The sequence below is a fragment of the Aquila chrysaetos genome, chromosome 5 (genome assembly GCF_900496995.4).
Source record: "Aquila chrysaetos chrysaetos chromosome 5, bAquChr1.4, whole genome shotgun sequence".
NCBI lineage: Eukaryota > Metazoa > Chordata > Aves > Accipitriformes > Accipitridae > Aquila > Aquila chrysaetos.
This window is the reverse complement of record NC_044008.1, coordinates 48,054,186-48,273,302: the sequence shown is the minus strand read 5'-3', so window position 1 is coordinate 48,273,302 and position 219,117 is coordinate 48,054,186. Positions and strand designations below refer to the sequence as shown.

Genomic DNA, 219,117 nt, shown 5'->3' with positions numbered 1-219,117 from the left:
ACCAGTAACTCTTCAAACATTTTTTTTCCTTTTAAGCCTTAGACTAGTTAGTTATCATTTAGCATAATATGAGATAAAGTAGAAAAAGCAAATCCACAAAAGTAAGGAATGTCTACCATCTAGGCATAAACTTGGCAAGGTGGGTTGTTGGGTTGTTTGTGTTTTTTCTGCTTTCATCTGCCTTCTGTTTTCATCAGCTAGATGAAAAACCTTGAAGTGTGGTTATAAAACAACTGCAAAAATAGCACTGAAAGGCTGCATTTCAGTTATTTCTCTAGGCTCCATATCAACTGCACTCACCACAATAAAAAACATTCTAATTGCCATTCCTGTAAGTTCTCCTTGGCATCTGATAGGCAAGTGGTATTCTTTCTGGCTCATGAATCATCACTGGAAATAAATAGTTCTAGAATAGAAAATGGGTTGATTGTGTATGAGCCAAAATAGAATCCAAATGAGACGAGCTTATGCTCTTCACTGTATTGTCTCTGCGCTGGGAAGAGGAGCGTGTAGTAGTAGATGATGTAAATGATGCCAAATGAAAACAGAGATGTAGTGAGAAACAAAGGCAGCACTTTTACCCAGTCATTTTTCTATGATGATTAAACATATTTTGTCATAATTAGCAGAGATTCGTCACATGTCATACAAGCTTACCAGTGCACTAGCAAGGAGTACTGGGCCAAATGTGCAAAACCAGAGCATGGCATTGCAGGTGTGCTCTCTGCTTGCCAGTTACAGCAGGTGTCTGTGAGTGCATTGCCTCTGTGTGAAGTCTTCGTTAACAGGGAAATGGTTTGTCACTGAAGTTCTAGGCTTGGCTTTCCTGGCATGGTTTTTTTTTTTTTTTGCTTGCAATTCCAAGAATTAGAGTGGCTACTGCAGTCATACTCTCTTTTGATGATGGCAGGCTTTGAATTCTTTTCTCTCCCCGCCATCAGTCCCAGCCCCTACAGAGTCCTTCTGCATCGTTTCTTGTTAGAGAGGCTTGGCAAAGCAGGAGGCGATTTAGCACTAAGGAAATAACAAACCGTATGGAATTGGGAAATAGTATGGAAAAGATTTCATATAAATAGAAACATTTATTACATAAACAGAAGCATATTGTGTAAAATAAACACATCTGAACAGAATTAGACATATCGTTATGCACAAAAAGCTGTATGTAGACGTATCGCATAAATAGGTATATTTTTAAGTGGCAACTTTTTTGCACTGTCGTCACCAATTAGAGTTCCTTTTCTGATCTCACAGCTATCTTGATTTCAGCAGGTTTAAAATACGTTTACTGCTTTTGTATTTTATGGTGACTTTTGTCTGAATGAGTAAATGTGTAGAGTCCTATAAATGGATGCATGTTTACAATGCATTGTGGGAAATGTTCAAGTGTTATAGAAGTAAATATCAGGAAGGGTAAATGGAGAGGAAGTACACATTTTTTGAACACTGAGACCATTAGATAGACAGTGAATTGTTGAATTAATACAAAACTGGGATAGAATATCCAGCCACATTGAAGTAAGAATTGATCTTTTCGTTTTTCTATATCGGTAATATTCTGTAGTTTTAAGATTCCTGTTGGTGTGTATACATATGCTAAAGATGGCAGGGGAAGAGGTTACTCTACGCTTTCTTGTGGAAGCTGCTTGTCTTCTGTACTTCTGAAGAGAGGGAAGGTTCAGTTTAGTATAATAATTTTCTGTGTAGGTTATCAGGCAATGTGTAAATAAGGCTATTTTGTTCTTACATACAACTGTGCTTGAAAGGTTTTTATCCAAAATATCCTATAATTCCTAACTCTGGTACAGCTCCAAGAATAGGAGCCCGACTATAGGTAAGGATTCTGGCATTATCAGTGCATTTCTGAAAGTTATTTTCATTGCTTTGGATCTGTGGATCACAGGCAGATTAATTTATAGAAGTGAGTCTGATGTAAACTAGAGCATCAGATTTTATCACTGTTTCATCTAAATTATATGCAAAGGCTTGGCTATTAAATACAGTGGTTGCTAACAGGGAAATAAAAAAGAAATTTCAATTTTTTTAGTGCTCGTGGTCCAATAAATTATCATTCTCCTATTTTTTTGTGTTCTTCCCAGCTTATACTATAATAATATTATACCTTGATACAGGGTTGAACAGTTCCACTGTGTTCCTGGTTTTTAGTTGTAAAAGCACTGATCCTCTTCATCTCTTCAAATAGAGTTTTTAGCCATTTTTTTAGCAGTTAGCAAGTATTGAGATTTCTGATGTCAAAGTGTTTTCAGCTGACCCCTGTACGTATGCTTTTATGACTACAGAATGACGAGGTCTTTTCTGAAGACAAACCGCTGTGATTTATCTCCCATTTTGGAAGCAGACCCTGTAGTTCTGAGAAGAGCTACCGCAGCGATCCTTTGTTCTGCCATAAAACGGTGCAAATGTCTTCCTCCGATCCCTAGGGATTTGTCGATGTTCTGTGTCTGCAAGGGCTAAATTTTAATTTATGAAAATGTTCAGAATTGGCTTACGTGCCTATTGTCTTTTGTGCTACTGCTTCTTTTAGTTCTAGATTTTAAAGAGCAAGATGTGCTATAATTAAACTTTTGACGTCCTCCCTTTGTAGTAAAAAGAATCATTGATGACTGTGCCTTTACCGTGCAATTCAGCCCCGTGGAAGGGGCTGAAGCAGATGTGAGCGATTCGTAGGCCTCCTCTGCAGGACGGAATTTCGCTTTTATAGCCCCCAAAGCGTGCACAACCCAGCCTTTCCTCCTGCGCTGGCTTCAAACCAAAGCTTTCCCCGCGGATGCGGTGTCCGGGGTGGTCGAGCCGCTCGCCTCTTCCCGCAGCCCGCTGCCCGAGCTTGCCTTGCGGCTAAGCCGCGGCGTTCAACCCGGGGCGAGGGGCGAAGGCCGCCCCACGCCGCCCCGCGCTCGCGCATCCCCGGCGGCCGGCACAAAGCCCCCCCTCGCCCCCGCGGCCCCTCTCTCCCGGAGAGGCGGCGGTCCCGCTCCCCGCCCCCGGAGAGGGAGGGAAGGGGCTGCGGCTGCCGGGGCCGCGGGAGCGGCGCGGGGCGCGCATGCTCCGCCGGCCGCGGCCCTCCCCCGTCTCCTCCCCCCTGCCCGGGGCCGGCGGCGGGGACGGCCTCGACCATTTCAGCGGGCGCGGGGACGAGGGGCCGAGCCCGCGCGGCAGCGGCTTTCCCGCAGCGCGGCGGCCGGCTCGGCTCTGCGGCTTCAGCACCGCGGCGCTGGACAGCGCCCGCCGGCCTGCGGCTCCGCGGCGCTGAGCGCCCGCCGGGGCCGGGGGCGCGCAGGGGCGGCGCGGGCAGGAACCCCCGCGGGCGAGCGGGCGGGCGGGCGGCGGCCCCGTCCCCGTCCCCGTCCCCGGGCCAGGCTCGCCCTGCGAGGGGGCTGGGCAGCAGCAGGATGTTTCTCAAGCTGGCGGTCGTGGTGCAGGTGCTGTCGCTGCTGGCAAGCCGGGCGCAGGGCTTCCCGAAACCCGGGGGCAAAGGTAAGCGCCTTCGTTAACACCTTTTCGCCGGGGTGGGGAAAGTTTTGCAGGGCACAGCTAGAGGAAAGTCAAAACTTTCCTTCCACTTGGCTAGAAGCAATTAGATCCTAAAGAAACAATATTCCGGGCGAAGGCGCTGGATCGCTGAAGTTGCAGTCTAATACTAAAGTGAAGAGAGAGGTGCCGGTAGAGGGAAAAGCTCTGAATTTTTTTCAGTCTTTTCCGAGCAATGTTTTCATCCATTCTACAGCAGTTTCTGCACAAGTCTCGCTCGCTCGCTCCCTGTCTCCCCTGCTATTCTCGTTGTAAGAGATTTTTAATCTCTTGGTTGTGCCAATCCGATTATTGCTATTTTAGTCAACCTCTTACAGCATTTTTTTCCCCAGTTGGTTTAAGAGTTTTCTCATCAGAAAGGGGTTACTGAGTCCGGATCTGTATTTCTGTTCCATCTTTTGCAGAACCTCTCCCTCTGCCCCAAACAATCATGCTTTGTTTAAATGTTTGACTTTTTAATTGTATTCTCATTCTTCTAGGAACCTTGCATTTTTTTACAAGAACTAGCAGTTGGCATCATATTTAAGACACCGTGTTTTATGGGAGAAAATTATAGATTAAGAAGAAATGTGCTGTCTCTTTGTAGTCGCATGCATCATATAACTGAGTATATACGTGTGTGTGTGTTTATTCTAGATAAAGCTATACACAACAGACAATTAAGTGTAGAAAGACCTTTGGAGGAACAGGTAAGTGAAATAAAAAATACTTACATTGGACTTTGGTTTGGGTATTCCCATAATATTTTGAGCCTTCAGGTACCAGATCCATGAATATCCTAATGGCTTAACAAATGAGTTAAAAATAGATTTGTCAGTAAAGTCAATATTGATGGGGTTGGGTACAAAATAGAGTTTCAATAATTTTTAAGAACTGGCATATAGAGTTTTACTGTCCAGTATTCCAAAAGCAGGTCATTAGCTCCAACAGCTCACAGGTGTGTCACCCCTTTGTATCGACATCCTACAGGATTATAGCGGGAGCTTGGATTGAAGAAGGAAAATATATCTGGCATTTAACTTAAAATGGAAAGTCTATCGCAGCTTCTCATAATGTCTGATTCTGATCAGAGGATGCGGACTGACAAAAAGTGCCAAGCGCTTAATCATGGTCTACTTATGAAGGCAAACTCCTTACTAAGAGTGAAGATCAGGCATTAAGGCTTCTGCTGATATTGATAAATTAAGAGATCACATGTTTTAGTGTATTTATTCCTTCTGCCTGTTTGTTGTTTTGTTTGTTTGTTTGTTTTATTTTTGTATATCAGATTGCTGAAGCTGAGGCAGACAATAGGAAAATAGCTCCCACAGGTAAAACATCTTTCCTGGTTTTATAGCAATATTCATAATGGTATTCACAGAAGTGTAAGATTTTATGTCATGTGTGCACTGATGTATTTTCCAGAAAATAAGCCAGAGTTCAGGAATTATTCCTTTGTTGATGACCTGAACCTGCTAAAATCAGTAGCAGAAAGAGAGAGGAATGAAAAGGAGAGGGAGTCAATTAGAAGCTCTTTGTATGAACAGCAACTGGCCATTGATGATGCGGACTCCACCAAGAACCGCAGGCTTGTGGATGACTATGACTCCACTAAAAGTGGGCTGGATTATAAATTCCAAGGTATTCTATAATCAACTTTCAGTGACTTTTAGGTTAGACTTCTCTTGCAAACTGATTGCAATCATGAATGTTGCGCTTACCACTAAACATGAGCTCTATTTGTTACTGCAGTGCAATTTCAATTATTTCCAGTTGTGGTAGCTTGTAGGTTTTGAAACACAATACAAAAGAATTGCTGTTGATTTTCAGAGTCTTCTTCCGTGGAGGAAAATCCAACTGTGTAATTTGCATTATGTTTTTTAGCGATTTAGATTTGATGGAAGGAAAACGGGACATATTTTTAAATGAAAATATACTTATTCTGGTTTGAAAGCAAGAAGTACTTTTATAGAGAGCTAAATCACATATATTTGTTCCAAATGTTATGTGCACTATTAGATAATTCTCCTCATCACAAAGCTAAAAGGAGTTACTGAAGGCCAAAGAATACTTGCCTTTACTACAGGAGTAGTTAATTGACTTGCAGTTTAAGTGAGTCCTCTGAGAGTTGCAAGCAGCCTTTAGCTCAGGATATTTTTAATTATATCAAAGTATGCTGATCACAGACCAAAGCTTACCCATCATGTTCACTTTCTCATTGGTCACAATGATATTATTCGCCATAAGTAATGATTACATAATTAAAACTTCATTTGCTGAAATCTGAACGAGAAGGTAGTACGCTGTTTGTCATGATCTGTTTTGATCTAAGTGGCCCTACAATGAAAGTAGATACTGGGAGGAGGCATATAAGTAGCTACGTAAGCAGTGTTCTCTCATTCTTACAATTTTTTCTGTAAACAGGAGAGTATGCTCCTGATATTCATCTCTGCTCTTTCAAAAGAGCCAATCAGAAAGACATTTTTCAGATGTGAAAAATGGACACAAAGAACTTTTCACTGGGACTGATGTCATGGATTCCAAAGTGTATATTAAAGTATATTCCTAATGTGTCTAAAAAGTGCAGCTTTGTTCTGAAGAGAAAAAGATGTGGGCAGATATTTTTTTACAAGATGTCTAATCCAAATGAGTTAGGACAGTCAGCACACAGTTAAACTGTAATCCTTTTAGATGATCCAGATGGCCTCCATCAATTAGATGGCACTCCTTTGACTGCTGAAGACATTGTTCAAAAAATTGCTGCGAGAATTTATGAGGAAAATGATAGAGGAGTGTTTGACAAGATCGTTTCAAAACTTCTAAATCTGGGGCTAGTAAGTATCTTGTTAATACTTCATTTAGCTGTTTTGTGGGTTGGTTTAATGCTCTTTTAAAAAACAGTTTGGGTGAACACTGTGTCCAGCTAATAATGCTGACTTGAGTGAAAATGAATGGGATTCAGGCTCCGGGCAAGCTTTTTGGCTCATTTGGGCACATTGGTTTAGTTCTGCAATAACATTGTTGTTCCTGTGATGGCTTGCAACAAAATAGGTCAAACCATGGAATGTTTCTGATGTTGAGAAAACATTCGCTCATTGTAGTCCTCCTATGTCTGCCCTCATTTTTCCTTTAATTTCTTTTCTGATTCTCACTGAGTTCTTTTGTATTATCAATTTCTTTTAGATGTTTATGGGGAAAGGTCTGAGCTCATTCCTATCCACCTACTAATTACTGTCATCAGCAGACATAAATTGATGCTGGTTATTTGAGGATACATTTCTCATTGTTACTGATTTTTAGGAAGACTGGGTTTGTTTGTGACCTCTAGATGTCTCAATGGTTTTAGCCATTGCAATGTGGGATCCTTATATTTTAAAATACTAACCTTATCTTTTCTGCACAAGATTTTGCAATTAGCTATTGCATGCTGAATCCCACTGATTGCAAAGGGGGCTGTGGGACAGCTGCATGGTAAAATTCTCACTGTTACGAAGCAAAGAGAAAACAATTTGATGATGCCGTAGAAAGCTGTTTGCTTTTTCCCTCCCTGTATTACTGTATTCTGTTGTAGTTATTCAATTGTACATAGGTATGTTGCAGAACACATGTATTTATACCCCCACACACACATATATACACATATAGGTATTCCGCACTTGCAGCTCCATCTTTCAAGCTGGACTCCACTGTGTTAAGGCCTGTATGGGTTTGTTTTCCTATTGGAGGCTATATGTGTGGGTGGGTGTTTTTTGTGTATACACACATATCTGATGTGTGTTTGTATGTGTGTGTATACATATTTATATAAATATAGACGTATATATATCTATATGTATACACAGACATGAGTGAAGGTATTACACCTAATTTGGCTGTGCTCAGCTTTGAAGCAAACATATTTGAAGCAATCTATTTACAAAGCTGAGGTTTTATATTGATGTTTAATCTAGGAAACCCACAATATTCTATAAGTACTCTGCACAAATATTTTAACAGATCACAGAGAGTCAGGCCTATACCCTGGAAGATGAAGTGGCAGAGGTTTTACAACAGCTAATTGCAAATGAAGCAAAGGATCGTGAGAAGGAGTCTGAAGATTTTTATTACCCTCCAAGCAGAGCAGACAGTGATACAAAAGAAAAGCAACAGGAAAGAATGGTAATTTCTTAGCTAATCATTTTGACTCACTTGCCTAATGGTACAAGTAGACCAATACACAGCTTTGCTTTAGGGAATAATTAGTTCAATCTGGAAACTAAAGGTGTTCTTAAAGAAATTCCATCAGACAGAAAAATTAATCATGAGTTACTTTGAGGTTTAAGCCAGATGCCAAATTGAAATAGCTTTGAGAAAATAGTATAGTCTTCACTTTGTAATTAGGAAAATGTTGGCATAAGATTATGATGGTATTTATTGCTCTATTAACTCTATCACCAAAAGCATTGTGCTTATAGATATTATTTTTTTATGTCTTTTGTGGAGACACCAAGCAAAGCTGATCAGGATAGTTTCATTAATGGAGAAATTGATGATACACTGGATAACACATGGTCATCATCTAATATCTTGGAAAGGAGGAATGAGCTGCCTTCTGAAGATAATTTTGAAGACCTCCAATATTTTCCAAACTTTTACGCGCTATTAAAAAGTCTTAACTCAGGTGAGTTCATCATGTGTTTACAGGAATATTTAGGAAAAAAATTAGAAAATTAAGATTCTCTCTGTTTTCTCCTACTCCTTTCCCTTCCCTTCCCCACAGCTTTCCTAGTTGCAAGAGACCATGTGCTTTATTGAGTATGGCAAAATATTGGGAGGAACAGCACTCAACTGCACACTGTGGGACCTAGATAGCCCTTCCCATCTTGTGCTGTATGATTCACGAGTCCTGAATTCTTTTCATTCCCATAAGGGCATGATGAAAAAATGGCAAATTGTTTTCTCCAGAGATCTTTCCAGTAACACTCGTGTCTTCTAAGCCAACAGAGATGCAAATAATCTACAGTAGAATCCTCACAGTGATGGTACCAGTAAATGAGTCTGAGCCTCCCAGCCTTTTCACAAACCACAGGTTTGCTGTTTATTGCAATGAAAGCTCTGCACGTCTCTTCCTATTCCGGTGCTAGACATCATTGCCTTCCAGTTATTGCAGGCAAGATTGTGGCACCTCGCCACAGCCCCTTTGTCAGCATGCTCTACCACACACCCACTCTCACTCTCTGCAGCCAGTATACCTTCTGCTCTCTCCAGCACAGTCAGCAACAATTTATTCTGTAGATTCCTTGTCCTGCAGGAGCCTTAATCTTGCTCCAAACTGCCCCCATAAACACCTGAGTGGAGAGCTAGAATGAAAAACCTGAGGCTATATTTTACTCAAGTCCAACCTACCAACTTCATATTCTTCTTCCTGTTCTTTTCATTTTCCCATGGTAGTTTTGCATGCTAGTTCTTCTCCTTTTTCAACTCACAAAGCAGAAAGACATGCTGGGTTTAACAGGTTAGCAAGCAAATAGAACCAGGTCCCACTGGCTGCACATCTCTGCCTTGTCTCCTGCTTTATGCTGTTCACCTGCTGGCTTGTATCAAGCTGGAGGAGAGGGGATTCAATTGCATCCTACAGATGTGTGTTAAATTGCAGGCAGCAATAAAAAACCTGTTCAGCAGCTCTCCAAAGGGGCTGGCCCTCTGCCAAGGCTGGGAGTATGTTTCTGACTGTCCCTGTCTGACAGTGCCCCTGGCTCTGTTGGGTCCTTCAGTGATAACCTGGGGTGCGGGAAGAGCTTGTGTAACAGTGTGATGGGGGAATTTCATGCTGCTAATGCAGAAATAGCAGTAATACTGTTCAGCAGATAAACACAGTGAAAAAAGGAAGGTAAGAAGCGGTGATCGTGAAGAGTCAGAGATACATATGGGCAAGAAAGATGGATTTTTATAATGAAAAATCATTGTTTGTATCCTATTCTGGAGTCATGATCCTCCCAACCATGTAATATTATGTTGTCCCAGTACCTGAGTCATGGTCTTCTGCACGGTAACAATCTCATTTGAGACACTTCATATTTTTGTCATTGAAACCATGGATCTTGTAGGAGAAAGGATCTCTGAGCTATATTCCTCATACAGAGCCAGACTGGTCTACTGAGTAGTTCACAGACAAATAAAAGAAAAAGGCAGAGACTGTAGAAAACTCTGCCTGTATCTTCCTTCTGACCAGCAATTTGACCTCTGTCAAGTCACTTCATCTCAGTGTGTTTAGTGTTCTTCTCTGTAAAATGGAATTAATACCATTTGCCTTCCATAACATAGACCTTCAAGACAAAAAGCTATAAAGAAGAACTGAACCCTGAAGTTTTAAAGTATATTCAGCTTTACTTTGCAGGAGCAGTTTGAAGGGAAACATATATAGGAGTTCTCTTTGCTAATCCAGCACAGCATTTTCTTTTTAGTGAGTAGGTCATTTTTTATGCATGATGTTTGTGCAGAGTTTGCAGAACTGAGTTTTTCCAAGTTGCCTGAAGTCTTTGACTAGTTTTGCTTTATCCCCTCACACAGAGACGGAGGCAAAAGAGAAAGAGACCTTAATAACTATCATGAAAACCCTGATTGATTTTGTGAAGATGATGGTTAAATATGGAACAATCACACCAGAAGAAGGAGTTTCCTATCTGGGTGAGAGTACATACTTTATGCAACAGTGTTATTAATGCTATGCTCTTACTCTACCAACAATGATAATTATATTCTCACCTTCCTTGCTCTTATGAGTCCTGTTTCAGACTTGTTCATTCAAAATGTTAAAGCTGTACTTCTAAATGATTGATTATTCATTATAGCAGTGTTGAATTCCATACAGCTTTAATATTTCCATCTAATGAAGGAAAGGTTATTTATCAGATATGTATTTAGAGGATTATTCCACTTTCACACCTGTGAAGTGCGCTTGATTTCAATGGCTTTATGTCAGGGGAAGATTAGGGTTTTGCTCAGTTATATTGAGGTGGATTAGGTATCTGCATTTTCCAAAAAGAATCCAGCACTTCACCTTTAATCTGTCATCTGTAAGTAGCTAGAGTAGACGAGACCTAATGCTATGGTCTTCTACCAAGTAGAACTCCTTCCATCTATGGAAAGTGTTACATCTTGGCACAGGAGTAGTTTTTAAAGCACTCTTTCCTGGATCCATTTTAGAGTCTGTGGCTATGCAGATTTTGTAAAATTGTTATAAAATTTCCAGAAAAGGGATTTAGGAACAGCCTGGTTTGGGGGTTTTGTTTTGTTCTGTTTGGTTTTGGTTTGCTTTGTTTTCTCACACACTTCTCCTGGCTTTTACTAACTCGTTTACATTAACTGTTGGTAGCCTTTCTACTAAAACAAGCAGAGCTACAGAAGAAAGGCATATCTGCATAAGCTCTGCACAACCCTTTCATTTTTCTGAAGTATTCCTGGTCTGAGTTAGCCTGAAAAGTTTTTGTTTACATCAGGGCAATTTCTCAGCTTAATAAATCAGCCTGTCACAGAGATAGGACTGGCAATGATCTTTCATGACTTCTGCTGGCTTGTTTGATAGGGACCATTGCAGATACATGATTGATTGATGCAACTGTAACTGTACAGATTGATTATCAATTACTTGGCTTAAAAAAATCCAGTGGATCGTGATTCACATTCAGTGCATGATTGCACCTCCTCTCTAAAGAATTCATTATATCTCTGACCAAGATTATGCCTTCATTTTCTGTAAGAAGTCCTTGAATTTTGGAATATTTGGACAAGTTTATTTTTTTATTCTCTGGCTGCCTGTACATTTATTTCTCTGGCTGCCTGTATGTTTCAAGAAAGATGCACATAAAGAAACGGTTGATTACAAGCACAGTGGTTTCAGTGTCATTCTACAAATAAAGATAATATGGCTTGAGCAGATATTGCCCACACTGATAGTGTTGTGCCAAAACTTAATAGGCTAAATTCATTCCTGACGCAAGACCACTCAGATAATGGAATTACACTAGGGATGCGTTTTTCCTGCTAAAATTCAGGGCAGTTGTTCACATTGGCTTTACTTTGAGTAAATAAATACTGTAACCCTGGAAACAAATTGCCATGATGACATAGTACAGAGGGCAGGGATTAGGTTAAGAGTTTCAAAGGTCTGATTTAGTCTGGATTTAAAGTAAGACTATCAACTGATGTATCCAGACCCTGCCTTGCAATTGAGTGATTTATGCAGAGATAGATGTTGTATTCCATCAAAGCAACTTACTGTAGTGGAAAAAGCTTTCTCGTAGGTCTCAAGTTACTTCTGCGGTATTCTTTTTTTAGACTTGCTGTTGAGAAATTACTTTAAAGCTGACCATTTATTGAGCTAATATTCTCAAATATTCAAGAACAGCAAGCACAGTAGAATCTTAGCTTCTTGCAGTATCCACAAGCACGGCAGCAGTTTTATTGTCACCCTTATCCAACTAAAAGTTACAACATAACGTACCCAGTAATACTTGAATAGGTACTGTGTTTCTTGGTGCAGTTCGGGCTAGGGGATTGATGCCCAGCTGTGTTTATTTATAGCAGATAAAGGAATTAGTATGAATGTCTGTCAGAGAGAAGAAACAATTAAAAAAATTGGCAGCTTTCAGTTGTTTCCTCAGTCCAAAATCAGTGAGCAGATCCCATGCTAGTCGGTGGAAAATACCAACTGGGTCTGTGCAGATGGATTATATCCTGTCTCTGTTTCATTACAGTAGGAAACAGCCTAGACTACTTTTCCCCACTCTGTGGCTGAAGCCATGCATAAGCTGTGTCCCTGAATTATACATTCAAAATAATAAATCATTTACTGAATCGAGTCACAAGCTTTTGTGCCTCTCACACAGATGCAGAGACAGTAAATTTGAATGCATATTCCAGTAACAGCTGGTTTGGGATTTGGAAACCACAGCATTATGTCATCATCATTGTATCCTACTCTAGGGGAAAGTATCTTGCTTCTGCAGTGAATGATGTTATTAGGCTTAGCTTTAAGTTACAAAGGATGTAGGGGCAGCGTGGTGCAAGAAAAACATGCACACACACACAAATGCAAGGAAGAGGAAGTTCATGTTTTAATACACATATTCAATATTATGTAATACATATTTAAAAGCTTTCCATATGCTAAATATAATATGTAACACACAACCCAGAAAGCCAAAAACAATGTATACATATATATGAAAGAGGAGAAAAAGTACTGCCTACCTTTTACAGTACGTATTCAGAAAGTAGAGCGCTAGAGGCATCAAAGAGAGGGTGTAAAAAACTGATATAAAATGTGTGTTCAGCTGAAATGCATCACATTTGATAATTACCCTGCTGGTGGCAAAATGCCACTATCTTCTATCACTCTACTTTCTTAACTATGAATGCTGTACTTTGATGTACTGGGAGCAAATTCTTCTGTGGCGTGAAAGCCTCATGATATGTTTCTATCCTGTTCAAAGGCCTTCAGAAATCTTTCTAGAAAGCCTATCTGCCCTCTGAAGATTGAAAGCTGCTTTAAAATCATTTTTGCAATTAAAAGAATGGACAAACATTGTTGGTACAGAAAGCATAAGGTAATTAATCATATGACATAGGATCACAGTTACACAGGTGGCTTGTGAATTAGATCCAATGGTGGTATCAACTTATCCAGCTATGGTTTGATTGTCAACATCCAGCAAATGCTGCCCAAATAGCTGAGCTCTCCTTGCTTGCCCCAACCTGCTAGAGGCACAGGCTGTTATCACTGAACAGGTTGAGTATTGGGAAGGACTTAGGACAGTTATTGAAACAATGATTATGGTTGGCAAGGGTGCAGTGACAGAGTGGAATCTGCACATAATGACCAGTGGAAAGCAGCAAGAAGCTTTCAGAGAAGTTATGACTGATTTAGCGTAAAATATTTCATTATTCATAGCATTCATACTGTTTCTGTTGCATAAATAGCTGATACTGAATTTTCCCTGCAGAACTGAAAGGACTATATCCTTCATGGTGCTGAGTGCTTCAAGAGAGAAAGTGCTGTTCAAGCCAATACCAAAACTCACTTTGATTTCAGCAGAGCAGAATAAGGAATGCATTGCATACATACTTGTACTGTTTGAATATTAGTTTGTGAATAATATCATACTTTTCTTCATTTTCCTTCTGTCTGTTGAGTAGTGTCATGGTGGAGATTCACTCTGATAGCTTTTCTGTCAGAGCCATCTATCACAGACCGGATAAATATTAAGGAAAAGCTTCATCTCTACCACACAAAGAAGAGGAATTTTTTGTGTGCTAAGTAACTTTTCCTGTGTATGCCAGGCTATCTAGCTAATTTTAAAATGAAAGCATATCAGTCCACTACTATCCTAGTAAAAGCTCTATTTATAGTAATTATGTAAATTAAACTATGGTTTTATAATACATTTATTTTAATAATATTGTTGTCAGCTTAGAAGCAGGAACAAATGGGTTTTGCCAGTTTGTTTGGATACACCTGTAAATCATCTCCCACTAATAAGACCAAAATAATGAGTAATTTTTAGAACCATTCTAGGAAATATTTTTAATTAAAGCCTAGTGGACCATAACAAAAATAGAGCTTTCAGAGATGATAGACATTCTTAAGAGGCACCAGCGTGTATGTATGAATTCTTTTTACACAGTACATTGATTATATTCTCCTGCTGTACACTGCTTACAAGAGTAGAGTTGTAGCAAATTTATCCATTGCCACCCCAACCAAATGAAAGTTGTGTTATCCAATGAACTATTACCCTAGAAATTAGTTATGTGCACATTGTATTCTTGTGGAGTTCTCATTTATTTACTAGTACATGTAGCACAAACTTTTGCCATCAGTACTTCTCTATCTCACAGATACATAGAAGCTTCACTGTGATACTGCATATAACGCATATTTTATCACATCTTATGACTGAGGTTGGTCATTTTGTTTTCAGTTTCTAAATCAGGGCTTCTGTATCTTCCACAACTGAACAATGCTGGAGAAGAGGGAGAGGCAAAGGAGTGGGACAAAAATTAAGTTTAAGCACTCTGTAGCTTTGCTCTTTCTGAGGGGGGTCCCACTTTTCACCTCCTTGTAGTAGAGTGCTTAGCTTACTGGAGCCACAGTGTACAACACACGGCCCACAGCAGACTGGTTGGGGAGCAAACCCCCCTTTAATTAGGAGGGAAACAGAGAAATTGCTCTAGCTCATCAGTATGCAGTGTTTGAGTTACAGCTGCCTCCCTCCATAGACCAAACCAAAGCCACCTCTCACACCGCCTCCCTTTGGGTCTGACTCACTGTCAGAATCCACACTCTCCCCCGTGACTGAGTAGGAGATTGTGTTGGTTAGAAATGGGCATGAACAGATGTCTCTGTTTACCTCTTCTACCCCTTCATCATTTGTTCTCCATGGACAATTGGAAAGCAAATGAAACTGCAGGATGCACTAGCAATAGGGAGGTGGATGGTTCATTCGCGAACTATTGCCAAGGTCTGTGTACACTCATTAGTTTGGTCCTTTTCTAAAGTTACTGTTGGGATATTGTTTTACTATAATACTCTGCTTTAGACTGAGGCTGCATGAAAAAAATCCGGGGCAAATAGAAGAGGGAGAAAGTCCCCTATGATGATTTTTAATATGTCCCTGCCTCTCCATGCTAAGGAATATGGAATAGCTCTTCTGCCTCTTGTGTTCACACTCAGTAGCCTCCACAGCTCCACTTGTGATGAAGGCAAAGCTCTGCAATTTTCCTGGCATAGGCCACTGCATAGCAGACACAATCTTGCCTTTTCTTGGGAGAGGAGGACTCGTTTGAATACTGTGACTAATCCCTGAAGTTCTCATCAGCACAGATGCTGCAGGCCAAAGGTCTGATCCTGGTATTTGTTTAGTTAGGCAAGAACAGGCACCGAGCCAAGAGTGAGGCAAAGAGCAGATCACAGCACAGACTGGCATCAGCTTTCCCCTACTCACTGTCTCCAGAAGCAGATGCTCCCTGATGCAGACCGTGTGATTTCAAAGGGGTGAGGGAAGGTGTGGCTAAACCAGTGCCAGAGGCTGCAAGTGATATATGGACAGTGTCATGTGGACCTTTTGTTCTTTCCTTCATTTTGACCTGGGAGATGAAGAGCACTGACATTATTTCATACAGGGAACCGTTCATGCATAATACCTTCCTTTTCTTTTTTAATGTCCTTTTTTTCCAAAGGGCTCTTTGTTGCTACTGTAGGTTTTCTTCATAAGCATTAAAACCTTTAATTGATTTTCCCTATCTGCATTTCCCTTTGGTGATTTTCCTTGCCCAGTATTACTTTATCATATGACTGATGCATACAGCTGCCAGTGGGAGTTATTTAATTTCAGGCAGCTCTCTTTTCTCTGCTATTTATTTTGTATCTATCTGATGAACTAAGGTGACACAGATGGTAGTATACTGTACTGTTCTTAGGAGATCAAGGACGCTCACATATCTGAAAAGTAGAAATCAGGGGCACCTCGGATGGGGGCAGTGCACCAAATACTGAGGAGCAGCAGTGATGGTGTAAAGTATACATGAATAGTCAAACCCAAGATGAATTTGCATGGAGGTAAGATAAAAGGATGTGGGGACAGAGAGTGTGCAAAGGTCCCAGACAAGATTGGAATCTAGGACATATGTTGATCGCAGACCCCACTGCAACTTTATAAGCTTTTCTTTCCGTAGCCTCATCCCATGCCTCATCCATATCCGTCCCATGCTACTTCTGCATTTGCACAAACACATTAATGTTTTTTGCCCACACCACTTAGATCTTATCTCCTGTTTTCCCCCATTCAGACTCTCACTGCATAGAAAAAAAATGGGTAGCTATGGTGTGAAAAGTCTTGACAACTAACCTCACAGTTCTTAAAAAACAGGACCACTACACACTACAGTAAAATGGGCATCACCTGAGGATGACAACATGTGTGAGAGCACAGTTTTTCCAGTACCCATAGGATCTAAATTTTCTCAGATATCTTTTTGGGAGAGATCCAGTAGGTTTAGTATTACTAATGCTTTTTCCCACCACATTACATGACTATCAAATCATATGTGCAAGAACCAAAATGAATATATTACAGTTCATTCCTTTGCCTATCACTATCTACCCTTTAAATTTGCAGCTATTTCTTGCAAATATATTATCTCTTCTTCTGTTTCCCTTCACTGCTTCCTCTGAGCTTTCCCAACTGGATACTTTGTAAGAAATCTCCATCTCCTTGTAGTGTCTCTTTTGACAAGTATATTGCTTCATTCCTGAAAATCTAGGTTTTGCATTCTACTGAGTGGTTTGTGTTTCTATAGAAAGGAGGGCAATGCTTTTCTTTTTTCTCACTGTATTTAATGGCTACATAAAAACCCCCTTACTTTCTGAATTCAGTATCTCTCTGTTTGACAGCTGAGCACTGAGACTATAAGTTATGATTTGAGATGATGTTGTGGGTGTGGGGTAAAGAGGGTGTCACTGAACTTTCAAAACTAAGCTCCATCCCACTCCTCCAGTAGAGGCGGCTATGTGCTGCTTCAGTCCCAAACCATCGTGCTTATAAAGTGCATGCTATCAAAATACTTAAAGTGTGTGCACAGGCCATGTAGCAGCCTCAGGATGGGAAAGGATTAGGAAAGGACTGCACCACACAGCTCTAGGAGACCTGGAGTAATGCAAAGGAAATGCCTGTAGAATATTGAAAGGATAAATCTGAGAAGTAGTCTGTGAGGTAGGGAATTTAATAAGGACAATAAAGGAGACTTGGTCAGAGCTTTGTTCACCTCCAAACACATCTATTTAATTGTGTTTTACTTTTTGAGTTGCTTTTAATCTGATTGCCAAGTGATACTGCTGCTGTTTTTATTTCAAACCACTGACCATCTTGCCTGTAATCCATTTACAAGTGATGCCACTACCTGGGGTTTGTCACCTAACATGTCATTCCTCATGGCAGCATTAGGCTTCAGACACACCATCATGACAAATCAGTCAAACAGGAAGATTCAAAAAGAAAATTCCATATCTTGACATGTAAGGCAGGGAGTTAGAAAGGAACAGGAGATTTGCTGTTCACAGGAGATTCAGCTGGAGAAAGCTGAGACCCATCTGTAATTCCAAAATGGAGGGATTTCTCTTGTTTGTCACAGTTTAAGCAGTTTATGTGACATATGCATGATACATATACGAGCTGACTAAAGGTCAAACTCTGCTTTTGGCTACATTTGCCCATTGGATATTGACAGTTCTTGGACCTACACTCATGTAAACTAAAAGGAGGATTTGGCCAAAGAATTAATCAGGTAAGCTATTCCCCACAGAATAGTCACAAGCAAATACTGAGATGTACCGAGTTTTGTCACAGATGGAAAAAGGCATTACAAACTCTTGAGGATCATCTGCTGCAGGAGACAGAAGAGCCCTGGGAGAACTGTGCTTTTTTAATGCCTGAAATATGTGCATCTCATACAAGCAGTCATCAGCACAAAGCTTTCTGGCTAAAGCTGCTGTAGTGTATGAACTCATTAAGTAGGCTAATATTTTAGCTATTGTTAAGATTGATTTCAGGTACCATGATCATCCCTTTTTCTCCTTTAATAAACACAGCCTCTCTCTGCTGCATGAAGACAGAACAGCAAAGCAGGTCTTTCTGCGGAAGTTTAATGACATGAAATCTCAGCTTCAGTCAATTTGATGAGGATAGAATGTGAAACTGCCTCCCGGGTGCAAGACAATTATGCAGATGAAAAAACCTTTGCAGGAAAATTTGCAAGAGTCAGGAAAACACCGTGAATCTCTCTATCTATAGAGAAGGGTCCATTTCAGTCTTCCATTACCAATTCCATTAAATACTCAGATGGGTGCATTAGTTTATGCCTCTCTAATAAGAACAAAGTAATTTAATTTGTAATATTTTTTCATGTGGTATCTTTTTCCATGGATTTAAAGGGCATTACTGCAGTGCATTCTCCCAGAGTAAAGATAAGCATTCTGCTTTCATGGAATTCAGATTTTTAGATGCCCAACTCAAAGGACTTCAGAGTCTCAAAAGTGCTGGGAATTTGCATTTTCAGATGCAATTAATAGGATCTATCGGTGTGTAGCGCCTGTAGAAACTGGGCCTAGGACGTCTCAGAATGCCTACTCAAAATAGGAGCCCTCCTGCAGCATGAATGCTTCAGTGAGTCATCCCAGATCAAAGAGCAAGTTAGAAAGTGATGCAAGGCAGAAACCAGATCTTCTGACTCCTGGTGTCTCGTTCAAGCGATGAGATTATACTGCTCCACGGAAAGCCGGCCGCCAGAGGAGTGACCTATTTTACCAACGGAGGTCACTTCCATTAGCTCAGTAGTTATTGTTCTGTTGTTTTAATTAGTGCCATTTCAAATAAGTGGCCAGCTCTGTGGAAAGGTCAGTACCTTTCTAAACTCTTCCTCTGTAAAAATTACGTTGCTAGGGAAACGATACCAGAAAAGTAATCAATTCTTGTTAGACCTCCAAATACGACATGCAGTTGCTTAGCTGCTGGCCAGGCACATCTCAGCTGAGAAGATGACTCACTCCATCAGTGTAACTCAGAGCAAACATTGTTCAGCCCTGGCCTAGCCACATATGACAAGTACAAACATGTTTTGAAACAATACCAGCTGTTAAAGACATTAATTCTGAAGGGGAAAAAAGGGCAATAAATCCTGTTGAAGAAGAATTGGGATTCTCTGGTAATATTCTCTCTATGATACATATGTAGGTACACCAGATGATCCCCATAAACATGAACAGGCTTACATGGTTAACTCCTCTGTCACGCAGAAAATACAGCTGCTTATAAAATCTTGAAATTCATGTTGATGTGCCATCCAGCTAGCAAGACAGCTTCAATATTTCTCCTGTAAAGTGTAGTCCTTATTAAAAGGTCTGTCATATAAACTTGTCCATATCTTTACTGACAAAATAAAGCTTTGAAAATGGAATATAGTTGTTATCATATTCAGTCTGGATTTAGCGGCAAAGCTTGGATCATTAGTGGTCAACATTGCCATATTATACTTCATATACAGATGTAGCTGTTTAATGCATATGGCTGGAAAACAATGCATATTACTATGTTACTGTACCTGAAAAAGTAGTAATAAATTTTGTTTATTACTCATATATTGAACTCAAATGAAATAGTTAGCCAAATCAAAAGACTCAGAGCAACTGTAGAATTCCTGATGGGATTTATAGAAGTAACTGAATAATGGAGAAGTATAAATCCTATTGCCTTCAGTAGCATCTGCTGTATGTGGATATGTGTACAACTTTTAAACACTACAGTCTATCAACATAACAAAAACATTTGGAAATATTATCAGTATGCAGACATTTAAATCTAAAGATGTTTAAGTGGGTTATAAATCCATCTTGTGGTAGAGTCGTTTTGTTTTCTGCAAATACAAGCTTACTGCAGCAGTGCCTAAATGCATTAAGACAGAACATGAAAGGCACTTACGAATCAATGCACTTACATGTGTGGCATTTTAAACATTTAAATAGTCCTATTTACTTTAAAATACTACGTTTACACTTAAAATTAAGCCTAATTTAATAATTTTGCTGGATTAAAGTCTAAAATCAGTGACATTTTTGCATTTGCATGAATTAGTAAAGGAGAATAATCTATTCACTTGAATTTACAAAGGGTTTTTAAGTTCTTAGCTGTATAATTTTATCCTAAAAACTGTGCCTCTTGCAACAGAGAAATGCTTATATTCCTGCTGGAATACTAGTATGGTACTGATTCAGGATAAAAAATAGTATCTTAAGCTCAGCTGAAAGGAATGTTTATGGTCCTTTCAATAAGCTTTGGATCAAGTGATTAGTGTGGCATCAATACCGCCACTATAATTCTAGCTTGTTTTTTTTCTTCATCAGTATGTCTGATCCAGCTTGTAACCGAGCCCAGACCTCTTTAGTTTAGGGCATATGGCAAGGTCAGAAATCACATTAAAAGGATATGTACCAAATGAAAATAGTTTTCACAAAAAAACCCTAATGTGATGTAGAATTGACAGGGTGCAATCAGGCAGGGTGCCAACAAAAACTGCTTACATTTTAATTTTATGATATAGAGGACTCGAGCAGACAGGATTATGTGATTTCTCATCAGATGGCAGGCAGAATTGCTTATGGTGATCTGCCATGAAGAGAAATGTGCTTGCTAAAAACCTAATCTTTAGGTTTCAGTGCTGAGTATCTTTCTGATGGAAAAAGATGCTCCCAGCTGATGGATAAAATGTTGGCCTTACACAGGAGATATGATCTAAAATATTTACTAGCCCTATAATATCTATCCTGCCACAGTTACCACATCTCATACTGAATATTTTAGCTGTTTAAATAAAGGGAATATTGACAATTCAAAACCAAGTCTCTCAAAAATACTCCACCAACTAGCTGACATCTATCAAATTTTGGATCCATGTTTAAATGAACCTTTAAAAAAAGCTGATAAAGGGAAAGAAAATTCTACACCATGTCCATAATATCACTGAAGAAAAATGGCAGATTGTATGATGATCTGTATTTGTGAATATCTATTAAGTGTTGTGTCAAAAGGACTTTTTTTTTTCCCACATAAGCATACAATGTTTATATCTGAAATGTCCGTCTTGATGAAAAGGTGCTTTTACTTTCAAATTAGAGGAGTTCAGCCCTGAAATTTGCATAGAAAAACATTTTATAGACTTCTAGAGCTGTACACGTGGCCACAGCTGTCTTCTGGGTTTTCAGGTAAATGCTTGACTTCAGGAACTTGGTTTGATCAGTTCAATTTACATATTTATTTCATCTAAACATAATTTAAAACCTTGTGTTAGATTTCTTTTCTAATGAAACTATATAAAGTCCAGACAGATAAGCAGTTTGGGATAATATTTTCCCACCAAGATGAGGCACATATTTCATAGTCTTGTATACTTTGTGAAGTTAACTAAATTAGAATAAATTGCTACAGATACTGTTATCCATATTTTGTGACTTACATGACTTAAATAAGTAGAATATATATACACACATTTACTGCCTTTATGAACATTGGCTCTATTTGGTACACCTATTGTCATGATTTAGTTGTTAATTTTTTTTAATAAGATTGATCAACGTTCCCTACAGCTATTAGTTTGTTCTTTTAGTGTTGACTCTGCATTATTAATTCTTCAGAGGTGAGGATGAAGATTGTTTTTTTAGATTTCTACTTACCATTCAAACTGGTGTTGCGGAGAATATAATATAGATTCTGCATCGTATCTGTTGAAGAATAACTGGGGTTTGGTTTTGTTTTGCCTTGATTTCTAGAAAACTTAGATACAATGATAGCTGAGCAGACAAAGAAGAAGCTTGAGAACCCTTCCACTAAAACCAGAACAAAGCTACCAGCAGGTACTTATTCTTCAATTTTCTCTCCTAGAATAACACATGGTTTTTTAACCTATTCAGGTAAAAGCATGCTCATTGCTTTAGAAGCTAGACTGCTAGTTAAAGATACAGTCCCTCAGGGACCTGTAACTGCAGCTTGGATGTCTAAACACACAAGAGAGGAATTTTTACTTAGTTGTCCAATCTTTGAGAAGTATATTCACTGTCCTTTTCTTCAGTGGAGTCCAGACATTACACATACACAAAAGCAAGCTGTATCAATGCTTTTTAAGATGTAAATAATAAAAAAAATCATTCTTTGTCAACTTTGGATCTAGTGAATGCAAATTTCCTATCATTTTTCCCTGCGGAAAGGAATGTGCCTTTATGAACTACATATTATCGCATTTTAGTCACCTGTATTCGGCTACTGTTTGTAAGAGCAGAAACAGGCATTCCTGTTGCCAGAGGCTTGGGGTGGAAATGACCTTTAGAAACCACTTTGAGCCAGACTCCAAGGAGGTTCTTCCTCAATCATCAGTCAAAATGTTTTACTTCCTAAAGATTGTATTGATGTGATTTAGAAGCGCTTTTGGTACATTTGATACAGAATTGCTCTTATTGTTGTTTCTTTAGACAAGAGTAGTGAAGAAGCAGACAGTACGAAGGAAGAAGCAGCTAAAATGGAAAAGGAATATGAAATTTCAAAGGATTCTACAAAAAATGAAGAGCAAAATGCAGCAGGAAACAGTGAAGAGCCCAGAGGTACAAAATATCCATTGCTTTTGCCACATATGTATGCTCCAAGTGATTGGAATCTTTTCCTATTGTTTTTCCATTGTGCGAGCGTAAATATCTTCAGTGTGTAGTTACTGGGAGTCAGCACACAACAGCTTGATTTGGAAGTGTACTTACTTGCTTACTTTTAAAGGTATGAAACTGTATCTCTTATTGAGCAAGGCCATAATCTTTCACAGAATTCAAAGCCCGTTTTGAGAGCAATATGAAATGCATTTTGACACAGTAGTGCAGAGAGATTTTGCTTCTTTGCATCTATGGCTTTTCAGTGAAATCAGATCATCAGGATATTCAATATTCTGAGTGAGCCCATTGATTTCTCTAGTTTGTGTTAGAACAAGCTGGTACTGAAAGGTACTGAAAAGTTCTGCAAAGTGAAGCAATTTGCATTACTCACTGCCAGAGGTTAAGGGTCATCAGCAATTAACCTGTTTTACGTAACTTTGAAAACCTGTTACAGTAGGTTAGTGTCTCCGTAAGGAAACTTAGCACAGTAGTAGTTTCATTATCCTAGTTGCCTCAGCGTGACACATAATGCCACATGCCATGCTACATTAGACTGTACTAGCTGAAGTCGCTCTGTCCGTGGGGTGCAAATCAGCTGCTGTATCTCAAAACAAATCTGCAGAGACAGTGTGCCTCTTTACAGTGCTGAACTTTTGAAGGAGGATGTTTGTTGGTGCAGAAACCTTTCAGTGGGTTCTTATTGCTAAGGATCCAGCATAAACATCTATGTTTTGTAGTCAGTTAAAAAAACTGCTTATAATCTACTTTGCACTGATGCTGTTTTATGCTCGTACTTTTTTGGATGCATGTGTTTTCAGTGCAGCATGCACAGTAATGAATGGCAATAATCAAGGCTACAGCAGATTGTAGTTCATTGGTCACCTGGTTCAGTCCCGTGGGCAGTGCAGACATATAAGCTATTAGCCACTCACGGATAGAAGGTGGCATTTTTCCAGAAGTGGTTATTTGAGCATAGAAGAGGAAAATAGCTCAAGATGGCTGCCTAATTTCACAGTGAAGAAAAATCATCTCAATACCTGTGGGAAGTGATAAATAACATATTTGGCTTGTCTATTGAAGATTTGTCTGTTCCGTTTGGTTCAGGTTATTTTCCTTTACCTTCAGAAAAATGTTCAGCCCAATAGGTTTTTAGAAATTTAGATTGAATCAGCATTTAGTTCTTTGTCTCATCATGCAATGCCCTTTGCTCTTTCACAGAGTGACTTACTGTAAAGCTAACTCTGCACTGCCAGCTCAAAAATTATGGTATATCTAATACTGTGTCCACTTACTAATGGGATCAGACATGCATAGTTGGCAGTAGTAGCCTTCTACATGCTAATCACACCAGGGTTTTTTTCCTGACAAATGTAAGAACATTACATCAATAAAGCTCCAGCCAAGTTAAGAATTCAAAATCCATTAGCTGGAATATTTCCTTAGGGGCCTTATTAGGTAATCCTTGAACTAATTCTGTCCTGTGTGCTTTCTGGTCCAAAAATAGCCATCACTTTAAAATTTCAGCTATAACAAGGATTTATCATGGTAATTTTAATACATCCTTTTTCTCAATAAATATAAGTAGCTGTATTTCAACTTGTCTTTCCAAAACATCACAATCTTAGATTTGCTGTATGCTGTTAGTACTATTTTATGGAGGAGTTTTCTGACACTTTGTATATGAGCAGATACTCAAAGCTCTCAGTCTTATTTAAGTCATTCCTTGCTGTCTTAACAGCTTCACCTTTGCTGAACAATTATGATGATCAAAAATCTACAGGTTGCCTTTAATCCACATATGCAGTATCTATGGATACCACCAAAGTTATGTATAGAGGTCAAAAAAGCCATGATCCTAAGTTTGTGGATGACAAATCTTGCACAGACAAAACCTGCTAGCCATCTGTGAGAATTTTGCCTGACTAAAGTTGACAGCACTCAGCTTTTAAACAGAAACTAAGAATAGTTTTAATCTGCCTTTGCTGTGACCAACTTCACCCAGTTAAGCAAGCTGCATCAATCATTGATGTTAAGTGCCTTATTTCTCTCTCACCCTGTCCTCTAGGGAAAGCTGAGGCATATTTGGAAGCCATCAGGAAGAACATAGAATGGCTAAAAAAACACAACAAACAAGGTAACAAAGAAGGTATGAAGTAAAAAGCCTTGACATTGGGGTGGGCACCATATACATTACAAAGCAAGTAATTTAAATTGTGTTGTATAACTTAGCATTGTGTTATAAATTAAATAATAGTAATGTGAAACTGTGCTTGTTAAGATTATAGTTATAATTAGTGGTGTTAGTGTTAAATAATACAGGTCGTGTAAAAGTTAAATCAATGAATGAAAATAGTAAACTAAGGCAAATTCATGTAAACTGGCCTGAACAGCCATTGGCTGCAAAACACGCAGTGACTAACCAGGTAGAAGTTAGTCATGTGCTATCCAGATAGTCATGGTGGTCTGCCTGTCACCAGGTAACAGTACATCGGTTTTGTCTGGTGCTTCATTTCTTAGTTCAACGTATCTTTTAATTTTGATTTTATACATGAGGTAAATGTGTTTTAAATGTCTGGATGTGTCTAGAAAAGCTCAGTGCATCTGGCTAGCACTGCGCATGCCAGCACAAACAGCAATGAGTTTTGTTTCATAACCATAAATAGTTAAGTTACAAACTTATGTCACTAGCACTGTAATATATTGGATTATAGCCCAAATCAACTCTAATGACTTGTAGCTCTCACACGCAAAGCTGTGTAGAAGGGGAACAGTGACTGAAGCAGCTGCACAGGGTATGGTCACCAGCTGCCCCACCATTTGACTCTTCCTCGGAGGCAGGGCTGTATGAGAGCTGGAGGGAGGGAGCTAACAGCAGCAGGATTTCTAGCTTATTTTTCACAGATCTTTATTTATCCATATCATTTTTGCCCTCAAGATCTTAAATAAAACCAGCCTCCTATCCCTTCTCTCTGCCATTGCTGGGTCTTCTGCCATCACCCACTCCGTAAGTGAAGGTTCCTAGCCAAGGGATCTATCCCTGGGGTATGACTGGCGCCTGGTGAGAAGGATCCTTCTTGTACCAGCCGAGCAGAGGGGAGATCTGAGATGAGATTAGCCTTGGGTAATCTAGCCACCCTCTCTGTGAGCTGAAGTGCATATGAATTACATTTCAGAGATGAGTGCATGCCTACAGCCCAACACATCCATTTTCCTATACAGAAACTCCATAATAGGAAGGGCTTTTAAAAAAATTTTTCCATCTCTAAAATAATTTCCACACAATGGCAGTGATGGCAATTAGCAGCAGGCATACATATTTGCTCAAGAGTTTTCCTGCCAATTCTAATAAATGTTTCTGTTTGTCAGTGTACTCATTATAGTAATTAGATCTCAGTCATGTGCAATTATTTCTCTGTATCACACATACTGACTGGGCAGCCCCTCACTCCTTTTCATAGTAACCTTTCCCCTGCACTCCTGCAGTCTGAAAACGGCTGTGACTGCAGATCAATAGCATTTTATCTGCCGTGAACGCATCAAGTTGTACACTTTCTGCGTAGGTGGATTTTCATTTGCCCTGAAACATCTTTATTGTCCTCTGACAATGGAAATGGGCCTTGAAGTGAGTGTAAGTTACGGCAAAATTAGAATAGTGTTCTTACTCTTCTGATACATTATCTTTATTGTGCCTTTCCATACTTTTTATTTTTGTAAAATGCTAATTCAGTTCTCCTGGGATGATGTTAAAGGAAGTGCAGTCAGGGTAAGCTTATCTAACCATGAATGCATTGTGCTGCGTTTCTTCAGTACAAGGTCAGGTGGTACTGATGTGCTCATCAATCATTCCTCCGCTTCCAGCTAGCACCTGGGAGCTAGCGGAAAAGTGATTCACAAAGTAATTTGTGTATTAAAATGGCTAGTCTTTTTCACCCCTACTCATGGATTGTTTTACTCACTGAATATACTTGAAGAGGGTTAGGTTTTCTTCAGGCAAATGATTGTAGATGCTTAACTTTGTATGAATTTCAATAGAAATTATTATTCATTCAATAACTAATGATCCTGGAAATGTTCCCAGTTTAAAAATATCAATTGCCTATTAAGGAGGCAAGTAAACTTGAGTGGGCTGGATGATTTAAAGAGAAACGTGTCAAAAGCCCAGATTTTGGCCTGACTGGCTTTTCTGTCCAAAGTTTGTTTTGCATATATACAATTCATAGCCTCTGTGGGCCTGTCCTTAGTATCTCCCAGACCTGGCTTGATATTCGAAACCAATGATCTTTAAGACCAGCTCCTCTCCTGTGTAAATTAACATCGCTCCCACTGGTAATTGGCTGCTGGGTATTCTATTGTATTTAGTCTCCAAAGAACGTAACTGTGAGTCATTTAACTAATACATGCAAATAGCATGTTCTGATTTTTCACAAAATACTTAGGTAGCTTATAGTTTCATAACACTAACAGTAGCCATTTAGGAATGAAAGTAAATTCTATAATGAATTGCAGTGGCAAATGGCTTGATTTGAATATGCAAATAAGACCTCACTTCATTTACTGTAGCAGTTTCATAGCTCAATGTAATGCTGCAGCTGTTGTGGTGAATATAAACCAAAGCTGATTTTTATAATTACTTGTCCAAATTAATAGGTTGTAAATAAGTATTAGAAATTATCAGTTATCAATTTCTATTTAAAAAATCAAATTAAGTTGCCATGAGATGTACAAATTAGCCAGAATTGGATAATATCTAAATGGTTGTAATCTCATACAGAATGTTTAGTAATTAAACCTTCACATCTCCACGTAATGATCTTAGAGTTGTAAGTACTATTCTAGAAGAAAAATAAGCTCAGGAATTTTAATGTGAATAATGTGGATATTATATTAATTTAGTATTTGTTCTTCCATTCATTTCCATTCCATGGTATATTTCACTGGAGACTCTCATTCTGTCAACATGAATGAAATCTCACAACCTTATTATTAAATTCCTAGGTACTATTTGTGCCTATTACTCAGATAGGGTAGAAAGACAAACAGGTTACATTGTCTTAAGTAATGCCAGTAACGGACCAGACGTGAAATCTTGGCCTCAGTACAGCAAATGGCAAAATTCCTATTAACTCAGATATGGAGAGGACACCTCTGCAGGATTGGGGAGTTCTGAATATAAATTTTCTGTATTACTCACTTGAAATTGCCTTATACTGTTATAAAAATGATCGCAAGCATTAATTTGCTTCTTAATGTCTTTCTATTTCTATCCAATTTTGGTCACTCAACCATAAAAAGACAGAAAGTCATTACTGTCTGTTTTGTTAAGAATGTAATTTGAAAGAAGGTCCTTCCACTTATTGCTGTATGATGATATACATTGGACTACATTACAAAATCAGTATTAATGTATTCTGAAGGTTCTGTCTGTGGAATAAGTAATTTATACTGAAAAATTCAGGATGTATGTTTTTGTGAAAGATACTAATTCATTTAACTTAGGATGAACCCTTAAGACATTGATGTTTTCCAGACTACTAACCTGTCATCTAACAAGTTAAGCTTTACATTCTGTGCAGTAAATTATGTAACTGAAACTTGTATTGTGTTTATGTGTGAATATACTGGATCTGTTGCCAGAGTTCCGACGACACAATAGGTTACCTTTTTATGTTACTTGAAGGATTGCTCTGCAGTAGAATACTTTTCATGGAAAATAGTGATGTTTTCCAGCATAGGAGAAGTCTGTTTAATGCATATGGTGTGAATCATGCCGCATAGATGCCACCATGTATCAGAAAATGAGAAAGGGTCTTTCAGCACCGTATTGCAGATTGACATACAAAGGTTGTCAAAGACTCCTTTGACACTAACACTGTCATAAAGGCTAGTCACTGCAGTATTTTTCATGTCAGGATATTATATTCTGTATCAAGGTAAATAATTGTATTATTTTGATTTATTTCCAGGAAGTTGCTTTCTTGAATTTTCACTACAGGTGTTTGTAGTAAGTGGAAATTTTACTGGGATTTCAATAGGAAAATGAGTCAATTTAATACTTTCTTTTGAATCCATTACAGTTGTGAAAATAATAGGGTTTTAACAACAGCTTTTGCCATGCAGACTAGAACATCAAATCTCTGGACCAGAAAATATTCTTACTTAAGCATTTGTTAGCAGTCAATCAAGAGCAAGAGATGATTATTCCTCTTGAGTACTAAAAGCACCATGATACATGAAAAGACTTTGTGCAGGTGTTGGTTTTTTTAAATTGTTTTCGCAAGCTGCACTTGTAGTGAATTCGTGTTGGATAAACTGCATTTGTTGGACAAACTTTGCAATGACATTGTTTCTTAGGTGAAGCAGTATAATGGCAATGACTCATTGTGCAAATGAATTCTTATTTTTCAGACTATGATCTTTCAAAGCTGAGAGATTTCATTGATCAGCAAGCTGATGCTTATGTGGACAAGGGCATCCTGGACAAGGAAGAGGCTGACGTAATTAAACGCATATATGGCAGCCTGTAAAAAGCTAGTGGCTGCCAAAAATGTAGAAAACTAGTATAGCTTCCCCCACTCCCGGCTCAGTGACTTATGATCTGTTAATTTGAGGATATCATTAGAAATGCTCTGATTACATCGTACTGACAACTTTCTAGACAGAAATGAAGAGCTCTAGTGCTCCGTACACTGACTGCATACTGTATTTTCCTACACTCACAAATCAATCCTAAACGCCAAATTCTGACACTGAATTTGTATTTGATAGGATAAATATTTATGTAATGTTCTCTTTGATTTATTATTTGTGTTTGGTACTTTTGTAGATAAACCAATTGTTTCTGATGGAAAGTTCTTTTAATGCTACATCTTTTTGCTCTCACTCCACTAGCTTTCTATAGATGCAACTGTGTAAAGGGCATTATTAGAAAATAGTTCACAGTTCTCTAAATAAAATATTTGAAAATAAGTTACCTATTAAAGTTTTCATTAATCTTAATATGATTTTATATCCAGAAATCTTGTTTTTAAATCCTAATACCTTTTTTTTCTTGACCCTTTTTTATTTCTTCATGTAGTATTCTATAACTTGGACTATAGTGTCCTTAGCTAACTGATAAATCTTTGACACTGCAACTGCCTTTCGTATTACAGAGCTGTATTCTCCTCATTGTTGCTTCATTCAGCATGTATAAACATTCTCTTCGGTGCACTATTTGATGATTGTGCATGCATAAGTAGTTGAATTCCTGATGTGAGTAGCCTGATAACAAGTGTAAATAGCCGTTACTTTCTTTAAAGAAAAAAAAAAAGGAAAGCAATTCAAGTCATTTTGCATGGGAAGGGGAGTTTGCAACTAGAGATGTTTTTAGGAACATGGGTCCTGCTTTTCAGAAAGACTTAAAAGAACCTATCATATCTCAGCATCTCCGAATATCAAGGCTGTGGTGTGTTTACTGACTTCTGATCTGTGTTGAGCAGTATTATTTTGGAAAACTATTTTCTAGGCATATATACGCTGTCATTCGCCAAGAATTTGGTACATCCTAAAGAATGAAAAAGGAAAACAAAAATGTCACCCTCATTCTTCTTCCTCAACTCAGAGAGTTTTTGAAGAATAGTTTATGAGATCTTTTATATTTAACTGAATGGATAATTTTATGTATGAAGAACTCATGAAGCAAGATCAAAGCTAAAGTTTTTAGAAAACTAAATTTTAAACTGAGTCCCAGAAGACGTAAGTCCTTAGACTTATCCCTTGCAGCAGTCATTTGTCTAAATGAACTCCAGGAAAGCTCTGTTCTCTTTATTTACAAGTTCTTCATTGATAATTGAGGTTATCCCTGCTCTGATTTTTTTAAAAAACTCATGATACTTCTGAGATTGATACAGTCAAAAAATGTTAGCTGATGCAGACGTCAGTATCTGCCTGCCAATGAAGGGAGATGCTGACTGACAGCACTGCCTGCACAGCACAAAATTCTGTAAATGTTAAATGGGCAGATCGTTTCCTTCCTCATTTTCTCAGCACAGTTGGAGAGAGGAGATTTAAGCAATGTTTCTTAGCCAACTGAAGTAAGCTGTGGAATCCCTGCAAAACATAAATTACCAACTGAACATTAGAAACAGAACATTATTGGTAACAAATATTAAATGAATGTGATAGCAATGAAGTGTAACAGCATATCAATTTGAAAACTGATGGTACATAAGCCAATGAATGCTTTCTAGCATACAAAAAGTATGCCACTGCCTGCTTATACACTTCCTGATACGGATCATTAAATTGCAGTATCAGTCACTAATGGTGGTATTTATTTTAAGATAAAAATTTTATCCAGAAATGTAGTCAATGTAACCTTCCTGGTTGAAAAATAGTCCCTTAGAAACAGTGCACAAAATAATTAGGGAAAAAGAATTCCTGTTATTTTGAATCAGTGTATTTGTTCTCATCTAAACCCTCTATTATTATTATTATTATCATCATCATCATCATCATCTCATGTTCCCAAAGAACAGAATTTATTCTTGTCTCTATAGATCTCAGTTTTTTTCTGCAACAGCTTGTGACTTACTTTCTTATGTGACTATCACACTGGAAAAGTGGACTTTTGGATTTATGAAAGAAATCAGAAGAAAGATAACTAACCGTAGACCTTTACAGTTGGGGAAGTGGTAGTGATCTGCACTTAAAAAACAAAAAGGACAAACTTTCCTTCCCCAATGGCTACTTTTAAAAAAAAAGCAAGCTTTCTTCTCCTGTCAATATAATGAGTAGTATAATAATATTTTTATTTTCATTGGAAGTTAGGTTCTTACTTTCACCTCTCAGGAGTCTATGCAGGAGTCTGGTACTAATGGAAAGATGTCATCAACTAGCGACCTGTGATTATGAACAGTTCGTGTCCACAAAAAGGCTAGTACAATATTTTTTAACCTCTCAGTTTTGCAAATTTTCTAACTTCAACAAAGCATAGATGACATAATTTAGAAAAAAAAGTCCAAACAATGGGTATGACCTGATTCTAGTTCAGAGTATGCATGTTCTCGGACTTGTTCTGTGCTTACTCTGCTGCTGTGCATCACTTGGGGTACATACACAGACCAGTTAGACCAACCTGATGACTAGCTGAGAACAGAGCAAGCACTCTGACGGATAGATGAGCAATCTCAGCTACGTTCTTCAAACGCGATTCACTTCCCATCCTGCCCAAGCCCATTAAACTTGTTATTTGAATGCTTCAAATACTGGTTTCATTGCTGGTACATCAAATGAACGTCTATTGGTAAATCACACCTTTCAGAACTAGACAGTAAAAACAGCCAGCCTGATGAATCACCCTGCCTTTCTAAAAGGCTATGACTTACGCTAAATAAAATCAAACCAAGTGACGTGAGTCTCAGCCTGCACTACAGATCAGTCCTTATTTTGAAGGGAACACTTGGAGCACATTAGCACTGGACATCTGCTGCTTGAGTGTTTAGTACATAATTAGTAAATCATATTCTATCAGTGCTTTCCTTTTTCCTGTGAGAAAGGTATTTTCAACACCTGCACATCTCTGGTTCTAAATTGACAAAAATCAGTTTCTATGTTGTTTGTATCTCTGCTGGATCCTTCAGAAATCCTTCACTCCCTAAATTATCACTGAAAATGTAACAAGTACAACATATATGGTATCACCTTTTGAGCTTTTCTATTAGACTACTGTTTCTGATACTGTACTTTATTAAACACTTTACTACAAGCTACAGTAGTACAAGGCTGCTTTTGTGCGTTGAAGAGAATGCATCCTTTCTATCCACTGCCCAGTTTTTGAGGACGCCCGGCACCACAGAGCAATAGGAGTTCATCGCGACGTCTGCGGGAAGGGGGATGCCCCGCTCTGAGAACGTTAGATGCAACTGCAGCACTTGATGGCTGAGTTAACTGGACTTACAGGGGTTTAGTAGCCTCCAGCCACATTACAAATGAGTCCCAAATGAAAACTTTTTATCAGATATGTCCCACATTTAATTTAAAAAGATCCTAGTCCAAGCCTGCCCAGGTTTTGACTTTTCAAGCTTTGACTGAAGAAATATGTAAAAACAAAACTACAAACGTGCGGGTTTCCCACTGCAGAACAGGTGCAACACATGTAATTTTATCTGCGCTGTGTGCTTCACTTCTGCCTGAAATTGCCCCATTCCGGCCCTAAACCACACCTTGTAGGACTGGTATAAATACATCAACAAAGAACAGTTACAAGCGTAGTAAGAATAAAGGCAGAGTGAGAAACAAAATACACAGGATAACGTATAAACAAGATATAAAATGTACAAAGAAAACTGTCATATTCCTGAGTAATAATATGACAATGTGGCCTAACATATTAAACCACTAGTTATTTCAGAGTCTTAAGAACCCTTTTTTCACCGAGTAGGAAGACTCCAACTGGAATGACTCCGAACGTGTTACAGATGCCCTATTTCGAGGCACCGCTTCCCCTCACCTGCGCCGTCTCCCGTGGGCGCCCGCCGGGAGGCGTGTGTGGGAGCAGCCGCCCCGCACGGGGGGTGCGCCCGCGGCGCGGGGGCCAGCGAAGGGCTGCGAGAAGCTTGCAGAGGCACAGGAAAGCACTTTCTACAAGTATTTTACCCTTTCATAAAAAAACGGGCGTTCGGTACCTGTATTAGCCCTAGGGGTTATGAAGCACCGCCTCTATCTGCCTGAAAACCGGGAACAGGCATTAATTAAACGCAACGAAATCTAACTTTTCACCCACGCCGCAGCAGGCTGCCAGGACAAAGAGAACCCCGTTTAATTAGCGCTCAGGCAAAAGCCAGGTTGCCCGCAGCTGCCGACCCGCTGAGGAGACCCCGCCAGCCCCGGGGGCTCTGTCATCAGGCCCCCCAGCCTGCTGGGAGGCCCTGCGGCCATAAAGAGCTGCCTCCCCTCGGGGCGGGGGGAGAACAGCTGCTGCACGTTTTGGTAAATACAAGTGCTAAAGAAGGTGGAGTGGAAGCAAAAGCTAAGGGCCTTTCTGGCCCGGTGCTGAGCCGTGTGCCTTCGGGGAGCTGTGAAGAGCGTCTCCGTGGCCCGCGAGGAGCGGAGACCTGCTGCGGAGCCGTGGACAGCAAGGTAGGGCCTCTTGCAGGCAGCCTTGGTTGCGGTTAATGGCGGCACTGAAATCCTCCCCGGGGGAAGATGCTGGTGTGGAACAGATGGGTTAGGTGTCTCTGCTGGGTTGTGCTAATGGTTTTGCAATGGATGCCGTGTTGAGCGCTGGCGTGGCAGGGTCTCCAGAGATGCTGTGGGTCAATCGGGGTCCTGCTGGCGTGAGCTGTGGGACCGAAATCTGCGTCTGCGGGGAAGGGCGTGCAGGGTCTCTGCCCAACCACGTCTCCAGGCTGGCACGGCTGCTTCTTCCCCCGTGCTTCTGTACGGCCTTCTCAGTCAGGAAAAGTAGATGTAAGTGGTGTCACTGATCTTCCGTTGCCTGTCCTGAAGGTCCTCCCGCCCACGAGCACAGCAGCGCTCTTGGGAAGGGTGGAGTGAAACGTGGCTCTGTCAGGAGCTTGGTCACCCTTGTGCGACTGCCAAGAGGTGTGCTTGCTGGGCAAGGAAAGCTGTGCTTCTGTCCTGCTCAGCAAAGCACCCTGATCCTGCATGTGCTGGATAGGTGAGGGTATTACGATAGTAGCTCTTGTGTTGAAAAGGATTTAATTTTTCTGTAGGATTATAAAATACACCTGGGCTTGAAGCTAGGGTCTCCTTTGGAAAAGTAGTTTATTCTGGCTCCAGTAATGTCCTACTGAAATTAACTGACAACAAGAGAAATTATTATCCTATAAGGAATAGATACAAATCCCAATTCAAGAAAGATACAAGATCTAAAACTAATTCACCACTCTCTTCAAGAAAAATCAATGCTTTCTTTTATTCACTCTAAGCTTTCCCTGTTCTTGTTAATTTGTGTGCCACTGCAGACCTCCTCTTTAGGACCAGAGCTAGAGATGATTTGAATGAGCCTGCCCTGTCTGAGTTCCTGCAAGCTCTAGGGAAATGCCAATTCCTGTCTAGCTTTGAATTTTTACTTCTTGTTTTAGTAAATTAATGTAAGTTTCTATATTGCTCCCATCATAACATACTGCAGAAAGTTTTTGCTTTGAGGGAGCAATAAACTATATAAATGAGCTGATATATAGGAAACACGTGTCACAGTGGGCATCTGGCAATTCTTTACTGACAAAAGTTTTGTGAAGCTTATTGAATACTTGAGGAAAAATTGTAGGATGCTTAACAAGAACTTGCTAATACGTTAACTTCAGGGCAAAGAGTGAATGCAGTCTGCACTCTGCCTTCCTGAGCTTCAGGTAGGGTCCACTTGCAGACTTGAACACTGGCATCTCTTCTCAGAACAGCGACGGCTTACCAGTGTGGCTCTTATTAATATTAATACAGTTTTCTTGACTGCACAACTAGAGCAAATAGTTCTTACAGGTCTCATTTAGGAGGGTGAGCTATATGGTAAAGGTAAAGGACATTATTTGCCCTGAAATTAGTATCTAATACCTCACGTAACTAGACAAACCATTCTTCACAAAAAACAGACTAGAACCAAGCTGACTTCATTATGAACAGACACAAGGGTATTTTTGTATTTATTAAATTAAAACCACACAAAATATATAACTGTACACAAGAACACACATCTGATATTCCAATGTCGTATCTCACAAAGAAAAATCTCTTGCTGTAACTCTTCCCTTTTATTAGCAGAAATCCAATTTGCAAACAGTTGTTTAACCGTAAAGGCTTTAACTCATCAAAACAAGTCGAATTCCCCTTTCTGGGAATATATCATAATCACACATAGACACACACAGAGTTCAGAGGCAAGTTCTGCAGCTCTGAAGTAGACAAAACTTCCACAGCAAACTTGCTTGTACTTGCAGAATAAGTAAATTTCTGTTGTTTTCATAGTTTGTCATTTGCAAGCAAACTTATTTAATATTTTTAAATACTTAAAACAAATTTCACTTTAACAAGTATTTACAAAATCTTTACTAAAGATCAACATCCTGCATAAAGGTGACCTCAAGGATATATTGTTGCTACCATGCTACAGTTTGCACAGAAGGGGTATAAAGGCCATTGCTAGTTTTGGAAGGCTTAAACCCTTTGTTGATATAGCATAAGGACATTAACCTATGGAAGGCAGAAGAGGTCATAATTTCAGTGCAATTACCCATTCGTGACTTGTTTTAAGTACATCAAGATGATGAGTCCAAAAGACTTGGTTTTTGAATTATTGACCGTTTAGTTCTTTAAGAACTGATTTCATGGAAAGTTTTCAGGCCATCACATCTGTCTTCTACTGATGATACGAAGAAGTTGCATAGGGACCTTCCTCATTCTCCTCCTCTCTAAAAAGAAAATGATCATAATCATCAGATCAGGAACATACCATGTCTCAACAGTAACTGTAATGCAAATGCAGATAACAATTTTCCTAATGGATCAGAACAGACAAGACTGGCATTGCCTAACAGGAATACTACTTGCAGTATACTACTGTTCATTACACATCTCGGGAGTTGTCGCTGTTTCAAGAACAGAATGCCGAAAACAAGTAAAGCCATGTAAGTTCAACATCAGAATGCATTTAGAGTTTAATGAACTCTTCTTGACACTACAGTGCCAGATCAATAAGAAGTACTGCAAAGGATAAACAAGTGGAGGGCATGCTGGAGTTCCAGTACTGTTGCTGTCAATTTTTTTATTTTTAAAAAAGCAAGCTTAGTTGTAGGTTTGTTTCAGCCTTTTGAATGGCAGGGGGTGCAGATGGACCAATTGAGGCAAGAACAGGAGCAGTCCATCATAGTTGTAGCTGCATCTGTCTTGATGCTGCAAGGATATTCCTTGAGTGGGCTCCTTGATGTATACTTCCTGTGCATCAATCAATATTGAGACTGATCACTTGGATTTTCTTACAAGAAAATAGTTGCCCACAAGTGCTATTGTTAATGCAATGACTGGATAAACCATAGTGTTGCTATTAAAAAATCCTCAGAAAAAATCAGTCTGCCTACTGTTTACTTGACAACATTGCCTTTAAAATAAAAAAGTGGTTATGTAAACCTATTGCAGTGCAGCATTCAGTACTAATTCAAGCATGCTACGTTCTCCAAAGATCATTGTTTTCTACTACTGTAGCTTCAAAATTATGTTCCTGAGAGCCTATTCTTAAAGCTGCTGCCAATTTTACTGTTTTGGTGAGAGCAGAAAGACTTAACAGTTGCTACACTGTGAGCTGCAAAGGATTTCCAGTTAGTTTTAATACTGCATGTGCCTCCACACAAAGGTACAGTTATTCAAATAGTCTAATAATGGTCTAAGTTAAAAACCATATATTTCAATAGTATTCCAAACCCCAATCATGCAGTCTTTTCCCTACTTGCTTCTAAACATGAATATTTATCTACAATTTAAATTTCACATAACCCCCCAAAATAGAATCAGAGGAAAGAACCCTACAAACTAACCAAGCAGCTCAGTAACTTGCACTCACTTTCCCAGCCCTTCTCTGTTCTTGCGTAGTCCAGCAAAATTATCTTCTTAAACCAAAGACACAATATTGGTTTTTGCCTTGAAACAATCTTGTCAAAAAAAAATGAAACCTCAAAAAAACAGGTTTTGGATTAAACTGGTAGTTATTGCAGGGATGTGTGGTTACAGTAGTACAGAAAACCAATTTTAGCTTTTCCTACAAATACTATATCTATTTACATTAGTGATGCTACAGACCCAGTACCAAGCATGATTCTTAAGATACAGATGATCTGTGTATATTTAAGTAGTATCTTTCGTTATATCATCAATTCCGCATTGCAAAACTGCCATGGAATACTATAATTTGCAGAGGCTGTTCATAACACATGGCATGACAGTAAAGTACAGAAGCAAACAACTCATGTTTAGTTGAATAAGCACTAAAGCACTTTTGATCCATAAATTGTCTCAAGACAATACATTTTAAAACTTTTTTCAGAATCGAAACCTATCAACACACCAAGCTTGTAAGATCAAACTGCAGGACTGTAAAATTCAACCATAACTACTTGGCTGAAGCCAAGTGTTTCAAAAAGTATATTCTGAAGCTCTGATATATGCCCTTCTGGATCAGGAGGTTTGTAGCCACATATGCCGAGAACATAGTTGCAAATAGTGATCTCCTGCCAGTTTGTGAGGATGAAGGCGAAATTCTGTATTTTTGGAGTTTAGACTGTCAAGTAGGGGAGAAGCTTACTTTCTATGCCGTGCACTGAATATTACTTCATATTTCTTAGTTTTGCTTTGTTTCCCCTTTCAGGAGAATAAAATGTGGCAGAGTTACAGCAAAAAGACCTTCCCTCTAATCAGAGGCTGTCAGAATCGGCCTTTCAGTCCTTCTTCTTGAAAGCCTTAATATAGGAATAACATCCATCATGACACAGCAACAGCCAAACACTGGACTCAAATTAGCTGCAGTTGATTATGGTGGATAGTAGGGGTGAATATGGAGAACGGAAGAGTTCAAATAGTGATGTTGTATTAGCAGGTCTTCAAACATCAAAGTAACAAAATGGCTAGTCTAAGCTGTTCGTCTCCACTTCCCTTGTGAGATATGCACTTGGACTATGGGCTTTTACTTGGCAATTGTCAGTAGAGGGCAGAAGACTGGCACTTGAGTCACAGCCAGCTTTGAGAGGTTTCTGTATGTGGCAGGGATGTAAGAACCATGTAGTAGGCCATTATGCTTGAACCTAAGCAAAGCAGTGACTGGCTGTAATGTGCAAAATAAATTTCTGACCAAGGCTCAGGCATGCAGTAGTTGGCAGTAAGGGTTGGCAAGAACAGCTTCTAACCTTCTGTCCCGGGCTGCAGTACTAGGCTATGGGATGAGGTCTACGACATATTATTCCAAACCAAGGTAATTGCCAGGAAATACTACTAATATAGATCTTCAGAACTGTACATAGCAAGTACAAGTCTGTTCTGATGGCTTAAAAAGGAGCCAAGCTCTACATGAAATGAAATTACATAGTAGTAACTCTGGCCCATGGCCCACAAGCAACAACATGGCAGTGTGTGTATGTTTAATGACCAAACAATTTTCTTCACTTTTAAGATGCTTAAAATAGCAAAGTGGTAAGTCACTGCAACATTTTCCTCCAGGCAAAGTGAAAAGAACAGCACAGCATTACAGTGCTTCTTAGTGTTGTCTCCTCCTGTTTGCTGTTGCCACTTTGCCCAGCAGGTTACAGGAGCTGAAAGACATCTACTGCAAGTTGTTGTATGCATCAGGCCACAATAAAAAAATGCTAATAACCACTTCTGTAAGACCAAGGGCACCTGAGTGTGAACAGGTAAACTTGAATCCAATGCTTGGATGCTTCTAGAATCCACAATTAAACAAGGCAGCAATCTGAGTTCCTGAGTTAATAGCTTTTGGAAGTCGGAAAACAAGATTCTTCACAGGCTGCCTCCTTTGTTGAGGTATGTTTTCTTAGCTGGTAGCCAATGATGGTGAACAATTATTGGGCAAACTAACTCAATTTGAAGCATTTGAAACTGATACGAACACCTTACTCTTTCCTAGGTTCAGGTCAAGGCAAGCGAGCAGATGACAATATATGGTTCTGTTCCAGTGCTGCACACCAGATAATTATATTGGCTCGTAGAAGCAGTAGTGATTAGAGTGCCTCTATTTGGTTATAAGGTTTTCAAAATGAGTCACTAAAACACAAATGCAGAAGGATGTGACCTGTCCCACAAGCACAGTATACAGCTCTAGTGTTCTAGCCTACCATAGTACCACCCTAAAATATTAAGGACTCTATAAAGACCTTGCGTTAGACCTCTGGTGGTGTTTAACTATCTGATACAAAAAGCATCACTGAATTTCAGTTTCGGCATCCTGGACCATGCATAACAACGCTTTGGGCAAGATGAAGCACTACCGCATTTTCTCAAACTATTACAAGTTGCTTTTCTTCCGTGTGTGGATAAAACTCATAATGGGTATTCTTTCCTAATGGGTATTCTTTCCTAATATGCAAATATGTGAGTTAGTGACATATGCTACAAACTACTATATCAATACTTTCACATTTCTTTTGGCTTATAAAAATATTGCTCAAAACAAAAATAGGTCTTACTCCCTTAAGCTGCTCACCTAAAGCTGCATCTTGAGTAAATATGCCTGATTGGGGGATTCATTAACCAATGATTTCTTGCTCAGTGAAACTCTCTAGTAAAAGTAGTATTACATACAGATCTAGCCATATGCTTACATAAACTCCAACAGTGAAAAGCAGCTGGCACAAACTGAGTGGATCACATTCCATAATCTTTAATGCTCACCTACTTGCATGGCTATTAAAGTTTAATATCTAGTCTAAATCTGCACCTATGTCCTCCTCAATTTTTCTACCTAACAGCAAGAGGCTTTTGCTGGGAATGAAGTGACTTTAGAGACAATATACTTTATTCCTTTCGGAGCACTTAAAGGGGTGACTTCAAGAGTTATGATTAAACAATGTAATTCACCTTAAGCTGTCTTTGTAGCACCAGGCAGTTTCTGACCACATAGAGTTTGATCAGAATCAGTGCATGTATGTGCATGCATTCTTGGCAACTTTAAGGGAGACCAAACTAAAGAGCAATTTAGGAGATGTTGTGATTCTCTCCATCTGTCAAATCAGGCTCACGGGTATGATGAGAAGTTATGACTCCTCAAGTTCCAGAATTGATAATCTGCTTCTGCTTGCGGTTTTCTTAGTGCCAACGCCCCTTTTGGTGGTAGTAGACGTAACTCTAGGTGTTCCTTTCTTACCCTCAAACAGGCACTTAAGTACACTGCAGTGTTGGTGCATGTCCCATTCTAAACAGGGCTTGACAAGGCAATTTGAATACAGAAGGCCAGAGTAGCTGGAAACAGCACTCAATTTCATAAATGGCTTTCACTCTAAGAATTGGAAGTTTGTGTATTCATGAGGCTGGTTTACTATCATGATGGCTGTCCAATTTTCAAGGCCTCCTGCTCCAAGCAAGGGACAAAAAGGTATACACAGGAGGGATAACAGGTGCCTCCTGGGGAGCTTCTGGAGCAGAGTAAGGAATGTTGCTACCTTCCAGTGTGGGCCCAGAAATAGTAGCTGAAAAGTATCTCCAGGGCTTTTGGCAATAGTGTCTCTCTACTCCTGCTCTCTGCATGGAATAAAGATTCACTTTGGTCCTTTGGCACTTCTGTCAGACTGTAAAGGGGTGAATGCAGTTGGAGAAGATAAAGCAAGGATGGCTTTTTGTGAGCCATGACTGAAAGCTGGGGCAGGACGGGAAGGTGATGTTATGAAGACTTTATCAGACATACAGGAAGCTTTCTCTTCAGAAGCTTTGGATAACATCCTGCTCAGCAGATAGCCTGCAGCTCTGTACTTCATGCTTCCTGTAGCATCATGACCAATAAAAATCTGTGCTCTATGCATAATTAAGAAAATTACCTGCTAAATCTGAATAGGAGGTGGGAAAATAACTCATCCTCCTGCATCCACTATTCCTTGGGAGGAAATTCGGTACCAGGCCCTCATTTCACAAGTTGTAACTTAGCAATGTAGGAAATGGATATTAGTGGTAGCAGTGTACTATTTGTGCGGTGTCACTGTATTGGCTCTGTTCATGGCGCAGCAAGGTCTAAGTGAATTTCATTCTGTAAATTAACATGCTATTTTGTTGAAAGGATGTTAAAATAATTGTCTTCCTCTGGCAGGGACTGTGGTTTCCTGTCACCCAGCTTAACTGCTGGGTCAACACCTACTCTAAGCTGTGTTAGATACATAGATCTAATGATCTGTGAGTCAGCAGCGGCACATTTTGATAGATGCTCTACATTGTTTCAAATATAACAATGCAAGTGAATGAGTTTGAATAGAGAAGGATCTCAGTTCCAGCAGCTATTTTTCTGCTTTCATGTAATCAATTCAAAAGAAAATAATTGACAAGTGTGTTAACAAGATGTGAAAGCATTCCAGCCTTCCCTGAGACTGTAACTCTAAACCAGTGGCCTTCTGGCAATGGAGAGTTCCATGTGGAGTGCAATAGGTAATGAATGACCTTAAGCTGTCTTACAGGGTCTGTCTCCAAATGAGGCTTGTCCAACTGCTAAATGCAAGACACTGCTCCCCCTCAAATTTTTGTCTATTGAATAAAGTTTTTAAGTTGCTGGAATAATCCCTTAACTTCTTAAAGAAATGATGGGACTCTATGCTCAATAGATTTGGCCCTGAAAGGTTAGTTTCTTCTTAACATGAAAAGTATGTTGCTTGCACTCAAAATCAGAGTATGTTAAGTGAGCCAAGATGATGGAAGAAGTTTTGCATTAAACAAATTTGCAAAAGCAAAGTACATATCTGCAGGCATAACCTCTCTCCAGCCCTCTGGTGAGAGAAGCAATACCAGTCCCCTGCAGTCATACCTTTTATTGTCATGAGAAAGGCCACCTCAGCATCACCCACTGAGGCAATTTCTGCAGAGAATAAACAGGCCAGACAACCAGCCCGAGAGACTGCTTGTGAACAAGCTGAGGAAGCTTGTCCCAAGGACATGGGAAAACAAACACTACTGAAGTCCATTCTCACTCTAAGTCTTTCTGTACTCTCCATGGGATGCCTACATATGTGAGGGGATAATCCCTGTGGCAGAGAGGTCAAAAGGTACTGCTATTTCTATGAGCAAAGTGTGTGGGAGCTCCCGGCTGTAGAAGAAATACTGAAGAAAAGACAAAAGTCTATATAGGTGGATCCACAAAGGGAGGGACTGCATAGGGAAAGGAGATAGGATAGCTTAACTGAAACTGCAACATGGAGAATATTTACCCAATTATGAGGCAATCTAGGACAGAAGAAAAATGTAATTGTGCCTTGCTGTACACAATCAGCTTCCACATAGGCCTTGGCTTAGTACTCTACTGAAAATTATGGGTTTGCTTAAATAATTGCCCACTTACACAGCAAGACATCTTGGAGAATACTGGCCTTCTAGCTTTCATGGAATATTATTGCTATTCTATAAACAATGTATTGCGAGGCAGCCTTATAACTGTCATATCAAGGCATCTGCTAATAGTATGCTCTGAATGTATCTGATGCATGATAATAGCAGACTTGCTGTTGACAAATTAAAACTACAGATGCTGTCTGAGATACCCCACAAAGAGGATTCATCTTAAGAGTAGAAAGCCTTCAGGATGAGATTAAGATGCTTAATACTAAAAGCGGCATTTACCTGACATTGTCATCTTTTAGTTTTCTGGCTGCTTGTTTGGATAACTTAATCTGCAAGTCCAACCTCTGTAGGAAATCTTTGGCAGATAGTTCTTCTGGTGCAGCGGGCTGATTGTCAGGCTCTTGAGGACTGGGAGAAGAACTACTTTCTTCCTGAACTGTCACTAGTCCTTCATCACAAGAAGGGGAGCTGTCAACAGTTTCATTCTCAGGAGACTCCAGTGAATTAAGTCCATTGAACAGTAATGGTTTCTCTGATATAACAGGAATATTCAGGGTTTTCCTCAGAAAGATACAGTCATTAGTGAACAGTTTATTTGCCCTCTTTATTTGTTCCATCTGAAAAAGATAGGAAAAATGTAAGTTATTAAGTTTTGGCAAAGTATAAAGTACTAACTTTCTGCAATAGTACAGTAACCTTTAGTTACATTAAATCTATGCTTTCTTTGTAGCAGCAATGACTTCAGGAAAGGTTTGGTTTTGGGTGGGGTTTTTTTTTTTTTTGCAAAGTGATTTCAGAGCGTATGTTCTGTCTTAGCCTTGTTAACTCAACACCCTAGCTTTTTCCTTTTATGTAGACTTGACTCCACAATATTGGACTTTCTAAAGTCTTGCACTACCTAAAGATGCTTTTTTTTTTAACAGTCTTCCAATTTCTACACAGGCTCACATGAATAACTTGCCAAAGAATAAAAATTCTATTGCAGAAATGCTGTTGATTTGGTTTATGTTAGAGTAAGGCTCAGAACTGCTAGCAGCTGCTGTAGGTGAACTCTCTGGTAAAAAGCATGCATAATACAAACAAGGGGTGACAAAGTTACCTTGAGCATTCTAGGACATGCTCATTATGAACAGTGAGTACCACAAGTCTTGGAAGAGCACTATATGCCTCACCCATAGCATTTTCCCCCCTAGCTGATGTAACAAATTCAGACTTCACATGAAGTCCTGATTTTCATTGAGAAGTCAGGCAGTGAAAAGAATGGGGGACTCTTAAACACTTTGTAATGCAGCTGCATAGACTAGTGGCTGCATTTGTCCAGTAAACTGAATCTATAGCATGATCCACAGCAACCTCATGTATGTAATAATGCATGGTAACAGCCACCACATAACTGTTGAATACTTTTAATGCAACTTTCACCCAAAGTACGTCTTACAACCTACTTCTCAGTACAGACAATCTTATGACAGAAGCAAGAAGACAACCCCATCTTTCTCAGCTTACTAATGCATAAAGCCCTACTTGTTCTGTACTTAACCTGAGGAGTTATTCTAAATTCCATTGCTTTACAGGTGAAGAAAAGCTCCCAGTAAATGTTTATACTATCTCCCTACTAAGAATGTTAAGTTCTTACTCATCAGAATTTCCCTACCAAGTCAATAACAGATAAACTAGCTTCCTATTTCTCAACTGCAAGCTTTAAAAACAGCACAGAAATCAGTATCCGTGATTATGTGACTTTAAGCTTTAGTTATAACCTGAACTCATGATTTCATTAGGAAGAGTCTTAAGTGAAAGAAAAATGACCATACTGGTCTCCTAGTGACTGCAATAACCAGAAATCCCTAATCACTACAGTACTGCAATGATAAATGCACTCTAAATAAAACCTGTTTGAAAACAAGCATAAAGAGAACTTAAAATACCTCTTGTCTGCATTGGAAGTGTTACTCATTTTTATTAAACTAAATGGAGCTAAACTGAGTAAGCATAAAGACTGTAAGTCTTGTAATAATAGGAGTCTTACTGCTAGTATAATCGCCCAGAAAAAGCTGAGCACTCTAAGCACTAGCCACTCACTACTTCAAAGTCTGAAGTATCTTCAGCACTCAGATGATGAAAAAATTGCTCTACCATCTTATGCCTGTCAGTCTTAAACTCTTTAAACTTTGCTCTGACACTACTTGGAGTCCTTCCCAATTGCAAAGGAAAGACCATTGTTAACAGATAACTGGGTTAACATGCCTGTGCATTTCTTACGCTGAACATACTAGCAGGGGAAGCTGACTAAACCCAAGGGAAAACAGTAGAGATATTAGTCTGCCTTCTCTGTGCAGGTGAGAGACTGTGTGGCCACTTGCAGAACTGGAATAAACTCCTGCATGCAATGTAGACCTGTACTGTTTGGTAAAAGTATCTGCTGCAGTGCCATTATAGACCTGGTGTCATGTATGGATGCATCTGCTTGGGTCCTGGAAGCCTGATGAAATCTTTCTCTGTAAAAATAAATAGGAGATTCTCTCTAGAAAGGCTAGGTGTCTGGAAGAGTGAGAGTAGTGAAAATGGTGCAGTAAAGCTCAGAAGTAAGTTATTTCTAGCCATTAAATACACAAAAGTGGTATTCTCCACTTAAAGACAACCCCAACCTGTTGCTGCAGATGGCTAAGATGATGGAATTATTAGATTTAATAATCACTTTCAAAAGCTGAATAACTAATATCCAGTGTCAGATAGTGAGCTACTACTTCAAGTAAGAGAAGCTCATTACTCTTCCAGTTCCTGAAGCCTGGAAACTACTTTTAGTTAGCCTTACACAGTATACAGTGTATCTTTAAGTTCTCTCCCAAGCTGAGTAACATCTGAAGGGCGTACAGGAAGCTTCACCTGACTTGGTAATGAGACCTGTAACGGCCATGAGATGCTAGTTTAAATGTCAATTGTCAAAATGTCTAAAAGTTGTCTGTCTTGATGGCTATCAAAAAATGTTTAAAATGCTAGCTGGAGCCTTTCTCTTAAAATACAATACAAAAGCTGACAACTGAGATCTCTGCGACAGGGGAGTCAGAAGGTGATGCTTCAATAGCTGATAAATAATGCACTGTACTGCTGTTCTCTATGCCACTTCACTGTAACTCTACCTCTGGTTATTTCTTCCTAAAATATCTTTTTAAATACCATCTTGTGGCATTTGGAAGACTGTGCACCTCTGCACTGAGTAACAATCAAATGGGAAATACTTGGTTCGAAAATGAACATCCCTCAGCCTTGAGCAGGTTACTTGATATGTGTAATATATGCTGCTCCTTCTACAACTCAGTATGACTCCATACACTTACAGGTGTAAGGAGAGCAGGACTTAACACTAGTTTTCTTAGTGCTAGGAAAACTGGACTAATTTCTGTTAGCTACAGACCTATAATAGTGAAAGCATGTGCTTAAGCCTTTGCTCTTAATACTTTAACTGAAGCTGCACCAATGCATAAACTGGTGCTGAACTCATCCATCAAAACTGCTTCTACTGACAATGAAACAAACAGTCCTCTTCCTTCTCCCCTCAAAAGGGACACCTTTGCGTGATGGAAAACAGCACTCCAACTGAACCATAAATATGATACTAAACATTAATTCCCAGTGTTAATTTACCCAACAGTGTTCAAAGGAAGATCTAATGAACGCAAGCCATACAAGATTAATAGACAGTACCTGGGGGAGAGGGGTGAAGGGCAGAGTATGAGGCCAAACAAAGCACACTGATCTCTCTCTCTTCCCCCCCCCCAACATTTTTTTCCATCTTAAACTGCCTAGGCTATGTCATGCCAAGGCAGGCACTGGACAGGATGTCTCTTGCTGCAAAGTAACTCCCAGTGAGGAAAACCACAGGGGGAAACTTCTAAAAACAGTAATACTGGATGCAATGGCAGCCAAAGATAATTCTGACGTTCCCATTACAGCAACTCTCACTTCTAGCCAAGTATACAGGATGCAGGAAGCAAATGTAATGACTCTTCTGAGGAAGTCAGTCCTTGTCATTGTGTGAACACACAAGATTCTTCATTTTGCTAAAAGCAAACATGTTTGCATATGTTCCTACCCTAGGCTGGAACCTATTAAAGCAGAAACACCATGGCTGATTTCAGCTAACTTGGCATTGCTCTTCGAGACATTTCAAGTCAGTTTAACCTTTCTCACCTAAAGTCTATAATGATGCAGCTCTGGTTTCTTAAGCAGAATACTAGCAACATTGAATCAAATAACAAATGAGATGTTTAAAAAACCCCAGCATTTATACTTTAAATGCATCATTAGGACAGCAAAAGCTTATTAAACTCATACTATGAACAAACTTTATGGTTCATAAGTTCAAACTATTTTTTCAGACTGTATAGCTTTGATGCACAACTTCACTTTAGCTGAAAGGGAGTTGTAAAGTGTTTAGAAATGCCTCTTTTCTAGAAAACTACTATTTTGGTAATCTGTGATATTTTTCACTTACTGCAGTGAGCAAATACATTTCTGAATGAAGAGCAACATAGCTAGATCATTCAGGCCAGAGACTTTATCCATTGTGGAAAAAAAAATTTGAAAAATTTGAAAAAAAAAATTCAAACAAATCCAATGAGCAGCTCAGGTCACTTTGCCTTGCCCCCATAGCGAGTAAAACTTTGTTTTAATGTGGACCAATGTAAATCCAAAATGCCATTAAGCCCGTTGCCAAAAAGATTTGGTCAAAAGTGGCTTGCTTAATCTTTCTTAAGGGAAGAGAAATAGACTTTTAACCCTTTTCACAACAAAGGCTGAATGCTGTTGAAGTTGCTGGAGGGCTTTAGTAGATCTTTCAGAACCAGAGAAGGAGAGGAAACCCATTCCAGCCAGAACCTATTAATTTGGGACTGCATTGTACCTCTTCTGGAAGGAGCCCAACTCTGGAAGGTGCTCTTTGCAGCTGATGTGAAAGTGACATTGACTGTGTACTAATACCATGCTGTTAGCTATGCTCATCAGCTGCTTGGCCCCAAGCAATTTTGCATGCTGGGACTACTGAAGCTGCATATAGGTATGTCAGTTGGTAGCTCGCTGGGCCCCAAATAACCTGGAATGAAGGTAGGGCAGGTGAGCTCTGCTCTGTGGGGAATGGTAACGTGTTAGGGCCTGCTGGTAGACCCTGTCGGACTCTGCATGTCTTAGGCTGGCATAAGCCCTTCAACATTTTCCACAGAAGTAAACTTTCTTCTCTACAGGAAGAGAGCAGAAAAGCAGCAATGCTTTCAAATCGGTTGTAAATTGCCTCTAGACTGGTAGGTAGATGAGAATGGAAGAATTTTTAGCCCTGAAGCTACCGGAAGAAATTCTTTCATCTTGTCACAGCCTATGCGTCCACCTCAAAATAATGATTGTTTTCCAGATAAGTTTAATTACATTGGTTTGGTTTAATCTGAAATGAGCACAGCGGTGAATTGTCATGTGAGCACAGGTTTACTCGGTGGGAGTAAGCGCATCTCCCTTCCCCGAGGCCACCGGCCAGTCCCACCGACCCGGCGCTTGTCACTTTCAAGCCTGTGCTGCAAAAGGCCTGCGAGCTTCAGCCATTTACCACCCGGGCTGGGCGCTGCCCCCCCAGGCAGGCCCTAAGATTCAGCTGCCAGCATTCTAAACACCAGCACTAGACCTAGCGCCGTACCCACGGCAGGAACGGAGTCTTCTGCCCGCGGTGGGTAGGAAATGCTCTACGGGACAACCCCACGCGGTGATCTCTCGGCTCTCGCCCGCTCCCAGCGCCTCTTCCCCTTTCGCTGCGTTACTTTCCGGGCCGAGCAACCGCACGCCGCTGTTACGGGAGCCAACCGCCGCTACCGGCCCTGCAGCCCCCGCGGCCGAGTCCCTCCCCGCCTCGTCCCGCCGCCCTTCTGGTTCCCCCGGGCCGGCGGGCCGCCCCGGCGGCGCTCGGCTTACCGTGACGCCGTACTTGAGGGCGATGCCCTGCAGCGTGTCCCCGGCGCTGAGCCGGTGCTCCACGTAGCGCTCGGCCAGCGGCGCCGCCACGCTCGCCGTGCTGCCGTACGAGCGGGCCTTGGTGCGGGCGAGCCGCTGCGACAGCTCGGCCTCCGACTCCGGCCCGCCCGGCGGCTCCTCCCGCAGCGACTCGGCCATGCTCCCGCCGCGCCTCAGCGACCGCGGCTCGGCGCCGGCTCCGCCGTCGCCCCCCCGGGCATGGCGCGCCGCCCCCGCCCCCTCAGGCACCGCCCGCCCGCCGGCGGCGACGGCGACGGCTCCGGGTCGGCTGGCGGCAGGCCCGCCGCGCCTGCGCCGGCAGCGGGAGAGGCCGCGGGCGCGGGGGCAGCGCGCATGCCCACTGGCGGCCTGACGCCGCGGCTGCGCAGTCGCGGGCCGGAAGCGGCGCCCGCAGGCCCGAGCGGGAGTTTCGTGCCTTCCGCTCGTACGGCAGCTGACCAAGAATCAGCGTTTTCCTGGGAAGAAATTGCCGAGCGAAGGGGTGCTCTTGTTCCACGCGCCTCGCTCTGTGGCGGGGCCTCCCCGCGGGCCGTGGGCCTCTGCCCCGTTCTTCTGCAGAAGCCAGCCCTGCCTGGGTGGTGCAGCCGGGGCCCCGAGGCCCTGCCTGCAGGGCTGGGAGTGCAGAGCAGGGGGAGAGCTGCTAAACACGGTGATACCGAAAAGCCGGTGGAAGAAACTCTCTAAGACTCGTTTTGGAGTTTTAGAAAGCAGGCATTCTTTCTTGCAGCGCTGGATGCACAGGGGATAGTTCCACCTAGCGCGCATACCACAGCTTTAGCACAAACAGGTTATAGTGAATAACTAATTGCATATTAATCAGATTAGTATACATAGACATAAAAATGGTTATAACTGATTATCATAGTACCACCTACATCCGATCATGTGCAATGCAGGATCCATTTGAGTCGAAGGGCTGCTTTTGCGACCACTGACGCATTTGAGGTTCTTGTTGGCTGTCCTGGAAGTCTTTATTCTTGTCCTTGTTCTTTGATCTTGAAGCTTGATGCAGTTTCAATCACATGTGGTCAGTCTCAACATTGTTCTCATCTAGCATACAGCAACATCTAGTCATAAGAGCAAAGAACTGCAAAACTTACGAGTAACTACCAGTTAATTGCTTGGCTATACTTTTGTCTGTTGTTTCAATCATAGTGTTAGGATAAGATTTCTAATAATTATTTACCAAATCTCACTTTTATAGTCGCCTAGCAGCGAACCAGTTTCCACAGCTGGTACAAAATATTTAAACCACCAAAATATTTAGACATACCATACAGTATGTATGGAAATACGCTATCAACAGGAGTGTCATCTGTCTATGGGGACTTATTAGTCACGTGCCAAGAAACAGGGATGCGTGTCCTTGTGCTGGGTCCCAAAATCGCATCGCTGTAGAGGCTTCCAATTCCTCTTTCACCAGTTATGGAGGAGCAAGCACAGAGTACTGGTGGCTCTTGAGACTTCAACCAGTCTGCCAGCTGGAGTCTCAGTAATGCACAGTTTGTCTTTGAGACTGACCAATAAAGAGAGTGTAAAAAGGAATGAATTTGGGCCTAAGTGCACAAATACAGAAGTGTAGTAATTACGCCAGATCTATTAGACCAGTAAGAAGTGGGAAAAGCCATTTGAGGAAAAAATTGTAGATTTCCCAACTAGTAACTTACATCTTAGAATATCCGTGTTATTTTAAAATTAGTAACAGTATTTTAAGTGACTACTTCTTGCCAAGAAACCTGTGTATAGACTTTTTTTGAAGCTGAACTGGGGCTTTCTAAAACTGTGTCATACATAGGGATGGCATACACGTGTGCATCCTGTACAGGTACAATATGTATCAAAATACCAAGAAGTTTCAGGGCCAGCCTCCTCTAGGTGACTGTGCTTAAGCAGGGATATTGGACAAGATGCCCTCCAAAGGTCAATTCCAACCTCAACCACACCGGGATTCGGGGAATTGGTGTATGCATAACAAACACCTAGTGTGGTGGTAATTTTTTTTTTTTTCTGGGAAGTCCTAGAAAGATAGACCTCTAGCTTAAACTTAAGCAAAAAATACATGCATGTGATAACCTCAGCATTCCTCAGCCCAGTATGTATTCACATAATTATTTGGAAAAATGAAATGCATCAACTAACATAGTATCTAGTTGTGGGGTTTGGATTAATTATGTTCAGTGGGCAGCTTATGGAATCTCTCTGAGGAATACAGTACAAAAATCAAGGCAGATCTGACAAATGTTGCTAATCTGGCTACAAGTTTCCAGGCATATATTAAGAAAATATAAAAGCTGCCCTGCAAGATGCACAAGTTACTGATAAGGAATGACACATCAGAACCCCACCAACACATGCGAAAAGCCAATGTGACACTCCTAGAGTGTCCAAACAGAGGAACTGTAGGCAATGTGCAGATAGATCATGGCAGTACAAGAGATTATATAAACAGATGGCAAGAAAGGGTTCACTTTAATTTTTCTGCAGTCTACAATATATTTGGAAAGTTGGAGGCTCCCCTGGGGATATCCAATTGAGTTTACACCAGCTATAGAAAGAAAGCACCAAATTGTGACATCTCTTCTTTCAATTCTTTGTGAAACAACGTGATCTGCTGAGCTGCATCAGCAATTCAGCCATGACCCACCTAGCAAAAGAGCTGAACTGCAGGTCAGCATTCATTAAAAATGTCTACTGTGTGTGCAGTGTGGAGTCATGGCTCAGCTTCAGCCTCTTATGGCTGATCATTGGAAATTACAAACATCTGGATGCCTGCCTAGAGCTGGAATTACTCAGACCAGTTGCTTCAACTAAAGTTGTAGTTTTTGCTTTTAGTAAAGTAGAGCTGCAGTTCAATAAAATGGAAGTGTTGTTTAACATTACTGATACAATGAGCTGAACATGCAATATCAATTAGTTTGAAAATGTGTTTGACAGGCACACTAATATTAGACAGTATTATTCCCTCTAATATTATCTTAAACTCGATTTATATGCAAAGTGTGTGCAATACACTTTAAATCAGCTGTCACAACTCTGAGAACAGCAGAAGCATCCCTTGCATTAGTATAAAGATACCACAGATATATTAATGTTGAAAGCTTTATTTTAGTAATAAACCTTTTCAAGGATATGTATGAGTTTTTTCTTCTGGGATTGCTGGATTGTCTTTTCTTTGCATCAGCAATTTGTGGAGATGTGTGTTTCTTACCCCCAAATCCTTATTATAGGCAGAGGAACATTTGGATCTGGGATATTGCCAAGATACTTGATCTGATTAGCTGTCTGCCGTTTCTCTACATAAAGTGAATACCCTCCAAACCAAGAATTGAGTTAAAAATTTGAGCCAGAGCTTAAATTAGGTAACCCATTTTTACCTGCATTTTTAATATGCATTGAAAATGAGTTACGGAAGAAACTAGAAGTGTCTTGCTAATGAGACTTCATTTTTATGGAAGAAAATTGTATTAGCACTGAGAATGTGGCATCCACGCCACTGAAATATCTTTACGGGCTGGTCTATGTTCTTGTGAAAGCTAAGGGAAATGCTAGCTTGCCTAGGGTTTCCTGGCTTTAAGACGAGAGGCCCTGAGAGGTTGTTAGTTGTCAGACCGCTGTCTGACCTTGGTAGAAGTTGGAGCTCACTTGCTTCGCAATGTCAGACTAACCGGGGCTTGAGTCAGCACTGTAGAGCAAATCGGCATTGTGCCTCCGCCGCTTGCTTGTTGGGTTGCCCCGTGTCTGACTCCAGACACGCAAACAAGCTCCTCTGGCAGGCTGCAGGAAGGAATGGTTTGCACTGGTTACCCACCCCTAAAGGTGCCAGTGTTCAATGTAGGGATGTCAAACTTGCCACATTAGAAAGAGTCCCTGCTATAGCTTTGGGATTCTCACTTCCTCATACCAACTTCTCCCTCCTGATCTCTGAATCAGCAGCTTATTGACATAGCTGGGTATTTCCTGATGGACAGTGGCTGTATGGCAATTAGTTTTAATTTATTGGTTTACTGCCTGATCACGATGTTCTCTGCTCAGCAAGGGAGTGTCTTGGCACTACTGACTCCACTTCCTTCCTCCCTGTTCTCTTCTGTCTTTCCTGTTTCCTCATTACTGCTTCTGTGACTTCTTTCCCCACAGTAGCTTCCAGTTCCAAGGAGCTGTACTTGCCCAAACCTGGTTTTTTGCATTAAAATCAGTAATTCTTTAGGTAGTGCTAGCATTGAAGGCACGTAACTGGGGATTGGATTTGACACTCTCATCAGACTTATGTGCAACAGAGGAGTTCACTCCTCTGAGTCATTGTTCCAAGGCTGGCTGCAGACGTCGTTACTCATTTCACGTTTGGGAGGTTATTGCTGCAACTATAGCAGCTAGAAGCATACTTTTAGAAATGAAAGCTTTAATTTCAGAGACCTCAACTAAGCATTGTGGAGTGTGTGCCTGACCTAAGGGTTCCTTAGATCTGAGTCTGAAGAAGGGGAAACCCCTTTCTGCATTTTTTTTTTTTCCTCAGGGTCGTGTTCAGATGTAGATAATACTAGCTTTGCATTCTTATTTAAAATCCTTATACAGGAATTGGATAAGAACAGAAAAGATATATGGGAGCTACTATTACACTATTTACTCATGCAGCAGTAGTTAAAGGTAATTCTAATGAATCATTTAGTTTAGAAACTCTCACTGCCTCTTCTTTCTGAATTTGTTTGAGGATAAGAGTTTTCTTTTCACTAGAGCTTCACAATAAATTTTCTAAATAACCAACAGTATTTAAGTCTATGCAGTCCATTGACTTTCAGTTACTATTGATTACTTAGCTGACATTTTATCATTGAAAATCATCCATATCTAGATCAGTAAGTGCACAGTGGTCTTGATTTATTTTAAATATTATATAGGTCAACAGAGTAAAGTCAGCAGTCTTCTAAAAGAGATCAGTATCAACTGAGTCTAGTTAAGGTGACCCATATGATTTAATGGCAAAGTAAGTAGAGAAGAGAATGCCTTCTAGCTAGATTATCATTTTGTTAATGATCAGATATTTATCAGCTACTTTGTCAGTAAAGAAACCCAAATTTACTTAGTAAAGGATTAAATGAAACAGTGAGTTTTCCCTAACTTTGATGTTCATGATGATGCAAGCCAGGGACATTACCATTTATAATAGTTGTACTGATGTAGGACAGGGATGTTTTAATTTCAGAAACAATAAAAAACTATCCTTGTGGGCTATATGTGTGGGCAGATTCACAGTAATTAGGACAGAATAGACAAAAAGAAGGCTACCCCCTGGTAAGGAGTGGTGTATCAAGCTATGCTGTCCACCTCTGCTCATGTTGCAACCTCTGACAAAAAAAAAAGATGTAATGTAGGACAAAGATCAGAGACAAATCCTGCCTTTTAAGAATAATAGCCCTGGGTTCTGCAATTAATTGCAGCAAGGAGAGAGGGTCTTGCATGAATTTCAAAAGGAAAGTAGGTTCGTCTGAACTGATGCACATTACTTAAGCTGTGCACATATTCCTCATCAAAATAAGCCCATTATGTAGCGGTAGCAGCTGTGAGCCATTATTAATATTTAACGCTCTTAGCAGGGGTTACTGTGGGTTTCTGTAATAAGGTTACAAGACAGTGTTGTAATATCATGTGCTGTGGGTTTGCATTCTCAGAGCTTTTTTGGCTTTGTATAAAGGGCCAGTGAAGTTTTATTTATTCCCCTTCCTTACCATTTGCAGAGGCTGAATATCTTTCTAAGCTGGACTGTAGTGCATGATTAAGCATTCTTCATTGCCTCTAGCTTTACTTATACATCACCTGCTACTTAGTAATGCGAGCATTGAAACTCCCATGCTGATAGGAGCAATCTTGCAGAGGAAAGGGTGCAAGTGGTTTGGGTCCCATGGCGAGGGCTGGCTTGTGCTATCACAGATGTGTTCTGTTTCCTCCAGCTGTGTGGTTTTTAGAGTGATCTGCTGGAAAATGATGATACTAATCAGCCTCTTTTTCCTAGCTACACCTTTTGACTGATTTGTTTTGTACCTGTGCATGCTGAAAGGGCAGGGAGTTCTCGGGCAATTCATAGTTGTTTCCACTGAAAATAGATGGGCTGAACACGCAAGATGGAATCACCATGTTTTGCACATCTGCATTTGAGAGGGGACCATCCATGGCTGTATTAGACCTTGGGTCATGGGGCCAGCAGGCAGTACCCAGCACAGCACAGGGGACTTGGCAGGCAAGGAGTTACTGCTGACACTGCTTTGGAGGAGTGTGGGACAAGCTGTCCAGTGGCTTTTCAGGGAAAGCCTCTGGCCTTCAGGCTCTCTTTTTGCTCAGATCATTTTTTAGCCTTTTTATTGTTTGTCAGCTTTTCCTATAAGTCATAAAATCCTTGAAATCAAACTGTTTACAGCTCTGGTTAATAAGTTATCGGCAGTGAAGTCAACAGTACAGAAGGAGGAAACATTTGGAGCAGCAGCATATATATCCACTAACATCATAAACCACATAAAATGCTGTTCTACACTAAGAAGCAATTGTTAGGAAGGTGCCCTGGGACAGTATCTGCTGTCCTTCAATGACTTCTGGGTTAAATGTATTCAGTTAAGAACTAAAATGTCAGGCTATAGCCTTCCTCATATTCATGCCTTGCTGATGATGTGTGCAACCTCAAATTATATGTAGCAGATGGATACATACTGACTAACTTCGTAATGCCTCAATAGCATGGTCCCTTTTACACTGTTGTGTTTTAACCCCAGCCGGCAACTAAGCACCACAGAGCCGCTTGCTCACTCCCTGCTCTCCCCGCCGCCAGTGGGATGGGGGAGAGAATCAGGCAAAAAAGTAAAACTTGTGGGTTGAGATAAAGAGTTTAAGAAGTAAAGCGAAAGCCGCGCACGCAAGCAAAGCAAAACAAGGAATTCATTCACCACTTCCCATTGGCAGGCAGGTGTTCAGCCATCTCCAGGAAAGCGGGGCTCCATCAGTGTTAACGGTTACTTGGGAAGATGAACGCCATCACTCCGAACGTCCCTCCTTCCTTCTTCTTCCCCCAGCTTTATATACCGAGTATGACATCATATGGTCTGGAATACCCCTTTGGTCAGTTGGGGTCAGCTGTCCCGGCTGTGTCCCCTACCAACTTCTTGTGCACCCCCAGCCTCTGCTGGCAGGGCAGTATGAGAAGCTGAGAAGTCCTTGATTTAGTATAAACGCTGCTTAGCAAGAACTGAAAACATCAGTGTGTTATCAACATGATTCTCATCCTAAATCCCAAACACAGCACTATACCAGCTACTAGAAAGAAAATTAACGCTATCCCAGCCAAAACCAGCACAACTGTTTAGCCAGCGTATTAGTGACAGGAGATATTGGCAACATACCTTTTACCTTCCAAGATGGCTTATATTGCTTATCTGTTGTTGGCCATGTAAAACCTGCTGCGAGATGATGGCAGCACGTCATGCTCATTTCAGAAGGGGAGGAATGCAGAGAGGGACACCAAAAATAAAGAGCTGAAAACATGGAAGTAAATATGAGTGAAGAACAGACAACTTTTTGAGTGATTCCTTTATCACTGGACCTCATGATACCATATTTGATTTCAGTTTCCAGAGTGAAATTAATGTCAAAATCAGTTCTTGCATATTGCATTGGAATATTAGTCATTGCAGAATACTTCTGAGATTCAACACATTTTTAATTTAGCTTCCGTATGTTTCTATTCACACTGCCTCACCTGTCCATGCTAACTGCTGCTTCCCATAAGCTTCCTCTGTGCACATGCACCTGCACCCCAGCTAAGGCCTCTATATGCAGGATCCTCACCATTATCCCACTCTGCCATCACTGCTGAGCCTTCTGGTGCCAAGTTAACAATAATGTCTTCCTTTCCCTGCTGAATTCAAATTCAGTGCCATTAACCCCTGCTTTAGCCTCTTTTAATTAAAAAAGCAATGAATACAATAAAACTGGATGTAATATGATAGTTAATGGCACCTCCACTGATGTGTAAACCCAACAATGAGCATAAGAAAGACACCTCTGTCATGTGGGAGAGCTGTGCAAAATAGCCAGAGGGATGGTAATAAGAAAGTGTCTTGTCTTCACTCCATTACTTGTCTGTGAGTGGCTTTTTCACTCTTAACATTTTTGGTTGGAGAATATTTTTTTGGAAAATATGTAAACAGGTGATTCACCACTAGAAATGGTTTATTCATACAGATACTAAAAAAATAAATAAATTCAATATTCATTTGTCAGTGGGTGTTTTTTTCTTTGAAGTGTCATTATGCACCTCACTTTGCCAAAGTAGCTGCAGTCACAGCTCTGTCTAGTTCCAGTCACAGCTCTGTCTAGAACCAAAGGGAGCTTTCTTAATTAAGTGAAGAACCACAGAAGAAAAGGCTGCTTTACTTATATATGGTATTACAATTCCTTTTTAAGCTTATTTTTACCAACAATTTTGTATAACCTGTTCTAACAGGTCAAGAATAACTTGTTTATTTTATACATGCCTTTAGATTTCTTTTAGCTCAGGAAGACTTTAAAAAAAAGATATCAAACAGCCCTTTTAACCCTTCCCTCAATCTTAGGGTTCAGTACCACAGCAATCAGCTAGTGATTTCAAAGAGGTCTGTCCTGTATCAAAGTGAACTCAAACTGCTGCATCAGGGAATCGAAAGAAGCTGTCCAGAAATTCCCCAAGAACATGAATGAAGTCAGCAGACACGCAAAAATCCAGATCAGAACATCAAGCTTTTCATCTCCATGTGCTACCTACTAAACTATATTTATTCTCCCCTATGCCTGCTCATTGACCCTTTTTCTCTTAACGGTCCATCCTCATCCTACATTTCCATCTTTTTGTTGCCCTTTCTCCTTCTTCAGGTTGGATCTGGCTTCAGCTATGGAGTTGAAGTAGTCTAAGACAGAATCTGAACTGCCAGTAGACTTGGTCTGTCCTATAGACTCCAGTCTGCTTCAAGCTGTGGAGTCACTTAGGTCATTAAGAGTGTAACTTTGAAATTCAAGCTGTAAATCTTCAGCTGCCTGCAGATAGCCCAGCCCACTTGAAAGGAGAGCTAGGAGAAGCAAACAGACGCTTACTCTTGCAATGTGTGCCTGCAGGGTATGCATGTGTCTGGAGGAAATAGCTTAGAAAGAGGAGCAGTTGAAAATAAGGGGGAGGGGGTTCTGTTTGTGAATATTTTCCTTCAAGGAAAAACAAAGTTTAATCTTGCCTTGGAAAGAGCAACTCAGATCAGGTTTTTGCAGTGACTCACTTTCGAAATTACCTGTCTTCACTGAGTGCAGAGGATGCCTCAGATTACAGCTTCCCCAGGCCTGAAGGTGGTGGCCCGTGTGATGTTCCTCTGAGAGCAGCCTGTCACTGGTAAGAAGGAAAGCTACTCTTTGAATAAGAAGACAAAACAGTGACAAGGGTGCATTTGAAGCCGTGTAGCAAGTTTCTATTCCAAGAGCTCTCTTTGCCTTCCAGGATGTTTACTAGTGTATATTTTCTTCCTGTGGGAAGATTTTAATTTGGCCTAATTGGCCTTGTAGCTCATGTTGTCATTCAGTGTCCAAAACTGGAGTATGTTTTTGGCCTGTGACAGAAGCGTTCATGCTTTTTGTTACAGGCTTCTCACTTGGGGCAGCTGGCGTTAGAAGTATTGCAGTGGGGGTTATTGGAAGTGAGAAGGTGATGATGGACCAAATGGGTCATTGTTTTGTATCCCGATAGTTTCTGGGTGCTGTTCCTTAGCTTTTCAAGTCACAATTGTACAACAACTTTCTGTGATCTGGTAGAAGACAGTTGGCTGATCTGAGCGAAAACTAACTGTTTCCCTCTCTCAAGTAAATTGTTTCCACTGGGGAGGAGGGTGGGAGACTAGGGTGTGGGTGCATCTGCCTTTCCTTCCCGTAGCTAAGACATGTGCAAACTCAAGTGGCCATACAGTCTCTGCTCTTACTTATCTGGTATTGGCCACTTATTCCTTCACTGCTTACACTTCAGTACTCTGCTGATATCGCCACCCTGCTTCCATAGATAGAGAAAGCTTTGAGGTCAACCTTCAGACAAGATCTTCACGGCGAGCTAGAACAGTCCGTTAGCTTGGTGTCCTTCGTTTCTGTTCCCAGAAGTTTTTCTACCGAAATGCTGCCCTCGAGTGGCGGCCAGCTGATCGATCCCGACTGGAGCTCTCGGAGCAGTTACTCCCGCCTGGCCGGTGCCAGGGGCTGTCCCTTTGGGGGATAAATGTTCCCGGGGCCCGGGTCGCCCCCCGAGCGCAGTCAGCGTTCAGCGGGGGGCGGCTGGTCAGCCTGCTCTGCGCCGTGACTGACGGAGCCCGTTTCCACGCCGAGTTACAGCCCGGCGGCTTGAACTCCCTGGCAGCAAGTGTCCTCGGCTTTTACGAGGAAACGGAGAACTGTAATTCTGAAGGAAATGTAATGATTTGAGATGCTGCTCTGACCACAAGCTCTCTAAATTTAATTTAGGTGAATGTTTCTTCCAGTAACTCCATCTGTTGCGCTGTTTCTGGACTGTAGTTCATGGTTTTAAGGTAGAAACTGCAACTTTGTAGAAGAGTGTTTTTTGGGGACAGGGTAAAGATCTCTGAGCTTCTCTAAGCAACACCTCTGCTGTGCTCTCCCCACAGTATTTTATAACTGCCTTTCTGTTAAACTCTCGAGTTAAGTCTCTGACAAAATGACACTTATGGAGGAAATGTCACGTAGCAAAGGTCCTGTGTGAAGGTAGCCTCTGAATGAGCTCCAGAGCACCCTGACAGTTTGTTAAGTCGGAATGCAAGATGAAGAGTTAATTAAGGGATGAAGGCGGCTTGTGGGAAAGCAATTTAAGGCATTACTGCTTTCAGTTTTATACTATGCCTCTCTGCCCGAGGTTACAGTCTTTACAGCAGTGTTTCTAGAAGCTTAAGGACGCTGGCTCCTCAGTAAGTCTTAGCTTAGTGTACTGGTTTAACTCAGAGATGCTTGTTTTTCTGGGCCACTGAAAAATGTGTCAGTATGTGACTTGTTTTGCCTGCAAGTTAAAAAGCAAAAACAAAAATGAGGAAGGGTTTTTATGTGAAGGAAGCTATGTCTTTTGGGAGGACTTGGTTTTTAGCATTCCCAGGGTATTTGAAGAATACTCCATGTTTCCATGCTTCATTGTAGACCAATTGTCCAAAGGGATATATAATCCTACCTGTATGTTATTAACTCTTCTGGCAAGTACCAAGTGTGTCCTATTGGGAATATTCTCATGTTCTCATTGTTTCATAAAGACAGAGGATAGTGCTTTTCCTATGTACTGTAGACTTCTGTCATCCTGCACGATGTGCAAACGCCATACTTTCTTTCTGCATTAACACATCTAATTAGGGATAGGCTGGTTTGTTCAAGCATCAGTATGGTTTGTGGAGTCAGATATAAGTGAGTATATAAGGTCATTATAATTAGAGTAGCTTCTTCCTCCTCAAAGAATTTCAGCTGCAGAGTCCCTTCTAGGGAGTCCTTCAGGACTGGTTATTTAAGTGCCCAAGACTTCTCTATTTCCCTATTCCTTTGGAATCTCTTTAGGTGCCAGTTTGATTTTTTTTTTTCCCCCCAGCTAGTTTCCCCCCTCACTGCTCAGCCCTCATCACATAAAGTACTTGCTGCCATGACCGGGTAATTCTTGCTCGCTGTCCTTTGGGTGATTAGTCTTTGCAATAGTTGTGCCTATGTGTGTATGAATATATGGTGTATATGAATATATGAAGGCCTCTGAGAGCCTGTGTGTGAAATATCTGTGTCAAATATTGCAGGTAAAATAATCTCCTTGATGATTTGGCTTAGCTGAAGACTGCCTGTACTGAAGAGCTCTCTCAGAAATGATTTACATCACTGTTTCTAGTTGCTGAGATCTCCTTAATTAAGACCCTGGTACTGGCCATAAAATGTGATTTTTCAAATGATTGTGTTGGCACTTCATGTACTTTTACCCGGCACTATCTGGAATCCCATCAAAACAGAATAAAGTATGGGAAGACTGTCTGAGGCATTATTACCACGGGCAAGTACATAGAAAGGAAATGCCCAGAATATTACGGTAGTAAACCAGGTACATACTAGTTTATGCTCTGGATTTGCAAACACAAATGCCAGACTTGCAAGCAGATGTTACGGACAACTAATTCTAGAGCAGAAGTTAGTTAAGTTGGAGCGCCTGAAGCAGTGGTTATCTCTAATATTGAACCAGTGATAGGTAAGATGCTAAATGTCAATGATTAGGCTGTATGTATATGGAGGTTTGGACAATGGGAGTTTCTGGAAGCAGTTAATTTTCACTGGACTTGCAACTGAAAGTACTTAGCTGGCCAGAGCTGCAATGAGAGGAGGCAGATTCTCTCTTTCATTTAGACTGTACCGGTTACATTAGATTTCACATTTGTTTATAATCAACATGAATACATTTTGATACATTTAATCCATTACTTAAATTTAATTTGATGCATTTAATTTTGATACATTAACAATTGACAATAAAGGTGAATTAATTGAATGTATCAAAATGGAAACCCGATGTATGAAACAAAAAAAATTAAAGAAAATAATTCACTGCCACTATGTGAAAATTAAAAGAATCCCTGCTTGTTTCTATCAGAAGCTGTAATAGCATACTATCACCCTACAGCTTTAAGTTATATCTGCTCACAAATATATTTTGGTGGGCAGGTAATCTATATAATGCCATGATAACCTTACAGTATAACAATGCTGGTTTTGTTGCCCAAACACCCGTGAGTATATCAAACTGGGTTTCTCACACTGAAACAATGGGCAAAACATATGCAGTAAAATATACAGCGGCACTGAGTAATAAATAGGAACAATATATTAATATGATCAATCAGAAAGAAATAGATGATTAGCAGTTTCATTGTCAGGATTCATATTTAAATCACCTGGTTCTTCTGTAAAAGAAATGAGATCAAAGAAAATAAAATGTTTTGCTTGGTGGATGGGATGAATTGGGGAATTTTGTATGAAAGCTTTCTATAGTGATTACTCTTTTCTACAGAGTTTAGATGCAGTATGGTAGCAGAAGATCATGTGAGACAGTGAAACCTGAGTTGGAATAGGGACCCGTTGATTTCCTTGCTGCTTACATCAAATAATCTTTGCTTCCCTTGAATTTCAAACTTGGTCGTGCATAGCATCATCTATGCTAGTGTCTCGTGTCCTTAAAAAGATAACTTGAAAGGAAATGAAGGGAGCAAAATGGAGAACATTAGTAAAATAGGAATGCTTGCTTCCTGCAATTCAATGCAGAAAAGCATTTTTTCCTTCCCTTTCCTGGCTGAAATCCTCAATATACTTTTGACTTTAGTTTCCAAGTTCAGCCCAGCATCCATTTGTTACTGTGCAGTGAATCTGTGTATGATACTAAGTAGACATGGCAGCTCTTTTCTAAAATAGACTGTTCCAATCTGTCACTTTATTCTTTGGCACCAGGGATTTTCATTTTCCTGAGATGAACTCCACTGCTGGCCATCAACCTGATGGAGTGGAAGAATTGCAGAACAAACTGCTGCCATCAGCTAATTCACCTGAACAGAGTGGTGTGTGAGACCTACCTCCTCCCGTGAATGTCCTGTCATTTGCAGCAGCTGAACAAATATTTTCAAGATGGCAAGTGAGGCAATGGGAGGAATTACCTGAAAGAGCCCAAACATTTTATGCAAACACCTTTGCTGTTCTTGGTCATACAAATTTGCTGGAACTTGCCTCATATCTTCTTTCCTGTTAGGCAATTCTTTCAAGCTGCTTTGAATCATTTCTTAACTCCATGTCATGCGAAGAGCCTGAAAAGGTATCTTCAGTTTCTCAGAATCAGTCTTCTGCTGCTTCCCGGTGAGCATCCCTGGCAGGTTTGTTTCATTGGGAAGTAATCATGGAATTAATTAGCATTTAGTATCAAGGTCGACTTTCTTGTAAAATTATATAAAACCCTTGAGACATACCTGTTTGTTACACTGGTTATGGCTGCCAGGATGCATTTCTCCATCAAAAAATGCAGTTTGATCATTACTGTGGCACTGCTAAGTGATACCTTTTTTTATTATGTATTGCTCAGTATCTTCCTTCTAGAAGAGCTTGCCACATTAAAAAAAAAGGAAAGAGAAGGTGAAGGAGATGAAAATAGGGGGTAAAAGAATCCATCAGAAGAGCAAAGGGGTCAGGAGCTGTGTCTTGACCTCGTATGTGCAAAACATGGAGCTTACCTCCACAGCTCCATAGCTGGGAAAAAAAGCTCAAAGGCTTCAAGCACGTGTCAGGAGTAGAGTCAGAGTAGCCCTCTGGAGCCAGAGTAAAGCTGTGTCTGTGCCTCTCCAATGACTTTGTGTAAGGAGAAAAAAATTTTAAAATGGTTATTGTCACGATTTGGTCCTCGTCTTGCATGGATCCTGAGGGACTAGGATGGCATTGTGGTATAAGTATTCAGGCCCTTTTGTTGCCTGTGTCCTCTTCTGCAGCATAATGTGAGATAATGTGACTCTGCAAAAAAAGCCGACTAGACGTTTTTTCTCTTCACCCCACTTTCATGTATTTAGTCATATAGGTTAAACTCGGCAAGCTGACCGCCAGTATTTAATGCATGAATTGAGAAACAAGAAGTACTGAATATATTAATCTTTTAAATGTTGTGACCTAGTTGCCATCTGCTTTCATTAATTACTGTTTTAATTGTCTGTTGGGGTAAGAGGTTAATTTTTCTTCATTAAAAGCAGCATTTCATACTATCAGTATATTTCTGCTCACTCATATGACTGATTAGTATGAAATGTAAATTGAGTACAAAATACGCAACAAAGAACAAACTTTTTAAAAGTAGAATATTACATATTAATTGCTCTTCTGGTTGAGGGGGAGGTCTGTTCATGTAATCAGTCCAAGCTGGTGCTGAGAAATACATGAAATCTAAGAAAAATCAAGAGAAGTGTGCTAAAATCATGTTTCTCACAGAAAGATATGACTGGAGATATCAAGCGGCTCTGAGGGCATAATTTTTGTGAAGTTGCAGGGTTTTTCACCTCCTATCAAGTGCACTTACTCATCTCAGTGAGTATTTGTACAAATGGCTCAAACAGCATGGAAACTCTTATAGTAAACAATTATATGCCTCCTAGGGCAATAAGGAGTGCCTTAAAATTAGCAGGCAGCAGGATAACGTTCAGCAGTAGTTCTGAGGTGCTGGCTCTGAATTAGTTACTAAAATTGGACTCTTATTTCACAGCTTTGAATAGGAAAAAGCTGGGTTTGAACAAGAACTAGGTTTTTTGTTTTAACTGGCAAAATTAACTTCCTTGAAGGAAAAGGTATTGTGAACTGTGCTTCAGCCAGCTTGGTTATACAAAGATTCTTCAGCCTGTTTTACTGAAGTAAAATTAATAGACGTGTTTAATCGTCCTGTGAATTGGGATCATTATTTTAGTATAGTCATAACTACAAAGGAAAATGTTAATCACTGAGATTGGATTATGCAGTGACCTTTTAAATCCATGGTGTTTGCAGCTATTAGACTTGCTTCAAAGTAGGAGTCTGAAAGCGCTTTCAGTAGTGGACCTTTTGGAAATAGTTTAAATGTTTCTGTCCAAAAAATAACAATTGAATTAAAGAAATGCTACTTTCCAGTTACTGATTTTTGAATTCTTTGTATAATCCACACCATGAATATACATGATATTCTCCAGTGCCTCAGTGTCCTGAAAAAACAGCAGTTTTCAGCTTTTGTTTATGAACTCGTAAACTTCTTTTCCTTTTTTCTCGATTAAAAGGACTTGATGTTTTGGTTTGATATTTACATTAAATCTGAAAGTGGAAACAAGAAACCCAAGTTCTTTCAGGCAGATCTTTCTCCCCAGTAGGACTGCAGCTGCTTATGAGTTGTAGTTCAGTGGCTGTGATGGTACTGGTCACCCGTACGGGGTTTCTGTGGGGAAAGCACCTGCAAACAAAGAAGGGTTTCCGTGGAGAGCAGTGGGTGAGGACCAGGCGGTGAGGAGTCCGTGCTCTGCTGCGGAGGCTGAGTGAGGTCCCTGGGCAGTCAGTCACGCCTGGGCTGGTCCTCTCTGACCGCAGGTGCTTTAACAGGTACCTGGGCTTGAGGTCACTGGAGAGAGCAGAATATATGAAGGTAAATGCAGCTGGGCTTCTATACGTGAGGTGCAATGGAGGCAGACATGTGTTTGTGATTTTGAATGCTAAAATAGAAAAAATAAAACTGCTGGTTTAGTTTCTAATCTTTTTGCAATGATAACTATGCTTTTGCTAGATCTTTGGGCTCTGCATGGTACACCGGGGCTTACCGTTCAGCTGACGTTGCTGGGGTCTGTAGAATAAAAATAGCTGTTACAAATGCACATGCAGTCTGTAGAGCTAGTTTTGTAGCTTCTAATTGACCCGAGTGAATATCTAAGCTACAGTGAGAGTGGCACTACCTGAGCTGTTCCAGTGCAGGGCTTAGACTCATCTTCTTAAAAGCCTCTTTATGAATCATAACTGTTTCTGTCCTTGAATACCTTAAAATCTAACAGCATCGCAAATCTTAACAGTCCAAACCTCTTAATGATGGTTGGTTTTGACGCACATCTGAAGAAGTAGGTACCATTACTCATCTTCACTTGGACTATATCCCTAGGTCCATTTTGTAACATCCTGTAGTTCTGTTTCTTCATCACCAACTCCTGACCTGGCTCTGTAAACAGGCAGGCTTCTGTTGTTGAATGTTAAATGTGGCAAACAAGTAAATCAAGTAGAATGTGTATTCGGCTGACAGTTCAAAGATGAAGCCTATGAGGATTAGACTAGTATTGAATTTATTTTTCCAGAAGTGATTACACTAAACCATATTGCTCTGCAGTGGACAGCATCGTGCCATAGATGTCGTAATTGGTAATTGGTAATTCGGTCGCTTTTCTAACTACATTCAATAATCAGGAATTCTTTTAGGAAATGTTTTTGCTTGGAAGGATTTCTGCTCATCATCTCTATTGCCACATACCATCTGTGCACAAAATCTACCTTAGCTTCACTGACAGTCCATAAAGTTTCATTTTAAGGAATCGGCCATTACTTTAGTATATCCATGTTGGTCTTCCATGTTGTCTGTATTCTCTCAGGCTCTCTAGTCCTTCTCATAAACCCAGATCTTGGCAGAGTAGCAGCATTTCCTTATAGTGACCTCTGTCTCCCTCGGTCTTCCCCGCATGTGGCTTTGTTTTGGGTGGTGACATCTGGTTTGGGGATGAGGCTGCTATTGTTTCAGCTGTGCCGTGACACAGAGCAGTGTAGTTGCTCCTTGTAGCTGGATGGCAGTTACTGTTTATGCTGAATTTCAGGAGTCTCGGGCCAGTCTGTCACCATGGCCAGCATCAGTTCTACCTATTTTTATATTTTTGTCTCCTAACAAGAGCATGAACTCTGATTAGTCTGTGGTGTGACTATAACAAATCTTTCAAGTCAGTCTGAACTGGGTTCAAATTAAAATCATGATTCTTCTCCCAGTTTGCATATGTAAATGGGATGAGATCAAAACAACAAAAGCTTAATGTTCTTTATTACAACTGGACCGGTCATTTTGAAAAATAAGTTTGATCTTCCCTGTGTCATCCTGCCAACAATACCTGTAAATAGGTTAGTTCTACCTTGTTAACAGCAAAGCCCACTGTATCTCAGGTATGAAGTGCAGGACAAAAAAATGTCCTCTCATTGGAGAGAACAATTTGTTAGTCATGTTTTTCATCTGCACCCAGACAGGTTTTTCTCTATAACTCTCTTTCAAGAGAAAGTGATGTTCTGGAGAAAGAATGTGTCCCTGCACCTCCCTGAGCCAAAATAAGTCCTCAGCTCTTTAGGCTATCCTCAGGAATTTCTTCTGGGCAGTTCAGTCATTTGGCCCTAGTAAGGCAAGTTCAGCAGGAGCCCCGAACCTTGGGCGAGTGTTTTCTGTGCCATCTGAGGAGTGGGGTAGAGGGGGAAGTCCAGATGCTGATTTACATCACTCAGTGCTTAGATTAAAATAGGGAGCTCTTCACAAGTCAGCTTTTAGCTAAAGGCTTGGCTGTACCTGGAGAAGTCTTTTGTGCTATCTACACAGCACAGTCTATCCGTCAGACTTTGAACCTTGAAGTCAAATTGTAAAGTCTTGAAAGAACAGAGCTGTGGTTGTATCCCTCACACTGCTGATCCTTTCTTGCTGTGGACATCAGGCAATTAGGGAGACAATGCTGGTCTCATTCTCCTGCTTTCTATTGCATACCTTGTATGTATTAGCACTACCATTTATTTTTAAACTTAGTTTATATGTGTAAAGCAGAGATCAACTTCAGTGCTTTTAGTTAAAGGGAAAATGGAGTTCTCAAAGCAGTGCCATTTACTGCTGCTAGTAGATCTGCAGCCCTTTCCCTAGCAGCATAAAAATGGTTGGGAGCAGCAAGTATTACCTGGAAATGTAGTGCAAAGAGTTAGTGAGGAGATCTGGACTCTGTAATATGACTAGAGACTTCTTTTGGTGATGTATCTGAAGGTGGGATGAGCATCAGTGACCATATGTATATAGTTGTGGTATATGTAATGACCTTGTGATTAAGAACAGAAGAATCCATCTTTCAACTGTTAGAAGTAGTCATCACTGAGGAGCTAATCCCCGAAACCTGTAATGGTAACTATGCAAAGGCCACGTACTCAGGGAATGGTGGGGTTGCTCCATTCAGCTCTACTGGAAGAACAGGGTACAGCTGAACAGTTTTGAATACTTACAATGGGTATGTGCTATTCTGGCTGTGCAATGATTTAGGGATGAGTTTAAAAATGCTTAAATCAGGCCTGTGAGAATGCAGGTTTTCACATCTGAAAAAGCAAATTGCTTCATGTTTTAATTTTTTTTTTTTTCTGAATATTTTCTTGTCTTCCTTGCACACTTAGTTATGTAATCTATAGAAGTCACGGGCTGGTCTGTTACTCCAGGCTGTGAGTTTCAGTTCCTCATCGTTAAAAGAGGATCTTTACAGTGCCTGTTGTATACCTTGTCCCAAGTTGATTTTTCTTTATTAAAAAATTACTTTTAGCATCTATTCTGGATGCATGTCTTCCCATAGTGCATGCTGTGACTGGAATTTCCTTTGTTATAAAGCATTTCAAAAGTGTCATTGCTAAAATTACAAGCATGTAGAGGGTTAGCATTTCTTGTTGTCTTTGATTTTGCATCTCTTTTTCCTGAATAATTGCTTGTATAGACTTTCACCTAATACTAAAACAGCAAGAAAACCCAACATTTCCAACTGTGTCTTCAGTTTTGAACTCTACAGTGTACTACAGTGATTTCTAGCCTATGATCTTTAGATTCCTGAAAGTTAGTGGCCTGCTGTCCATCTACCAGAAGTCGTAAACTTATCTGTGGTAGGTCTCAGTCGTCCCACTGGGAGGAGAGTGGACAAACCCCGACCGCTTCCTCCCATGATCAACGATACAACCGAGGGCATGTTTGGGAGCTGCTGATTCCAAGTATATCTTTTCCTTCCTTGCTCTGATGCTGAAGGGGCTTTCTGAATGTTAGAGGCTGACAGGTGCTGGCAGTGAATCTCAGGTTTTTTAGTGATGAGCGCACGGGCTGTAGGCAGATCTACGTGGCGTCCATCACCTTGGCACTGCCCTTCCTCGAGGCAGGGGTCACGCCAGCAGCTGTACCCAGCCCCGCTTCGTCAGTGCTCCTTGAAGCCCAGGGTTATCTCCCGTATGCCGTTTGGGCCAGCTGCAGTCTCGGCCATTTGCTGCCCATTTGAAGTCTTTCAGTGGCTTGCCTCGGGAGTGCAGTAAATATTAGGACTGTGGGAGAAAGGAAGGAGCGACAACCAAGCCATTAATTAAAGGCTGCCTAGTCTGAGTAATCCAGTGGTTAAAAGCCAGTTGCCATGGCAGCACTGCCCCTGGATGCTCCAGCCTGAGTCACGCTCCTCCTGCCTCCTGCTCCCCTCTGCTTCGCTGGGGCGCCCGGCTGTGTGCGTGCACGCAGGGAGGGTGACGCTGCTCTTGCTCTTACCCAGACGGTGAGCAAAGGCTTCGGTGACTCACGGCAGCGATTAGAGGAGAAGGAGAAGTATTACTGCAGCCCCAATGAGCTCCACTGGAAAACAAACGCATGACTAGTAGATAAATCTTCATTGACAGGGTAGTGCATCAGGCTCTGGAGGAGCTGCTACGGGAATCGTCAAGGGGACTTCTGTTTTTAACATTTTGTTAGGTGAATGGGGAAGAAGTGTTGAATGTATCTGTGCCTCAGTTTCCACCTCTGTAGCGTGTGAAGGATGTGTATAGTACTCGCTGTTCGAGTAATTTTAAATGTTTGCACCAAAACTGTTGGGCAAAATGCAGCAAACTGTGATTTATTAATGATTTGAAGATGGTCCAAAAACTGAAATGTCACCTCTACCAGTCAAAGGGGGAGTGCGATTGATAGCCACCCCTTCTAAAGCAGGTATTAAAAAGGGCTTGTTTTCTAGGTGAAAAGTTGACATTGGAGGGGATGTTCTGAGGATCGGTAACCTGAGAGGTAGCCATTAATGCCCAGTTTAGAGCAATGTATAAAGATGCATCACCCCAAAAGTATTTTTTTTTTAATGTATTTTATGTATTCCTCAGCTTTGCAAAAAACTCAGTGCATTTACAGTGAGGCCCACACATTCAGCTCAAATCTCTTCCTGCCTCCTTTCCCTCTTCAGTTAACTGTAAGTAACTTGTTTGTCATCCTGTGACTTCTCTGCTACTGGAGGCAAACCTGCTGTATTCTGTGTCCCTGGCAAAGCAGCCGCCAGTACTAACCTACCCCAAGCCACAGCAGGAGAGTGGGTAGCTGTACCGTGCAGGGCATCCCGCTGAATGCCACGCTTGCTTCAGAGCTCGCTTTCTCATTCGTGCTGCTTGTAAAACTTGCTGAGGGCAATGTTGTCATTTGCCTTTGCAATAAGTTGGTGTTGATTAATAGTAGGTGACTGTGGCATTTCCAACACAGTACATGTGCGTTCCCTGTTAAAAGTCAGTGAACTAAACCCTATTTTGTGACAATGAGCAGGCAAGGATGAGCAGTAATTTGCTGCTTGCTTGGGCTTTCCTTCACAGTGTAGGAATACTGTTCGTGTCCTGTGCAGCAGGTAAGAGAGGATTTCCAAATATAGCTCAGCCTTAGCAGCAGCGTTTATTCTAAACTCCTACAAGGTAGATGCAGTCTGCTTAGGCACCATCAGCACACTGACGATTATTGCAGGTGCTGGGCACGGTCTGAGTGAAAGCAGTTAAAAGGTGCTTGCTAACTTCAATGGTGATGAGGTTACACTCTGGTTGTGCAGTGCCAGATTCCTCAGAGCTGGGCTGAGAATTTTACTGTATGTACCCTTTGTGGTATCTGAATTCTTTTGGGGGTAAATTTCTCTTTAAGTTCAGAGCAGCTTTATTCAGGGGAGGAGATTCAAAGGGTCATCCAGAGGGCTGATTAGCTTGGCACTGGTTTAAACATTTTCAAGTAAATTAGCCTGCTGAGGTCTCCTTTGTTAAGTTCCAAGCAGAGCAAATGATTGGGCTCAATGTGAACATCCGGAAAAAGATCCAGAAGGTTGGTGCCAATCCTTTTTTAGTATCTCTGGCAGATCTTGTGTGCCAGACTGCTCATGTGTCCAGAGGTAAACTTAATCACCAGCTCTGAGCTGATAGCCCTCCACCCCAGCTGAGCTGACAGAGACCTTAGGCTTTTCACTTCCTCTGTAGCAGGTGGATTTTACTTTCAGCGCATGGAAATATCTGCATATGTCATACCTAATTCATTCCTGCCATTGCATCACTTATTCTCTGGAACGTAGTTCTAGTGTCAACTTTTTTCTTTTATTCTAAATGATGCAAGTATTTGGCCCGATTAAATTATTGGCTGGGTACTGGCATGCAATTTAAGGATATCGGATACACAAGAGGCCAGACTGGGTGCCCCCATAGTCCCTCTTATGGAAGAGTGAGACCCAATGGGATTATTATTATAAAGCAACATGCAGTTTCAAAGCAGCAGGAGCTGGCAGTAGCTCATGGGCAAAGCTGTACCACCAGGGTGATTAAGGACACGCGTGGCCTTTGTGATAGCTTATCCAACACTGATATGAGTGGCATAGCTGGACGCTACAGTGACTGTGTGCATCAGTAGAAAAACAATAAGCAAAACCTTTTGCAAGTCTCCTCCTCAGCTCCCAGATCTCTTGCAGTGATTCATTCTGACTCCAAGCTAGCGAATCCTTCACAGGACCAGCAGGTACTTCACGTGGTGTCTCTGGGGATCGCTGCTCTTCTCAGCGCCGGCTGTGCGCAGCTTTGAGTCCCGGCTGACTTCAGGGCTTGCAGGATCATGCCCCTTCTCCTTGGAAACAGCGTGTTTTCCATTGTACAAATATTAAAAGTAACTTGTTCTGACTTGTTCATTTAATTATGGAGTCGGTTTGAAAGCTTCAGAAGAGTGAAGGGAAATCATATTTTTAATTGGATTTTCTCATAGAATAGGAAAGAACTAGAAGATATTAAGTACAACTGTCTCACTTTAATGAAAAATACATACCAAATGGAAGCAAATACATTTTTATTTAAATGTCATCACATATCTTTGTTTAAACCTTCAGTCTTTTTCTCATCGTGGAAATGATCTTTCAAACTCTATGAATCTCTAATGCTGGAAGAGACTCCAGCTCTTGGCAGGTGGCGTAACTGCTTATGTCCCTGCTGGCTGGGTTTGTCACAGCTGCTGAGCACTTCTGTCCTCTTATGACAATCAACTTCCATTTGCCTTCTGTCAGGCACTCTGGGTGTTGCCCACAAATGCATATATGAGATCAGTACTCTGCAAAAAAGCATAGTAAGGGGAGCAACTTCAATGTGAGGTAACCAGGTCCAGATTCGTAAGAAGTGCGCTTGACCTTATTCCCGGCTCAGAAGAGATGCCATAAACTTCCCTGCAGTGCGTTTAAGAAGACGTCACAGTAGTTAACCTGGATCAACCGGCGCATTTGGAGGGTAAAGGCAGGGAGAGCTTAACTGGAGTTTTAATCAGCAGCCACAGAGCAATCAGTTCTGAAGACCAAAACTTAAAGGAGATTATTTTGTGGGGCTATCCTTATTTTCTAGTGAGCTTGACACATTTAATGACAGCCACTTCTTTCCCCCAAACAGCCTAAAAGCATGCAGGAAAAAATACAGGAATGGAACAGAGCGACTGTGCCGCCTAGTGCTGCCAGGCAGGCATGGGGCTGGGGGGGGAACCGGCTGGGGGGACAGGCTGGGGCGGAAGCCTCCCTAGCAGCTCCTGCTGATGTCTCTGGGTTTTCTGTTCCTGAATGCAGAGTTAAGTGAACTGTTATAATGACAAGAAAACACATTCGACCTCTAAGGAGCCGAGTTAATGTGGATGACGAACACCAGCGTGTGCAGCGTGCCAACGTTGCTGGGGTACAAACTAACCGAGAATGCCAACGCCCCTGTGCACCAGACGCTTGTACACAGTGACCTCTTTCTCCACCATCATCATCTGAAAGCTCTTATTGCTGATTTAGGCAGGTGATGAGTATATAACCTTGTCGTGGACAAGTGGCAGAATTAAGGCAAGATTCTCGGGTTTGGGGAGTTCTTTGTATGTAGTGTTCACCAACATAGATTGAGAGTCCAGGCAGCTTTTAGGTGGTCTGCACGTGTGGTGGCAGCTGGGGAAACAAACAATTTGCAAGTACGAAATGTTGCTTCTGGTTTCTGTTCAATATATTGTCAATGCAGTCATCGGAACAGATCGAGAGTGAAACAATACATGCAACTGCTTTATCTGACAGCCTTGTTTTCTCTTCCCTTGCTCACTGAATGAGTCTACCTAATGTCAGACTCGGTAAAGTCGGGCAGCTGGCTATAAGAAACAAACAGACCCTCATTAAGGGAGGCCCCTCATGCTGCTTTTGTTTGTGCTCATCTGCTTTACTGGAATGGACAAGAAAAGCATGAATATTTAAAGCACTTTACTGCGGCTGCGAACAGCTGAACACAATTCTGCTGTTTCTTTCCCTCCTCCTCTTCCTCAAAAAGGAAACCTCGAGTGCCATTGACCGTTCTGCTCCCTTCAGACATAGATGAGCATTTGATATAGCTGAAACAGATTAGAATGACAGAGATTCCTTGGTGGTTGTTGGTTTTAATGTGCAAATGCTGTCCTCTATTAAATTAGTTAAAAAGTTGATTTGAGAGCTGCATGGTGTAGTGGTTGCTGTCCAACATCCTCGCACCCAGCGGAGTACTTGCCCTGTGGTTTCTCTCTTCAGCAGTCAGTGCTCTCCACGAGCCGCATTTGGATGCCAGCCTTCCGCGGGTTTGGCAGCAGCTTGACATTGGGCACAGAGCGCAGAGCTCCTGGCTGCGGCTAGAGAAGCACACAAACAGGCAGAGCAGAGCTACTGCAATATGGCAGAAAATTTAGTCAGCTTGCACCTCTGTTTCTTTGATGTCGTATTAAAACTCTCTGGAATCTCTGTATCAGTCAAAATTGAGAAGATTTGACTTTTGGGTAGGTGCATCAAAAGCACACAGCAGCAGGAGATGGATGGCCAGTGGTAAATGCAGCTTGCTGCAGTTCAGACTGTCACTCCATATCACATTCAGGGGGAAAGTGACCCAGCATTTCTTGTAGAAGATGAAGCACCTGGGGTTTGCACTGCTGTTGCTCAGGCTTGGGAGAGGAGTGAACAGATTGGAATAGGAAAGAGGTGAAGATGCATGCTCAGAGACTGTAAGAATAGTATCGATCCTCTTTTTGTAAATGAGTTATTTTTCAACTGTTGGTATATGAAACTTTCACTCTGAAAAGAAATGGGTGCAAGGGAAGAAGCTGATTCCTAAGGTTTGGAGTGAGGAGGTGGGATACAGTGTCTGGGTTCCCTGGCTTTTATTGGATTCATAGTCAAAATCCCAAGGGACTTCAACACAACCACTCTAATGAAAGGTATGCAGGACCAAAACCAGTCTTTCTGCAAAACCTATGAAGTCTGTAGAAATGAAACCCTACCTTGGAGCTAGGAAATGCAGTGCGTGACCTCACTAGCTTCTCTGCAGCTGTATTCTGATTCCCTTACAGCTGAGGATCTGGGAATTGTGCTGCATAGTTCCCATGAGCACTCCCCCTGATGTTAGGCTCTACAGATCCCCGCAGAACCACATACTGGGACACAGATACCTCCTTTTCTTTCAGTATGAGATTTCCTCATTTTCTTGAAGAGTCTCATCCAATTTTTTGGCATGCAAGAGAGCAAAGGTAGAAAAATACTGTGAGAATTCAGAGTTAAAATACTGACATAAGTAAAGACAGTCTTTAAAAGGCTGGGGAAGATGTTTTGTTTCTCTGTGGGTAAACTGTGAACTTCCCTGGGACTGCAGAGAGCATATTGTCTATGGGGAGATGTTCTGAGGCTTCTGTTTTAATGCTCCTTATGCATGTGTAGTTATGCGTATTTTGCAGGGTGTTTTAATGAGCAGCATAGGTTCTAAGGGTCTGCTTAACCATTTCATTAACTTAGTCTATGCCTTTAGGCACTCTACAATGCGCTTGATTCCCTTGAAGCTTAGAGCTGTGTATACCCTGGAAGAAATCAGTGTATGTTCTCGGTGTCAAATTCTAATGAGGCACCATATGGAAAATTGCTGAGACACTGTGTGGAGAAGAGAGGGCAGGAAATAATGTGTGTCTCTACCTGACGCTCATGGAAAGCTCATTTTGCAGGCTTCCTGAGTAGAAGCTAGCTGAGGAGGGATAATTTGATATCGTGTTTCTGTGGTGGTTTGGATGCAAGATCCTGATCAGACAATAGTGATTTTATGCATAGAACTCTGCACACAGTTGAATTGGATTCTAAATTTCACAAAACAGTGAAATCTCTTCCCTGAGTTAGTGATGAAGAAAACATGAAATCTAGTCTTTGCAGCTCCAATGACAGCAGCTCTTTATAAACTGCACTCACTTTTTACTTCAAAAGAACAGCAGCCTGCAGAGATCTATTATTGCTTTGTCACATAATTTCAGAGCAGTAAAAATTGAAACCAGAGCTAAAGATAATATTAAGCATTGTAGAATAAGGGTCCTACTTTTCAGTTGTCTTTACTTTTCACTGTGTACTTACATTTAAAGCAATGGCATATACTAAAAAAAAAAAAAAAAAGGAACACTTGTAATACAATCTATTGTCTTGGGATATGGGGCATAGTTTTCAAAAGCATGTAAGTTCCCAAAAGGGGGTTGGGTGCCAGGGCCAGATTCTCATGATATGTAGCTGTCTAAGGACAGGAATTTAGGTATCTTATGTATCTAAATCTACATTGCAGCTGGTGAGAGCTGGTACCTAGCCATTCCTGAAAATATAATGGGTTTTCATACGCAGCCTTAGATGTCTACATGCATCACAGGAATCTGATCCAAGTGTCTCAGACAGTGTCACGTTCTGAAAATGGGAGATTTTCATTTCCTATTTATTTGCTTTACAGAAAAGTGCATCTCTTGCTGCATCTTCCTCTGAGAAGCTCAGAGTTTCACAAGCATTCACTGAGTTGGGAGGCAGGAAAGTATTAGGTTGATGTTAGAGTGTGCAAACTGAACCATGGACAGGTATAATGAACTTGCTTTAAATCTGGGAGGTCTGTTAAACCTGGGAGGAGAATCCAGGTTTCTCTGCTCCCAAACCTGGTTCTGAGCACCCAACCATCATTCAAAAAGCTCCAGCCCAGTGCATGTAATGTGGGAGGAAGAGAAGGTGAAACCTGGCAGATAATCCAGCCGAGTGAAAGCTGCAAGAGCCACAGTGGAGAAAGCTGCTTAATCTGATGCGAGAGCATCAAGGGAGGCTTGATTCAAGGCACAAAACCATGAGAAATTGCAAAAGCCTAATCCTTTATGAAGATTTATTTAGAAAAACCACAATGCTGGGGAGTCACTGTTACATAGCGTGGCAATTCCCTTCGTCTTGAGCAATATGCACCACACTGTGCTCATGCAATTACTTTTGTTCCAGAGATAACATCTTCATCTAGAGTTATACATGTACACGTACGGTCCTTAGTGCACACTACAATTCACGTATATGTTAGGACATGCACAAAGTTGAGCTTTTCCATGAAAAAAATGTATAAAAAATACAAACCAAACTGAAGCTGTCAACATGAGAAGCAATGTGCAAAAACAGACAGTTACTCCTGAACGTTTGCTTAAGAAAAAAGGACTCTTCTGTCCCTGTTCCCCATTCAGCGTTGAGTATGCCAGATGTCACTTGAAAGTAGAACTTAAAATAACTAGTCACATCCTGACAACTGTCACGTTAGTTACAGAGATTTTTAATCAGCTAAATAATCCTATATTAATATGAAAATCTGCCTCCAAGCATCACCATCGTGTGCTGTTGTTGTATTGAATGTTGTTGCAATGTTTTACTTGTGATGTTCAAGGCCAGGTGACAACCAAGCCCTTGTGTGGAGCACACAGAAGAGGCAGGACAGAGATGTCCCTGGTCACCGAGCCCCCGGCAGGGGCTGGCAGCAGCTGCCTGGAGAAAATGGCCAGGGATTAGGAGTTCTCCTCACGCGTGCTGGAAGGAGCCAGACCTCCCAGGTCTCCCACCATGGGGTGCGCAGCTCCAGGCACTGTCAGTTAGTGCATGGTGGGGCTGGTGTTTGAGATGATCTCGAGTGCCTGAGGAATCCTCCCTTCAGAGGAAACACGCCTGTGCAAAGAGCGTGGCAGATGAAGGGACGGAGAGCCCACAGGGCCTTCCCCAGCCAGGTACCTTGGTCCATGATGCAAACTGTAGCTGGCATGGATGGAGCCACTGGACTATACAACCACTCATGTGGCTCTGAGCAAAGCTCTACAGGATGACATGCTGCAGGCATCATGAAGCAGCCAGACCAATCCATCCTTGTAAAACTGCTGCATGCAAATACCGACACTTTAAATGGCAATTAAGACTAGAAATGGATTGCACTTGTTTCCCTTAAACACATACATGTACCACTCTTTAAAAAAAAAAAGGTAACCAATTAAAAAAAAAATCTTCAAAATACATTAGAAAAAAATTGATTGATAGTTGGGATTCCCTTGGTTGGATCAAAGGAAAAGAAGAAGAAAATAGGGGCAGTATGGTTCTCTAATCACTGACGTTTGTCAGCAACCACAATCTTTTGGTTTTGGGGGTGAAGATTCTTCCTACCCATGCAACTTGATGCTGGGAAGCCCAGTATGCCCCGCATAATTTAATCCGCATGTTTTTTAAGAACTGTTTATTTAAGCCCATGCAGAGTTATAACTGTGTTACAGAACTTGTCTTTTTTTTTTAATGGGCTATCAAAGTTTTTCACAGCAAATCCTGCATGGATCAAGCGAAAATCTCAGCAAGACTCCCCTGTGTGTTATGTTTTTTACTTGCAAAGCAAAGGTTTTTTTTAGCCTTATTCTGAGGAAGGGAAGGAGCGGTGGAAATTGTAAAGACTGGGACCTCTCCAGGGAAGTAAACTGTGGACACCGCACTTCAGATCCCAGCTCAGCAGACCACTTTAGCAAACTATTTTAAGTGGGATTTAAGCGTACGTTACTCAGTTTGGACTCCAATATGAAGACCAGTATCCAACAGGAACAGTGCTGCCTTGGACCTACTCATTTCCATTATAAAAGGCACGGAGGGAGGGTTCATCCTGTTAGCTTGCACTCCAGCTCTGGTTTGGAAAAGATCCCTCGGGGAAGTATGTCAGACATGTACCGACTGCTCCTGGGGCTCCCCCGGTTTGCTTCTAATCCCCCCGGACGCCCAGCTGCCGAGCGGCTCCCAGCTCTCCCCCTGGGTCAGGAGTATGCTGCAGTGAGCGGGACCTCCAGCGTTGTCCTGTCACCAGGGTGAAGGCAGCAGGGCTTCGTTCCTGTTGTCCTGAAGGAGCTCTGGGAGGAGAGGCTGGGGTCTCCTGGGTAGCAGCGCTAGCCCCAGGTGCGTTTCTGTAGCTTTCTGAAAACATTGGTACGTGCGACACACCTAACCCGAGCCTCCCGGAGCTCTGACAGCATATGTACGTGTAACCGAAATGAACCTCTGGCTGTTAGTGAGAGACAGCTCTTGGCAGTGATAAAACAGCGGTAGAGAAGAGTTTTAGACTGTAAAATACACAAACGGAAACATCGGACTGAATTCTTACTAAAATGTTGATGCTATTGAGCACTGGGGTTAGCTGCTGCTTCGTGAGTGTTTTCCACTGGGTTAAGATTATGTCCAGCGTCTGAGTTAAGGCTCTGATTTAGCAAAGCATTTGTGCATATGCTTACATCTGCCCTTATTCAGCTAAGCATTGACGTGCATACCTAAGTGCCTTGTGATGCAGGGACAAACCTGAACTGAAGCCTGTAAATTTAAATTATGTAGCTGTCACAACTACCCTTTTAATGTTTTTTCCTGGTAGCACAGCTGCTCTCCTGGATTAACTATTTAATTAATCTTCATCTAAAAGGTCCTGAGAACAGTTCTGTAATACTAACAAACGTACATAAATACGAGAACTAAAGTCAAACACATGGCTCAAAGCAAAACAAATATTGCTCAGAATACTTGTTTAGATTAAGATTAATAGCTGTAAACTGTGCATTCTAGTAGCAAATAAAAACCTGTTGGCCTAGAAAAAAAACTCAAAACATTCAAAGCCTACAGGATTGGCAGCACTAATATTACTTTACAATGTGGAGGAAGGATAACAAATATCAGCGTAACATTGCCAAATGATCCACCTAACCTAAGCTTATGTAAACAAGTAGGCTTTGACAATGTTTATACGTCTAGGTGTGATCCTGCACTTGGAGCTGGACGGGTGGAGACCCAAGAAGGTAGAAGGGCGCTGTACCAATGCGGTTCCAGCTGCCCAGATCCCACTGCAGGGGAGAGGCTTAAGGGTGTGATCCTGCAAACCTATACTGGTATTACTAGTTCTGCTCCTGGGAGCATCCCATTGCAGGATTCGGTTCAGCAGGACTATACACATATAAGTAAGGATTATTCACAAACATAAGGCATTGCAGAACTTGGCCCTAAAATTTCTAGTTTCAGCAGAGAATCCCTTATCCATACGCAAGATTATATTTTAACATATCAACAAGTGTCTAAAATAAGGGTCAATGTCACTATATGTTACTCTCAATAACACAGTTAAGATTCTGCATATTGGCTTCAGTTACTGCAAAACATTTTTTTCAGTAAAATCAAACCAACTATGAATCTTTCTCATAAAAATTAAATTAACCGTGAAAGTTAAAAATGAACAGGCTGTGTTTTCAAGGTTAAAAGGAGACATTAACAGAAATGAGCAACTCCCGTTGTAATGGTTTTCCAGTGCCTTCCCTTCTGACCAGTGAACACACTGAGACTGCAGTTGTTGGTGGCCTCCGATCTTGCTTTGCATCCTCTATGGTGTGGCTATTGCCGCTCTCCTTCCACCCGCTTTTTACGAACTAGACCAATAAAACAAGAAAAGGGCAGTCAGTATGGCTTGCTTGAGAATCTAAGGACTTCTCTCACTGACACGCTCCCTTCCCAGTAACATGAATAGGAAGGAAGGAGCTTCTAAGAAATACTCAGCAGCATTATGTCCATAAATGTCATAATTAACAGATATCAATGCTAAACAAAACAATTGTATTGAAACTGCACTTTTCTATATCACAGATTGTAGAATTTCACCAAGTGCTCATATCAATACATTTTCTCTAAAAATCAGATTCTGAGCTAAAGGTTTTAGATGATGAAGAAATCACCACTTCCAATGCTTCCTCCCAATAGCTCCATTTAGATTTTTGTTACGGTTTTATTGTTCTCTTAAAAGCCACTGTGTTCCAGCTAAATTGATACTGGTCTGCTCCAGTCTGCATGGCAGTGCTCTGGATTATTTAAGCACTAGGCATCAAAAATTACTAACTTTTCTAACTGCACAAGTGCATACTAAAGGTAAGCAATAATATCCTTTCAGAAAATAATTTGAAGTACTCATAGGTATTGATATCAGTGAGTACTGGTAACAAGGAAAACATCATATTGAACCTTAAATTATCTGTTTAAACTTCATACGCTCTGATTGCATCAACCATCTGATAGTAAATGAATTAACTCGGGATTCTCACTAGAAACCAAGTAGGTTGAAGTTGCCACTTAGCGAAGCAGAGAGCAATGAGCTTTGTGTTACAGGCAGGATTATTTTGACAAGCAGGCCCATGTGAACTTTTACAGCACTTAGGATACGTTACAGCTCATACAGAGTAGGTCTAGTTGGGCAGCATTTGCTACTCCATACCCTAATAAAAATGTATTGAGTCTTCTCTGACTTGGCCAGATAAGATTAGTGAAGTTCTCCTGTTCGTGTGATATAAAATTTGGTGTTACATTGAACTGTCATGTCCTTCTTCTGACATTGAGCTGCTGAAGTACAGAACAAAAGCAGTAAAACTGGATGAATGAACGCTTTTGACTATAGAAAGTCAATAACAACAATATAGAACTACAAACATCCCATTACTTTACTATCAGGAGGTTTATTTCATAGTGCTTTCTTGACAAATAGACTGCATTTTCCCAAAGCCTACAGTGTAGCATCAGCCATTTGTGTCTGCTTTCAGTGTTTTGTTGCTTCATTTATTTTATTTTATTGAATTCTTTTAGGTATTCTGTCCTACTAAATCTTGAACAAAACCATACAATACAAAAGCAGGAAAATGAAGATTAGGTACAGGACATACGTCTAATGGCAACTGGTTAAATAGCAGAAAAAAAAGGTCTTTCTCTCTTTGTTGGTGGGATGTTTCAAATACCATTCTGGGACACTAACAGTTTCAGGACCAGTAGTGTATCATTAGAATGCTTAGGTACTGCTAAACATTAAAACTGCAAAAAAATAAAAGTATGTGTGAAAGAAATCAGTTCTAGCTCAATTTTTATGTTAGTTCTCACAGAGAGAAACCCAAGCTGAAGCCAGCAAAGGCATCATGGTTTGACACCCCACTTTGAAGTAGAATTGATTAAAAACATATAGTTACTCTTCTTCTTCTTTTTCTTCTTCCTGTAAACTACTCCTGCCTAGTCATCTCCTTATTCTGTGTATTGAGCACACAGGGCAGAGCATGTCACGCTTGGGTAAAACTTGCAAAGCTTTATTGTCTTTGCCTGTACTTGGTCACACAGGCAGGAGAGCCTTTTTTGTTCCCCTGGTTGGGCAGGCTTGGTCTGTTATGGGCAGGGCAAAGAAGCGAGGACTTCTGTGTTCACTGAACAAACAGGATGGGTTTGGCGCTCCACTACTGGCCAGAACAGCTGTCAGGGCAGCTGGAAATTGAGGGTGCTCCACGGAAAAGACTGAAGTAATTCCCCTTCCCAGAAGGAGTGGCAGAAGGAGAAGAATAATAGTAGCTCCTAATCACAGTAAGATCTTTGCTGTTGTCTACTCTAGAGTCGGTGGAGCTATGCATCACCCCTCACATATAGCGGACTGAATATCTTGTAGAGTTAAAAATTAATCTTATGTACAGACAGGAAGAGTTGTGACTAGGAAGGTCAGGGCTTGGCTCACATAAACAAATTATGAGTAGATGTAATAGCTATCTTACCCAGATCATTGTTTTTAGTGATAGCTGCTGCTACCCTGGTTCTTGGACCTTGCTTTGTGAACTGGTATCCAAACTTGAGAATCTTGGAGTTCTCCTCCAGCATCTTGGCAATTTCCATCTCTACAGCTGTCCCCAGCTGCTGCCTCTGTTGGTGATGTCGTGAAATGTCCCCAAAAGAAAAGAAAATATTTGTTTTCACATGAGAGAGAAATAAGTGGTTATATTTCAGTACTGTGTTGCAAACTACAAAGAGAATCCTGTCCCTGGAGGTTTTGCTCTGGGTTTTATATTTGGCTTTGACCAGTTTTATTTAGAAGTTTTCCACTGTTTGGTTGCCTGGGCATGGGACATGAGCTGCAGAATGACTGAGCCACAGAGGTTGCCTTGACATTGCCAGAGCCCTCTAGGAGAACCCTCTGGGAATCCATATAGAAGGGAAACAAAAGTGGACTCACTCAATGCTCTCACTTTACCTGGTTGTCAATTTTAATCTCTGTCAGGGATTCATTCTCTTTCAGTGCATCAATCAGTGCCAAAATACCCGTCCCAGTGATGAAGTTGGACTCTACATTCAGACTCTTCAGTGTTTTGTTCACTTTCAACATATCTGCAAATGCCTGAGAGGTCAGAAAGAGGGAATATGAGATAACGTCTTGAGAGTTTCAGGGAATAAAAGGGGAATCTGCAAAACATAGCTTAGTACCTACAAAGAACTAGAACGTAAATAGGCTTAGAAGAACATAGAGGTAGATCAGAAGAGATTACACTTCTATTTTGCATAGTCCCAGGGAAATTCTGCGAGGGAAAATGAAGAATGCATCCTAAAGCAGACAAAGACCTACTTAAAAATTGTTGTGCTTTTTTTCCAAGCAGTGTTTAAACTTACAATAGCTACAGGGTCATTGCTTCGAGTAGCTGCAAGGCTGAATGTCTTCACATGCGTGTTGCTTTCCAAAGCTTTTGCAAATTCTTTCAGTGTTGGAATAGGAATATTCTACAGTAAAAAGATAAATCCAGTAATTAGGAAAAACAGCCACATTGCTAGACATTGATTTTAATTATTATCAAACCGATCAATAGCCACAGTCTACAAAATGAAACATCCCCGATGCTTTTAAGAGTATCTCAGAATGGACAAAGCATCCTCTGCTTATAGGGGCCTTCAGACACCAGCGGAGGCCTGCGCTAGGATGCAATGTCAGCACTGCCTTTAACTGGGTCAGGCCAAAGCAAGCACGTGACCCATCTCTGAGCTACTTTCCTATTTTGCTGCTGGTTGTTCAGTCTCCGCATGCCAGCTCCTCCTCCATTTGCATGTGTGGGCTAATTGAATCTGGCCGCGGATGATTATATAGTGCCCATGAGATATCTTGCTTTACAGTCTTCTAAAGAAAGGCAGCCAGAGGGAGTCACCCCTTGGGCTTTTAATTGGCATCTAATTCAGTATCGGGCATCGATGACCTTGGAGCCTCTGCAACAGTTCCCTCCACATCCCCTTCCTGTGTCCTGCTTTTTCTGAACAGTAAAAAGAGACAAAATTTGAAGATAAAAGGCAAGGGCTTTGGAAAGATTTGAATAAACCCTGCTATGATGACATAAATGAAAACACAGCACCTACCTTTATGTTGTTGAGATTAATTTCTATGAGACTAGGATCATTTGCTTTTATCCTTTGTAAACTTGCTTCCACATTGGTCGGATTAGGTGGCTCCTCAAAGATGGGCTTGACCTTTTCACCTTTCACCACATCTGCAACACAAGATCTCATGAAATGTTGACATTAGGAACGGGCATCATCATTTAACAGCCTGGCTTTTCAATTCCCATTTAAGTTTGTACTGTAGCATTCAAGAAAGGGTTTATATGAACCACAAAACTTGGAAACAGGACTATTAGCCCCGTTATCCCTGCCATGCCCTTTGCACTTTCTGTGCCCCCAGAAGCATGTCACTGGAGGCTGCGGTCACAGAGGCCGGGAAGTATTGTCACAGGCAAATTCCTTTTTAGGTACAAAAGTCCCAGTACGATTAGTCTGAGCCAAAGCAGTTTTAAAGACCATTGTATAGGATGTAATATACTGCAAGGGTTGCTTTGTTCTTTGTCCAATATCTGTAAAGGAGGGTGTGCTCAGAACTTGCCCATTACATCAGTGAGAAAAATATCCCTGCACCTATGAATAGACTGGGCTAACATAAAGGAACGTGATTAGGATGCCCCTCAGTTTCCTTCTCTTGGCTGATGCTATCAGCCCTGCTACAAATTCAATTAGCTCTTGTAAAATTGCAACATCTGCACTTTCTATATAATAAAACTATCAAAGCATGAAAAGCAAGTCGATCTGCCAGCACCAAGATTTATGAAGTCTTTGAGTATTCGTGCTCCAAAGAGATACAGTTTTTAATGCTGGAAGCTATGAGCTATAAATACTCTTAGAGATGCAGAAAAATCATAGCTTAGAACACAATTAGTACTTCTAATTCCCACCGTCGTGGTTTAACCCTAGCCAGCAACTAAGCACCATGCAGCTGCTCGCTCACTCCCCCCACCCGGTGCGCTGGAAGAGAGTCAGAAAAAAAGTAAAACTCGACCGTTGAGATAAAGACAGTTTAATAGGACAGAAAAGGAAAGGAAAATAATAATAATAATAAAAATTAATAAAAATATACAAAACAAGTGACGCACAATACAATTGCTCACCACCCGCTGACCAGTGCCCAGCCAATCCCTGAGCCGTGGTGCCCCCATGGCCAACTTCCCCAGTTTATCTACTGGGCATGACATCATACGGTATGGAATATTTCTTTGGCCAGATTGGGTCAGCTGTCCTGGCTGTGTCCCCTCCCAACTTCTTGTGCCCCTCCAGCCTTCTCGCTGGCTGGGCATGAGAAGCTGAAAAATCCTTGCCTTAGTCTAAACACTACTTAGCAACAACTGAAAACATCAGTGTGCTATCAACATTCTTCTCATCCTAAATCCAAAACACAGCACTATACCAGCTACTAGAAAGAAAATTAACGCTATCCCAGCCGAAACCAGGAGACCCATGCATGTAGTTGTGGAGATTCATTTATGAGCCCTGAGCTCCTAAGCCACTAGAGGCAAGAAGGGAGTATGTTACTGACCACAAGTACGTTTAAACACTTTTCTTTTATGTTGCAAACAGTGAGTGACTTTGAAGACTTGTGCTCAAGTCTCAATGTACTACACATTGCTGTTCAGTGTGACATGTAAAGTTTATACCATATCACAGGCCAAAATAAAACCAAATATTTTTTTAGCACTCATACTCTTAGTAGAGATGAAGTCATACACAAACCTTGAGCTGGTTTTCACTCTGCTCCCTTTCACCCCAAACTTTTTTTTTTTTTTACTAATTCCCTGAGACCTTACATATCCCTGAATAACACTCCAGCCTTCCTAGGGAGTAAGGAATTGAAAACTACTGGTAAAATGCATATAGAGAATTCACCTTGGATGCAAGGATGGAAAGTAAACAAAAAACAGCAAAGCATTTTTTGCACTTGTGGCAACACCCTGCCAAGCTGGGAGCTAGGGAGTGACTTGTACCCTGTCCTCAGGTTAGACGTCACAGGATACTCAGTCTAGAGTTAGCAGTATTTTTCATTTTCTACTTCTTGTTGCTTCCCATGAGTTTTATCTTGTTCCTTTAATCATGGTGCTGTTTTGCCACATCGATGGGCAACTTTTGAGATGTCCCTCTTTTACTGAAGCATTTCGCTTGGCTAAGGAAAGGTATTGCTTTTGGACCAAAGAATACAGTGATGCGATGATGATTTTCTGGTTCTTAAGGCTGTGATTGGAGCATAGTTTAGCTGACTCACATAGCTGACATTTTGACTCAGTACAACAAAAATATTCTGAAATCTATGTGGATTAGTAATGCCTGTTATGAGATAGATGGCAGCTTGCACAGAGCCCTGCTAGGGGGGCTTGCAGAGCTGTCTTAATCGTGAGAAAAACGAAGTGACACTGTGTCCTGTCTGCTTTCCCACCTCCCCTTTAGTAATGAAGGATGGAAATGAAAGTCCTTGGTAAGGATAGCTGCTGTTCTCATGGCCTTACAAGAAGAAAACATTTTTTGAGTACTGTTTCCCTAAAAAAGGGCATTCCACAATTTTGTCTTAAAAAGCAAAGTTTAGCCCACTTGATACCCCAGAGCTTGGAGGTGATGAGCTCTGGAACAAGGCTTGGCAGCTCTCAAGAAAAACTTGGAATTCAGACATACCCATTTCTCCCCCCATCCAGCCTCCTGTTGGTTGCTGAGCTAAAATCTGATTCACCAAAGGTCTGTTTATTTAGTGCAAACATTTCTGGATTTGTTTTTAGTAACTACAGCTCTTGGGAGATTTCCTGAACGATTACACTTCCCATGTGCCTAAGGAACCATATGACAGGTGCCATTTAAACACACTGCCACAGGACTAAGGTGGAGGTAGCAGATCAGAGAGAGTAGCCGGGGCAGGAGCACATCCACGCGGTCTTTGCCTCCCTGTGAATGCAGCTTGACGTGACTCTGGTCAGATGTGACTCTGCCAGGGATTCTGCCACATTCAAGCCCTGTGGTTACAAGTTGTTTTCCAGTTGCGTAAATGTAGGTACTCAGGGTGAGATGGCCTGGCCTGCGCTGTGGCCACCTCTTAGCTACAGCTCGCTATGTTTTCTGTTTGCTGCCTAAACTGAAGCGGAATGAAAATATATATGTCTTGGCTTCGTAAATACTCCCATCCCTTCGAGCACTTCTGCAGAGCCAGATATTGCTCTCTAGGAAAACAAAGCTCCTTAGGAATGAGTTATTTGCATAGTACTGTTGTCATTATAGATAATGAATTTTAAGATTGTGTTTACTTTAAAGAGCTACCCCTCCTGATTAATGAGATCAATCAAGGTAAGACCCAGTTACATTACATTAAATTAGACCAATACACCCAACCTACAGGTGTACAAGTCCCTAAAGATGACATATAGCCCACAAGAGAAATCTGCTTGCTTACTTCTCACGGTTCCTTTTCCATCTTTACTGCGGGCTCCTCCTTCATCAAATTTTGGGTTGTTGACCATGTTGTGCACTCCAAGAACAGCTAAAATGTGTAAATACCAGCAAAAGGATACAACGTTAATGGCAGCAACAAAGACTGCAGAAAAATATCTGCTACAAATTCTAGTTTAGTTCCCCAAACAAAACCCCCTTTATAAAATATTAACTGAGTCATGCTTGCTTATAGGGAGAGTCTTTACAGGTCTAAATACTGGAGATACAGACATTTTTAATAGAGATTTTTGAAGAACCGAATCAACACAGTATGCATATCACAGAAATGCCAGCTGGAAGGAACTGCTGCGGGTCATCTTGTCCAGCCTCCCCCTCAAGCAGGAGTGTTGCCAACATTAACCAGGTCAGCCATGGCTTTGTCTAGCTGGATCCTGAAAACATCCAGGGATTGAAATCCCACAGTCTCTTTGGGTAACTTGTTTCACTGCTACACTCCTGGTAATTTTTTTCCCTAATATACAACCTGAACCTCTTACTGCTCTTTGTTGTATTGTTTGGCATATCCAAGAAGAATTTGACTGTAAATGTGGTTAGCTCAATAAACTGGCGTTCACACGGGGGTTTCTTATACAAGCACATGGATGCTAACGTGCTTGGGAAAAAAAAAAAAAAAATATATTCCAGGACTTTAAAATAAATAGTAAGGATATAAACTATTATGAGAGAAATGACAAGAGAAACCAAAACTCCATAAAAGAAGCTGCAAAGTTATCTTTTGTGCAAGTGAACTTCCACAGTGTCAGAGAATAAATTAGGCCATGTTTGCTGATATTTCTTCCATAAATTATCTAATTGGACTTTATTCTATAGGATCATGCATTGCATTAATTATAAGTTACTAACTTGATGTAGACTTTTATCACCAGTTTTTTCTTATGGAAAATACTCTGTTCTGTAAGCAAATGACTCTTTAGTTGCTGTTACAGAGTCTATTTTCAGAGCTTTCGGCAGTAGGTGCGCTACTCACTGTTCTCACAGGTCTAATCAGCTGGCAACCAATTTTCTGATTTGAGGGGTTAGATTCCAAATTTCCTCATGGATGCAGAATCTTCACCCATTGCATCCTCTAACAAGTTCATCCTGCCATTTGGGATGTCAGAGCTGAGAGGAGGTAGCAATAGTATGCTACAAACAATGCGGATGCAGTAAGATCAATGGTCTCCGCTACAATGCAAGCACCCCAGCCGGCAGTCTACCATCTACCCTTCCTTTCCCCAAATCATGTTAGCCGGTTCATCTTTTCCCCTTGCCTGACACATCAGTTATGAGCAGAAGTCAAAAATGCAGTAGCTCTCGAGTCATGCTTGAAGTCGTCATGGGCGGTGCATGGCCCACAGGTTGGCCACCCGTCTGTATAGTGAAACAGCTATTTCAGAGATGATCACGAGACAGTCCTGGTGGCAGGTCTAGGCAGAGAAGAACTGGACGTGTAGGGGGGGTCATACCTATATATTATCTAACCTGCAAGGTCATAGAGCTCAGTATCTGAAGCGCTGGCCAGGGCTTCTTCTAGTTCCGGATCCAGGGTCACTTTCTCTTCTGTACGGGTTTCTATGGGCTTTTCTTTAGGGATAAATATTTTTCCTAAGAGAAGAAAAAAGCCAGAGTGAGTAATGAATTATTGGAACAACTCGCCTGCCTCCTGGCAGTGGGGGTAATAAGTCTGTGACAGTGGAACTGCTCGGAAATGTTACCAAGTGCATGTTTTCCTCTTTCTTACTTGATGCCATCCTCCACACCAGGATCTTAAGAAGAGTCTAAAAATAAAAGGTGCAGTCTTCTGCTCTGTGTTGGGGATTGTTAATGAGGAGGGAAGTTTCCTAAAATAAATGCCCAGGAGCAGCCACAGCTGGGATTTTTCTGAAGTTCCTGTGGCCTTAAACAGGCAGAAGCAGGTCTACACAAAAAGCTTGCAGAAATTTCATCCCTGTATTTAAATGAGGCACTAGAAGCACTTAAAACCATTCTACTGCAAGAACCTTTCCGTTTACCAAATTCCATACAAGAGCCTGAGAGCTCAGCAAATCTGTTCTCTTCTAGTAACTCAGTTTAATTCCCAGCGTCTCCATGAGTGTTTCTCCTCTGTGTCTCCTGATGATCATTCACATAAATAGCCTTGTCCTGATCACCTGTGCGGGCCTGGAAAGTCTGAACTGAACTGAACCACACGCTCCCCAAGAACGACTCCTGACCTGTTTGTCTCTCTTTGGATACTGCTGTTACATTGGGGTCAGCGGGTGTGTGTTTCCACGCCATATTCCCCCAAGACTGAAATGAGGAAACTGCAGCATAAATCCAGAAACACCACAAAAAGTCCCACTACTCCTTTAGCCTGCTATTAGAGTTAACCGCAGTAGTGTGACGACGTAACGGCCAACGCTTGGAGCGAGGCCCTTCAAACCAGAGCTAGGGCTGCACTTCAGTCACCCGCGCTGCCAGGGCTTCTCTCCCACTCAACGCCCTCCTGTTCCAAACCCGTACAGTCAGTAATACCTTAGATGATGCCACGCGCAACAGACGGTGTCATTGCTCCGAGAATTCTGTGAATTCCTATGTTCTGCTGTCCACCGTGGAGGAGTTCCCCTCACCTTGTCCCTAGCAACTACTTCTCAAGCGGGCTTCGGTTAATCCCATTGCAATGAAGCTGTGACGACCTTTGGACGCAGGTGGCTTTGGCCCACTGTCAATTTTAAATTGTCCTTTTGTGCAGCTCCATAGACTTTAGACGTAATGCTTGAAGCATATCCTGTGGCTTTCTGAAATGTCTCTAAAATAGTTTAATTTTAACTGTATTAGTGATATTATTTTGTTACCATTAATAAATGCAGTTCTGATATTCAGTGTTGAATTACAGATGCTTTGCCTCTGGTTTTTCAACACTGTCATCCTTTTGTGGCTTAATTTTTCCCCATTATGGTCCAAAGTATCGTTTTCATGTAGATAATACCCAATTCATTTATCTCTTTCATACAAGTTTGTCTACAGCAATTTCTATACTGTCAGCTTCCATGACTGAGGTCACTGAATAAGCTCAGAAAAAAATCTTAATGGAAATTGCTGAAACTCTGGCAAGGTTTACTGAGGCAGGATTTGCATTATTTACCCTAGAGACATTTGTACCAAGGCTAAATAATTTCCGAGTACAAAACTGGACAGAAGGTTATGTAGAAGGCAAAGTTGTATCATATTATGATTCATTTTTCATGCGATATTTTAAGTGAGTCATTTTTTAAGAAGAGGCTTCTAGAAGATAAAAGCCTTTGTGGGCCAAAGGTAAGAATCATTTTAACTTTCACCACACACTCAGTGATGTGAATCAGAGACAGCCATCCCAGCAACATCAAACAAAAGTCAAGTGGAAATCCGGGTAGGAAATACTCTGTGAAGATAGGTAAGTCACGCTCTCCAGATTTCATAACAGCACAGGTGCTAAGATTTCAGACTCTCTCTGAACTACCACCTAATCTGAAGTGTTGGATGGCAGCTTCCAGACACCACTGACCAAGGCTTAACTTGATGCCATAAGGATAACATATAAGGAAAAAATTCACGACTGTGTTGGAAGCTAGAAGACCGAAATTAATCAGAATATCTGAGTAAACAATCAATAGTGAGGAGTACTGTCCATAAAATATTTTCCTTTCGGATCCCTGGTGGTTCCACATGAGTTTCAAGTAATCATTAAGTCATTTGAGGTCTTGAGAGAATCCTACTTCTCTTTATCCTGACTGATAATACTATCCCCTAACAGCTCTACTCCACAGAGCCACAGCTTGCGTGAAACATCTCTTGTCAGGCAATAAGTGATTCTTCCCAGACCCAAACCCCAGCCACCCTGTTAACAGCTGCTGATGGAAGCCTATACTTGCTCACGTAACATTGTAAGGGGACATAGGACCTCGAGTCTGGTGTACACTGGACACCACGTGTAATGCAGTCGGTCCTTCTCTAGGGACTTTGGATGTGGGTAGGCCAAGTATCTTGTGTAGCAAGAAATCCGGGGGTAATGGAAACTAGCACAGGCTCATACTTTTTCTGTGCAGTTCACATATATAGGAACACAATTTTTAAGCATTTGTTTCAGGCATACGTAATTCTTGGATGGCAGCCCAAATCTCTTTAAATGTGTATATGACTGCCGATGATAGTTTCATTTAAAGCATTCTTGGCAAAAGTTTTAGAAAAAAAATCTATTATTGGTTATATGAAATATTTAAAGGGGCAAGGTCATGTCAAAGATGGTAATATATATCTTTAATATATGTGGGCCTTGCTGGCGTCCAGTGGTGTTTTAAAAATACTCTTTTTTCTGCTATCTAGATAAGAACATTCTTTTGCATTATCCCACTGTGAAGAGATGCTGTAGCAGAGCAGATAAAGGTTAGAAGAGCTTATGCATTTAGCACGTTATTAGGAATTCATTAGCTGTTCACCAACTGCAAAACTGTGTGTCTCTGTTTATAGATGGCTGTCAATCAGTTTTCCTTCATATTTTAAGGACAGAGTTTAAAGATTCAGGAGCTCCCTCCTAGTCCCACATCCGTACATTGTAAATTCATTATATAGTGCCATCATGGAATTCACTGACAAAATAAAATATGGATTGTGGCTTGCTCGTTTCAATGGTCCAGCTTAAATTTAAAATTTATTATTTGGAAGAAGCCTTGGAAGAATAGTGACATTTTATTATTTTAAAGTGAGATTTATGAAGAAAGGCTGCTGCTCTTGGTGCTCTTTATATTCACACTGTATTTTAGAAGGTACTTTATTATAACATTCTAGGTGGTATAATTAATGTTGGCTGTGTTACATTTTGCCTCCAGAATATGCTAATGCTCTGTGCTAAGTCTTAATAGTAATAGCTTATCTTTCTACCAATGAAAAACACAGTGACAAAAGTTATGTTTATACATATCATACTTAAGCTACATCAGTGTTAACAACACAAAGATAACCACATTTATGTACAAAAATAACATATTCTTGTGTTTAACTGCAAAACAAAATTCAATTCCAGTAAAAAAAAAGAAGTAAGCATTAAAATATCACTTTGTTTTTACACGTGCATAGAAACCCAAAATGTCTGGAATTCAAAGTGCTTTTTTCAACATGAAATTTTAAGCGTAAATCAATGCAATTCTCCCCTTCTTTCTCTCAAACGGGGGTAAGTGCCTGGGGTGATCTGGATGACGACTGAGGCAGCTTATTATAACCCAGGGACTTTCTGACTGTGAGTGCACTGAGTGGAGATTTGTCCTGGCTCAGTCTAACAGCAGACCTATTCCTTTTCACACATGCAAAACTTCTATTCAAATTGAAATATGATATAGTTCACGTTTTACTCAAAAGAGGCTCGGGGAAAAGATCCATTGAAAACCAGAGAGAAGAAGGATTCAGTAAAAAGGACTACAGAGAGACAGAAATGTAGAGTGAGATAAAAGGAAAACAAATGCTATGAAAAAAAGAAATACCTTGGGTAGACTCATAAAACCATAGACATAATTTTGCCACTTGGTTTCAGCAAGCTCTGATTTCCTGCATTATGCAAATGCCCACATCAAAGCAATGTCAAAGTAAAGCAAGGAAATGAGATGTATCCCTAACTTCATGTCCTTATACAATAATAGTTAACTACATAGCCACATACGCACATATATAGCAAAATGTATTAATTAAGCAGGGAACTACTTCATGTGTATTTTTTCTGAAGTAAGTTTATTTGTTTATTAACAAAGGGTTAAAGGGGAAAAAGAAAAAAGAAATTTGAATAGCATAGTTGGTAGGATTTTACTAGTGTGTCCAATCTAAAACACACTTTAAGGATTTCATCTTCATTTATACTTTACAGTATTTGGAACATCATTTCTGGTATGTCTTCTCTCTGCCTTCCTTCTTATCTCGTTAGACTTTTGTCAATAAATATAAATTGCCACCATCTTTATTTAGTATAAATACTTAGTATTTATTCCCACCTTGTACAAGCTAAAACTCAACAAAGCACAGAGCAATGGGAAATAAACCCATTTATACTAGCTGTAAAAAAGTCCTTTTATTTAACATCAATTTTATTAAGGAGAGTTAATTTTATAATACAAATGCATTTTCTGCCATAATTGTAAAACAATAATGTACTTTCTTTTCCTATAAACTCTAGTTCAGATTATTGTACTTTCAAGAAAATATCTGGTTACGCTTATTACTTCTTACTTTTCAATGAATCACTGACTACAGTAAGTGCCTGTTTATTCTCAATTACAGAATGCTACACTGACCTTAGAAGTGAAATTCAATAATCTTGGAAATCTGCCTTGCATAAATCACAGGCACCTGATTCACTTTTTCCATTTTGCACTCTTCTTTTCTTTTGAGGCTTGCTTAAACTCCTCCCTACAAATAGTCTAGGAAAATGGAGCTAAATTAGTTCTTATCAGGAATAAATTTGTATTATGAAGAAGAAAATGGGCCAAGTTCAAATAAGTGTGAAGCTGAAAGCTAGTAGCAATTAAAATGCAGTATCATAATTGCTGCTGTACTGTTACTCCTGGATTAGCTTCTGCATGTTCTATGCCTTATAAATCATGATAACAGAATAGGAAGGTTGCAAAGTTAAGCTTTCCGAAGTTATTAAATCTGTTGTGCATATACACAAAGAGTGAAGTTAAATTGCACCAGCGCCTTTGACTTTGATCGGCGTGCTGTGATTCTGCCGTCTTAGCGATACCCTTTAAAGAGTTCTTCTGAAAAGATACTTTCTCAAACAAAAATAACCAAAAGCCAACCTATAATCCTTAAAACAGAAAGAAGCCCAGAATTTCCTCAGACCCTCAAATGGATTATCACAACAGTTAGGATCCCCGTAGTCCTACAGCAGTCCTCTGGATTACCACCTGGATTGACCTGCTTCACCAACACAGCAGAAAGCTCTTACGTCTGATGTGGAATAGCAGCAGAGGAGGACGAGAGTCAAGCCGCGCTGCTGGGCTGCGGGTTCTCAGGGACACCGAAGGGCCCTGAAACCTGGGCAGAGCCAGATGCCACACTAGTTACGTTCCTCTCCGGCCTCTTTTCTCCCGTCCCGCGTATCCTTTTCCCCTGCTCCTTTCCTCATCGTCCCCTGTGCCGTCCCCATCCCCTGCGTCTCCTGGTTTTGCACATCCTTGAACCCTGACCCTTCCCACCACCTCCCTTCCCTCTGCTCTCTCTTCCTTACTGCGGCTCTCTTCTACAGCTCCCTTCCACAAAGCTGCCACGTCTAGTCCTTCGTCCTGGACATAGTCGTCCAGCTCCTCCAAACCCAACCCCTCCACCTCTCTGCACTAGCCTTTCTGCCGGCTGTTTACTCTTTTTTTGCTCCTTTACAGAGCCCTTACAAAGCGAGGGGAGCCCTGTCAGAGCAGGAGAGAGTCCCCCTGCCCTCGGATCCGGCGTGACAGCGGCCGCTCAGGCGAGCGGTTTCGGAGAGCATCCCTCACAGCCCGCGCACCCTCCAGCCAGCCACACCGGGTCTCTGCGGGCACTGCTGTGCTGTCCGCACGTGCAGGCGGAAGCTCTGAGGGCACGAGCGACACTCACTGCAAGGGGAACGTTTGGAGAACGCTATAATAAACTGCACGTACAAGAAAGTACAATATTTTGAAGATGCCAGATTCAAGTGTATTTCCCTGGGGATTGCAAAGGGCATACATTTCAAGTCCCCTCTTCAAAGCGTGGAGGCACTGCAGCTCATAAAAAAACAGCTGGAAAAATTTACTTTAGATGGCTAAAACAATGTGTTTTCTCCTAATCTTGTTCTTGGAAGCAGCCAAGTCCTTTTTGCTGACACTTTCCAAAAATTCAGCCCGAGGCAGACTCTCAGCATGGGAAATTTCAGTGTGAACTGTGCGAGTTTGGCAAAGTCATGAGCAGCTAAAACAGGGTCTTACAAAAGCAAGCAGTGAAAGGCACTGGCTAGAAGCATTACTGTTAGCAACTGCGGCACTTTCAGTGCTTTAAGAGACAAACATCGGTTCTAAATTTAAGCCTGGAAAAACAGGAAGAAGGTGGCAAAAATTTAAACAAACCATTTCAGCATTGGGGGTGAAAAGACTGCCTTTGTCAGTCCAAGAAAGATCCTGTGTCTCTAAACTAAACCCTAACTTTTTTATATAGAGTCTGTTAGAGAAACTGGAATTGGAACTCATTAGCATCTACTCTATTACTTTGACCTTCTGAAAATTACTGTCGTTATTACTAGTGCTGTGTATTGATACTCTTCTTAGCACAGCACAACATGCAAGATAGACGGTCTTTGCCAGAGCAACTGAAAACAGGGGTTTGCCCAAAAGTTCTCTGGTTTAATCATCTTTATTTTCTTCCTTTTCCCTTTTATCAGTTGGCTAAAAATGTTAGCATTTAATCACATACAAACGTGTTCCACTTCCCTTTCCAGCCACAAATAATAACAGCCCGATCCACTGGAGTTTTTCCATGACTTTGAGGAGAACTGGATCAGATCCAAGATGAAATGGTTTGGCAAGGAGCAGAAGACCTTGTAGAAAACAGGGATAATGGTGAAGGGTTGAAACAGCCATCTTTATAGCAATTAAAAATGGCATGGCCAACTTTTCATATCTAAGGATATTTCACAACAGAACTTTTTTCAATTATGTTTCATTAGTACCATGTAGTTAAGAGAACCACTGCAACAAAGCAGAAACGGAAATGTTGTTAATAGTTTATGTTTTTATTACAGTAGTACTCAGATCTTAACCGAGATCAGATGTACATACCACATTCAGTAAGAGAAAACATCCAGCATTGACGTTGCTCTTTAATATTTTGTGCCTGCATTGCCCCTTACTTTCTCCACCTTTTCTTTTTATTTGTGGACCTTTCATGAACTTGAAAATGATACAGAAAAGGCTTCACAGTGATCGAAGCGTGATAAGTGGCTGTTCCAGCTATACGTGTTAAAGGCAGCGGGTCAGTCTAAGTAACTTCTGCAGTTCATCAGGTTCTACGTAAGGATTTCTAGAATATGTATCCTAAGTAGGAACTAATCCAAAAATACATAAAGTAAACACTTATAAACTGCCAATCACTATGGCTACAATTATCAGCCCTAACTCCCTATACCCCCATTGCTCATTAATAACGAACCCCCTGTTTGTGGGAATGGCTGATTAATGGCTGTGTTGCACAAGAGTTCCTGAAAGCCACCAGATCGTTTCCATACCACAATGGGAGCAAACACTCACCACGGGGACATTCAAACGAAGCACCCACCCCTGACTTGTGTTAGGGAGGACGCGGGGTAAAGCAGCATGAAAAAATTGCTTGCTGGCCAGTTTGGGTGTGCGCCTGTCCAGCTGTGACCATTCTGGCCCTGGTTCAGTGCAAAACTTGGGTTTTCATTGAAATTTGAGAGCTATCCCATACAGGCTTAAAACCTTTTTTTTTTGTACAGCAATTAATGTAGTACGTTAACAAGCTGAAATATGGCAGAGGGCCAAAACCCTAATGCATGCCATACATTTGATCGGTTTTGCCAAACATTTCCAACCTCTCAAAACCATGATTACAATCAAAAACAAGGCAATTCCCTGCACGATCAGCCCCCCACCTTGAGCTCATATTTAACATTTCCTGTGTTTTAACCACTCTGAATATCCCTGTCAGCTCTGGAATTTGTTTTGGCTTGTTTTCTAGCACAATCAAAACCTTATGGTTGTGTGTTCGGCATATAGAGACCAATGTAGGCAACCGAATTTTGTCCTTCAGCAGCTGCTTGGCATTGCTTTTTGGTCAAGAACTCTCTAATAAAACATTAACAACACAAAAAGAGAGGCAGAGACAGTAGATACATCATTATTTTTTATCACAGACTATTCTGGAAGGAGGATATTTTAAACACTACCTTCTTTTCGGCTCATTACTGAATTTTCAAGTCAGTATCAGCTTTGCATGATAAATGTAGGAACTGGTAGAAATGTCACTTAACATTTGGTAGAAGCATCCCACTTTCTAAATTTGAAAAAATAAATGCTTTCCCAGCGGCAGACAAATATCAAAGTACAAAACACTGACAAAAGCTTAAACAACACTTGACATATTCTAATCCTACTAACACACAAATATTCTCAGGTGGTAAGTAGTGCCAAATGGTACATTGGCATCAACACCTCCCATTTCTAATTATACACAACTGGATGCACTTTAGAGCTGCCCCAGAACTTAATTTTTAACTAGCAGAATTAGTGTAAAGTTAATTTGGGGCTATTTACAGTATGGCTACATTACAGTGCTGCTATAACGTAAAGAAATCATTTAACAGGCATCTATATAATATAATCATATAAATATTTACCAATCTGTAAATACACCTTGGAGACCATCAACATGCAGGAGGTGAAGAATAAGCTTTTCCTCAAGAGATATCCTTCTTTAGTTTCTTTTGAGGATGCATTTTAAAAATGTAAATTATTTACCCTGAACTAATTACTAAGCTTTGGAAGAATACTAATTATTCTCTAATTAAAGTGACTTTAAATCTAGCATGTAGTATCGTATCTTGGAAATGTCTTTGCAGGATTGCTTTATTTCCTTGCACAGAAAACATCTTATAAATGCAAATCAAGTAATTAATATTTTAATACAGTCATTCTGTTACTGTTTTTTCCAACTGACAGTGTCAAAATAAGTAATGCTGCAGTTACAAGCACGGATTCTAGGATCCAGAGCCAGCCACACACGGCCTTTGTGCAACATTCATCACGTTTCACTAGATTCGCCCAATTAGCAGGATTATCGTACAATTCACGGGAAGATTTCGGTACATGTGGCAGATGGAGATTTCAGTCATATGGTTTATAAGGCTCAGGTTCTGCATGAAGTCTCTGCAGTGCAGAGCAAGAGGGAAGGAGAACAAGAAAAGGAGGCAGCGAAGCGCAGTGCTTGTAGTCTGGGGGTCTTTCCGCAGGACGCTTCCTGCCAAGCAAGCCAGGGGCGGCAGCAGAGTTACTCAGGTACCAATCCGGGATATGCCAAGCTCAAAAAAGCCAGATTCTTTCTCAAAGCCAGTTCCCTTAAAGCAGCACAAAAATGACACTCTGCAGCCCAACCACTTCTCAATGGTCAAGGTACTGGACTTCATCAGATCTCAGATTAATTCAGTTATTTCTAACATTAACAAAAAAACAAAGTGTATTTTCATGGCATTTGGCCTTTGACTTCAAAGAAAATTTAGTAGAATTCTTTGTGTTTAGATTATAATTGTAAAATGACTGCAGAAATCACAGAACATGCGGTTGTTTTCATTTGATTTAATCTGCTAAAGCCGATAGTGAGGGTTTGTCAGGAGCCGGTGTTGTATAAGGAACAGGAGAAATTAAGGGAATAATTCCTCTAGCCTAAAATGCTGTCATAACCTCATAATTGTGATAATTCTTTAAATTGTAATTCTGAAGTAAATGATCACGGCAAATCAAAAGTCAAAATAAGAATAGCTTTAAATGCTAGCATGGCTGAATGCACTCTGTGCTGAGGGAAAAGTGAAATGTGTGGTTATTTGTGTGTGTAAAGCAGTGGTATTTCCACACCAGAGACACCAGGAATTAATAAGCAGCACTAATAAGCACTTTAAGGGCATCTGGAAGCAAACGTAGGAATAACACTGCTTTAGTCTCATCAAAAGAAAACCGAAATAGAATAAACAGGCCAGTGCGTACAATAACACTGTCAGGGACAATACAGGCATTAGTTTTGTACAGATCGAGCACCAGTCCTATGGGTATACGCGATTCCACGCACCGCTAGTTTTTTGTGTACTTATGTTTCAGGCATGTTTGGAGATCTCTGACATGACTACAGTGCAAAATGCAAAGTCTTAGCCCTAAGTCAGTAAATATCAGCAAGATGAGACCTGACAAAAGGCGTTGGTATGCAGACCTGCAAGTGCTAACTTGTACTGCTCTAACACAGTGGTCTGGAGGAGACTGGAAACAATTGGTAATAAATCCATACTACAATAAGCCATTTCCCTTTCTGTACGGTATGTGCTTGATCACTCCTGCTATCAGCAGGATCACTGGAGTGTCACTGCATTTCAGTGGGCTCAGAATCAACCCTGTGAATAGCAGTAAGCGCAAGTTATGATGGAGGAAAAAGTAGGTTAAAGAATATGCTGCATGATATAGCATCAATCAGATCTAGCTGAAAAATGTCTCATTTGTCTGAAGCCACTGTTTCAAAGACTGAGAACACAATGTAATGATAGTAACAACTCTTGGCCTGCAAATAACTTTATATACCTTTTTAATGATACATAAAGTAAAAAATGCTGCCTTTGACTTTCTTGAAATACCTGCTTTCCCTTAAGCCGATCCCACTGAAATAATGGCAAATTCATTAGATCGCCAGAAATGGACCCATAGTAAGTTCCTTCTTGAATGGAGGGGTGGCCTGAGGTAGGCATCTTTATCTACTTTATATAAATGAGGAAAAGGAGATAATGGTGCTAAAGGAACATCGTTTGCTTAAAAATATGCCTGTTCCTGCCCTAAGGTTATCCTATGAATGATTAGAATTAGGTTTTCCTGTTTTTCCCTTTTTTTCCTGTAGCTGTAGGACAAGGGGAAGCAGAGAAACTGTCTGCATCAATAGCATTGCCAGATGTGCTAGTAAACAAGTGGAAAAATACTTATTTTTTGTAAGTGTATTCCCTGAGCTATTATTTACAGCAATTGTAGGCAATACTTACTTAGAAAGGCATTTATACGTTTCCTCCTAAACACCTCCCCCACTACAGTACCCTTGCATGGGCCTAATGTTTAATGTGGGAATAGTCCCAGCGAGGTTAGCGAGGCCACCTTTGTCCATGCTTGACTGCAAACAGAGGCATTTGCTGATCTGGGAGCTGCTGACTGAGCCCTTTGCTGGACTGGCGTCCGTGCGTTCCCATACCCGCCAACAGGCCTGATTAAACCTGCCATTATGACTCCAGAGGAGCAAGGCAGACCACTACGCGGCAGGTAAAACCACCCCTTCATCTCCTGCTACAGCAGCTCCAGACCTGACTCCTGAGCTTCGCCCTCCACAGTAACAGCCTGCACCTCTTTTGTCCCAGCGTATTCCACAAAAAGGCCAGGCAGCGGCGGGTGCCTGCGCCCAGGCAGTCCCTCGCTCGACACCGACGCAAAGAAGGACGGTACCTTTCTTTTCCCCTGTAAATGGTACAAAGTCTTCTCTGTCTTTGTGCTCAAGCGCTTGCTTCTCCAAGTATGAGAGCAGACGTTCTCTGTCAAAAGGCCCCGTGGCAGGTTTAGTGGTCTGGTCCTTTTGCCGAAATCCCGCTGGAAGCAAGGCATTCTGTGAAAGGGAGGGAGGCACGTAAAGCAGATGAGGCAATTTCATATAGTGTTCCAAATTTCACTTCAATGTCGTTGGTTTTTAAGTGAAATCACTCTTTGCACGTTACTTCACATAATGCTCTTCGGTGACAGCAATAACACACATTACCTAAATGTAACCGTTAAAACCAGTATATCTTTCAGGCTTCTTGACTGTACCACCTATTAATATTTTTATTAACCATATTTACAATCACAGCACCAAAGAACTAAGCAAGATCAGAGCCCTTTGTGTTACGCATATTATAACCACAGAGTCTGCAGTCCAGGTAAATAGACCAGGATAAGTTTTCTATACATTTTCTTCTCTTAATTTACTCTTTTGCTTCCCCATTTTTATCTCTCTCTCTTCATTTTTTAAAAAATTCCTTTCGTTCTAATGCAGATGTCTCTCGGACTTCAGAAATGAATGGCACGCACAGAAAGTAATTGGTGAGTGATGTGGACTTCAGTCATCCGGAGTATGCAGGAAGCAGGCAGACGAAGCCGCACTTTAAACATGTAGCTGTGTGACCATGCGACTGCATCCGCATCCCATAATATAGGAAGATGCATAAGGCTCCTACATTTCAGTCCAGGAAATCCCAGAAAGGAATACAGGTACGTGGACTCTGCAGTGCATGTGGAGTAAAGCCAACATGTTGGAGATGCCCCAGAGTACTGCAGAAACACTTCCCCGTTGGCCAGAACGTGCACAGTCAATCTGACCCATGGCAAATATCCAGTGAATTCTGAGCACAGCCAGTGAACTCAAGTCACTAGACATTTTATCTCTGCATGTGCAAATGTGCCCAGAGTGCTACAAATTTACTCCACGTATGTAGCCTGATTCCAAATGCACTGTGGCCTGTTGCGTTTGGTTTGGTTTTTTTAATGTTCTGTGTCTCCACTTGAGATGCCAGATACCTGAAAATGCCAGAAAATGCACTGTAGAAGCGGTAGTAGTGAGGGAAGTGGCAACCTGGTGGGAGAGAACGGTAAAGACCACCCTTGACTTCCAGCTAAATTTGTGCTATAGAACTAGAAGCTATAAATCTATTGTGTTTTTTCCAATTTATTTTGTCTCCAGAGTGAACAGATTTTATCTGCCAGTTTACCTGCCAGTTTTCAAACTCCAACATCAGTTTGGAAGGTTTTGGGGTAGTTACAGTCAGAACTCCCATCCAGCACGCTTGTGACTGGAACCTTGTTATTGTAGGACCAAGTGGTTCCCAGGCCAGAGATCTTTACATTCTTTGTGAGAGTGTCTTCAAATATCCAAATTATCCTTGCTCTCTAGAAAATGACAGTTGTGTAGCTGAATCTTATTTTTCTCAATCATGCCTAAATATATTCTCTTCAGCTAAAAATATCTGCGCTGAATGACATAGTCAACAGATTTCAGAAGTTCAAAAGATCTGATCTTCACAAACACACATTATGTTTGTTTGTTTATTGCTGTGCTCAGAAATAGCAGCCATAAAAATCTTCTCATCGTGCTGCAGTGTACAAACACGATTAAAGATTTAGACTGCAGACAAGCTCATGTCTAAATAGACAAGGGATAGAGAAAGGGCACCGTGACTGGTACAAAAGCAAGTAGCACGTCACAGCAGGAATAAAACCAAAATGTCCCTAGCTGGGCTGCTCACACTTTAGGGTACACTGCCTCTACTGTAACAGAATACAAATATAAAATGCTGCAGTATGTGGCATTTATAATAGGCAGCTTTTGAACTATGATGCCCCTGGCCCCCATCACTAACCTCAGGATCAAGGTCATCGAGAACATGCTCTAGCTGCTTCAGTTCATCCTCTGAGAGTTTGCTGAGTATTTCATCTTCATTGATATTCTTATATTTCTCCAACTCTTTTCGGAAGGGCAGAGACATGGCTCCTGCTGCACTGCTCGACTGATGCCGCTCGTCAAGACTTCAACCATCCAGGAGTACTGAGCTTCTTGCAGCTTCGCTCACTGTTAACAATAAAGCATTATGAGTATCTCCATTTAGCTGATATAGTCCTAAAAAGCCCTCATGCTGAGAATCACATTTACACTTTGTTAATGAAAACAAAGCAGCAAGATGTCCTGGCTCAGCGGAGGGGCTGTGGGAAGCGCTGGGGCTGCCTGTGCAGCAGTAGCCAAGGAATAGCAAGGAGGGGTACAGCACGCTTGGGAACCTCATGGGTGCAGCGGCAAAGAGAAGCTTTGAGACATAGATAAGAAAAAACATTGGGAACTTATCCTTTTCCATAGAGATAAATCTGTTTTATTTAATTTGCTTAGAAACAGCAGTATCTGCTTGTTCTTTTGGCTAAAGGCAGAGGAAGGCTGTAGAGTCACAGAAAACAGTCCAACGCTGACAAACAAGAAACAAAATGTTATGCCTTGAGGTATTCTATCTTATCCCAGCTTTGCTGAGGGCTGAAAGCTTACCCACTGGGTCTTGGCTGGCTTTTTGATACATTCTGGTTACCTAAGCTGCTTTAAAGTATGCTGGTTGGTAGGCTTATTTCAAAATCTTTGGCTCCAAATGATAGCACTTATCATCAAAATAATTCTTGCAGTGAGGATATGCTACTTATAGCTCAAAAGATCATCTGTAAATTAGGCTGCTGCATAGGGCACCTGCAGGTGTTCAAAACACTGTCATGAAAAAAATATGGACTTAGTACTTCACAAATTCTTTTAAGACTTGAATGTGGTTCCTTGTCAGATGATCCCAACTATCAGTAACAAGAAAGTCTTATTTGCATGGCCACAATTGTCATTGTCATATAATTCATCACATGACGAAGGACTCTCTTTACTCGCTCTTTTTTTTCCTGTCCAGAACCAATTCTAGAGCCAGAATCTGCCTGTAAATGGATGGAATGAAAGAGAATTAATCTATGATCAGAAACAGCATTAGCTGGGGACTTTAACGGTGCTCCAGGCTCTCCCAAGTCTGCCCAGTTTCCCACACCAGCACCAAAGCTCTCCAAATTACACAGCTAGCTGTGCAGTTTTACAGCTGACTTTTTGCATTCACAAATTTCAAAGTTATGGCTGATATGGAAACCAGCCAACTGGCACCTACATCCAGCTTATGTATCAACCCAAACTCCGATTTCCTTTGGCCAGGTCCTTAGCTGTCATAAGCTAACAAAATCCATGCAGGTTCTATTGCTCTTCATATGAGCTGGAAGCCTGATCTTTATTTTTCTTTTACTCAAAATCCAAATGAAAATGTTGCATTTACTTAGAGTTTCACTATTAAAATACTAAATATTAAAACATATCTCATTTTTCTGTTTATCGAAAAGACTAGAAATCAGCAGCCTATAGAAAGGGAAGAGAATAATTTGTAGAATTACAAATTTGAGAAATCTCAAATTCTATGAATACTGCAAGGCATGATAAGCCTTGACTTGAAACACTTAAACATCCTATTCCAAGAAAAAGCATTATTTCCTGATACACTCTCATTTTTTTCCTTATTACTGCTCTATTTGTTGTCCCTGTTTTCATAGCACGACATCATTGTCAAGCTATTCCAAATGTCATGGTAGAATTCAACTGCTCTTTAAACTGTGAGTTTCTTTTAGGAAGTCAGTCAGCATCTGATGTTCCACAAAGTTACAGCAGTTGTGAAAAACTCTTATATTATGAAAATTCTATCATACGCAATGAGTGTGAAAGATATTTTGGCAAAAAAAGTCCAAAAGGGCTAATGTTTTTGTGTACTTGGTGCCTAAAGAGAGCACTAGTTCTCTATACGTTTAATTAATATAAATTGTTACCAAAACTACTTGTTAGATAATGAAAGCATTTTATTTAAAACTGGTAAGTATATTTGTTTAAACTGTAAAAACAAATTCAGCTGCAATACAACATTTCTGTACTAAGGCATCAAGCGCCTTCCCTAAGTTTCTTTAGATAAACTCATTAAAAATGTAACATTTCAGCTAGCAGTCATTAACTGGGCTGAAAAATTTCTTTGAGGGGATTAGAGCTTTTTAAAACTCTTTTTAACAGTTTAAATGGTTATTTTATTAGAGTTTAATCGCATCCCTGGAAAAGACAGAAATGTAATCCCAAGGTTAGGTTAATTAAATATTGCTGGAAAAGTAACTAGTAAGAGTACGTAACAGTTTCCCTGGCTGAGGTTCAGCACTTCTGTTGCGCAGGATGCCTGGTACCAGTACCCTCCCTCGGTTGCATGGCATTGCACGATTCCCATCAGGGAACACAGCTAAGAATTGTTCTACTGATATCAGCAAGACCATGTATGTAATGGCTTTTGTGAAAAGGTTTGCGAAGTTGAAGCTGGCTGCTAATGGGTAATTACTGCAGAGTACGATTTGGGTGTACCAGACATTCCTATTTCTTTGTGAATTACCTAAGTGCTCAGCCGTAAAGGGAGGATGTGCCAGGAGACAGTTTTCAATATTGGAACCGTTTCCTTTCAGTTATTAGGAAGAGAAGGTATTTGACCATATGCAGCAGAGATACCCAAAGAGAAATATAAACCCAGATATTAAAGATGTATCAGTCTAACATCTCTCATGGCATGAAGCACCATGTTGGATAACCCTTGTTAGATTAGCGGTGCACGGAAGAGCTTGAAATCGTGCTTTTCTTGCACGCGTCCATTTGCAACAAACTCCCTTGATGTTTTCCCTTTCACGACTGAATCCTACCCTTCTATGAATGAACAAAAGCAGAAGACACCGCTTAGGGAATTTCTTTGTCCACAATCCCTGTAAGTAGTAAAGCTTTTCTGGAGCTTGCACCCTGCTGTACAGGCTACTGAAAGCTCCGTTGAAACACCTATCGTTCACGTCCTGGCTTTATGCTCTCTATTGACCTTTCACCACAATCACATTATCGGAAACCAAGGGAATGACATAAATCAAACAATTCAGCATCATTCAGGCTGGGAAGGAAATGCTGAAGTCTCGAGTTCACATACTCTGGAAATTGCTGTCTAATATGATGATTACGATCTCCGTCTTCCTAATTGGATTTCATACTGTTAATTTTGTGTATGTAAACAGGGCCATATGCTGTCTGTGCTGCTTCTTACTGTGGTTTGACTTTCCTGAGTGTACACATACTGTTTACTTTTTACAGATTATATCCACTGGATTTTCTTTGTTGCGATTACTGTGTGAAAAATTTAATCAGTTAAAAAAGCAAACCTAACTAACCAACCAGTAGGTCCTAGCTACCATTATTTTGAGCGTACATAAGCAGATCAGGTGTCATACAGTAGAAAGGAGATGTTCAATCTAATTGCAGAGACGATACGCTGTTGAGTGTTACACTGCATTACGGACACTGAGGGAAGCAGAATGAGGGACCACGGGTAAGACTATGGAGCTTCCCTCCACACTTACTGGGAAGAGTGAACAAGGAGAGAGTAAGGAACAAGAAGGAGCACAAACCCCATTTGGTTTTTTCCATTTAGTTTCAATACGGAGCATCACAGTTTACCATGGGTTCAAATAGCCACTGTTAAAGAGCAAAGCATCCTGTAAGATGCCCAACACGTGAGATCTATGCTTATGCAGTATAGTGCAGAACTGTAAGAGGTAGCATTTCCGCTAACCATGTGCTACTTTTAAATCTTTGTGGAGCACAGATGTTTTGCAGTGAGCTTCAAAGACTCCATTGCTATATTTTTATCTTTGATTCCTTCTAAAGAAAGAAATACATACTTTTGTTTTATTTGGGGCAGCTTTTTCACCCATGCCTGTCAACATCAGGGTTCAAAATATGTTTTCAAAGACAAAAAGGATGTCATTAGTCAGCCTGCATAAAATCACTATTGCTCTATGTAGTCAACACCTGCTGTGGTGTAACTCCTCTATCCTTTGCTGTGTTGCATAAGTACTTTTTGGTTATAATCCTTATACACTACTGAATGGGCTTTCTAGAGTAGCTAGGTGGTAGTTTCTGCTGATACCATAACACTGTCATAATCTTCTAATGCTGATCCAGATATTTCTTTCTGAGATGGGATGAGTCCTCTGCTGAATTAATGTTCGATGTCAGAGGGGTCCCACACACATTTGCTTGGATCCCTTGAGAAGCGTTGGAACCACCTGAACTATAGAACCTTCTGTGGACCAGCAGCTACAAAGGCACATCAGGTCACTCATGCTGTCTAAAACACAGGCTATACACCCAGAAAAACATAACGTCTCTGGGGTCCTGCAGAGATGAGAATACTCTAAAACAGACGATGTGAATTTCTAGCTTTTGATAGTGTGTACAAGCTAAGACCGAAGCTGCATGGCAACGTGCATTTATGATGTAAAAAGAGATGCGCTGAAGGGGAAATAATCCAATAAAGTTCCTTGCATTTTTACAGAAAAAAGATCTTCTTTATAATCAGATTTAAGAAATTGTTCTCACTTTTCCAAATCATGGCAACTGGTGTTCAGAAAGGAAATCCTGATGCATGATCTATTTTAAACTATTTATCTCCATATCCACACTGGTGGATATTTGTGTTTTGAAATATAGTTGTGAAACTGACCTGTAAGTGTGGAAAAATTCTTCCCTTTCTTTAAATAGTCTCAAGTAGCTAAACATGAAAATAAGAAACAGGTGGAATAAATCCCAAGTTAAATTGATACTGGACCAAATAAATAGGATTGGGGCCGTTATGATTAAGAGCAGTGTTTGTGCAACACAAGCAGATGCTCAGTAGGAGGGTGATTGCCCGCACCGTCCAGGCAATGGAGTGCTCCCACCAATACACTTAATCCAGTGCCAGACTGGGGACCTCTCTGTTGTCCACGAACTGCTATGAAAAATAAAGCTGGGCTGTTCAAAGTTCAAACTTAAAAAAAAAAAAAAAAAAAGAAAAAAGAAAAATACTCCATTATTTGACATATAAATAAGGTTCCTTTTTTATTTTTATACTTAAAAAGCAAGACCAATACGTACTTTCTAACCATGAACATATGGAGATGTATACTCAGAGATCTTGTTTTGTGGTATAAAATTTCTTCTTGGTTTTGAACTAGGAGGTTCAGAAATCTCAGAAAAGCTAGAAAGGACGCATTAGGGTCAGCACAGCACAGACATGTGATAGGAACATACAGTGAAGCATTATGAAACTGATCTTTCTGTGTGTATCATGAAAATGATATTAGCTACAGGTTCTGATGTAGATAGAGACAGCAGACACGTGAAAGAAACTCACATAGGTAGAAAATGGAAGAGAGATCTGTAGAAAAGGATATGGTCTTCTAGAACCCCCCAACTTTTCTGACTGTTTCCTCCAAAAAACTTCTGAAGAACTCATGACATCAGGAGCACTGAACTGCTCTGGTTTAGTCACCTTTTCCAACCCTTTCCATCCAGGACACAGCATGATCACTTGATGGATCAAAGCGAATAACCTGTTTTAGGATTTGTAGAACTGGGTCCTTCGAGAGGGTGTCTCTGGGGCTGGCAGAGGAGCACACTCAGCTGCACGTGGCACTGAGCTCAGGGCTGGCTCTGGCTGAGTAATGACGTGGCCAAACCTCTTCTATTGCCAGCCCAGTTTGCCATCTTTTGCCATACTGTAGCAAAGGATCCTTAAAAATCCCCGTATATTTAAAATGCTGATTTTCCCCAGGGCTAATGTAGGGTTATTTCACGTTCTGTTCCTAGCAACTGGTTTAGTCCCATATAGAGACTGATAAATAATTAACAATTATGTTGTCCTAATATTAGACTAGGCCTGAACCTTTAGGATAATCACTCAGTGATCAGAAACTCCACTTCGTAACTGGATGAGCCTTTCTGAACCTCGGTAATGCTTATGCCACTCTGTAGTTTACGTTAGAGTTGGCTTCTTTACTGAGGGATTGACAACTCCGATGCAAATAAAATGCGAGACATCGATTCACTTTAATGGGAGTTCAAGCGTGCCCTTTATAAGAAAATAACCATCATGTGTATTGCAAAATTATCCATATGAATGTACCGTTATTTATAGAAGACATAAAGGGATATACTCCCTTTGATTCAGATAACATGAAAGGTTTTTCACTGGCGATTAAAGAAAGATGAAACTTTAATGCTTCTCGCACTGATGCAGAATAAAGTTATATAATAACTAATTTCTGATTGTTTCTAAAATAATACTAGTGGTATTATTCATAGCCATTCAAAACATGAAACTAAGTCCTGGGAAGGAAGTAGATTTCTTTACAATGCCTGATGAATTTATAATCCGTTTCTGGGTATCATCACATTTTTAGATCATAACCACTAGAACTGTTTCCATACAAAAAATATGACTAATTATATACTGACCATATGATGATTTAAGCCAGTCTTACTTAAAAAAAGCAACCTCTAAATCACTCATACAGGAAGAGGACACAAGCATTACAGATATTAGCATGACCGCGTATGGTGCTCTGACACCATGTCAGATGCATCAAGTATGGGAAATGGAAAAGACCAGAGAGACCTATCTGTCTGTCATCTCTCCTGCAGGGAGGGACTCCCCCTTGCTTTTAGAGGGATAAAGTTTATTTATAAAATAACGAAGCAACCATCTTCTATTTCTGCTCATTGCAACTAGTAACTTTGTGGAACTGGAAGGTAGGTTTCTTCCATCTTTAGAAGTGAAGTCATTATTTGAAATCCATGCAAGGTTGATTAGTTTTTCTAAAACAAAAACATAACATAGTTACTGTCTGAAACTGAGGGCGGTGTGAAGTGCTAGGCTGAAAATCCTGGAGATCAGAGTCTTTTTATACAGACAAAATGGACTATGAAATGGCAGCTCCACCCACAATTCGTCATCTGTAAGCTTCAGCTCCAACGTGAACAGGAACGCCCTGCTGCTGAGCTGTACCAGTGGTGGGTGACTGACGGTCCCTCAGATAAGACTTAATATCACAACTGACTGAGTCTATCAGTAATGACGCTGATCAGTGTTACCAGTGACAGTATAAGTGCCCATTTGAGAGCAACTGGAAGAAAACAGCCTCGTTGCTTTCCGTGGGGCACCAATGATATTTTAACCTCTTTCAGTAACTACGAGACTCTGCCGGTTTGATTCGGCAGTAGATAGGTGCTGATTTACCTCGGAACAAGAGGTTGTACCTCCCCTGATGAGCACTGCCCTGGAGCATACATGCTCCCAGTCTTGTGACACAGCAGCCCATGGCTCTGTGGTCCCCAGATGAACATGGATGAATCAGTTTCTATATCATGCACATTACAGTAATAGCTGTGATGTTTACAAGATGGTGTCTTCATCCAGTTCAGTCTCCCGGATTTTGTGTCGTGTAAAGAATTGTAGTTCTCGTCATCAGCACATCTACCATGAATGCAAAGCAAAGCATACATTGGGGTATGAATTATCTGCAGCTTTGTAAAAAGGCATCCTCTGGAAGCCAAAGGCCAGGTTCTGATATCCTCACTGTTCGATCACGTTTACATGGAACCAGCTGTTGTGGTGCCTTAAACACCATCAGCCACAGGAGAGCCTCTCCACTTCACTGTCCTGTCAGAGGAAAGAAATGCCTTGTTTGAGGTCAAATGGAAAATCTGTAGCAAGACAAGGAATTGAACTATCTTCCAAGCATCAAGCGCTGGACAGCTTTTCCTTTGGCTATGGGTCCCTTCTTCTGTGGACAGTCTCGTTCATTTAAGTGGATCTTTTAAATGAGCAATATACGCCAAGTGAAAACACGGCAGAGAGAGAACCAAAGGCTGGATTAAGAGCATATACTACTGATTGCAGAACTATGATCCTTAACAATGATCACTGTTCAATAACTTCTAAAAAAACCTATTTTTGCATCTTTCCTAAGCTGTTTTTTCTCCTTACGATGTACAGAGACATTGTAACTACCTATGTTTTTTGCATTTTAGCTGTAAACCGAAGCCAGAAACCATCCATGATGTCCACATCCTGATAGCTGAAAAAAAATAAATAGGAGAAGGAATTGTACCTGGAAATAGACTTTTTATTTTTACAACAAAATAGATCAGACCAGCCCTGGAAAAGACAACACTAATGTTTGTTTCTCACATGTTGGAAACATCAATAGGAAAAAAGGACACTGGGTAATAGTAACAAAAGCATTGTTCCACCTGTGCTGCCAAGAGATAGCAAACAGCGTGCTACCTTTTTGTCACCGCTCTTCTCAGATTTCCCTATTTTAGAACAGCAGCTGGACCTTCAGACCCAGCCGTTCCTTGAAATAACCCTAATAAAGAAAGATTTAAAAACTAAGTTTACAGATTTCTGTGGCACCAAATGATGATGACCAAACTCCACTGTTAAACAGAAGCCACTGCTACACTTGTGTGCTATGATCAGTGAACAGAACGTACGCATTCACCGCGGTATTAACCTACCACGTGCAAATACACGTGGCTACAGGATGCTACCTGGCGCCTCTCAATGCAAAACCCTGCACAGCTACCGCAGCCTCAGCCAATACTCAATCACAGGAAGACATCAAACTATGAGTTTCAATAGCTTAGGAATGCTACAGAAAAGCCCTAGAGCAGATTAATAACAGCAGAAATGCATAAACATTGCTTGCCAGAAGTTGTAAAATACAGGAAATAATAATAATATGGGGAAGGAAGAAAAGTTATGCAAAGGGAGAGCACAGTGCACAATTTTGAACAAAATTACTTAGATTGTCAAGATGAGAGAGGCTACCGGCTAGGTTCAGACAAATCCAACCAAGCTAGGCGAATGGGAGAAAAGATACATAGAGAGTTTAAGTCGGCAAAGTCACTAAAATGACTCACATAACCTTCTTCATTTTTCACATAGTGGTAAAAAGTTAAATATATATATATATCTTGTGGAAGCCAGTTAATTGCTGCACAGCATACAGCACCACAGCAAAGGCAGAGAGTCTATTAGATAGCAAATGGGTGCAGAATAGTGCAGAAAAGATTGTAATATCATTAGTATAATTCAGTGAGACACCTCCATACATCCCTGAGTTTGAGTTCATTTTTCTAATAATTCTATCCCTCAAAAGGAATTAAGAGGATGCGATGCCTGCAGTATTAGGCCAGTTGGTCCCAGGTGTTTCTTTCCCATTACATGTTCCTATCTCCAAAAGTGGAGGGCAGAACAGAGGAAGTTCAAGGACAATTTTTGAGACTAATCAGTTAAAGAAAAGCTTTCCTACGATAAGAAATTTAAAGACTGCACCTATTTACTACAAATATGCAACTCGATAACTTACTGAAGACTTCCTCTGCTACACATTTTCAAAAGCATAGATCTACACGGTGTAACATTCACGGTACAAAAATATCATCACTTCTTCCAATTATTTTTAAATTGCTATTTGATATTGACACATTTCTAAATTTGTTTAATCATTAATGATGTTACAGTGTTTTTTTCATAAGTTTGCATTACTCCTAAGCTCAGGGTGGTCACAGGAATCTAATCAGTTTTTGTTTATTTTTTGGTGTTACAGTCCTCTGACTTCTCTACATGTTTCTCATTGATCAACTGTGGCTTTTTACTCTGGCAAAAGAAATTCCCCCAAAGCTTCCATCAAAGCAAAAGCCCTTGAATTAGCAGAGGGCCACCTTGACAATTTTGCATTCGGAAGGCGACAAAATAGAGCCCGTGTGGTACCTAATGCCAACGTGCAGGTTTTGAGCACCCGTTTCGCTCATCGAGAGCTTGGAAATGTTACTAAATCCGCACCCTGTTCCTGAACCTGTCACCGGTGCATTTATTCCGACCCGCTCCGCGGCAGCGGAGGATAACCACCCTCCGTCGGTCCTGCTGCATTTCTGACATACAAAAGGCACGAGATCTCTAACGAGAGACAGCTCGTCTCCGTTTCCAAAAATACCTTCTCCTCCTATTCTGTTAAATCGCTTCGTCGCATTTTTGCCGTTTATCGCCTGACATAAAGGATGCGAGCACATGGAAATAAACACACGGGCACTCCCTCGCCAAACGCGCTATGAAGGCGGCAGAAGGGGGACGGGCGCTCCGCACGCCGCCGCAGCCCCGGACCTCTGGGGGCCGCCCGGGCGAGCCCCGCCGCTCCGCACACGCCGGGGAGGATTGCCAGCGGCGTTCCTGCCCGGCCGCCCCGCCGGACCGGGCTGGGCTGGGCTGCGCTGGCCGCCGGGGCCAGCCGGCGCCCCGCGCCGGGGATGCTCCGCCACAGGCCGCCGCCGCCCCGCCGCGCCTCCCGCCCCGCTCCGCGCCGCGCCGCAGTGCGCGGAGCCCCGCGGAGCCGCCGCCCGCCCGAGCTGGCCCGCGGGCGACGCCCCGGCGGGCGGGCGGGCGGCCCGCCCGGCCCCGGTCCCGGCCCCGGCTCGCCGCCTTACCCCGCCGTGGGGCCGGCCCTCGCCGCCTGCGCGCCCCTCCGCGCCCTCGCCCAGCGCCGCCCGCCGGCTGCGCGCCCCTCCGCGCCCCAAGCCCGGCGCCGGCGGCGGCAGGTGGGTGCCCGGCGCGGCGGCTGCGCACCGCGGCCCCTGCCCTGCCGGGCACGCTGGGACTCGTAGTCCGGCAGCCGCCGGCAGCCGCCGCGGGGTCCGCGGGCACCGGCAGCGGCTCCACCAGCGCTGCCAGCCCCCCCCCCCCGCCCCGCACCAGCACCACCGGCGCTGCCAGCCCCCCCCGCCCCGCACCAGCACCACCAGCAGCATCCCTCCCGCCCTCACCTGACCAGGTCACCCCCTCGGCGCCCCCAGCCTCCCTCACCCCTTTCCATTTCTTTCTGCCCCAAGCCTGCAGGTGAAGTCCCACCTAAGCCACATCCAGACCACGTTGATTCCCCCTCGCCTTTGACTCGGCACGACGCTGACTCAGCCTCAGCCTCAGCCTCAGCCCTCCCCCGTGCGGCCCCTCTGTGTGGAAACCACGAAAACCGACGACGCCGTGGCTTGGATGCTCTGCCAGCCGCAGCCATCGCCCCGGCCCCGTGCGCATCTCTCGGCAGCGCGGGGGTGCGCGGCCCTGGCAGGTGTGCTGGACAGTTCTGGGCACACAGGTAGGCAGCCGACCCCAAAGAACGCGGCTGGCTCCTCTCGCACCTCCTCTGCAAACTGCACCAGCCAAACAGGTCCCGCCGCAGAAGCCTGCCGGCCCTCAGCCTGCACCGGGATGTGTCGCCCCAGGGAGCCAATTCTGGAGTGGAGGGTGCTGGCCTCTGAGACCGTTTGGATGTTTTTCCTCTCCTCTTTTAATTAGTTTTGACAATTCAATTTATATTTGTGCTTTTATTCTATCCTAAAGTTAACCGTTGGCTGAAATTGTATAGAATATGTAATACGATTTGAACGTACCCCCTGTAATCAAGTACGCCCATAATTTAATTTGTCAGATTGCCTTCACCGGGTACCGTGTTTTAGCTGAACTGAGGCCCTTGGTTCTGAGCACTAAGTGATGAGTCACTAGCAGCAGAAAAGCTATTCCCGTGATTAAAATGTCTTTAAGTTTCATGACGTGTTGGCAGGAAAACAAGACATTGCCTTGTTAAGAAGCAGATGCTGCACCGGAGATGAATTTTCCTATGGAAAAAAAAAAAGTACAACTAGGAAATACAATGCCTTCGGCTTCACTCCGTACCCTGCTAAACACCTCAGGCATCTGTAGCAAGACTTAGAGCAGAAAACTCAGACTAATATCAGGGACTGAAGGGTTACCTTGAGCATCTTGCCACTGCTGCTCAGGAAAACACCTGTATCCACAATAACGTGCAGAGTGCACAAAGATGCTCCGAAGCTGCCATTATCTGCACAGAGCCCTCTTGCCTCAAACTTCTTACAAAATGGAGTATTCAGCCATAAGTTAACAAAGCTTTTGCCAAACATCCAAAATGTTACCAGATCGACAGAAATGGAAAAGAAACAGATCCATTTATTCCATAACCTTCCCCCCTCTCTCTCTGCCTTGAAGCATTCAGAAAAAACAGGGTTTGCACTCATGGTTTCGCTTGTTCAGTACCAGAAGCGTCAGGGAAGCCGAACCGAATCGCTTTGAAATCTGCTGCTCGGCAACTTGGTGGCTCAGGCTGAAGATGAATCTGTTGGTTTGGTGTTCGGGTTGAAGCTCCGCTGCAAACAGGGCTGATTCAGACATGAGCCAGAGAAATGTGGATTTAATTCTTAACATGGATTAAACCCTCTTTCGGTGTTTAATCTTGGTCTGTAGGATCAGGGGTTGAATGAGTTACTCATAATTATACAAGTACTGGGAAAGGGAAATGTACAATATCAACAAAGAGTGAAAGTTAAATTTGGAATATTTGTTTTTTGATAAACTTCTGCAAGTGTTTCACTCAGATTTTCCTGTCACGCCTTAAAATATATTGTTAAGTTGAAACGCCTTCTCAGTTGATATGTATGGGAAGAACCCCTCCCATGCTGACTTTTCCATTTGCAGTTGCCTTGTATCTGCTGACAAACTCACTTGGTATTAGTTTCTGTTAGAAATGTAACAATCTAAGACCTCTGCAGGGAGCGCGGAGTTTGGCTGGAGTCAAGGTTCTTCTCCTCTTTGGCTGTGGTTTCATGTTTCCTTCTTCCTTTTACCTCATGCATAGAATTTGCAATCAAAAATTCAGAAACATGATCAGTCCTTGTCTAAGAAAAGGTAAGTCACCCGTATTCGTGACACATACAGACAAAAAAATATATGATAAATATATTAAATGCAGATGTACACAAGAGTATACCCACATGTATAGAAGTAACATTCTCCTTAAATCACAGCATACAAACTAAACCATATCAGACTTCAATCTCGTGTACAGAGTGTGTGTTCTAAGTAATTTTTCATTCTTCCCAAACCACAAAATTAAAAGACAAAAGTATACAATGCAATTCACAAATCTAAGATGTATCCCTTGCATGGGATATACCTGCTAGAATACATATACATCAAACGACTGTGACTACCTGGACTGACTGTATTTCCTGTGTATGGGACTTCACAGACAAGACCCTGAAAGCACACCTAAAAGTGCAGGGTAAGGCTCCAAAACAGTCCTTTTTCTCTGGAAGGAATCTCGCACAACATTTTGCCCGTCTAGGCTTTTTATGTATTTATGTATTTAGGTTGACTTGCTGAAAGAAGTGCAGTGGTGGAGTTAACACCCTAAGGATACAATATACATGGGGACAACCACTCTCGAAAAAATTTGCTCCCCTCTAAGGGGCATCTTCAAGAGCGAGCAGTCCTGTGGACCCCAAACCAAAATATCTCCTGGCTCTGCCTTCCCTTTGACCGGTGACAGTTTGGTTCGGAGCTGCTGCGTGGTGAATGCAGTATAGAGGTCTGGCGTTCCTCCAAACACTGCCTTAAACTGAGCTTACTGCCAGCAAGCTGCACCAGTAAATCTTTAACCAGGGCACCCAACAGCAAGTTTTATTTCACTGAACTGTTTGTAGCCAAAATGTGGTCAGTTGTTTTAAATGGTTTGCTATATTTTTTTAATAAAGAAAGCACAGGGGATGTTGTGATCTTTTCATCTGTTTTCCTTACAACACAGCTTGTAAGACTTTGCTTAATTAGTTCTGCCTGAGCTGGAGCTTGTCTTTTAGACAAACAGCTGGTCTTGATTACTGTGTTGTGCATGTTTTGATCTCTTCCCTTAAAGACCAGCTGTTGATCAAATTTGGTGACCTGTATATAAAACCCCTTGGTTCACTGCCTGATCAGCAAATCTCAGGCCTAGGGTAGAGATATAATTTGGCCCTTGTTCACATGTAAAATTACCAAGTTGCAGTGACACTTGCCGAAACGCTTTTGAAAGAGAACGAAGGTATGTAGTCAGCCCCAGTTCGTAAGAGCCTGGTAGTTCAGGCCTTAAAATGCTGGCCAGCAGCATCTCGAGTGGTCAAACCCCAACTATATTTAGGCTGGAATTTTTTAATTACATTGGTTTGACAGATAATAGGATTTTCTTGGACTGTTTTATGAGGCAGAGTACAGTAATACATTAAATTACAGTGACTTCGAGTCATCTGTTGTTTCACCCAAACTTCATTTCTGTGAACCCTCCTATATCCATAGTACTCTAAATCCTGGAGAAGTGCATTTAGATTTGGACACTGCACTGGCCATGGTAGTAACAGTAATAATAAATACCTCATCTGTACCAATTAATGTGCAGCAGTAGATCTCAAATTGAATCGGTATTTTCATTTTGCAGGTGGGGAAAGCGAGACACAGAACAGATAGTTATTTAAGCCCGGGGCTTGCTCGGTGGGCATGCCGCTGGGGACAGGAGCACGGGCCTCCAGAAGGCTGGGAGGTGGCTGCAATTGCCCAAGGACATAAGAAGACCGCTGCCGACCCTGGGACCAGACCCCATCAGCTCACCATCCTCTACGCCCCATTTACAGAGCTACGCAGCACCGCTCCGCTCCAGGCAGCGTGTCCAAAAGCATGCCTCGGGTTGGCTCACACTTCCCCGAATACAGGCAGCGTGACTTCTGCTCTACCCACTGAGGTACGGTTGCTCGTCCACCCGCCCCAGCTCTGCTGGCTGTGCTGGTATGAGAAGGAGGAGGCTTCGGAGGTACGGGCCAACTCTCCACCTCCTTTAAACTGTCCTGTTTAAAGTGGCTTGCTCCTGAGAAGGGAGCAGGAGCTACCAGATACCGTCCTCCTCTCTTTACAGGGTCTGCTAATGGTGAAGATCTTTCTGCTCCACCTCTTTCTCCATGAACGGATCTGCAGGACAGCTTGTTCAGTGTTGGATTTCCTTCTTTACTGAAAGAGCCTGAGGCCCAAGGTCAGACAAAGGCCCTCTGCAGCTGACCAATATGCACTGGGGATGTTTCTCTTAGCACATGTTTCTTTTATACAGCCAGTTCACAGTGAATCGGATCACTTTGGATATGTGTAAACTGTCTTTAATGGTGCACTCCAGAAACAAAACCCCATGCAGCGTGGTCCCAGGTGCTGGGCAGAGAGCGCATTAGGCAGTGTGTGGGCTCCTGCAGATAGGGCTTAGAATGCTGCGAGTCTGACGGTCGGTGCTTGAGCTTGTCTCCAGACATGCCTTGGCAGGCTGGCCCCGGGCTGGCTGCAAGGCAGCCATCTGCAAGAAGAGGGAAAAATTCCAAAACACGTGTAGGTAGCTACCCCTGTGGCCTCCTACCAAAGGCTGTGTAAGCTAGCCTGCTCATGGGAGTGTGCTCGTCTTAACCCTTCATGTCAGAACATAAAATTCTCGAAGCATTAGGGTTGTGTCTCAAGAGAACCAGGACTGAACCATGTCCTTCTTTGCTGCCACTGGAAGGAAGACGCTTTCCTCATTCATAATTTGTTTCAATCTGAGTTTGGCCACTCTCATAAAAAAAAATTATACAGGATAGAGGGTCCAGGCATCACTTTTTATTATCATCTAGTTTATTGACAATATCCTTCCCGTCTATATCCTGTGTGAATTCCCCCACCAGGAAGATATTTCTGTCTCAGGCTGTATACATTGAACCCATGTTCTTCATTGTACCACATCAGCATTGTGGAAAGTAAATATATTATGATTTAATCAGTTTAGGATTATGTCTGAGGCTTTGGATGTTCCTTTCCTGCTGTGCGCAGCTCAGCTCAGTGAACGGCAGTGAGGATGCTTCATGCTGTATCTGCTCTTGCTTTGCACGTGCATCGTTTCAGCGCTAGTGGAAGTCGCACTGCTGTCCAGGTCTCTTCTACATCCTTTGAGGTTTTGTATTTGCAACACTTCCCTCACCCATGTATGGCTGTCTTAAATTATATCGCAGCCTCTGAAAAAGAAATCCCTCTACTAATCCTTTTGAGAACATTATGTTTGCCCTCTGATACACGCATTGGTCTGTCAGCTTGGAAAACGCCAGCCTTCTAATGACTGAAGGATTATGAATCTATTGCTGAGCGTTTGCAGAAGTGCTCTTGTGGTTATACAAGTGTCTCTTCATTCACCCGCGGGCTTGGTGCCAGAAGGGCTCAGCCTGGCAGTGTGGGTCTCTTGCCTCCAGCACTGAACAAGTGAGCATCTCACAGCGGTCAGAAGCCCATCTCCATCACCCACTAGCCACTCCCAGCCTCCTCCTTCACATGCACTGGGAGCTTCCTTCTTTGAAGCGAAGCGCTTGTAGACGGTTCAGCCCAACGCATTGGACTGTTCCATTTTAAGTTTGTACAATTTCGATTTTAATATAATTTATCAGATGAATTTCTGTCTATTGAAGTTAATAAAAGCCTCACTGTGAGTGACTTCAGCACAGCCAGGACTTTGCAAAATATCTTTAATTAATGTATTAGTCATAAGTTTCTAGAATTTTACATATTTTAAATAAACTCCATATTAAATAAGATGGATTATGTATGTTGTCTTACGCTCTATATATCCTATGCAAATGAACTCCTGGCACTACTGAAGCAGACGGCAGAACTTACACAGACGCCAGCGGGGGTCAACATTTCACCCCCAGTTTCTTTTCCCAAATCTACCAGGAGTTTCCAGTGACTGAACAAGTTGGCGTCTCAGTATTACCTACTGTGTAAGCCTTGGAATCGTTTTTCTCTAGGTCACAGTGGTCTTGCAGGGCCCTCGATATCTGGAAAACGCTTTGAGGTTCAAACTGCTGTAGCTGCACTAACGATTACCGGTTATTATGTTCCTGCTACAAATGCCTTATCCTCGAAGCGGGAATGGCAATGTCTACTAGGAAGGTTACTCAACAGTTTCTATTAGAAAACCGTGTTTTCCATTATTTTATGTTGCTGAAACTTAGCTGTTCAAATTAAATGGCACATGCCAGGCAACTGCCTTAGTTTTAATTGTTTTGAGGTATGGAAAGCCTAACAGTTTCCAAAACTGAGATAAGAAGAAAGTAAACCCATGGTAAAAACCCAAACCGCTGAAGACTGCTGTCTTTGAGCAGCTCCAGCTTCCATGTAAGCTGAAATTTGATAAGAGCACAGACTCAATCAGGTAAGGTCTTTTACTGTTTTCAAGACAATTTGTCCAGATGGCTTTTGCGTTATAAGGCTTTAAAAAACCTGTACATAGCTAACGTTTACTATCACACGGTGTTTACTAGCACATGACGTTCCGTCGCCGAAACATCCCGAACTCTCGCTCATTAAGCGCACGCCAGCCCTTAACAGGATACGTTGGTGTTCGGACGTCTCCTGCCTCGTGCCAACGGGAGGGAGCGCCAAGGGCGCTCTCGGCCCAGAGCTTTGCAGGAGAAGCCACCATTTCCCTGTAATTGTGCCTTTCGTTGGGTCAGACTGGGACGGGGCGCTGAACCAAACCACGAGGGACTCATCTCCCCGGTGCCCGGCCTGACAGCCCGCAGCAGGAGGCCGCATGTTTTGAATACAGATAAAACAAAGCGTAGGCAGAGGTGAAGGCGAGGAGCCTGGAGGGGCCGCAGCAGCAGCGAAGGAAGAAGCTGCCAGAGAGACCTGCAAGGACGCAGAGCGAGCTGTAAAGGCACGCAGGCGTTTCAGGGACGCCCCCGGCGCGGCAGGGCGAGCGGGGCCCGGCCATTTTGACCCCACCGGCAGCCACACGTCGCGCCCGCCCGGCCGCGGCTCCCTTCGGCCGGCTCACGGCCCGCCGCCGCCGCCTCGCCTCGTACGAGAGGGCGGGAGCCGCCCCGCCCCTCACGGCACCACGGGCCCCCGCCGCCCCGCAGGCGCAGGCGCGGCCTCTGGCGCGGCGCCCCGCCCCGCCGCCGGACTACAGCTCCCGTCGTGCTCGGGGGCGGCTGGCTGTGGCTGAGGGAGCTGGGCTGCTGCTGCCGCCGCCACCGCCCGGGTGAGTGGGGAGCGGCGGGCGAGGGTCGGGGCCGGAGAGCGGCCGCGGCGGGCGGGGGTCGTGGGGCGGAGAGCGGGCCGCGGCCGCTGGGGCTGTGCCGGGCAGAACTCGCGGAGGGTGCCGGCGGGTGGGTGGCGGCGGGCGCAGCCCTCCGCCCGCTGCCGCAGCGCGGCGGGAGGGGCCGCGGCGGCGGGAGGAGGAGGAAGAAGAAGAAGAAGGGGCTGGGTCGGCGCCCGCCCGCCCCGGACCCCGCGGCTCACCGGGCGGGGGTCCGTCCGTCCCCCCCCCCCAAAACCTCGGTTGGTTTTCCGGAGTGGGAAGGTCAGGGCTTCGTTAGCGCGGCGCTGAAGGGCGTGGGGCGGGGTTTTCGTATTCGCGTTGGGAAATGGGCTCTGCGGCGGTGGGGCTCTCCAGCCGCCGGCTGGCGAGGGGGTTTTGTGGGCTGAGAGGAGCCGGGCGGGGTGTCTGCTGGTGGGCGCTCGGGTGCGGGGCGTGGGTTAACTTTTTTAGCCAGCGCCCAACTTTGCTGTGAGACCCGACAGCTGCGCCTTTAAAAACTTTGCCCGCAGATCCGGTTAGCGTAATTCTTTCAACTCGCCATATAAGTTTTCCACAACTTAGGAAGCGTGCAAGTTGATGACACTTAATTACGGAAGAATGCTTTTCCGGTGCACCCGGGGCTGGCGGAGGGTTTGCGCTCTGCGGCGCGGCCGGCCGGCCTCCGCTGCGGGGAGCCGCTGGCGAGGCCGCGGCCCGGGGGGCTCCCGTCAGCGCCCGCGCCCCCGGGGGGCTCCCGTCAGCGCCCGCGCCCCCGGGTTCCTCTGTTCCCGAAGAACTTGTGGCGTGAGCCCTCGCCGTGAGCCTCGGAACGCTGTCCGCCTGTTTCTTTGCGGGTAGGCGCGAGTTGTGTTGAGAGCAAGTAGAGCGCTGTTGTAGGGAGGTTGCTGTATGCTTTAAATTTGCCGTAATGTGTTGAAGGTATCCTCAAGACTAATGCTTTGCTACTGTGTCAGGCGTACGGAGCTTGAAAGACAGCCTGCGATGTAAGGGGGAAGCCGAAACTGGCTAGTACTCGGAAGTTTTCCCTAAGTAACGTAATGGGAATAAAGTGAGTTTCTTCTACTGTCCTGTTCTAGGCTTGTAAGTTTTGCCACTTTTCTGTAACGCATACGAGTACCTGAGTGTTCCTATAAATGCTCAGATAGCTTGTATCTGATGTTTGTTTTTGACTGAAACACCTGTAGGCAGTTCCTCCAGGAGGAGATACTGTGTGTCAATGTCCATGGGCAGGAGATCTCTATTGAAAAATATCCAGGTATTGTCTGAAAAAAAACCGATGCCAAAACATCCCTCGTCCTGGCCGGTCAGTAACTCCTGACACAGTGGTGCTGCCCTGCGTATTGGGAGAGGGAACAGACAGCTGGAGTGGCGATTTCTACCAGAGGAGCTTCTCAGGGCAGGCAGTACCTGTGCTACCTGGGATTTTTAGTTTATCTCAGCCTTGTATTTATTTGGGATCATAACACCTGCCCTGCAGCTAGTTCAATGAGCATGCCTGGAAGTGTCGTGGAGATGGGTGTGCTGAAATGCTGCATCCTGCGCTGCCGAGGCTGCCACTTCTGTGCCCTGTCCAGCTTGCCGAATGCGTGTTTCAGGGCTCCTGGCTCTGTCACCTGTGCTATTGTCTGGGCTGGATGGGTACGTCCACACTACCCTGCGGTGTGGGTGAATGGTTTTCAAGAACAGGCACACAGGAGTCAGTTTTTGTGGGACAATGCCAAGTTGGCAGCTTAGCCACCGCTCAGAGCACCCTGCCTGCAAGATAGCTGTGTCCTAGTTCTGTGTGGTTGTATACAGGATGTATAAAAGAGCAAAATGGGCTTTGTCTGGTTCCAGGTGCCCTGTGATACAGAGGAGCAGCTGGCAGGAGCTGGAAATACAGGTGTTTTCAGATTTCCTTCACCATGGAAGAATCTTCATGGTCCATGTAGTTACCCTGCAGTAGCTGTCTGTCCCCCTCTCCTCCCTGGGTCACTGTATGGACAAATGTGAAGTTGAGGAAGCTCAGTTTGCCCTGTATAAAACTTAGTGAATTGTTTCTTTGAACAAAACAAAGCCTCAAGCTTGCTTTTGTAGGAAAACAGCCCAGAATAGCTATTCCCTACTGCCTGGAAAACACAATTTACCCTGACAAAAAGCGTAGGCAAAGATGAGCTGCCACCTGCTGGCTCCGTAGGCTTCGGGCTAGGGAATGTCTGCTGGTTCCCTGGGCAGGAGAACCTGGTTCGTGTACCCTACCCCAGGCTGGAGATTTGGAAGGCTCGGGTGGGTTTTGGAGAGCTTTCTGCTAAGCAGCATTAGGCTGTTCAGCAAAGTTATCGTAAGGCATTGCAAAAACATCCAAAGGAACCTGCTGTGTTTATGGTAATATTTATATTTACTCATTTTTCTCCTAGCTTTGGTAAATAAAGATAGCTCTTTCAAGTGCAGCACATTCTTCATAAACAGTTCTGTATAATCTTGCATACTGGAAAAAAAAATTGTTGCCATCATAGGGGTTCCCTGGGGAAATGCTCGGGTTTGGCTCCTCCAAGCATCTGGGATGGTCTGGGGCCCTGACTGGTGCAGGAATGCTGACAGACCGGTGGACCCCCTCTGTTCCAGACCCCCCCTGCTCTGGCTCAGGTTCACCCAGAGGCTGGGTGGAAGGGGGCTCTGAAGGAAGAAATGAGATTAAAGTGAACTCTGCAAACGTGCTGGCCAAAACCAGCTCAGTTTGTTTTTCATGATGTCACTTCTATTTTAAAATCCAAGTTACGGAAACCATTTACAGTGGACTTTTAACAAGACTGGAGTTTCCTGTGGGCAAGATACTTCTAAAGAGTTACTCCTGTTAGGGTCCCAAGAAACTGTGTTCTTAAGTATAATAGAAATGTCTGGGGGGTGAATTTTTGAAAGAAAATTGGAAGCTAGCTATTTTTAGAATCTTTTGGTTTTTAAAAATATAATTTCAGAGAGGAGAAAAAAATATTTTAACTTGTAGGTAAGAGGTGTGTGAAAGTTGCTTGACAGTCTTTCAGGGGATGATTCAGGTAATTATAAAAAGGCCTGAAGTAAAGCTACTGCTGTCTTCTTATTTATTTAGTTGTTCATTGATTCCTCAGGTGAAGGAATAGTGGCAAGATTTTTGGCTCTGTGATGTCCAGCAGAATACCTTCATTTCTGATTTTTCAACTTTTCTGCTTAACAAACAGAGAATTGAAATTTGATTGATTGGAAGTGATGGCTTTGTTTCCATTTCCCTAAATGTTTCTTATGTGACTGTGAACTTGCTAGAGTGAAGAACTTACTTTACCTTATAGTTACATACCTGAAAAAAGAATACTAGCGCTTTTGACTTTTAACATATATAATGTTTTCATGGTAAAGCTAAGACGGATACTTAGAAGAAAACTAGCTCTGCTCATCAAAAAAGTGCAAAGTATTTGCAAAGCCAAAATTGATGCTTACAGTTTTGCCTACAATTTTGCAGTAAGATGTGCCACAAATACTCACAGTCTAAATAACTGCTCCTTCTAAAAACTTGTGATTTATTACGCATGTATCTTTCTCTGTGCTGCACTGCTACAGTGAGTGGTGGAAAGCAAATAGAGTACCAAATGTGTTTAATGGAAGGTGAAGGGGCTTGTTTGATTAGATTAGGGCTTCAGGTGGCCTTTATGCCCTTTTTAGGCAATGAGAATTCCTGACACCATGTTTTAAAACCTGTTTTTTAACATTATATACGAGTGTCATATGTGCTGTGGTTTCTTTGTAGGGAATGTTTCTGAATGTCATTACCAAGCAATCTCTGTGTAGTACAGATATGCTAATCAGTGCTACCATCGTAACTTTTTAAAGGTGTCTCATGTTAAATATGTTTTCATATTTTAAAAAACTTTTGATTGATAGGTATTAAAAAATATGTCCAAAACTCTTTAAATTTAAATTTCCCGGGCCACATGTGATTCTATTCCTCTTGCTGAAGTGAAGACTCAGTTACAGAAGTAGTGAGTTTTTTGCTCTCCTGCTTTATTTTTCACTTTTTTTTGCGTGTGAACACTGTAGCTCAGGATTTGAAATGGCTACTTTGATCAAATTACAGAAACAAGTGAGACTAAGGGCTATGACCTGAACATTAATTAGTGTATTATAAAGGATGAGTAGTTTTCCAATGTAAAACATACCAATGCAGTAAATAAAAGGTAATTAATTCTGGGTGACAGCGTTTTGCAGCGATTCACAGAGAGGAAATGCAGCCTCTGTGAATATAATGTATGGTTATGCAGTGCTACTCTGCGTCAGAGTAAGGGGAGCATTATTCTGCAGTACGCTAACTATTCTGCTCCTTTTAATTACCCATTAAAACTACACCTTTTAATATTTCAATGCAAATGGACACGCAGAACTGTGGTAATTAGCAGCATGTTGATGTAGGATTCAGATGGTGCAGCCTGGTCACAAACAATGCTGTGTAATCAGCTGCAGGAAATGTTTTTCTCTTATGATAGTGTGTAATGGCTTAAACTGTAGGGAAGGGCAAAACATTGAGGCTTTAGGAATGAGAAGTTTGCATGCAGATTGTGTGGCATCTGCTGCAGCTATCAGCTAATTGTCCTTCAGCTGTTACACACCTGGAGAAACAAATACCATGAAACTATGAAAACTGTAGGAGGTGGCATGCGAGACCATAGAGACACTCCTTTAGTTACTTCTGGAACATGGCTTTGAAAAACATAGGTGTGCTACCCTCTGCGTTTTCTGCAGCCATTACACTCTGATGTTCTCAGCTCTGTGGCCTCTTGCAAAAAGTCCAAGCTCTTCCAACATGATTGGTTTTAGTTCAGAGGAAGCCAGACACTGTTCTTTTGATGTAATTTACCATGAAATTGAGAATTCCTCCTGGTTTTTGTTATGTTTGAGAGAACTTTACCTAAGTTCAGCTTTGGAATTATGTCCTATCAATGTCAACTGTGGTTTACAAGTAAGCTCTAGTGTTTGTATCAGTAATATTTTTTGAAAACAGACATCCTGAAAATAGCTGTAAATATATTCCTCATTCAGGTGTGGATGTTGGTAGGAACTGAAAATCTACCATTCTTGCAAAGGCAATTGTTAAAACCAGCTTTACTTCACATGTAAACTTGACTGAATGGTGTGGATGAACCTTTATGTGCTCATGTCTCTTCAGTGTCTCTGAATTAAAATATCACCATATGTAACTGTGACAGCCAGGGAGACCCTTCTTGATGTAAACAACTGAGGTGAAGGAATCCTGTAAGCAGGATTCCATGGTATAGTTTGTATATAAGGCCCTTGTTTTCCTTTTACCTAAGAGGCAATAACTTTAAATTGACCTGTTTTTGAAGTACACTGTAACTGCAGGTTTGAAGTAATGCAGTTAGTGCATGTGATGTGAGCATCTGACCTGGAATGTGGGCTATTGGAGAACAAATAACGTTTACTGTATGTCTGATCTGTGTTGAATATTTCTATAGAGCCGAGAAAAGGGCTAGGGAGGCTAATGAGGCTGAATGTACAGATGTAGCTTTTGCTCCCCAAATACGTTACGGATACTCTTGCTTACTTACAGAGAGTCATTCAAGTTACCTTTTTTGTGTGCGCTCTCAACTTGAAGCAAGAATGTAGCTGAAGAAAAGGAGAATCCCAGAACTTCTTACAGAAAAATGAGAGAAACTAACTTATCTGCTTCAACACTGTCATGATTAACTGTTTTTTCCAAGCCAAATGCTCAAAAATTGTGACTGTAAAAAAAAAAAGGTTCCCTGTGGTTTCCTTGTCCGTGAGAAATACTGTATAGACTGTACATCTTTTGAAGGATGCCAATTTCCTCTAAGTATAATATTTAGTGAGCAGTTACACAGTCTGTTCTGTATTTCTATTTTTTTTTTTTTTTTTGGTAGTAGGATTGACTGGAGTGCTGCTACTTAGGAGCTGTATTTCCTAAGCCTTTCATCAAGATATTTTAATTTTCCTCGGACAGAACAGAATGTTACTTCAATGGTAGTGCTATAATTAACTGGGAGGCAAACTTCCTTTGTTCCCTCTGTAGTAATACACTGGGATATGAGTCAGTAGTAACCAATTCGCTTGTTTGTAGTGCAGTTCTTTACTGCCCTGGAACAGTAGCAGCAACAACAAATGTAAAGCATCTTAACTCTTCTTTTGCCTGCAGTATCTGTAAAAACCAGTGGTGTTAAGCTGGACTCGTAAATACTAGGTATAGTTGGTATCTCCTCTCTCCTACCCCACAGCCTGCCCTGCTGTGTGGGAATTATGGCCTTGGAGTTCTTGTCGAGAAAACTGGGTGCTGGCATTCATCTGAAAACATATATAGCTTAGTTACTGATGGAAAAGGGCATGGCAGGATGGGATTCTTGTCAGTGAAGAAGCAAGGTGTAGACAGCTTCCAAGCACTCCTTGTCTGCTGTACAATAACAGATAGATATGAATACTGGATGAAAAAACTTTCCTTTCAGAGATGTATTTGGAGGTTGAAGATGCTTTGTAGTTGGGTTGTTTACCTTAATTATGGTTATTTCTTTTTAAAACTTTTTTAATAGATCTGGTTAAGAACAAAACTTGGGTTTTGAAGTGTTTGAGCAACTTGCTACTGCCCAAGTCATGACACTCCCATTTCGAAAGGACTTGGACAAGTACAAAGATCTTGATGAGGATGAAATTCTTGGCAAACTTTCGGAAGAAGAACTGAAACAACTGGAAACTGTTTTGGATGATCTTGACCCTGAGGTGGGTATTAACCAAGAGAAGTTTGATTATTTTTTTTTCATTTGTTCAGAAACTAGTCTGAAATAAATTGAGACTTTTTTTTACTTGAACAATATACTTTTGGACAGAGGTTTTTTTCCCTAGTCTGCTAATGATCTTATTGACAGATATATACGCGTATATAATGTTTCAACTGTTTATTTCCTGTTTGCAAGGTGAATGCAACTGCAATAGAGGAAAATGGAAGAAGGGATTGTCAGGAGGAGCTTTCTGGGATTTATTTATAAATAAAAATTGCTTGTAGTCATGTTCTTGAAAAGAAATTTTATTTAGAACAGCCTGTTTAACTTTCCTGTTTCCAGTGTTGTCTGGTAAACAGTCCTTTTGCATCCTTTTTATTTTTTTGCTTCTGCTGTTGGAGTTTGATGGGAGAGGGAGGGTGCTAACCTCTTATAAAGATTCCTGGCCCTGTACCTGATGGCCTATATCTATTCCTGTCCTTGTGCCGACTCTGCAAAGAGGAGGCAAATAATTACTCAGCTCCTGAATGATTATGTCGGCATGGGGTATTGAATAAGAAATATTTTAGCTTTCTGTTAGAAAGAGCTGAGTTATGTCTTCTACTAATGCGGCAGCTAATGTCAGAATCCAAGACTTGTGTTTTCACCTCCTGATTCTCTGTTCTTGCTTTAATAGTACCAGGATTAAGTTTAATCTTGATGTTCAGGGATCACTTAATAATATTATCATCACCTAATTTGTTGCACTGCAAGATATTCTTGGTATTTTAATTGACTTTGGCTTTATAGACATTTTAACAGAGGAGAACTGGCAAAAATGATTGGTTGTCTTTTATGACAGTCTGAATTTCTATATGTTCTGTTCTTTCCATACTAATATCCTCTGTTTTGTTTTGGTTTTTTTTTTTCTTTAGCTGAAATACGTTGGTGACAGCAAAAAGCCACCCTACCTTGACTCAGGTCAAAAGTAGAAATACTCTGTGTTAAATGCCAGACAATAGTATAGGCAGTTGTCTTAAAGACTTAGAAACACATGGATGTAAGCAATGGAGGAAGCAGCCTCTTGCTGAATGTCTAAACTGTAAATAGCTGAGTTTTATTTACTACTACTAATTTAAAGTGTTCATTCTAGAAAAGAAATGCAAAGTAACTAGCAAGTCTAGTGGTGGGGGCTATTGTTCTGAAAGAATTGCTTCAGCCCTATTCAGAGTGCAGTGTGCTCTATTTTTAATTATATTCTTGGTATCTAAAAAATAGGTTACCTTGTCTCCTCTCCCGCCCCAAAAAAAGGAAGCTGGCAAGGGATCAAAGATTGCCTAAAAAGGATGATGTATTGGGTTTGAACCTTGGTGAGAGAGAGAAGGAAGAGGGAAATTAAACTAAACAGGTGTTCACTCAGACTTTCTAAGCTGTACTTGTTTGTTCCATTTTGTTTTGCAGAACGCACTTCTCCCTGCAGGCTTCCGACAGAAAGACCAGACTGCTAAAAAGGCTTCAGGTCCCTTCGACAGGGAACGACTCCTGGCATATTTAGAGAAGCAGGCTCTTGAGCACAAAGACAGGGAAGACTATGTGCCTTTTACAAGAGAAAAGAAAGGTAACACCACCCTTTCTGGTGTAGGTGGTTGTGAAATCTCTGAAGTGGACTAGCCAGAACTACTGTGAACCAAAGTTTATTGAAGCACTGGCAGCTCTAATGCTTTTTAACTTGCGGCGTTTCCAAATGAGTGCTACTGTGCAGAGGTGGGATGCTTCCTGTTCAAGCGTTTTGTGGTGCTGGGGCTGTTCTGCTGTTTGCATAGCACAGGAAGGAAATAAGACTCAAAGATTTTTATCAGAGATTGCAAAGTTCTGATGGGTATGGTATCCTCAAAATAAGAGCTACCCCTGATTTGTGTCAATAATAACAAATGCTGTTGTGCCTGTGGCTTAAGCCCTGTGGTGCTGAGTACAGACAGTAACATTTGTAATACTATGCTGAATTTAAAAAATAGCAGTAGAATGATGTCGTGGTAGATACTTAATAATGTTCAAAGATGTTGTAGCTGACAAGGCCAAGCAAGTGGTGTATGTAATCATGTTGTCTTTCTAGTATCCTTACTGAGAGGTTTAATAAGATTGCATAGTTATTGTTATCTAATTACATAGTTAACTATCACAAGAAGCTCTGAAATCTGGCAGTGGTTTGTGGTCTAAAAACCATGGAAACATTGATCCAATGAGTGGACACATTATTAAAGCCTGGGATTTCAAATCTTTGTTTTGGATCTAGTCATCTTGTTGACTTGGTGGGAAGCATTTTCCTTTCCAGGAAAAAGATTAAAAAAAAATGTGCATCTTAAATATTGTAAGAATAGATTCCTGTGTCTGTGTCTCCCCCGCCCCCTGCCAACAAGAGTTCCCAAATTTGTTGTGCCTTACTAACCACTATTGGTAGGGACAGAAACTCCCAGTCCTGTACTGGTCGCATAGGCACAGGAGGTGGCTTTTAGCTGTCGCCACGGTGTTTGTGTACTGTTTGTGAATCCTAGCTTGTCTGAACCTTCCCCAGCAGCAGGGCAGATCTGCTGCAGTAAGACGTCAGTAAATTGTTTGGTAAGTTGTATTCCAACTGCCCAAGATGAACAGGCTTCTCTTTTCTTAAGGGTTTGAAACCCTTTAATTCTACTTAATTCTCTGGTGTGAATCATTGCTTATTTCAGACTTGAGTCTTCATTCCTCTGCTGAGTTTGTATATATGATTGTGGTGTATATTTGGTGAAAATTTTCTTGGGGATATTTGCATTTTCCCTTGAAGTAATAGAGAGATTGTGACTTTATAAAGTGCTGCACTGTATATGATGTATTACTTCCTTAATACACAATGTTTTGCCTTGTGTAGTTTAATGCCACTTTTATTGATGTAACTGTGACACTCCTTTGCTGACGGGAGAATGGGAGTTTGCTGACTGAATCTGTAAGAGTAACCGCGTTAAGGATAACACAATGTATTGAATGTAGAAGGCAGTCAAAGGTACCTATAGCAGCAGTACCCTTACGGTACCTCTGCTGCTGGCAAGTACCTGTTGATCCCATGTTTGCTTCTGTAGTGTCCCACTGCTTCCTCCCCTGTTCTGCTTCTTGCCTGACATACTTGCTAGTATATGTTGGAGACAGCCTAATGGTTTAACATGATTGAGTTCAAGTATATTTGGGCCTCATAGCTCGTTTGGGGAGTCCCTTGCAGCCCGGCTAGCTTGTACACTGCTCCTTCAGGCTGGGCCTGGAGGATTTGCTGTAGTTAGTACTTCTTTTTCTACTGAGTACTAGTGCTTCATTCATTCATTTAAAGTCAGCTTACGTATACGTGTACACGGCAAAACTATTTGTTTGGGTAGACAAAAATCTGTGAGAATCATGTAGAAAAACAGAAGGGTCCAGCTGTAACACAGATCTTGGTTAAGAAAGATCAAATGTCATTTCCTTTATGTCATAAAGTATTACTAAATAGCAGTCTGTCTGGATGTTGCAATATGTCATACCAGTTTAATTAGTAAAATTTCCTGTATCTCTTTAAAAAAAAAAAGTTGATATTTAATAACTTTTTCTACCATTTATTTTAGTACCATAGAAGAGAAAATAATATGAAAAATGAAATGTAGCTTACTTTCATTGAAACAAAAAGTGTGGAAACAAATGTTCAGTATGGAAATTCTTGCTCTGTTAAATGGGAAGGAGGAGGAGGTAAGACGGCTAAGCTCATTTTGGAGTAGGTGAGGGATAACCTTTTCTTTTCCTCATGAAAGTGTTATGGTTCAGCTTTGACTTGCTGCTGTGTTTGTAGCCGTTTTGCACAAAAATGGCAAACCTATGTAACTTAATCTTTTAAATCAAGAAATCATGATCTTTATCTGGATGTAAAGCTTGGAAAGGGAGTGGAGCAAAATTTAATACTTGTGTAGGATGTTTTTAATCTAGAGGGAGCTCTTATCCTAATGTGCTTTTCTTTAATATTAAAAAACCCAAACAAACAACTAAGCTGGCTTACAATTTTTCTCTTTGGCTAGGTAAATGTATTGTGGAGAAACGCTAACAAATTGTAGAATAGGACTAGGTGAAAATCTTGCTTGATTATGCTGTTAATTCAGAAGAAAACTGATAATCATAACCTTAAGATCTAGAGGTTTTGTGGGGAGACAGGTTGGAGTTGCAGCTGTTGGTGCCATTTTTGTGGGTCAGGCTTTACTAAAATATTTCGGTGTGCCTAGCTGGTCTCATTGCTCCAACTTGGTCCAATTATTCATTTCATGGAGTAAGAAGGGGAAAATCTATCCTTCTCTTTCTCTTTCCTATTTTAGTAGAACTGATGTCCTGCGTGGTGATTTGGCCTGCAGGTTTACCAAAGCTTACCCTGTGTTAATTTTAAAATTCCTGGCTTGCTACTGATTCTGGTAACCTTGTTTCCCTACTACAGTGTAAAGGAAAATCCTCTCTTCCAGTTGTCCCAAGTACCTCATTTGGGGGTAACCTGTTATTAAAACAATGTTGCATTTGTTTCACTGATAGGTGATGTGATTTCTCCAAGTCTTTGGAACTTTTTTTGCTGTGTGCTATGAAATGTGGAAGATCTGAAATAGTGTCCTGATGTAGTGAGATGAACAGTGCTAAAGAAATGTAAAGCTTGACAATCCCTAAATTGTGATCTATTGCGTTTTTCCAGTGCCTGGTTTTGTTTCTAAAAGCATCCTTAAAAACATACTTTGTTTTTAAACGTGATTTAATGACTTAAGTCACATTCTGTCCCAATTAAGTGTTGAACCATACAGTAAACCATTGTTCAAGAGATTCGTGAGAGCAATGTGGTAAAAATTTCAACAAAACTAGCTTTGTCTCAATCTGTGTACGTAAGTATGTCATAAAGGTTTTATAAGGCATACTGCAAGGAGAAGGGTCTCTCATCTAAACAAGCGAGGCTTCAGCGCTAGAGTCTGTTGCCCTCGAGTGTGTTCCACACATCTGACCAAGTCCTCGCTTCTCTTGGAACAGCAAAAGATGAGAATAATTGCACCTGAGATAAACATATCTAACATCAGTGATGTACTTTGTGCTGTATAGTGCAAGGCATTAGCAAATTGTTATGTAAAGTAAGCTTTGCATTTCTAGCCTTTGCACTTTCCTAATCGTGGCTTGCTCTTCCAACTCTCCCTCTTCATTCCTGCCAGCGTATGTTTGTTCTGTGTAGATTTGCATTTCATGTAACTTATGCTTTAATGTTGGTTTGGTGGGGTTTTTTTCCAACTCTATCACCCAGAAAATATTGTTAGGCTGAAACTGTAGTTGCCGCCCTGCTCAGTTGTTGCTCTGGATCACCATTTGCTTCTGTTGCAGCAAGATTTGGGGTGCTGTGTTCTCTCTTTGCCTTTCAATCACTGGTCTTTAAAGGAAGTGTGTTACATGTTGTAAAATGAAACTAATATCCTTTAGGAGCTTTGGAGAAACAACATGTCAAATTGACATTCTCCATACAAGACCACTAGAACAAAATAACATGTGATACTCTAGCCTTAATGTAAAACAGTTTTCTAACTCACTGCTATGTGTTCTGTAATCAGATAATGAATAACAGTACTGTTTCTACAGTAAGACACTGAGGAAGTCCCTTGTAAGTTGAATTAATAAAAATAGTATTAAATTGTGCTTACAAGTGAATTGATGAACCTAAGTCTGTCACATGGTAAGAACTGGTGATTGAATTGTGGATTATATAAATTTCCGGATTGATAAAACTTTAAGGAACATAAGATGTAAGGAATATATCAGATGTTGCTTGCTCTTCTTCATGAAGTCACTGATGAGATGAGCTTGTGTTTGGTTGTCCTCAGGTGACACTTGATTCCTTTTCTGCAAACAGGTACTGCAAAGTGGATTTTAGACTTTCTTCTGATCTGCAAGTTGTGGCCGCTTGCTGCCTCCTAGCATGGGGGTAGGACTGCGGGATATGTGAGAGTAGTACCAGCAGTATGCAGTGCATGGCCACACTGAACAGACCTGATTTCCTCAAGATTTCCAGTCCCACCTTAGATACTGTGAGTCTGTGTATGAAATGTCTAGGGCACTTCAACAGACGTCATCCAACGTTTCTGCCTTTTGAGCAATACGATTGTGTGGAACTTCCAGTTTAAAGTTCATTCTGTAGCAAAGAAAGCCTGTGAATTAATCCTGAGATGTGCTTCATTTAATATGTTAGCTAAAGGCATAGGAGACCTGAATACATCATTATTACAGAAATGATGTGAACATCTCTGAGATTTGCCTCTTCATATTGTATTGCTTAATCTTTGCAGTATCCTTGTTGGCTGAAAAGGAGGATGTCGTGTTCCTTCATGTGATCAAATCCTTGCTATTTGGAAATGTTCCACTTGAGGGCCGAGAAAGCTATTCATTCCATGGGCTGCACAGATGTGTAGTTTTTGGTTTGTTTTTTTTTTTTTCGTTTGTTTGTTTAAAGCTTACTAAGGGGGGGAAGGGAATTGCCAAACTGTTGGCAGCAGGCCTTGAATTAGATCATTGTCCCCAGAGACACAGGGGTCTTTGCCTTTTTGAAGTAAGTTCGTTACTAGGAGTGGGAAAGGACCTGCTTTTGCGTGTGCATTGTAAACTTCTGAACTCTGGGCTAGGATGAGATGAAGCCAATGAATGAGAGATTATATACACAAGGGTGTGACCTGTTTTATAACAAAACCTGTTCCTGACCCAGTTCATGTGACTGGAGTTGGCTGCAATGAACACGTCTGGAGGGGAGCGGCTTTTAACATTTTTGCTTTAATAAAAACTGAATATACTTCTCTCTCTAGGTTATCTTAAGAGTCAGGCAAATGTTTAGAACCAAAAGTTCCTTACCTATGAATTTAAGAATTACTTAAAGTAACATCAGGAAAAGTAGTTCTTTTTTGTGAGTACTGTGTGATGAACCAGATGGGAGGCTGATCTAGGTTGAAATACATTTTTACAGAGTTGCTTTTAATTGAGATCAGTTTCCTTTTCCCGCTCATTGCCTGCTGCAATGATGCTGCAGATAGGATGACATGAACAAGGGCTCAGGTGCTCAAATCACACTTTCCTTCTCTTCTCCGTCCTCGTACTCTGAAATGCTCAGTTTTTTACTAGTCTGTATTACTAAGGGAAAACAATGTAAACAAAGCTAATGAAAGGCTTTAGATCATGTGTATGCTGTTCAGAGCATTTCATGTGTTAGTGAAAACCTCGTCAAACATTCTCATCTCTCTTCTGGAAATTACAATTTAAGTTGAAAGTTATTCTCTCCCCAGTAGGTGATGCTGGTGAAATAAAATGGGAGCAGAAATGTACTGTATCAGTTATATCAAAATAATCCTAAACATTTACTATCTAAGCCTTCAGTTTATGAAGGTTTTCTTTTAATCCTGAATCACCACAAACATAGCTTCTTTTGCACTGTCCATCAAACGTGAGGTATGGCTAGTAATGCATGTCAGCTGCTTTCAGCTACTGTTTGTAGTCAGTACAGTTACGTAAGGAGATTTATTTTTTACTTCTAAATATGGATAATGACCATTTATACGACTTTCCAAAGAGATAGCAACCCAGGAACAAAAATACTGTGTTGCTAGCAACAGATCTTGGTCATCAGACTGTGTTGTCAGAGAAAAACCTGATACATTTCTTTGTAATCTGTGCTAGTGGTAATGCATTAAATTCCTTTAAAAAGAAAATGAACCACAAACTATTGTAATGTAGGATGGGAATTTGGAGAGAGAGAAAAGGTGGATGAGTTTTGTTATGCCTGTGTCTGCTGTGGGACACAGGAGCTGACTTCAGGCACTGCTTCCCACAAGTGGTGAAACCAAAATCCCGCTTTGTTGGAATTTCCCAGAAATAAAACTGAAATATCCCTATAAAGCTTCTTGTCACTGGGAGGTATTTAAAAATGCTAAACTTAGTCTTAGTCCAAACATGTAACAAGATACACTCGTATGCAGTATGAGGAAAAAAAAAATAGGCTTCTGACTTCTGCCCAGCTAGTCTGATTCTGGTGCATGGTGGGTTTTCCTCGTGTAATTGGGATGAGCTAGGGTGGTAAGTGTGTGGAAATGCTTTTTAGCTATGAATATGGAAGAGGGTGGGTTCCTGGATTAGCACTGACACTTCATAGGAAGATCATCAACACCGCCTCCTACCCTGGGAGATAACTAAAGGAAGTTGGAACCCCTTTCCCACAGCTCTGCTGATAGCTCAGGCAACTTGGAAAGTTTGAAAAACTTTGAATAACTGTTAAGATGAAATTCACAGTTTTCTAGTTGTGAATTACTTCTATCAAATGCATCAGTTTTGTTCTCTCACACAGTACCGGAGCTTTTATTTACCATGTTAATTTTTCCTGAACCTAAGCACCCCTTACCTCTCCTGGGTTCTTACCCAGTGGTAGACTTCTTTGTTCTGAAAGGCCAATTCTAAATCATTCAAATCTGAACTGTTTTCAGAATAACTGTTAGAATAGCTTTCTCATATTCTGATTTCTTCCCCTAACTTTTCAGCTGAAGATATATGCAGGAATTATGCTAAGTACCCAGACCTCTATTTATAACACATCTCCTGAAGTAACTTTTCCCATCACCTGTCAGTAATGACTAAAAAGTTCGTGCAGAATGTGATATTACTACTCTTCCTTTTCCCACTGAATCTTCTGTGAGCTTTCTAGGAATCATTTTAGAAAATAGTGTCATTGGCAGAGAAATCTATTATCTTGTTTTGTGCTGTTCACAAACCATGGTTTTCTCAAGCAGCTCAGGCATCTCCTTTTTTACTTCAAAATCGAGTTAACATCTGAAATCAGAAATATCGTGTATGCTGTAAAAGTGCAGTGAATACTCGGGTCCATGATTTCACATGATTCTTTGATATTCTATTTCTCTGAATAATGGAGGCTTATATTTACTTTCTAATCCTTAGGAGAAACAAATAAGATTGGAGTTGTGATACAGACTCCTGAAAATTTGGAATAAGTAATGTTATATTCCTGCTTATGCTCTTTCCTCATCTCTGACTTTCAAGAACAAACAGAAGACGCCTCATTCCTTTATGTTGTCCTTGGTGATCTTCTCAGGATTTACTAAATGTAACATGTATTCCTTAAGTACAGAAACGTTTAATGATAAGTAGCTATATAATACAAAGTAACATCAGACTTTTCATTTTCTTTACTCCAGGGAAAATATTTATCCCCAAGCAAAAGCCTGTACAGTCTTACACAGAAGAAAAATTCTCTCTTGATCCAGAGCTGGAGGAAGCCTTGACCAGTGCCACAGACACAGAATTAGGTGACCTTGCAGGTTAGGTTTGTTTTTTTTTTTTTTTTGAAGTATGAAGGGGCTGGTCCGTATTTGGACAAAAAAGATCTATAACTAATGTGGTAGTGTATTTGTTATCTGAAATGTGACTATAGGAAGTTGTAGCTGTGATAGAAACTAGATCATGTTATATGCCAGTTTGCTTGCAGTGTATCAACTTTGTTGATTTGTAATAATTTATAGGAAGGTAGATTATTTTGGCCTGCCAAAGGGATCTGATTTTCAAACTCAAAACCTTTACATTCATGCCTCAGACTGGCTGGGTTTTGTTGTGTACACTATTGCTTTTTCTTGCGTATAAGAATGTGTTGCTATGTGCCTGTATTCCTAAAGCTTCAATCAAGAATTTTGTGACTGAACTGCACTTTTAAATTTGCTTGAACCTGGTGAGGTCAAATCTTTCTAAGATGTGAAAGCCAACTAAAGTCTATAATTAATTAAAAAATTTTTCTACTTTTCTTTAAATTATTAAGAGATTGAATGGCTTATTGTACTGATAACTGCATGTTTTACGAATATCAGTTGTTACTATTTAAAAGAACCTGCATCTGAGCTGAATTAGTCAGGAACAGTAAAATTGGTTTTTCTGCTTTTTCTTTTTTTTTTTTTTCTCCTTACAGCTATACTGGGAATGTCCAACTTGATAACAAACAATCAGTTCTGTGATGTAGTAGGAAGCAGTAATGGGGTTGACAAAGACAGCTTCTCAAGTAAGTGTGTATGCAAGTGCTAGATAAATGAGTTCGTTGTACTGCACACAGTTACCATAGCATTAACTATTTTCTGTCGCACTAGCGTTCTTTATAGACTATTCAGTCTTGAGTTGGAAATGTGCATGTCTATAACATTGCTAGTTGAGTTCTGGCAAGAGTGGAATTAAAATATATGTACACTAAAATCTATTCTGCAGTTAAGTCATTTTTTGGGGAGAAAGTAGGCGTAAACATGCATTTGTGTGTGTTGGTTTTTAGGTTTCATGTTTGTGTTTGTAATTCAACTCCTATGTGTTTTCTGAAACAAGCTGGTGTGCAAGAAAAGCAGAAAGGCTGTGAGGACCTTTGGAAAAGAGTTGAACTTTATGAAAATATGGTCAGGAGAGGATGGTATGCTTTTTGGGTGGGGAAGAGATGAAAAGGCTGATGAAACGATCTTTAAATACAGTAAATATTGAGTAAGTGTATCATTTATTCACAGTGAATGTATGTGATCTGTTTGATTACATTTAAATGTCTTTTCAGATATAGTAAAAGGTGAAAAAATGTTGCCTGTTTTTGATGAACCGCCAAATCCCACAAATGTGGAGGAGACACTGCAAAGGATTAAAGAGAACGATTCTCGTCTTGTTGAAGTTAATCTAAATAACATTAAGGTAATCACCTAAAGTCTGCAGTAAATATGCTGCCTTTTCTCAGTAGAAGACGCTTCAAGCTGCAGAACTCTATAAGAGAGCATGATAGGCTTATTTTAAGTACAGCAGCCTTTCTGCTAAATGTTGCAGTGTGTATAATCTCAAAAACCTGGAGCTAAACCGATAAGCCATCTTGGTTTCTTTTGCCAAATGTGTATTTAAAAAGGTCTTAGATTTTCTTACTGCCAGCCCAGACTTCTGTTGCTGCCAAGTTGGTGACCGCTCCAGCAGTTCACCGTCGTGGAGTTAACTACTTCTTTGAATCCTTTGTCCTTGATGAAGCAATGTGCTCTCAGTTACTGCTATTGCAAACAAAGTGATATTTGTACCTGACATCCGTCTGATTCTTGTACAAAAGAGCTGTCAGCAGTTAGGGCAGCTTCTGCTCATAAGTGTAACAGTTGTTTTTAAACATGACTAAAACTTTTGTATATTTGTGTGAAAGAAAACAGAACTATAGCATTCCTGATTTACAGTGCAGACAGCAGTGACAGGCTGCTTGCTAGCTGTGGCCGTGCTAGCAGCCTAGGCTATTTGTTGCCCTTACTAAAGGAAGAAAATAAAATACATGGTTTAGGAATATTGTACGATAGAGAAATGCTAGCCAAAATAGATGCCCAAAAAGGCAACAGAACAAAATTTCTGATAAAGTAAACAGAAATTTGCTACCCTAATTAATTACCTAAAATTATTCCTTTTAAGCTTGGTTCCTGCTACAGTGTAAAAATTATCAAACTATAAATTGGCAAATTCTGGAATTATTCTTAATAGAACACAGAGAATGAAATGCTAATGGTTTCACCAGTCTAAAGCTCTAAATCTTTTTACATTTGTGAGAGGTTAATTTGATGTTGATAGTTAGCAGAATGTTCAGTTCATGTAAATTTTTCTCAGTAACCATTCCAAGTTAGCTAAATACTTTTTAACTCTTCTATTCTGGCAATGGTATCAATGTAGCGAAGATGTCTTTGCTTTATAGAATTGGTGACTGTAATAGCCATTGTATCTTGCGTATAGCTTTGCTACACATGTAGGCCTTTACTGTGAGGCTGCTGGAGACCAGTGACAGTCAATATTATACTACATTTTGCTGTAAAGAGAATAAGATAACAGAAGAAGTTGGGGGGGAAGGGATAAACTTGTGTATCTCAAGAGAGTGAAGTGCTATTTTTAATTCAAGAACATACCAATTCCAACGCTGAAAGAATTTGCAAAAGCCTTAGAAACGAACACGCATGTGAAGAATTTTAGCCTTGCAGCCACCCGAAGCAATGATCCTGTTGCTGTTGTAAGTACTCTTACTGATGTGCTTAAGTGGGGTGCAAGGGAAGTTTGGATGGAAAGACAATGGTAAAGGATTGAATTGAATCCTGTTTAAATATTTAGGGGTGAAAATTATTAAATTCTGTTACACAATAAAGTATGTTTTCTTTAACAAACCTTTGTTGTATCAAAGTTGGTAAATGATTCCTAGTTGACTAATACACAGCAATGCATCAGATGTATCAGATGAGTGAGAATTCTTTTATTCTAATCCCTTCCCCCTGATTTTTCGTTTTGCTAACCTCCTTCCTGTCTGTCTGTCTTTCCTAATTGTTTAGTTCCTGATGTTCATTCCACAAGCCAATAGTATATTCAAAATTAACTTTAAAAGCAGCACATTTGAGGACTGAAAAAGCTCATAATCTTTTTCAACTAACTAGAGTTTTAGTTGAAGAAAGTTGCAAAATACCTGTTTCTCTATTCTCCTTGCTGCCAAAGACTGGCTTAAAGCATTGGCTTATAAAGCATAATATTAGTCAAGGTATCTAGTTTGACACAATTGAAACTTAAGTACTTATCATCTGGTCCTGTTTTTCCTATGTTGAATCAAAAGCAGTACCTTATTTATTTGCAAATAAAGAGGTAAGAAAACAGCACTAACTGTTTGGCCAGGACAATCCTTTGCATTTTTTTTAATTTCACATTAGAAAGAAAACTAGTTTGAAATACTCCATTAAATGAACATTTGAAAGCTTTGGTTTGGGTCAGTTAAAAAGTTTCTTTTCAGTAGAACTGAAACATTTGTAATAAAAATCTATAAAGGCTTCTTTTCTCGGGTGTGCTTTTGTTGGGTGGGGTTTTTTTGCATTGTGACTTGAAACAAAAAAATGTAAATGTTACGATTTTTATGACAGTTAACCTCAGCAGTTAGCTATTCTTGTTTTCTTATTTTCTCAGAAATAAAATCGGGTATATGCCATTTCCATAAGAGTGCTTTTAGCTACATGCTGGTACTGTGCTTAGGACTTTGAATTTTGCCTCTTCCTACCAAATCTGTAGACACAAGCATTTTGAAAGTCAGATCTCCTGTTTACAAATTAACCATATCTAATTCTCCTTTCAGTTGACTAGTGCCCTTTCTTTGGCCTTTACTTAGCAGCTTGCATTACTCATTGTACGCTGTGAAGGCTTACAAAATGGAATTGGTCCAATATGCTAATTTCAGACAATTTATATTCTGTGTAGCTTTTTAGTTTGTAACAAGAGAAAGGCAGGCCTTTTCTTGACTAAATACTATTTAAAAAGGGAATGTAGGAAATGCCTGGTTGAAGACTCACTTCAGTCTCTAATAATAAGTGAAAACTTGTGAAGTTACACCATGCATCTGTGAACTTGTTGCTCCTATTGAACTAGTTAGTGGAAATGGTTATCGCTGTGTCTGATGATGTACTATAGCAAAATTCAAAAGTTTAATGATGCTTTCTTGCATTCAAAGGCTCTTGCAGATATGCTGAGAGTAAACACAAAATTGAAAAGTTTAAACATAGAATCAAACTTCATCACTGGAGTTGGAATTTTGGCACTGGTTGATGCACTGAAAGACAATGAAACATTGACAGAGATCAAAATTGATAATCAGGTAAGTGAGGTGGTGGTAATATAATTAAAATCAGTCTATCCTAGTTGACTGAATATTTTTAGAAGGCAGCTTGTGATAAACTTTCCAAAATATTTTACTTCTAAATATCTTAACTCAATGAATGATTGTCCTTAAGATTCTTAGAAGCATCCAGTTGAAGTTGATTCCTGGTCACTTCTGTGCTTGCTTGTGCTTTAAAATGCACAAATGTATTTTATGACCTTCTGCCTTTTAGATTAATCAAAACGAAGCTAAGTGTTTATTGACTAATGTGATGAAAGTGTTCTGATCTCTTTTAGGGTGAACACACATAAGCTCTGTTGTCTTTGTATACCTTTTATTTTAACAGAGGCAGCAGCTGGGCACAGTTGCAGAAGTAGAAATTGCCAAGATGCTTGAAGAAAACACCAAGATCCTCAAATTTGGATACCATTTCACACAACAGGGACCTCGAGCCAGGGCAGCTGCAGCTATCACAAAAAATAATGATTTGGGTAAGACCTGTCAGTGGAGAGCAACTATTAAATGAATGTGTGTGTGGCACAGGTTTTAAAGGTGTCTGGTTTTTCTGTTGACATAACCAGGATAGCAAAACATAAGTAGATCAGTTTCAGATCTCTCCTGTGCTTTACTCCTACTCTTCCGTTGCTGCTTGATGTTCTTCTTTTACTTTGTTGCAGGGTGTTCAGGTGTATGAGTTGAGGATTTTTAGCACAGTCTAGAACAAGAACATTCAAATTCCATGTGAGTTATGGCAAAGGGAGGGGAAATAATAATTGATTGTTCAGTTTTATTCAGGTTAAGATTAATCATTTCTTTAAAAGCAGTACTTAAAATTTATACTGCGATATGCCCTTCTCAATGCCAGTGCGGCCAGTCTCATCTGGGTTGCTTGGGCAAGGAAACTGAATGTACTGTCATGTGCAGAGGCTGGGACTGGGTCATCTCTTCCCTTATGGTTCTGTTCATGCACCAGTGCCTTCCCTGCCTCCCTTAACGGTAGCTGGTAGCAGTGGCATCTTTATTTGCTGCAGTAAGTTTTGTTGGAGCTTATCTGTTAGAATCCTAACTAAATGGACCAGCAGAAAATGGGTTAATAATGTAGCATGTGAATGGAGATCGTTTGTATAATAATGTCAAATACTTGAAACTCTCAACTACTAGAAGATAATGTGGTCCATCTATTTAAATAGAATTACATTTTTAAAACTCCATTTAATTAAACTTTATGGCTTTAGGTGCTTTGTGGTAAGGATTACACATCAGCGCAAAAATGGGCCAGGTAGTTTAGTAGTAGTAGTAGTTCAGGAATACATTAGAGGGCATGACATAGGAATTTGGAATTTGGTTTAAAGATCTGCTTCCTCTCTGAGTAAAGTTTAAAGTAGAGGAGAAGAGCTCTGAAACAGATATAGGAAGAGTAACAGAATAGAGCATAGAGAGAAGGGCAGCACTCAGACAATGCATAACTCTTTCTCAAAAATAAATTCTAAACCAGTTATTTTTTCATCATAACACTTCAGGTGTGTCTGTATTTCCTTTTAAGGTTTCTCTTTTCACTAGTTCTCATTTTAGTGTTTGACTGTTGGAAATCTATGTTTCTACTGATATCTTGCCTTTTTTTCTTTGCTTTCTTAGTCTGGAGTATGCGAGTAAAAGTTTCTGCAAATACCTTTTCATCTCTCGAGCCCTGAAGCTACAGAGACAGGTTACTCTGAATACCCAGTTGGGTATTGAGCACTGAAAACTGAGATGTTCAGTCTCTCACTTCTGTCTTTGTATGTTTCTTCTAAAACAATAGTCTACAACTTCTTTCTCCCTTGTTTACATTGTGTTGTACGACTTCCCTTTGTCTGAAACTGTGTACATGTTGCTTTTAACTGCATGATTGGAGAAGTCTAAGGTTGGAAACTCTTCCATCTGTTCTTGCAATTTGATGAAAGCAGGTATGCGTAACTTCTGTCTTTGAAAACTATTTGGATTGAAATGGAGATACCTCTATGGGTTACTCGCAAAGTGAGCAATACATTGGCTTTGTAAAGAGTAAAATTCTAGTGTGATTTTATTCTGATTGTTTCTTTAGACTGTATCTAAAGCATTTCTTGAGACAGGAAGAGGGAAGGGAAACAAAACAGGTTTCTCTCTTATTTTGATTTGAAGATAAAGATCAACTCAAATTGCAAATATCTGTAAAACTATAATTTCCAGTTAGTGGATTTGAGAACAGAATCACTTTCTTCTTATATAGATGTGCTTGCTCAACTTCTTTAAAGAAAAGGGAGATGCTCTGTATAATTTCTAAGACCCTTAGCCTCATTTGTTATGTCTGCACAGAAAACAGTTTGATGGGGAAAAAGAAAATACCAATTAAAAATACTACAAATATTGAGCAAAACTCCAGTCATTCAGTCAATCTTGCATATTCTTAAGTCTAAACAGCATGTGAGCTTTTAGTGATTTTATTCACAAATTTTTGCTGCTCTTGCATTTTCTGACAATTGAATATTTTTTATTAATAAATGGAATGTTTTAGGCTATTGAATGTAACATCTTTTTTTTATAAAGTGTATAAATCATATTAGATGTACAGTGAAACTCTTGACCTGTTTCTTTCGAAGCCATGTAAACTTAATTCTCTACCACTAAAAAGCTGCAATGTAAAAAAAGTGTTGGCTAAATTTGCTTACCAAACAAAATGATTAATGTTTCCCCCGAGTCTCTCCTCACAAATATTTGAAGCTCTTAATGAATAATGCAATAAGCACTGCTAAAGCATAAGCTTAAAATGATGGATAATACTAAGTGTTAATTACCTTAAGTTGTACTACGTGAAACTTTATGTGGCCAGGTAACTGTTGATGCTGTAGAAATACGAAAAGTAGTTACAATGATAACATAGTAAAACACCTTTTTTTTTTTTTTTTTTTTTTTGCCTCTCTTGTTACAGTTCGCAAGAGAAGGGTTGAAGGAGACAACTAGCAGATCTTATTGTCAAAACTATGTGGAGATTTCAAGGGTCGTCAAGGCACGCTCATCACCGTGGGCTTTGGCAATCTTGGACTATATTTACCTGGGTTAGAAGGGAAAAGACTGGAAACCCCATTCCTTTTAAAGCAAAGCTATATTAATAATCTTTTGGTATGCATCACGTTTTTCAGATTGAGACACAGTAACTGTACCAGTCTCTGTACCATAGTTTTTGATTGTTTTTTTAAGAACTTTTTTGTATTCAAGACTTTGGCTGTACTTTCTACTAAAAATGTAATTGCAAATCAATGGTATAATTGTCTGTAGTCAAAGAATGGGACATTCAAGATCATTGGGCAGATAATGACCCAATTGAAATGTTTGTTACAAAATCTGGGGGTGCTTATTTACATGGAGGGATGTGTATATTCTTGAAAACAATGTATTGGTGAAAAGGGATTCTTCACACAACAGTTGGACTCATTGTGTAGAGCTGTTCAGCCTTGTTCATATGCACTGAAATCTTTCACAGCTATCTGATTTGTAAGTCTACTTTTTTATTTTTTAGTAGTTCTTGATACTGTGATTAAGTTTAAAGACATCCCTTTAAACCAAACAGAAATAAATTGGCTAAGAACTTCTCCCAAGAGATTTGAGGGACTAATAAAGAAGTGGAAGCCTTGGGGGGGGGGGGGGGGGGGGGGGGGGGGGGGGGGGGGGGGGGGGGGGGGGGAGGGGGGGGGAAGTAGGAGCCTTGCAAAATGAGAGTTGTTCTATTACACCTAAACTCTTAAAGTCTTTTTCAAAAGGTTCCATAACTGTATCTTGCTCTGTATCTAAACTGGATATGTTTTTAGACTGATTTCATGTGTTCATCACCATTTTTTAGTTTATATTCTTTGCTTAAAAATCCTTATCTACATTCATAAGTATCAATTTTGCTAGAAGTAGTGAACATGCATTTTTTTAAGTTCTGCATAATTCTGTACAGGAAAAGCAGCCTTAACTGTAAAACCACTGTCCTAAGTTGCTGGCAAATGGAAAAATCCTTTTTTAGAAGCTGTTGCATTAAGCTATTAGTACTTCATGTAAATCTATCTTCTTTTTTTTTTTTAATAAAGCAATGAATTAACACTTTTAAGAAAGGATTTTTGTATTCTACTTATGTCTTGATGTTGAAACACTACATAAGACATGCAGAAATTAACCAGTACGCAGTGTCAAATCTGTATGGTGTAGTAATTATTAAAGTATTTAAAGTTCTGTATCTAAGCAAACTAATAAGACAACAAGAATCACTTCAACTTCTGTACATAATCACAGTAGACTTCTCTGAAATAATATGAAAATCTAGAGGCTTTTAGGTGTAGGTCTGTTTAGACTCTACTGTACTAGTTTGCTCAATGTTGTCATGAGATCATAAACTCACAAAAATGTTCTAAAGGACTGCTCAGCTATATTTATAGCAACAGAGAATTCAACTGACAGCTCTTTTCATCAAAGGATCATAATATGGTGAGCATTTTATGTATAGAAAACATATTGGACTGAGATTTTTTTGCATCAGGTTGTATATACTAGAAAAATTTAACAGAGCAACTCCCTGACACTGTGCCCATGTTGTAATCTGCTGCAAATCTTGTTTTGGAGCTTTAAAGACAGACTTTTATTCTGGAGGTGACTTTGAATTTTACTGCAACTGTACAGAGAATTTTCAACTATAGTGCCTTCAATGAGGATGTATATAACTGGTTCATACTTGTGGAAGAACATTTTTTTTTTCCCATTTCAAAATTGGCCTTTTCTTATAATTACAAATAAATGTGTGCTCTGAAAAGCAAGTCGGAATTAATTGTTAAAACTAAAGACTTATACATACTCTAACTTTCAAACAACTAGAAGTGAACTGACTAGTAACAAAAAGGGCTTCTTTGGTTTTGGCTTTTGTAAATTTCCAAGAACTTTTAAGATTTTGAAATTTAAGTTCTTGTATAGTATGCATAAATTCACAAGTTAAGTGTCTTTTTACAGACAGTGCTGTATAAACATGGCCAAAGCATGTCATGTGCTGAGTTGCCTAAAGCTGTACTTTTTATTTGCTAGGCACCATAATAATTTTGTGTCAAAAAAACCAGGCTGTAATGTCTTCCTTCATTTGTTGAAGGGCTGCATGTTCATGGAATCTGTTCGCGTATTGATTCTATGATGATTCATTTTATCGTTATCTAACAAGATTAGGCAATAATCTCCTACTTGAAGATGAAGCAGAAAAATGAAAAGGCTGGATTATGGAAATGATAGCCCCCTATCCTTTCCTTTACTAAATCAAGTTTAGCTGCTTAATGATTTATATTCCAATCAAAGGCAGGGGCTTTAAAGCTGCAACTCTCTCTCAGGTGTCCTGTCACAGATGATAGTAGTGGACCTTAATAATTGGTTTAGCTCTGTAGACAACAGCTAAGTATTTGACTGCTTGTTGGCACTTTCAGGACAGGTATCTGACAGGCTGGGCATAGAAAACTAGTTGGTTTGGGTTTGGTTTTTTGTTTTTGTTTTTTTCAACCAGAAGGGTTTGGCCCTCCAAGTGTTGCAAGACATTTGGCACTGTGCATGGAACAGTATCAACAATCACTTTTGTGCCTACACTGTGTATCCTTTTTGGAATAAATGAAGGAATTTAGTCTGTAGCTGGGAGTCATAAACAGTCTCAACAAGCAAAGTGAATATTCTGATGTAATGCTATCAAGTGGAGTGAGATCTTGTGCATGACTTCATTGAGTGCAAAAGTGGTATTGCTTTGATAACTGGCTACCATAAACGTAAGGTCTTTTTTCCAAAAGAGGCGATACTTTTTTTCTTCTTGATTATTTTTCAGGCTTAACGCAGAAGTCAAATGGCCACATAGGTTGACTCTGTTGGTTCCAAGCTAAGCATGGAAACTAGTTTATATTCCAAAGCAATTATCTTTTTACTGTTGTATTTTAAAGAAATAGCCTCATTTTCTCTACAGCTTGAGTAATACTGTTTGTAAGCTACAAACGAGCAAGTGTTCAATTTAAATTTCCGTTGAGGAAACGTGAATTGAGTGTTTTAGCATATCAGCACTATATGCTGTCAGACTGTAAACCAGTAAAAGTTTTGGGTGATTAAAGTACTGTGTCCTTGTTGTGGTTTGGGGGGTTGGTTTGTTTTAAGTAGTAACCGACCTGCTTAACGGTGACCCCTGCGTTTACGCCCAGCCACGCCTTTTTCTCCTCCGAGAGGCAAGCGAGTGCCCCAACAGCCCTTCTGCGAGTGACGGGCTACTGCCGCGGAACTCGGTTCTCCCAGCGCAGGCACCGGAACGGTGTCCGGCAGCCCGCGGCAGGAGCGGCAGCCCCTGGTCACGCCGGCTCCGTCCGTACGAGCGCGGGGAGCAGGCGCGGGGCGGGCGGGCGGCCGCGCTGCGCAGCGCGATCGCACCCGCCTTCGCCAGCGGGAGCGGGCGCCGCCGTGGCCGCCCCTTGCTTAGGCGCAGCGGGTCGGGGGCGTCGTCTCCAGCGGGGCGCCGACAGCCTGTCTGCTTGGGGCTGGCACCGAGTCCGCCCTCGCTGTTTTCTCGCAGCGCCGCTCCCCGCGTTAACGGACGCTCCCCGGTTTCCTCGGCGGCCGCCGCCCACACACCTTGGCCGCCGCCGAGGGGCGCGGCCCCTTTAAGAGGAGGTGCTTCCCCCCCCCGCCTATCCCCGGCGGGGCCGCGCGGCGCCCCGTAGTTGCGTCACCGAGCGGCGCCGGCGGTGTGGCCGTACGGCCGTGGGGCGGCAGCGGCGGGGCCGTTGTGCCGCCATGGCCGACATGGAGGACCTCTTCGGCAGCGACGCCGACTCGGAGCCTGAGCAGAAAGGTGCGGGGTGCCGCCCTCGGCCGCCGGGAGGGAGCAGGCCTGCGGGAGAGGGAGCGGAGCGGGCGGGCGAGGGGTTACCGCACCGCCTCCCGGCGGCGGCGTGGCTGAGGCGGCGGGCGCTGCCCCGGGCCTCCTTCGCAGCCCTGCTTCCCTGGCCGAAAAGCAAAGCGAACGGCGTCGGCGCCGCTGCCCCGCGGTTCGGAATGCCCGCGGGGGTGTCCGTCGCCGTGCGCTGAAGCAGAAGGGCCTGGCCTCGCAGCCGGGGCTCCGCGGAAAAGCGGTTTGTAGCGGCTGTCTTCCGTCCCCGCAGCCGTGGAAAACTCGCGACGGGAAACAAAAGCAAAGCGTACTTCGGAATTCGGTGATGCTTAACCGTGTGCTTGCTTAGAGCTGTTTGGATTTCGGTTGGTGGAAAACGATGGGACGCCTCCCGATTTAAGTCATTTGCGTGTTTTTAAAGTGCTTGTCTCAGTGACTGTAAATTATTTTTCAAGGCAGATGTTTCTTTTTCTCTTCCTGCTTGAAACGGCACTCACCGACCCCAGCATTCAGGAGTAGCTCCGTTGTAACAAACGTGTCGGGGTACATAAGGCGGCTAACTTGGATTAAAGACACGGTGACAGTTTTAGATTTGTAGGATCTCATAAGCCATATGTATGTGTTTACCTATTTTAAGCCCGCACTACGTTAAGTTTTATTTTATTTACTTCTGTGTAATTGCTTATTCTTTCTACAACTTTAGAATCTTAGATAATACCTTGTGGTTTGAAACTTTTTGTGGCATCCATCATTTTTCATTGTGTCTTTCATTGGCCGTGCCTTTATTAGTAGACGTTTTATTTTATTGTTCTAGGTAACTTTTATAGTTCTTTCTTACAGCTCTCTGTAGGTTCTCTCTCTGGGTTTTGGGGGTGGGTTTGGTTTTTGGTTGTGGGTTGGTTTGTTTGTTTGGTTGGTTTTTTTAAAGCAGCGCCCATCATCTTAGGTGCATTCTTGTAGGGACAGTTTAACTCTTGAAAGTGTGATGTTTGTTTTGCAGATTCTGATTCTGGATCTGAATCTGATTCCGATCAGGAGAATGCTGGCTCTGGTAGTAATGCTTCTGGAAGCGACAGTGACCAGGATGATGACAGAGAGGCAATAAAACCTAGTAATAAGGAGTTATTTGGAGACGATAGTGAGGATGAAGGGGCATCCCATCACACAGGGAGTGACAACCACTCTGAAAGATCCTACAATCGCTCTGAAGCTTCAGGACATTCTGAGCATGAAGATAATGATCAGTCAGACATGGACCAGCACAGTGTTTCAGAAGCTGCTCATGACGATGAGGAGGATGATCACGGGCATGGGTCAGATGAAGGCAGTCATCATTCAGAGGGAGATGGTTCTGAAAAAGCACATTCAGAGGATGAGAAGTGGGGCAAGGAGGACAAAAGCGATCAGTCAGATGATGAGGAGAGACAGCAAAACTCTGATGATGAGGAGAGACAGCAGAACTCTGATGATGAGGAAAAAGTGCAGAACTCTGATGAAGATGAAAGGCCACAGATATCTGATGATGAGGAAAGACTCCAGAACTCAGATGAGGAGAAAATGCAGAATTCCGATGATGAGGAGAGGCCGCAGGCCTCAGATGAGGAGAAGATGCAGAACTCGGATGATGATGAAAGGGCCCAGCCTTCTGATGAGGAGAAGATGCAGAACTCGGATGATGACGAAAGGGCCCAGCACTCCGATGAGGAGGACCAAGAGCATAAATCTGGTAGGAGTGAATACAGTAGTAATGATTTGCTTCTGGTTTGATTTCTCTTTATTGTTTTGTTTATATTGGCCTGAAAAGATTCAGGCTTCAGTGTAAAGGAATTAATCATGTAGCTTTCAACTATAGTCATCTTTATAACAGTTTTTTTATGCAGCACTTAAATTCCTATTCACCTGAATCAACTTATTAATACAAAGGAATTTTTAAAATATGTGGAACAAAATTTTTAGTTTGCTGAGAATAATTATGCTCCTTAACAGAGTCTGCAAGGGGCAGTGATAGCGAAGATGAAGTTCTGCGAATGAAGCGGAAGAAACCAATTGCATCAGATTCAGAAGTGGACAGTGAGACAGAAGGACAGAAAGGTAAATGGTGGCGTTGTTTTGTGGCTTTTTGGTTCATTTAATCCTCATCTTAAGCACACCATTCATCTGCTACAGAACTGGGTAAAATTGATAGCGCTTGCTATACGGTGTAACTGTAGTGCCATGAAAATAACAAAACAGCACAGCAAGAATTCTGTGTGGGGAAGTACGTGCTGTATTTCTGCTGATTATCTCTAGTTAGCTCTATCAGTTTTTCAGTTTCCTCCATGAGAGACAGAGCTTGTCTTTTGCGAATGTTGCTTTGCACATTTTTACTGAAAGATGTTAAGAAATGGTGCCTCTAATCAGAGCAGCCCAGAGAACCTCTGCTGGTTTTTGTGATGTTTAGCTGCCTGAGAACGACGTGTTGATTCTTCTGAGAAGTAAAACCTCCAAAATGCATAATGAAGTTGCTGTTTACATATATTTAAGTTGTTTACTTGAGTAAAGGATGGTCTTATACTCTTTAATTCTTCCGTTGCCATTTTTCAGCTAGATTCTCTTATTTGATAGAACCTTTCCAGGAGAACATACCTTGAATCCTTAGCTTAAAATTACATGCAAAACTTGTTTTTCAGGATAAGAGAATAACGTGTGCTTCATAAACCTTTGCAATTTTTAAACTTTGTAGGTGATTTTAAGTGGTAATAAAAGTGAAGGATGTGTTAATCTTTTTTTTCTGTGAACGTGCTTGCATGTAGGGGGGTGTGTGCGCATAGATGCGTATTTTAAAATAGTAATTTTTCTGCTCAAGAGCATGCAGATGTCATGGATCTGTTTGGAGGTGCAGATGACATTTCCTCAGGGAGTGATGGAGAAGACAAGCCACCAACTCCAGGACAGCCCATTGTGAGTAGACTTGACTTTTGAAGTTATTAACATTCTATTCCACTCTAAAATGTAGAACGCTGATTGAGTTTGATAATATTTTAGTGAAAAAAAAGAGTAGTGGCGTTAAGTAAACATTACAGATAATTTTGCCCTAGCTAAAAGAATTATTAAAGTTTTATACATAGCAATATCAGATAGATTTGTTTATCTGCCTTCACCCATCCCTGCTCTGCTTTTTGTACTTGAAAGAAATATAATGAGTAGTTTTGATTGTCATCAAGTAAAATACAAAGTCATAGCTGTGTTTGGTACCTTAATACAGCTATTTGACAGATATTTTCATTTTGGGTCTTGGTGTTAATACCTTTTTTTTTTTTTTTTTTTTTTTTTTTAATCTGGGAAAAGTTGTCCCCCATTTACTCTCCAGTGCTTAGCTGAAAACTGTATATCAGCTGCTTTGCTGTCTCCTTGCTGTCTTTGGTCTCTTGAGTTTGCACTGGTATTTGAAATCACTCTAAGTGGCATATGAAAATGCTGAATTGAATTGCTTTCACTGTGTCCTGGTTTCAGCTGGGGTAGAGTTAATTGTCTTCCTAGTAGCTGGTACAGTGCTATGTTTTGAGTTCAGTATGAGAAGAATGTTGATAACACACTGATGTTTTCAGTTGTTGCTAAGTAGTGTTTAGACTAAGGCAAGGTTTCTTCATCTTCTCATGCCCAGCCAGCGAGAAGGCTGGAGGGGCACAAGAAGTTGTGAGGGGACACAGCCAGGGCACTTGACCCAAACTGGCCAAAGGGGTATTCCATACCGTGTGATGTCATGCCCAGTATATAAAATAGGGGGAGTTGGCCTGGGGGGGATCGCCGCTCAGGGACTAACTGGGCATCATCGGTCGGTGGGTGGTGAGCAATTGCATTGTGCATCACTTGCATATTCCAATCCTTTTATTATTACTATTGTCATTTTATTAGTGTTACCATTATCATTATTAGTTTCTTCTGTTCTATTTAACTGTTCTTAACTCGCAAGTTTTACTCCCCCCCCCCGCCCCGATTCCCTCCCCCATCCCACAGGGTGGGGGGCAAGTGAGCGAGCAGCTGCGTGGTGCTTAGTTGCTGGCTGTGGTTAAACCACGACACACTGAAAATGTGCAAGTTCTTTTACCCAAAGCTTCCTGATCTCTCCCTTTGCATATGGATGACATTTCTTTAAGCAAAATGTGCTTGTTAGAGCAACAGTAGCCAGATAGATGTTTTTCACTTATGCTCCTATTCTCCTTTTTTCATTAGGATGAGAATGGACTGAGTCAAGAACAGCAGGAAGAAGAGCCTATTCCAGAGACTAGAATAGAGGTAGAAATACCAAAAGTAAACACAGACTTGGGCAATGATTTGTATTTTGTGAAGCTGCCCAACTTCCTTAGCGTGGAGCCCAGGTAACTGCATGTTAAATACATGATAAGGGTTTTTAGCGTTTCCCTATATTGCTTTTGTTTTAGTAATACAATTAAATATGTTGGCCATATTTAACATGGTTGACATTAAGATGCACTTTTGGTTGTGATCAGTCAATAGTAATGCTTATTGTTATCTAATCACGTGCTGAGTAATTTTCTGATGAGCTTGGGTTTCAGCTTGGTTGAAAACCTTTTTGTCTTTAAAAACAAACAACAATATAATTTAATTGAAAGCACGTGCTATCAGTTGAATTTTAAACACAGGTTCAGGCTCTCAGAGGTGTGAAAGCCAAATGCACAGTATCTTTATGCACTTTGAGTGATAAAAACATAATTTTGAATTTTGGAATAAGCCCTTTTTAATTTGTGTGCTAAATGTACTATTTATGAAGAGGCTGGTTACTCGTTTTCCTATTTACCTAACCCAAGCTAAAGAAATTTTCTGGAATTCATAAGGAGAAACAAAATAAATTATTAGAGTTGTTTGTGATGTTAGGTTTGGTCCTAAAGCCTACCTTCAGCACTTCTAGCAAATTGCTGCTAAATCTGTCTCTTCGAGCATTTTGTTAAGCAACTTTATTGCATTGTTTAATACTGTTGTGTTAGCTGGCAGTGTAGCATTGTTTCTGTTATACGTTAGTTAAATCATTCTTCCTGGCTTTCATGCTATAGTCTGTTTCGGGAGAGAACTGTTAAGAATCTGGTTAGTGGCTGCAATCCGTGAGAGAAGTCCTGGGGATCTTTGGGGGTCAGACAGGACTGAAAAGAGAATTGTACAGTAGCAGAGTCTGTTTAGCGCTTCATTCCCTTGCAGCAGCCTGGAAACTATTAGGAAGGAGGCTAGGGAATGGCGTTCCCCCACTCACTCCCACCCTAGTTGTCAGGTTTTTTGAAGGAAGAGAGGAAAAACAATCTCATCTTCCTTTCCCTTTGGTTGGTTTTGAGATTCAATAAAAAAATTACGATTGTGCTCTTAGAAAATCCCTAATTCACTACACTTATAAGATGATAATTTTTCTTTATTTTCTCTGTACAATATTGTATATGTTTTGTTCCAGACTTAACCCTGACCTCGTCATCCTGATACTAAGGAAGCAGTATTTTCTGAGGCAGACTTGCTTTCTTTAGCTAGAGCCATTTAGAGGGTCTGAATGTTAGAGTGGCTGTAATTGATGGTAGTGAAGACACTTGGGTAGGCCTCCTGTGGTGTAGAATCAGTGCAGTAAATTACATTACTGCAGAAATGGCTGTCTCACAGCTGCAGTGCCTACTGCTGTGTGCAGTGTATAATTTAAACTGTTCAAGCATCTGTTATGTTGCACAACTCTAGAATAATATGGATTAATTTTTAGAAGAATAAAGACTGTATTATATAATTTATTGCAGACCTTTTGATCCCCAATATTATGAAGATGAATTTGAAGATGAGGAGATGCTTGATGAAGAGGGTAGAACTAGGTTAAAGCTTAAGGTATAATGTTAATTTCCCTTTTTTCTTTTACAATCATCTAGCCATGTTTCTTCAAAGTCTATTTCAGGTATTTTAGAATGGTGTTTTGAGTTGCGGTTCAGATTATGAAAGCGTGGACCAGTTCAGCACTGAGGAAAGTTGATCCATTTTAGTAATAAAGTAAAAAAAAGCTTGACAGCTGCATTTCACCCATAAAAGCAATACCTTTCACCTTCATTTCTTTGCATCATGCAGCAAATTATCTAGCCTTTCTAACTGTAATTCTTGACCTATATAGAGTATATTTTACCACAGTATTCCTTACTATGAGTTAGAAAAAGTGGTTTGGTTTTTTTTCCCCACAGGTAGAAAACACAATACGATGGCGGATGCGACGTGATGAGGAAGGGAATGAGATCAGAGAAAGTAATGCACGAATAGTCAAATGGTCAGATGGAAGGTTAGTTTGGATTTTTTGTTATTGAAGGAATACAGTTGTTCTTACAGTGAAATGCCATGGCATGCAAAATTGGAAGGTCAACAAACTTTGATGTCAGTTCCGCACAGCAGAAATTATTTTAGTCTCAGTGCTTTGAAAATTTTATGCTCTGCTTAGTTTGGATTGAAATATAATTGTCGGCTATATATAAAAAGGAAATGTGAAGGCTTTCTCCGTTTATAAATGAAGCAAAAAAATAGGCTGTAGTAGCTCTATCAAATGACTGATATATGAATCTCTTTTAAGCATGTCTCTCCACTTGGGCAATGAGGTCTTCGATGTGTACAAGGCGCCACTACAGGGAGATCACAACCATTTGTTTATCAGACAAGGGACAGGTCTACAAGGACAGGCTGTTTTCAAGACAAAGTTAACCTTCAGGTAAAGATGCTATTCTATAGCAAATGTTGATACTACTTTTGCAATTAAGTGTTGTAACTAGTACACAAAGATTAGAGATACCAATTCGTAAACACTCAGAGCTTAGCTGTTTAATAAGAATGCGCTACTTCCCAAAGTCAGTATTTCAGTAAGATTCTTCCTAAATGAGGTCTCTCAGTTTGAAAGGTTAATATGCCATTCACTGCTATATGTAGGCTACATGTATTTTTTAATATATATTTTAATTTGCATTTTTAAGTGCAATTCCTCATCTGAATCAGGAAAAATATTAATATTGCCTGAAATTAACCTTTCTTCTGATGAAAAGTTGCTATCAAGATGATGATTACGTCTTGGGATATTGATGTGAAATGTAAAGATAATTATTTAGGTTTGTAACGGACTACAGATGGTTTGCTGAGAGAGGAGTTGATGTCTCCGGTAGCTGTTACAATGCACCTAAGTAAATTAAAAAAAAAAAAAAAAAAAAAAAAAAAAAAAAAAAAATGATGCTTTTACTTTTGTGCAGATGAATCTTTGAAATCTTAAGTATGCAGGCCCTACTGTTGCCCTTCAAAAATGGGTATGTCCCTTGAAGAAGTATTTAACCCATAGCAATTTTTTAACAGGCCACACTCTACAGACAGTGCCACTCACAGGAAGATGACTCTGTCTCTGGCAGATAGATGTTCAAAGACCCAGAAAATTCGTATTTTGCCAATGGCAGAGGTCGCGATCCAGAGTCTCAGCGCACAGAAATGATTAAGGTATTGTGGTGTGGAACTCTTTTATGTTCTGATTTAATCTAAAAAATCACAACTGTAATATAGCTGAACATGTTATGACTTTATGAAAAACAGAGCATATTCTGGAGTTATAGACAAGAGTTGTTAGCCACGGGTGTGGTTTGCTTAACCTTACAGATTACAAAAAAAATCAGAATGTGTACAATCTTTACACTGCTGTGAAATTATTTCAAAAGCTACAGTAGAATACAAGGTGCTGTTGAGTTGGTTTGGGTATTTTTGTTTGGTTTTGTTTTTTTTTTTTCTTCCTCCTCAATCTTTATATATTGCTTCTTTCTTTGGACAGAAAGAAGAGGAGAGATTAAGAGCTTCCATTCGTAGAGAATCTCAGCAGCGAAGAATGCGGGAGAAGCAGCATCAGCGTGGTCTGAGTGCAAATTATTTAGAACCCGATCGCTATGATGAAGAGGATGAGGGAGATGATGCAATCAGTCTAGCAGCTATCAAAAACAGATACAAAGGTGGCATCAGAGGTAATAATAAACCTTAACAGCTCGTAAGTAGGGCCTGTGTGATTCAGATGGAATAATTTCACAGGAGAGTCCTGGTAAGATTGTATTTTATTTTGCCACTTGATTTGATACGTAAGGAGACATGAATTCAGTTCATATAAGTTTTTGTTTACTCTGGAGTTAGATTCTGCCACCTTTTGTGGGGACTAAATGTAAGAGAATTATTTTTAATATTCTGTCTTCCTCACCAGTTTCAGGTAAAGGTAAGTATTTGTCTTTTCGTTTTTCTCTGTAGAGGAACGTGCTAGAATCTACTCTTCTGACAGTGACGAAGGCTCAGATGAAGATAAAACACAAAGACTACTCAAGGCAAAGAAACTTACTAGTGATGAGGTAAGAAAAGGATTTTGTTCTTAAGCAACTCATTTTCAGTCAGGAACATTTCCTGCACTAAATCTAGTTTTTAAAGCTGAGACTTTCGTAGTTTCATTTATGCCGTGATGAATGTATTATTTAACTTGGCATGCTTTCCATGGTCATTAATCGCCAATTTCTTATACACTGCTTTAGTTCATAGACATGAGTGATTCCCAAAGGAGGTCACTATTGTTATTGCTGGTTTAAAGATGGAAAAATTTATACAGAGTTATGTAAAATGACTTTACCAAAATTATGCAAAGAGTAAGACTTAATATTGGAATCCTAGGGCAGTGTTGTCTCCTAAGTTACATGGTCCTCTCCTGTTTATTATGGAAATAGTGGAAGCATTTTCACATAGTATTTCTGCTGTTTTTAAATAGAAGAGTTAAAAAACTCAGTTAAAAAGCATTAATGTCCATTGCTAAATAGACATTATCCATCACCCAAGCATCATCCTAAACATTAGGCCATGATCAAGTTAACTGTTAGCTACAGCAGTAGTGCTGTTTCCTCTTCTAAAATTGTGTTTTGCTGGTTTGTAATTTATCACTGCTGGGTATAAGCAAATGAATCTTTGTGTGTATCACATCTTGAGGTTTAGTTTGTTTCAAGTAATGTCACCTCTTCTGCTACAGCACTGCAGTGTAACGCTTTTCAAAATTGACAGATACCATTTCTGAGATTAAAACTTAACTATTTTCATCCAGTGGTGGAAGTGGAACCAGGTAGTACGTGGACTCTGTCCTATGTCAGCTATACCTGTGTAGTCTATTTTCCTGACCCTTGCTCCTCACTGTAAAATGCTTCTGTGGCAAAGAGCCATAGGACATTTACTGTGTACCTTGGGAAGCTGAAAGAAGAGGGGATTTTGGAATTAATGACAAATGGTAATTGACGCTGGCTCCCTGGCTTCCCACTGCCCTGTTCAAGAGGGAGTTGGGTTGGGCCAGGTGTTTGGCCTACTTGGTTTTAGTAGCGCATTAGTTTGCTTTCTTTTAGACATCACCAGTTCTGCATTACTGTCGTCTTGCTGTTGATCAATATAGTGCAGCCCTGAGTTGCAGCTGTGCTTATATTTCTCTCAAGCCAGGTATGGCTTAGGAGTGGTAGTTTGGTCACACCTGAGCTCTGCTGATAGCCACCTTCACTTATGTGGCAGAATAATAAATACAAACTAACTTAGCTCAATAGGTTCTTATTACTAGTTTGTAGCTTGAGAGAGATGTTTTTACACTGGCATGGTGGTTTGATTAATCTTCCTGTCCTGTTTTACTGTAAATTATATTTTATTTAGAAGTTTATGCATAGAATATCATGCAGAATTTTTAAAAAGGAAGTTTCAGTAGGTCAGTGTAAGCTTATGGAATATTTTGTAATGCTTTACATCACCATTTCCTTTAAGAGATTATTTTAACTGTAAATTATTTTAAAGATTGCCCTAAGATTTCTTTCAGTTCATTTCCTACAGTCATATCTAGCATGCTACTCTAATAGCTGCTGAAATGGCTAGAACCTGATCTTGAATTTTAGAGGCTTCCATAGTAAAACATCCTTTTCTTTTTAAAAAGAGTAATTCTGCAGCATAGCTTGCTATGTGTCCTTCTAGTGAATGACTGCATGTCAGACTTCTGTAATCACAGCTGCTGAAATTCCAAAGTTGTGTTTAAATGACCAATATAGGATGTAGGACATAGTTTTCAGTATGACAGATACCTCTATAGTGCAAGAAATCTTAGTTTTTGAAGGACTAAGTTTGCTCTCATTTTCATTTCTGTACTGTGCTTCCTGTAAACTTCTCAGGAGGCATGTCCTATGTCCCAGACTGTTTTACGTTTATTACATTCTGAATGCATGTTCTTGCTGCTGTGATGCTACTCCTCTTACACTGTCAGCTGAGTATTTGCACTAATAGGATTGTAATATGAAGCAGAAGTAAAAATTAGTTTTTCTTTTAAAGACATAGATTCTGGCTTTTTATTATACATTGAGGAAAATGTAATATTTCAGAAAATATGACAGTAATCCTGGAGAGAGTCATAGTGAGGCATGTATACAAAACTGTAATTTAGTGAGCTCTGTTAGTGGTTGTTAGTAGAAATTGAATTGTTTATTTATAAGACACTACTAGTTGCTAGTTAATGATATAGCAATGTCAGGACTTTGCAATTCCAGTCTCTCAGAAGAAAAAGTCTAGTCAACAGCATTTCTCTGCTGCTTGAGGAACAATAGCCTCCATTTTAAAATTATATGATTTAAAGGTAACATTCCCATCAGGGCCACGGAGGGGTGCTACAGCATTACGGAAAAAAACCAGTGATGTATAACTGCTTACTTTCAGGCACCACGTAGGAAGTATGGTATTTGTAATATTTATCTGCATATGTGAAACACGGGCTTCCTTGTACACAGTACACAGACTTGCTTTTATGTGCTGTCAGTCAACAACACAGCACAAATCTTTGTTCTGATAACAATTTGTTACCATTATTGAAAATGTCAATCTGTTAATAATAATTATCACCACGTGGCAAGTAGTTTTACTGTTACTGTAGTTAATGGGGATATTCTGCTAAACAGGAAGATGAATCATTTGACAATAGCCTAGCTAGATTACAAGAGAATGCTTGTTATGAGGAAGAAGCCGTCAATGAGATTCCCACCCTTACTAATTTCTGTTTTCCATGCTTAAAATTCCTTCCTAACTGAGATTCTCACTGTACTAACTTAACATGTTAATATAGAATAAAATGCTTTGAATAAAAAATTAATCATTAGAGTTCTGAAACTCAATCTTTGCTGCTGCTTAAAATCAAGTAATATGTGTTGCTTAAACCAAAACCAAAACAAAAAAAAACCCAAAAGCAAAACCAAAACCAACAAATGGAAAAAGGGATGAGGTTACTTAGACCTGAGGGTATTTGTAAAGATACTCTTCTTTTTAAACAATAATTGAGTTACCACTTGTTCTTCATGTCAAAATTGGTAAGTTTTGCATTAATAACTAGTGATTTGTAGTTTGATTAAACATTTTCATAGCATTCTGATTTAAAATGTTGTTTGGAAGGATAATTTAAACTGAACTTGTGTAAATGAACATGGAATAAAAATAAACCTGTTGACTCTATATTCAGGTGCTAAAAATTAGCCATCTAGCCTGTAAAAGTCATTATGGTATTGCTTGCAAACAGTTAATTAACTAAATGATTTGAGTTCCTTTGACCAACTCTTTGAAGCCTCCTAAACTATTCTATTTCTTGGACTGTAAACTGTGGTGTTGATTCTCGGTACTAGTGGTTTCTCATCAGTCGTTCTCCTTTATGCCAGAGAGTGGTTTAGGTTGTTGGTTTGTTTTTGTTTTTTTTAAATGAACAAACAAACAAAATGCCTACCCACTTACTGAATTTCTTCTTTGCTTCAGTAGCTCTAATTTAGGGCATATGAGTGTCAATAGTCAGAAAACTTGGCAAAGCTACACAGGCTCCCTGAAGGGAAGCTTCTGCATGTTGAAAAATTCACTACAAATTCTAGGAATTACCAGTGCTTGTAAGACTTGCTGAGAATGGTATTGCACATGCCATAAATCCAGATTAAGACATAAATTACTTCCATGCCATAGTTCAGTTTTTGAAGCAGGTGTGGTTGCATGTCCATTGAGATAAATGGATCTGCAGCTATATCATGGACCCTCTCAGGTTGAGGTTTGAGACTGGTAGCAATGTTGACTGAACTTAAACTACTGATACATAAGCAGTCCTGCATTACAGTAGCATGAAATGGAAAAACTAGAAGTAATAATTTTGCTTTTCTTACAAAAAAAGACTTTGAGGTCTTTTTGTTGTTCTTCTGAGTTTTTTATTTTAGCTTGGAGTATGTTGGTTTATTTTTGTCCTTTTTTGCCTTTAGGAAGGTGAGCCTTCTGGAAAGAGAAAAGCAGAGGATGATGACAAAGCAAGTAAGAAGCATAAGAAATACGTCATCAGCGATGAAGAGGAAGAAGATGACGATTAATATTAAGGAAGCACAAAAGTTGATTTTTTTTTTTTAATATATATTTATATATATATTGTACAGTTCTCTTACAGCAAAGATGTAAGTAACCATAATGGGGTTATTTTGATAAAGGAAAATTCCATTGAAGTCTGCATTTCTGGTGTGAATAAAGTTTTTTGACTTCCTTTTACTTTTAAGATTTTTCTCTTATTGCAGCAACTGTTGCACCAGGGATCATCACAGTGCCATTTTTTATCTTGCACAGTACATTTCAGTTTTGAGAATTGTTATCTGGTTATCCAAGTGGATTAATCAGTGATTTTCACTGAGTTCATTAGGAGAAACCGTTCTAGTCTTTATAGAACGCTTAAATGATAAGTTTGCCTGACCAAGGGTATGGTAATTTAGCTTAGCATCTGTATGGAAGGGTTAGAAGAATATATGAGTGTTACAGTACAATTCTGTTTTTTTCCTAGATGTTCCTTATTTCCTGTTGACTGTGAACAGTACATTACTATGCTGGTATATTTTGATGACTGAAAATATTTTTTACCACGTTTGAGTAAACTGTGAAGTTCCTGCAGTTCGAGTAGTTCACTGATCACATAAGACATTTATTTTTCATGTATTGAAGCCCAGAATGAAAATCTGCATCTTGCCTGAGCGTTGTTAGTAATAACAGGCACATGCTAGTGATGTAAATGTCAGAGTAAAAGCACTTACTTAAACAAAAGTAAGACATTTCTGTCAGGAAAAATATATCTTAATAATAGTGTCTCATAATCTTATATAATCCTTATGGTGCTATTTCCTGTTGTTCCTGGTTGGTTTTATAAATAGGTTTGTTCTGCTGGGAAGTCACTGGAGGAGAAGATTCTGGACAGAATGACTGCTGCTTTTACACTATATCTAAATACCTTACTTGATTATGCAATACCAGTTGTAAAGTGGGAAAAGGCTAGAAGAAATACCTGAACTTTTCCATACTTTCTTTCCAAGATGAAATACCCCATGTGTACTTGTCTCTCGTTGGTGAGAGAGCCTTTAGATGTTATCTGTGCCGCTTTTTTAACTGACTTTTCACACAGGCCTACAGAGTTTGGATGCGACTTGAAAAAGGTAACAGAAGGAAAACAGAACTAGCTTAATGCTTCTTTAAACAAAACCATTGACTGATGCTGTGAAAAGATTATTATGTGGATTTGTGTTACATAAGATGTAATAAAGTAGCTGATAGTTACATAAGAAGAACTGTTAGCCATCTCTCTTCTGCCCAGCTGAATTCTGCTTTTTTTATAAAACAGTAGAAGGGTGCAAGTGCCTCATAGTGAGCATTTTGCTCTCATGACATTCCCTAGTTCTTTGAGATACAGCTTTCAACCTGGACATTTTGCTTTCATCATCTTTAATTAGGCTAGTAGTTTGTCAGAATACTCTGCCTCCATTTCTCCTGCCTGGAAGGTACGGGAAGTGTTCTAGCTGCAGCAGGACGGAGCTCTGCATGTGTTAATATATTCTGCTGAGCAGCTGACTGCAGTGTAGACATTTGCAAGTATGAAAACAAAGTGAAGAATTTCAACTCGGAAGTCTGAGTGCCTGAGAAACTGTTCTTTTTTCTATAATTAAATCATTATCTAAGAGTTCCTGTGCCTCTAATGTGCAGATAAAACCTTTCTCCATCTGCTGGAATTTTGACCCTGTAATCCTCTTAGTTTAGACCTCTGCTGGGAGACTGGTTCCTTACATACGGTTACCTGCTTTCCGTTTGCAACCTTCTCGGGAGGAAGCTAGCCGTTTAGAAAGGGACTCATTCTATATGGACCTAACATGCTGTATTTTGATGTAAAATCATCCCAGATACCTCTTAAACAACAAATTTGGCATGTGGAAACACACCACCAATTCACTGGTGATATGTTTGCTTTTATGTCAGTTTTTAATAAAAGTGTTAGGAGTGTAGTAAAAATAAAAATAGCCAAGAGTGAAAATGTTTTAATTGCTTCCGTAGGTTTGATGCTGACTAAGCCTTTACTAAGTGGTCCACTCTAGCTTCCAAAAATGAGGCTTTTTGTGGATTACAAAGATGAAAAGAAGTAAATTTTTTACACTGTCTTCTTTTGTAAATTGCTCTTTCAAAGTCTTACTTAAATGTGGAATTTTAGAAAGTGTTTTCTCAGTTTAAATTGGTTTAACAGTCATCTTGTAGTTAAAGTCACTTGAATGAACTTAGCCTTATCCACAGTATTTTTTAGTTGTTATTCTGACGTATAGTTTTATTTAACTCAAAGACATTTTTTGCTATCCCTTTTTCCAGCCTCCAAGTATGAGAGAATTACTTGGGATTGTTTCATTTTACCAAAATTAAAAATATTAACCCAAAGGAAAGAGAATGCGGATTGAACTGTGTACTCTTGTACTGACTGGTCAGAATACTTCTTCCAGAAAGGGCATGATCTGAACAACTTCCAACAAAGAAAAATTTCTTTGAAGAGCTCGTATTAAGCTGTGCGAGTACTAGATATTCTGGCTAGTGGCAGGATGTAGGATACATTCTCATGAAACAGTTACTGAAAGCTTTTCTTGGTTATATAGTTTTGTTGTTTCAAGTATATCCTTCAACTGTATCCTGGTTTCCAGTTGTTGATGTGGAGTTTTCTTTCTAGTACCTCGTAGCATTTTCCACCAGCCATTTCTCTCCATCCTAGCCATGCAACTCGTCACGGATTTCATGTTGCAGCACACCTGATGGATCAGGGAGTGCCCACTGAAAGGAGCAGTTGCTCATGCAGTCCTTGGCTCTTCCTAGCAGCAGGTTTGGCAATAACTAGCCCAACTCAGTGAGTCAACTTGCTAAACTGTCAGGAAATGTCCTTTTTGTTGAGTTCTTGTGTTTTCTGCCAGGCATGCCTGCAGAACTGCCTTATTGGCTGTGTGAGCGTCAGAGCCAGCTCAGTAAGTTGGTGTCATCGTGACTTGGGGGACATCAGGGAAGGGCCTCTTTGGCAGAGGTAAACATTAACTTGACTTTCTTTCAAAAACTTACCCTGACCATACAGAAGGAAGCGAATGGTTTTCTACTGATGTAGCTGCCTGAACTGGCACGTTGAAAAGTCAGCTGTGCCTTGAGTTAGTGCAAGGGGAAGCAGAGGTGGAGCAGGACAGATTGTGTATGTGGCAGCAAGTTTTAGCTCAGCTCTGATACGAAGCAGCAGCCTGAGGAATGTGTTAAACACGAGATGGTGACTTTCCCCTGAAGTCATGGGTATTTATTTCTCAGCCAGTAGGCACAGGGTTCCTCAGTGTCAGCCAATTCTAGCAGAGTGCTTTTGTTTAACAGCATTAGACTGTAATCAAGCTCTCTGGGTGGTGTTGAATGTATAGAGATTGTTACATGGGAATGATTGAGAAGATGATTTGTTTCTGATAAATGTTCTTTTAATTTTTGCTATAAGAGGTGTAATGTCTTACGCTTGTGAAACTTAGGTAGGCTAATTCTAATGCTCACGAACTTGCGTCTGGCTTGACTTGGAAGTGCTTCTTGGAGAGCAATGTGACTAATACCTACTGTTGCTTAGTGATGCCCTATGACTTGAGCTGGGGTTTTTCAATACTTGTCTGGACATGAAAGACTTGCAGAAAAGCTGCAAACTGATATTGATTACTAGCTTGTATCTTTAATTGCTTTAAAACTCCTGGGCATTCCAAGGAATTATATAAGCTAACTAGTTGAGAAAATAACATTAAGTAAATCTATGTTGAAATGATTCTCTGACACAAAGCCTTTTTAAAAAAGAAAATCCTTTGACAAGACTTGGTTTCTTGAGGGTTTTGGTGGTTGTTTTTAAAGGGTATTTTTATGCTTTAAAAGCCTATGAATCTTAGTTTACTAGGCTGATGTTTGGAAGAAATCAGTTATAAAAGTGGAAGCTTAACTTCAGAAAGTGGGTTTTGTTTTGGTCTGGTTTTTGTTTCCATTAAGGCTTAGTCTTGAAGAAATGAGAGGTGGTAGAGCCAATTTACGAACAAACATAACTTTGTATCTCTGGGTTATGTTGAAACTTTCTGGGAAGCAGTAGCATTCATGCAGTTATTTTTAGTGATGGAATCATATCTGTGTTGTATTCTTTATTTATTGTAAATTAAAGATTAATAAAATCTTATAAAACAGTGGAATTACTAACTAACATACCCTCTTTTTTTATATCCTATGACTGAGTCAGATGATGTCTCATCTTATATTGTTTCATGCTTTTCCTATTCTTTGCCAGATACATCACTTCAGAATGTAACTGTGGAAGTGAGGTGCTAATCTTAGACTGGTAATTTGGCAGTTTTCTGAGGTTTTTTTCCATCAAGTGTGAAGATGTATCATAAACATTCTGTACAGGACAGAATCTTACAATAAGACTCGTTATTGATCTTATGGTAAACCCATTTTTGGAAAATTTACATGGATACTAAGAAGCACTCTAATTCTCAATATGTAAAGGAAATAAACATTAGGGTTTTGGTAACAGCAGTACCAGCCCTTCCATTCAGGTGTTTAGTACACTTGCATTTAGTGTTTGTGCACTTGGTTGGGGGGGTATAATTTTGAGCTCTAGAATCCTGCTATAGCTGTTGGTCCAGGGTTGGTTCTGATCGTGTTTACTGCCTGCAGCTTTGAGGTTTGTTTGCTGGTACAGAATAAGGTAACTGTATGTAAACTGCGTGAGCTTGCTATCTCCTAGTCTTAGTTTTCAGCTTAAAATAAACTGCTGCTTGGACTTGGATTTGTGAAAGGAAGAGTATATCCCAGAGAAGATAAGGGAGAATCAAGCCAAAGTGTTGTGGCTAAAACATGGGGGTTTTGTTTTTGTTTTTTCTTTTCTTGTTTTTCCTTCTCAAAAGTAACTGGAAAAAAGCTCAAATGCCAAAATCACAATTGTGCAATTTAAAACTGACCCTGGACAGCTTGCGTATTTCCAGATTCACACCTCATCATGTTAGGGGCTTTCTCCTTTCTTGCAAGCAAGTTAATCTGTGTTGGTTTAAGGGAAGCTGTTAATTTAGACTCTGAAAGGTATCTTTCTTTAAGTAAAGATAGATCTTTCACATTTTTCTTAGAGGATACCTCATTTTATATTAACATTAACACAACTTGAGTTATTACCCCTTTTCCATACCCACCTTGCTACATTAGGTATGTCAGATCAGTAATTTGTCTTTTTGATTGAATTTTCTGTGTTGTTTCTCTCAATACAGGTTTTTCTGGTGATGAGGAAAGGAAATGAGAATATTCTTCCTCTAGAAAAAAATGCAGAATACCTACTGTTACTTTGAGAAGCATTGGTGATCATTTACAGCTTCATGTCTGATGATGAAACAAGAGGCTTAAATAACACGGACAGAAATAGTGGAGCGTTAGCTTACCGACTAAAAATGTCTGTTATTCTTCCCAACAGTTCTGTGAATTGGCTTGGGATGTAGATGGTGTTCCTCTTTTCTTCTTGGAACTTATACCAGTGCTTTATTGAACATAGACAGTCTTAGTCCAATGTAAAAAAATCATGGTTTCGTAGAACTGCAAATTTGGGCCCAGATCTGTTTGTTTGGATTCTTAAGTCAGTCTCCTGAAAATGACCAGGACACATTCTTACATCGGGACTAACTACATTTAGATCAACCTGGTGGTAGAACATAGGATACAGATCAAACTCTTGCAGTAATTACAGTAAAGACATTTAATCCCGTAGCAACCTCCTGTATTTTAAAGAGAGTTAAATTGATGAAGGCTAAACTTGCAAATTATAGTTTCAGGAAAGTACATGAGTTTTGTAACAGTCCGGCCATGTATAAATGGTCTAATATACCCACATTGCAGTGATCTATATGTAACGATGAATGGAAATCAATTTAGGGAGGAACAACCTTCAAGTCAGCGAGTTGACTTGACAGGCCTGTGGGTTTTGAGAAGGGTTGACACTTTCAGAAGTGTTTGGGCTTATGGTGAAGGATAGCCAACCCAAGCTAAAGTATTGTAGAGATTAAATGGTCAGCTTCCAGAATAACCACACAGGATCCTTAACCCAGTGAACTATAGGCACTCAGTCTAGGATGTGAAAGCTGTCTTAAGGAAAAAATCTTGTCTGTTCATCTAATGAGGGTGTATAAAGCCTGTTATAGTCCCTGGTGAGTATTTATGGTAGGTTTGTAAAAGATTCAAGAAATGTGTTGCACAGTGAAAACACTAACTCAGCCTTGACCTGTCACTGTGTGACTAGGCATTGCTATAAAAACAAAAGATTTATTTGTTTCAGGTAAGAGGGGGAATCAGATTCCCTGAGAAAGTAAGTTTCCTTAAGTAGGATGTGCAAATAAAGCATGCTTGGGAAGAAAATTATAGACAAGTATCTTCAGTAGAAAATACAGGGATTTGTTACTAGCTGTTCTCTTCTCTGAAGTTATCAAGACGAATTGGTCTTCATTTCAGCACCCAATGAAGCGTGCAGTTACAGGATGTGCCTGGTCACTGTCAGTATTAATTTCAGGTCTGTACTGAAACTTTTCCAAGAATTTACAGAAGAAGCCAGCAAGCAGCAATACAGCTGCCATATGGGCAGATTTTGAATAGGGTCCGTCAGAGCCCGGAGCAAGGAATGCAGCATTATAACAGGTAGTGAGTTCTGGTGCCCAGTCAGTTTCTATGAGCTTGTTTAACCTTCAGTTTAGGAAAGAGAAGTTCAGCCGAGTGCAGCACCCTTAAGGTGTTGCTATCCACTGGGTCAAAGTATTCCAGTATGGGATTATATCTTTAGCTAAACTCAAGAGCACTTTCTTCTCTTGCAGTCGTGTTTAGTCATGGATAGTGGGATATACATAAAGAATATATTGATTTTTATCTTGACAGCCAGCTGACTTGATCTGGCTGCCCTTACTCTGTAGACACATTGGACAGGATGTTGCTGTAAATAAGGAAGTTTGATGGGTAGTAAAATATCCGTGTCTGAGTTTAAATATACTTAATTGCAATGGGGTGAAAAAATTAGGGAGCAGGGGAATGAATATTCAAGGATAGCAGCAGTTGTCCTATGTTAGCTGAATGAGATCCAGAGTTTTCTGCAGCTCTAACTGCCCCTGTTCTTATCACAGAAGTAACATCTGTGCATCTATTTAGGTTATTTATGATGCTTGTCTGGTTGATAATTAGGTTTGTGTCTGCTGTAGCCGTTTAGATGGTATTTTCCCAGGATCTCCCCTAGCAGGTGGCTGGTTTTCAGCTTTTGGAATAGAGTGTGGTAGAAGGGTCCTTCAGAAGGGTCCCTTCCTGCCCTTCAGGAGATGTCAGTGGTTTGATGCTGCAGTCAGCTCAGTCCACTGAGCTGTGTTTTCCTGTCATCTAAGTGGACTGCATTTTCTTTTGGAAGCAGTTCATTCACAATTGCCTTGGGTGGAGGCTTTTCCGTTGTGAGCTGCATGATACTGCTGTTTTCATAGTAGTGGCAGAGCAAAGACTTGGAAGTTTCATATATAAGCTATTGTTAAGCTCTGGGGAGCTCTTCAGAACTGTTAATTGCTGTAATTGCAGGTATGGTTCGGCATATAGCTGTGTGCTGGGTTGTAAGACACTTGCGTCAGTGCATCATTTTAGATGCACTATGAAGTAATTGAAGATAACTTCAGCATGGACTTTGCTTAAACAACTGGCATTTTGATAGTACCTTTAAATACTTTCTTCCTTCTGAAGAAAAACTTGTTTAGAAAAGTTGATAACTAGAGAATATTGATGGGCTTTTCTTTGCTAAGAAATAGATAGATGCTGTGCTCTGTTGATGTGTTCCCGTTGTTGATAGTGTGTGTGGCTGTGGGAGAACCTTCCTGTATCAGTAAGTGAGTCAAAATTTGTATGAGGGGTAGATAAGGGGGCATTGGTGTTTTATGAATACCATTCCCAGTTTTTTTCATATATATGAATGTATATTTTCCATGTAGATCCAATGTCTCTGGACATGGTCAAAAACTTTCTTTATATCTACAGATGAAAATGCTTTCTAAACATAATTGCAAAGTGACCACACTTAAACTGAGAACATTTCACTAATCTGTGGATATGTTACCCTTTTACAAATCCCGTTTGATCTCTCGGAACTAAGTAGGATTATTCTGGCTCTCAGACTTTCGCAAACACTAAATCTGGAGTAGCTGCTGGCATGTAGCGGGCAGCACCATGTATGTGGCTGCCTGTCTTAAGATTTAGTCCTTCTGTAGCATGACATTACTAGATGGTGGGGAAAACTAAATCTGTGAATGCTGTACTGCCAGTTTGAAGACTTGAGTCATTTTGTAATTTGGCACTTCACTGGACTTCAGGGCTGCCATTTTCCTTAGTTATTTACTACCTCTGTTCCTGTATTTTTAAATTTTAGGACAACTTCACTTAGCCAGCAAAGTTTTTGAGTAAGCAGGATTATCTGAGCTTTGTCAAGTCATTTAAATGTCCTTAATACAAGTGACAATGACATTTGTTAAAGGCAATTCTGGATTTACATCATGTGAATTATATAAATGTGTAATGCATTGTGAGTGCAATATGTTCATTAGAAATACTTGCACCTCTGCATAAATCACTCAGCTGTGTAGAGCAGCGTTTTTAAATCTGATTTCTGCCTCTGAACTTATTTGCAAAGGATCCATACCACGTAACTAAGAAAAGCTGGCCAGTTGTGAATAGGCTTATGTTGGATATGCAGAAGAGCTAATACTACTGTTAAGAATTAAGGCTGCAAATTGGAAAAGGTTGAGAGCGCTGACCTGGACTTTTGGGATGGCTCATACTTCTGTATGTAGTACTGGATATGACAGTAGTTTGCATCTGAAATACACTTGGCTGCATAGAAAGAACAATTCCCAGATAAGCTGGAGGGAGGCTTTTTTAAGGGAAGAAACTATTTTGAGTCAGGTTCATAAACTCCTTTTGAGCCTATCTTTATCCCCTTTCCCCCCCCCTTTTTTTTTTCCTTTCCTTTCACAACGTCATATTAAATCTCTTCAGACCTTCTTAGGCCAGTTTTTTGTTGTTACACGACATCATCCAAGGTGTGCTGGCGAATCAGCTGCTATTGTTGGGGAGCTAGAAATGAGACCTGAAGCTTTTTGACACAGTTAAGAAAACAAGGTGTCACGCTTGAGTTGGGGATCTCTGGGAGTAGTTTAAGATGCATGCATTGCATGCTGTGGGGCCGAACTCTGAGCAAACACGCATTTTTTTTCAGCAGACTGTGATTGTAAAATTTAAAAAGACTATACAGCTTTCAAAAGTACTAGAGATTTTAGGTAAATTGGCTTTTTGAAGGCCTTTGATCTTGAAAGGGTCCGGTTTTTAGATGTTTCTTAAATCAGGTTGTGTAGGTGTTTCAAAAACCTGAAAAGCTTTAAAATTAAAGGACGTCTGGAATAGATGGAAAAAAATCTGTTGTTTTGGAAGCAGAGAAATGGCAGAACTCTTAGCAGGTGTTTGATCTAGCAGAGGGGCTTTACTGGATGAAGCTGCAGCTGTCTGAATCTGCAGTGCTTGCAGGCACTCTGCCTGTGCCCTGGGGCAGAGCCGGGCAGGACCACGCGAAGGGAAATGTGCAGAAGGTGTGTGGGGGAACGAAGGCACGAGTCGCAGTCGTTTGTAGTGTGTATTATATCTTGGCCTTCTACGCAGGGCTTTGTTGCACCTGAGTTTGCGAGAGGCAGAACGTTATTTCTCGCTCTTTGGAAAATGTGGTAATTAATGAAGAGTGGGCTTACAAATAAAAAACCCCAAGCATGCCCCGTCTTTCTATAAACACACACTAATTACTCAGAAGTACACAAGTTGTCTGCCAGAAGGATGTGTTTTTCAGGACGTGATTCCAGATGGTTCTTTCTAAACCATATAAATATATGTATTTTAAAACTGGTAACAAAGAAGACTGTAAACTAAACTGAAAACTTGCATTAAAAAAAAACAACACACATTAGAACACATACCAATGCAATTTAGACTGAAAAATTATTTGGAATCAACAACAAAAGTATGTGATACTTCACAGATATACAGACACACGGATTCGGTGCCTTTGCACCCCGCCGATTTGACCAAGCTGTGCATCTCCGCGTGTGCAGTGTGCTGGGGTGCAAAGCAGCCTAACCCAAACGGACCCTGTGCCGCAGGGCTCCTCGTGCCCCGCTGTCCGTGCCGGCCTGCCGTGTGTGTGTCTTTCCCCATTAGTCATTTGTTTGCCGTTCCGTCTCGGCGGCTGAGCTTTCGTGGTGTGTTTCTGCTCTTGCAAGGCAGGGCTGCACTTTTTTGTGTCTGTTAAATGTTTTTCAGAAAAGGTGCAAATTTATTCTGCTCCAAGATAGTCAGTTGATGGGAAGGATCCTGTCGGTGTGTGGCTGTTGATAGCATCGGGGTTCAGCCTGTGTGAGGCCTCTCTGAGGCTCGGGTTGCGAGTTTAGGGCCATGGTGTGACACGGCGGGGGGGGGGACCAGCTGGAGGGGCTGGTGTTAGAGGGATGGGAGCGCAGCTTACAAACCTTGTAAAGAGTTTACTTCAACGTTTAGAAAGCAGGAAAATGTTTGCTGAGATGTATAGAGTTAGCAAATATCTGAAGCCAAAATTCTGCAGTACAGAATACGGAGTGCTTTGGTTCTTGGGTTGCTTGGCGTGAAGCCCCAGTAGTTTTAGGTTCATAGAAAAACAGGTTTGGATGTGGACCTCCATGTTGTGAGACAGGATAAACTTGATGTAAGCCTTCCTGACAGATTTTAACCTCTAAATTCCCGGTGATGATTGTGCTGCTTAGCTGTCTCCAGTTTTCCAAAGGTTTTTTTGAGTCTCAGCTCACCTTTTGCTACAGCTTCAGTCAGTGTATTTTCTACTCTTAGTGGATGAGGACAAGCTGCAATTTTCATAGCTGCTTTTCGAGCTTTTTTCCTAAATGTTGTGGTGTCTCTCTCATTCAGTTGTGGACCACCAAGCTCTTGCTAGCTCCCATTTGCTTGGACTTCTGGATTTATTCCTGCTTCTGGAAAAAAAAAGTTGTCTTAAGGCCTTAAAGGTCTGTTGTCTGTCTGTACGTGGGAAGTCCGTTTTGTGAAGATGAAGCGAGGCTGCACATTGCATGAGGTCATTTGGAGGTGGCAGGTGAAATGTCTTTGTGCTTTGGTGTGACCCTTGATAATGCATTGGCAGAGCTTTGATGTGAAAAGCTTAGATTGCTGCTTTGGGCCGGCTGTAACTAGTCTGTGTCGCCGTCCATCAGTTTTAGGGTTTCAGAAGGGAACAGGGCAGATTAGGAGAGAGCAGCACATGAAATTCTCGTCTTTGGGCAGCTTTTTGGTTCTTGTGACCGGTTTCCATAGCAGGAAAATACGCAGCTTTGGTTAAACCTGTTATGTGTGACTTTGTTGTTGTGCTCTAAAATGGTTCCTGTATTTAACAGCAGTGTCGAGCAGTGTAAAATCTGCTGTTGCCAGATAGCGAGTGGGTGTTGTGCCAGTGTGTTTGTGCAGATAGGAACTGCTCCGGCAGCTGAAGGGCAGCTGGCAGCATTCCTGCCTCGTCATGCGCGCTGGCGCACTCTCTGCTGCCCGGCGAACTGATTCACTGGACCAAAATAACTCGCTGGTCTGGGGTGTTCTTGTGAACCCTACCGGCATCTCAGCACGATCAAGGGTAGAAAATGAGATTGCCTTCTGCATGCAGCTGGTAGTTGGGAGTTTGTGTATCATTAACACCAAATATGAGGGGAATTCATATTTTGAGCTGAAGATCCCGGCCTAAGCTGGGATTCCTCTTGTCCAAAGGAACAAGTTAGGCAGTGATTTTTTTTTTCTTTTTTCTTTTTTTTTTTTTTTTGCTGCCACATCTACCAAGGTGATCCCACAGGTGTGTTTCCATGGAGTTTGGTGCAAGTATGGGGGCTTGCGTACCATGCGTGCTCTTCCACTAGCAAAGCAAGTCTTGTAATCCCAGTGCTGATCAAATTATCATCTGTACAACAGCAACACCTCATGACAGTTTTTCTTTCTTTTTCGGAAAATCTGCCAACTCTGTACACAAGAAGAGGGGTTCACAGCTGCCATTTGGAGAAGGGTGGCAGCAGGGAAGGATTTCAGATTTTGGAGGAGTGAGGGATGTCCCTGGGGAATGTTTGTAGTAAAAACCTGATAATTCCCCCTCCCTCCCCGCAGTGAATCCCAGGTACTACCTTCTGAAGTGGAGGGATGACTCGCCTAAATTCCATTCCTGTGTTGGATGCGGGCAGCCAGTCGCGCCCCACCAGCTCTTTGAGCGGCCTCAGGGAGGTACCAGGGCAGCTGTGCAGACCCTCCTCTTGCCAGGGCACTTTCTCTGCTTCGCTGCTGCATTCCCCTCCTTTGCTCCGGGTCCTCTAACGTCTCTACAGAAGTCAATACTGTTGTCTGCTTTCTGCTTGTGGTAAATTCTGAATCGAAGTGTGTATTTAGCAATAGTTTTAATCTCTTTTAAAAAAAAAGTTGTCATGTTTGTTTCCGTTTTCAAGAGCAGCTAAACACCTTGTTTCTCTCCAACCTCCGTCCACTTGCCCAGTCCTCTGTTGCAGGCCGTGAGGTGCGGAATCGCTCTGTCCGCAACTGCTTTTAACTGATAATAGTTAATCACCGCCTTTAGCAAAACAGCCTGTAATGTATTCTCTTGCTCTTCTGCTGGCCTGCTCTGTTCTCTTTCATTTTGATTTATAGCTCTACACGTGGGTATGTTAATGGAAAAACCTTGAAGGGACAGATTGTGTACGCTCAGACAGCCACTTCAGGACGAATATGCGTTTAGCTGCTTAGATTTCCATGTATGTACTGCATTATGGCTCAGCGGAGCAAGTGGGGCGTGCATTTAATTTAGTAAATGTCTTTCCTAACCTGTCACAGTGCTGCTTGTTTTTGCTAGAGCATATGCTTTGATGGGGGCTGTTGATTCAGCAAAAATATCGATAGCTAGTAGAGCTGATCAAATGCTCCAGAAATAGTTTATCACATAAATTATTCAGTGACTGTTGCCGTTTCTTATCACATAATGTGTTAGAGCACTTGGAGGTTGGTGTGCTGCTGTGCAGAAGCTTGCTGAGGGGGCTGTTCTGCTTCGCTCACTTTTGTGCAGGTACAAAGGCTTCCCGCGCTCCTCCCAGGCGGTAGAGGTGGGGAGGTGAGAGCCTGGAAGGTCTGGCAAAGGCTTGAAGTCCCCTTAAAACAATCCCCAGTTGGAGCCCTCCAGTGAGCGAAGCCATAGAGAGCCCCCGAGAGCCACTAACTGTGCATGTTAAAGATGTTACCGTTCATTTTTGCCCGCCAGTTGGACGCTGCCGCAGTTGTGCCGGTAGAAGGGATCACGGAATGTGCGCTGGGTGGTGACTTCAGGTAAACCAGCTGGCTGGGCGCGAAGCTGGGCTCGCGCAACCGCTGGGGCTGAGGGAGCCGTGGGAGCGGTAGGTAACCTCCAGCAGAAGCCAGCAGGTCCACAGGTTGTTCGGGGAGTGGGCGTCTGGCCGTGTTGCGGCACAGGGTTGCACGCAGCTCCGCCAGCAACAAACCAGTTTAATAAGTTCTCCTGCGCTCCAGTAATTCATTCTTGCCCCCTGCCACAGCAGCCGTAGAAATCGAGAAATTTAGGTTCAAAAGTGTGCGGCAGGTCTTTTTGTTTGGGCGAAGAGATAGTGCGTCTCGTGTTTTTCTACAGAAAGTTTGTTTGCTGTCTGATGTGACACATTTGCACTTGTGCCAGGGCTTGTGGGGTTTGGTTTTGGGGGTTTTTTTTGTTTGTTTTCTGGGCCAGGTAAGTTATTCACTTAATGCTTAGGTTAATTATACAAGTAAAACCTTCTATGATACTGATAAATGGATTATATATCAAATACTGAGGGCACTGTGTAAAACTGCACTGAAGAAAGATCTTTTGTTATCTTCCACCCACAGTTGTCCCTGTCACCTGCCAGATTTGACAGGGTCTCCCCACGGGAGCAGCGTTTTCCCTTCCCCAGTGCTGGAGTCGGTTTGCTGGGGATATACAATGTCAAAACACCTTCTGATGCTGGTGGGTGGCTTGGGTGTTGATCTTGGTAAAGGTAGGCAGTAACAGGGACAGGTATGTTGGGAGCGGCAGGGAGACCCCCAAGACTTTGGATTTTTTTTCCAGAGAAATCTTTGAACTGCGTTTGAAATATAGTTGGCTTATCCCTCCTCTGGTAGCTGGCTGCTGGGCAGTGCTTTTACCACATGAACGTCTACAGTGAAAATCCCACTTTCCCTTTCAGAAGTGAAAGATCAGGGCTGCAAATCTGTCTAGGATGATAACTTGCCTGTGCACGGTCAATTTGCATTGCAGATGTGGTTTCCTCGCAAGCCAAGGGCTGGAAGGCAGGCTCTTCTCCACAGGCATCCCGCCGTCCCCTCGCCCATCCTTGCCTGTTGTGCACCACCTTGTCCCTCAAGCACTACAGCTTCTCCGAGCAGCCTCTGCAGTATTTTAATCCAGTGCTTCTTAGGATGGTGAGGCCAAAGCAGCCGGTTAACCCCTGCTCTGCCAGCCCAGCACTGTTTCCTTGGCGTTGAGAGACCTCCTAGCTGGTCTCCGGTGGAAGTGTTGGTTTCTGCAGTACTTCAGATACATCCACTCTTGCATCCTTTTTGAAACAGTCATTAAGGAGATGTGGGTCCCCGTAGATCCACGAAGAAAGGTTGTGGTGAGCAGAGAATGTGAAGCCGTGCTCCTGGCCGTGCTCCAGGACGCTGTCATGGGTGTGCGGAGCTTAGGAGGCACCGTCAACAGGATCGCCTCCCGTAATGCTGTTCTTTTCCGTGGCCATCCGTTTCACACGGAAGAAGGGGGGAGAGGAGGCTTCCCTTGAAGGGGTCCGGGGTGCGCTGTGGTCTGAAGGCTCTGCTCCACTGCCCGGCTTGGGAGGGCTCTCGGGGCGCTTCTTCAGCCGGGGACCTGCAGAGCAGCCTGCTCCTCAGCCTGGTCAGCGCTGCTGCCGCCATCGCGGTGGTGCGGTGGGAAGTTCTGGGGCGAAGGACAGGGCCGTGCTTGCGGTGGGCCGGCGTGGGTGCGGTTTCATGGTGCCGGCACTCCGGTGGCAATGTTCCCCACTCCACCCTTGGCTTCTCGTCCCGGCTTCTGGAACCGAGCGAACCTCCCCTCGTGGTGACGCAACTGCGCGTGGGACTCTGCGCCAAGCGGGTCTGCATTTAAAGCAAACGCAAAACTGGTTTTATCTTTCTTGCTTTTAATATGATTGATTTTAAGACCCAGATCTGTTCCTCAGTTAGTGAAGCCCTCTAAAAAGTTCTGTCACTGACAGCCCAAGGGGCAGCCTGGTGTGAGGCGAGACGGAGATGTCAGCCCCTTCTGCTGCCCAAGTGGGGTGAACTCTACCTCGCTGCGGAACCAGACGGGATTTTCATCTGCGTGGTGACTTGATGATCCCCAGGTTACGTGGACCTTATGGTAGGTGGACCTCACGGTGAGAGTTTCCGTGGCAGTTTGTGCTGCTCGTACCATCTTGTGCACTGAGAATTCAGCAAATTGTTTGGAGAAGGAAGGATTTAGAAGTCACAAGCCAAGAGCTAAATGTCTCCTAATGTTACCTCAGTGCCTGTAACCGCCACCCGTCACGTGCCTCTTGGCTCTTAGCGAGGTGGGATTCAGCCCGCTCTTAATGCGTTGGCCTGTGTGGGGAGAGCAAGGGGGAGCTGCAGCCTGTGAGTGTTTCACGTACTGAAATGTGACTCAAGGTGCAGCTCAGTGCCATGTTTTCTTTAGCAACAAAACCTTTTGACAAAACAAACCAAAGGCACTTGACAAAACTATTCCCGCTCCAACAGCCTGGACTTTCCCTCACGCCGCTTTGCTGATAGACCTAACCTGTGGGGCCACAGCGTAAGTGGGAGTACTGAAATAATCAGACATTAAAAAAAAAAACAAACCCCAAACCCAAACCTTTTAAAACGAGGAAAATTTGTTACTGAACTAAAAAACTCCTTCATTTGTGAACTGTATCATCCCTCAGCATCTGGCAACTTTGTAAAGCAGTAGAGCGCCTTACTGGCCTTGCAAGTGGGCGCCTGAGGAATCTGTCTCCACCCTGAAACCCGGGGGAGGAGAGGAGGCACTGTATTTTTGGCAAAGCTTCCTTCGTGTATTTACATTTTCTGCTGAGACGAATTGCCTGTAATGGCCAAATCTGAGTGATTCAGTTCATTTGGGTTTTTTGTTTTTCCCTCCAGCCTCGTGGTAGTTCTGCACAGGGATGCAGATCTGAGGCTGTTTATATATTGCTTACTTCTGCAGTTTAGCACAATCCTTCTTGATCTTTCCTCCCGCCAGTGAAGCGATGCTTAAATACCTGTCGCACGGCAAGCATTCAATTGTTAGGGTCAATTTGTTGTTAATAGCTGAGGAGACTATGCTGGACTACGTCAGCATCCTCAGGCAGCGGTACTAACTGTGTTGGTCGTAGTACAGTTGGGAAAACCCCTCTAAAAGCCGGTTGTGGTACCAGTCTAGCCTTAAGAGTGGCAATTGAGGCAGGCGAGCTTAGATGAGCACCACGGTGGTTCATCGGGGCTGGAGCTGATGCCCTGCTTCCTCAGGGAGATGTTTTGGAGCTGTTGTTGAACTTCCCCCTTTGCGACGCAGTCTCGTCCCACCCTGCAGTGCCACGTCTCCCTCTCCGAAGGCAGCAGCACGTGTGGAGTGAGGGCAGTAGTCACGGCAGTGATTCTCCTCTGGTTCCACTGGCTTTTCCCACAGCCTTTACGTTAGGGTGGCTCTGCCGGTCCCAACAGCTGCCTGAAATCAAACGCTTAGGACAAAGCGTGACGCGTGGAGCAGAGCAGCACACCGCGCCAATAATCAATGTGCCATGGTGGGTTAAAATAGCTGCTGCCCCTAGGGCTATTTGAGGAAGGACGGTGCTAGGAACCTGGGCCGCCTTCCCACAAACCTTCCTGCTGCACAGATGTGCCAGGTGAGCCGGTGTGGAGGCTCCGAAGTGGGATCCGGCGTCTGTTGAGAAACCGTGCCTGAGAAGGGAGCCGCTTGCAAGACTAAAGTTTACAGGACAAGGTGTGAAGCTCATAGGCAGACATCACTGAAGACATCCAAAGTCACACTCCAGAAGGTATGTCGTTATTTGGACTTGCAACTTACTTCCAAGATGTTACTTCGGCCAGGATTTTATTTTTCTTTTATCTTAGTAGATGAACGAACATCTTTCTCTCACGAGAATGTATGGTACTAGGCAGACAGGCGTTACCTCTCTGGACTGATACTAATTTGGGCAGTGCCAGGTTTTTCATTGTCACGGCAAAGGGTCTTATGCGGCATGAAAATGAGATGAAATCTGCTACCTTGTCCATCATCAACTTCAGCAATAAATGCAGCATCCACCAAGGACTGTGAGTCCTGGCATTCATTCTGTGAAAAGCAGTGACGCTGCAAGGCCATACCAGATAGGTTACGCACAGGTTACTTAACCCAGCAATAGTGAGGGAAAACTGGCTTGAACATGAGAAGGTCATGTTGTGTTGCTTCTCTGGTTTCCCAAGCTAAGGCCCACTGTGTGTCCCTGAAAGACCTAGGTAAAGCTAAAATTAAGCCGGTCGGATAAATATTTATAGTAGATATGTTAGGATATAATCCTCAAGGGGTCTGATTGCTCTCTCTGTGCTCTGAAATGTACCAAAGGGGAAATAATAGCATTATAAATACAGTCGTGTTTAGCTAGGTCATTACCTTAGGGGTGTTTATGGTCATTCTCTAGGGACTAGAGTTGCAGCGGTGAAAAAATTAACAGGGAACTGAAAAACCAGTGGAGGGTCATCCCTTTGCAAACGATACTTTGGTTGTGAGGCTTCAGTTAACGCAATGATTCACCTTTACAGTAGCGATCAGGTTTAAAGTCCTCCTACGTGCAAGTCATGGCAGCAACCGGTGCAGCGTTCGTACAGGCTGGTCAGACCATTTTGTTGCAGATTTCTTTGGACAAGCCTTGGCCATCAGCTCTTTTGGTTTGTTTGTGGTGTATGGTGTTTGGTTTTTTTATTTCTTTTTCCTTACATTAGAAAAATAGAACAGTGCACAAGATTTTGAGGATTCAGACAAAAATAATAAATTTTTCCTGTAATTTTCCAACTGTCAGTTTTCCACAGCAATTTACTTAGACATCTTCCAAAGTACTTAATATCTACACACAGACAAAGTGTGACTTTCTGTAGTAAAGGAGTTTTCTTTTGATTTGGTTTTGCTCTTTCCCTTTATAGAAGCAAAGCTCGGTGTACTGCTGAGTATGTGCTTCCCCTTGGAACAGGCTGCTCCAATTTCAGTAATAAAGTGGGTAGAGTTTGCAAGAATTAAAAACAGCTTGCACAGAAAGTAAAAGGACCTAACTTTCATAAACCCATGATCCCCAGCTTCTGTGGGAAAAACTTCAAGGTTAACATGCTGCTCCTTTGACCAAGAAGTTCCTGGTATGTGAAAGTCTTGCTGGGAAATGTTTAGTTTGTAATTCGGTCCGATCATCCCCCCACGGAGGAAGGGAGGCTGGCTCCCCGCGTTAGGAATGTGGGGGTGTGCCTCTGCCCGTGGCTGCACAAGCCTTTCTGCTTGCGTATGGGGAAGCACTCTCCAGAAGAGTCAGGAGGGAGTTGTGCAAAACGATGCTCGCTTTATTTTCCGAGGGGGAAGCCAGCTACACGCAGGGACTCTTTATCCAGCCTTTTTCCTCTCTGGTAACTTGAGCCCATGTGATCTCCTTAATGTCATTTAGTCTGCACTTGTTAGACCTTAGCAACCTTGCTGCTTTAATTCCTATTTTGGTATAGTTAACTCTGAACTTAAGTTTCTGCAGTATAGCAGCCTTTATAGCAGCGTAGCAGTTTTGCATAAGCATATATTGTTTAGCCTACACATGACACCAACACTGAAATAAATCTGTCTAGATGATCCGCTCATAGTGTTTTACTCTATGCAGACAGTACACGGGGTATATTTAGGGTCATGACTATATTTAGTACCTCATTCTGAAACATCTGACAGCCAAAAGGTCTGGGTTGTGGGGACTTTGGCTTTTGAGTATCAACAGCAAGCTGAAACTTTCTCCTGTGTCATCAGCATTTGGGCTGCATAAACAGCAAAGAATTGGTTCTGCTTTAATTTGTCATCACTCCATTGTTGATTTTCAGCTTCTCTGTGACAATAGGAGCTCTGGAAGAGAAGGAATAAAATACCTTTCCTTTGCTGAATGCAGTAGTAACAATGTGGAACAAGTAAGTGGACAATGTGTGCTGTGAGCTCCGTTCTGGCCTGGAAACCCTAGGGTGTTCGACCTGCAGTCCCAGTGTACCTGAATATGCATAGATCTGTGATTATCAGTGTGACGGAGAAGTACCCTGTAACAGGGACCAGTAGACTTGCCCTTACCTGGAAAGAGAATTTCATTTCTCTACTGTAAATCATGTTTGGTGCAAGTTTTATCTAGTTTCATCATTCATCTTCACACCTAACTTCCTACACTCTTTTTCCTTTGACCTCTGTTTCGGATCTTTCTCTTGTGGTTGTGGATTGTTGTGTTGAATGGGCGGCTGCAGTCACTCCCCAAACACCTGCTGAGCTCTGGAAATTTTATCACAGATCAGTCAGCATCACGTGGTGGGACTAGATTATACTGAAACAAAATCCTCTTTATTTCTCTTTTTTTTTTTTTTTTTTTTTTACACACACCCCCCTCCCCAGGTGGATAGCTGAAAATAGTCTTGTTCAAACAGACTTCCCACAGGAGCCTGTATGAGTCTGGCAGACACTAGAGATTGAATAAGTGCTTCATGATTTGGTTTTGACTTAATAGTTCATATCAGCATTTGAAAAAAAAAAAAAAAAAAAAAACCTAAACCCAAAGCCACTACCTCTTCTTCACTGAAGAGCTTTCAACTTTGTGCTTGACACCTGCATTTATCTGATCATGTACAAGACGACTGATTTTCATGCAATTTCCTTCTAATGCCAAGCCATAAAGGAGCCTGCAGTCTGATCCCAGAAGACCTTACCCAGCATTGTCTGCTGGCTGCAGCAAACAGTGATTTCTTGCAAATAATTAAATCCCTGGGGAGCATCAATAACTGGGTTGCTAATACTGTATTTGGATAAGAAGGAGGAACTGTAGGTGATGCGGGAGAATTACTTTGAAGAATCTGCTGTCTTTCTAAGGCACTTTCTAACTGAGGGCAGATGCCTACCAAATCTTTCTCTTGCCAGTTAAATTTAGGGCTGAAATTTCTTCTACTGTAGAGCTTCAGGAGGTCCAGCCCTTCATGAGCACATCAGCTTGTTGCTCCGGTCATCTTCTGGATTGGTGCAGGCTCAGGCTGTGACCAGACATGTCCCAAAGTACCCCAGACCTGGCATGCTCTCCCCACTCTGGGCTGCCTTTAACTGCAGGTACCAGGGCAAGAGCTGGAGTCGAACCTTTCTTGGCAGGCGCAGCCTATTCCCATCCCTGCCCCAGGCAGCCCCATGCTCAAAGCCCATGGACACGGTGCGTAACAGGCTTCCCCGAGCGTGTACTCACACTTGGCCCTCACAGCAGGAGTGGAAACTTACTGGACGGATGCATTTTGAGCCTTCAGTTGGAACAGGAGTACTTAGCCCCCCTCCTGAAACTGTTGTGTTTCAGAAGAGCTAAACGCTCGCAGCTTCTGCCACAGCTAATGGGAGCTGCAGTAAGAGCTCAGCACTCATGGAAATCGAGCCTTCAGTTGCACTCTTGGGAATGAAAGGAGATGGCTTATCCTGCCATGAACCTTTAAAAGCCCTGGTAGTGCAGTGGAAGTGGTTTGTAATAGCAGGAATTCATTTGTTAATAAATTTCCCCTTGCTTGTCCTGTCATTAATTCAGCAGGCTTCCAGTGCGAGCCTCTGCTGCAAGGTGGCTGGTGCTCGGGGACCTCGGTAGGATCACGGTTCTGAAAAACAAGCTTCCTAGCTCATTTCAGTATAGATGGGGTAACAGACGTACCTATTTACTGGCTTGATTAGCAGCTTGTTTCCTTCTGGAGTATATGCTGCACATAAAGAATAGCAACTGTAGTATTTTTAGGAGAGTTAAGTTTAAAGAAAATACATAGAAAAGAGGGACTGACTACAAAACACCAACAGGCAACAGTCTTGCACGGGCAGGGAGAAGAAAAATGTTTGAATGGGATTGCCCGATTACCGAGGAAATCCCGGACTGCGTGTTTTGCTATTTTATATATCAAAAATACAAAGGTATGGATCTGGAAGGCAGAGGGCTCTTGGCATTCTTCAGCCTCGCCCAGGTCTCGTGCCGCCAGGAAGAGTCCCGCCGGGAAGAGCGCTCGTCGCTCCGGCAGCCCGGTGCACAGCGGCAGCGTCCAGCACGCGTGCCCTCCTGCTCGGCACCGCTTCCCGGGGCCGCGGGCAGGGCAAGCGGCTGCAGCTGCCCCGCGTCACCTCGAGCCATCCCTCGGGCTCCTCGCGGCGGCGGGGGACGCGCGTCCGCGTCCTGGGGACTTCGGTTCCCAGTCCAGCATCTCGGTGCGAACCTGTCTTGGGTGGCATTTGACTGCTGAACTGGGAACTGAGCCGACCCAGATGCAGACCCAGGAGCGGCATTCTCCGGGAGGGACCAGGGAGGGGGCTAAGGAGGGTAACGCGTCTTCGCGGGGCTGCAGCCAGCTCTGCTGGAGCTCATCGGCTGGAGCCCAGGGTCAGGCTGCTCTCCCTCACTTCTGGCTCCTGCTGCTGCACTTTCTGTTCTTGAATTTTCCTGTAACTTGTCTCTCCTGCCTGGTTTTGGTCTCTTTATCATCTGCCGCAATCCCACTGCAGCCCGGCTGTTTGCCGCAGGGGGACCCCTCGCTTAACCATCACCGCGTTTGGGGACGTTATGGAAATCGTTTGCTCTGGCAGGAGGCAGAGTTTGCTGTTTGGTCTGTCGCAGTGGTGGGTTTTGTGCAGAGTGAATGACGGCTGGCCTTTTTGCTCCGCTGCACAGTGTGGAATTGACTAGAACTTGGTTTATAATTAAGCTATAAGACAAGACATGCCATGTGCTTCTGGGTAACTGAAACATGCTGCGGGTGAGGGTAGTTCTGAGGCAAAAGGATAAAGTGACTTCAATGTAATACTCGCCTGCCTGAAGTCTATTGCCAGAGCCTGTAGTGTTTTTATAATAATCATGCTTAATGCTGAGTACTTGGCACTCGTCATCTTCAAAGCGCCTTGCAAACATTAACTAATTAATTGGCGCAACAGCCCAGTGAGGGAGGTGAGACCGGGGAGAGGGTGTTAAAAGCAGAGCAGGTCCTTGGGGGAGAATTAAGTGGGTAAGGTAGATAATGTCTTATTGCGTGACCATTTTAGCACATGGAAGGACCCAAAGTGGAATGTGCGAGTCGGACGAATGCCATTCTTGCGTGTTACCCAGGTAGGGAGGAGAGGACCCCCGTTCCGGGAGGCCCAGCTGCGCACCGAGCGCCGAACCATCGAGGACCGTGCAGCGCCGCCTTCGCAGGCTCTTACTCCAGGGCTGTTTGTGCACATCAGGGCTATGTTTTATAGTGCGCATCTAGAAATGCCACAACGTAAACAGGTCTGTTTGCAAAATGAAGCTGAGACTTCCACTGAATTCTGTAGCTTTTCTGACTTGGTAGAACCCTGTACTTTCCTCGATGAGAAATAGCTGAAGTCTCCTGACTTTAGGAGTGACCTATGCATGACATCTTTGCTTGAGGGAGGGGAAGGCAGAGCGGGACTGGTGTTCCTGGAAGAGGTGGGAGTATTCAGTTATTCATGGTTAAGTCTTTTGAAAGAAATGAAATAGTATTATACCAGAATAACTCATTGCATCTCACCTGGTTTTTATCCTCTCCTGAAAATAAAGAGTTAAACGTGTAATCAGAAATTTCAGAAGTGGTGTTTCTTTTGCTAGTTCGTTTTGAGTAAGTCTCGCTCTTAAAAACTAGGGAGCGTTAGGAAGTTGGTGGCGGTTTCAGAATGGCTTGTCCATTTGAAATATGGAGAGGTGCTGCAGAGCCTCTCCAACAGGCAACAGATCCCTCTGGGAAAGGATGGCAAAGCAGAGGCACTGGCATTGAAGCTTTGCGCTGTGTCATGGTCACAAGTGGAAATCAAGCAAGTTTCGTAAGTGGAAATCAACTCCAAAGCAAAGTAGGGCATAACCTTGTTTTCCTTTACGGTTTCTGTTTGTACCGAATTAGTGCCCCGGCTGTCAGACCAGGGCTCTGTCACATGTAGTGCTGCAGGCATGACTGCAGGGCTTTGGCCAGGGAGAGCTGTCAGCTGTGCCTGATTCAGGTGCAACTTTTTTTCATGATCCACATTCAAGAGAAAAGCATCGACACCTTTTTGGGCGCTGTGATTTGGCTGCTGCCATGTCCTTTATTGGGACTGACCTTAAATTCAGCTTCAAACAGCGCCTTGTACGCAGCACTGCCGGTGCCTGCGGGGCCAGGTCGAACGTGGGGGGCCCAGGCGAGAGCTCTCTCCCCTCTGCCGCCGGCTGAAGTCCAGGTACAGCGCAGCGCGGCCCTGCCGGTGCCGGCACCGTGGCTACTGTGCTGCCTGTGGGCAGGGAAAACCGACGGAGTGTGTCGGTGTGGGAACGCAACACTGGGGAGGAAATACGGGTGATCCTCCGGACATTGGGGAAGTTTTGCAAAAGTCACCTCTGGTGTGGAAAAGGGGAGAGGCAGCGAGGAGGGGCGTACGCAGGAGACAACTTGGTGTTTCACAGTTGATCTTGTCAGTCGGTTTTGGTGCTGCTAAGTTCCTGTATGTGCACAGCTATCAGTGAGCATTTACAGTTAAACCGTGAAGAGATGGCTCTTGCAGTCAAATAAAATTGAATTCTCTGCAGGCCCTTATCATGCTCAACTTAACAAGCCCTTTGGCCCCGAGTCCTTTACAAAGGTGAAGGAAGGTAGCCTCCCGCATCCCCTGCAGTCAGACTTGCGGTTGGAGGGAAACACCAGCATGGTTGGTCCGTGCGGTAATAGAAAGTCCAGAGCCTCTCATCTTGGAGTAGATCCAAGAGCTCTTGTGCTTTACGCACAAGCCCATCTTTGGAAGGACACGCTGTTTCCTGATACTCCTGGAAAACAGTTTTCTGCCCTGAGATAACCAGAAGTCGTTAACCTTAGCTAGCATTTATCCAGACATCCAATTTACTACCAATACCCGTGTGGGAGTTGTGCGAACAGATGAGTCTGTCAATGTGCCAAATTCTTCCATGGGGCTCTTCAAGCCAGAGTAGGAGATGCAGCCTCTGCTTTGCTCGTGTTATTTGAGGGAAGAGAGGAGGAAGAGGAGGAAGACAGAATGCAAAGTCTGTCTTTTCTTTCTTTCATTTGCATGTATTTTCTGGACAGATTTTCCCGCTCGGACTCAACATTAGTAAGCCCTTATTTCCCGGTGTGTAATTGTTCTCTGCTGATAGAGGAGGAAGGCGGCTGTCGTCATGTGCAGTCGGTGAAATAGCCTCTGACATTTCTGTTAACTTGTTTAAACAAATACATCTCAAAACCAGTTCTGTTTAAGAGGGCAGTGCACAGTTAACTCTGTGTGTGCCAGTAAGTACTTGTATGTGATGTTCTACTTTTTCAAGGAGGCATAGATATATATTCATAGAGCTCAAGCTCCAGGCAGCAGCTAATTTGGGGTTGTTTAGCAAGATGTAGCTCTATTGCAAATAAGTTAACATGACTGCATTTTCTGCTGGTTGTGGAGTTCATCTTGCTCTTTAGATGAATATAGTGGAAATATTCTGTTTGCCTGTCCAGGCTTTCAGGTATTTTCATAAGTGTGGTCTTGTTTGTGGTAAGATTACATCATGATAGTCTTTTCTGGTTTTTAAGAGGGCTACAACAGAGAGCTATTACGAATAGACAAAAATTACCAAAGAAGCCTGTGACAGTGTTTAATAGCAATCTCTTTATGTCCTTCATTACTGCAGGCATGTAGTCTGCTTTCTCCCAACAAATTCTTGGTATCCTTTGATTAATCCCTTGAACAGCACACGTTTTAGTCTCGTGTTCATGCATGTCTCGGAGGGTGAAAGAAGCGTAGTCTGTGTAGAAGAAGCTGAAAATCAGGAGGGATTTTATGAATTTTTTTTCTGTCATTTTTGTTTCACTGACCAGTTCCAGTCTACCCAAGGGAGCTGCTGCCACCTCTCCAGGACCACATAAGGCCTGGATGTGAGGAGCAGTGTGCTCCAACTGAAGCCCCCTGTTTTCCATGCTCCTGAAACAACATGATGAGTTTCCAGATGACTGGCAAAAGGTTTCAAAGTGAAGTAATGCCCAGGCTTGCCCTGTTCCTGACATCCAACCCCCTAGTTCTCACTCTGGCATCTCAGATGTTTTGTGAAATTCAGAAGCCTGTGCTGTACCCTGTATGCAGCAGGTTTGCCGAGGGCTTTTGGAAAGTCCCTGACAAAGACCTTCCTTGGTGTGCTGAGATAGAGAAGTCTTTTAAGGATTGGGGTTAGCTAAATTGTGATAAGCTGCCGGAAGAGATTTTTAGGTTGCATTGAGCTCAAGGGAAAAAACTTTAATCCACAAATCATACCTCGCTGAAGGAGGTTTTGTTTTGCGTAACTGGTCAAATGGCAGTTTGTCTGCGTTTTCATTTCTGTTTAGAGCTTAGGAAAAACACTGGCCTATTTGAACCCTGGAAATGGTTGTACAGAGGCTGATGAAAGGAAGGACCTTCTCCCTTAGAGCGAGGAGCCACCAGACTCAGAGATGCATTTTGTGAAGGACAAAAAAATTACCCAGTTAGGATGTGAATTCAGCCCATGAATTGGGAGCTGGAAAAGAGAACAGCGCAGAGAGCTGCTGGTGATAGCTGGTGGTCCAAGAGGAGATTTCGGTCCAGGTTTATGCTTGCTTTTGGACTAAGAATGTTAGTAATCACAGAAAGTCCCACTTGTGTTTCCACTGAAGTTCCTGTCCTCGCTCCTCCACCCTCAGGGGAAGCCCACAGAGATCTGGGTAGCAGCTGTAAATATCCCCGTTTGAGGAGACGCTGCGTGGAAATGTTCTCCTGAAGCACATCAGACAGTGCAGGTGTCCTTAGCCTGTCACTTCTCCACTGAGACCACCAGCACACGTCCAGTTTGTGAACCCAGTGTGCTAGTGGCTATGTGGCACACTGAGTAAGTCCCGGACAGGTTGTAGTCAGCCTGTGGGCCTTAGAGAGCTCTAGCTTGCATTTTTGCAAACGTTTAGCATTTAGGAGCTGTGTTTGTGCCCATAGGATCAATTTACATAAAGTGTTCAGCAGTCGGCATGCTTTGCTCCTGTAGGAATCTGTCTCTTTGATTCCTCTCCAGTGCCCATCGGCATAACTGGAGAATCTCTCCAAGAATCTCCTTGTGTTACCATTATTTTTAGCATTAAATTGCACTTTCTTCTCTGCCAGTTCAGTAATCCTTCCCAGAATGCATCCTCATTCTTGCTTCTTTTTTTTCCCCATGCAAACATGACCAGCAAGCTTTCTAGCTAACTGACGTAACTTGTGTGGCTTCAGATGACCTTGACATCAGAAAGAAGTGCTTGTGTTGCTGATCGTCTTGCGTGTAAGTATTTGACACAGTTAGTTATTCAGATGTTTGAGATGAGAAGAAATCCTGGGAGCGGAGCCTTTGCAGATACAGTTTGGATGAATTCACTTCTCTCCAGGGAACGGCCCGGGGGAGCAAAGCACGCCTGCAGAGATCTCCTCACCCCTCAGTGGTGCACCTGAGGTGGCTCACTGACAAGCATCAGGCGGGAGCAATGCTCCTGTGCCAGCTCCTGACTGCACGGTGTCACGCAGACACTTGAAGCTGATTACGTTTTGCCACCTGAGCGCATTTCCACGGTCCAAACCTCAGCTGATGTGAACAGGCTTCAGTTCCATGCACGTGTCTTTCCATTCCCAACATGACCTCTGCGCCAGGGTTGGGACAACCACCCTCGGAAAACTAGCTGGCGGCTGACAATCCTCCCTGGAAACGGCTGATGAAGATCAACCCCTCTCAGAAGCAATACGAGCCTTGTGGAGATTTAGATGAGGAACAGCTGGCCATCGGGAGCTGGGCAGTCCGCTCCTCATGGACACTGCCAGGAGATGTGCTCCTGTCAAGGCTGTGCCTGCTAGGAACAGAAGTTGTAGGGGTCTAAAGGAGCTTGAAAAGCCCTGGGTGCAGTTGGGGGAGCTGGTGTGGAGGTGTAGTTGCAGGCTGTACCCCGAGGGCTCCTTGGCAGCTCTGATACTAGGAATAAGGCAGCAGAGCTTCAGGGATTAGGAGTACCATCTTCCAAGTGAGAGGAGCATGGTGCTGTAAATCCCCTTTTCCTGGCTCTTCAGGTGAAACTGCACTTTAGAAGTATCTTTTCTGAGGGTTGACCTGCAAACAACTTTGCACCAGTGTAGCTGAAGGAGTGGCTTTAAACCAATACAGCACCAGTCCTCTCTGGACGCTCACCTACTGAGAAGTGGTATACTTCTGTCTGGCTTGGACTGGGAGGGGCTTGGATATGGCTCATGGACAAATGCCGCCTTCCAGCTCCTGCCTTCACAGCAGAACCATTTGCTTTTACAGAGGTTTCCTCAGATCTGCCACTGGAGGTGCCCAACATCCTCCAGTCAAAAAGAACTGGTTTTGGACGTACTGTTTATATGTTTATACATATAGCTTCTGTGTACAGCTGGACTTGTAAAGTTTACAGCAACTGTTTTCCTATAGATGTTGCTTGTGAGCTTCTCTAACAAAGACTAATCCTTGACAAGTGTTTCACAGCCCCCTAATAATATCCCAGCTTGAAGGGCTACACATTGGAGGCCTCTCCTGTGGCAACAGGTTTTGAAATTTGTGCTTTAACATCTTGTTTCCAGTCACTGGAGTGAGGTTTCCCGCTCAGTGCTGCAGGAACAATCATGGCTTGTATTTGATCCGCGCTTCAAAGTGAGCCTTGTGCTGCAAGCCCTGCTGGTGTAACAGAGCCCGCTCAGGAGCCCCGTGCCGGCATCGACCTCCGTCCAAGAGCGGTGGTTCTGCCTACTGCAAATATCTGCAGTGGGGGCATCTTCAGGGGTAATCTGTGGTGGTGAGGTTTTCTGACAAAAATTTTTTAAGGGAGTTATCCAGTTGGCGTGGAGGGTTGGCAGCATGTCTTTTCCTTTATTGTCTTTGGGACTCAGCATGTGCTTGGAGCTCCACTCTTGCCAGGAGAATCCTCACTGGTTTCAGTAGATGGCCTTGGGGAAAAGACCTCGTGGCTCTGTGCTTTGTTTTCCCTTTCTGTAAAATAGGGTTAGCGATGCCTCCCTCACTGTGGCACTGAATCCATCTTGTAGATAATGACATACTTCAAGGCGGCAGTTACTAAGTACAGACTGTCATTGTGGGATGAAGTCACGTGAAGCTCTTTAGAAATGGAAAGAAAAGGGAAATCGCTTGATCTCTGATTTCTCCATTGTGAGTGATCTTTTTAGATAATATATCAAATCAGGAGCATTGCACTGAGATTACAGAGTAGTCTTTGGTCCCAGGTATTACTAAGTTCCTTCTTTTGCTGTTACAGCCCCATCTGGAGTGGTATGAAATGCAGCAAGTCACTTGTAACGTGTCTGGACAGGCAAAAGAAATAAAAAGACTAGTATTCTGGTAAGTCAGCAGATGTAAAGTCTGGTAGTTAAGTATGTCAGGCATACCTTGACCAGCTCTGTGCTGGTTAGTTCAGGTAAGATAGCACTCCAGTTCATCAGGACAACATGACGTTCAACACAGTGTACACTTAGTCTGTGGTAAGACCTTATGATGTTGCAGGTAACTCTCTACTGTAACCCCAGCAGCTGTGCTTTAGTGAGAGGTGTCAGCAGTGTAAGTGAGCCCTAGAGCATCATGTCCTGTAAAACTTTGCTATTTTGAGATTACTGCTCTTGCAGTTGCCTTTGCATCCAGTTATATTGGTGCCTGTGAATATCCTCTAGCAGCTCTGATTTGTTCACTGTGTTTTCTTCTGGTAGCTGTTCCAATTGTTGGGGTTTTTTCTAATTTTAACTGTGTTTAAGCAGAAAACTTAAATGAGTAGACCTATTATTTAGACACCGTGAGAGGTAAAACTATGAAATAAGGCAGTTTATTTTTCCTGTCCTAGTTAGCCAACCATTAGCCTACTCAGTCAGCCCTCCCAGCCACAGCTGGATCCAGCCCAGCGCTCCCACCCCAGACTGCCATTACAGGACATACCCATTGTTCCCAGCTAATTGCTTTCTCCTGTACAGAAGCTGACTTCCTTTGAACTGCAGTACAATGTGACACCAAGCATCACATTGCCTCCTACCTCACTCTCCTGTGGCATGTAGCAACCTGATACAGCTACAACCAAGAGAAATGCATGTGGCTGTTAAAGTCAACGTGACTTTCCCGTGTTTTATGAGAGCGTTGAACAGAGAAATGCTGATGTGATGTGGTCTTGCATGAGCCTTCGCTGTTGTTTTGAATTAACTAGACTGGTCTTCTTCCCTGCTTTCAGACAAGCTAAACTGTATTAATCGCTTTATGAAGAAATAACACAGTGCAATGGGGTAAGGTTTCTGTAGACTCAGAAATGTGGGAGAAAAAGCAGTGTAAATCTTAGTCTAAAGCTAAAACTTAGCTTCGTCTGAGCTTTAGCTGGGCTGACCAAGTTCTGTTGGAGGCGGTTTGTTTCAGTTCTCTGCCTTACCCCTGTAGCTTGTTAACTCCCAGGCTTTCCCAGTTTCTCCTCGGGTGCATTCCCTGTGCAGACAGCTGCTTGGTGGCGAGGCTCCCTCCGGACTTTCAAGTCTTAACATCTCCAAGTCATCCTTGAGCAACTCTTCCTTCTGGTCGCTTTCACTGCCCTCCTAGTCCCTTGCTTGGCTGCAGCTTGTCAGGATGTAAATTAATATCCCATTGTCCAGCACTTTCCTTGGGCTCTGGTGATGTATTTGCAATGTGAAAGCAGCTGGAGCATTCAGAGTTCCTCCCAGCAGCAAACTTTACCCCACCATGGCACCATGTTGTAACTCAGCAGTGTCCTGCCCGCACCCCAGCCTGCTCTGGCATGCACAGGTGAGATTAAGGCATTTTCATTGCAAGTCCTAGTTTGGTGGGGTTTTGGGGGTTTGTTCTGAAGGATTATAACACAGGGTTATTACATGGTTGTACTGTGAGTTGTTCTTCTCCCCAGCAAAAGAACAAATGCTGCTGCAAGTCACTCCCTCCGCAGGGTGAATAACTTGCAGATGGGCCCACAGTCTTTCGAGATCCATTTGTATCTCACAGTTCATATGACATGCATCAAGAGTTGGTATTCGTTCAAGAGGGAGTGTTTCTTCCTAGCTTGGGTCCCTTTTGTGTGTCTGTATGCAAATCCATGATTATACTCTCTAATCAAGGAAATTCTGGGGATTACCTGGTGTGCTTTAGGTGACTCAAAGCAAATTTTTCATTTTGGTATTGCTTTGTTTTTAGGCTGGGGTTGTGGGTTTTTTTCTGTTTGTTTGGGGGTTTTTTTGTTTGTTTTTAAAAGCAAAAATAAATTTGCCCCGTTTTCTGTGAAAGACAGTAGCAATGGAAGTTCCTTACATAAGAAACTTGTTCCAGCTTCTTCCTAATAAGGATGAATTGGGATGCACAGAATAATGTTTCACCACTTGGGTAGGGAGTGTTTGGACAATATTCTTGTAGTAAATATGAGCAACAAGCAACCTTACCTTGTGAATGAAATTGAAAAAGCAAGAAGAAATCTGTGTGTCTGTAGCACTGCCAGCCTCCCCCCAGGCAGTTCTGGGTCATCAAGTCTGGGCAGCATTTTTCTCTCCAGCCTCTGCAAGATGACCTGGCTCCATGGCTTCAGCGCTCAACTCTTCTAAGGCTGGTTGAAGTTCTTAGTCAACTGTGTGCTGTCTGTCCAGCTGGTTGTGTCCGATCTTAAGATGCGCTGAGCTAGGGTTTGGTGTTGCTGGTGCTTTCAGATACTAGCAGATTAATGTTAGGGTCCTCATTCTGTATTCTGGTACGTACGTATGTTACTATTCAGGATTTACACTGCGTTAAATTAATTTCATCATCAATTATCCCCAAGTGCTTCAATATCTCTCATGAAAGTTGATTTGAAAGCAAAAATGAATTCATATCTTCAGAGGGACAGGAATCAAGGCAAGTAACTTGCTGATTTAAAGTATTTACCAAGGAACCAAGATACAAAGGTGCTAAGCCTGTTTGACGTCAATTTGTTGTGTCACTTTATCTAAATTGAGTTTCTGATATCTCTGTTTCCTTCTGTTAAAGCTGGGACACTGCTACTGCTGGGGCTCCAGAGAAACCCTGCTGGGCTGGATGGCATTGCCCATTAAGAAGGTTGTCAGAAACACTTAAGTCCTGTACAAAGCAGCAGTTGATCCCCCTACCTAACACACATCACCACGTGAAAATCGGGGCATATTGGCGGAAAGGATTTGTTTATGCATGCATTGTGTATGCTTGAAGGAGACAGAGCAACAGAGAAAAGAGAGAGGGGGCAGAAAAGTAATCACAGCTGTAGCAGGAGTTCAAAGAGTTATTCTGGAATGGCCGTCCCACTAAAACTATTTCTGATTAACTTGTTTTATAAACATATTCTAGGTTGAGTGTTTTTTTGTTGTGGATTAGCTTAATGTATTTCCAAAGGCATTTTTGCTCTAGAACAGCAGTCTCTGTAGCATTCATCCAAAATAGCTATTTCACTTTAAAATTGTAGTATTCCTCGATTTGAATTAACTTTCCCAAAAAAAAGAGAGAAGCTCTGGGGTTAATTGGTAAATCCCAGGAAGAAAATTGGTGCAAAGAACCCAACTGCTGCTACTGCGTTCCTTTAGCATGCAGGGAAACAGGACTTTGCATGTTTCTAGTAAATAAGTCCACTCACTGATTTTAAGTTTTAAAGTAAAATTAAATTCTCACAGAGTTACTTTATTGCTTTGATGGGTGACCTGAAAATATTTAAAAAAAAAAAAGAAGAGAGAGAAATTTTTATCAGTTTCACTCCTGCCTCGTTTTAATAGGAGGTGTACTTAGATCTGTTTCACTTGGGAGTAAACCTGGATAGAAAAGTTACTGAACAGAGGAAGACAGAGACATTTAGAGGCAATCCAAGGGCAAGAACAGTGGATTTCCATATTTCTTCCCACATAGCGTGGTTGGGGCCTAGAGCACTGCTGCTTCATCATCTGCTTATTAATGTAAATTTTAAACTTCCTCTTTGCTCTCAATGAGTGGATCCTATTGGATTTATGAGCCTGGATTCCATGGATTAAAATTGTGTATGTATTAATTTTATGAAAGTTAATGGCCATAAAATAAGGCAGTTGCATAAATAATTTCATTAGAATAAGTCCTTTGTAGTAATGTTTGTCTCTGCTCAAATGCAGAAGACTTAACAGTTGGTAAGATAATTTTCAACAACAGTCGATGAATTCGTGGAGTCTTCAGTCCCCTGCTTGAACTACCACATATTTTATAAATAATTACCCGTGGACATGGTCTGTTAGAACAAGCAGTGTTCCTGCTGCGCTCTACTTATGCTGAAAGTTGTAATAACTCCAGAGTGGTTATGTTATGGCTGTTGACAGCTGCAGAGGATCCTTTTTCTCTCGGTGTCCCTACAGTGATCATCTTTAGTCAGCATTGCAAATAATCTACTGGCAATGCTAATCTTTGTAACCTGAAGCAAACAAAGGGAAACAGAAATACAAAGCAGGCAGGATGTCCTGCTTCTTACAGAAACGCACCGGGAGACTTGAAAATGTCCTGAATCTTTTCTCTCCACTGAAATAAAAAACCCTGCGTGGTCAAATAGCTGATTAAGAAGTTGGTATTTTCTGATGATAGATGTCTGTGCCCTGGTGAGGAAACCCAATTCCTGTCTGATTTGTTTGCTGGTTAGACATGGTGGTGTTTTTTTTTTAATTCTGTTTGTATAGGATTTTTTTTTTATTAATAGCCCTGCAGAGAACCGATGTGCTTTGGCTAGAGCTATGTGTCATCAACCAAACTGCCAACTCCAGTTCGATTCTTGATTGTGGATGCTCAGGGCTGAAGTCAGAATAAATGGGAGAGATTTTGTCTTCCCCCAGTGCTGTTTGCCACGTGCTGTGGCAAATAACTCTCCCTAAAGGGAACTATCTTGGGGCAAATACCACATTTGATAGCTATAGCTGGCATTATGTTCCCTCAGCAAAGCCTTGGCCGTGGGACAAAGGGAGTTGCAGAGCATGAGACCCTTGATCTCTGCATGCAAAGAATACAAAATGAACTTGGCCAGGGATCCTATTAGCTGTCCCCCCAGCAGCGCCCTTTCGTGTAAGATATTTGACCATGAGAGTGGAACCTCAACCATAAGGTCTCTTTGCCTATTATAAAACTACCCAAATGTCAGGATCAGACACTCCTTTTTGCTCAGAGAGCAGGTGAGAGAGATCCAGTGATATTTGTGTTGTTTTAAATGTAAAGCTATCCACGGAGAGCCTTTAGATAGCTTACGAAGCCAGCCTGGACCTTCTGATTCCACCCATCCTCAGAGCGGGGGCATCTGCTGTAAAACCTAGTTGCAATTTAAGTGTTAGAGATAAACAGACATGCAAGTTTGAACCTTCAAACTGAAACTGTGAAGCAAGTCCTGTGGCCTGGGGAAATCAAGGTAAATGATCGCAGAGGGTTCTCCAGTCTTACATTCCCGTCCTTTGTGGAAGCAACATTGGCTTTGGCTTCAAGACGTGGCTAGCAGTATGAGGCAGTCTTAAAATCATTGAAATGCTTCACAGCTATCAATCAGATTGGTTAAACCGAGTCTTTGTGAACGGTGGGGTTTTTTCTGGTGAAAAACATAACTGTGTTGTTCTTACTGAATACTAAAGTCAGCCTATAAGTAGGTATCAGTTACTACCAAGAAAAACAAATAGAAATGTGATCCAGGGAGAGAGGCAGTTCTGGGTTGAAGTTTAAGAACAAATAGAAAGCTCTGATCTGGAAGTTCATAATTTTTCACAAATAATCTGAGCTACGCCTTCCTATCGCTTCCCTCATCTGAAAGTGTGCTACATGAGATAAGTTTGTAACTACCTTTACTGTGGAGCCTATGTATTTGTGGGAAATGTGTCTCTTGCAGTGTGCTTCGTGAGCCTTACTTGGTGAAGAGTAAGGGGGGGGGGAAGACAAGGGACGTGGCAGTCAATGGCAAGTGGTGCAGGTAGACGAGGCTCTCCAGCTCTTGCTGCCATTTCTTCTGGAGGGATGTAGGCTACAATAGGGAGGGCTGTGATTTCTGCGTGGTTGGTAGTGTAGCATTTGCATCTGATGCAACAGGAGGCTATTTCAAGATGGGCATATAAAAATGTTGGTGGGTGGGGTCTGGGACAATGGCTGGCAGTGAAGGGGCTGCTCGTGCTTGGTGGGTGTGTGGGAGGACAGTGAAGTGGCGTCAAATTTAAAGCTGCTTTTGATCCCTTATAATGAATTTTCATAATGTTAGATATTTAGTGGTTTTCCTTTTTTAAACTCTTTTTTTTCAGCTTTGTAATATCATGGTGTTTTAATGTTCTGCTATGTAACTGGGTGTATACAACAGTGATTAGTTTGGGAATTTCTTCAGATCTTTAGGGATGCCACAGTTTTTTCCTTGACAATATAATAATATATGAGAGCCCATCTTGGATGCAGACCGTGGTAATTAGCTTGTTTTGGTATGAAGTTGTTCTAACAGTGCTTTGAAGCTATGCCAGCTGACAAAGCCCTTCAACTCAGCTAGGGCCATGCGAGATGCTGAGAACTGCAGGTTACTTTTATTGATCTTAGTCTCTAAAACTACGCATGGCAAATGTCGCAGACAGCAGAGATCCAGCTGGATTCTGTGGGTTCAAAGACCGTATCAAGAAGTGCTGTGTAAACACTGCATTTTTGTAAAAATATTCCAGATCAGTCTTCTTCCAGAAGGCAATGTGAGTGAATAAGCTAGGCAACAATGGTCCAAATAAAAGAAATGATAAAACTCATCTGTGCAGTGAATGTGAGGTTGATTAATTCTTACCTAAATCAGACATTGATAGGCTCTGTTTTTATTTTCTTTTGACTATAACTGCTCCTGTGATGACCAAAAAGCTGGATTATCTCCAAAAGCATACATCTTTCAGAGGCTTTGAATGGTTATTTCAGGCTTATTTTTAGAGAAATCTAGAGGGATGCTGCTCAGAAGATACTTTACATAGAAAAAATTATACTTGGAAAAGGCAGTGCAGAGGGGTTAGGAGCCAAATCTAATGAAACAGTCCAAGAATAGGATTCCTGAATTATCAGATGCATTTGCCTGTATGCATGCTTCTAAGAGTCTTTCAGAAATGACTTCAAGATTTAAGTCCTTGTAGTAATGCAAGTCTTTGCTAACACTTCAGCTTTATTTCATTTATTTATTATTTGTAACATATGGCTTTCTTTACTATGGATGCTTTCTCCTTGTAAGTAAGTAACACCTCATAAGCATTGAAGATTATATCTTTAAATGAAAATATGATATCCCATGCTTGTCCTAAAGAATAAACAGCTATAGCACGACATACTGTTTACCTCTCTGGGTTTGAGACAACAAAGCTGCAAAAGAGCTCTGATGTTAACAGTGGCTACAGTTGAATACAAGTAGTTTTTAAGACTGCTGCTTTCTTGTCTTTTATTATATGACCGCTTATCTTTATTTACATTATGTTTCTTCAGAAAAGTTTGACTTTAATAGTCAGCATTCATCTCCTCAAAATGTTGTAAAAGTACCTACCAGCTCCTTCTCATGTCAGTGACTCTAGAAGCTGTGTTACTTTTTAGTATACCCATCAGCCACTAGCTCAACTGGTATGGAGATCTTCACCCAAATGCCAGTAAGATCAGGATGAGAGATTGCTGTGGCTGTGCTTCATCATGTTTGACCACACCACAACCCCCAGTGAGGCTATAGCTTGCATGAGATCAGCTCATGGAAGAAAACCATGGCAGTCAAAGAGCATTCTCAGGGACAGAAGAAAGCATTCTGAAGAGTCTTAAGGCAAGGTGTGGTGTCCTTGGTTGATTACCATCTGCAGTTCAGGAGTACTGTTGGATTTCACACTGCTGCTAAGCTTTCTCACAATAGCACCCACTTGTCACTCTTTCCAGTACCTCAGATTGGCATGAAGTCTTGGGTCATTTAATCATTTTGTCAAAACGTTCCCACAAATGGGAAGAGAGCTATGAAGTCATATTGTTCAATGTCTGCTGGGCATTTTTCAGTTAGGTCTAATAACAAGATTCCATCCCCGCTCTAAGCAGGAGACTTCCCTCTAGACGTGTCCTTTCTTCCACCTACAAGTTTTATCTGAGGGGAAGCTGGACATTTTGCACATTTGTTGGGATTCTTGGATGTCTGGAAATCCAGGGTGTGCAAGTGCTTACCCGGGTTTCAGTGTTTTCTGGCTGCTTTGGACCTCTTGTAACCTTTCTGGCAGAGACAGGCTATAGGTATTAAATCTGATACATTTGGTATGTCAGGCATTTTGCACTTTTGCAACCTGTGCAAATGCATCAGTAGGTTGGGTACCTCCCAAACACACTGGTGCTTTGAGGCAAGATATGCCTCAAAGAAACAAGGAAAGTGAGCTGCAGGTGCCTTGCCCTCTGTGACAAAAAGAGTGTTGGGTACAGGTGAGGTGAAAATAGAGGATTTTACTAGCTCCAGAGATAGCATTCTTCTGTCGTGTACCTTTGTCTGTGGTCCAGTCCTGGTCTTCTCCGTCATCTCCAAGGGAATGATGAAACCTGCCACTGAATTCTTCCCGATTTCATCCTCTTCTCCTGCTCTTTCTGATGTCCTGTATTGGCCAGTGTCAGAAACAGGTTTAGGCTAGATTAACTGTTGGTCTGATCCAGTCTGACCCGCTATGGTGGTTCTCTTCTTCTTAAAGAGTGCTGTTAACACCATAGCCTTTGCTCTCCTGCTGGAAGTCCTCGCTTGTTAGTATTCTAACACTTGAAAACTGGGAGGGTTTGGGTGGCAGGGTTTCTTTAATGTGAACCTAACCCTGCAGAAACTAATGGGTGCAAATGGCCCCACAGAGTAAACAGGACTTGAGAGGACTGCTAGGAGGAGAGGGCAGCAGGAGCGAGAGTTTGCCTGGTGTAACAGCCCTGGGCACCAGAGACTGCATATTTTGGGGATTCAGCTCTCAAAGCCTGCTGCTATAGGAGGTACTCTGCAATTATATAGTCTGGCGCCTTTGGGCTTTAAGAAAAAATGTGATTCTCTTAATACTTTTTCGTTACACTTTTCCTACTGCCTCCTGTCAAGCAAAATCTATCCAGCTGGTGCTGGGCAGGTGCTGCCATTCCAGCTTTCCCATCTCCGGTGCTTCGGTGTGGGCTCTCCCTGACTTGCTCCGCTCTGCAGGTTTTGCACAGAGATCCAGGGCTCTTGAGCTGCTTGTGCTGGTTTTAGCTGGGACGGAGTTATTTTCTTCACAGTAGCTTGTATGGGGCTATGTTTTGGAATTGTGCTGGAAACAGTGTTGATAACACAGGGATGTTTTAGTTACTGCTGAGCAGTGCTTACACAGAGGCAAGGCCTTTTCTGCTTCGCAGTGGAAAATTCTTCTACAAGCATTACTTACAGGAAGCGAATGAACATCTCCTTTAAATGGTCTGGCCACACGGGGAGGAAACGGGTCATTTTGTGAAGTATACTGTTTACCGGATAGCCAATGGACTGTCTCCAAAATATATACTTAGCCCAAAGGAAGAAAAATATCTGAGGTGATTCAGTTTCTATGTCAGTGTTTAAATATTATGTAGTTCATAGCTAATGAAAATGTGCATTTTTATGTGGGCTAAAAACATCCTATCCTGTACCAGGAAACTGGTAAAACCAAGTTTTAAATGTCCTTAAGTAAAAAATCCTGGATGTGTATGGCTTGCCAAGTTTTATTTTACTGTAACACTTTATAGCTTCGTTATAATGGTTTGTGGTAGGGGTATGAAACAAAGGTAAAGTCTCCCAGTGATAGTGATAAATTTTGTACTTGTTTGACTCAGGAATTCTAACACAGCAGCCAGCTCAAGGCTGGAGCATGATCTTGGTTTTATGCAAGGCTGGTTTCATGATGTCTTCATTTATAATTACAGTTTCTGCCAGCGTCTCTTTGGTATTTTTGGTCCAACCTCAGGCTGAAGGGAAAGTGCTTCATTCCCTAACCCAGGAGACGTGAGTAAGCGTGTTGACATGGATTCGGTGCAAGATTAGTGCTGCTTTGGCTTCAGATTATCTAGATCAGACACTATCCTGTAATGCGATACTCATTCATCCAAATTCAAAACATTGTAATCTGGCAAAAACAAAACGCAGCCGAACACAGTGTTTAATGAGGAGCTAAGGCCAATTTTTTGCCAGGGCATGGGTACTGCACAGTTGCCAGGGAAGGCAACGACAAGTGAACATGTGTACATGAGTGCAGCACCGGGCTGTTGATGGTGCTTTTGGGGAAACTCTGCCTGTAAGCAGTACAGAAATGCCTGTAACATTCATTACGTGGGTGCTCATTGCTTCATACTGTTAAATAAGCATCTTCTTTTGATAACTGTCAAAAGTAAAACAAAATAGAAAAAAAAGCAGCAGAAATCTCTAGGTATAGAGGCTGAGCCCCATGAAAATGAGCAGGATGTTTTGTGCTTCTCTAAAGGTTAGGAATTGGTAAAACACCCCAGGGCCATCCAAAGCTTCATGGTCAATACTTGAAACTGTCAGAGCACAGAAAGGATCCTGCATGTGTCTGTGTCTCTGGATCAGCTCCATGATCCCTATCAGATTTGGCGTTATCAGTTACATGACTCCTCATGTTTCCAACAAGTAGGTGTTTGCACAGTGGACAAGAGCCTTCATTTTCAATCCAAAGCCATTCATCAGTCTGCTCCAGAGGTCAAATCTTCAAACAGTTTGGTAATTCTACCATTGTCATCTTCATGTGATTCCAGCGCAACCTGGTTATGACTTTTACTTGAAAGTATGTCCAGGACTACAGCAAACTCCTCTGAACTGTTTTGTTAAGCAAACTCCCATATCTCTAGACTTTGCTTAACAATTGCAAAATGGTTAGCCAGTTAATATTTATCCTATTGTTACTAAAACTCACAATTCAGTGTGTCTTACTTTAGAAAGAAGTATATATGTCAGTAGTAATTACGAGCTGTTCCTTGAGTTACAGCCTCCCAAGCTAAATTAAAAGCAACTGTGGCTTGAGCTAAATGATTAAAGGATGTGTTTTCAAAGGCAGCCAACCCCTGAAAGATGCAGCTACATTCAGTTCCTATCACCTATCCTTTTGGATGGCAATTTAATTCCCAATTTACTATGGGATCTTTGTGAGTCCCTGGGGATATCTACCCACCTTAAATTTTTTTTTTTTTTTTTCGAAGTCCTGCTTGAAATCTCCCAGCTGATGACTGTTTCAGTCTAGCATCTTGTGTGGATGACATGCAGAATGGCACAAACCACATCCTGTCTAGAGACTGCATCACTTCATGAACAGCAAAAAACCCAGCAGTGATCAAGGAGAAAAACAGCTGTAGAGTTGTAGGTTTTACCAGGTTTTGAGAATTTTGTAGTACTCTGAGTTAGGATGTCCCAAAGGGACAAGATTTGTGTGAAGTTGTCTGCGAGACAGTGTGAGTAAGTCCAGGACATGATACAAAGGAGGGAAAGGTGGTTTTAATTTGTCTGCCCTGGCTCTGGATTGTTATGATCTGTGTGCAAGAGCCGCAGCTGGTGTCTGCCTCCTTTCAGCTCCTCAGGAGCTGTGCCGTCCCTCGTACCCCACAAAGCATCACAGCCACCTCCGTTGTTTTCCAGACCATGCGCGGTGCCTGCGAGACGTTGGGAGGTGCCAGCTGGGGACGTTAAAAAACTCCCTCCTTTTTGCATTGGGCAGGTCTCCATCGGCCGGAATCCCTCTCAAAATGCAGTAGCACGCTCTTGAGAGGGCTGCTAGTGGATGTAACACGGTGGACTGCCAGTGTGGCTTCAGTATAAAATTGGCTGGAAGTCCTTGTCACAAGGCCTTGTTTCCTAGTGTAGAAGGAGCAACTTTGGTCCAGTTTGGCGTAAATCGGCTGCCAGCAGCCTGGCTGGAAGAGGTGATTCAGTGCGGCCAGCCGTACCCGACCACGCGGTTCCTGCACCGAAAAACTGGAAAAAATGACTTGCTTAATGGGATGCAGGCTCACGAGCTGAATCAGCCTCGGCAGGGTTTTTGTTGTTTCAACTGTTTCTTGTATTGAAATCTCCGCTCCACGGCCATCTGTGAAGCCTGGCTGTGGACCAGTGGTGTCGAACCAGTGCTGATGATCAGTGTTAACTGGGGAGGGCAAGCCCTGCCCCTGGGCAGTGAGGGGAGGTGGAGAGGGGCAGGTTAAACCTCGACCCTTTGCTCTGGGGCGGCTCAGCCGAGGCCCTGGGCAGCAAAGCACAAACTGTGCTTTTTTGTGGAGAGCAGAGAGACAGCGAGAGAGTGGCAGCTGTGTCAACCCACGCTGCGTGCTTAGTCTATTAAGGTTTTGTCTGTCAAATGCAAGCAGGCTCTGCTGCCTCCGAACATTGTTTACAGCCGCAGCCATTGCAGCCCTTTGTTTGGTGCAGGCAACTGTGCTGGGGCTGTGCTTGCTGGGGGGCTTTCAGGACCCTGTGGCTTGCAAAGGGAAATGCGTTTCAAACCTCCTCTTCCCCTGCCATGTAGAAACGGACACAGAGAGAAATGGGGATACAATCAGGGAGCACCCCTTGCACTTGCCTCCCCAAGTTCCCGACTGCCTTTGCCTTGCCTAGATGCAGTGAAACTGTACTTTCGCATTACGTAGCAGGGGACTATGCAAGGGGACTGCCACACTGGCTCAGATAAACAGCACCGTAGCCGGTAAGACCTGGACAAGTGATTCTCCAGCCATGTTCGGCAGAGGCACGGCTACAGCCGAAATTCTGGCTCTGGGGTTTGCATGCCAGAAAGTGGCGGATCACACTAGAGAAGAGCAGCAAAAATAATAGTGGCAAACCCCGGCAAAAGTAACAGCAGCACTACTCCCCCGCCCCATGTTCTGTATGGAACAACTGAAATAAGGGTTATCCAGCCAAAACTACAAAGAATTAAAGAGGGAGAGAACAGGCTTCAAGTGTGAAGTGAGGGCCATACAAAAGGACCTGCTCCCCAGGTCTGCGGTGGATTGCACAAGAAGAAATGGGCTGGATCTGCAGTGAGAAGGGTTGGCGTGAGGCAGGAAGAGCTTGGGGCTGGACTCCTGCCTTTCTGCTGCAGGGAATCCCATCTTCACAGTATGTGCAAAGCACTGAGTTCCTTTACCTGAGAAACGGGGATAACGATGCGTCCCTCCTTGCATGCGTGTCTTCATCACACGTGGGGGCCCTATGGGAAAGAACGCTATGCAAATGTTAGGTATGAAACCTGCGGGAGCAGGTCTGCAGCAGCAGAAGTAATGGCTGGTTGCTTTTATCCCAGCAATCTGCTTGTTTCTGAATTACTTGAGTGCTGTAGAGGTGGAAGGGAGCTCAGCCAAGCATTGCACTTGAGCAGCAGCTTGTGTTTACGGTGTAAGGCTGTAGCTGGTGAGCATGTGCGTACATGAGGAGTGTGTGTGTGCGCGCGTGTGCCCAAGTCGATGGCACTCCCTGCACACACAGCAGATGCTCCCTGCATGTATAGCCGCACAAGCCTGGTGGCTGCATCCTGGAGAGCAAACAGAGAGCAGCCGGTGTTTTGTCTTGTGACTGTATCAGTGTGGCTGCTAGCATTTTCAGGCCTGTTTTAAAGCGTGGCAGAGGATTGGTGCTGTATACAAGAAGAATTTGATTTTGCTGTCAGCAGGCTCCTGCACTGAGCTCCTCGGGGCCATGAGAATTTATGCAACCAACATTGTCTCTCGTGCAAGTCTTGTGGATGGTAGCAATAAGGCCCAAAGCAGGCATGTGACTTGCCCTTCATCTCCCAGAGCCTCCTCAACCGCACGCACAGGCAGCTTTATCAGCTCTTGAGACTCCATCGTGAGTCTCAAGATATTCGGTAGCTTGGCAAAGAGACAGCTGCAGTATTTCAGGGAAACCTAAGTATTTTTTTAAAGGGAGATGAGGAAGGAGGGATCTTTCTAGGTCCTGTGCTTGCAGAAAGAGATTTGAAATGTGAAGGGGTGATAATCTCTTTTTCGTGATGAGCATTGGTTTTAAGTTCAGATCTGTGCAGTTTTGTACTGGTACTACTGCCTCTTCAAAAGCACCTAATTCAGAGTATTCCACTCCCAGGCATCATGCAAGACTAATGAACAGCAAGGAAATTACTGCTAAAAGAAGGGCCCTTCATTAGGCTTGTCTGGCAAGCTGAAGAAGGTCCTTTACCTGCCTCATAGGCTGGCTGTGGGCTAGAGCAGTGTGACGGGAGAAGGAGGATGGTGCTGGCAAGAGGTCCGGAGGGACAGAAGTGCCACTGTGGGTTCCCTTGTAATTGCCACCGGTTTAGACAGCCAGCAGCACACTTGCAGCAAGGTTTGTCTGTGGGGCTCAGTGCAGTCCTCGCAAGGGGAGACACTGCTCACCTATGCGTTTGCTCTCTTTGTCTTTACCGGGGCGCTTGGGGTTGGCTCCAGCTCCCAGCAAAGCCCCTAAAGTCCTTTCAAGGTGGCTGGATTGAGTGCTTCTACCGTTCTCTTCAGGAGAGGATCTGAGCACCTCGGGTCTGAGGGAGCGCTGAGGTTTAAGCATTATGCCAGTGCCTCCAGTTTGTGCTTTTGCGGCATTTTATAAATAGCAGGAAATATGGTCATTTTCAGCGTGCTTTTCTAAAACCCTGATTACTCACCCTGCAGCGCAGGATCTTCTACAGTTAAGGCGGTCTCTAATTTCTAGTCTTGACAGCCTTGACCGTGACCTGGCTGGAGTCAGACCTCTCTGAGCACTGCAGGGCATCTTGGAAGCATGCTTCAGCACAGATCTGCTTCTGCCTGGATCTGATGTGTGGAGGAGCTGAAAGCTTTCCGTGCAGATCGCTCATTGAAATGCAAGCCTCATCCCAGTAAAGCTTCTGTCTGCCAGCATCCCCTTTGACAAACTGATAATCCATGATAATAGAGAATTTTATCTCCATTCTTAAACATTGTCAGGCATGATTATTAATGTCTTCCTATTGCACAATAAACAACGCGGAGCCCTCGGCTTTTCTGAAAGCGGGAGGCATGCAAGTTACATCTGCACTGTGGGTGAGCTGTGCATTTGCTGCTTCTGCAATCAGCCAACAAACCCCTCCAGATTTCCGAGGCCAGACTGTTGCTGCTGGCAGCTTATCTCCTTACTCAACAGCAGAGCAGACTCTCAGGGTGAAAAGCTGGGCCTGTTGAAATCAGTGGCAAAGTCCTGCTTGTTTTACTTGAGTCAGGATTTCTCGCTTGATTTCTTCATTTCTGAGTGGGCAGAGGAAAAAGTCCTTTCTTTTCTGAGTGCCTTTTTTGGAGCGCAGACTGTATAGATATTCCGCTTTTGGTCATGCAGAAGGCGTGCAAGGTGTTAGAGGTCCTGCAGTCCTGCCCTGCCCCGAGTGAGCTGTGCTTGGGAAGGCAGGAGCAGGAGGACTGGGTCTGTCTGTGCTCTCCACGCATAGCACATGGCTTGCCAACTTAAATATAGTACCTGGTTTTCACCCTGTCAGGACTGAAACACATCTCAACAACATACCCTGAAGAATCCTGGTTAGGGTATAGGCCAGGAACTTCTCTTTTTGCATCCTTTGGTAACTTGTGTGACCCCCTCATCTGATTAGGCGAACAATTTGTTTAGTGCTGCTAGAATCAAATTCATAATTCTCTTTGCCAAGCATGAACTTCCCTATAGATAGCCTCGACTTGTTCACAGTACGTGTGTAGAGTGCTACTCTTGCATGTAATGAAAGTCCAAAGGTTTGTGCCACCTTCCCAGCGGCTGTAGCAGGCAGTGATGCAGCTGAGGTCCACAACAGAGTCTATGAGAAATCCAGTGGCTGCAACCTGACTATATACATGTTTATGGTCAATTTTGAATCAGAAAAAGCCCTGGAACTAGCAGTTCAAAGATGATTTCTGACCAAGTATAGATCAAATAGCCACTACGCTAGATCTAATTGGGAATAGAAACTTATATAACTCACAACTCCGTTGCTCGTAATGACGCACTAATGGCATGCGCATTGCAAGGCGCTGTGGCAAGTACCTTGCTGCTTTCCAGAGAATACTCTGACCTGCCAACTGGCCGCCTCCAGCTTCTGTGAACAGAGCAAAGTCACAGGAGCCAACTGTCCCAGAGGGCAAAGACCCCATGCCTCACCTCTCAGGCACTGCAGCAGAATTGGCTTTGCTTTCGCAGTTCCAGAAACCTGCCCTGATTTGCTGTCTGAAGAGCAATTACACAAGCATTTATCTCATCTGCTATTTTTTGCTGAAGAGCTCAACTGCACCTGGGAATTTTTTTTGGTTGGGTGTTTTTTCTCCCCTTTACCTCCTAGAGACTTTTATGCACCTGGCCCCTTGTTCTTAGGACACCACCTTGATCACAGAGCACCTTACAGATAATTCTGGTTGTGTTGTTTCAAGGCATTTCCTCTTTCTCTCTCTCTTTTTGTGGTAAACGTTGGTGGCGCTCTGCTGAAACACTGGCTGAACTTCTAGTCCTGTATGAGCTTTTGCTTTTGGAGAAACCCTTCTAAGATGTCTTTTCTTGTGCTCCAGAAGTGCCTGTAATAAGGTGGAGGTAGAAGGAATTCAGCTGTGAGTAACCGAGCTTGCAGTGATGTGGGGCTTGCTGGTTTTGACCTGAATGCTGCCCCAGTGCCTACACGCCTGTGCTGCACCTCTGTAGAGCTGACGTGTACTTGAGTCACCGTTAAAAGCTGCTTCTGGCACAGCCTTTGTCAAACTTGATCAAATAAGGAAAAAATAGAGGTAGAGGACAGAGGCTGGCTTCTCTGCAGCTGAGACGTTGCTGGGCTCTAGACTGCAAATGCAGACATTTTCTGACAGCCGTCTGCAGAGGGAGAATTTGGCAGCCCTGTTTACCAGTGCCACAGAATGTGGCACTGCTGGTTCGCATTTTATATTATTCACTTTTCTACCATTAAAATAAGCAATGCCTCTGTGGAGATGACTCGGTTTGAAAAGGTGGCAGAAGGGCTCCCAGCTCTCCTCTCCATGCTGCGAGGGCCTGGTCTGTTCACCCCTATCCAGCTATCGCCAGAGGCCGGGCAGAGATCCCCAGGAGCTCAGCCCATGAAACCCGGGGCTTTTTGTGCCTCCTCCTGGGAACCGGCGCCGGTGCCGTGCCGGCCATCGGTGGCAGGCTCCTGATGCAGGCGAGATATTGGCCGTGGATCAGAAGGCAAGAAAGAGTGAATTATAAGCAAAATGGTTGCTCGCTCCTCTGTAGTGCAGCCTGTTCAGCAACTGGAACAGCAAGGTCTGGTCTCTTGTCTCCAACCTCCCTGTGCAGGACAGAGAACACGCTCTGTTCCCGCTCCCAGCGGGCAGGCAGGGATCTTCCCGGGCCGGGCAGGCCCGGCAGGGCTGCTCCTGGGGGTTGCTGCCGGCCTTTCTCAACCCCCCGGGGCAGCAGGGTGTGAGGGCCCCGCGCTTTCGGGCCGAGGACGTGAGGAGGACGGATCTTGGTTGGCGTTGCTCCTTGCCAAGGGAGTTGATTTAGCAGTTGCAAGTCACGATGGGCGCAGTTGTCTGTCTTCAAGTTCCAGCAGGCACTTTCCCCCACCTGAGTTAACATGGTCTTTCCCCTCACTGAAAGCCACTGCTGCTTCAAGAATTGAAGGGTCTGTGCATTTACCCTCCAGATGTGGTTGCATGGGGGAAACAGAAGCAACCATGGACATTCATAGGGTGGGAGTGATAGAAATAAAGGATCAGCCTCCTTAGGCTATCCTCTGGGTCCACAATAACAGTGTGCAAACAGCCTTGCAGAAAGCGGTCCTCATCTTGGGTCATGGTTTGCGTCCTAGCCCAGCACCGTGCTCAGGTGCCATGGCAGACTTTGGTGACGGGAAGGTAATACCTGGGATCCTGGGGTACACAGGGGAAAAAGACCTGAAAACAAGCTCAGCTGAAGGCCTCATTTTGTTACTTTCTTTTTTCTTAGCAAAACTGATATTGGAAGCTATGGGACGTAACAGCTCTCCGTCACTTGTGGCTTGATGCAGTTCACACAAACTCATCTGGTCTTTGGCTGCAAGGTGAAGCTTCTTTGTGGTCCCAGCAGTGATTGCACCGCCGCCACCACCAACACACACACCCCCCGCCCCGGTATTCGCAGCAATGTGTGCCCACCAGGTAAGAAACCCAAGTAATCATCGGATTATAGGAAAATCTTCGGGGTATTTCATTTTTGTGGGAAACATTGAGAAGCACACTTGCCCTGTCATTTCATCCTCCACAACGGCCTGTGCTAAGCTGCTGTCTGTCTGAAGGAGCGGGGCTGGACAGGACTCTAGCGAGACGGTTTCTGTTGCTCCTCGCTCAGCTGGAGGCATTGGCGTTGAGCAACCCTGGGCACACCTTTCCCCCCAACCCAAACACGCTGCCTGCGCACGTGTTGGCCGGCACCTGGCAGCAAAGCCCTGCCACCGGCCCCACGGCCCCGTGAGGCAGGTCCCAGCAGAAGCAGGAGCAGCAGCGCTGAGCCCCTGCCTGGCTTACAGAGCTGGGGATGTAAATCCCGCAGCTGCTCCAGCGCTAAGGCAATCAAACCCTTAACGCTGGGGCTGGATCCAATGCCAAGCGCCTGCTGGAGTGGTGCTAGGCACGGTGTTAGCTGGAAGCGGGAGCTCCCTTTGCAGTGAAACGTGGGTACTCATGTGTGTCTGTGTGTGCACTTGCATGCCCAAGACATCAAACTGGTTCATTTATATTTGGATTACCACCTATTTTCATGCATTTAAACATTGCCAGCTGTGTTAATGATGGCTGCAGCACATCAGCCGCTTCTGTTCTCTCCCAGACTTGTTATTTTTCCCACTGGTTATTCTGTCTATTTCGGGAGAGTGCTACAGTGCAGCTTCTTTCACACAAACAGTCTCAGGTAGGAAATTGTAGTGCAGAGTATATATTTTTTTAACATGACTTACTTTGGACTGGCAGGATCCCGGGTTCGTTAGAGCAGAGAGACACCTCATAGCTGGGATCAGCTAGCTACACAGGCTGAGGCAGACTGGAAAAAAGAGTTCATTATCATCTTTGGGAGATTTAAAAAACATATGCCTCCCCTCCAATACTCCAGACTATTGAGCTTTATCAGTTTCACTGCAAACTACAAATGCTTTTTGTGTAATGACAGCTCTTTAATTAGAACTTGGAAGCAATAGCATCTGCTGATTATAGCATGGTCCAGCATGTTCATATTCCTCAGTTTTATTTCCAGCTCTGCAACTAAATTGCTGCATGCCTGAAGGCAAGTGACTTCACCTCTGTGTCTTTACTTCCACAGACGGGATTAAAACCTCCACTGGAGATCCCTGGACAGAACCTGATCAAATGGCACAGCCTTGGTTTGCTTTTCCATCCTGTGCATGTTTGGGAACCCATGTATCAGTCCAGTGGATGAGGGTTTGGGATTTGCCTTGTCCAGGCATACCCTGTGAGATGCTCCAGGTTTGAACAATGGAAATTTTATAGGCTTCAATTAACTGGCTGGGCAAGAAACAACAGCTTCACAGTAATGAGTCCTCACTTGCATGGAATGCCATTTAGTGTCTGATCTCTCCTCGCCAAAGAGAGATATTAAAATCTGTCGATCCAGAGTGCATTTCTAGAGCGATGAAAAAGGGGAAAAACCCTCTCAGTTTGAAGCGATCCTCAGTTATGTTAGTAAAAGGGTTTGTTTCCCAAGAGGGATATTATATACTAGTGATTATGGAAAAAAGAAGCAACAGAGTTCAGAGACAGCACAGCTAATTCTGCTGTCTGCAGCCTTTCCCCCCACCGGTTTAGATGAAGGAAGATGACAGTGGTTGCTGTGATGCCTCTCTTTAAACCCTTCATTTTGGGCTTGCCAGTTTGGACAAGAATGGAATATTTATCCTTACAGCCAAAGGTAGCAGAGTGCTGTGCAGTCCCATACAAAGTCACTGCAGGCCCTCTCATTAGGGATTTCAAATGCAGGCAATGGAATATTGTTTTAAAGTAGCCCCAGTCACTAGATCAGACTGGGGCAAAGTCAGAAGGGAAGTACACAAGGAAACAGAGGTCAGATCAGTACTGAGAAGCGACAGGAACGACGGTAAATTAGCATTACGTATGCTTACGGGCAAGCAGTGGTGTAGATCACAATCGAGTTGCAATTTTTTCTAGTCTTACTTAAAAATGTTCCCAAAATCCATGAGTACAGCATCGCAGAATGCCTTGATATTTTGTAATGCCGCAAACGCTGACCTTAAAAGACACCAGAAATCTCACTGGGAGTTTTATCCATTTGCAGTGGAAACATGAGGTCTTTAATAGTAAGAATGTTTCAATAACTTTCCGGGATTTTTTCCACTTTGGCACAGCTGTTCCCTAACAGATTGCAAAAGAGAGGAATTCAGTAGCAACAGCTTGATCTTGCAGGATGCTAAAGCCTTTCTGCCCAGGGCCGCGTGCCCGCAGCCCCTACCCAGAGCAGCTTGGTGTCTCACAGGATTACTCAGCTTTTTGCAATGTGGAGCCTTTCTTACCCACTTGGCCTTGCCACTGACTTTGCTATTTCTACTTCTGTGGAAATGAGCCAAAAGCAGTGCCACTCTCTGAAAGGACTCATTAGCCTTTCTGTCTAGGAAAGGGCTCGGTGGTGTTGTAGGAAAGCTGCGGAGTGATGATACGACTTGAAAATTTATGCCTCGATTTTTACCTCTTAGAAAAGCAGCGTCTCGATGCTAGGTTTAGTAACAACGGCAGCATAACCAATTTGTTTATTACGTTGTATTAAGGTTATATAGAGGAACTGTCAAGGGAAATGGCTTCCTCCCCCTCTTTCTAAAACTAAGTATAGACTCCAAATGAGTTTTTATTCTGATAAAATTTAATGGTTTGGGAAGGGGTGAGTTTTTTAGTTGATTAAACAGAAAAAAATATGGTATCTTTGCTACGGCTGGCACGATCAACGATAATTAAACCCCTTGTTCAGACATAAAATACCCACTACTGCATAAACAGTCCCTGGGCTTTACCCATACGGCACTAACAGGGTCAATGGTAAAGTTCTTGCCAGCTTCAGCAGGCCAAAGGGGTTTCACGCTGTTCTGGCCATTCCTGGTATTTGCTGCCTCACAGATCAGTGTATTGCAGAATCCTCTGTTGTTCAAAAGAAGGCAGAAAACATGTTTTCCCTCTTTTCGCCCTGGCCTTTCCTTGTCAGAACACAGGAGAAGAGCAGGAGGCTGAAGCAAAACAAACATGAGCGGGGCAAGATGATACTTGATTACTTTGGGGGCAACTTAGCCGGAGTGAACTGCTCACTGGTCTTAATACAGCTGTGGTAGTCTACGTAAGAGAAAGACATCTCCACTTCCCACCAAGCACCCCCAGGCTGCTGCCACTCTGCACTGCGAAGGGCTCTGCCCTCTGCAAGGGGATGCTTTCCCCAGAAACAGACCCAAACTGCTGCATTGTGTTGTAGCTGGGAATGGAGATCTTGCTCTTCAGCTGGTTCAGCACCCAGAAATCCCACCTCCTTGCAGCACAGCATGTTGAGCGTTGCTTTGGCACTGATGCCAAATTCGTTGCTGCCAGAGCACAGCCAAGGGGAGAGCAGAAAGCCGACCCTGTCCCTGTCTAGTTTTGGAAGTCCCGTATCTTACGCTCTAAGGGCCCCCTAGAAGAGCCTATGCCGCAGGCAGAAAGGATGGCCTGACCATCACACGCGAACTAGCTGTGGTGGCAGGGAAGTGTTGACTTCCTCAGCAAGGACACGTGAACCGGCGTTGTTTGTGTTCTCAGTGCGTAATCAGACAGGACACCTCCAGTCACCTGCTGCAGGGATTTTAAACTGATCAGGGTGGTACTTTTGAGCTGCTGGAATGGTAATTTTTTTTACTTGCTCCAACTTGATTGCATGCAATCATCTGCCCTTCAAGGAGAAAATGCAAGGAAGGATGTTTTAACGCTGAGGTCAACCTCTTCTAATTATTCCTCTAGGCCTACTTTGCAAACTTCCTATTTGACCAGTGTTGACACTCAGATGAGCATTTATCCAAATGGAGGCTGCTTTTGCTGTCCTTCGCTAACCTCTCGGTCATTAACTATAGAAATTAATGTAGGGTTTCGGCTCATATATGTATAAAAAATAGATATATAACACAATGTCGGATTAAAGTCCACCGAAGCATATGTGTAACTAAGTGGGTCATATTTTACAGTACTATTGTTCCTGCGCTGATTTTTAAAACATAAAGCCATGTGTAAGTAACTTCAAATGTAAGCCTTGCCTTGCTTTGGTTTTGGTTTGGTTTGGTTTTTTCTTAATAAAAAGCTTTTCAGAGAGGAACCACAAAGGCTGGCTTTGAAGCTGTTGGTCTGATGGGACACGCTGTTGCACTGATTCAGCGAGAGCGGGGCTGGGAGCACGCGGGCCTGGCTCAGGTGCTCGCGGGGACCTGCTGTCCTCACGGCGAGCCTTCCTGCTCCCCCGGCACTCGTTTCCTGCCTCTGAGAACCAGACCTTGTTCTTTCCCTCCTCCCCACAGCAGCCTGACCTTGCCTGTTTATTTTGAAAAGCTGCCTGCAAAACTCTTTAGCCTTGTTCTCTATTGTAAGGGGAAAAATTAAAATCAAGGGAACGGTTGCCTCTTTTAAAAAAAAAAAACAAAAACCCACAGCAAGTGATTTTGCTTTGTGTAGCAGGGTGCACTGGCTTCTGCATCTGCGAAGGATAATGGTTACAGATTTTTCCAGCGTGAAGCGACTTACTTTGTCCCACAAGTCCCTAAGGCCAGGCCTACATTAGAAGCTTATGACAATAAGGAAACGCTGGTTAAAGAAAAGATTTCTTTTATGCTGTTTCTGTATCGTTAAAATCCCATTGTAGGTGTATAATTAAATCAACATGATTTTTTCCTGTTTAGGTTATTTTACTCACTGAACTGGGAGATGCTCTTCCAGCAAAAGTACCCTTACTAGGAAAGTTTGTCATTTTTACTGCATTGAGAAAATCTGGTGTTAGAGACAGGGCAGTTATGTCAAGGCCTTTTTTAGTCTAGACTGTGTCTTCAGACCAGAGATTTAAGAGTATTTTGGATAGCAGGTAGTTGCCAAACTGCCTTTAGCAGCCTGACTCCTGGGGACCAAAGCCCGTCGAATGTCAGTGTCACTTCTGACAAGGTGACGACTGTTTGTACCACCCACCAGTGTCAGTCTGGCCAACGAAAAAAGGATTCTGTTAGAGACGGGATACGCAGTCTTTCCTACAGAAACATCAGCATCAAAAGCATGGGAAAAAAGAAGATATATTTCACTTACATGTACTGCTTAAGTGAACAGCATAACTGAGGTATCAAAGCAACTTTTGAGTGGAGAATCTGACTCTCTTGATTCTGATTCAGCAAACTGTTTAAGCATATGCTTATCTCTGCTATAGATCTGCCTGGTTAAAAAATAAAAGGGAGAACTGAAGCCAAATCTCCAATGCTGATTTAAGGCTTTTCTTCCCTCTGTGGTTTTCTTCTGTCTGTGGCTTATAGGAAAAAAAAAAAAAAGCAGAGAGCGGCTTCTGGCTGTTCTGGCAGCCCTGAACGTCAGCCAAAAGGCGCAGAACGGCCTTTTATCCAGGGACGAGAGCAGCAGATCCAATATGCGGGAGGGAAGAGTTGTTCCCACATTCTCCAAGGCTTGCGACGGTGTTTGTCAAGCAAGGTTTGTCAAGCCACAGTCCCGCTCAAGGAGCCGGGGAGCTATTCCTGACATCAGGCGTTCCATCCAAGTGCTATTGTGTCCTACATTTTTAGCATCGCTGGGTTTATAACAGATAAGGAGAATAGGCTGCTAAAAAGAGTAAGTGAACTAGGCTCCCAGCTTGGATTACAACAGAGAGGGAAGGCAGAAGGTCATGGCTGGAGCATGGGCAGGCCACAGAGTGCTCAACCCACAGAGTGGCCACAAAGCGGGGGGAGCAGAAAGCTCGTCAAGCGCCCATGCAAGTGTTGGAAGGGTTTACAGTCCTTATTCCCAGTGGGCAGCAAACAGATGTGGTAATTAAGGCAAAGAACCTCACCGTCTCGTACAGGGATTTACTTTCAGAAATGCTGAGAGCTCAGGAACAGGTTTGATGGTTCAAGTGATAGATGTGCAGAGCTGCTGGTCTGCACCGAGTATGGCCTGCTGCTCAGATAAGCAGGGCTGGGCTCCTGACTTGCCTGTTCTCTCTCTGCCTCAGACCTTCCCCCTGGAGCCCCCAGCTGCTGTTTTCCTCACCAGCCTTAAACCCTGTGCCCTGCCTACAAGCGAGATTTTAATTTTGAGCAAACCTGTGCTAAGTTAGTTATTTTGGGCAGAGATTCTGTCAAAGCCTGTGGTTTCAGCAGTTTTGTTTTGAGTTCTGGGTGGAAACCTGCACTCAAATCAAGGTTTGCATGCTGCAAAAGAACCAGGCAGAAGCATTCGCACAAACTTCTGAAAGTTAAGGTTTCAGATATGTTCAGCCCCAGAACACCCTCTTTTCGGTTCCCAGGGTGGTAGAGCATAAAAGTGTCTCTTGACGAAAGCGGAGGCAGCACGCATCCTTTTGCTTCTTACCCTTCTTCCTTTCCAGCCTTACCTCCAGGAGGTTTTATCTGAGGGGCTTCTGGCCAGCATCTGGCTGGATTGGTCCATCAGCGAGGGCACCCTAACCTTGTCCGCTGTGCGTGGCAGTGAGACTCCACAGCACATGCTGCCTGGTAATGCATTGACCGTCAGCTCTCACGGGGTGGCCATGGCTGAGGAGATGGGGCTGACGGGACCTGCTGCTCAGCCTCTGGAGGGGTGGTGGAGGCGAGAGGCAGGACAGAGCGGAGGTGATCCCGCCAGCGGGGTTCAAATCTGAGGGCCTGCTGAAGACCAGGGGAATTGCATGGCTGGGTGCTTTAGTGGCAAAAAGGGTGGGACCCTGGGATTTCAGTCCCAAACTTCCCTCTGACCATGGGAGCCGTGAACAGTAAAGGTGCACATCTGAGAAACATGGGAACGGTCAACCCTCTGTAGTGGAGATGACAATACAGAATGGTAGCATGGCCTGCAGCAGTCCTGCTGCTTATCTGTATGGTCCTGCAGACTTTTTGGCCCTTTTGGTTGTGTGTGTTGAATATAGTGGTTGAACCTGAGAGACTCTTGACCTGCTTCTCTTTGGCTGTGGGCCTGTTGCTGGTTGCCAGGTAGTTACTGGTCCTGCTGCGTGGGTAGTAGCTGGGCTCTTATCCAGCCCAGATTTTGAGAGGGCTGTATATCATTGAGCTCAATCTTTACTTCAGTGCTAATCCACTGGCAGGTCACAGATGTAATTTTCTTTCCCTTCCCTTGCCCTGTAGTCCTGGTTGGATGCCTTGGCTGCAAGCTGAAGGGTTTCTCCATGTCCTGTGAAGGATGAGGTTGTGGCTGTGCCCTTCATTCTATGACAAGTTCAATATCTTTTGGAAGTGCCTGGGCTGAAATTTGTGAGTAAGGAAAGTAGGGACCCAAGTGCACGTGGGGGGCTCCCAGCCCTCCCTCCCTTCCCTGCCTTCCCAGCCCCAAGGGAGAAGCAGTACCAGTCTTAAGACTCAGTGCAATGTCTGAATTCATGTAATAGCTCTGTCCTGTAATGGGTGAAATGAAGAGCCAACTATTAATACCACAAAATGTTGAGGGAGCCTGTCTGATTTGAGATCCAAATGTGTGGCACGTTTCTAATTGCCATTGTGTGTGTATCCACCCCTACAGCCACCCCCTCTCCAAATACACAAATGGAGCATCTAGAAGAAAGGAGCTCTGTGACTTCTCAAGCTGAGGACAGACACTGCTCCATTTGTCCTCCTCCAGCGTGCTCTCCATGCTGGAGCTGGAAGTCATTAACTGGCATGTTTCCACCTACTTTGGACTCTGATCTAAGCTTATTATGGCAGAGTTTCCTCGTTGGGTCTGTGCAGTGCTGGTTTTGCTGCTGCTCTGATGAAAGAATAGTTGTTTGGCAGCTTAAACACTACCTCTTTGCTTCCAATATGCCCTTGTGACCTGCTCAGAAGATATGGGCTTAATAATGCAGGATCATAGGTACTTACGGTCCCACCTGTGCGGTGGGAAGGAAGCGTGTGCCTGTCACAATGGGAAGCTGTCTGGGATACAGGAAATCTGCTCCGGAACAGGCAGTGCTGGAAGGCCCTGGCAGTATATACGAGCCATATGTAACCTGGAGCATTATTAAGTATGTTTCTTGTCCCATGGGACAAAATGAGGAAATGAGCCCCATTCATCTTTGTGATCAGTGAGATTTTGTCTGAGCAAGTGGGGTAGGACTCAAGATGTTGACTAACCTTCTGGCAAAAGCAAGGATTGAAATAAAAAAGTGTAATGCTGCACCAACTCTGCCTGTAGTGAACTCTGTAGGCGGGGACAAGGGGTTTTAAAAGTAGGATATCAAAAACAAATCTGTGACTAGGTGGTCCTGGAGAGATTTAATTGAGGGATATCTAAACTGTTTATCCTTTCCCGGGGGTAAGGAGAGCCATGAATAAACTGATGTGTGCTTTGATTGACAGTTAATGGCTGCATTCAATTCCGTCCCTTATCTCACCATGAGAAATGGTTATTGAACAAAGCCCTATCCAACCTGGGTGTATCAATGTATTAAACAGTTTCCATCTGAACTTGATATGCTGATCTAAAGTATTCTGTAAGTATACAGGTATGTACCACTAGTGATAGCATCTGGTTCAAAAAGGAAAAAATACCGCATCATTCTGGCTATTGTAACAATCACTGAGGGTAGCTACGGTTTCCCTGAGAATAGCTGCTATTTCATTTTACTGCAATAACATTTGTATAAAGGATTTTATGGCACGTCAAGCCGCCTGATCCTCATGCACAATATAACCTCTGCTGCATTTTTTCCCTTCCTTCTTTCCCTTTCCTCTTTCCCCTGTTCCCCCTCCCTGTAACCGTTGTTTGTTCTAGAGTTGGAGCTCCTAAGAGAGATTTTGCTACCTTCTTCACTAGCCTTAGGCACTGTTCATTTACAGGGTCGAGGCTGAGCCAGCTACAACGAGGATGTGGCAGGAATATTTCCATGTTTGGGGTGGTGCATCTGTTGTGGATGTTATGATTCTAGCCTCTGAATATAAACATCCAAACCTCTTGGGTCAAGTCAGTAGGCAGCAGGGTGAATTGCTCCTTATGGATTTACCTCTCATGGTTGTGCATGTACAGCAGGCACTAACACCATCTCTTACGTGCAACCACCTATCTTCACAGAACTTGTAGGACTGTATAAGCATGGTTGTGTCTATGCTGCCCTGTTAGAGCTTCGTCCCAACCTTAAGGCTAAGTGTTTTACCATCCAAGTTGCTGAGATTACATTAGCTGGGCCAACGAAGGGCTGTAAGGGAGACTGAGCAGGTAAAGCAGAGAGCCGGGTTTCTCAAGCAGTATCTCAGCCTGCTTTAGCATCTCTGTTGAAAGTATGAGAGCTGCCGGTGCTGAAGGCAAAATAACAAGAGTTCAGCCACAAGCTCTGGAGGGAGATGCCAGCCAAGAGAATATCCCATAGATAGCTCCGCTGACAACTCATTCATGCTGAGCCAGCAAAAGGCTGAGGACTCACGGGGTGGCCGGCACCCGGCAGGCAGAGCAGCCCACGCAGGTGGCAGTGCCGAGGCCCAGGTGCCAAATCTGCAGCACTATCAGCCTCAGTGGTGGGCACTCCAGGCTGAGGTACTTGCCCTGGCAGTAGCAGCTCTCATAAGCAGAAGTGCTAATTGGACGTCAAGACAGCTGAGGGCCATGTGGCTTTTCCTTTGGATCTCATCTGCTGAGCCTTGCAGGTTGGTACTGGACACCTCTTAATGAGCATGCAAATGGGCAGCCCAAAACCAGTCTCACGTCCAGAAGCACAGGGCAGCTTAGGGCCCTTTGTTACCTTGTGCCTGGCAGAGCTTGGCCAGGACGTGGCACGTACTTTGTTCCCCGTGTCCCTCGGGAGCTGCCCGGGGCCCCTGGGAACACAGGCTCCAAAGAGAAGCCAGGGCACAAGGCGGAGAGAGGGGACCTGCCCGTGCCGGACTTGGCCAGCCCCGGTGAAAGCGTGGGGCCCTCCGGGGAGCTGTGGACTCTGAGCTGTGTGAGCTTGTTCCCATAAATTGACCTAATCTCTCCTTGGCTGTCCTGGTTGTGCTGTGACTAGTGTGTGCAGGTTGCAGGCAAAGGGCTGACTTCTGAGTAAGAGTGGGGTTTTTGTTTGTTTGTTTTGGCTTTTTTCTGTCTCCTAGTGCAGCACTGTCAAGTTTGGGCCAGCTAGCAGGGCTGTAACAGCCTTTCTGCAGGAGGCTGTGCGGTCTACTTGCACTGAAGGAAAAGTGGGGTTTGTTTTGGTTTGTTTCTTAATGAAAAGAAAAATCTTTTCCTTTTTTTTCTGGATCAGTGCTCTTTGTGAGAACATTAAACTGGCTTATTTTTCCTTACCCAGCCCTTTCCACAAAATACTCTTCTATACTTGTCTCTTTTAACAACTTCTCTTGCTCGAGTGAAGCATCCTAATTACAAAATAGCTCTGGGCTGCTGGCGCAGGCTTGGCAAAGCCACGCAGCCCTCCTGAGATGGGTACCTCTGCAGGTCAATGCCACCAGGCCTAAAGCTCCTCTGGAGACGAGGCGGGAAGGGAGATCTGGTGCTGGTGCTCTGCTTGGTTTGTACCCCGAGAGCAGGGGCCTGAACAAGGCTTCCTTTTCTGGGCTTGCTAGCGAGAGTGAATGTTGCGGCGTGGGCTTGTCAGTACAGCCAGGCTGCATATTATGACAGGTGGAGGAGAGAGAATTGTGGGTGTGGAGAAGTGTGGGTGTAGAGAAACTACTCAGTGGAGGGGTGAGGCTGGAAGGAGTGGATAGGGAAGAGCCAGAGGCATAGGTGTCAGTGAGGATACTGGTGAGGTGGCTCTTGCCTATGTGCTGCTCTGGCATCATGCGTGATCTTCTGGGCAAACCCTCTCCGGTGGGGTTGTTGGAGTGAGGAGGGGTCTCCCAGAGCATCTCACCCTCTGAAACCCTCAGGAATTTATCATAAGCTCCATATCCTGGAGCTCCATGGAACGACAGCCCTGGCGTCTCCAGCGTCACGGTTCCTGCCCAGCAGCAACGGATACAAATTTGTGCCCTGTCTTGCTGCAGGCACAACTGAACGTGTAACGGCATTCAAGTATGTGCACCCATGTCGCTCAGCCTCAGAGACCCCTGAGGTGACAACTTGCTGGTGCTGCCCAACTGTGCTACCAACTGCTGGGCATGGCTGTGTCCAGGGAGCTCTGTCAGGGACACACGTTGTGTCGTGGGAGGGCGGCCCCTCTGGTCCCATAGCCATCTGGCTCCGCAGAGGACATCTGCCCTCGCTCTCCTTGGCAGCGTATTTCTCCTCTTTCTCCCCAGCCCTCGGAGCCACAGCTCTTCTGAGTGTGCTGGAGCAGCAAGATCCCTAGGAGATGGCAGGCAGAGCCCCTTACATCAGGCAGCACCGCTGCCAGGCTGGCGGAGGGGCGGGTGTGCGCCGGGGAAACCGAGCATCCTTGGATGAGGAACGGGTGGTCCTGGCGTTATCTGCCCCCTCTTACTGTATATCATGCCCAGTCGAGACAAGGAAGAAATGAAAGTTGCTTTTTCCCATCGGCTTCTTTAAATGTAGGTGCCATGTAACTCAATCCTGAACCTCAAGGAGGTGTGCTGAAAATACAGGAGTCCACAGTGAGGTCACTCCTGGGTCACAAAGCAGCAAAACACAGTCTCTGCCACCGTGGGGCAGGAAAGGAGGTTAATGTTTCACAGTATAGTTAGCTGAGCGGAGTAGCTCTGTCAGTGTTTCACTTGATAGAAATTATTTATTGACAAGGAGGGTTTCCAGACTGTCCCAAGGAAAATTCTTTGGGAAACTGTTGGGATTTCTTCCAAGTTAAGAGGAGCTATTTGGATCATGAGTTGAAAACTGACCCAGGGATGCACACTCCTGTCAATCAGTTACATTTAGGAAGGGAAAGATTAAAAAACTCGGAGACAGAGCCAAGCACTTAAAAGACAGAAGTCTTTGCATTGATTCCAGTGGTAAAATGCCAAGCCTTGTGATTTCCTGGACCAAGTGCAGAGAAATGAAAAATATGAATAGGCCAAATACTGAGATCCTCATTACAGAAAAGGGCCACTTGAGAGTACCTAAGATCTGGCCCCTCATCAGGGAGATAAAATAACCGGGGAAGCTGTCATTGCAGTCCTCAGCCATAGCCTCGTGCTCAGCAACCTCACCAGCCTTCTTTTTCCTCATCTGCCAGCTTTCTTTTTGTTTCCATTCCAATTAAAAAAAAAAAAGGAGACGAAACTACCTGCTCTATTTTTAATCCTATTTGTCTGTAGATAAATTGCATGTTAGATGATTCACAGATCTTTATCACTTAATAAAGTTTAGACTATAAAAAGCCTTCCCCTCTTTTTTGACTGATAAACAACTATGTAAGCCTTGCTGCTGTTACAGAAATCTAAGTTAGACACAGCACTTCTGAGAGCATTTGTTAGTTCCTCAAACGTGCCATGTGGCCTTTGGAGAGCCAGAGGGAAGTTTGTCCACTTGTGTGGCCTTCAGGAAGCACAACTGTCCAGTTTCATCTAGAAAGACCAAGCTGGGCTGGGCCCAGCAGCGTGCATCTGATGGTCATACATTTAAACCCTAGTGCTGCTAATTAAATTAGAATTTGCATGTGATGAGGGTTTGGGGTTTTTGGTGCCAGCATGGCTCTTCACATTGACCCCTCTGTTCCTAGGGCAAGTGCAGCGGCCAGCCTTGCAGTGAACTCTTCTATGTCCGTGAGTTGCTCTGTGACTATGGTGGGGGCCTGATGCTTGGTTCTAAGAGGAATGAATGAATGGTATGATACCTCCTGAGTTAGGAGTTAGGTTACTTGAAATGAGACTTGCCAACGGAGCTAACTGCCACTGACCAATCTTTGAATTTTGTACTCAATCCTTCTCTAATTGGCACATGTCTTCTCCAAGGTGAATGGAGGCTACCCCCAATCCACAGAAGAGGAATTTCAGCACAAAAGTGCACCCAAGAGCACTCGCAAAATTAGTGGTAGCCTGCTTGGGCAGGATTTCCTTGTCAATACTGTATTTTAGAAACAAAAGAATTGGGTGAATTTGCCTTTTTTTTTTTTTTTTCTTCCCTTTTTGACTAAGAGCATAGGCTGGAATGGCGTGGCATTTGGGCAGACCTTGGACAAAGCCTGAAAAAGCCTTGACCTCAAAGGTACTTGTCAACAGAGGATGGAGCTTCTTCTGAA

General features: G+C 42.3%; 5 protein-coding genes and 2 long non-coding RNA genes across 19 annotated transcripts; 5 read left to right on the top strand and 2 right to left on the bottom strand.

Annotated features, from left to right (window-relative positions):
* The first annotated feature begins 3,143 nt into the window (after positions 1-3,143).
* SCG3 (secretogranin III) lies at positions 3,144-32,492 on the top strand. 4 transcript variants are annotated; one of them, XM_030015971.2, is made up of 12 exons: positions 3,145-3,495; positions 4,186-4,238; positions 4,817-4,859; positions 4,954-5,169; positions 6,220-6,362; positions 7,525-7,686; positions 8,011-8,188; positions 10,078-10,194; positions 21,884-21,967; positions 22,580-22,708; positions 24,813-24,881; positions 29,153-32,492. In XM_030015971.2, exons 1-12 carry the CDS (start codon positions 3,411-3,413, stop codon positions 29,269-29,271), a joined length of 1,398 nt encoding a protein of 465 aa, XP_029871831.1. In that variant the 5' UTR covers positions 3,145-3,410; the 3' UTR covers positions 29,272-32,492. The 4 variants fall into 4 exon arrangements, with proteins under 4 accessions (XP_029871833.1, XP_029871831.1, XP_029871832.1 ...); XM_030015970.2 differs by having other exon boundaries at positions 3,147-3,495; positions 24,813-24,893; XM_030015973.2 differs by lacking the exon at positions 4,954-5,169 and having other exon boundaries at positions 3,144-3,495; positions 24,813-24,893.
* Positions 32,493-35,354: 2,862 nt separating this feature from the next.
* On the bottom strand, positions 35,355-49,081 carry LYSMD2 (LysM domain containing 2). Of its 2 annotated transcripts, XM_030015974.2 has the most exons (3): positions 48,725-49,081; positions 43,052-43,389; positions 35,355-36,153 (listed from the first exon to the last, which is right to left on the bottom strand). In XM_030015974.2, exons 1-3 carry the CDS (start codon positions 48,920-48,922, stop codon positions 36,102-36,104), a joined length of 588 nt encoding a protein of 195 aa, XP_029871834.1. In that variant the 5' UTR covers positions 48,923-49,081; the 3' UTR covers positions 35,355-36,101. The 2 variants fall into 2 exon arrangements, with proteins under 2 accessions (XP_029871834.1, XP_029871836.1); XM_030015976.2 differs by lacking the exon at positions 43,052-43,389 and having other exon boundaries at positions 48,725-49,064.
* Positions 49,082-75,767: 26,686 nt separating this feature from the next.
* LOC115341684 (tropomodulin-2) lies at positions 75,768-112,873 on the bottom strand. 3 transcript variants are annotated; one of them, XM_030015034.2, is made up of 10 exons: positions 112,688-112,873; positions 101,699-101,907; positions 99,756-99,912; positions 88,030-88,152; positions 86,510-86,596; positions 83,116-83,246; positions 82,384-82,491; positions 81,971-82,114; positions 81,498-81,642; positions 75,768-79,355 (listed from the first exon to the last, which is right to left on the bottom strand). In XM_030015034.2, exons 2-10 carry the CDS (start codon positions 101,822-101,824, stop codon positions 79,321-79,323), a joined length of 1,056 nt encoding a protein of 351 aa, XP_029870894.1. In that variant the 5' UTR covers positions 101,825-101,907; positions 112,688-112,873; the 3' UTR covers positions 75,768-79,320. The 3 variants fall into 3 exon arrangements, with proteins under 3 accessions (XP_029870894.1, XP_029870893.1, XP_029870896.1); XM_030015033.2 differs by lacking the exon at positions 112,688-112,873 and adding an exon at positions 112,267-112,296; XM_030015036.2 differs by lacking the exon at positions 112,688-112,873 and having other exon boundaries at positions 101,699-101,910.
* Positions 112,823-118,165, top strand: LOC115341685. The gene is made up of 3 exons (XR_003923486.1): positions 112,823-112,931; positions 116,097-116,396; positions 116,568-118,165. It is a non-coding gene; the product is annotated as an uncharacterized LOC115341685 (long non-coding RNA).
* A 1,435-nt stretch (positions 118,166-119,600) lies between these two features.
* On the top strand, positions 119,601-143,836 carry LOC115341488 (tropomodulin-3). 7 transcript variants are annotated; one of them, XR_003923418.1, is made up of 11 exons: positions 119,601-119,702; positions 126,326-126,512; positions 127,952-128,108; positions 135,736-135,858; positions 136,497-136,586; positions 137,115-137,245; positions 138,465-138,572; positions 140,043-140,186; positions 140,536-140,680; positions 141,825-141,964; positions 143,134-143,836. XR_003923418.1 is itself a non-coding variant. In XM_041123647.1 (11 exons), the coding sequence occupies exons 2-10, from the start codon at positions 126,387-126,389 to the stop codon at positions 141,878-141,880; spliced, it is 1,080 nt and encodes a 359-aa protein (XP_040979581.1). In that variant the 5' UTR covers positions 122,242-125,722; positions 126,326-126,386; the 3' UTR covers positions 141,881-141,894; positions 143,134-143,836. The 7 variants fall into 7 exon arrangements, 2 of the variants coding, with proteins under 2 accessions (XP_040979581.1, XP_040979582.1); XR_003923419.2 differs by lacking the exon at positions 119,601-119,702 and adding an exon at positions 119,911-120,023; XR_003923420.2 differs by lacking the exon at positions 119,601-119,702 and adding an exon at positions 119,918-120,001.
* Positions 143,837-146,904: 3,068 nt separating this feature from the next.
* Positions 146,905-159,642, top strand: LEO1 (LEO1 homolog, Paf1/RNA polymerase II complex component). Its single transcript, XM_030015256.2, is given in 13 exon segments — positions 146,905-147,036; positions 148,076-148,801; positions 149,062-149,166; positions 149,921-150,015; positions 151,288-151,433; positions 152,841-152,925; positions 153,270-153,364; positions 153,650-153,784; positions 154,414-154,510; positions 154,513-154,551; positions 154,877-155,063; positions 155,338-155,435; positions 159,366-159,642. Coding segments are annotated over 13 exon segments (1,971 nt in total). The 5' UTR covers positions 146,905-146,978; the 3' UTR covers positions 159,471-159,642.
* Positions 159,643-166,302: 6,660 nt separating this feature from the next.
* LOC121233341 lies at positions 166,303-207,261 on the top strand. Its single transcript, XR_005932512.1, has 3 exons — positions 166,303-167,019; positions 197,721-197,803; positions 205,753-207,261. It is a non-coding gene; the product is annotated as an uncharacterized LOC121233341 (long non-coding RNA).
* The last annotated feature ends 11,856 nt before the right edge of the window (positions 207,262-219,117 follow it).

Excerpts from the sequence above, each read along its gene's own strand:
- SCG3 (XM_030015970.2), top strand. The coding sequence starts at position 3,411 with ATGTTTCTCAAGCTGGCGGTCGTGGTGCAGGTGCTGTCGCTGCTGGCA. Across the intron at positions 4,239-4,816 it reads AAAGACCTTTGGAGGAACAG|ATTGCTGAAGCTGAGGCAGA; the intron begins GTAAGTGAAATA and ends TTTGTATATCAG. Across the intron at positions 21,968-22,579 it reads CAGAACAAAGCTACCAGCAG|ACAAGAGTAGTGAAGAAGCA; the intron begins GTACTTATTCTT and ends TTGTTTCTTTAG.
- LOC115341488 (XM_041123647.1), top strand. The coding sequence starts at position 126,387 with ATGACACTCCCATTTCGAAAGGACTTGGACAAGTACAAAGATCTTGAT. Across the intron at positions 135,859-136,496 it reads AGAATTAGGTGACCTTGCAG|CTATACTGGGAATGTCCAAC; the intron begins GTTAGGTTTGTT and ends TTCTCCTTACAG. Across the intron at positions 136,587-137,114 it reads TGACAAAGACAGCTTCTCAA|ATATAGTAAAAGGTGAAAAA; the intron begins GTAAGTGTGTAT and ends ATGTCTTTTCAG.
- LYSMD2 (XM_030015974.2), bottom strand. The coding sequence starts at position 48,922 with ATGGCCGAGTCGCTGCGGGAGGAGCCGCCGGGCGGGCCGGAGTCGGAG. Across the intron at positions 43,390-48,724 it reads CCCTCAAGTACGGCGTCACG|ATGGAACAAATAAAGAGGGC; the intron begins GTAAGCCGAGCG and ends TATCTTTTTCAG. Across the intron at positions 36,154-43,051 it reads CTAAAAGATGACAATGTCAG|AGAGGAGGAGAATGAGGAAG; the intron begins GTAAATGCCGCT and ends TTTTCTTTTTAG.
- LOC115341684 (XM_030015034.2), bottom strand. The coding sequence starts at position 101,824 with ATGTCTCTGCCCTTCCGAAAAGAGTTGGAGAAATATAAGAATATCAAT. Across the intron at positions 86,597-88,029 it reads TGAGCTCTATGACCTTGCAG|CTGTTCTTGGAGTGCACAAC; the intron begins GTTAGATAATAT and ends TACACATTTTAG. Across the intron at positions 83,247-86,509 it reads TGGAAAAGGAACCGTGAGAA|ATGTGGTGAAAGGTGAAAAG; the intron begins GTAAGCAAGCAG and ends CTTGTGTTGCAG.